The sequence below is a fragment of the Pseudophryne corroboree genome, chromosome 1, assembly GCF_028390025.1.
Source record: "Pseudophryne corroboree isolate aPseCor3 chromosome 1, aPseCor3.hap2, whole genome shotgun sequence".
In the NCBI taxonomy this organism is placed as follows: Eukaryota; Metazoa; Chordata; class Amphibia; order Anura; family Myobatrachidae; genus Pseudophryne; species Pseudophryne corroboree.
Window position 1 is genome coordinate 123,872,954 of NC_086444.1, and position 288,358 is coordinate 124,161,311.

General features: G+C 47.4%; 1 protein-coding gene and 1 long non-coding RNA gene across 2 annotated transcripts in view; one reads left to right on the plus strand and one right to left on the minus strand.

Moving 5' to 3' along the window:
* Window positions 1–20,836: 20,836 nt before the first annotated feature.
* LOC134983123 (uncharacterized) lies at window positions 20,837–189,869 on the minus strand. The gene is made up of 3 exons (XR_010191648.1): window positions 189,797–189,869; window positions 186,686–186,822; window positions 20,837–21,019 (listed from the first exon to the last, which is right to left on the minus strand). It is a non-coding gene; the product is annotated as an uncharacterized LOC134983123 (long non-coding RNA).
* Window positions 189,870–286,607: 96,738 nt separating this feature from the next.
* The window catches only part of RAB3C (RAB3C, member RAS oncogene family), a 509,886-nt gene continuing 508,135 nt past the window's right edge, over window positions 286,608–288,358 (plus strand). The window contains exon 1 of the mRNA XM_063962720.1: window positions 286,608–286,959. The gene's annotated coding sequence lies outside the window, so the exon portion shown is untranslated. The remainder of the gene's footprint in view (window positions 286,960–288,358) is intronic.

Consider the following 288,358-nt stretch of genomic DNA (forward strand, 5'->3'; position numbering starts at 1 on the left):
GCGCTCGCCCCACTGTCAGCATGGCGGCGGTCGGGATCCCGGCACCGGTGCGCTGGCTGCCGGGAACCCAGCCGCCGGCAAACCATACTACACCCATTTAAGACAGTAGCCGGCATATCCCAGGTACTGGAGCTCACCAGCACAGTGTCGGAGCCAGCTGCGGACAGATGGGTGGGTCTGAGACACTGCCCCGCGAGCTGTCTGCTGTCTCATTGGAGAAGCACAGCACTGCCGGAAAAAAAATAACAAAACACAAAACCCTGCTCCTCTGTATCTCCTTGGCACCCCCGCATGCCCCCTCCACACCCCCCCCCCCTCCCCAAGTTGCGGCCCTGCCTAAAGCCATGTTCCTTATTTTTATGGCAACAAACATCATTGCCCACACATATCCACCTTACCTCAGTGATCATTTCTGACATATTACTTGATTGCCTCATCAAAACGGAGTCATGCACACTTCCTGGGAATTCTGTAACCAGGCTATGGATGAGGAGGGGGAGATGCATCACTTGTTGCCTGAACATTGATGAAATGGAAATGTTTGCTGAAATATGAGTTCATTTCCTCCTGATGATACCAGCACTAAATGAAAGTTATCTTCTGTCGCTATGACAGCAGCAATTTGGTGAAACTGTTGTTTTATGAGCACAGGAGACTCCTCAGCCAACAGCAGAGGACTAAACTGGATGATGTGGAACAGGACTGCTCACAGTACTTTGCAGACAAACCAGTCAGCTATGGTTCACAATAAAAATTAACACTTTAATAAAACTATCGCATAAAGATACAATATAGCACTGTTACTATTTCAGTAGGATACACTGTCACAGTCTCTATAGCTGGGGATCGCTTAGCTTATAGCATTCTACTGTCATAAAACTATTACTGAAGCAGTGTTGGTTAAAATGCAAGCCGTGCTTCTGTGTCCCTTGAAAGCATCCTGCTGTTGTGCTGATATCAATGGCACTAAAGTGTGATCTAATGGTAGACTGTGTAAATACTTTAATTGCAGAATCATACTATTGGCGCGCTAATATCATTTTGTTTTTTGTATAATCTGATTTTTATTGAAAGAAAATAAATTGCATTGAAATTACAATAAACAAATACAATACACGTATCATCATAGACTAGATTCCGCCACAAATGTTGCAATGAAGTTGTGCACTTCTAGTAGAGTATCCAACAAATTATTGTATCATTTTCATTCAATGCCAATATAATTCACAATTTAAATTATTAACTTTTTAGAGAAAAAAGGGAGAGAAAGAGGAAAGAAAACAGAGAAAATAAGAAGGGGAGGGGCACTAATTCCAAAATGTACACTGTGTCAACCTTTATTTTATCATTGTTGAGAGACACATAGTTTATAATTATCTTTCGTTTTAAAATCAAGCCAGGAAGACCAAGTGGCCCTAAATTAGGAGGTTCGGAATGTGGAGGAGAGAAGTAAATCCTCCATAATCATATAACTATCTATTCTTCGGAACCAGTCTTTTCGCGTAGGTGGGGAGGAGGATTTCCACAGAACGGGTATAACTGCACGAGCTGCGTTGCTAACATGTTTCAACAGAGATTTCTTATATCTGGGTACTGAGAGTGAGGAATGACCTAATAGCCAGAAAGCAGGGTCTTCTGGCATTTGAACACTTAGTATCTTGTGTGAGATCTTTAACCACTTGCCTGGCATGGTCGCATCAGATGCAACCATGCCTGCAAGTGCTCTATCTGACCTGGTCGCACAGGATGCGACCAGTCAGATAGAGAGTGTTAGCAGCGGCAGGGAAGGGAAACTTCACTCCGCTGCTGCGGTCAGAGGGACTGGAAGGTCCCTCTGCCTCCCCGCACTCTCCCCCCGTGTTTGCCGTGCTGCCGATCACTGCTGATCGGTCAGCACGGCAGGATCTCCCCCCTCCAGCGGCTGCAGACAATGGCAGCCGCTGGGGAGTGTAAATAAACCCTCCCTAGCTGCCCCCAGACCCCCCCCCCCCCCCCCACATACCTCGAGGCTGTCTCGGCTTTCAAAATGAAAGCTCCGGTGTTCCCAATGTTCCGATTGTCGCAATGTTCCCGGTCGATGTTTTGGGGGGGGGGGGGGGGGGGTTAAATTCAAAACAGTTATTATTTTTTATTTTTTTAACTAAAATCATTTGGGATAGGGTTAAATTCATGTTCTTCATCTAATTCATGCATAAAAAAACCCGACAATTTCGGAGCGGTTTTTTGCTAAATAAATCGTCAGCTAAGTGGTTAATACATCGTCCTAAAAGGGTCTTAAGCGTGGGCAGTCCCACCATATATGAATCATTGTGGAAGCCGAAAACATTGTATGAAGAATAGAAGGGTATCTAAACTATCTATACCAACGGGTTAGTATTTTATATTGGGTCTCTCTAATTTGAATACATATAGAGCTAGCGTGAGTTTTGAGAAAGATAGATTCCCATTCTTTTTGTGAAAATGTTAAATTAAGATCTTTTTCCCACGCGAGGGCAAAAGATGGTTTGGATTCAGATTGGGAAGTTTGTAGCATTTTATATAAAATAGAGATAGAGTGGTCTATGGGTTGGGGGGAAGCGCAAAGCTTTTCAAACGGAGTTAACTCACGGGCAAACGTCGAACGTTCAGGATTAGTTGATATAAAATGTCTAACTTGTAGAAATTTTAAAAAATCAGTCTGTGAGATGCCCCAATTCTCCCTAATCACGGAAAACTGTTTCACATGAGAGGTTGCAATCAGCTGGCCGCAGGGGTTAAAGTGGTCCTGGTGAGTTGGTGGAACTCATGGAGGAGGACCATGGAGGCACCAGGACCTGAGGAAGGATTAGGTGGCTGCAGCTCATCAGTAACACTTTGACGCAGATGATGGGGTGGGCTTTTCTGTTGGAATTACTGTGCAGGGCAATGGAGATGATGGAACTAGTTCCCCCTACCATTAGAGGTGGTGGAACTCAGTTCCACCTCGCCCCCCCCCCACACTTTAACCACTGGCTGGCCGACCATGAAAAGCCTTGACTCAGTCCATCTAAAAAAATGACAAGGGTTAAAACCTGGTGTAAACTCGCGATTAGCTAAAAAAGAGGTCAATAAGAAGGGGTAGAAATGGAGGGCATACATCGTAAATTTTTCCAGACAGCTATGGTTGGAGTGATCGTCGGGTGAGGAGAGGAGAGTTTTGGAAGCTGGGCAACCAAGGAAAAATCTCAGGGTGTTGTGACATACAAAACCCTTTGAGTATCACCCATTGCTTTATATCCCTATTCTTGGTCCGATCAAGCACTCTATTCAATAAAACAGCATAATAATAATTTTTGATATTTGGTAGTTGAATACCACCAGAACTAGTAGATCTAGAAAGAGTAGAGTAACCAATTCTGGGTCTTTTACAGAACCAGATAAACTGTTGAATCAGGCGCTGAATAGATTGGAACCATGAATTCGGGATAGAAATCGGCAGAGTTTGGAAGAGGTATAACAGTTTTGGGAGAGTATTAATTTTAACTACATTAACTCTTCCCAGCCAAGACAAGTGTTTAGAATGCCATCTACTATAATCATTACGAATTAGAGGTATTATTGGTGCAAAATTCAAGGTAAATAGTTGAGAAAGGTTGTTTGTTAATTTAATTCCTAGATAAATAATGTAATTCGGGTTCCAAGAGAAAGGGAATGCTTGTTGAAGGCCCCTAATCGTAGAGGGGGGAGCTGAGATATTAAGTGCATTGGATTTAGAAAAAATTATTTTAAAATTAGATAGTTTACTAAAGGCATCAAATTCTCGCATTAGATGTGGAAGAGATATGGTGGGGTTAGATATAACCGCTAGCAGATCGTCAGCAAAAAGCGCCAGCTTGTATTCCTCTCCATCAATCTGGAGACCTGAAATATTAGTATTATTCCTAATTGCTCTTGCTAACGACTCAATACATAATACAAAAATCAAGGGAGAGAGGGGACAGCCCTGTCTTGTACCATTACTAATACCAAAAGGGTCAGAAAGAGTACCATTAATTCTTACTCTGGCTGTAGGAGAGGTGTATAAAGCCATAATTCTATGAAGCGCAATAGGTCCCAGGCCCATATGCTCCAGCACAGACCTCATGAAGTCCCAATTGATTCAATCAAATGCTTTTTCAGCATCCGTTGAAAGCAATATTCTGGGCAATCGTCTCTGAGAAGCTAAGTGTATCAAGTTCAAGACCTTGGTGGCGTTATCTTTAGCTTCCCTACCGGGGATAAAACCTGTTACATGTGCCTCTAGGGACTGAGGAGAAAAATGTGAGGTAGCAGAAATGGTGTTATAGGCACGAAGCAATAAAAGTGTCAAACTATCTTTAAATATTTTGTAATATGCTATTGTAAAACCATCTGGTCCAGGGCTTTTACCCGATGGAGATAAAGAGATTACATGGTCAAGTTCTTGAATGGTGAACGGTCGCTCTAAAAGTTCTATATCTGACGTTGAAATAGTAGGGTAATCCATTGCTAGTAAATAGTTCCTAATCTGTGGTATCGTTGTCTGTGGGTTAGGATTAGTCGAGGTCTTCGCTAAATTATATAGAGTCGAATAGTATTGTTTAAAACAAGATGTGATTTCTGGGGTTTTAGAGTGAGGAAGGTTATTTGTATCTTTCATTAAACTAATAAATGATGTAGAATGTTGTGTACGAAGGGCACGTGCCAACAGTTTACCTGGCTAATTGCCCCGCGCTAATATCGTTTATCAACGGATAACATTGTCCTTAATTCAAGAATACTTCTCCTGGGACCATCTATATATATAAAGAGGCTGGGCACAATGTATTCAAGAGCTGGTGGGCCGGTGCATGGACCCACGGTACAGACTTAATATGCCACACTTGTAGTGACTGTCTGCATAACAAGCACCCATTGGCGTTTCTATAATGGCTGCAATGTGTGCGGTGCACACGGGCCTCTGGATCCACAGGGGGCCCACACCACACACACCGCACCCATTTTAATACCATTCCAGAGTCCAGCACCGGGCGCTGCGGTTGCGGTGGAAATCACCACCAAAATGGCCACCGCACATGTGCAGTAGCCAAATTGGTATCCGGATCATGGCGGGCGCCATGTTTCCATAGGCCTGCGCATGCACAGTAGACTCCGGCACGTCTGCTCTTACAGCATATATATGTTTTCTCCAATCTCCATTTGTTGTAGGTTATTTTGTTTCATTTATGCTGCATTGTACCCTCGCGGGCTTGCTTCGCTTGCCATGCTTCAGGCACAGTGTCTCACTCCGCTCTGCTTGCCACAGGTTACTATTCCAAATAGTTTATGACATTGACGCAGTGCAGTATGGGGAAAGTCCTCTCCACGAAGGGAATCTAGATGCTACTCGGTGGACTCACTTGCTCGTACTAGCTATTGGAGCTGTGGCCGATCTTCTGAGCATCCTCAGATCCCGCTGCGGTTACTTCTCAGACATGGCTCTGTTCGTCTCCAGTGAGACATGGGGTCGGTCCCAGGTGTTGTTAAGCAAGATAGAGTCCTTAACACGTTTCATCACGCACAGGTGACATTTTCATAAGGTTTGACTGATTGACTGACTGGTTTGTCTGCGCAGCTATCTCATATTTGTGTTCTTGACTTTATATTTGAACCCCTACAGAAGGTTCAGTTAAACTGCAGCATTCAAACCAAGGATTTGAGATCATTTAGAATATATGATAATATATATATATATATATATATATATATATAAACTGTGTGGTAGTGCTACTGGGATTATTTGTATTTGCTTGCTCACAGTACTTGCCTGACTGAAAGCAGTCTGAGATATTCCTGCAACAATAGCCACTGTGGTCTGGGAAAACACAGATTCAGGGTCATCTTAATATATAGACACACTGGTCAGCTGACCAGGGCCCCGTGAATCGGGGGGCCTTCCAGCAGGCATGGACTGGTGCCTCTGGAACTTCTTGGGGGGCAGGTAGAGAATGCTGCCCAGCCACTCCGATTGTGAATTACACAAAGTCAGGGCAGTCAGGTAGTATTTTGTACGTGCCTCCCAGCCTGCAGTCAGACAGTGAATGGCCATCAGCATGCTGATTTGTGTATGGCTGGAGCTATCCACCAATCGTAGTGCTGATCGCCATTCACTGTATGGTAGCATATGGAGCATAGGCGCCGATTACATGAGTGATCTCGGGCCCGAGCACCCACGGACAATCTGGAGCACACACGGAGCCAGCCCCTGACCCAGTTACTGCTAGCTGCCACCACAGTGGATTGAGAGAGACGCGCTGGGGGCTGCTTCCGTACAGTGCAATGTAAACCCCCCCCCCCACCAAAAATGGCTGCGCCAAGGAGGAGACAGACTCTAGTGGTCACATTTGACCTCTAGCGCCTGTCTCACCAGCGGCGGGCATTTTAAGGGTTATTTTTTATTTTTACACTGCACTGTACGGAACTCCGCAGCCCCGAGTACATCTCTCTCAATCCACTGCGGGGGCAGTGGCGGCTAGCAGTAGCTGGGGCTGCTATATATGGCCCTGACTCCGGGTACCCCAAGCTGTACTCTGTGCCCTCATCCTGTGCCCCGGCTCCCAGCTCCTGGATGCGGACAGATCCTTTCCTCTGGTACATGAGAGTCAGGAAGGAACTCCAGGGCTGCAATTTATGTGTAGCACGCCTGGCCCATCAGCTAAGTATCTGCATGCATATCTATTTACACAGGGCAGATATGCATGCACATATATGTAGACAGGGCAGATGTACAGTATATACACATATGTGCACAGCAGTGGTGGTGTGTTACCTCCCATATGTTTATCACCATGCCTCCCTCCCCCAGGACCCAGTGTGTGTGTGTGTGTGTGTGTGTGTGTGTGTGTGTGTGTGTGTGTCACCATGCCCCCATCCCAAGCCCTAGTATGTGTGTCACCATCCCCCCTGTCACCATCCCCCCTCAGGCCCTGTATGTGTCAGCATGGTATTCCCCCCTGGGACCCAGTGTTTGTTACCATGCCCGCCCAAACCCTGATATGTGTATTACCATGTTGACCCCCCCGGGCCCAAGTGTGTGTGTCATCATGTCATCCACCTAGAGCCCAGTGTTTGTCCACCCTCCCTGAGGTGTGTCGTGGGGTCCCTAAGCATATTATTGCACCTTGGCCGACCACTTGCTAGTTCCGCCAATGGCTAGCAGTAATAGCTAGCAGTATAACTAGCAGTATACTAAGTGATGCCCGCACCCACCCTCCCATACTTTGTTGGCAACGCGCATGAAACCCCTAGCAACGTGCTGGAGACCTCTGACAACGCGCATGAAACCCCTGGCAATGCGCAGGAGACACCTGCGAGCATGGAACCCAGAGCATGAAACCCCTCACAAAGTGCATGAAACTCTTGGCAACAAGCATGAGACCCCTGCGGGGTGCCAGCCGAACTCGGATGGTTTTATAAAGGGGCAATCACTTACAGATGGAGCCACACTAGTCGTGGCTCCGCGGGCGTGCCTATCTCCTAGAGCGCCCCCACCGCCCAGGTGCGCGCGCCCGCGACGGACACACGCCCCATTCACTTGAATGGAGAGCGTCTTTGTCCACACGCCCGGACAGAGATGCTCTGAATAGGAGCGTCTCTGTGCACTCCCGGCGTGGCTAGGTGGACGGATCGCCTAGTCATGCCGGGAGTGCTTGTTTTCGATGGAGCCGCCTCAGATGAGTGCGGCTCCATCTGTACAAAGCAAAAGCATGATTGCCCCTTCAAGAAAAATGACCGAATTCGTCCGGAATCCTGCACAGCCGCCGAACTCGGGCAGCATTACATCTGGCCCCTGGTGCGGGACATTAGGAGGGGTAAGTAATGATTTTTTTTTTACATTTATTCCCATAAATGGACGGACAGGGAACCTAGTGCATTGCTTTGCCCAGGGCCTACAATGCTGCTCAAAAGACCCTGCCCAGATGCACAGATAAGTGACATCAACAGTATAGTCAGTGGTGTCCAGGGTCACTGAGAGCTGAGCAGAGCCCAGGTACTTGGGGGAGGAGAGGGGCGTGAGTACGCCCTTTGAAAAATAGTATACAGCATGTGCCGCAAAGTGGTGCAGAAAAGGGGAACATTTGTTCTCCATAGCAGCTGATGGGGCCCCTCCAGCAATGCCAGGACAGGGTAATCAGTCCCCACCCCATCCTCTCTTGGCACCCCTGGAGTGGCCAGTGTCTGTGCACTGCAGATACCAATCATTCTGCACTGCATTCATGATAACGTGTTTGTAGTCAAAAGCTGTGTATTGGCTCTGCATCCCAAGGTGGTTTCACATGACCTGTAGACGCACTCTGTGTGGCAGCGATGTTGTTTAGTTACTTGTAGCAGAAGGAACAGCATTGTTTAATATATATGGCCACTTCCATAATATTCAATATGACAAATTGTTTATAAATACTACATGAAAACAATGTAGGTAGCTATGGGCCTACTTCAGAGAGCGATTATCGGTGGTCTGCACACGCATATGAGTCACACAGGGGGTAATTCAGACCTGATCGTAGATGTGCTAAATTTAGCACATCTACGATCAGTTTCTCTGACATGCGAGGGGATGCCCAGCACAGGGCTAGTCCGCCCCGTATGTCAGCCCCCCCCCCCCTTCCTGCACAAGTACAAAAGCATTCCACGGCAGCGATGCTTTTTGTACCTGAAAAGTAGCTCCCTGCCAGCGCAGCTCCTGCGCCCTGGCTGGGAGCTAATTGCCGCAATCCGGGTCGCAGCCACCGTGGCCACCCTGCCTACTAAGGGTCCGGACACGCCTCCATTGTCCGTACCGCGCCCCACCAATGGCGCTCTAAAGCCGTTGGTACGCCCCCTCCCGCCCCGCGACCACCTCTGTCTGTCAATCAGGCAGAGGCGATCGCACCAGTGACATGCTGATAGCATCTCACTGGCTGCACATGCACGGTGCGCCCTCCTCGCGTGCGCACTGCACATAGTAATTCACACTGCGATCGCTGCCGCTGCAGTGATGCAGTCTGAATTACCCCCACTGTTAATTAGTTACATTACTGTTGGTTGCAGCGAGAATTTGGCTGCCGCACAATTAACAGTCAGGGAGCATATGTGGGGGTATCAGGGGAGTGGAGGCGTGTCCCAGCCATTATGGGGGGTGTCACTGACGGCAATTGCAGCCATTCTGAGTGGCCATAGCGTAACTCTGAACTCCTTGGATTTGCGAAGCTATCGGTGGACATCTCAATACAAATTCAGGTGAGTGCGACATTTGTATATGTTTGCACAACCGCTGGGTACACATCCGCAGCTGCAAGGCATTAGCGTCCATCTCAGAAATCAGGCCCTTTGTCATTACAAGAATGCTGATAGATTAGCAAAAAAATAAATACATAAATAAATAAATAAATAAATAAATAAATAAAGAGGCTGTGATTCATCATTACTGCATATATGAGAGCAGCCAGGCTGTCTATGGAAAGTTACTTGCCTGACGTGAAGGAAACAAAAACAAAAAAAAACAACAGTAAATTTCCAGAGTAATGTGCTCACAAAAGTACATAAGCATACACACGGTCACACATGCATACACAATCACACATTGACGATTCTATCATGGGTGCAATGAGTGTGGTTCAGGGGGGCCCACACCGCACACATTGCACCCATATTGTTTTAATACTTAACTTTACGGAGTCCCGCAACGGGTTCTGCATCAAAAATCACTCCCAAAATGGCCACAGCGCCATTTAGGCAGAGCCGTTTCCAGGGCTAGGCGAGCGGTGCAATCGCACGGGGCGCCGCGTCCAGCGTCTGCAGCAGTATTCTATGTGGTCTAGCTGACCGCATAGAATATCAATGACAATATCCCAACCCAAATGTCCGCACCCGTAGCGGAGACAGATGCTAGAGGTCCTACTAGAAACAAGGCCTGTGGGGAAGAGACGTGCCGACCCCAGAGCCCTGCACTCTCTGCATCAGCACTTCTTGCTCTGTCCAACACCCCGAGTTACAGACCTGGAAAGATATACAAGGTAAGTTTCCGGATGCACAAAAAGTATTTATTTACAACCAAAGTGAACATTACATCTTTTTCAAAGTATTCGCCAGAGGAGTCTATGCAAAGTAGTATGTGCTCAAACCACTTGGAAAAGCAGCTGAACCAGTCCAGCTTCTACATGCTAGATGAATGTGTCCACTGCAGCTTCCGGTGACTCAAAACAAATCCCACGTATCTTGCGCTTGATTTGTGGAAACACGAAGAAGTCACAGGGGGCCAGATCTGGACTGTACAGCAGATGACCAAGCTCCTGGATGCATTGATGGGCCACCACTTTCCTGGACTTGTGGGCAGGTGCATTGTCGAGATGGAGAAGGCACCATGAGCATGAGTTTTTGGGCGGTGTCTCGAAATGGCTTCCAGCAATTGCGGCAGACATTAGTTGTCGTAAAAGTCCCCAGTCATGGTGTGTAGTCTTGGCCATAAAAACAGTCACCATCTGCTTAGTGACACTGCGCTCACTTTGGAACTTCTGTGGCAGTGCACCACAAACTGGGGTCCACTGGGCGACTGTTGTTTGGTCCCAAGGTCGAAACTGTAGATCCACGATTCATCACCACTGATGATCTCCCAGACAGAGTATGAGTGACTGCCATCAATCTTGGCCAGCATGTTACGGCACCAAGTCACTTGAGCCTCCTTCTGCTCTTGAGTCAGCGTGCAGAAACCTTGCTCAGGCCAAGCTTTTCGTGGAGTATCAAGGGCATGGATCCCAAAGAGATGCCTGTCTCCTTCTCTATACTGGGCCATGGTCACCCTGGCGTCCACCTTAACTATGGCCCGTACAGCAGCAACATTGTCCTCCGTGATGGCGGACACAGGTCAGCAGGAGCACTCCTCATCTTCCAGGGTCCGTCTCCCATACCAAAATTCTGCATACCACTGAAACACAGTGGTTCACAGTGATGCTTTCTCCCCAAAAGCAGCTTGCCGTAGGTCAAAACTCTCCTGCTGTCACAGGCCACTCTTGTAGTCGTAGAAGATGAAGGCTCTCCAAAGGACTCCACAATGAGTTTGTGAAGAAAGTGAACATGCTGACTTCTTTAGTGTGCAGTGCTGTTTATTTATGTTTTTGTGCCTTGACATTTCACAAGACCTTTAGTCAGAGATTACAGTTCACAACCAGTCAAAAGTCATATACAGTGCCTAGTATATGAAGTGGCTAGTTATAAAGTGGCAGCTTAAAATCAATAATAGTGTTATACCTGAATGTCATTAGTTACATCCTCAACTGATATCGATTGCGAATTGACTCCTCCTCTCTCCTTCTCATCAACAGGTAAACCTATGCAGATCACAATTGCAGCCAATTTCAACTATTGTTAATAAAGTATTACTAGGAAAACCGAAGGCAAACAAACAACAAACCATCATTACTACAGAAGGACTACCTTACAACATCAAAGCTCATAGTCATTATGTGGCCTCTCCACACCTCTGCAATGAGAACTCCAGGACCAGGCTTACCACCCCATCCAGCTGAAAACATCAGGTCTGCCCCCAGGTCTAACCCTCTACATCAGCAGGGAGCTATGGGGGAGAGCACCAGGAGCAGGCTCAGGAGCAACATTTCCATCGGACTTGAGTGTGCTCTCCACATTCTCATGCCCACCCGTTCTGCTCCCATGAGACCAGGACATTTATAATTTTATTAAAATAATGTTATCCTAATTTCCCCCCCTTCCATTGGTTACCTGAAAATGTTGGTCAACCATGTGTTGTTTTTTTCCGCTCTTCCACCCCAGTGTGTGCTATTCCTGTAATGTGTAACCCCACTGATTGCACACCTTGCCAGTGTGACATACGCAGTGCAGATGGTGGCCTCGGATGGTTCTTCCTTGGGCAGGATGTTCTTCATGTGGATCTTTCCAAACAGGGTACACCATACTACTACTACTACTACTACTACTATTACACAAGTGTCAGTTTTCACATGTATGCATAGGGTCCTTGTATGGCTCACGTCCCACAGTATAACTTTTGTAGTGCGCCCAACATGGCCGCCTCATCTGGTACGCTCATGGATGGGATGAAAAATACATGGACCTGACTGTTTCATTGGGACCCTACTCTTAGCATTAGGACACTGATATCACCCCGTTTTGTGTCATCTCTTCTAGGGGTAGACTATTCAACTCAGGATAATCCTACGCAGCGCATCCAAGATGGCTGCCTCACCTGGTACCTCCGAGGGTGGAATACACAACCCTTGGAAGTTGTTGCCCAAAATGCCTACACCAATCCTGCATTATGCTTACTGTGTGCTCAAGGTTTCTTTTTATATCTGTGTGGCTTCTGTATTGCTGTATTACTTAAATCTTCTGTATCATGTGCATTGTTTTTGATGTCTGTAAAGCGCCTTGAGCCCTGTTGGAGAAAGAGCGCTATATAAATAAAATTATTATTATTATCATTATTATTAATTTTATTATTATTATTATTATTATTATTACTACAGGTTGAGTATCCCTTATCTAAAATGCCTGGGACCAGGGGTATTTTGGATATCGGATTTATCCGTATTTTGGAATAATTGCATACCATAATGAGATATCATGGTGATGGGACCTAAATATAAGCACAGAATGCATTTATGTTTCATATACACCTTATACACACAGCCTGAAGGTCATTTTAGACAATATTTTTTATAACTTTGTACATTAAACAAAGTGTGTCTACATTCACACAATTCATTTATGTTTCATATACACCTTATACACACAGACTGAAGGTCATTTAATACAATATTTTTAATAATTTTGTGTATTAAACAAAGTTTGTGTACAATGAGCCATCAGAAAACAAAGGTTTCACTATCTCACTCTCACTCAAAAAAGTCTGTATTTCGGAATATTCCGTATTTCGGAATATTTGGATATGGGATACTCAACCTATATTATTATTATTATTATTATTATTATTATCTCCTAGCTCTGGCTTTCCTTATGCTGTAAACGGGTGCTTGGTCGCATTGACCCGACCTACCCGTGTATACTGCACCGTGACCTAAGCCTGCAAGTTGGATTCCTAGGTCACTGGACCCGGTTTAACACTTTTCCGCTGAGCTGCTCCCGGGGAATCGCGGCAATAACTCAGGTTTTTAGCGGCAGTGGTAATGGGGTATAAGTGTGCATGTTATGAGAGTTGTATTACAATGTGAATTGCTATGGGCAATGACAAGCTGCTGTTTGTAAACACAAATGTAATGTACTGTAGCTGGTTAATATTCCATGGTCTAATAGTCTCCTAGATGTAAACAATTAAGCCAAGTCCTCTGCAGCTGCACTCAGTAATCACTTTATAATGGACACAATGTGCCTATTGCATTCAGGTAACAATTAAGCAGACCCTCATTAAATGTCACACACGTTTTTCAGCAATGACTTTATTAAGTTTTAAATCTTTGTCTGGTTCAGTAGCTTTAAACACCGAAAACACCTATTAAAGCTTATCTTTGATTCTACACTGCTCAAGAAAATAAAGGGAACACTTAAACAACACATCCTAGATCTGAATGAATGAAATATTCTTATTAAATACTTTGTTCTTTACATAGTTGAATGTGCTGACAACAAAATCACATAAAAAATTATCACTGGTCTGGAAATCAAATTTATTAACCCACGGAGGTCTGGATTTGGAGTCACACTCAAAATAAAAGTGGAAAAACACACTACAGGCTGATCCAACTTTGATGTAATATCCTTAACCACTTGCCTGGCATGGTCGCATCAGATGCGGTCATGCCTGCAAGTCCTCTATCTGACCTGGTCGCACGGCATGCGAACAGTCAGATAGAGAGTGTTAGCAGCGGCAGGGAAGTTTCCTCCGCTGCTGCTGTCAGAGGGACCGGACGGTCCCTCTGCCTCCCTGCACTCTCCCGGTGTCTGCCGTGCTGGCGATCACTGCTGATCGGTCAGCACGGCAGGATCTCCCTCCTCCAGCGGCTGCAGACAATGGCAGCCGCTGGGGAGTGTAAATAAACCCTCCCTAGCTGCCCCCACACCCCCCCTGCATACCTCAAGGCTGTCTCGGCTTTCAAAATAAAAGCCGCGATGGTCACGATGTTCCCGATGGTCGCGATGTTCCTGATCGATGTTTCGATGTTTGGGGGGATTTTACAAAGAATTTTAAAAAAAAAATCTTTTTTTTTAACTAAAATCATTTGGGATAGGGTTAAATTCATGTTCTTCACCTAATTCACTCATAAAAAAAACCCTGACAATTTCGGAGCATTTTTTTGCAAAATAAATCGTCAGTTAAGTGGTTAAAACAAGTCAAAATGAGGCTCAGTAGTGTGTGTGTGGCCTCCATGTGCCTGTATGATCTCCCTACAACGCATGGGCATGCTCCTGATGAGGTGGCGGATGGTCTCCGGAGGGATCTCCTCCCAGACCTGGACTAAAGCATCCGCCATCTCCTGGACAGTCTGTGGTGCAACGTGGCATTGGTGGATGGAGCGAGACATGATATCCCAGATGTGCTCAATTGGATTCAGGTCTGGGGAACGGGCGGGCCAGTCCATAGCATCAATGCCTTCGTCTTGCAGGAACTGCTGACGCACTCCAGCCACATGAGGTCTAGCATTGTCTTGCATTAGGAGGAACCCAGGGCCAACCGCACCAGCATATGGTCTCACAAGGGGTCTGAGGATCTCATCTCGGTACCTAATGGCAGTCAGGCTACCTCTGGTGAGCACATGGAGGGCTGTGCGGCCCCCCAAAGAAATGCCACCCCTCACCATTACTGACCCACTGCCAAACCGGTCATGCTGGAGGATGTTGCAGGCAGCAGAACGTTCTCCTTGGCGTCTCCAGACTCTGTCATGTCTGTCACATGTGCTCAGTGAGAACCTGCTTTCATCTGTGAAGAGCACAGGGCGCCAGTGGCGAATTTGTCAATCTTGGTGTTCTCTGGCAAATGCCAAACGTCCTGCACGGTGTTGGGCTGTAAGCACAACCCCCACCTGTGGACGTCGGTCCCTCATACCACCCTCATGGAGTCTGTTTCTGATCGTTTGAGTAGACACATGCACATTTGTGGCTTGCTGGAGGTCATTTTGCAGGGCTCTGGCAGTGCTCCTCCTGTTCCTCCTTGCACAAAGGCTGCGGTAGCGGTCCTGCTGCTGGGTTGTTGCCCTCCTACGGCCTCCTCCACGTCTCCTGATGTACTGGCCTGTCTCCTGGTAGCGTCTCCATGCTCTGGACACTATGCTGACAGACACAGCAAACCTTCTTGCCACAGCTCGCATTGATGTGCCATCCTGGATGAGCTGCACTACCTGAGCCACTTGTGTGGGTTGTAGACTCCGTCTCATGCTACCACTAGAGTGAAAGCACCGCCAGCTTTCAAAAGTGACCAAAACATCAGCCAGAAAGCATAGGAGCTGAGAAGTGGTCTGTTTTCACCACCTGCAGAACAACTCCTTTATTGGGGGTGTCTTGCAAACTGCCTATAATTTCCACCTGTTGTCTATTCCATTTGCACAACAGCATGTGAAATTGATTGTCAATCAGTGTTGCTTCCTAAGTGGACAGTTTGATTTCACAGAAGTGTGATTGACTTGGAGTTTCATTGTGTTGTTTAATTGTTCCCTTTATTTTTTTGAGCAGTGTATATAAGGCCCCCAGTGATCGCACCATTTTACTTCGGCTGTGTAGGTTGTAGTGAACGGATGCGTCCGTGTGATGTCTGTCCAGGGGGGCTCTGTTTTTGTCCATCAAGGGGCTGGGGCTCCAGGGGTGCTGTGTTCCAGCAAGGGGGTGGGACTGCTGTGTTCAGGGGTACTCTTTCTGTCCATAAAGGGGTTGCTGTACAATCAGTATACAGTGTACTATAACCATACCCGTATTGTGAGTTACACTGTAGATGATCCATGCTTTGTTGTAAAGGGGTCCTCTGCCAATCTAGTTATAGCTAAATAATACATAAGTAAAATAAATAAATTTTATATATATATATATATATATATATATATATATATACACACAAGAATGGTATCAAGTTGCGCTCGGGATATGAAAAAGCAGCACCTCTAGAAGAATCCCTCGTCAGCAAGGATTCACAAATGATAAATACATACAGAATCTGAGGGCGCTAGTGACTTATTGCAGACAATCAATATAGTTTAAAATTTATTCTTAAAATACAATGTATGTCTCTACTTCATCTTTTCAAATAACATTGTTATCATACAGGATGGATACAACATCAACAGATTTCGATATACACCAATCAAGTTTTGGCTCAATTACAGTACCCAATTCAAATATATACCAATCAGGTTTTAATCAGATGTAGAACCCCAAGGGTTCTACATCTGATTAAAACCTGATTGGTATATATTTGAATTGGGTACTGTAATTGAGCCAAAACTTGATTGGTGTATATCGAAATCTGTTGATGTTGTATCCATCCTGTATGATAACAATGTTATTTGAAAAGATGAAGTAGAGACATACATTGTATTTTAAGAATAAATTTTAAACTATATTGATTGTCTGCAATAAGTCACTAGCGCCCTCAGATTCTGTATGTATGTATGTATATATATATATATATATATATATATATATATATATATATTGGTGCAAAACCCCAGTGTACTATACTATTATTTCTCTGTGACACTGCCGGTCAGACCACAGTGTATAATCATACACATATTGTTCCACTGTAGATGGTCCATGCTTTATTGTACATGATGGGGTCCTCTGCCAATTTAGGGGTGCACCAGTTATAGCTAAATAATATATCATTTCAAATAAATATATATATATATATATACATACATACACACACACACACACACACACACACACACACACACACACACACACACACACACACACACAGCTTTAAGGCAACACTCCCTTTACCTAGTATAGCATTTCCAGCGGCACCCAGATCATGAAATAATCACAATGGCAGGATATAAATGCAATGTTTCAATGCTTTACTTCACATCGTCATCAGGTAAATACACACAAACATGTACAAGCTTCTCACCTTATTATATCCCCACCATGTGCCACGTCGTCTGCCGTACAGCGGAAGCCGGAAACATGGTGCCCACAGATGACGTCATATCCCTCTATCCGTTGCCACAGTAACCGGCACTAATAAAAACAATAACAATATACGAAAGGCAGAAGATGAATATACTGTAGCAAATAGAAACACCATGACGATCATAATATACTGTATATCATCACAATAAATAATGATTGGGTTATGAAGACGGATATCACGAATTTAATAAGTACAGCACCTACCCAACATTTCTTAAGTAGGCGTAATGGATGTTATAAATGTATCAATTGTGTCACATGCCGTTAATGATAGCGGGTTAAAGTTTCTGTCACCCATATAGTGTGAAAAAATTCTGTATTCGACATAAGGTGACCTGCACAACAAAATATATTGTTTATTTTATAAAATGCCCTTGTGGGTTACACTATGTTGGCAAAACCGACAGAACATTACGCGAGCGGATGGCGGCACACCGATCAAGTATTCGTGCTGCATTAGAGTCTGGCCACAGTGAACATCCTGTTGCTCGCCATTTCGCGAGGTGGGCCACAGTATGGCTAATTTGAGGTACATGATCATTGATCATCTGCCTGCATCCTTACGTGTGGGTAACCGTTCACTTAATTACCTAAATGTGAATCAGGTTGGATCCACCGGTTAGGAACACTCACACCGCGTGGACTTAAAGATAATTTAGGTTTACATGACTTTATTTAAGCTGGTACCACTGCGTTTATCACTTTATTTATTGTGATGATATATATTATATCTGTAATGTCTTTATTAGTACCGCGATCGTCATGGTGTTTCTATTTGCTACAGTATATTCATCTTCTGCCTTTCGTATATTGTTATTGTTTTTATTAGTGCCGGTTACTGTGACAATGGATAGAGGGAGATGACGTCATCTGTGGGCGCCATGCTTCCGGTTTCCGCTGTACTGCAGACGACGTTGCACATGGTGGGGATATAAGGTGAGAATCTGGTACATGTTTGTGTGTATTTACCTAAAAACGATGTGAAGTAAAGCATCGAAACGTTGCATTTATATCCTGCCTTTGTTATTATTTCATGATCCAGGTGCCGCTGGAAACGCTGTATGTACAGTACCAGTCAAAAGTTTGGACACACCTTCTCATTCAATGGTTTTTATTTATTTTAATTATTTTCTACATTGTAGATTATTACTGAAGAAGACATCAAAACTATGAACGAACACATATGGAATTATGTTTTATATTTTGGATTCCTCAAAGTATCCCCTTTTTGCTTTGATGACAGCTTTGCGCACTCTTGAAATTCTCTCAGTCAGCCTCATGAGGTAGTCTCCTGAAATGGTTTTGAATTAACAGGTGTGACTTGTCAAGTGTCAGTCTGTGGAATTACTTGCCTTCTTAATGTGTTTGAGACCATCAGTTGTGTTGTGCAGAGGTAGGGTTAGTTAGTACACAGTGGACAAGCCATTTGACTACTGTTGTAATCCATACTCAACTCAGCAAAGAGAAACGACAGTCCATCATTACTTTAAGACATGAAGGTTAGTCGATACGGAAAATTTAAATAACTTTGAATGTATCCTCAAGTGCAGTTGCAAAAACCATCACACGCTATGATGAAACTGTCTCTCATGAGGACCGCCCCAGTAAAGGAAGACCAAGAGTAACCTCTGGTGCAGAGGATAAGTTCATTAGAGTTACCAGCCTCAGAAACCGCTACTTAACAGAAGCTCAGGTTAGAGCACACATAAATTCTTCACAGAGTTCAAGTAGCAGACAAATCTCAACATCAACTGTTCAGAGGAGACTGCGTGAATCAGGCCTTCATAGTCGAATTGCTGCCAAGAAGCCACTACTGGGGATGAACAACAAGAAGAAGAGAATTGTTTGGGCCAAGAAACACATGGAATGGACATTAGACCAGTGGAAATCTGTACTTTGGTCTGATGAGTCCAAATTTGAGATTTTTGGATCCAACCGCCGTGTCTTTGTGAGACGCAGAGAAGGTGAGCGGATGGTTTCTGCATGTGTGGTTCCCACTGTGAAGCATGGAGGAGGTGTGATGGTGTGGGGGTGCTTTGCGGGTGACACTGTTGGTGATTTATTCAAAATTCAAGGCACACTTAACCAGCATGGTTACCACGGCATTCTGCAGCGCAATGCCATTCCATCTGGTTTGCGCTTACTGGGACCATCATTTGTTTTTCAACAAGACAATGACCCCAAACACACGTCCAGGCTATGTAAGGGCTACTTGACCAAGAAGGAAAGTGATGGAGTGCTGCGTCAGATGACCTGGCCTCCACAATCACCCAACCTAAACCCAATTGAGATGGTTTGGGATGAATTAGACCGCAGAGAGAAGGAAAAGCAGCCAACAAGTGCTCAGCACCTCTGGGAACTCCTTCAAGGCTGTTGGAAAACCATTCCAGGAGACTACCTCATGAAGCTGATTGAGAGAATACCAAGAGTGTGCAAAGCTGTCATCAAAGCAAAAGGGGGCTACTTTGAGGAATCCAAAATATAAAACATATTTTGATTTGTTTAACACTTTTTTGTTGACAACATAATTTCATATGTGTTCTTTCATAGTTTTGATGTCTTCAGTATTAATCTACAATGTAGAAAATAATTAAAATAAATAAAAACCAGTGAATGATATATATATATATATATATATATATATATATTTGTTGCTAAACCCCAGTCTACTATACTATTATTTTTCTGTGACACTGCCGGTCAGACCGTAGTGTATAATCAAACAGGCATTGAATTTGTGCCACTGTAGGTGAAATTAAACCACATAGTTAGATTACTGTTTCTGACTCATACACGTATTGTGTGATACTGTAGGTGAAAGTGAACCACAGTGCTATTATTTCTGACTCATACACGTATTGTGTGACACTGTAGGTGAAATTAAACTGCAGTGTTAGATTACTATTTCTAATTTATACATGTTATACATGTTTAGATTACTGAACATGTTTATACATAATTAGATTACTGTTTCTGACTCATACACGTATTGTGTGATACTGTAGGTGAAACTGAACTGTAGCGTTATTATTTCTGACTCATACACATATTGTGTAACACTGTAGGTGAAATTAAAACCACAGTGTTAGATTACTATTTATGACTCATACACATATTGTGTAACACTGTAGGTGAAAGTGAACCACAGCGTTAGATTATTATGTCTCATACACATATTATGTGACACTGTAGGTGAAATTAAACCCCAGTGTTAGATTACTATTTCTTACTCATACATATTTTGTGTGACACTGTAGGTGAAAGTGAACCACAGCGTTAGATTATTATTTCTGACTAATACATGTATTGTGTTACATTGTAAATGAAAGTGAACAGCAGCATTAGATTATTATTTATGACTCGTACACATTTTGTGTGACATTGTAAGTGAAAGTGAACAGCAGCATTATATTATTATTTGTGACTCGTACACATTTTTGTGTGACACTCTAGGCAAAAGTAAACCATAGCAATATATTATTATTTCTGACTCATACACATATTGTGTGACACTGTAGGTGGTAAACTTGTTGTACAAATTGTGGTGTGTGCTGTACCCCCCTTGGTTCATGTTTGCTGATAGATATGGAGGATGAACAATTGAGAGGAGAGCAAGAAGCACATACTAGTGCTGCAGGTGCTGCCACCAGTCATGACGATACAAGTCCGTCAATGTCATCTACTGAGGCCAATGCCCAAGTGCACAGAGGGCTTAAGTCAGGGCATGTAAAATCAAAGAAGCAATTTTATTTTACAGTGGTAAGGAAAAAAACATCAAAAAGAAAGTTAACTGTAGAGAAACATGAAAGTGGCAAGGAAAGGTCTTGGCCTTTAAGTGGTGGTTCTGCAACTGTCAGTGAAGGATCTTCTTCTGCATCTCATGATGTTGCAAGAACTTTTCGCCAAGAGTCTAGAAGAGGTGTAAAAAAGAAAAAGAAAAAAATACTAAGGAAATAGAACAAATTGCATTCAGAACCGTCACACATTACTGAGGAATATTTAGGGGTGTCTATGTCAGCTATGTGTGATTCTGACATTTCTCACACTGTCCTCATAGAGAAGCCTCTTTCACCTCCTTCCACCATTTCTGCACCATCTGCACATGTGGGAAGCAGTACAATTAGAGATGGTAAAATGAGGACATAATAGAAATTGAGGATTCGTGTGTGGAAGTAGAACAGGATGAGGGGGATATGTGTGTACAACTATCTGACACTGAGGATGATGATGATGATGATGATGATGTTTGTGTAAGTCAGCAACCAGTGGCTGCAGTTCTTGTCCATGATAAAAAGAAAGCCATCGGGATGCCTGGGCATGAGATAAAAAAAAGCCACCTCTTGGATATGGGATAATTTTTCCACAAATCCTGACAATGTTTGTGAAGGCATCTGCTCCATTTGTGAAGCCAAAGTTAGTAGAGGTAGGGACGTCAGCCTTCTAGGCAACTCCTCAATGTTACGTGATTTGCGGCAAGTTCATGAAATTTATTGTACAAGACTATAAAGTAATAACCACCCTCATCATCAACCTCCTCATTAGTGATCGGAGGGAGTCTTTCCCAAAAAATGTGTTGTGGGGGCCCAAGCAAAGCAAGCACTTCAGCCACAAAAGTGTCAGTCACATTCACTGAAGTGCTTGGTTTGTTAAACTGTGAATGCCCTTTTTAATATGCATTATGGGGGGAGGGGGGTTCCCAAGGACCATTCCGTCTTGCACTACTTCTCTTTTCTGCCAATGCTGTGTAGCAATGTTTCATAGATGTGCTGTAAACTGCCGTGTGTTTGTGCTGCTGCTCTGTTATTTAGTAACCAGCCAGCTCACTGCAGCCTTTGGACAATATTGGTGAAAACAATATTGTGAGCTGTGAGGTGGTCAAAATTGACTGAACATGACTGTAAATTAATGTTATTGAAGTTAATAATACTGTAGTAACAAAAACAGGCCCAAATTGTTCGATTTTAACTGTTCTTATGATTTTTTTTTACAAAAATACAGATCCAAAACCAAAACTAAAAAACACACAAGGGCGGTTTTGGCAAAACCAAATACAGATCCAAAACACAAGGTATACATAGATCAAACACCAAAACCAAAACACAGGGGTCGGCGCACATCTCTACTTTTCGCTATCACTTGTGGTGATGATAACAGTGTGTCATTGGACTATATTAATCTGCAACAGTAAAAAACTGTATTTTAGATTTAATAGTACTTTAACAAATGTGAAACAATGGGGGGTCATTTCGAGTTGACCTGCGAATGCTTGTGCAGCCCTGCTATGCAAAAAAAGTTTTGTGTAAAACAAAACTAGCCCTAGACATACTTAACTGGTGCGATGATTTCAGCGACGCAGGTTCCGGAATTGACGTCAGACATCCGCCCTCCAAACGCCTGGACACGCCTGAGTTCGCCGAACCACTCCCGGAAAACGTTCAGTTGATGCCCCGGAACTCCTTCCTCCTGTCAATCTTCCTGCGGTCACAGCTGCAACTGCTTTCTTCGTACGCGGCGTCGCTGCCCGGCAACGGCTATTGCCGGGCAATGACACGCCTGCGCAGTTCCGACCCGATCGCACGGCTGCGAAGAAGTGCAGCGTGCGATCGGGTAGGAAATGACCCCCAATGTAATTGCTACTTCCACTGCAAAGCCAACCTGCAGTACATGTCAGGGTTAGACAAACAAGGGCAAACATCAGGGAATTTAGGGGAGATTTATTAAAGCTTGGAGAGAGATAAAGTAACAGTCAATCAGCTCCTAACTGCCATATTACAGGCTGTGTTTGATAAATGACAGGAGCTGATTGGTTGCTTCTTTATCTCTCTTCACTTTATCACAAAGCTTTGATCAATCTACCCCATAGTCCTTAGGTCGAAATTAACAATGTAAATATTCATAATGTCGTCACCACAATGTTGACAGTTAGAATGCCAACATTGTTAAACTATCGACAGGAAACATGTTGACATTTTCAGAATGTCGACATGTAAAATTTTGACACTGTCGGAATGCCAGTATTAAGGTTAGGATGTGAGATGGTGGATTAGGGTCAGGAACGTAACTACAGTGGGTTCAGGTGGTTCAGTTACTTGCTTACCCTGCACCCAAATTATGCTCCTCCCACCCTCCCACTTCACAGAAGACACATACAGATGCAGAGCCTCTTTCTCTTCTGCACAGCCTGCAGGGATGCAGTGTACAAGAATGAAAGCTGACGTACACACAGTTGGCGGGGAATGAGACAGTGATGAAGACAAGATGAGTGAGGAGGCGCCCAACCTCCCCCTACTCCCCTCCTCCCTGGGAGGAATCAGATTGCGCTGGCTGTCAGAGGCATCACAAGGTAATGGTGACACCCGGTGCTCACCATCCACCCGTCCAAAAAGGGGTGTGGCCTATAACAGAGGGGGTGTGGCACCATGGGTAATCCAATGCAGTAAGCGTGTCCTAGCTAGAAATGGGCATGGCTTCACGGACAGGTCCCCAATTTTATCACTCCGGGAGGTGTGCCAAGCATCCACGGAGATGCTGGCTGCCCCCGGAGACTGGCCTGTATGCAGTGTCGGCTCCTTCACTATGACAGGAGCCAGGTGCTGCAGAAGAACGTCACACTGCAGCAACCGTCACTGTGGGGAAGCCGGCATTTTGGTGTCACCCCCTCCGATGGTGACACCTGGGTGTGGGCCGCACCTCCTGCAACCCCCTTCTGATGCCAATGCTGGCTGTATGTGCCATAATTGGCAGTTCCCAGTTATGGCTGGGCTGCAGTGAATCCGATGAGTTTCTCCTATTTTGTGTCATCTCTTCTAGGCGTAAGCTATTCCTCCCAGGGTAATCCTACGTAGTGCACCCAACATGGCTGCCTCACCTGGTACCTTTTGTGGATGGAATATATAACCTATGGAGGTTATTACCCAAAATGTCTGCCTCAACCCTGCATTATGCTTACTGTGCACTCTAGGTTTTCCTTACTTCTGTTTTACTGTATTAATCTTTGTTTTTGATGCCTGTAAAGCGCCTTGAGACCTATTGGAGAAAGAGCGCTATATAAATAAAATTATTATTATTCTCCTACACAATCTGCACAAGAATCTGATGTAATGTAGAAAGGTCTGATCACCAGCAGGGGTCTCTTTATCACCAGAGAACAATCAGTTTAGTAGGCAGCTATGGAACAGTATAAAGGAGAGCTATATGGTGTCTAGTAAGGGCTATTACCAGGTGATCAGGTTTGAATATCACCAATAATATAATAGAATAGAGAACTGCTACAAAAACATTTATTTTCCTTTACAAGCATAGCAAAACAGGACATGGACTAGGCTCTAATAAAATATGGTGCAGTTGTATAGTTGTTCAAAAACAGACATTTTATGCAGACACTTTGAGATCCCTCAACTTTTATAGGATAGAGGTATTATATAATTTTTCTTGTAAGCACTGGTAAAGTGATAAATGGAATATGTTTGTCCCAGGTTACTGCCCTATTTTAAACCCCAAGCAAATATCTATATCTGCTAAACCAGTGGTTCTCAACCTCAGTCCTCAAGTACCCCCAACAGTTCATGTTTTTCAGGTCACCTAGCAGTTGAACAGGTGTATTCATTACTCACCGACACATTATAAAAGACCCACAGGTGGAGAAAATAATTTCACTTGCAATCCTGTGAGGAGACCTGGAAAACATGAACTGTTGGGGGTACTTGAGGACCGTGGTTGAGAACCACTGTGCTTAACAGACTTGAGTAGAGTTTGGGCGTTTACTAAAAGGCCAATAAGGGGTTCTGGGGGTATGGGTGTGAGAGAGAAAGGAGAGCTGCACCCATAGAGCCCATTTGGGGTTTTTAGACCTTAAGACTCAAAACAGGCTAATCATTGTCTGCACGTGCAAGAGGCTGATTCAAGCTGTGTCAGGGCTTGGCTCAGGTTCTCACTCACTGGAAAAACAAGCAGCAGACCTGTTATGAGACACTGGGGCCAATTCAATTGTTGGTCTCCCTGGTCGCCACTAGATGGCTCCCAATGAAGCAATTCAATTGTTGCTCCATTTGGGCGCACATGCAGCTGGGGAGTCACTGTGATTTACTGACTGTAAGTACTGTGCATATGCCTGAGTTTGTGGTAGAGGCATTAGGTCCTACCGGTTTGAGAGAGGGAATCTATGATGTTAAGTTAGTGCCCAGACGGGCTAGGATTTATTCTTGTTTTATTTTTGTACTGCAAAATAAAACTAGCCACGGCTAGATTGCACGAAAACCCTTGACTGGTGTGCTATTTTCCTAGCTGCTGTGTGTTTGGAGGTGCCCATCTACCCCAGAAGGGTACCCTTATCCTGATCTCTTCACAAAGACTACAGGCCGAGTGCTATTAAACAGGTCATGGATCGCCAAGATGACTTCTATTACACACACTAATAAAGTAACAACCTAGGTACGCAAGTTTTGATAGACATAAAATAACAAGACATGAGCTACTGTAGCATACGTGCCATCTGAACATTGAGATAAATACACATTTTCCTCTTGATTTGTATGTTCAGACTGCTTTTGATGATAACACTTTTAATCTGAAAAATTACGCAATTATGGCAATAGCAGTCACATAGCACTGCACATCATGTAGGGAGCAGAAATACATTATGGCAATAGCAGTCACATAGCACTGCACATCATGTAGGGAGCAGAAATACATTATGGCAATAGCAGTCACATAGCACTGCACATCATGTAGGGAGCAGAAATACATTTGGATCGGCCCTCTCAGCTCTGTTTCACTTTGACATCCTCCCTCTCCTTCTCCCCTCTCTGCGTTCACAAGACGTGCGGAGTGCAATGAGGCATATTTAGTTTGCCCTCCAGAATAATAATGGTGTATAAAAATTATATAAATCATCATGACATTCATATTTGAAAGTAAAATTCTACATAATGTACAGTATATAGGCCCTCATTCCGAGTTGTTCGCTCGCAAGGCGATTTTAGCAGTATTGCACACGCTAAGCCGCTGCCTACTGGGAGTGAATCTTAGCATCTTAAAATTGCGAACGATGTATTCGCAATATTGCGATTACACATCTCGTAGCAGTTTCAGAGTAGCTTCAGACTTACTCGGCATCTGCGATCAGATCTGTGCTTGTCGTTCCTGGTTTGACGTCACAAACACACCCAGCGTTCGCCCAGACACTCCTCCGTTTCTCCGGCCACTCCTGCGTTTTTTCCGGAAACGGTAGCGTTTTTTCCCACACGCCCATAAAACGGCCTGTTTCCGCCCAGTAACACCCATTTCCTGTCAATCACATTACGATCGCCTGAGCGAAGAAAAAGCCGTGAGTAAAAATCCAAACTTCATAGCAAATTTACTTGGCGCAGTCGCAGTGCGGACATTGCGCATGCGCACTAAGCGGAAAAACGCTGCGATGCGAAGAAATTTTCAGAGCGAACGACTCGGAATGACCTCCATAGTGTACAAGATATGTTAAGGTTTGGATCATATGAAACCACCAAAGACAAAGCCTTGTTTGAAGTACACTGCGAACACCACACACTGGTAATGTATTATCTTTGGCTTGGATTAAAATTTTGATCTCCACTGATCACTTACCCCTCCCAGCTGGCCTCTGCATTTCATCTCTTTACAGCGCTCTACTGTACACCTAACTTTTATCACATCTGATCTGTCTACACTCACTGTGCTGTAATGACATATATTTATGTGTGCCTACAGTATGTGACATTTCCCTAAATCTAGTCCCTATTATCCTGAAGGTGATGTGATATTATTACACAATACAGTTAGTACAGTATAATTTCCTGTAAATAAACATATCTTAGTGATGACATCGCTTATACACATGATTAGTGATGCTTTATGATTGCTTTTAACTCTATGAGCTTAGCTTACCTTATCGCAGCTGTAAATTTGTTCTCTAATGGGCAAAACCATGTGCAGTGCAGGTGGGGCAGATATAACATGTGCAGAGAGAGTTTTATTTGGATGGGTTATATTGTTTCTGTGCAGGGTAAATACTGTCTGCTATATTTTTACACTGCAATTTAGATTTCAGTTTGAACACACCCCACCCAATCTAACTCTCTCTGCACATGTTACATCTGCCCCACCTGCAGTGCACATAGGGGGTCATTCCGAGTTGATCGCTCGCTAGCCGGTTTTAGCAGCCGTGCAAACGCTATGCCGCCGCCCACTGGGGAGTGTATTTTAGCTTAGCAGAAGTGCGAACGCATGTGCAGCCGAGCTCTGCAAAAACAGTTTGTGCAGGGGGGCGTGGCTTGGACGCTGGCCTGCAAAGACACTCTGGGCTGGAGCTCTTGTAACAAAGTGCTCTTAAATACCCCCAAACCCGCTCACTATATCTTTAAATAGCCCCTACAGTGAGCCTGTGGGCTGCTGACAGCGGTGGGCTATCTGGAGAGGAGCCCCGTGCAGCTGACGGACCATTTCCGCCGTTACGAGCCCGCGGCCTACTCGACTTCCAGAAGCCGGGGCCTTGAGTTTGGAGGCATCCCAGCGACGAGCTCCGGGACCCGTTCGCGGCCGCGGCGGGACCCGGCGGACCTCCTGCGGGCGCCCCACATACCCTCTGGCCAGTGGAGACCCTCCCCAGACCCTCAGGTACCTGCAGAGGGCTGAAAACTTCCCCCCTGAGCCGGGAAAAGGGATTGAAAGGAGAGTCTTTCAGCTGGGGACTATGGCGGCGGCCATCTTGGAAAGCACCTAACAGCTAATACAGCCAGCAGCAGCAAACCTCAGGAACACTGCATAGCAGTTCTGAAAAAGCCTACAAGCTTACAAACTCTGCCTGCTGTGCATCTGCAAGAGGCCTCACCCTATTGAAGACATACAATACACTCCTGGCTGCCGCTAAAGAGGTACGTTTTATCATATAACCGTGCCCTTTCATACTAATCTGAGACTGCTCTGTCCGGCGCTTTCCTACCATCACTAACGGGTTTGGGGTGACCCTCGTCTCTACACTCCTACAGCCCGTCGCAATGTGACCCCCGATGGGAGCCTCTTCCACCCAGAGTCTTACCGTTTAACATGAGACTACGTTTAAAAACCAGCACCCTGCCTACTTTATAATGTACTAGCCTAGAGGGATCCGTCTACTGCACTGCTCTTAGGTCATTTATTTTTTCTTCATTTCTACTCCTATTACGTTATGGCACCTAAAAAAGCAAAAGCCGCACTGCCTCCTCAGGTGTCTCTCCCGATCCGGAAACAACATCAGGCGTCCCCGCCACCTCGAGGAGTGCTGGCCTCTTCCACGAAAAGCCCCTATTCATCTGACCTGACTGGCTCGCTTTCAGTGTCGGGAGTGGACCCAAATTCTGATGCCCCCCTCACTGTGAAGACCCTTTGTCAGGTCTTGACGGCCTTCAAATCGGACTTAACTCACGACCTCACAGCTGCTATACGTGAAGTCAAAGTTGAGCTGACAGCCATCGGGGATAGAACCGACACTCTAGAGCGCAAATTGGAAGAGCTAGTCACGTCGCATAACGATCTTATCACAGCTCATGACCAGCAACAAAACGAGTTGGACACATTTAAAAATAAAATGGCAGATATGGAAGATCGTTCCAGACGGAACAATATAAAAATACGTGGAATACCCGATTCGGTCGATAACTCGGATCTGATGGAATATGCCATGACTCTGTTCCGTAAACTGCTACCTGGAGTACCCGATGCGGAACTACTAATTGACCGAATTCATCGCCTTCCTAAACCTCGGTTTCTCTCTAACACCTTACCTAGAGATACGCTACTCCGGGTACACTTTTTCACCGTTAAAGAACGTATTCTTCAAGCCACTCGAGCTGCAGAGAACTCTGATACCCTAGGAGGATTGCAATTGTTCCCGGACTTTTCTGCACTCACCCTTTCTAAGAGACGCAGTCTAGCCCCGATCACTTCCGCCCTCCGGGCCCAAGATATCCGATATAGGTGGGGCTTTCCAGTGAAGCTGATCGTCTTTCATGACGGTTCTACGTTTATTATATCTGAGCTGGAAGCCGGAGTGAAACTGCTCGAGGACTGGGACATCTCTGTGAAATTACCATCCTCTCATGAGAGACGTCCCCCACCTCGCTCGGAATGGTCCACTGAGTGAGCGCACTACGTAATTAGTGAACGATCTAACATGCCTTTATATACTTAGTTAGAGATGTTGATTTTATTATATTTCTGTTATTGCTGCAATTATGGTTATAGAATCCCTCTGGGCGAGTTATATTTTCTCCTTGCTGGTTATCATAGTGCATACTCCCCTACTTAGAAGTGGTTGTTCAGTTTACGCCCCAGCTTACCTGTTTATATGTTTAAAGGCCTATCTTTATAGTATACGTTGATAACAGCAGACGGAGGAATCTCCGCTAGTAAGTAAGATAGGCCATACCATTTTGGACTTTGTCCTTTGTCTTTTTAATGTATGTTTATTTCCCATGTGCCACTTTCATCTAGAAGGAGATGTATATTTATTCTCCCTACACATTAGCTATTTGTTTTTTTTCCCACTGACTCTGGGTGGACTGTAGAGTCCGCCTGCCCCCCGTTTATCTACTGCATTCATTTTTCCCCTGCAGTAGCTATGCAGACCCGATGTACTGGGTCGGTTTGCTTTTCCTTTCCCTTTGACTCCCTGTTTTTGAGTCTATCGCCCCTTCTCCGTGTTTTTTCTATCCCCCCCCTCCCCTCCCCCATCAGGATGGGATGCCGTCACTTGCATAGTATTTTCACTGAATAATTATGGTTGGTATTCTTTCATTGAATGTGAAGGGTTTAAACTCCCCTAACAAACGGAGACTAGCTTTATCCTCCTTCCATAAGTATAAAGCTGATATAGTCGCCCTACAAGAAACTCACTTTTCCTCCCACAATCCCCCTGTACTGAAAGACCACAGGTTCCCTATAGGATATTTCGCTAACGGCCCCTTTAAAAGAAATGGAGTAGCTCTGTTGTTTAGAGATAATGTTCATTTTACTCTCCACTCCCAAATTGCAGATAAGGCAGGCCGATACTTGATCCTCACGGGTGTTCTGGACAGTAAGTACGTCACTATAGTTTCGCTTTATGCACCTAACTCGAACCAGGTGGCCTTTATTCGGAAGCTATGCTTGCTTATTCAAAAGGTCAGGGTCGGCTCCCTACTCCTCCTAGGAGACTTTAACTTAGTATTAGACCCCAAACTAGATAAATCGTCCCAGCCCTCTTCAACTACATCTAAAACCCGCTCTGGCCCCTCATTAGCGCTACGCAATGTCTTAGCGGAGTTCGACTTATATGACATTTGGCGCATTCGCAACCCCACAGGTAGAGACTACACGTTCTTTTCACCGGTTCACAATTCATATTCCCGAATTGACCTGGTGCTATGCGATAAATGGACCCTACAGGATTCTGGTACGGTCGACATCCTTCCTATCACCTGGTCCGACCACGCTCCGATATATTGGAAGTGGCACATTAGGTCTGCTCCCATCCCCCCCAGATCATGGCGATTATCTCCCCATCTACTACATGACCCGTTGGCCAAGAAAATTATCTCCGATTGCATGTCCCTGTATACAGACACAAATTCCCCGTCAGACACTTCTTTACCAAATTACTGGTGTGCGTTAAAAGCGGTTGTCCGTGGTTCCGCTATCCAGGCTGGAGCTACGCTTAAAAAGCAAGCTAAACAACTTCAACTAGACCTGGAACAGAGACTTAAAATAGCCGAAGATAAGAATAAAAAGCAACCCACCCGGCTTTTGCGTAAGGAATTGTCTGACATTCGCAGCCAATTACAAAAACTTTTGGTTTTTAGGACCCAAGCAGCCCTGAACAGATTACGACAGAAATTCTACTTAGTAGGTAATAGACCCGGTAAAATGCTTGCGCGCAGACTTCGGGCCCAACGAGCTCGCAACAGAATTAAATTTATTCTCTCCCCCGCAGGCTCTAAGCTTGCCAACCCTCTAGATATCGCTAATCAATTCGCAGACTACTACACTAAATTGTATAATTTACACTCTGACCCTCTCACATTCCAGCCTACTCCTGACTCTATACAAGCATTCCTTTCTTCGGTCAACCTCCCCACCTTGACTCCTGATCAGTTAGATGCCTTAAACGCCCCTTGGACTGCATTAGAGGTCGAAGCCACGATTAAATCCCTCCCAAAGGATAAGGCCCCTGGCCCCGATGGGTTTATTAACGACTTCTATACTTCCTTTACAGACCATCTCTCCCCTATCTTGACTACTCTGTTTAATGATATAACCAGTACTGGTGTCTTTCCTAAGGAAATGCTGGAGGCCCGGGTGGTAGCTATACCCAAACCTGGGAAAGACCCTGCTCACTGTCATAACTACAGACCAATTGCATTACTTAATAGCGATGTTAAGCTCTATGCTAAAATGATAGCATCCCGACTTAGTGTTTATTTGCCGCTGTTGATTCATCCTGACCAGGTCGGATTCGTATCCGGAAGACAGGCCTCTGACAACACCCGCAGGGTCTTCAATTTAATTGATAGGGCCTCTGACACCGAGGGATTTTTGTTACTTTCGTTGGATGCTGAGAAGGCGTTCGACAGGTTAAATTGGCTGTACATGCGTACTGTTTTAGTTAAATTTGGCTTCTCAGCCCAGATTCTGGCGTCAATCTTAGCATTGTACACTCTACCGTCAGCAAGGGTATTAAGCAATGGATTCTTGTCGGACGCCTTCCCAATCACTAATGGAACCCGCCAAGGTTGCCCCCTCTCACCTTTGATATATGCTCTTGGCATTGAACCCCTGGCGGCTAAAATCAGAGCGGATGCTGCATTCCCCGGCCTGACCCATGGGGGACTTTCCCATAAGTTGTGTCTCTTTGCCGACGACGTTCTTCTCTTTGTATCTCGACCCTCCTCTTCTCTCCCGCATCTACATTCGATATTACACGGCTTCAGTGAGGCCTCATACTACAAACTGAACACAACTAAAACTGACGCTTTACCTGTCCACTTACCCGATACACTCACGGCTGCTCTCCGATCTCAATATCCATACAACTGGAAACTTAACTCACTTACATACCTAGGGATACATATTCCCCCTACCTCCTCTACTGTTTTCGATTTAAATCTTCCTCCCCTGATACTCACTCTCCAGACCCTGACATCCTCGTGGCTCTTGTATGAAATATCCTGGCTGGGTCGGTTGGCTGCCTTTAAAATGTCCCTATTACCCAAACTTATGTATCTATTTCGCACTATACCTTATACTTTCCCCAAACCATATCTCGATAAATGTAGAATTGTCTTGACAAAATATCTGTGGAAATCGCACCCCCCAAAATTGGCACATGCTAGAATGATACTACCTCGACACAGGGGAGGTCTCGCATTACCCGACCTAAATATGTATCAGGAAGCGTGTGTGCTTGCCCAACTGAAATCTTGGAACTCCTCCAACCCCATATCCTTGTGGGCCCACATTGAGGATGACGGTAGTACAAAATACCCATTAGCAGATTTGCTGTGGACTCCTAAAGCCCTACGTCCCAATGACTTGCCCATTCTCCCCTCTACAGCTTCCTCTTTACGAATATGGGATAGTTTGATGAGTAAGCTCCCTGGCAATACTACCCCCTACACTGCCCTTTCACTTAAAGCAGTGAGTAAATTGATTCCCAATTTACATGTCTCTACGTGGAATGCATGTAATATTCATACCCTTGGAGACTTATTAGATGGAACTGCCTTCATTTCATTTGCCCAATTGCAGGATAAATTCTCCCTCCCGAGTACTGAACTATTCCACTACTTCCAAATCAGACACTGGTTTAAGAGTCTACCCACTGTACAAACTCCCCCCAGCTCTCTAGCTCAGTCTATCCTATCCCGCGTGATATTGCCTACATCAACTAAAGATATAACTTATTGGTATAATACACTCATCTCATTGGTCCCATACCAAAAATCTAATGCTCAGAAGCGATGGGAGAGAGACTTAAGTATTTCCATAGCAGAGACACAATGGGAGCAATTATATCGATTAACATTCCGCATGTCACGCTGCTTAAACCATTCAGAAATGCATGTTAAATTATTGAATAGGTTATACCTGACCCCGGACAGACTGCACACATTTTGGCCCTCCTGCTCACCACTATGTTGGAGAAATTGCGGAGAAATAGGACATTTGTATCACATTTTCTGGTCGTGTCCTCTTCTTCATACTTTCTGGGCAGAAGTATTTACGCTGATAAATAAAGTGCTATGTCTATCTTTAAGCCCATCCCCAACTTTAGCTCTCCTACATATGTATCCCCTAGAGGTCTCAGCCTCCCAAAGGTACTTATTGGGACACATTTGTATAGCAGCAAGGGCAACCTTGGCCCAAGCCTGGAAACAAGCGGTAGTCCCTCCTACTCTAAAAGTGTTTCATAAAGTTCATTTCCACTATATCATGGAAACCGAATGTGTGCCTTATTCTTCCTCTGCTTCCTCTCCCATTATGCGATGGTTCCATTGGCATGAATACGTCACGGAGGGGGAAGGTTCCGCTCTCATATCACACCCAGGGAAGACATCCCCTTTACAATTTAGTCTGAATGAGGAGCCTTCTACTTCTTGATGCTCCATCTCTGATACTATCCCTTTGGTTTGTTCTGGCGGTTATGTGTATAATGTTATCAATTGCTTTCTCCCTAAAGGCAAAACCCTATCGAACTAGCCCTTCACATTTTCATCTGTTAATATGGCTAGGATACCTGAATACCTGCTTGGCGATATGTTAACTGTCTCAAATGTATGTATGTTGCATTTCATTGACATGTACATCCCTCCCCACCCTGTTTCTTTTCTTCTGTACCCCCCCCCCCCTTTTTTTCTTTTTGCATTTACTATAAAATTCAATAAAATTTATTGATGTTAAAAAAAAAAAACAGTTTGTGCAGTTTCAGAGTAGCTCTTAACCTACTCAGCGCTTGCGATCACTTCAGCCTTTTCATGTCCAGATTTGACGTCATACACCCACCCAGCGAACGCCCAGCCACGCCTGCATTTTTTCAGACACGCTTGCGTTTTTGCAAACACTCCCTAAAAACGGTCAGTTGACACCAGAAACGCCCCCTTCCTGTCAATCTTCTTGCGGCCGTCAGTGCGACTGAAAACTTCGCAAGAACCTGTGCAAAACAACAACGGGCTTTGTACCCGTACGTCGCACGTGTGCATTGCGGTGCTTACGCATGCGCAGAAAAGCTGTTTTTTTTAGCCTGATCGCTGCGCTGCGAACAACGGCAGCTAGCGATCAACTCGGAATGACCCCCGTAGGCCCTCATTCCGAGTTGATCGCACGGTAGCCGTTTTTAACTGCTGTGTGATCAGATAGTCGCCGCCTATGGGGGAGTGTATTTTTGCATAGCAAGGCTGCGTTCGCTTGTGCAGCCGAGCTACGCAAAAACATTTTGTGCAGTTTAGGAGTAGGTCTGGACTTACTTACCCACTGCGATCACTTCAGCCTGTCAGGTCCCGGAATTAACGTCAGACATCCGCCCTCCAAACGCCTCAACAAGCCTGCGTTGGACTCCCCAAAAAGCCTTCTGCCTGTCAATCTTCTTGCGTTCGCTGATGCAAAGTCTTTCTTCATAGTTCTTGTCGTTGCCCAGTGACGTACATCGCCAGGTAACGACGCGCCTGTGCATTTGAGCCGCAGCGAAAGCGCAGTTCCGACACGATCGCACGGCTGCAAAAAAGTGCAGCATGCAATCGGGTCGGAATGACCCCCATGGTTTTGCCCATTAGAGAACAGATATGCTGCTGCTATCAGGGGCCTAATTCAAATCTGATCGCTGGGCTGCTAATTTTGCTATCCTGCGATTAGATAGTCGCCACCTCCAGGGGAGTGTAAATTCGCGGTGCAAGTGCGCGATCGCATGTGTAGCTCAGCTGCGAAAATCCACTACTCCTCCAGTGCGATCACATCAGGCTGATCGGGGACCGGAGCGGACATCAGACACCCTCCTTGCGTTTTTCCGGACACTCCCTATAAACGGTCAGTTGCCACCCACAAATAGCCTCTTCCTGTCAATCACCTTCTGAACACCTGTGGGATCGGATTTTTCGTACCATCCCGTCGCTGACCGACGATGGCCGTTGTTGTTCGACACACATGCACATTGCGGTGCATACGCTTGCGCAGGTAGGATCTGATCGCCCACTGGGCGAAAATACACAGCAGCGTTCAGATCTGAATTACCCCCAGGTCTGAATTAGGCTCAGTGTACAAGTATGTGTGTGTCTGAGAGTGGGGAACATCCACGTGTTCATGCCCCTCATTGTCCCTAATGCTGATGTATAATAGGCTATTGTTTCTTGGCAGGAACTAATGATCAATAATTCAATATCTGTTTGTGCTCTGTTAATCAAACTTATACCAGACTTAGGATGAAATGCAGCGGAGTGCCCTCCCTCCTGTACTGTTGGCTGCTTTCCCTATTATTTAATTGCGTATAGTTAGAGCACAATGAGAGTCTGATTCTTTGCATGGGAAGTGGCTGTAGATGGGGGCAGCTACGGAAGCAAGATTTACAGTTCTACCTTATGGCATTCATAGAGCTAATCTGCACTAGCCTGCAAGCAGAAACCTGTGCCAGCCACTGATTTTATGCCAGCCGGAATCGCACAGAGGGGGTAATTCAGATCTGATCGTAGATGTGCTTCTACGATAATTTACTCTGACATGTCAGGCCCTACCCCGCACAGGTGCAAAAGCACCGTGCAGTGGACATCACGCAGCTGCCGCGGCCCGCCCCCCAATGATCTGGACACATCTCCGTTGTCTGGACCGTGCCCCACCAACGGCATTCTAATGCCATTGGCACGCCCCCTCCCACCCCGCGACCGTCTCTGCCTGTCAATCAGGCAGAGGCGATCGCAGCCCTGAGATGATTTTAGCATCTCACTGGGCTCCCGGCAGAGCCGGCCATAGGCATAGGCAAACTAGGCAATTGCCTAGGGCATTTGATATGCCTAGGGGCATCAGCAGCTTCTGCTGATTAAAATGATATGCGGCATGCCTATATTCTGTGTGTAGCATTTCATATGCAGATACAGCCACAGTCTCACACAGTATATAGGCATGCTGCATATCATTTTAATCAGTAGAAGCTGCTTGTGCATCCTAGCCACATAGCAATGCAAGTAAGATGCATTTTCATTAAAAAAAAGGTGCCAGATGTTAGCATTGAGGCAATATTTATGAGGACACATCTGTATACAAGCACAGGCAGAGGTCACAGTGTTAGTGGCAGTGTGAGTGCTGTGTGCATGTGAGTGGGTTGGTTGTTACAGTAGTGTTCGGAATATGTGTAAGGAGCATTATGTGTGTCATGTAAAAATGCATTAGTAATGTGCAACATATGTGTAAGGGGCACTATGTGTGTCATTATGTTTATAAGGGCATTAATAATGTGTGGCATATGTGTAAAAGGGTACCACTGTATGTGGGTCATTATGTGTATAGTTGCACTAATAATGTGCAGCAAATGTGTAGGGGGCACTATGTGTGTCATTATGTGTATAAGGGCATTAATAATGTGCGGCTTATGTGTAAGGGACATTATGTGTAAAAAGGCATTAATAAAGGTTGTCATAATGTGTAAGGTGCATTATGTTTATAAGGACATTAATAATGTGTCTCATATGTGTAAGGGGCATTACTGTGTGCAATTATGTGTATAAATGCATTACTAATGTGTGGCATTATGTGTATAAGGTGCTCTACTATGTGACGTTGCATATAGAAAGGGCACTACTGTGTCATCTAATGTGAATAAAGAGCAATAGGATGTGGTGTAATGTGAATAAGGGGCTCTACTGTGAGTAGCAACGTTTATAAGTTAAAGTGATACTACTGTGGGATGTAATATGAATTATGAACACTGCTGCATGATCAAATGTGAATAAAGTTGCAGTACTGTGTGGCGTTTTAGTGTGTGTGCCAAATGTGCAAACTGTTCCTATTTAAAATATAGAGGGTACAAACACCAAAATAAGGACTGATATGGGTGAGGGGTGATGGTGCTGGGAAAGAGGTGCAAGGTCAGAGGCGGAACCAGAGGTGGTGCTAGGGGGCACCAGCCAAAATCTTGCCTAGGGCATCATATTGGTTAGGGCCGGCTCTGGCTCCCGGGGTGCGCACGCACAGTGCAGCCGCTGCGCATGCGCACTCCACAAAAGGATTCAGACTGATCGCTACTGCTGCAGCAATCCAGTCTGAATTAGCCCCAGAGTTTTAGATACATACCTATGACGTTCCCATGACACACACCCATGGCACTCATACAAGTTAGAGTGGCTTTGTGCGCTAGCATTGTGACTGCTCAGTTGCCACCCCAAAATGCCCAATTTCACAGAAAGACAGAACTGAGCGAGGTCCATACAACTCGGAATAGGAGAGATATGCATACATTCACAAGTCTGCTCATACGCTATATACATAAACTTGTTGTTTCCGTCCATGCACAGACATCCCTTCAGCTCAGAATCAGCATTCTTGTTATGTCAGTAGCCACATTTTACACAGTTACACATTGTTACTTAATTATAACTGTAGATTTAAATAAGAAAGAGACTGATGCATCTCAGCAAGGGCATAACTATAGTGGATGCAGGAGGTGCTGTTGCTACTGGGCATAGAGGCTTAGGGCGGTATCCTATTACCCACGGTAAAAACCGGTAGTGTAAAACAAAGGTTTTTTGCAATTCTACGAAAACGCCCATAAAAAAATTAGAGATGAGCGGGTTCAGTTCCTCTCAAACCGAACCCCCTCGAACTTCACGCTCCGAGTCCAGATCGGAGTCCGGCTTGGGTTTTTCCACCAGACCCGGAAGCAAGAACGTGTCAAAACGTCATCATCCCACTGTCGGATTCTCGCGGGTCTTGGCTTCCATATAAACAGCCGTGCGTTGCCGCCATTTTCACTCCAGTCCTAGAGAGTGTAGCGAGAGGACGTGTGTCTCCTCAGTGTCTGTGCGGGAAAGTGGCGTGGCTCGTGGGGTGGCGACCTGCTCTTTTGTATCATTCCAGTGCCACTGTCTTGTACTACCATAAGTCCAGTGCTGCTGTATAAGTCCAGTCCAGTGGTGTTGTCTTGTGCTGCATCAGTCCAGTGGTGGTGTCCTGTGCTGCCATAAGTCCAGTGCTGCTGTATAAGTCCAGTCCAGTGGTGCTGTCTTGTGCTGCATCAGTCCAGTGGTGGTGTCCTGTGCTGCCATAAGTCCAGTGGTGCTGCTGTATAAGTCCAGTCCAGTGGTGCTGCCGTATAAGTCCAGTCCAGTGGTGCTGCTGTATAAGTCCACTCCAGTGGTGCTGCCGTATAAGTCCAGTGGTACTGCTGTATAAGTCCAGCGGTACTGCCATATAAGTCCAGCGGTACTGCCATATAACTTCAGTCCAGTGGTGCTGCCATATAAGTCCAGTCCAGTGGTGCTGCCATATAAGTCCAGCGGTACTGCCGTATAAGTCCAGCGGTACTGCCATATAAGTCCAGGGGTACTGCCGTATAAGTCCAGGGGTACTGCCGTATAAGTCCAGCGGTACTGCCGTATAAGTCCAGCGGTACTGCTGTATACTGTAAGTCCAGTGGTGCTGTCCTATGCTGTATATTATTTACTCCAAATAAAGGGGTTCTTAAAATTTAATCCAAATTATTTTTACAGGGTTTGCCCTGTGTGGTGTAGGGGTACGCTCTCCTGTGCTGCATATTATTATAATAACTCCAAATAAAAGGGTTATTATCTAAATAATTTTTACAGGGTTTGCCCTGTGTGGTGTAGGGCTATGCTCTCCTGTGCTGCATATTGTTATATAACTCCAGAAAAATAATAGAGAACAAAAATTTGGAGGATAAAATAGTGAAAGATCAAGAACCACTTCCTCCTAGTGCTGAAGCTGCTGCCACTAGTCATGACATAGACAATGAAATGCCATCAACGTCGTCTGCCAAGGCTGATGCCCAATGTGATAGTAAAGGGCATGTAAAATCCAAAAAGCCAAGGTTCAGTAAAAATAAATTTAAATAATCTGAGGAGAAACGTAAACTTGCCAATATGCCATTTACGTCACGGAGTGGCAAAGAACGGCTGAGGCCATGGCCTATGTTCATGACTAGTGGTTCAGCTTCATGTGACTGTCAGGAATCAGCATTCAGTGGTATCTCACTTATCAGCACGCTGGTGTGCAGGCCTCCGGAGATCACGGCCCCAGTTTGCTGCTGCATGAATGCCCTGTCCGTGGAGCGCAGTACCCATTGTCACTGTGTACCCCTGAAGTCCATCCAGCGTGTACCTCGCTGTGTGCCCGCCATCTGTACAGCCTATGCGCCGCCATGACACTTGCAGTCAGCTGACCTGTAACACCCAATCCTGCGCTGTGTCTGCACACATGATTCAAGCATCCAATGCCTGCTGAACAGGGGGTATAAATCCAGAACATCGGCTCAGTCGCATCGCCTTGAACAACGCGTCACATCCAGTGCAAACAGGGCCGGCCCTACAGATAAGCAAAGTACGCGGCTGAGTAAGGCGCCACACAGAGGGCGCTCTGCCGCGATTTGCACTAGAGAGAGAGTGCCAGTAACCCCTGTGAGCTACTGCTGCCTGCTTCAAATGCCGCCTCCCTTTCCCCATGTGTAGTCATTACAATATGCGCAAAGAGTGGTGCAGGGACAGGACGCCCGCCGGCCGCCGCCACCGTCGTGCCTGGAGGGCGGAGGCTGGTGTGGAGGAGCGGGACTGAGCAGAGGGGTAGACATGATGTTGGAGCGGATAGCCACTCCCAAGAGACAACTGCAGAGAACAACCTATATATGAAATCCTTTTCTACAGCTATTATCTGATTCATTATAAAGTCACATACATTTCTTCTACTACAGGCCTGTAAGAAGAGCTGAAGATAATTTCCCCACATATTAAGCTTTAGCTCGAGTCTCCGGGGATGACCTTGCTAGGAAGAACTTTGCAATAAATCTGTAAGCAGTACCTACTAAATTTCACACTAACACAAATTATTGATGTAATAAGTCAGCATATCGTTAATACTTTTACTATAAAACCAATGATGTCTAAAAATAATTAAACAATAAAGAGAGCGCATAAATAGTATATACCAATTTATTATTGGATAAAACACTTAAAATGTAACGTGCTAATCATTTAAAACATGAATGAATGAAACCGCATAGAAGGAGACCACTGAACTGACAATGATATATACTTGTATTCCCAAGTGATTGCGGGAAAGGAAACAAACGTTCTCAATGCAACTGAAAAAAGATAGTGTTCAATGTCCCACCAAGCAGGTGATAGCTATTGAGCAGAACAATAGAACCATAGCAGGTCCACTTGATCCTCTTGAAAGATAGGTAATATTTGTAGAAATGTAGTATGAATACAACCGATTCCTCCCACAGTAAGTAGGTAGGCTACAACCCCCCGCCGCAATCCGACAGTGTGGTATCTCACCGCTACAGATGAAGAGAGTGGTCCGCTTCCAGAGCTCCTGGGCAATGCGGTAATCACGGGTGCGGCGGTCAGATGCGGACAACGTCCCAGCAAGGGAGAAGGGGGGGAACCCACACCACGGCTGGAGCTGGTAACTGGAGGTGGTAGTTGAAGTGCTGGATCAGCGCTGCGGCTGTATGGTGCAGTAGTCAGGGCTCACAATGATGCGGTTAACGTCCCGTATCCTTAATGCGTTTCTCCGACGTAGGGCAAGTCGGTTTCATCAGAAGGTAATTTTGAGGCACAAGAGTTGCACTATTTAAGGTGATCAGTAGCCTATCAGCATTTTTCCTCACCATAATTACAATTAAGATAACAGGTGCATATCAGGTGTATCTAATCATTACGGTTTCCAGCAGTTTCAAGCATACTTATCTTTATACATACAGAAAAAGAAACAAAATAATATATTAAAAAAACCCTTATAACAGACTAATTAAGTCTGATTAAACACACAAAACATATAACAATAATATTCTTTAAAATGATATGGCATCACGGAGAAATCTAAATTTATACAAGCCTAAATGCATGTGAAATATATCATCCAGCACATTCGCTGTAACATTAATCCGTGTGGCTCACCACACTAATGCCTAAGACGGAAAACAAAAACGAACGACAGCGACCCAAGTTCGAATCCCCCTTCACAATCAGTTATTTTACCATGAATTAGTAATAAGAATAGATAGAATTCACAACGTATATAATACGTACACAATCCCAATTTTTAAGAGCATAATTAACCATGAATGGTAACCATAATACAGATAGTTGATAGTATAGATAATACAGAACAGGATAGTAAAATAAATAAATAGAGATGAATAAATAATCCCACCTAAATATTATTCATCTCTATACAGTCATTGAGACCCCTGGGGAATAAAGTGCCCAAGGTGTAGATCCAGAAAGCCTCCCGTTTACATAATACATTGAATCTATCCCCTCCTCTGGTGGTGGGTTTAATATGTTCTACCCCCTGCACTTTTATACATTTAATATCCCCATCATGTTCCTGTAACACATGCCTCACAAGGCTGTGTTGACTAGTACCCCTGCGTATGTTGCCCCTGTGCTCTAAAAATCGTATGTGTAGCATACGTGTGGTGCGACCCACATATCGTACACCACACATACAACTAATGACATAGACAACATAGCTAGTGCGGCAATCAATAACACTACATAAATCAAAGTGGGTCCGGAATGTCGATGAATATACCTTAGTAGTTTTATCTATAATATATTCACATGTAGTACATTTATATCTATTACATTTATAGCACCCCTTCGATTTTACCATATTTCCTAACCCAGTAGTTCTATTTGATTCTATATTTAACTTCATTGAAGAAAAATGACTAGGAGCTAAAAAGGTTTGCAAATTTGACGCTTTTTTAAAAATGATACATGGTTCATCATCTAGTACAGTAGACAAAATCCTATCCGTTTTTAGGATCGGATAGTTTTTTCGAATAATATTTTTAAGTTCTCTAGAACATGTATTGAATTTGGTCACAAATCTAGGTTGATGTATATTGAAGGAGGATTCCTTTATATCTCTCCGAACTAATAAGGAGCCCCTATCTTTTTGGCGTGCTTCCACTAATGCTTCCTCAATAATATTGACGGGATAACCTTGATCTTTGAACGATGTAGTTAATTCAGAAGCTTGAGTCTCAAATTGTTCAATATGCGAACAATTACGTCGGATTCTATAGTATTGGCTTTTCGGGATATTATTAAGCCATGGACGAAAGTGACAACTTCCATAATTCAAAAAATTAATAGTGTCAACTAGTGATGAGCACCGGAAATTTTTCGGGTTTTGTGTTTTGGTTTTGTGTTCGGTTCCGCGGCCGTGTTTTGGGTTCGAACGCGTTTTGGCAAAACCACACCGAATTTTTTTTGTCGGATTCGGGTGTGTTTTGGATTCGGGTGTTTTTTTCAAAAAACCCTAAAAAATAGTGTCAAAGTCAGAAAAATATCTCTATGCACACTACCATATTTGCACCTCACACAGGTCCGTGCTGCGCATGCGTACGCTCTCCCGTACGTGCGCATACTCACAGTCGCGGGCACCCGCAGGCGCACGGTATGCGTATTTACGGTAGAGTTTATGTGATCGTAGCGTGCGACTCAATCTTTACATATTTTCACTATATAATGTATTTTGTAGATCATGGTCCCTTTGATAGATTCTGAAAGTTTGGTTAATATAGAATGTTCATGAACAGAGAAATCCCTCTTTGTTTGATACGAAGGGTCAGACAGGAGTAATACAGTGGTGTTTAGTATCCATCGGAAGAATATTTAATTAGAAATATTCCGGTGTTGGTTTGAAGCAGATCAATCGCTCGTGCGAATAGTTATGGACATAAGAAGTTTATGAACATTTACTTTATTTGCACTTTATTACCCATCTGGCGGGAAACCCAGTTTCCCTCCCACCTGAGCTGTTGGAAATAGTCACAGCCCACCTGTATGAATCAACCTATGACCTTTTGTTATAATGCGAGGAGGAATTCCTGTGTCCAATGAACAATGAGATTGTAGGGACCATTGAATTGCATTGTGTGTGGGGCATAAATAGAAAGGCCGATCACATCCAGCTCTTACTCTTCAACGGTTATCATTGCTGAAAATCGGGAGCTGGATGTCCAGAGGCGCATGCGATCGTTTCCTTTGTGCGTAAGTTTTTCTCCGTAATCATACTGTTTCTCTCTTGTTATTATGGGCCATATCTTTCTCTCTCTTCTCTTTCTCTCATTTTTCTCTTAAACTTAATTGTATTGTATTTACTGTGTAGTTACCTGGTTAGTTAGTCTATGTTATATTGTAGTGTATGATTTGTATTTGTATTAATTCTTTTGCAAGTATATCATTCAAAATATATATATATTAGGCGTTGGACCCTAAGCCCAGGTATCTGTGTATTTCTTATAGAGTTAAGTATTCTCAGAGCGTCGGTGACGCTCAAACTGCTTTTAAGCTAGTAAGGTTATACTGTGTTGCATTTACACCATATCACTACACAAAGGGTTTACTGCATAATACACTGTTTATGGTTTAGATATAAAGGTTTTACATTGTGAGCGTATGCGCCGCTGGTGATCTCCTCGTGGTCTCGAGCGGTCGCATCGCTATAGCGAATCATTACGGTATTCGGCAGCCAATAGCGTGCCTGCCAGTGATCTCTTGGCCGTGAGCGAACGTAACGCTTGAGCGTCTCGACCACGGCTAAGCGATTGTTACGCAACGTGCGTACCCTTACGGTACTTCATACGTAGTTAGCGTACAGTGTTCTTAGACCTCATAAAGGGTATTATATAAGATAAATAATCTGCTTTAACAATTGCGGGCTCGTCCTGTCCTTCACATATCTGCACTAGGTAATTACAGCAGACATTATCCAGCAGCAAAGGGCGGGAGATCATATTCCTCGTAGTGCTGTTTGGATAAGCGTCTGCTTCTCTTAGTAAAGGGTGCTGAAGGAATCCGGGAACCGGAGGTAAGAACAACACGCTAGTCTCTTTTAAAACTGTTCATTTTTCTGTCTTGCGTACACACGCACGCATATCTGCATTTCTTTTCATTCGTGTATTTTCGTATATCACTCTCCTGTTTGCTAGTATATAGTTGATAAACGTGCTAAGAGAGATTTGCCGCTATTTCAAAGTGTAAAAGTAAAGATAACATAGTTAAAATATAGACAAACACACAGTTTTGCCTGGGAGATAAGGCGAAGTCAGTGTGGTGTGCGGTAGATGATCAAGGATCATCTACATTGATAAACAAAAATTGTGTTACGGTGGATCTTTATTTTGCGTACACGTGTCTCTAACAAGGACTGAGATTTGTGCACGCAAACCAAAGGCCGACGCACGCAGCGTATATTACGCAACGGAGCGTACGGGTACGCCCACGTAACTCAAATCACAAGTTTTTTTTTCTCTCCTCTCAACGCGATAAGTAGCGCCACGCGGTAAATAACGCCAGGCGATAAATCGCACAAATTTATTTTAAATTCGAAATTTAAATTAATAGATCCTTCTCCTAATTTGTAACACATCTGGTCTAAAGAGAAATTTCTGCGCAGAAATAGAAATAGAAACAAAAGTGTACATGTGGTGAGTGAGTGTGTTGTATACAATTTTACAGGTTGAACCACAAGAAAAGTCGAGTTCTCGTGAGGTACATGCGTGTAAGTGACGTACATGGTGGCTAGGGAGGCATCCCTGGTTAAAACATACAATTTGAGCATTAGAGTGTAGCAGACCAGGAGGTCATACTGTAACAGACCAGGAGGTCATAGCAGACCAGCAGGTTCAGGTACAGCAGACAAGGAAGTCCGCTATACAGTCCACAGGCACAACACCAAGAAAGGGTTGGTGCAACACCCATATAGGCCATACAAGCTCTTGCTGAAGGAATTCGCAGCCGCAATTTTCGATTCCACTGGTCGCTCCGTACATAAGATTAGTTGCTTATGTGCTGAACGATTGTACCGCACGTAATTGTGTACATTAGTAAACCTGACCGGTACTATTTGTGTACGAAGGTCATAAACGCTATTTGTACATTCTAACGTGATTTGTGTAATTTTTTTTATTTTAAGGGAAGTTCGCTGCTCACTCAGGAACTATCCAGCAACCAATAGTTACTGGAAAGAGTAAGTGTTCTTCGGATCACCCTCACAGGTTCCAGTAAATAGAGGTTCAGGTCGCAGGGGCCCTGGGTCGAGTACGCCAGCACCATATCGGTGTGATCAGGTCGTATTGGTCGGCGTGGGCGAGTGAGTGGGGTACTCGGTAAACCGCCACCGTCAGCCTATTTTGAACATTTTGGTTTGCGTAAGGGTTGGCTGAATAAAGCAACACCTTCGAACTATGGGGGCCACTTGTTCAGGTAGGGGGCGATCAACCTCGGTTCGGGTTGATTCAGTGAACCGACCAGTCGGGTCGGCAAGATACGTGATGTGTGAAAAATACGGTTCACACACAGAGGTTTTATGTGATGAATGGGAGAGAATGACGGTACATGACGGGGAGAAATTCCCAAGAGTAGGTAGCTTCAGCACAGAAGTGTTAACGAATTTAAGGAGGATATGTCTCATTAAATCAGCAAAGAGACGAATCAAGCATTATGATTATTTGCAGTTGTGGCAACAGGAGGGTGACATACAGAGAGGATTGGCTCAGGCGGCGGGATCTGGCTCAATCAGAAAACTGATAGCCACGGCCCCACCGCCACCATATATATCGGGAGAGAAATTGGTTGCGGAGAATGACGCACTAAGGTGTAACACACAAACACTTAGCAACTGTGTAAATGTTAAAGATAATGTTAACCAATTAACCAATGCAAGTATTAACCCGTGCAAGTTGTACCCTGTTTTGAACTTTCCTCAGGAGTGTGATCAAGAAGACGAATCGGCAACAATTTCAGCGCTCTCTCTAGCAGCCACCATAGCAGAGACCACAGTAGGCACAGCTCCACCCACGAGATTAGTAACAAGGGCCCCTAGCGGAGGGATAGGTGAGGTCGTATCTACAGGTAAGTACGGCACCATACACTATGCTGAAGCCATTTCACCACAGGCTATAGAACCCACACAGAGTGATGTTGTTAGAGTTAATCCTGTTAGGGTAATAGCTGTTCCAAATGGGAAAACTGACACATCAGGAGTCACCCCTGTGAGGAACATTGCCATGTATAGCCCATTTTCCAGAATGGAATTAAGGACCATAGTGTCTGAATTCCCTGACCCTAGAAAAGACTTAGTTGCCAGCCAAAAATACATCAGAGACCTAGGTAACACTGTAGAGCCCAACAACAAAGACTGGCAGATATTGCTGAGAGCATGTTTACCCTCCAATGTTGACGCAACTCAATTTTTAGCTGACTGTGGATTAGATCAGGATGTACCTCTTACAGATATGTACAACAAAGACAATGTAAAAAGAATAAGCTTACAGTTAAAGGAGTATTTCCCAGCCGTAGTTAAATGGAACAAAATATTCTCCATTAAACAGAAGGAGTCAGAAACAGCTGCAGAGTATTTTCACAGAGCATTATCAGAAATGGCAAAATACACAGGCATAGAGGACATTAAAACAAACATAAACCATCGAGAAGTAGCAGTATCGGTACTGATGGATGGTTTAAAAGAATCATTAAAGACTAGGGTACAGACCACACAACCATGTTGGCGAGGTCTGTCTGTGGCTACTTTGAGAGAGGCTGCTATTGATCACGATAGGAACATCACCAGACACAGGGAACAACAAAGTGATATGTTAATGGCAGTAAGTATACAGGCCCTGACCACAAAACAGCCTGTGTTAACATCACCAAACCCTGTGGGTAAGTCAAATGTGGTAACATGTTATTTTTGTCACAGACAGGGACACTTTGCACGAGACTGTAGATCGAGAAATGTACAAAAATCTTATCAACCCCCTAGACAACGACACGACACACGACATTGGGAGCAGGGTCCGCAGAAACGGAGTTATGAGCCACATGCAGGGGAAACAAAAAGATACCCCCCAAACAGAGATTGGCAAACCTCTGGTAGTTCCCAGCTAACTCCCTCACAAGTAGTTGCTGCCAGCGGGATTCAGGGAGGTCACCATACCCAATAGGGGTGTGGCCATACCTGTAATCTGCAGCCAGTAAAATTGATTGCAAGCCTTGGAAGTGAACCAGAAATTGCAATCAATGTAGCTGGTAAATCATTAAACTTTCTTGTAGACACAGGGGCGGCCAAATCAGTGATAAATTCGACAGTGGGCATGAGAACCACTGGTAAGACAATTCCAGCCATAGGGGTAACGGGAGTAGTCCAGCACTACCCTGTTAGCAAACCAGCCGAGATTACGGTAGGGCCGTTACATACCAAGCATTCCTTTTTGCTGGCTGCATCGGCACCGACCAATCTCCTGGGTAGAGACTTATTGTGTAAAATGGGGTGCGTCATTTATTGTACTCCTGAAGGTGTATTCTTGGACATACCTGAGAATCACGCTCAGGAAGTACGAGACATGTTAGACTGCCCGTCAAAATTAATGTCACATACCATTATGACAAATAGGACTCCCTCCCAAGTAGAAGAAATGACATCTCAGATACCAGAGTCACTTTGGACAAAAGATGGACAGGACACTGGATTAATGGCAAACGTAGCTCCGGTAGTTGTACAAGTAAAAGATGGTAGGATAGCTCCAAAAATCCCACAGTACCCTCTGAAGCCAGAGGTGGAGTTAGGAGTGTATCCCGTAATAGAGCGCTTGCTACAACAGGGCATTCTGGTAAGAACGTCCAGCACTGCCAATAGTCCCATCTTCCCTGTTAAAAAGAGTGGGGGGAGGGGTTACCGGCTAGTGCAGGATCTAAGGGGGATTAACAAAATAGTTGAGAGTCAGTTCCCCGTAGTGCCAAATCCAGCTGTCATCCTAATGCAAATCCCTCCCACTGCGAAATTTTTCACTGTTATTGACCTCTGCTCCGCTTTCTTTTCGGTACCTCTGCACCCTGACAGTCAATATTTGTTTGCATTTACATACAGAGGAGTCCAATACACATGGACTCGATTACCACAAGGATTCATAGATAGCCCAAGTATATTTTCTCAGGCTTTGCATGATTGTTTACAGTCTTTCCAACCAGTGAGTGGATCAGTATTAATACAGTACGTGGATGATCTACTACTGTGTTCTGATTCATTGGAAGCATCCCTGAAGGATACGAAACAGCTCGACACAGGACACAAGGTTTCCAAAGACAAGTTGCAATTATGCCAAACTAAGGTAAAATATTTGGGACACTGTCTAACACAAGGACTGAGACACCTGACCGCTGATAGAATTCAAGCAATTAGAGACATGACTCTGCCACAAACCCAGCAACAGATCAGAACATTTTTAGGAATGTGTGGGTATTGCCGTAACTGGATCCCAGGGTTTTCCATCCTAGCGTTACCCTTGCAGGAGATGGTCTCCTCAAACAAACCTGATCGGATTTCGCATACAGACGAGTCTGAGACAGCATTTGAGAGACTTAAACAGTGCCTAACGCAGGCACCAGCATTAGGTATGCCTGACTATGGGAAACCCTTTGAACTATACGGAACAGAAAGTGCTGGTTGCGCGGCAGGCGTACTAACCCAAAAGCACGGTGATGCCAACAGGCCGGTAGCATATTACAGCGCTCAGCTAGATACGGTAGCGCGATCCCTCCCCACATGCTTGCGAAGCGTTGCTGCGATAGCATTGCTAGTAACGAAAAGCGAAGACGTCGTGCTAGGTCACAACCTCACAATTCATACACCACATGCAGTGTCAGCCTTGTTGAATTCTGCCCAAACCAGACACGTCTCATCAGCGCGGTTTACAAGATGGGAATTGGCACTAATGGCCCCCGTAAACATCACCATAAGGAGATGCAGTGCATTAAATCCTGCAACATATCTCCCAGGTGTGCCTGGATAGGCACAAAGGGTGGAGGATGAGAGTGGTGGGGAAGGAGGATTTAATACAAAGGAAGACACTCATGATTGTATGGAATATTTGACCCAAAATTTTACCGCAAGGCCTGACATCAGTGACAACCCACTGGAAGATGTAGAACTTACGTTCTACACGGACGGTAGTTGTCATAGACAGTCAGACTCGGGAGACTTGTGTACTGGATACGCAGTCGTAGATGACCAAGGCACCATAGAAGCGGAACCGCTAGGCCCACCTCACTCAGCCCAGGTTGCTGAACTGGTCGCCCTAACCAGAGCATGTGAATTGGCTAAGGGCAAATCAGCCAATATCTACACCGATTCTAGATACGCATTCGGGGTAGTCCATGATTTCGGAGCCCTATGGCGCCTCAGAAATTTCATGACGGCAGCTGGTACACCGGTAGCGCATGCAGCTCACATAAAAAGGCTTCTAACAGCGATACAGGAACCCGACAGAGTGGCTGTTATCAAATGTAAAGCACACACATATAGCCAAGACCCAATATCACTTGGTAACAGCCGAGCAGACGAAGCGGCTAAATTAGCAGCTGGTACCCCCAGACAGACAGACACCACACAACTGATGGTATTTAATACCATCAACACACAGAAGTTGTGTGAGATGCAAAATTTGTGTTCCACACAGGAAAAGGCAGTCTGGAAGGCAAAGGGATATGGCCAGGAGTCCTCAGGACTCTGGACGGATGGACAAGGTAAACCGGTGGCCCCCAGAGCATATCTTCCATGTTTAGCTGAGGCAGCTCACGGGCTGACTCATCTGGGCAGGGAAGGGATGTGCAAGTTGGTAAGAGCATATTGGTGTGCCCCAGGATTTTCATCTCATGCGAGTAAAAGAGCAATGTCATGCCTTACCTGTCTGAGAAAGAACATCGGAAAAACAATACCAACAGAACCATCCCATATCCCACCTGCCGGCGGCCCTTTCCAGGTAATACAGATTGACTTTATTCAATTACCCCCTTGTCGAAATTTGAAATATGTACTTGTTTGTATAGATGTTTTCTCAAATTGGGTCGAAGCATTTCCGGCAGCCACAAATACCGCTATGTTTACTGCTAAGAAAATTGTGCAGGAATTTGTATGTAGATATGGTATCCCTAGAATTATCGTAAGTGATAGGGGTACCCATTTTACAGGTGATGTCTTCCAAGGAATGTGTAAATTGATGGGAATTGATAGCAAGCTGCACACTCCATACCGTCCACAGGCGAGTGCGAAAGTGGAAAGAGTGAACAGCACTATTAAAAATAAACTGAGTAAAGTGATGGCAGAGACAGGATTGACATGGCCAGAAGCTTTACCCATTGTACTGTACAGCATCAGAACCACTCCCAGGTCCCCTCTTAATCTGTCTCCCTTTGAAATCTTGTTTGGTCGACAACCGCATGTTATGATTAACCCTCAGGATGATTTGAAGTGTAACAATGAAGTGACTGTAAAATACTTGATTAACATGAGTAAACAGTTAAGGAATCAAAATGATAATCTGAAGTTAGTGATTCCTGACTTACCAGATAGTAATTGTCATGACATTGAACCTGGGGATTATGTAATGATACAGAATTTTCTACGCTCAGGTTGCCTTATTGACAGATGGGAAGGACCATACCAGGTCTTATTGACTAGCACTACAGCATTGAAGGTTGCTGAGAGAGAGACTTGGGTTCATTCGTCCCACTGTAAGAAGGTCGTTGATCCAGAGAAGTTCTGTGATAAGGAACAGACGGTAGAGGTTGTATCACTAGAGTGTCTGTTCCAGGAGGACTAAGGCGGCACCTGAGCATCGAGAACCACAAGATCAAAAGCAGTTGTCGATCCCCTGTTCCCTTTTATTGTTTTTCTCCAACTTCCCATCCCCTCTCCCTCAAATTATTTTTTTCCCCCTTCTCATTCTTCTCCGTTTCCTCCTACAAGATGAACTTGCCCCAAGAGACTGTGATCCGGATTTTCCTGTTGACCATGATGTTGACCAGAGCAGTCTGTTCCGGCGAGAGTACCATGGAGTTCGAGAGAGGTTCTGGAATGGGTTCTGATGACAGAAATGGAGGCGTAGTTTTCCAAGAACAACTTAACCAACAAGTAAAGGCGAGTATCAGAAAACGATCCGATAGCATTGACCATAGAAGGAATTGTGAAGGATTGTTAGCTGAAGAAAACTGTATCTGTCGGCTTTGTAACAATGTCATTGAGGATGGGTGCATAAAGAAATGCCAATCCAGTTTTAATATCCATATGGACCGGCATCCCTTGAGTGACTATCACTCTTTAGTGGGTAGTGTGTTAAATAAAACAGATTGTTGGGTATGCTCTCAAGTACTTCAAGGTCATAGCAAATCAGGGCTAGTACCATTTCCTTTAACGTTAGGGGAGGTACTTGAGTTAAGTGGTGGGAGACCGGTGGACAGGAGGTTTAATATCTCCAGCCCTCCTAGTTTGAAGCTCCACCAATACCATGTGGATAGTTCCCTATTATGTTTTAACATCTCCAATCCCCGAAAGCCGGGAAATTGGGAAGTGTCATGGAGTAATCAAACCATGACCTTTTCACACAGAGCAGATAGAATGCCTACAGATACAGAGCTTATACGCCACATAGCCAGTAGAGGAAAATCTTTCCGGTATAGGTATACCTTAGGAAATAGGATTACGAGAGTTGGAGAGGTATCACCAGGATACTGTGCACATATCGTACAACCCGATACGTGTACTAAGCAGATGGAAGAATTAGGGTTAGGAGATTTCACATGGAAGGTGTTTAATATGGTTATGTCCTACTCCGTCCCATATGTTCTCCCCGATGATGCATATTTCATATGCGGGAGAAAGGCGTATAAGTGGCTTGCCCCAAACTCTGAAGGATTGTGTTATATTGGAAAAGTACTGCCTGAAGTAATGACTGTATCACATGACAAAATGAAAGACATACACCGTGTTGCCCAAACTCCTTATACTCACATCCATTACGAGCACATCGTTAAACGGCACCTGATAGAAAGAACAGAGCACCCGGCCTCTGACATGATCAGTGAATCCACCGGGATTCAATTCTTAATCGCGTTAGATATCACTCACACCGCTAGAGGAGTGTTGAATTATAAATACATTTCTGCGCTCGCCAATTTGTTAGATAATATCACTGAAATGTATGATGACACGTTTAGGTATACTGGAAGGGAACTTCAGGCTTACAAAACAGAACTAGTCCAGCATAGAATGGTTCTTAATTACCTCACAGCAGTAACAGGCGGATATTGTGTCACACTGGCAACACAATACGACGTGAAATGTTGCACATATATTACGAATAGCACCGAGGACCCGGTCGAGGTCATAGACCAAAAGATGGACGATATTCTCCAACTAAAGTGGGAATTTCGCAGGAGACACAATCTCACCCTTGCTGCTGTGAGTAATGAGCTGACTGGTTGGGTGTCATGGTTGAACCCGCGAAATTGGTTCTCCGGTTTAGGAGAATGGGCCCAAGGAGTTATAATGGATGTTGGGAAGTTTCTCCTATGTATCTTAGGTGTTATCATAACGATTGGTTTGATATTTAGATGCGGTCAGGCTTTAATGAGGTGCAATCATCGTACTAGGGTAATGAGTTTAAGGAGTGAGGAAACTGTAATTCCAATGGACTTGATTTATGACCCAAATGTAGAAACAATGATGTGATGAAAATGCGATTTCTACGGTCCGTTTCTTTCACCTGTTTTTCCGTTTCCTCCAAGGTAAAAAGACCCACTTGGACGAGGAATTTGATGAGCCGATATACAGACAACAGAGAGATTAAAGAAGAAGTTTTGACAACCTGATACACAGATTTTTGATGAACTATGCCATGGATCCCCAGTTTCCCTAGAAATTTTAAAATTACGCTAGCCCAACACTTTTGTAAATCTATGGACATTGACAGCTTTGCTCGCACCTTATGAGCAAAAGCACAAAGAAGACTGCATTCAACAGACACCAAACAAGACCTCAATCGACGAATGTACATTTACCTGACATAGAATACCACCGCATTTACCGTAATTATGTCTTTTCTTCATTTCTACAACCCTCAGGTAATGACACACATAGTCGATAGGGAATACAGGCACAGATATCAGCAATCACATATCTTCCCCATTCATGTATCATCAACTACAATGTGCTTCCCCATTTTGTTACAACCAAAGCCGAAAAGAGCTCGGTAAAGTTTGACAGCCCATCCACAGACCCGTACCACGGGATAAGAAGGAATTCAAATGTATACTTCGCAATACCTCGAAGCTTGATTTAAAACACGTACGGCACGATGATACATGACCCCCAAGCACGGATTCATACACACATGCTTCTGCTATCTCACTAGGTCATACTCTTTTCCTACCTTATCCTCCCCTCCCCTACCCAACCATGTAAATGTATTAACCCCTGACATATATTTTTCTCTTTTGAAATGTTTTAGAAGGTGGCAGTTATTATTGACTGCCAAAGGGTGGACTGTCAAAGTCAGAAAAATATCTCTATGCACACTACCATATTTGCACCTCACACAGGTCCGTGCTGCGCATGCGTACGCTCTCCCGTACGTGCGCATACTCACAGTCGCGGGCACCCGCAGGCACACGGTATGCGTATTTATGGTAGAGTTTATGTGATCGTAGCGTGCGACTCAATCGTTACATATTTTCACTATATAATGTATTTTGTAGATCATGGTCCCTTTGATAGATTCTGAAAGTTTGGTTAATATAGAATGTTCATGAACAGAGAAATCCCTCTTTGTTTGATACGAAGGGTCAGACAGGAGTAATACAGTGGTGTTTAGTATCCATCGGAAGAATATTTAATTAGAAATATTCCGGTGTTGGTTTGAAGCAGATCAATCGCTCGTGCGAATAGTTATGGACATAAGAAGTTTATGAACATTTACTTTATTTGCACTTTATTACCCATGCGGCGGGAAACCCAGTTTCCCTCCCACCTGAGTTGTTGGAAATAGTCACAGCCCACCTGTATGAATCAACCTATGACCTTTTGTTATAATGCGAGGAGGAATTCCTGTGTCCAATGAACAATGAGATTGTAGGGACCATTGAATTGCATTGTGTGTGGGGCATAAATAGAAAGGCCGATCACATCCAGCTCTTACTCTTCAACGGTTATCATTGCTGAAAATCGGGAGCTGGATGTCCAGAGGCGCATGCGATCGTTTCCTTTGTGCGTAAGTTTTTCTCTGTAATCATACTGTTTCTCTCTTGTTAATATGGGCCATATCTTTCTCTCTCTTCTCTTTCTCTCATTTTTCTCTTAAACTTAATTGTATTGTATTTACTGTGTAGTTACCTGGTTAGTTAGTCTATGTTATATTGTAGTGTATGATTTGTATTTGTATTAATTCTTTTGCAAGTATATCATTCAAAATATATATATATTAGGCGTTGGACCCTAAGCCCAGGTATCTGTGTATTTCTTATAGAGTTAAGTATTCTCAGAGCGTCGGTGACGCTCAAACTGCTTTTAAGCTAGTAAGGTTATACTGTGTTGCATTTACACCATATCACTACACAAAGGGTTTACTGCATAATACACTGTTTATGGTTTAGATATAAAGGTTTTACATTGTGAGCGTATGCGCCGCTGGTGATCTCCTCGTGGTCTCGAGCGGTCGCATTGCTATAGCGAATCATTACGGTATTCGGCAGCCAATAGCGTGCCTGCCAGTGATCTCTTGGCCGTGAGCGAACGTAACGCTTGAGCGTCTCGACCACGGCTAAGCGATTGTTACGCAACGTGCGTACCCTTACGGTACTTCATACGTAGTTAGCGTACAGTGTTCTTAGACCTCATAAAGGGTATTATATAAGATAAATAATCTGCTTTAACAATAGCTTAAATCATAGAATTTGGGGGTCATTTTGATCCCAAAGTATTATTAACATCAATAACCATAATTTGCACTCATTTTCAGTCTATTCTGAACACCTCACACCTCACAATATTATTTTTAGTCCTAAAATTTGCACCGAGGTCGCTGGATGACTAAGCTCAGCGACCCAAGTGGCCGACACAAACACCTGGCCCATCTAGGAGTGGCACTGCAGTGTCACGCAGGATGGCCCTTCAAAAAACTACTCCCAAAACAGCACATGACGCAAAGAAGAAAAAAAAGAGGCGCAATGAGGTAGCTGTGTGACTAAGCTAAGCGACCCTAGTGGCCGACACAAACACCTGGCCCATCTAGGAGTGGCACTGCAGTGTCACGCAGGATGGCCCTTCAAAAAACTACTCCCCAAACAACACATGACGCAAAGAAGAAAAAAAAGAGGCGCAATGAGGTAGCTGTGTGACTAAGATAAGCGACCCTAGTGGCCGACACAAACACCTGGCCCATCTAGGAGTGTCACGGCAGTGTCACGCAGGATGGCCCTTCCAAAAAACACCCCCCAAACAGCACATGACGCAAAGAAAAAAAGAGGCGCAACGAGGTAGCTGTGTGACTAAGATAAGCGACCCAAGTGGCCGACACAAACACCTGGCCCATCTAGGAGTGGCACTGCAGTGTCACGCAGGATGGCCCTTCCAAAAAACACCCCCCAAACAGCACATGACGCAAAGAAAAAAAGAGGCGCAATGAGGTAGCTGTGTGACTAAGCTAAGCGACCCAAGTGGCCGACACAAACACCTGGCCCATCTAGGAGTGGCACTGCAGTGTCAGGCAGGGTGGAACTTCAAAAAAATTGTCCCCAAACAGCACATGATGCAAAGAAAAAAAGAGGCGCACCAAGGTCGCTGTGTAACTAAGCTAAGCGACACAAGTGGCCGACACAAACACCTGGCCCATCTAGGAGTGGCACTGCAGTGTCACGCAGGATGGCCTTTCCAAAAAACACCCCCCAAACAGCACATGACGCAAAGAAAAAAAGAGGCGCAATGAGGTAGCTGTGTGAGTAAGCTAAGCGACTCTAGTGGCCGACACAAACACCTGGCCCATCTAGGAGTGGCACTGCAGTGTCACGCAGGATGGCCCTTCCAAAAACTACTCCCCAAACAGCACATGACGCAAAGAAAAATGAAAGAAAAAAGAGGTGCAAGATGGAATTGTCCTTGGGCCCTCCCACCCACCCTTATGTTGTATAAACAGGACATGCACACTTTAACCAACCCATCATTTCAGTGACAGGGTCTGCCACACGACTGTGACTGAAATGACGGGTTGGTTTGGACCCCCACCAAAAAAGAAGCAATTAATCTCTCCTTGCACAAACTGGCTCTACAGAGGCAAGATGTCCACCTCATCATCATCCTCCGATATATCACCGTGTACATCCCCCTCCTCACAGATTATCAATTTGTCCCCACTGGAATCCACCATCTCAGCTCCCTGTGTACTTTGTGGAGGCAATTGCTGCTGGTCAATGTCTCCACGGAGGAATTGATTATAATTCATTTTAATGAACATCATCTTCTCCACATTTTCTGGATGTAACCTCGTACGCCGATTGCTGACAAGGTGAGCGGCGGCACTAAACACTCTTTCGGAGTACACACTTGTGGGAGGGCAACTTAGGTAGAATAAAGCCAGTTTGTGCAAGGGCCTCCAAATTGCCTCTTTTTCCTGCCAGTATAAGTACGGACTGTCTGACGTGCCTACTTGGATGTGGTCACTCATATAATCCTCCACCATTCTTTCAATGGGGAGAGAATCATATGCAGTGACAGTAGACGACATGTCCGTAATCGTTGTCAGGTCCTTCAGTCCGGACCAGATGTCAGCATCAGCAGTCGCTCCAGACTGCCCTGCATCACCGCCAGCGGGTGGGCTCGGAATTCTGAGCCTTTTCCTCGCACCCCCAGTTGCGGGAGAATGTGAAGGAGGAGATGTTGACAGGTCGCGTTCCGCTTGACTTGACAATTTTCTCACCAGCAGTTCTTTGAACCCCTGCAGACTTGTGTCTGCCGGAAAGAGAGATCCAAAGTAGGTTTGAAATCTAGGATCGAGCACGGTGGCCAAAATGTAGTGCTCTGATTTCAACAGATTGACCACCCGTGAATCCTTGTTAAGCGAATTAAGGGCTCCATCCACAAGTCCCACATGCCTAGCGGAATCGCTCTGTGTTAGCTCCTCCTTCAATGTCTCCAGCTTCTTCTGCAAAAGCCTGATGAGGGGAATGACCTGACTCAGGCTGGCAGTGTCTGAACTGACTTCACGTGTGGCAAGTTCAAAAGGTTGCAGAACCTTGCACAACGTTGAAATCATTCTCCACTGCGCTTGAGACAGGTGCATTCCACCTCCTATATCGTGCTCAGTTGTATAGGCTTGAATGGCCTTTTGCTGCTCCTCCAACCTCTGAAGCATATAGAGGGTTGAATTCCACCTCAATACCACTTCTTGCTTCAGACGATGGCAGGGCAGGTTCAGGCGTTTTTTGGTGGTGCTCCAGTCTTCTGTACGTGGTGCCTGTACGCCGAAAGTGTCCCGCAATTCTTCTGGCCACCGACAGCATCTCTTGCACGCCCCTGTCGTTTTTTAAATAATTCTGCACCACCAAATTCAAGGTATGTGCAAAACATGGGACGTGCTGGAATTTGCCCAGATTTAATGCACACACAATATTGCTGGCGTTGTCCGATGCCACAAATCCACAGGAGAGTCCAATTGGGGTAAGCCATTCCGCGATGATCTTCCTCAGTTGCCGTAAGAGGTTTTCAGCTGTGTGCGTATTCTGGAAAGCGGTGATACAAAGCGTAGCCTGCCTAGGAAAGAGTTGGCGTTTGCGAGATGCTGCTACTGGTGCAGCCGCTGCTGTTCTTGCGGCGGGAGTCCATACATCTACCCAGTGGGCTGTCACAGTCATATAGTCCTAAGCCTGCCCTGCTCCACTTGTCCACATGTCCGTGGTTAAGTGGACATTGGGTACAACTGCATTTTTTAGGACACTGGTGAGTCTTTTTCTGAGGTCTGTGTACATTTTCGGTATCGCCTGCCTAGAGAAATGGAACCTAGATGGTATTTGGTACCGGGGACACAGTACCTCCAACAAGTCTCTAGTTGGCTCTGCAGTAATGATGGATACCGGAACCACGTTTCTCACCGCCCAGGATGCCAAGGCCTCAGTTATCTGCTTTGCAGCAGGATGACTGCTGTGATATTTCATCTTCCTCGCAAAGGACTGTTGGACAGTCAATTGCTTGGTGGAAGTAGTAAAAGTGGTCTTACGACTTCCCCTCTGGGATGACCATCGACTCCCAGCAGCAACAACAGCAGCGCCAGCAGCAGCAGTAGGCGTTACACGCAAGGATGCATCGGAGGAATCCCAGGCAGGAGAGGACTCGTCAGAATTGCCAGTGACATGGCCTGCAGGACTATTGGCATTCCTGGGGAAGGAGGAAATTGACACTGAGGGAGTTGGTGGGGTGGTTTGCGTGAGCTTGGTTACAAGAGGAAGGGATTTACTGGTCAGTGGACTGCTTCCGCTGTCGCCCAAAGTTTTTGAACTTGTCACTGACTTATGATGAATGCGCTGCAGGTGACGTATAAGGGAGGATGTTCCGAGGTGGTTAACATCCTTACCCCTACTTATTACAGCTTGACAAAGGCAACACACGGCTTGACAAATGTTGTCCGCATTTCTGTTGAAATACTTCCACACCGAAGAGCTGATTTTTTTGGTATTTTCACCAAAGGCATGTCAATGGCCCTATTCCTCCCACGGACAACAGGTGTCTCCCCGGGTGCCTGACTTAAACAAACCACCTCACCATCAGAATCCTCCTGGTCAATTTCCTCCCCAGCGCCAGCAACACCCATATCCTCCTCATCCTGGTGTACTTCAACACTGACATCTTCAATCTGACTATCAGGAACTGGACTGCGGGTGCTCCTTCCAGCACTTGCAGGGGGCGTGCAAATGGTGGAAGGCACATGCTCTTCACGTCCAGTGTTGGGAAGGTCAGGCATCGCAAACGACACAATTGGACTCTCCTTGTGGATTTGTGATTTCGAGGAACGCACAGTTCTTTGCTGTGCTTTTGCCGGCTTGAGTCTTCATTTTTCTAGCGAGAGGCTGAGTGCTTCCATCCTCATGTGAAGCTGAACCACTTGCCATGAACATAGGCCAGGGCCTCAGCCGTTCCTTGCCACTCCGTGTGGTAAATGGCATATTGGCAAGTTTACGCTTCTCCTCCGACAATTTTATTTTAGATTTTTGAGTCCTTTTTTTACTGATATTTGGTGTTTTGGATTTTACATGCTCTGTACTATGACATTGGGCATCGGCCTTGGCAGACGACGTTGATGGCATTTCATCGTCTCGGCCATGACTAGTGGCAGCAGCTTCAGCACGAGGTGGAAGTGGATCTTGATCTTTCCCTATTTTTGGAACCTCAACATTTTTGTTCTCCATATTTTAATAGGCACAACTAAAAGGCACCTCAGGTAAACAATGGAGATGGATGGATACTAGTATACTTATGGATGGACGAGCGACTGACGACACAGAGGTAGCTACAGCCGTGGACTACCGTACTGCGTCTGCTGCTAATATAGACTGGATGATAATGATATAAAAAATATATATATATCACTACTGCAGCCGGACAGGTATATATTATATAATGACGGACCTGCTGGACACTGTCAGCACTGCAGACTCCTAAAGTAAGCTACTAGTATCAAGAAGATAGAAAAAAAAAAACACCACAGGTAGGTGGTATACAATTATGGATGGACGAGCGACTGCCGACACAGAGGTAGCTACAGCCGTGGACTACCGTACTGCGTCTGCTGCTAATATAGACTGGATGATAATGATATAAAAAATATATATATATCACTACTGCAGCCGGACAGGTATATATTATATAATGATGGACCTGCTGGACACTGTCAGCACTGCAGACTCCTAAAGTAAGCTACTAGTATCAAGAAGATAGAAAAAAAAAAAACACCACAGGTAGGTGGTATACAATTATGGATGGACGAGCGACTGCCGACACAGAGGTAGCTACAGCCGTGGACTACCGTACTGCGTCTGCTGCTAATATAGACTGGATGATAATGATATAAAATATATATATATATCACTACTGCAGCCGGACAGGTATATATTATATAATGACGGACCTGCTGGACACTGTCAGCACTGCAGACTCCTAAAGTAAGCTACTAGTATCAAGAAGATAGAAAAAAAAAAACACAACAGGTAGGTGGTATACAATTATGGATGGACGAGCGACTGCCGACACAGAGGTAGCTACAGCCGTGGACTACCGTACTGAGTCTGCTGCTAATATAGACTGGATGATAATGATATAAAAATATATATATATCACTACTGCAGCAGGACAGGTATATATTATATAATGACGGACCTGCTGGACACTGTCATCACTGCAGACTCCTAAAGTAAGCTACTAGTATCAAGAAGATAGAAAAAAAAAAAACACCACAGGTAGGTGGTATACAATTATGGATGGACGAGCGACTGCCGACACAGAGGTAGCTACAGCCATGGACTACCGTACTGTGTCTGCTGCTAATATAGACTGGATGATAATGATATAAAAATATATATATATCACTACTGCAGGACAGGTATATATTATATAATGACGGACCTGCTGGACACTGTCAGCAGAATGCGTTTATAGAATAAAAACACCACACGACGAGTGTTTAACTTTTTCAGGCAGACAATCACAATATACTGGTGGTCAGTGGTCACTGGTCAGTCACACTGGCAGTGGCACTCTGGCAGCAAAAGTGTGCACTGTTAATGTACTCCTGCTATAACTGCTCCCCAGTCTCCCCCACAATTAAGCTGTGTGAGCAGTGAGCACTCAGCACAGTCAGATATACATAGATGATGCAGCACACTGAGGCTGAGCACAGATATGGTATACTGTGTCACTGTGTATCGTTTTTTCGCAGGCAGAGAACGGATTATATTAAATAATAATAAAACTGCACTGGTAGTCACTGGTCAGTCACTAGTAAACTCTGCACTCTCTGAGTACTCCTAAGCTCCAGTAAATCAAGTGTCTCACTCTCACTCTCTATCTATTTCTATTCTAAACGGAGAGGACGCCAGCCACGTCCTCTCCCTATCAATCTCAATGCACGTGTGAAAATGGCGGCGACGCGCGGCTCCTTATATAGAATCCGAGTCTCGCTATAGAATCCGAGCCTCGCGAGAATCCGACAGCGGGATGATGACGTTCGGGCGCGCTCGGGTTAACCGAGCAAGGCGGGAAGATCCGAGTCTGCCTCGGACCAGTGTAAAAAGGCTGAAGTTCGGGGGGGTTCGGATTCCGAGGAACCGAACCCGCTCATCACTAGTGTCAACTTCTTTTTGATATGTTGAAGTGACCATTTGCTGATTGCAGATAGAAATATCAATATCTAAAAAATGAATACGTGATTTATGTGTAGTGCTCGTGAAGTGTAAACCAAATTCATTAGAATTAAGGTGCTCTAAAAATGATACAGTGGAAAGAAAATCCCCCTCCCAAATGAAGAACAGGTCGTCGATGTAGCGACCATAAAGGACCAGGTTCGCCCCGAATGGGCCCCCCCAAATAAGGGATTCCTCAAGGCGGCCCATATAGATATTGGCAAAACTCTGGGCGAACCTGGCACCCATCGCCACACCGAGGAACTGTAAATAAAAGTGATCATCAAACGTAAAATAATTGTGGGATAAAATAAATTGAATCGCATCAATAATAAAAATGCGGAGTGAATCTTCCATAGACTCATCCTGTTCCAAATAAAATTTGGTAGCCAGTATCCCTTGATCATGAGGTATATTACTATAAAGGGATTCCACATCACACGTCATGAGCCTATAGTTTTTTTCCACTCCACATTTTTAATTAAGTTCAAAAAGTGAGTAGTGTCTCTGATATGTGATTTAAGTGCAGTGACATGTGGCTGTAGAAAAAAATCAACAAACGACGACAAATTAGAAGTGAGGGACCCTACACCAGAATTAATAGGACGACCAGGAGGTGCTTGGAGGGACTTGTGTATCTTAGGGAGGTGATAATACGTGGGGATAATGGGATATTTGTTAAATAAAAAGCGTATTCAGTTTTAGAAATTGTGCCAGCTTTAACAGCCATATCCAAAAGAGATTTACATTCCAACTGAAAAGCTTTTGTAGGATCAGTTTTTAACTGTGCTATAAACATGTACCATAGCACAAATGAATTCAGAAATACATTGCAAATAGCACTACCAGTGTAAAAAAAAACATAAAAAAAAAACCAATGGCTAAGGAAACTACTTGTTCTGGCAGGTAAACAATGATTTTATACTTAAATTGGCGAATAGCCAGTGGGTTGTGGAAAGTGACAATATTACTGAGATTTAGCTGATTTTTTTGAAAGGCAGTACCTCACAGTTGAATTACAGAAACATTTGTGCTGTTACAATTGGCCCTACAGCCGTGGTTCTCAAACAGGTGTTTTAAGCCTGGAGAAGTGGTAAAGATGTGATAAAGCAGTGATAAGTGCAAGGTGATAACGCACCAGCCAATCAGCTCCAATATGTAAATTGACAGCTAGGAGCTGATTGGCTGATGCGTTATCACCTTGCACTTATCACTGCTCTATCACTTCTCACATAGAGGGCGCTCTGCCGCGATTTGCGCTAGAGAGAGCCAGCAACCTCTGTGAGCTGCTGCTGCTGCCTTCTTCAGATGTGGCCTCCCCTTCCCCCTGTGTAGTCAGCGCCGCATCATGCATATGTAATGAACGGCGTGACGTCATGACGCTCCATCGCTCATTACAATATGCGCAAAGAGTGGTGCAGGGGCAGACCGCCACTGTCGTGCCTGGAGGGCGGAGGCTGGAGTGGAGGAGCGGGACTGAACAGAGGGGTAGACATGTTGATGTTTGAGCGGATAGCCCGCTGCCCCGCCGCCGCGCTCAAGCTCCAGTACAGGGACTCCAAGAAGAGGGGGAGCTTGTTCTCATTTAGGTATTCTGTAACTGCTGCCGCCGTCAGAGCTCTAGAGTCAGTGTCACAATCACACTGACTCACTGCAGTAATGTACTGGTACTGTACAGTGGTGCAAGTAGAAAAAATGTCTTACGGGTACTGTGCGCGCGCAAAAAAATGGGTGTGGCCAAATGCCACATGGGGCGTGGCCAATGAAAATGGGGGCGTGATACACATATGGGGGAGGGGCAGATACACGTATGACCCCAATAGTGCCAGATACACGTTGCCCCACAGTGCCAGATATACATTGCCCCACAGTGCCAGATACACATTGACTAACAGTGCCAGATACACATTGCCCCACAGTGCCAGATACAAAAATGCCCCCAGAGTGCCAGATATACATTGCCTCACAGTGTCAGATACACGTTGCCCCACAGTGCCAGATATACATTGCCCCACAGTGCCAGATACACATTGCCCCACAGTGCCAGATACACAAATGCCCCCACTGTGTCAGAAATACATTGCCCCCCGTGCCAGATACAGAAATGCCCCTACAGTGCCAGGTATACATGCCCCCCTGTGCCAGATATCCCCCAGTGCCAGGTATATATGCCCCCCAGTGCCAGATATCCCCCAGTGCCAGATAGAAATGCCCCCCCAGTGCCAGATATCCCCCAGTGCCAGGTATATATGCCCCACTGTGCCAGATATCCCCAGTGCCAGGTATACATGCCCCCCTGTGCCAGATATCCCCCAGTGCCAGGTATACATGCCCCCCTGTGCCAGATATCCCCCAGTGCCAGGTATACATGCCTCCCTGTGCCAGATATCCCCCAGTGCCAGGTATACATGCCCCCCTGTGCCAGATATCCCCCAGTGCCAGGTATATATGCCCCCCAGTGCCAGATATCCCCCAGTGCCATATAGAAATGCCCCCCCAGTGCCAGATATCCCCCAGTGCCAGGTATACATGCCCCCCTGTGCCAGATATCTCCCAGTGCCAGGTATATATGCCCACCAGTGCCAGATATCCCCCAGTGCCAGATAGAAATGCCCCCCCCAGTGCCAGATATCCCCCAGTGCCATATAGAAATGCCCCCCCAGTGCCAGATATCCCCCAGTAAGGTATAACATCCCCCCCCCCCCTCCCCCAGTGCCAGATATCCCCCAGTGCCAGGAATAACATCCCCCCCTCCCCTGCTCACCGCTGCCGCTGGCGTCCAGTGTGAGGGAAGGAGAGCGCAGCCTGTGCCTCTCCTTCCCCTCAGTCTCCGGCGGGTGTCTCACAGTTTAATTCAGCGCCGATCCGTGAGCCAATCAGAGCTCGCAGCGCGAGCTCTGATTGGCTCACGGATCGGCGCTGAATTAAACTGTGAGACACCCGCCGGAGACTGAGGGGAAGGAGAGGCACAGGCTGCGCTCTCCTTCCCTCACATCAGCGGCGGTGCGAGGAGCGGCGTCCCGTCAGTGTGGGTACGGCGTACCCACGGCTAAATTCTTACGGGTACGCCGTACCCACCCGTACCCGCCCACTTGCACCACTGGTACTGTATAAACCTGCCAGCACTAGGGACATGTTTCAAATTAATATTATTCAGTATGGTGTGGCTCCATATTGAGTTTAAAATTGTCCCTGCTGCTGGTTTATAATACCAAGAGGAGTGCACCAAACTGACTAATATCAATTTTAAACATGTCCTTGCTGGCTGGGTTATAATACCAATGGTAATCTCCTCTTATTATAAACCAGCCAACTGCGGCATGTTTAAAATTAATATTATGTATAAGGGGCTGTACCTGGTGTAATTGTGTATAAAGGGCTCTGCTATACTGTGGTGTAATTTGTGTTAGAGATGAGCGGGTTCGGTTCCTCTGAATCCGAACCCGCCCGAACTTCAGGTTTTTTACATGGGTCCGAGCAGGCTCGGATCTTCCCGCCTTGCTCGGCTAACCCGAGCGCGCCCGAACGTCATCATCACGCTGTCGGATTCTCGCGAGGCTCGGATTCTATCGCGAGACTCGGATTCTATATAAGGAGCCGCGCGTCGCCGCCATTTTCACACGTGCATTGAGAGTCATAGGGAGAGGACGTGGCTGGCGTCCTCTCCGTTTAGAGAAGAGAGAGACACAGTATTTTGGGGAGCATTATTAGGAGGAGTACTACTATACTGTATACTACTATACTACTTGCTGAAGTGATATTTATAGATTAGATAGTGTGACTGTAAGTGTATTATCTGACTTGTGGGGGAGACACTGACAGTGGGGAGCAGTTAGAGTCTGAGAGCAGGACTCAGGAGTACATATAACGTACAGTGCACACTTTTGCTGCCAGAGTCAGTGCCACACTGCCATTGTTGTGACCACACTGACCACCAGTATAATAATAATATATTTTGTGATTGTCTGCTTAGGCCTCGGAGTACTAGTTGCAAGTTGCAACGTGACCTGAAGTGACCACCAGTTTAATAATCAATCACCACCAGTTTAATATATATATATATATAATTGTATATAATATATATATATATATATATATAATATTGTATACCACCTACCCGTGGTTTTTTTTTTCATTCTTCTTTATACATACTACTATAGTAGCTTACTGTAGCAGTCTGCGGTGCTGTGCTGACCTGACAGTGTCCAGCAGGTCCGTCATCAGTCATTACATAATAAATATATATAGTACCTGTCCGGCTGCAGTACTAGTGATATTATATTGATTTCATCTCATTATCAATAATTTATCATCCAGTCTAGACTCTATATTAGCAGCAGACACAGTACGTTAGTCCACGGCTGTAGCTACCTCTGTGTCGGCACTCGGCAGTCCATCCATAATTGTATACCACCTACCCGTGGTTTTTTTTTTTCTTTCTTCTTTGTACATACTACTATAGAGTATAGTAGCTTACTGTAGCAGTCTGCGGTGCTGCTGAGCTGACAGTGTCCAGCAGGTCCGTCATCAGTCATCATTACCTAATAAATATATTATCTACCTGTCCGGCTGCAGTACTAGTGATATTATATATACATACATATATATATTGATTTCATCTCATTATCAATCATCCAGTCTATATTAGCAGCAGACACAGTACGTTAGTCCACGGCTGTAGCTACCTCTGTGTCGGCACTCAGCAGTCCATCCATAATTGTATACCACCTACCCGTGTTTTTTTTTTTTTCTTTCTTCTTTGTACATACTACTATAGTATAGTAGCTTACTGTAGCAGTCTGCGGTGCTGCTGAGCTGACAGTGTCCAGCAGGTCCGTCATCAGTCATCATTACCTAATAAATATATTATCTACCTGTCCGGCTGCAGTACTAGTGATATTATATATACATACATATATATATTGATTTCATCTCATTATCAATCATCCAGTCTATATTAGCAGCAGACACAGTACGTTAGTCCACGGCTGTAGCTACCTCTGTGTCGGCACTCGGCAGTCCATCCATAATTGTATACCACCTACCCGTGTTTTTTTTTTTTCTTTCTTCTTTGTACATACTACTATAGTATAGTAGCTTACTGTAGCAGTCTGCAGTGCTGCTGAGCTGACAGTGTCCAGCAGGTCCGTCATCAGTCATCATTACCTAATAAATATATTATCTACCTGTCCGGCTGCAGTACTAGTGATATTATATATACATACATATATATATTGATTTCATCTCATTATCAATCATTCAGTCTATATTAGCAGCAGACACAGTACGTTAGTCCACGGCTGTAGCTACCTCTGTGTCGGCACTCGGCAGTCCATCCATAATTGTATACCACCTACCCGTGTTTTTTTTTTTTCTTTCTTCTTTGTACATACTACTATAGTATAGTAGCTTACTGTAGCAGTCTGCGGTGCTGCTGAGCTGACAGTGTCCAGCAGGTCCGTCATCAGTCATCATTACCTAATAAATATATTATCTACCTGTCCGGCTGCAGTACTAGTGATATTATATATACATACATATATATATATTGATTTCATCTCATTATCATCCAGTCTATATTAGCAGCAGACACAGTACGGTAGTCCACGGCTGTAGCTACCTCTGTGTCGGCACTCGGCAGTCCATCCATAAGTATACTAGTATCCATCCATCTCCATTGTTTACCTGAGGTGCCTTTTAGTTGTGCCTATTAAAATATGGAGAACAAAAATGTTGAGGTTCCAAAATTAGGGAAAGATCAAGATCCACTTCCACCTCGTGCTGAAGCTGCTGCTACTAGTCATGGCCGAGACGATGAAATGCCAGCAACGTCGTCTGCCAAGGCCGATGCCCAATGTCATAGTACAGAGCATGTCAAATCCAAAACACCAAATATCAGTAAAAAAAGGACTCCAAAACCTAAAATAAAATTGTCGGAGGAGAAGCGTAAACTTGCCAATATGCCATTTACCACACGGAGTGGCAAGGAACGGCTGAGGCCCTGGCCTATGTTCATGGCTAGTGGTTCAGCTTCACATGAGGATGGAAGCACTCAGCCTCTCGCTAGAAAACTGAAAAGACTCCAGCTGGCAAAAGCACCGCAAAGAACTGTGCGTTCTTCGAAATCCCAAATCCACAAGGAGAGTCCAATTGTGTCGGTTGCGATGCCTGACCTTCCCAACACTGGACGTGAAGAGCATGCGCCTTCCACCATTTGCACGCCCCCTGCAAGTGCTGGAAGGAGCACCCGCAGTCCAGTTCCTGATAGTCAGATTGAAGATGTCAGTGTTGAAGTACACCAGGATGAGGAGGATATGGGTGTTGCTGGCGCTGGGGAGGAAATTGACCAGGAGGATTCTGATGGTGAGGTGGTTTGTTTAAGTCAGGCACCCGGGGAGACACCTGTTGTCCGTGGGAGGAATATGGCCGTTGACATGCCTGGTGAAAATACCAAAAAAATCAGCTCTTCAGTGTGGAGGTATTTCAACAGAAAAGCGGACAACAGTTGTCAAGCCGTGTGTTGCCTTTGTCAAGCTGTAATAAGTAGGGGTAAGGACGTTAACCACCTCGGAACATCCTCCCTTATACGTCACCTGCAGCGCATTCATAATAAGTCAGTGACAAGTTCAAAAACTTTGGGTGACAGCGGAAGCAGTCCACTGACCAGTAAATCCCTTCCTCTTGTAACCAAGCTCACGCAAACCACCCCACCAACTCCCTCAGTGTCAATTTCCTCCTTCCCCAGGAATGCCAATAGTCCTGCAGGCCATGTCACTGGCAATTCTGATGATTCCTCTCCTGCCTGGGATTCCTCCGATGCATCCTTGCGTGTAACGCCTACTGCTGCTGGCGCTGCTGTTGTTGCTGCTGGGAGTCGATGGTCATCCCAGAGGGGAAGTCGGAAGACCACTTGTACTACTTCCAGTAAGTAATTGACTGTCCAACAGTCCTTTGCGAGGAAGATGAAATATCACAGCAGTCATCCTGCTGCAAAGCGGATAACTGAGGCCTTGACAACTATGTTGGTGTTAGACGTGCGTCCGGTATCCGCCGTTAGTTCACAGGGAACTACACAATTTCTTGAGGTAGTGTGCCCCCGTTACCAAATACCATCTAGGTTCCACTTCTCTAGGCAGGCGATACCAAAAATGTACACAGACCTCAGAAAAAGACTCACCAGTGTCCTAAAAAATGCAGCTGTACCCAATGTCCACTTAACCACGGACATGTGGACAAGTGGAGCAGGGCAGGGTCAGGACTATATGACTGTGACAGCCCACTGGGTAGATGTATGGACTCCCGCCGCAAGAACAGCAACGGCGGCACCAGTAGCAGCATCTCGCAAACGCCAACTCTTTCCTAGGCAGGCTACGCTTTGTATCACCGCTTTCCAGAATACGCACACAGCTGAAAACCTCTTACGGCAACTGAGGAAGCTCATCGCGGAATGGCTTACCCCAATTGGACTCTCCTGTGGATTTGTGGCATCGGACAACGCCAGCAATATTGTGTGTGCATTAAATATGGGCAAATTCCAGCACGTCCCATGTTTTGCACATACCTTGAATTTGGTGGTGCAGAATTTTTTTAAAAACGACAGGGGCGTGCAAGAGATGCTGTCGGTGGCCAGAAGAATTGCGGGACACTTTCGGCGTACAGGCACCACGTACAGAAGACTGGAGCACCACCAAAAACTACTGAACCTGCCCTGCCATCATCTGAAGCAAGAAGTGGTAACGAGGTGGAATTCAACCCTCTATATGCTTCAGAGGTTGGAGGAGCAGCAAAAGGCCATTCAAGCCTATACAATTGAGCACGATATAGGAGGTGGAATGCACCTGTCTCAAGCGCAGTGGAGAATGATTTCAACGTTGTGCAAGGTTCTGATGCCCTTTGAACTTGCCACACGTGAAGTCAGTTCAGACACTGCCAGCCTGAGTCAGGTCATTCCCCTCATCAGGCTTTTGCAGAAGAAGCTGGAGACATTGAAGGAGGAGCTAACACGGAGCGATTCCGCTAGGCATGTGGGACTTGTGGATGGAGCCCTTAATTCGCTTAACAAGGATTCACGGGTGGTCAATCTGTTGAAATCAGAGCACTACATTTTGGCCACCGTGCTCGATCCTAGATTTAAAGCCTACCTTGGATCTCTCTTTCCGGCAGACACAAGTCTGCTGGGGTTGAAAGACCTGCTGGTGAGAAAATTGTCAAGTCAAGCGGAACGCGACCTGTCAACATCTCCTCCTTCACATTCTCCCGCAACTGGGGGTGCGAGGAAAAGGCTCAGAATTCCGAGCCCACCCGCTGGCGGTGATGCAGGGCAGTCTGGAGCGACTGCTGATGCTGACATCTGGTCCGGACTGAAGGACCTGACAACGATTACGGACATGTCGTCTACTGTCACTGCACATGATTCTCTCACCATTGAAAGAATGGTGGAGGATTATATGAGTGACCGCATCCAAGTAGGCACGTCACACAGTCCGTACTTATACTGGCAGGAAAAAGAGGCAATTTGGAGGCCCTTGCACAAACTGGCTTTATTCTACCTAAGTTGCCCTCCCACAAGTGTGTACTCCGAAAGAGTGTTTAGTGCCGCCGCTCACCTTGTCAGCAATCGGCGTACGAGGTTACATCCAGAAAATGTGGAGAAGATGATGTTCATTAAAATGAATTATAATCAATTCCTCCGTGGAGACATTGACCAGCAGCAATTGCCTCCACAAAGTACACAGGGAGCTGAGATGGTGGATTCCAGTGGGGACGAATTAATAATCTGTGAGGAGGGGGATGTACACGGTGATATATCGGAGGATGATGATGAGGTGGACATCTTGCCTCTGTAGAGCCAGTTTGTGCAAGGAGAGATTAATTGCTTCTTTTTTGGTGGGGGTCCAAACCAACCCGTCATTTCAGTCACAGTCGTGTGGCAGACCCTGTCACTGAAATGATGGGTTGGTTAAAGTGTGCATGTCCTGTTTATACAACATAAGGGTGGGTGGGAGGGCCCAAGGACAATTCCATCTTGCACCTCTTTTTTCTTTAATTTTTCTTTGCGTCATGTGCTGTTTGGGGAGGGTTTTTTGGAAGGGACATCCTGCGTGACACTGCAGTGCCACTCCTAGATGGGCCCGGTGTTTGTGTCGGCCACTAGGGTCGCTTATCTTACTCACACAGCTACCTCATTGCGCCTCTTATTTTCTTTGCGTCATGTGCTGTTTGGGGAGGGTTTTTTGGAAGGGACATCCTGCGTGACACTGCAGTGACACTCCTAGATGGGCCCGGTGTTTGTGTCGGACACTAGGGTCGCTTATCTTACTCACACAGCTACCTCATTGCGCCTCTTTTTTTCTTTGCGTCATGTGCTGTTTGGGGAGGGTTTTTTGGAAGGGACATCCTGCGTGACACTGCAGTGCCACTCCTAGATGGGCCCGATGTTTGTGTCGGCCACTAGGGTCGCTTATCTTACTCACACAGCTACCTCATTGCGCCTCTTTTTTTCATTGCGTCATGTGCTGTTTGGGGAGGGTTTTTTGGAAGGGACATCCTGCGTGACACTGCAGTGACACTCCTAGATGGGCCCGATGTTTGTGTCGGCCACTAGGGTCGCTTATCTTACTCACACAGCTACCTCATTGCGCCTCTTTTTTTTCTTTGCGTCATGTGCTGTTTGGGGAGGGTTTTTTGGAAGGGACATCCTGCGTGACACTGCAGTGACACTCCTAGATGGGCCCGGTGTTTGTGTCGGCCACTAGGGTCGCTTATCTTACTCACACAGCTACCTCATTGCGCCTCTTTTTTTCTTTGCGTCATGTGCTGTTTGGGGAGGGTTTTTTGGAAGGGACATCCTGCGTGACACTGCAGTGACACTCCTAGATGGGCCCGGTGTTTGTGTCGGCCACTAGGGTCGCTTATCTTACTCACACAGCTACCTCATTGCGCCTCTTTTTTTCTTTGCGTCATGTGCTGTTTGGGGAGGGTTTTTTGGAAGGGACATCCTGCGTGACACTGCAGTGACACTCCTAGATGGGCCCGGTGTTTGTGTCGGCCACTAGGGTCGCTTATCTTACTCACACAGCTACCTCATTGCGCCTCTTTTTTTCTTTGCGTCATGTGCTGTTTGGGGAGGGTTTTTTGGAAGGGACATCCTGCGTGACACTGCAGTGACACTCCTAGATGGGCCCGGTGTTTGTGACGGCCACTAGGGTCGCTTATCTTACTCACACAGCTACCTCATTGCGCCTCTTTTTTTCTTTGCGTCATGTGCTGTTTGGGGAGGGTTTTTTGGAAGGGACATCCTGCGTGACACTGCAGTGACACTCCTAGATGGGCCCGGTGTTTGTGTCGGCCACTAGGGTCGCTTAGCTTAGTCATCCAGCGACCTAGGTGCAAATTTTAGGACTAAAAATAATATTGTGAGGTGTGAGGTATTCAGAATAGACTGAAAATGAGTGTAAATTATGGTTTTTGAGGTTAATAATACTTTGGGATCAAAATGACCCCCAAATTCTATGATTTAAGCTGTTTTTTAGTGTTTTTTGAAAAAAACACCCGAATCCAAAACACACCCGAATCCGACAAAAAAAATTCGGTGAGGTTTTGCCAAAACGCGGTCGAACCCAAAACACGGCCGCGGAACCGAACCCAAAACCAAAACACAAAACCCGAAAAATTTCCGGCGCTCATCTCTAATTTGTGTAAGGGGCTCTAACATGGAATAAAGGGAACTACTGTGCGGTGTCATGTGACTGACGTACACTACTGTGCTGTGTCATGTGACCTACAGACACTACTGTGCGGTGTAATGTGACCTGCAGACACTGCTGTGCGGTGTAATGTGAATTGGTACTATTCTGTGGCCATGCTCCATCCCCGTGAATAAGGAGGCCCTTACTTTTGACGTGGGCCTTCGGCATGCACTAACCCTATTTTAGACCGGGGGGGGCGCCAAAATCTATATTCGCTTACCAAAAAATGTAGGCTTGGTCCGGCCCTAAGTGCAAAGCGTCTCCTGGCTCCAGTGATTTCCTAGCTCCAGTGTCTCCGTGGAACTACAGGCACCAGCCATCCAGTTCTGCTACAACTCCTTCCACAGTCAGCTTCCACTTCTACATGCAGTAAGAGACTCTCTCCAGATGCTGCCTTACCATTCTCACCTGTGTGTTGTTAATCTGCATTCAGCACTGTGCTATTGCATCCAGCACTTAAAACAACCAGCTTGTAATTTCCAACCATCTCCTGCTATAGCCTTGCTTGGCTTTGTGGACTTTGTGCATATCCACTGACTGTGTGAATCTATTGCTGTCGGTTTCCATACCGATTACTGGAGTTACTTATTGCCTGTATTTTTTGCCATCGGTTGCATTACTTACCTACTGCATATTGATCCTGTTTACCATCGGCTTCTGAGACAGCCATCGATGTTCGCCATCGGCTTCCAGGCTTATCATCACTGTTTGCTAATCACACTGGTTTCCAGACCAGCCCATGACCTGTGACTGTTATTATACCTCTGCCAGTTTCAACCATCTGTATTGCCATTTGCTCCAGGTGCTGTTCATACCTCTGTGTGCTAAATAAAACATAATTGCGCACATGCGCAGGAACTTACTGCAGCCTCATTTCCTCCACCGCACCACCACTGACCCACTAGTGCCCCATCCGGGAATAGACACAGTTACAGACCTGACAATTTGTTCAAGGCCCATGGACCCAGACGGCGGTCAGAGTGTGGGGGCAGGGGCCTTTCAAAGTTTATTGTCACGACTCGATGGTCAAGAGACTGCACAACAGCAGATTATACAGTTTCTGCAAGGGATGTCTTCCCGACTGGACACTCTACAACAGTCCCTTCCAAGTTTTGTTTCCCCAGCTCCATCTTCAGCTCCAGTTCCACAGCTTCAAGTTCTCCAGTTGCTACCGTTCCAGTGTCTCATCTTCATCTTCCTACATTCGATGGCAATCCCAAAATGTGTTGTGGATTTTTGAACCAGTGTGAAGTCCACTTTGAATTGCTGCTGCACAACTTCCCGACACCTAGAACAAAGGTTGCATACATTGTGTCCCTCCTGACTGGTCCTGCCTTGAATTGGGTCTCTCCGTTATGGGAGCGAGCAGATTCTCTTCTAAACAACTATACAGAATTTGTTGCTGCATTCTGATTAGTGATGAGCGGGTTCGGATCCTCGGGATCCAAACCCCCCCCCGAACTTCACCCATTTTACACGGGTCTGAGGCAGACTCGGATCCTCCTGCCTTGCTCGGTTAACCCGAGCGCGCCCGAACGTCATCATCCCGCTGTCGGATTCTCGCGAGATTCGTATTCTATATAAGGAGCCGCGCGTCGCCGCCATTTTTCACTCGTGCATTGGAGATGATCGTGAGAGGACGTGGCTGGCGTCCTCTCAGTTTCTATGTTCAGTGGGCTGCAAATTGTGCTGCAAATATCTGTGCTCAGTGTGCTGCAAATATCGGTGCTCAGTGTGCTGCAAGTGCAAATATCTACGTTCTCTGCCTGAAAAACGCTCCATATCTGACTGTGCTCAGTGTGCTGCAAATATCTGTGCTCAGTGTGCTAATTGCTTTATTGTGGGGACTGGGGACCAGCAGTATTATATAGTAGGAGGACAGTGCAGAGTTTTGCTGACCAGTGACCAGTGACCACCAGTATTATACGTTCTCTGCCTGAAAAACGCTCCTTATCTGTGCTGCATTGTAGTATATAGTAGGAGGACAGTGCAGAATTTTGCTGACCACCAGTATAACTATATATATATAGCAGTACGGTACAGTAGTCCACTGCTCTACCTACCTCTGTGTCGTCAAGTATACTATCCATCCATACCTGTGGTGCATTTCAGTTTTGCACAGTTTGCTGACCACCAGTATATACTATATAGCAGTACGGTACAGTAGGCCACTGCTCTACCTACCTCTGTGTCGTCAAGTATACTATCCATCCATACCTGTGGTGCATTTCAGTTTTGCACAGTTTGCTGACCACCAGTATATAATATATAGCAGTACGGTATAGTAGGCCACTGCTCTACCTACCTCTGTGTCGTCAAGTATACTATCCATCCATACCTGTGGTGCATTTCAGTTTTGCACAGTTTGCTGACCACCAGTATATAATATATAGCAGTACGGTACAGTAGGCCACTGCTCTACCTACCTCTGTGTCGTCAAGTATACTATCCATCCATACCTGTGGTGCATTTCAGTTTTGCACAGTTTGCTGACCACCAGTATATAATATATAGCAGTACGGTACAGTAGGCCACTGCTCTACCTACCTCTGTGTCGTCAAGTATACTATCCATCCATACCTGTGGTTTCATTTCAGTTTTGCCCAGTTTGCTGACCACCAGTATATAATATATAGCAGTACGGTACAGTAGGCCACTGCTCTACCTACTTCTGTGTCGTCAAGTATACTATCCATCCATACCTGTGGTGCATTTCAGTTTTGCACAGTTTGCTGACCACCAGTATATACTATATAGCAGTACGGTACAGTAGGCCACTGCTCTACATACCTCTGTGTCGTCAAGTATACTATCCATCCATACCTGTGGTGCATTTCAGTTTTGCACAGTTTGCTGACCACCAGTATATAATATATAGCAGTACGGTACAGTAGGCCACTGCTCTACCTACCTCTGTGTCGTCAAGTATACTATCCATCCATACCTGTGGTGCATTTCAGTTGTGCGCAGTATATATAGTAGTAGGCCATTGCTATTGATATATTACTGGCATATAATTCCACACATTAAAAAATGGAGAACAAAAATGTGGAGGGTAAAATAGGGATAGATCAAGATCCACTTCCACCTCGTGCTGAAGCTGCTGCCACTAGTCATGGCCGAGACGATGAAATGCCATCATCGTCTGCCAAGGCCGATGCCCAATGTTATAGTAGAGAGCATGTAAAATCCAAAAAAATAAAGCTCAGTAAAATGACCCAAAAATCTAAATCAAAATCGTCTGAGGAGAAGCGTAAACTTGTCAATGTGCCATTTACGACACGGAGTGGCAAGGAACGGCTGAGGGCCTGGCCTATGTTCAAGGCTAGTGGTTCAGCTTCACATGAGGATGGAAGCACTCATACCTCCTGCTAGAAAACTTGAAAGAGTTAAGATGGCAAAAGCACAGCAAAGAACTGTGCGTTCTTCTAAATCACAAATCCCCAAGGAGAGTCCAATTGTGTCGGTTGCGATGCCTGCACCTCTTTTTTCTTTCATTTTTCTTTGAATCATGTGCTGTTTGGGGACTATTTTTGGAAGTGCCATCCTGTCTGACACTGCAGTGCCACTCCTAGATGGGCCAGGTGTTTGTGTTGTCCACTTTGGTCGCTTAGCTTAGTCACACAGCTACCTCATTGCCAGTGGCGGAACTAGCGAGTGGTGGGCCCAGGTGCGACAAAATGCTTTGCCCCCCCCCCCCCCCACATCCCATCCAAGAGAACCCCCTCACCCCTGGAGAGGATCTGGTGAGGGGGACCTGCTCAGGGCCAGAGAAATGGATACCTAGCAACAGTGCCGTAACTAGACATTTTAGCACTGTGTGCAAGAAACGGCATCGGAGCCCCACCCCTGCATGCAAAACAGGGGCAGTGCGCGCCGTAGGTGCGCGCAAAAATACATAGTGGCGTGGCTTCGTGGGGAAGGGGTGTGGCCACAAAATAATACCAATTCATAAAACGGTGCACAGTAGTCTCCATTATTCAAATTACGCCGCACAGTAGCACCACTACACCAGGTAGAGACCCTTTTACACCTTACAGCGGACAGATTCCTCTTTTTACACATTACGGCAGACAGCGTCCCCTTTTTACACATTACGGCAGACAGCGCCCCCATTTTTACACATTACAGCAGACAGCGTGCACTTTTTACACATAACGGCAGACAGCGTCCCCTTTTTACACATAACGGCAGACAGCGTGCCCTTGTTACACATAGCGGCAGACAGCGTACACTTTTTACACATAACGGCAGACAGCACCCCCCTTTTTACACATTACGGCAGACAGCGTCCCCTTTTTACACATAACGGCAGACAGCGTACACTTTTTACACATAACGGCAGACAGCGTCTCCTTTTTACACATTACGGCAGACAGCGTGCCCTTGTTACACATTACGGCAGACAGCGTCCCCCTTTTTACACATTACAGCAGGCAGATTCCCCCTTTTTACACATAGCGGCAGGCAGATTCCCCATTTTTACACATTGCGGCAGGCAGTCCCCCATTTTTACACATTGCGGCAGGCAGATTCCCCCTTTTCACACATTGCGGCAGGCAAATTCCCCATTTTTACACATTGCGGCAGGCAGATTCCCCCTTTTTACACATAGCGGCAGGCAGCCCCCCATTTTTACACATAGCGGCGAGCAGATTCCCCCTTTTTACACATTGCGGCAGGCAGATTCCCCCTTTTTACACATTGCGGCAGGCAAATTCCCCCTTTTTACACATTGCGGCAGGCAGTCCCCCGTTTTTACACATTGCGGCAGGCAGTCCCAAGAAAGAAAGAAAGAAAGAAAGAAAGAAAGAAAGAAAGAAAGAAAGAAAGAAAGAAAGAAAGAAAGAAAGAAAGAAAGAAAGAAAGAAGAATTATACTTACCCTCTCCGCTGGCTCAGGCTCCTCTGTGCAGCTTGACGATTCCCGGGCAGGAAAGAAGAAGGAGGAGGGAGGTGGAGGAGAGAGCCGAAGCAGCGCTGTGTTATTGGTGGAGGCGCTGCTGCTGCTGCCCCTCTGCTTCACTATAGGCTGTTCTCGGAAGACAGCCTATAGTGAAGCAGAGGGGCAGCAGCAGCAGCGCCTCCACCAGTAACAAAGCGCTGCTGCGGCTCCCTCCTCCACCTCCCTCCTCCTCCTTCCCCCGTACCGCTGCTCCTCTCCTCTCTCTGGGCGGCTGTGCGCTGCGGGCAGCGGTTGCCCGCAGCGCACAGCGGCATGTAATGAGTCAGTTTGACTCATTACATGCTTTGGGCCCCTGGACAGAGGCGGGCCCCAGTGCAACGCACTGTTTCACTGGCGGTAGTTCCGCCACTGCTTATTGCGCCTCTTTTTTTCTTTGCATCATGTGCTGTTTGGGGACTATTTTTTTGAAGTGCCATCCTGTCTGACACTGCAGTGCCACTCCTAGATGGGCCAGGTGTTTGTGTTGGCCACTTGTGTCGCTTAGCTTAGTCACACAGCTACCTATTTGCGCCTCTTTTTTTCTTTGCATCATGTGCTGTTTGGGGACTATTTTTTTGAAGTGCCATCCTGTCTGACACTGCAGTGCCACTCCTAGATGGGCCAGGTGTTTGTGTCGGCCACTTGTGTCGCTTAGCTTAGTCACACAGCTACCCCATTGCGCCTCTTTTTTTCTTTGCATCATGTGCTGTTTGGGGACTATTTTTTAAATCTGCCATCCTGTCTGACACTGCAGTGCCACTCCTAGATGGGCCAGGTGTTTGTGTCGGCCACTTGGGTCGCTTAGCTTAGCCATCCAGCGACCTTGGTGCACCTCTTTTTTTCTTTGCATCATGTGCTGTTTGGGGACTATTTTTTAAATCTGCCATCCTGTCTGACACTGCAGTGCCACTCCTAGATGGGCCAGGCGTTTGTGTCGGCCACTTGTGTCGCTTAGCTTAGTCACACAGCTACCCCATTGCGCCTCTTTTTTTCTTTGCATCATGTGCTGTTTGGGGACTATTTTTTAAATCTGCCATCCTGTCTGACACTGCAGTGCCACTCCTAGATGGGCCAGGTGTTTGTGTCGGCCACTTGGGTCGCTTAGCTTAGCCATCCAGCGACCTTGGTGCACCTCTTTTTTTCTTTGCATCATGTGCTGTTTGGGGACTATTTTTTAAATCTGCCATCCTGTCTGACACTGCAGTGCCACTCCTAGATGGGCCAGGTGTTTGTGTCGGCCACTTGGGTCGCTTAGCTTAGTCACACAGCTACCTCATTGCGCCTCTTTTTTTCTTTGCATCATGTGCTGTTTGGGGACTATTTTTTTGAAGTGCCAGGTATTCATGAAGCAGCAGCCCCCCCACTTCCCCTGCTCACCGCTGCTGCTGTCTTGTCTCCAGTGTGTGAGGGGAGGAGAGCGCAGCCTGCGCCTCTCCTTCCCCTCAGTCTCCGGCGGGTGAGTTCAGTTCAGCGCCGATCCGTGAGCCAATCAAAGCTCCGCGAGCTCTGATTGGCTCACGGGCGGCGCTGATTTGAAAGAAGACATTGAGGGGCAGGAGAGGCGCAGGCTGCGCTCTCCTCCCCTCACATCAGCGGTAGCGAGCGGCGGCCCGTCGGTGTGGGTACGGCGTACCCACGGCAAAATTGTTAAGGGTGCGCTGTACCCACCCGTACCACATACTTGCACCGCTGCTCCAGATGCTGCCTTACCATTCTCACCTGTGTGTTGTTAATCTGCATTCAGCACTGTGCTATTGCATCCAGCACTTAAAACAACCAGCTTGTAATTTCCAACTGTCTCCTGCTATAGCCTTGCTTGGCTTTGTGGACTTTGTGCATATCAACTGACTGTGTGAATCTATTGCTGCCTGTTTCCAATCCATACCGATTACCGGAGTTACTTATAGCATGTATTTTTTGCCATCGGTTGCATTACTTACCGACTGCATATTGATCCTGTTTACCATCGGCTTCCAGGCCGATCATCACTGTTTGCTAATCACGCTGGTTTACAGACCAGCCCATTACCTGTGACTGTTATTATACCTGTCAGTTTCAACCATCTGTATTGCCATTTGCTCCAGTTGCTGTTCATACCTCTGTGTGCTAAATAAAACATAATTGCGCACATGCGCAGGAACTTACAGCAGCCTCCTCATTTCCTCCACCGCACCACCACTGACCCACTAGTGCCCCCTCCGGGAACAGACAAAGTTACAGACCTGACAATGACGAAGGAAGCCCTCATCCTCCCGCTAGAAAAATGAAAAGAGTTAATCTGGCTAAAGCACAGCAAAGAACTGTGCGTTCTAAGATGGTATCACAAATCCGCAAGGAGAGTCCAAGGGGTAAATTTACTAAGATGGGATTTCTATTTAAGATGGGACGTTGCCCATAGCAACCAATCAGATTTTGCTTCTCATTTATCTAGCACCTTCTTGAAGATAATACCTGAAATCTGATTGGTTGCTATGGGTAACATCCCATCTTAAATAGAACTCCCATCTTAGTAAATTTACCCCCAAGTGTGTTGGCGGTTGCGATGCCTGACCTTCCCAACACTGGATGGGAAGAGGTGGCTCCTTTCACCATTTGCATCAGTCCAGTTTCTGATATTCAAATTGAAGATGTCACTGTTGAAGTACACCAGGATGAGGATATGGATGTTGCTGGCACTGAGGAGGAAGTTGACGAGGAGGATTCTGATGGTGATGTGGTTTGTTTAAATCAGGCACTGGGGGAGACAGTTGTTGTCCGTGGGATGAATAAGCCCATTGTCATGCCTGGGCAACATACCAAAAAAGCTACCTCTTTGGTTTTGAATTATTTCTCCACAAATCCGAACAACAGGTGTCAAGCCATCTGTTGCCTTTGTCAATCCATAATAAGTAGGGATAAGGACGTTAACCACCTTGGAACATCCTCCCTTATACGTCATCTGCAGCGCATTCATCATAAGTCATTGTCAAGTTCAGAAGCTTTGGGTAATAGCGTAAGCAGTCCACTGACACCTAAATGATGTGGTTTTGTTTGTTTGAATATTATTTCTCTGTGAGGCTGAGGATGTAAACACTGAAGGGTGGGGGGGGGGGATCTGAGAATGAGGAAGACATCTTGCCACTGTAGAGCCAGTTTGTGCAAGGAGAGATTAATTGCTTATTTTTTGGTGCAAGCCCAAACAAACCAATCATTTCAGCCACAGTTGTGTCGCTGAAATGATTGGTTTGTTAAAGTGTGCATGTCCTGTTTATACAACATAAGGGTGGGTGTGAGGGCCCAAGAACAGTTCCATCTTCACCTCTTTTTCTTCTTTGCATTATGTGCTCTTTGGGGCCTAGTTTTTAAAAGTGCCATCCTGTCTGACACTGCAGTGCCACTCCTAGATGGGCCAGGTGTTTGTGCCACCCACTTGGGTCGCTTAGCTTAGTCATCCAGCGACCTCATTGCACCTCTTTTTCCTCTTTGCATTAAGTGCTCTTTGGGGCCTAGTTTTTAAAAGTGCCATCCTGTCTGACACTGCAGTGCCACTCCTAGATGGGCCAGGTGTTTGTGCCGCATACTTGGGTTGCTTAGCTTAGTCATCCAGCTACAGTACCTCATTACACCTCTTTCTGCTGCGGGGTACACCGGGCTCCACAAGGAAAGACATAGGGGTGTAGAGTAGGATCTTGATCCGAGGCACCAACAGGCTCAAAAGCTTTGACTGTTCCCAGAATGCATAGCGCCGCCTCCTCTATAACCCCGCCTCCCTGCACAGGATCTCAGTTTTGTAGTTGGTGCCGCAGATAGCAGGCACATAACAGAGGGGCTGCTCTGGGCAGCCCTAAGAAGAGCTTTTTGAGAAGAAAAGTGAAGACTCCAAGGGCTGCAGCTGTGTGTTCATGTCTAGTGACATTCACTGCTGCAGCCCCATCTCTCCCCAGCAGCGCTGTACACTCCCGAGCACTGGTTGCCGGGTAACTACAGCAGGAGGCTCCGGTTTTCTTCTGAGTCAGGCACACACAACGGGGGCTCTCCAGGATCACGTGGCAGCACTTCGGGAGGTGGTGAGTGGGTCCCGCTTGTGGGACTCGTGCTTTATCGCGATCCGGCACGGTCGGTGGGAGGCGGGCCGTGCGCGCTGGCGGTGGACACTGGCAGTACAGGCGATCCCACTAGATCACCAGGGCTTGGGTGCAGGTCAGGTTTTCTCTTAAAACCTTTTTTGTGTGTAGCCCGCAGTACCTGGTGGTTTTGCCAGCAGATGGGATAAGGCTTAGACCTGGAGCCCCTCCCCCAGCCCCAGGGCGCCATTTCCAGCAAATGTTCCAGCCCTGGAGCTGAATATCTGTCTCTCCCTCACTGCCTGTCAGTGTTTGGGCGCCATTTCTCTCAGCTACACTGTTCCTGGGACTGCTTGGGCAAATCCTCCTTTGTAAAGCCGCCTGGTTGACAGCGCTGTGACTTTACATGACACTTAAGTATTCTACATGTGAATTAGACAGTATTAGTTAAGAAAGAGTGCATTTAGTCAGGGTTCTCTGGTGCAAGTACCCTGTGATATACATCCAGTTCTTACTGTGCAGTGTTATATCTATTGACTACTTAGCTATATATATAAGCTGGTCCAGTGCAGTATTATTGTTAGTAATAACCTCTGCATTATATAACTGTGACTATATGTGTGTGCATTAGCTTGCTGAGTGGTTTCCATTTCGTGTTTCTCACTCAACTTGCTATCCCTATATTTTATAACCTGAGAGGGCTTGGTAATTATATAGGATTTTCACAAGATATACTTTAATACGTATTTTTCTCTGATTTTAGTCACCATATCTCTCCTGTATCCCTGCTTGTGCTGACTACACTGCGCAGGGGTTTGGGCAAGTGGTATTGTGCTGCTGACAATTGTACTGTGTTACCTGATACTGCAAGTTATATCATGTCTGCTTCTGAAGGTAACGGTTCTGGGGCCGAACACACTGCCGGTGTTGCTGAAGCCACAGATCCCTATGAGGAGACCATAGCAGCTGTGGGCTCTGGTTCTGGGGGCTCCTTGCCCCCCAGTGGGACTGTGGCAACGGGGGTGCATAATGACCCACCGTGGGCTACTTTCTCCACGCTTCTACATACGCTAGTTACTAAACTAACACACCCTATGGGACCTCCTATGCCGGTGCAACCGTATGTGGTCCCTGCAGCTAACCCGCCGTGGGCGGATAATTTGTCTGCTCAATTGAAGAAGTTGAACCAGTCCTTGACTACTAACAAGTCTGACCCTCGCTCGCCTAAGACCAAGGGGTCCTCTAAGCGAGCTCTTATCTCCTCACAGTCCACTGCTGTCACTGACACCTCGTCTGATGAAGATGGCGCTTACACTGACCCCACAGATTCAGACACAGATACTGCTGAGGGGGAGGGTAGTTCACATGTGGATGTTCCTGATCGTTTGGAGGCTATTAAGTTGATTTTACAGATTACGGATGATCCCGAGCTATCCGCCCCTCCTAAGAAACCAGATAGGTTCAAGCGTCAGAAGGTGGTTAAACAAGTTTTACCTCACTCTGACCACCTAGTGGATATACGTCAGGAACCCTGGGGAAACCCGGGAAAGAAGTTTGTGTCTCAAAAGAAGATGCTGGCTCGCTATCCCCTCGCGCCAGAGCTGTCTAAAAATTGGGAAACGCCTCCAGGAGACTCACATGTGGCTAGGATGGTGGTTTCCTCAGCTCTACCTGTCACTACCGTCACGTCTCTAAAAGAGCCTACAGATAAACATGTGGAGGGTTGTCTAAAAGCGATTTACACCCTGCACAAAGGCCCACTATTGCAGCAACATGGGCTGCAGAGGCTATTGAAGCATGGGCCCTAGAGTTAGAAGCTGAAATCTCTTCTGACCATACTAGACAATGCTTGTCATATATTGTCACAGCTTCTCACTATATTAAAGAGGCAGCTTCTGATGCCAGTATCCTAGCAGCCAAGGCCTCTACTACATCAGTCCTGGCTCGCCGGATATTGTGGCTAAGATCCTGGTCTGTGGATCTGGATTCTAGAAAAACCCTGGATGTACTCCCTTTCAAGGGAGATATTCTGTTTGGAGAGGACTTAAATAAGATAGTGGCTGACTTGGCTACTGCCAAAACTGCCTGTCTGCCAAGTACCGCTCCTTCTGTGTCGAAGGCTAAAGGTACGTCCTTTCACCCCTTTCGTCCTTCAGGTAAAGCAAAAGGTCAGGCGTACAACAAGCAGGGCCGCACTTCCAAACCTGGTAAGCCGAAGCCCAAAAGAGCCTGGGCTGCCCGTCAGCCAGCTTCCAAGACCGATAAGCGTGCCGCATGATGGGGCGGGCCTCCCCCTGGGGGATCCCAGGGTGGGGGGCCGGGTTCTAGGGTATACCCAGGAATGGTTGAAGACCACTTCAGATGCCTGGGTACGGGAAGTCGTCACTCGAGGTTATGCCATAGCCTTCAAAAACCGACCCCCTCATCGATTTTGCCGGACAGACATCCCGTTGGACCAGACAAAGGCAAACACTCTACATTCGGTGGTACAGACCCTCCTGGATACAGGAGTCGTAGTACAGGTGCCTCTTGCTCAGAGGGGCCGGGGGTACTATTCTACGCTGTTTCTGGTCCCGAAACCGAATGGGTCCTCCCGGCCCATTCTCAACCTCAAGGCATTGAACAGGTTTGTGAAAGATTCCAAGTTCCGTATGGAAACCCTTCGCTCTATAGTTCTGGCCTTGGAACCTGGGGACTACATTGTCTACTGGACATACAGGATGCTTACCTGCATATTCCTATAGCAGTGTCACATCAGCAATACCTGAGGTTTGCGATTGGCAACCTCCATTACTAGTTTCGGGCGTTACCTTTTGGTTTAACTACGGCTCCGCGAGTCTTCACCAAAGTTATGGCGGTGTTGACGGTGGTACTCCGCCGTCAAGGGGTCAGGATACTGCCGTATCTGGACGACTTGTTAATCCTGGAAAATTCCCCAGAACGTCTCCTACGTCATCTGGATATGACTGTCCGGTTTCTACAAGCCCACGGGTGGCTCATCAACTGGAAGAAATCCTCCCTGGTCCCTGCTCAGAGCATGGTGCACCTGGGAGCGCTATTGGACACTCACAACCAGCGGTTGTTCTTGTCTCAGGAGAAAGTCCTGAAACTTCAGGACAGGATTCGTTGCTTCCTTTCTCGTCCGCAAGTGTCGATACATTCGGCGATGCAGGTGCTGGGCCTCATGGTATCAGCATTCGACATGGTGGAGTATGCTCAATTCCATTCTCTGCCCCTCCAGAGGCTGATTCTAGCCAAGTGGGACGGCCTACCTCACCGGATCAGGACTCACATGATCTCAATGACTCCGGAGGTCCGTCTGTCACTGCACTGGTGGCTTCAGGACCAACGATTGTGCAGGGGCAGTCCCTTCTGGATATCCGACTGGGTTCTGTTGATGACAGATGCCAGTCTCAGAGGTTGGGGAGCAGTGCTGGAGCAACACTCCCTTCAGGGTCGGTGGACCACGGAGGAATCTCTCCTCTCGATCAACATTCTGGAATTGCGGGCGGTCTTCAATGCGTTGACCCTGGCCCAGCATTTAATTCAGAACCAACCTGTTCAAGTACAGTCGGACAATGTCACCACAGTGGCTTACATAAACCATCAAGGCAGCACTCGAAGCCGTTTGGCAATGAAGGAAGTCTCACGGAATCTACATTGGGCGGAACGCCATCTACCGGCCATATCGGCAATATTCATTCCGGGAGTCCTGAATTGGGAAGCGGACTTTCTCAGTCGTCAGGACGTACACGCCGGAGAGTGGGGCCTCCATCCAGAAGTGTTTCAACTCCTAGTGGAAAAGTGGGGCCTTCCAGACGTGGATCTGATGGCGTCTCGACACAATCACAAGGTTCCGGTCTTCGGAGCAAGGACAAGGGATCCTCAAGCAGCATTTGTAGATGCACTGGCAGTGCCATGGAGGTTTTCGGCTGCCGTACGTGTTCCCTCCGGTGTCACTCCTGCCCAGGGTAATTCGGAAGTTCAAGCAAGAAAGAGGAATTCTGCTTCTCATAGCTCCAGCATGGCCCATAAGGCACTGGTTCTCAGACCTAAAGGGCCTATCGTCAGAGCGTCCACTTCTACTTCCACAACGCCCAGACCTCCTCGTTCAGGGCCCCTGTGTCTACCAGGACCTAGCCTGGCTGTCTTTGACGGCGTGGCTCTTGAAGCTTCCGTCTTAAGGGCTAAAGGGTTTTCTGAGGCAGTCATTCAAACTATGTTGCGGGCCCGGAAATGGGCTTCTGCTCGGATTTACTATAGGGTCTGGCATTCTTACTTTGTTTGGTGCGCATCTAACAATTATGACGCTTCCAAGTTTAGTTTAGCCAAGTTGTTGGCCTTTCTTCAGCAGGACCTGGACTTAGGCCTGCGTCTGGCCTCCCTCAAGGTTCAAGTATCTGCCTTGTCTGTGTGGTTTCAGAGGAAGATTGCAACCTTACCTGATGTGCATACCTTTACTCAGGGTCTGTTGCGTATCCAACCGCCCTATGTCCCGCCTGTGGCTCCTTGGGACTTGTCGGTGGTTTTGGAGGCGTTACAAGAGTCTCCGTTTGAACCTTTTGGTTCAGCTGATCTTAAGGTGGTGTTTCTGCTGGCTATTGCTTCAGCTAGAAGAGTGTCGGATTTAGGTGCCTTGTCTTGTAGTTCCCCATATCTGATATTTCACTGTGACCGGGCGGTTCTTAGGACTCGTCCCGGATGTTAACCTAAGGTGGTTTCTTCGTTCCACCTTAACCAGGAGATTGTGGTTCCGGCACTTGTTTCTCCTGATCTGTCTCCCAAAGAGCGGTCTTTGGATGTGGTACGGGCTCTCCGTATCTATGTGAAGAGAACTGCTTCTATTAGGAAATCTGATTCTCTCTTTGTGCTGTTTGGATTTCACAAACGGGGCTGGTCTGCTCACAAGCAAACTTTGGCCAGATGGATTAGAATGGTGATTGCACATGCTTATGTGAGGGCTGGTCTACCAGCTCCTGCTCACATTACGGCCCATTCTACTCGGTCTGTTGGACCTTCTTGGGCGGCCCGCCGTGGTGCGACCCTTGAACAATTGTGCAACGCGGCTACGTGGTCCTCTGTGAACATGTTCATAAGGTTCTATGCCTTCGATACTGCCACTTCCCAGGATGCTTCCTTTGGACGCCGGGTTCTTGTGCCCGCTACAGTGCGTCCCCTCCCATAAGGAATTGCTTTAGGATATCCCCTATGTCTTTCCTCGTGGAGCCCAGTGTACCCCGCAGCAGAAAACGAGTTTTATGTTAAGAACTTACCTTTGTTAAAACTCTTTCTGCGAGGTACACTGGGCTCCACAAGGCGCCCACCCTGACGCACTTAGCTTCTTTGGGTTGGTATGGCATTAGCCACTGACACTTCTCCTGTCGTGAGAGTGTGGTGTATGTGGTTACTAACCGTTGTCGTCTCTTCCTGCTACTGCATTGGGCTGGTTAACTAAAAACTGAGCTCCTGTGCAGGGAGGCGGGGTTATAGAGGAGGCAGCGTTATGCATTCTGCGAACAGTCAAAGCTTTTGAGCCTGTTGGTGCCTCGGATCAAGATCCTACTCTACACCCCTATGTCTTTCCTTGTGGAGCCCAGTGTACCTCGCAGAAAGAGTTTTAACAAAGGTAAGTTCTTACCATAAAACTCGTTTTTTCTTTTTTGCATTATGTGCTCCTTGGGGCCTAGTTTTTAAAACTGCCATCCTGTCTTCAACTGCAGTGCCACTCCTAGATGGTCCAGGTGTTTGTGCCGCCCACTTGGGTCGCTTAGCTTAGTCATCCAGTGACCTCGGTACAACCTTTTGGCCTAAAAACAATGGGGGTAATTCCAAGTTGATCGCAGCAGGATTTTTGATAGCAATTGGGCAAAACCATGTGCACTGCAGGGAAGGCAGATATAACATGTGCAGAAAGAGTTAGATTTGGGTGGGTTATTTTATTTCTGTGCAGGGTAAATACTGGCTGCTTTATTTTTACACTGCAAATTAGATTGCAGATTGAACACACCCCACCCAAATCTAACTCTCTCTGCACATGTTATATCTGCCTCCCCTGCAGTGCATATGGTTTTGCCCAATTGCTAACAAAAATCCTGCTGCGATCAACTTGGAATTACCCCCAATATTGTGAGGTGTGAGGTGTTCAGAATAGACTGGAAAAGAGTGGAAATTTATGTTATTGAGGTTAATAATATCGTCGGGTCAAAATTACCCCCAAGTTCTGTGATTTTAGCTGTTTTTATGTTTTTTCAAAAATCATCTGGATCCAAAACCAAAATCCAAAAGGGTGGTTTTGGCAAAACCAATCCAGATCGAAAACTCGAGCAGGGATCCAGATCCAAAACCAAAACACAAAAACGGCGACCTGCAGTGTCCCATGCTCGCTGCAGCAACATCAGGCGGGACGGTGCTGCGGCCCGGGAGCCATCTCTCTGCGCTGTGACACCCCAGTGGGAAGCTGGGCCAGCGCTGTGAACTGCATCAACCCCTCTTCACCCCACTCTTGGCAGCAGCTACATGACAGGGGAATGGTCATGTGACATATGACCGAGGGGCGGAGTGCTGCCCGGGAGCTGTCAGGTGCCAACAACCGGTGCAGTACACAAAAACCCAGATAGGCCACAGATTATGCTGGTTTATCAGCTCTAATGGGATAGCCCTGGGAGATATCATGACCCGTGGTAATGTACCGCGGATAACAGGATCCCGCAATTAGACAGACCACTATTGGGACCCGCCTGCCTGGTACTCAGCTCACATTGATTCACCCACTTTTGGCCTCATCCAGGCCACCCGCTGCTGTTCTACATCAATCCTCTATTGCCTTTGTCCAGATACTCCTGCTGAATTAGTAGTAGTAGAAGGGTGGTGTCACTCCTGGAAGATGTGTCTGCAACTTCTCTATCCACTAAGCTCAACTGATGAGGGGAGAAGGGGTTTGCTAAATGAGATTCCGCTCTGAAGGACCCATTCCGATGGAGTTACAAACAAGTGCTATTATACAGGGGTGAGTAACGTATCATCTGTATCTTTCCATTATCACACCAACCCCAACTGGCCCTGTCTTATCTCTCCTGTTTCCCTGCTTACCTGATCCCAGATCTCCCAAATGTCCCAATTTTGTCAGGACAGTGCCACTTTTGGGCACTGCCCGGCCATCCCTCACACAGATCTCAGTGTAGCAGCCAAGATTGGAAAGTCTCCCTTTTACCTGTTGCTCTGCATTGAATAGATACATGCATGTAAGGCAGCCATATACTAGGGAGAGGGACTGAGAGCATCCCAACAGCTTGAAAAGCGATTGGCATGCCCCCATCATAACAAAAACGGGTGTGATAGACATATCCACGTACTGCAAGGCCACCCCTCTGTACCCCGGTCCAAGTACAATCTCCCGCTCAACCTCCTCCTCAATGTTGGGAGTTTCGTGATCCTGTCCTATGGGCCTTATTCAGGTTTGTTAGCAAACAAAAAAAACACACAAATGGGAAAAACCATGTGTACTGCAGGTGGGGGTAACATGTGCAGAGAGATGTAGATTTGGGTGGGGCATGTTCATGAGATCTAAATTGCAGTGTAAAAATAAAGCAGCCAGTATTTACAATGCACAGAAACAATATAACCCACCCATATCTAAATCTCTCTGCGCATTTTATATCTGTGGCATTGTACTCCCGTTGGGATTCCAGCGTCGGTATTGCGACCGCCGGGATTCCAATGGCCGGTATGTTAAATGCATACCCCTACTATGGGTCATATTGTTTGTGATCTGCACATGTTATATCTGTGATACATGTTCTTACTATCTGTATGTGACACTGTACAGTATCACTTCTCTCATTCTGTATGGTCAGTGTAATTACTAATTATACTGCAGATACATGTTCCTACTATCTGTATGTAACACCTGCACAGTATCACTTTTTTATTATTCTTTATGATCAAAGCAATTATACTGCAAATATACGTTCCTCTATGTATGTGACACTGCACAGTATCACTTCTCTTATTCTGTATGATCAGTGTAATTATACTGCAGATACATGTTACTACTATCTACTGTATATGTGACACCTGCACAGTATCACTTCTCTCATTCTGTATGATCAGTGTAGTCTTATACAGCAGCACTGGACATATGGCAGCAGAGGACATCACCACTGTGACTGGACTGATGCAGCACAAGACACCATCACTGAACTGATGCAGTACAACACAGCACCACTGGATTGGACTTATACAGCAGCACTGGACATATGGCAGCAGAGGACACCACCACTGTGACTGGACTGATGCAGCACAAGACACTACCACTGAACTGATGCAGGACACTGAGGATGGAGACCTGTCCTCTCTCTACACTCTCCAATGCCGGAGTGAAAATGGCGGCGACACGCAGCTCCTTACATGGAATCCAAACCCAGCGAGAATCTGACAGCGGGATGATACATTTTGCCTCGTTCTGGTTTCCAAGTTAGGCGTTAAAACCCGAGCCGGACTCAGATTCGGGCTCGGGTAGTGAAGTTCTGTAGGGTTCGGTTCTCAGGGAACCGAATTCGCTCATCTCTAACCCAGCACTGATTGGGAGCGAGACCACCAGTCCCCTAGAGCCCTCACATCTCACCCTCTCACTGAAGCTACGTTGCCTTTCTGTGAGACAGGGCTGAGGCCGGCAACCCAGACTCTACTCCCACTGAACTGCCCACCTCACCCCTAGGGAAATGCATTGAGGCAGTGTTCGCAGGCTGCCACCCTCTACAGATGCTTCAGATACCAGCAGCAAGCGGAGCTGACGTGCCGCTCAGGAGGATGCTGTGTGACTGTCTGTGCAGTGCTGCAGCGGGTGTGCCGGGCCAGGTAGTAGCAGCAGGTCAGTGCTCTGCTCCTGGCTCAGTGTCTGCTCTTTCTTCTACAGCCCATTATCTCCCCCCTTCCCTCCCCAACCAGCTTGCTACTTTCTCTACCCTAGTGTTCCTTCCACACGTATCTCACTGCCCTACCCCATACAGCCCTCCCCCATTTGCAATGCCACCCACCCATCCAGCCTAGTGCCCCATGCTAGTTTTCTAAGACCTCCATCCCAATATCTCCCACCCTGCCAGTCCAGTTTTCTCCCCCCCCCACCTCCCTCCCACACCAGTCCACTGCAGTGCATAAATTCCCAATCTGCTCCTGAAAGGTGTTACTGTGCGCTACTGCTGACCAGCCTGAGCCTCCCATTATGGTACTCTGAGCCGAGGCTGCTGTTGTGTCCTTGCACCTGGCTGATCATTGTGCTCTGCACCTCCTCTCCAGCTAAAGTTGCAAAGGACTCCTGTGATACATGCAGACAATTGGTGGACAGGTTCCACAATGTAATCAGACAAAGGATCTTCTGCTGGGAAATCAGTAGCGGTGCCACATTGCCCATTGCTTCTTTTATTTAAGGTCAAGTTACATTGTCCTCTTATGCTCAGGGGTGTAGCGAGGGTGGCTCCGGTGGAGCTCAAGCTCCGGGCGCTGGAAAACTTGACAGCACGCAGCCGCCTGACATCCCCCATCCCCCCACCCGCTATACCACAGGCCATTGTACAGGCAGCCGCAGAGCAGAAGGAGGAGAAGCAAAGGGCTACACACTGACTCAGAGACTAGGTAGGGAACAAGGCATGCCAGAGGCGACAACAGGAGACACAGCCGGCGCCCTGCCTCCCTCTTTATATGTTAGTGATGTGCACCTGAAATTTTTCGGGTTTTGTGTTTTGGTTTTGGGTTCGGTTCCGTGGCCGTGTTTTGGGTTCGGACGCGTTTTGGCAAAACCTCACCGAATTTTTTTTGTCGGATTCGGGTGTGTTTTGGATTTGGGCGTTTTTTTCAAAAAACCCTAAAAAACAGCTTAAATCATAGAATTTGAGGGTCATTTTGATCCCATAGTATTATTAACCTCAATAACCATAATTTCCACTCATTTTCAGTCTATTCTGAACACCTCACACCTCACAATATTATTTTTAGTCCTAAAATTTGCACCGAGGTCGCTGGATGGCTAAGCTAAGCGACCCTAGTGGCCGACACAAACACCTGGCCCATCTAGGAGTGGCACTGCAGTGTCACGCAGGATGGCCCTTCAAAAAAATACTCCCCAAACAGCACATGACGCAAAGAAAAAAAGAGGCGCAATGAGGTAGCTGTGTGACTAAGCTAAGCGACCCTAGTGGCCGACACAAACACCTGGCCCATCTAGGAGTGGCACTGCAGTGTCACGCAGGGTGGCCCTTCAAAAAAATACTCCCCAAACAGCACATGACGCAAAGAAAAAAAGAGGCACAATGAGGTAGCTGTGTGACTAAACTAAGCGACCCTAGTGGCCGACACAAACACCTGGCCCATCTAGGAGTGGCACTGCAGTGTCACGCAGGATGGCCCTTCCAAAAAACACTCCCCAAACAGCACATGACGCAAAGAAAAAAAGAGGCGCAATGAGGTAGCTGTGTGACTAAGCTAAGCGACCCTAGTGGCCGACACAAACACCTGGCCCATCTAGGAGTGGCACTGCAGTGTCACGCAGGATGGCCCTTCAAAAAAATACCCCCCAAACAGCACATGACGCAAAGAAAAATGAAAGAAAAAAGAGGTGCAAGATGGAATTGTCCTTGGGCCCTCCCACCCACCCTTATGTTGTAAAAACAGGACATGCACACTTTAACGAACCCATCATTTCAGCGACAGGGTCTGCCACACGACTGTGACTGAAATGACTGGTTGGTTTGGGCCTCCCCAAAAAAGAAGCAATCAATCTCTCCTTGCACAAACTGGCTCTACGGAGGCAAGATGTCCACCTCATCATCATCGTCCAATTCATCACCCCTTTCACTCTGTACATCCCCCTCCTCACAGATTATTAATTCGTCCCCACTGGAATCCACCATCTCATGTCCCCGTGTACTTTCTGGAGGCAATTGCTGCTGGTGAATGTCTCCATGGAGGAATTGATTATAATTCATTTTAATGAACATCATCTTCTCCACATTTTCTGGAAGTAACCTCGTACGCCGATTGCTGACAAGGTGAGTGGCGGCACTAAACACTCTTTCGGAGTACACACTGGAGGGAGGGCAACTTAGGTAGAATAAAGCCAGTTTGTGCAAGGGCCTCCAAATTGCCTCTTTTTCCTGCCAGTATACGTACGGACTGTCTGACGTGCCTACTTGGATGCGGTCACTCATATAATCCTCCACCATTCTTTCAATGGTGAGAGAATCATATGCAGTGACAGTAGACGACATGTCAGTAATCGTTGGCAGGTCCTTCAGTCCGGACCCGATGTCAGCATCAGCAGTCGCTCCAGACTGCCCTGCATCACCGCCAGCGGGTGGGCTCGGAATTCGTAGCCTTTTCCTCGCACCCCCAGTTGTGGGAGAATGTGAAGGAGGAGATGTTGACGGGTCGCGTTCCGCTAGACTTGACAATTTTCTCACCAGCAGGTCTTTGAACCTCTGCAGACTTGTGTCTGCCGTAAAGAGAGATCCAAGGTAGGTTTTAAATCTAGGATCGAGCACGGTGGCCAAAATGTAGTGCTCTGATTTCAACAGATTGACCACACGTGAATCCTGGTTAAGTGAATGAAGGGCTCCATCCACAAGTCCCACATGCCTAGCGGAATCGCTCTGTTTTAGCTCCTCCTTCAATGCCTCCAGCTTCTTCTGAAAAAGCCTGATGAGGGGAATGACCTGACTCAGGCTGGCAGTGTCTGAACTGACTTCACGTGTGGCAAGTTCAAAAGGTTGCAGAACCTTGCACAACGTTGAAATCATTCTCCACTGCGCTTGAGACAGGTGCATTCCACCTCCTTTGCCTATATCGTGGGCAAATGTATAGGCTTGAATGGCCTATTGCTGCTCCTCCATCCTCTGAAGCATATAGAGGGTTGAATTCCACCTCGTTACCACCTCTTGCTTCAGATGATGGCAGGGCAGGTTCAGGTGTTTTTGGTGGTGCTCCAGTCTTCTGAACGCGGTGCCTGTACGCCGAAAGTGGCCCGCAATTCTTCTGGCCACCGACAGCATCTCTTGCACGCCCCTGTCGTTTTTTAAATAATTCTGCACCACCAAATTCAAGGTATGTGCAAAACATGGGACGTGCTGGAATTTGCCCAGATGTAATGCACGCACAATATTGCTGGCGTTGTCCGATGCCACAAATCCCCAGGAGAGTCCAATTTGGGTAAGCCATTCTGCGATGATCTTCCTCAGTTGCCGTAAGAGGTTTTCAGCTGTGTGCGTATTCTGGAAAGCGGTGATACAAAGCGTAGCCTGCCTAGGAACGAGTTGGCGTTTGCGAGATGCTGCTACTGGTGCCGCCGCTGCTGTTCTTGCAGCGGGAGGCAATACATCTACCCAGTGGGCTGTCACAGTCATGTAGTCCTGAGTCTGCCCTGCTCCACTTGTCCACATGTCCGTGGTTAAGTGGACATTGGGTACAACTGCATTTTTTAGGACATTGGTGAGTCTTTTTCTGACGTCCGTGTACATTCTCGGTATCGCCTGCCTAGAGAAGTGGAACCTAGATGGTATTTGGTAACGGGGGCACACTACCTCAAGCAATTGTCTAGTTCCCCGTGAACTAACGGCGGATACTGGACGCACGTCTAACACAACATAGTTGTCAAGGCCTGAGTTATCCGCTTTGCAACAGGATGACTGCTGTGATATTTCATCTTCCTCGCCAAGGACTGTTGGACAGTCAATTGCTTACTGGAAGTAGTACAAGTGGTCTTCCGACTTCCCCTCTGGGATGACGATCGACTCCCAGCAGCAACAACAGCAGCGCCAGCAGCAGTAGGCGTTACACTCAAGGATGCATCGGAGGAATCCCAGGCAGTAGAGGACTCGTCAGACTTGCCAGTGACATGGCCTGCAGGACTATTGGCTTTCCTGGGTAAGGAGGAAATTGACACTGAGGGAGTTGGTGGTGTGGTTTGCGCGAGCTTGGTTACAAGAGGAAGGGATTTACTGGTCAGTGGACTGCTTCCGCTGTCGCCCATAGTTTTTGAACTTGTCACTGACTTATTATGAATGCGCTGCAGGTGACGTATCAGGGAGGATGTTCTGAGGTGGTTAACGTCCTTACCCCTACTTATTACAGCTTGACAAAGGCAATACACGGCTTGACACCAGTTGTCCGCATTTCTGTTGAAATAATTCCACACTGAAGAGCTGATTTTTTTTGTATTTTGACCAGGCATGTCAATGGCCATATTCCTCCCACGGACAACAGGTGTCTCCCCGGGTGCCTGACTTAAACAAACCACCTCACCATCAGAATCCTCCTTGTCAATTTCCTCCCCAGCGCCAGCAACACCCATATCCTCATCCTGGTGTACTTCAACACTGACATCTTCAATTTGACTATCAAGAACTGGACTGCGGGTGCTCCTTCCAGCACTTGCAGGGGGCGTGCAAATGGTGGAAGGCGCAAGCTCTTCCCGTCCAGTGTTGGGAAGGTCAGGCATCGCAACCGACACAATTGGACTCTCCTTTGGGATTTGGGATTTCGAAGAACGCACAGTTCTTTGCTGTGCTTTTGCCAGCTTAAGTCTTTTCTTTTTTCTAGCGAGAGGATGAGTGCTTCCATCCTCATGTGAAGCTGAACCACTAGCCATGAACATAGGCCAGGGCCTCAGCCGTTCCTTGCCACTCCGTGTCGTAAATGGCATATTGGCAAGTTTACGCTTCTCCTCAGACGCTTTTAATTTTGATTTTTGGGTCATTTTTCTGATCTTTTGTGTTTTGGATTTTACATGCTCTGTACTATGACATTGGGCATCGGCCTTGGCAGACGACGTTGATGGCATTTCATCGTCTCGGCCATGACTAGTGGCAGCAGCTTCAGCACGAGGTGGAAGTGGATCTTGATCTTTCCCTATTTTTTTAACCTCCACATTTTTGTTCTCCATATTTTAATGCGCACAACTAAAAGCCACCACAGGTATACAATGTAGATGGATGGATAGTATAGTATTATATTACTTATGGAGGACGACTGACGACACAGAGGTAGGTACAGCCGTGGCCTACCGTACTGCTAATAGATATAATAAATATACTGTATAATAATAACGGACCTGGTGGACACTGTCAGCAGACTGCTAAACTAGTATGAAGAAAAAAAAAGCCACCACAGGTATACAATGTAGATGGATGGATAGTATAGTATTATATTACTTATGGATGACGAGTGCACTGACGACACAGAGGTAGGTACAGCCGTGGCCTACCGTACTGCTAATAGATATAATAAATATACTGTATAATAATAACGGACCTGGTGGACACTGTCAGCAGACTGCTAAACTAGTATGAAGAAAAAAAAAGCCACCACAGGTATACAATGTAGATGGATGGATAGTATAGTATTATATTACTTATGGACGACGAGTGCACTGACGACACAGAGGTAGGTACAGCCGTGGCCTACCGTACTGCTATATATAATATACTGTATAATAATAACGGACCTGGTGGACACTGTCAGCAGACTGCTAAACTAGTATGAAGAAAAAAAAAAGCCACCACAGGTATACAATGTAGATGGATGGATAGTATAGTATTATATTACTTATGGACGACGAGTGCACTGACGACACAGAGGTAGGTACAGCCGTGGCCTACCGTACTGCTATATATAATATACTGTATAATAATAACGGACCTGGTGGACACTGTCAGCAGACTGCTAAACTAGTATGAAGAAAAAAAAAGCCACCACAGGTATACAATGTAGATGGATGGATAGTATAGTATTATATTACTTATGGACGACGAGTGCACTGACGACAGAGGTAGGTACAGCCGTGGCCTACCATACTGCTAATAGATATAATAAATATACTGTATAATAATAACGGACCTGGTGGACACTGTCAGCAGACTGCTAAACTAGTATGAAGAAAAAAAAGCCACCACAGGAGTGTTTTTCAGGCAGACAAACGTATACTGGACTGGTGGTCACTGTCAGCAAAACTGTGCACTGTACTCCTGCTATAACTGCTCCCCAGTCCCCACAATTAGGCAGTGTGAGCACTGAGCAGTGCACTCAGCACAGATATATCATGCAGCAGTGCAGCACACTGAGTGAGCACAGATATGGTGGAGCGTTTTTTTCAGGCAGAGAAACAAAGGATTAAACTCACTGGTGGTATAATCAAAACCCTGCACTGTACTCCAACAGCTGCTCCCCGTGCCCAATCCTCCCCACAATTATAAGTCACTAAGGGGGACATTTACTAAGCAGTGATAAGAGCAGAGAAGTGAGCCAGTGGAGAAGTTGCCCATGGCAACCAATCAGAACTTTAGTAACATCTATAATTTGCATAATATAAAATGATACAGAGCTGCTGATAGGTTGATGTGGCCACTTCTCCACTGGCTCACTTCTCCGCTCTTATCACTGCTTAGTAAATGTCCCCCTCAGTCTCTTTACTCTTTTCTTCTACTATAACGGAGAGGACGCCAGCCACGTCCTCTCCCTATCAATCTCAATGCACGTGTGAAAATGGCGGCGACGCGCGGCTCCTTATATAGAATCCGAATCTCGCGAGAATCCGACAGCGGGATGATGACGTTCGGGCTGCGCTCGGGTTAACCGAGCAAGGCGGGAGGATCCGAGTCGCTCGGACCCGTGAAAAAAAAGGTGAAGTTCGGGCGGGTTCGGATCCCGAGGATCCGAACCCGCTCATCACTATTATATGTCTCACTGTCTGCTTGTATTTGTGCGTCAGGATTACATCTGTCATGCTACATCCCTCTCTGTCCCAGCTGCTGCAGTACCTCTCTCTGTCCCAGCTGCTGCAGCACCTATTTCTGCCCCAGCTGCTGCTGCACCTCTCTCTGCATTACAAACTGCAGAGTAACATGTATAAGTGGCTTTACTGTGACATAACGTGTATAAGGGGCTCTCCTGTATGGCGTATATATATACTATGTGGTGAATAACGGACAGTACTGTGTGGTGTAATCTGAATTGGTACTATTCTGTAGCCACGCCCCTTCCCCATGAAGCCATGTCCCTTTTTTAAACATGGAGGGGCACCCAAAGGAAACTTTCGCCCTGAGCTCCACAAGGTCTATTACCAATTTTGGATTTTTAAATATGTTTCTTTTCAAATGTAACATGCACCGAATTCAGTAAAGGGGAGGGGGCGCTGAAACATACCCTTGCTCCGGGCACCATGGCACCTAGCTACTCCTCTGCTTATGCAATTGGTTAAAGAAAGGCATACTGGCATTTTTGAAACATGCAATGATGTTTTATTTGAAAGTAACCATAGTGTTACACATTTCCATTCGGGAGAATGGTGCTTTGGGTGTTATTACTTGTAGTCAGGGCCGGATTAACAATAGGGCTAATGGAGCTGCAGCTCCAGGCCCACCCTCCAAAATAGGCCCACGGTATCTGCAAATGTCTATGCTGCTGTAATGTAAACAGGATTTTTTTTTCCTGCTACTGCAGCGCCCCCTAGGGCCCGCCCCCTCCGGCAGCAACAACACCAGCCTCCTCTCCTCCTCCTCCTTTCTCCCCCCCACCCAACGGCAGCGCCGGTCAGTGTCACATGCGGGGGACCTGATAGACAAAGTTTTTTTCATGTTCACGGCCCGGGATCGTAGCTCCGCCCCCTCGCGGCATTAGGCCATGCCCCCTCTCGGCATTATGCCCGCGATTTGCTTGCCTGTGGGTGGTGGAATCCAGCTGCTGGCAGGTCCCCAATGGCAGGAACGGAGAAGGAGACATAACTGAAGGAGCTTCATCAGCAGACTTCCCAGCAATAGCCCTGGTGCCAGGACAGGAGCTCTATTCAGCAGTAGTGCAAACGAATTGTGGCTCTGTACTTTCATCCTCCTCATTTACTGCAAGCACAGTGGGCAAGTCAGAACTCTGGTGACCAGGGCCGGATTGGTCATTAGTTCTACCAAGCAGAGGCCCAGTGGGCTGATTGGGGTGTGGTCCCGTCTATCATCTGTGGCCCCGCCCTCCCACGCATCACTAACTTAATGTACTTTGCCTTGTGCGCTGCGGCCACCGGCCACTAAAAGGAGAAGAGGTCCCGTCCCCACACCACCCGGCTGTCAGGAAGAGAAGGAGATCTGCGCGCCAAACTCCGTTGACGTTATTGCGCAGATCTCAGAGGAAGAGACAGTGCGGCCACGGTGGATCCAGCAGGAGAGGTGAGTATGAGTCTTCTCTAATCTCTCTGACCTCTGCCTGCAAACAAAGTGCTCTTGTGATAGAACAGTTCTATCGGCACCCCCACCCGCGGTGTAATGTGAGTAACAGACGCCGCTGGGTGGTGTAATGTGAATAATGGACGCCTCTGTGCGTTGTAATGTGACGCCAGTGTACGCTGTAATATGAATAATGTGACACCGCTATACTCTGTAATGTGAATAATGTGATGCCGCTGTGCGGTGTAATGTGAGTAACCGAAGTCGCTGTGCGCTGTAATGTGAGTAACGGAAGTCGCTGTGCGGTGTAATGTGAGTAACGGAAGTCGCTGTGCGCTGTAATGTGAGTAACGGAAGTCGCTGTGCACTGTAATGTGAGTAACGGAAGTCGCTGTGCGGTGTAATGTGAATAACGGAAGTCGCTGTGCGGTGTAATGTGAATAACGGAAGTCGCTGTGCGGTGTAATGTGAATAACGGAAGTCGCTGTGCGCTGTAATGTGAATAACGGAATGCGTTGTGCGCTGTAATGTGAGTAACGGAAGTCGCTGTGAGGGGTGATGTGAGTAACGGAAGTCGCTGTGCGCTGTAATGTGAATAACAGAAGTCGCTGTGCGCTGTAATGTGAATAACGGAAGTCGCTGTGCGCTGTAATGTGAGTAACGGAAGTCGCTGTGAGGGGTGATGTGAGTAACGGAAGTCGCTGTGCGCTGTAATGTGAATAACGGAAGTCGCTGTGCGGTGTAATGTGAGTAACGGAAGCCTCTGTGCGGTGTAATGTGAGTAACGTGTAAGTGTGCTTAAGTGTGACACCACTGTGCGCTATAATGTGAATAATGTGACGACGCTGTGCGGTGTAATGTGAATAACGGATGTGTCAGTGCAGTTTAATGTGAATAATGCACGCCGCTGTGCATTGTAATGTGATGATCGGATGCCGCTGGGCGGTGTAATGTGAATAACGGATGTTGGTGGTCATTCCAAGTTGATCGCTCGCTGGCTAGTTTTAGCAGCTGTGCAAACACTAAGCCGCCGCCCACTGGGGAGTGTATTTTAGCTTAGCAGAAGTGCGAACGCATGTGCAGCCGAGCTCTGCAAAAACCAGTTTGTGCGGTTTCAGAGTAGCTCTGAACCTACTCAGCGCTTGCGATCACTTCAGCCTATTCGTGTCCGGATTTCACGTCATACACCCGCCCAGCGAACGCCCAGCCACGCCTGCGTTTTTTCAGACACGCCTGCGTTTTTGCAAACACTCACTGAAAATGGTCATTTGACACCCAGTAACGCCCCCTTCCTGTCAATCTTCTTGCGGCCGTCAGTACGAAGAAAAACTTTGCTAGAACCTGAGCACAGCCACAACGGGCTTTGTACCCGTACGTCGCACGTGTTCATTGCAGCCCATACGCGTGCGCAGAAATGCCGTTTTTTCACCTGATCGCTGCGCTGCGAAAATCGATCAATTCGGAATGACCCCTATGTGCTTGCAATACTGACTATGTGCGATTTTGGCTCAGTGTAAATTTTAACTATCTATTCTATAGAGATAGTCAAAATTGACTTACCTGCACAGTCTATCTATTCTTGTGATGCCGACCACGCGGGACCGCGCATCGGCATCGCAAGGTGACTTTCACCTTGCGATCTGCACTAACTTTTCTTACGATTTTGACTTTATAGTCAAAATCATAAGAAAAAATCTCACCGGGTGTACACGCCATAACACTTCCTGCTTTGCCTTATTACCGAGGTGAAGCAGGAAGGGACATCAGCAAGATGTATTAACATCTTGTCTGTCGAAGCGCTCTCCCCTCAGGCGATGCCCTCCTGAGCTTACAGCGCGTCAGCTCAGTGCTGATGCACTGTCTCCCCCTGCCCGGCCGGCTCCACTGTGCATGTGCGGGATGTCATACTCACGCGAGATCCCCTACGCAGTCCGGAGCCGGCGCCCTCCACAGCCAGGGATAGCTCTGTCCCTGCTGTGGTGTATGGGCATCGCCACCTGCAGCTGTCGAAACTGACAGCTGCAGGTGTCAGAACGGTCAGCAATGCTGACTGTTCATACATTGCCCCCTCATATCGGTGTGCTATCTGTAATGGTGCCCATACACTTGTGCGATGCCCCGCGACGTGACATCGCGGGGCATCGTACCGGCAGTTCAGGTGCAATGAAATCGCACCTGAACTGCCAAAGTGATTACCATGCGATCATGCGATAGATCGCATGGTAATCACGTGATGGGCACGTCACACTCCCGGCGTGTCCCAATCACGCATCGCGGTGCGATATATCGCATGTGTTTTTAAAAACATATGCGATCGCACTGCGATTCGATAAATATTAAGTGCAGCACATACTATCATGAGACGCGATATTCGACCGGCGTGCCCACGCATGGGTGTGGTATGGAAGGTAGATAGTAACTACTATCGGTCGACAGTATCTAGGTCGACAGGTCAAAAGGTGGACATGAGTTTTTTTATGGGGGGTTTTGGTGTCGTTTTCTTCGTAGAGTGACCGGGAACCCCAATTAGTGCACCGTGTCCCCTCGCGAAGCTCGCCATGCTTCGGGCAAGGTGCCTTGCTCCGCTAGCGCTTCGCTCGGCACAGGTTACCGTTAAAATCGTAGTCCACGTGGAGCGTTAAGTATGAAAAGGTTCAAAAAAAGAAAAAAATCGTGAAAAACTCATGTCGACCTAGAGAGACCCTGTCGACCTAGTTACTGTCAACCTAAAGACCGGATCCCCCTGCGCATCGCGTTGTAAGGTACCTAAAATGTGCATACAATCCTTCGATTTCTCTCACAGATGCGGTCGAAATGGAAAGATTGTACCTGATATCTCACAAGTGTATGGGCTACATTAGATAGCAGCGCCGATATGGACAGGAGCGCTATCTGAGCCAGCACCGCAACAGTAATAGATGGGGGAGAAGCAGTATCAGTGCGCTGATACTGCTCCCCTATAACGCAGGGTAATACATTTACTCCTATAATCTAAATTGCAGTGTAAAAATGAAGCTGTCCAGTATTTGTGGGATACAACCCACTCAAATCTAAATCTCTCTGCACATGTTATATTAGCCCCACATGGTTTTGCCCAGTTGTGTTCTTTTTGGCTTTGCTTGCAACTCTGAATCAGGCCCTGTGTCTGTTTTTACTTCTGCCTGATTGAAAGACTGAGGGCCTAATTTAGATCTGATCACAGCAGCAAATTTGTTAGCTAATGGGCAAAACCATGTGCAGTGCAGGTGGGGCAGATGTAACATGTGCAGAGAGAGATAGATTTGGGTGGGGTGTGTTCAAACTGAAATCTAAATTGCAGTGTAAAAATAAAGCAGCCAGTATTTACCCTGCACAGAAACAATATAACCCACCTAAATATTTCTGCACATGTTACATCTGACCCCCCCCCCCCCCCTGCAGTGCACATGGTTTTGCCCAAATGTGCTGCTGCGATCAGATCTGAATTACCCCCTGAGTGACACCACCACTTCCATATGCTGTTTGATGCATTGGATGAGCACCAGTGCATGTTGGTCAAATATTGAGGTGTGTCGAAAACGCTGTTACTGGTTTTGGTTTTGCAATTCTTCCAAAAATTGACAAAAAAGCTAGAATCACATAATTTGGGCCTTGTTTTGTTCCCAGAGTATTACTAACCTCAATAACATTAATTTTATTTTATTAATAAACCATAGGTTGTGTTTTTTGTGTTTTTGTTTAGACAGGTATATGTTTCATATAAGCAAAGAGGAGAGGGAGATTGCAGTGGGTAAAAGAAGGTGGGTAGCTATGCCCTCCTTGGTGCTAGTCACACCTCACGGCACAGACCACACCCCCATATCAGTAGTCACACCCCCTGCGGCTGCCCCCAATAGGCCCTTTATAAATTTCAGCTCCAGGCCCACCAGGACCTTAATCTGGCACTGCTTGTAGTTACAGGATGAGTCTGCCATATTCAAAATGCCTAGGATCAGAAGTATTTTAGGTATCAGATTTTTCTGTATTTTGGAATATTTGCTTACCATAATGAGATACTCCAGGAGGAGGGCCCTGCCTATTTTGTTAGTCCCGGGCCCTACAATTTCTAATGGTAGCCCTGGTGCTGAGTGATCAACTTCAGTGACACTCACTGTGCTGACTGTCTTTGCAGTAACCAGCATAGACAGCCAGCACAGTGAGTGTCACTGAAGTTAATCACTCAGCACGTAAATTACAGGCAGCATGACTCGAATCCCAGCGGCTGTACAGAGTGTCCGAAAAGTCAGTGGTCGGGATCCCGGCATTCAGTATACAGATCACAGCAATGCTGACAAGGGTGCAGAGGGTACCCTAACCTCCCTCCCCTACTCCTAACCCTCCCACTCAGCAGTCTAACCCTAACCTCCCCCCAGTGGTGCCTAAACCTAAACCCCCTTTCCCGCAGCCTAAACCTAACCCTCCCCCCTTAGTGCCTAACCCTAACCCCCCCTCTCTGCAGCCTAACCCTAACTCTCCCTGAGTGTGCCTAAACCTAACCCCCCCCCCCCCTCCTGCACGCTATACCTGTGGCGGCAGTGCATACTAACCTTCAGGATCCTGACGGGATATCGTCGTCGGGATTCCAGCGTTGGTGTTCTGGCGGCTGGCAGGATTCCAGCGTTGCTATTACGGCTGCTGGAATCCCGACATCCAGGATCCTGAACGCATACCTGTATAAGTGCTGTACCTGGTGCAATGTGTATAATGTGTTCTACCTGGTGCAATCTGTATAAGTGCTCTACCTGGTACAATGTTTATAACATGTTCTACCTGGTGCAATGTGTATAACGTGCTCTACCTGGTGCAATGTGTATAACGTGCTCTACCTGGTGCAATGTGTATAACGTGCTCTACCTGGTGCAAAGTGTATAATGTGCTCTACCTGCTGCAATGTGTATAAGTCATCTACCTGGTGCAACGTGTATAGGGGGTTCTACCTGGTGCAAAGTGTATAACGTGCTCTACCGGGTGCAATGTGTATAACGTGCTTTACCTGGTGCAATGTGTATAACATGCTCTACCTGGTGCAATGTGTATAATGTGCTCTACCTGGTGCAATGTGTATAACATGCTCTACCTGCTGCAATGTGTATAAGTGCTCTACCTGGTGCAATGTGTATAGGGGGTTCTACCTGGTGCAATGTGTCTAAGTGCTCTACCTGGTGCAATGTGTATAAGTGCTTTACCTGGCGCAATGTATATAGGGGGTTCTACCTTGTGCAATGTGTATAATGTGCTCTACCCGGTGCAATGTGTAGAACGTGCTCTACCTGGTGCAATGTGTAGAACGGGTTCTACCTGGCTCAGTGTGTATTGGAGGTTCTACCTGGTGCAATGTATATAAGCGGCACTACTGTGTGGTGTAATGTGAATTGGTACTATTTGGCCATGCCCCTTCCCCATTAAGCCACGCCCCTAAATTTTTGCTGCGCACTCTCCCTTATTTGGACTGTATGGAGCAGAACACCAATTAACTTTCTGTCAAAGTGCACCAAAATGTCTAGTTACAGACTGGTGCAGAGTGTCCTGTATACTACACAGCCCAATAGCATTGTCACCCCATCCTCCCTCTTGCAGCACTTTTATAGTGTCCATGTCTGAGTTTTTATATTTTAATCAATAATAAGATTAATAAGAACCTTTATTACGATGGGACCCAAAAAAGGACAGGTAGGACCCCAATTTTTAAAAGTGACCCACTTTTTTGGGGGGGCTCAGTGCGATCAGTGCAGTGGCTGTGACGACAAGGGGGAGTGCCATACTTGCCTACTCTCCCGGAATGGCCGGGAGGCTCCCGAAAATCGGGTGACCCTCCCGGCCCCCCGGAAGAGCAGGCAAGACTCCCGATTCGTGGGGTCCCCCTTGCCCGTCCGCCCACTTAGTGTGTAAAGTGGGCGGTCCGGGCAGTTGATGACGCGATTCTTGCTGAATCGCGTCATCATAGCCACGCCCCCTGCAGTGTAATGCCGGCGATCGCGGCATTACAGAGCGGGGGCGTGGCTTAAAAGAGGCATCATCATGATCCCGCCCTTGCTCCGCCCCCGCTCCGCCCTTTCTCCGCCCCGTCCCGCCTCCGGCCCACCCCCTCCACGACGTCACAGCCTCCCCTGCCCGCCCTCTGAGCTGACCTGGCTGCTCTCTCCCGCAGAGAGCAGCCAAAATGTAGGTAAGTATGGGGAGTGCTGTGGGCAGGCCAAAGCTACACTATGTGCGCGCTGTGTGGCGTCTGCTGGGGGGCATATCATGTGTATCTGGCACTGCTGGGGGGCATATCATGTCTATCTGGCACTGCTGGGGGGCATATCATGTATATCTGGCACTGCTCGGGGGCATATGTGTATCTGGCACTGCTCGGGGGCATATCATGTGTATCTGGCACTACTGGAGGGCATATCATGTGTATCTGGCAATGCTGGGGGGCATATCATGTGTATCTGGTACTGCTGGGGGGCATATCATGTCTATCTGGCACTGCTCAACTGGGGTCATTACAGTATGTGTATCTGGCACTATACTGGAGACATTATGTGTAATGAACATTACTGTGGCTGTTATGTGTAAGGCTGCTAATTGTGTGTGTAGAGGGGGTGTGAAAATATATTTAATTATAGTTTGATAATATGAAGTTGTGAGGCCATTCCCACTTTTCCAGGAGCGTTTGCGCCGAAGGCATGCGCATGGGGGGGGAAGAGGGCGCTTTGAAATTTTCTCGCTCAGGGTGCTAGTAGACCGGGAGCCGGCCCTGGTCTGCATCCCCTAATGACACCAGTGGGTTACAGCAGAGTAATTCTCATTAAAAATAAGATTTTACTCACCGGTAAATCTATTTCTCGTAGTCCGTAGTGGATGCTGGGTACTCCGTAAGGACCATGGGGAATAAACGGGCTCCGCAGGAGACTGGGCACTTCTTTAAAGAAAAGATTAGGTACTACATCTGGTGTGCACTGGCTCCTCCCTCTATGCCCCTCCTCCAGACCTCAGTTAGGGAAACTGTGCCCGGAAGAGCTGACATTACAAGGAAAGGATTTGGAATCCAGGGTAAGACTCATACCAGCCACACCAATCACACCGTACAACTCGTGATAACTATACCCAGTTAACAGTATGAACAACAACTGAGCCTCATTAAACTGATGGCTCAGAACAAAAAACCCCTATAGTTAAGCAATAACTATATACAAGTATTGCAGAATTCCGCACTTGGGACGGGCTCCCAGCATCCACTACGGACTACGAGAAATAGATTTACCGGTGAGTAAAATCTTATTTTCTCTGACGTCCTAGTGGATGCTGGGTACTCCGTAAGGACCATGGGGATTATACCAAAGCTCCCAAACGGGCGGGAGAGTGCGGATGACTCTGCAGCACCGAATGAGCAAACTCAAGGTCCTCCTCAGCCAGGGTATCAAACTTGTAGAATTTTGCAAACGTGTTTGATCCCGACCAGGTAGCAGCTCGGCAAAGTTGTAAAGCCGAGACCCCTCGGGCAGCCGCCCAAGAAGAGCCCACCTTCCTCGTGGAATGGGCTTTGACTGATTTAGGATGCGGCAGGCCAGCCGCAGAATGTACAAGGTGAATCGTGCTACAGATCCAGCGAGCAATAGTCTGCTTAGAAGCAGGAGCACCCAGCTAGTTGGGTGCATGCAGGATAAACAGCGAGTCAGTTTTTCTGACTGTAGCCGTCCTGGAAACATATATTTTCAGGGCCCGGACTACATCCAGCAACTTGGAAGCCTCCAAGTCCCGAGTAGCCGCAGGCACCACAATAGGTTGGTTCAAATGAAACGCTGATACCACCTTAGGGAGAAATTGGGGACGAGTCCTCAATTCTGCCCTGTCCATATGGAAGATCAGATAGGAGCTTTTACAGGACAAAGCCGCCAAGTCTGACACACGCCTAGCCGAAGCCAAGGCCAAAAGCATGACCACTTTCCACGTGAGATATTTCAACTCCACGGTCTGAAGTGGCTCAAACCAATGTAATTTTAGGAAATCCAACACAACGTTGAGATCCCAAGGTGCCACTGGAGGCACAAAAGGGGGCTGAATATGCAGCACTCCCTTAACAAACGTCTGAACTTCAGGCAGTGAAGCCAGTTCTTTTTGAAAGAAAATAGACAGGGCCGAAATCTGGACTTTAATGGATCCCAATTTTAGGCCCATAGTCACTCCTGATTGTAGGAAGTGCAGAAATCGACCCAGCTGAAATTCTTCTGTTGGGGCCTTCATAGCCTCACACCAAGCAACATATTTTCGCCATATGCGGTGATAATGTTTTGCTGTCACATCCTTCCTAGCTTTTATCAGCGTAGGAATGACTTCAACCGGAATGCCCTTTTCCATCAGGATCCGGCGTTCAACCGCCATGCCGTCAAACGCAGCCGCGGTAAGTCTTGGAACAGACAGGGCCCCTGCAGTAGCAGGTCCTGTCTGAGAGGCAGAGGCCAAGGGTCCTCTGAGATCATTTCTTGAAGTTCTGGGTACCAAGCTCTTCTTGGCCAATCCGGAACCACGAGTATCGTTCTTACTCCTCGCCTTCTTATTATTCTCAGTACCTTTGGTATGAGAGGCAGAGGAGGGAACACATAAACCGACTGGTACACCCACGGAGTCACTAGAGCGTCCACAGCTATCACTTTAGCTTTTTGTTGAGGCGGGACGCCATCATGTCCACCTGTGGCCTTTCCCAATGGTTTACCAACAGTTGGAAGACTTCTGGATGAAGTCCCCACTCTCCCGGGTGTAGGTCGTGTTTGCTGAGGAAGTCTGCTTCCCAGTTGTCCACTCCTGGAATGAACACTGCTGACAGTGCTAACACGTGATTTTCCGCCCATCGGAGAATCCTTGTGGCTTCTGCCATCGCCATCCTGCTTCTTGTGCCGCCCTGTCGGTTTACATGGGCGACTGCCATGATGTTGTCTGATTGGATCAGTATCGGCTGGTTTTGAAGCAGGGGCCTTGCCTGACTTAGGGCATTGTAAATGGCCCTCAGTTCCAGAATATTTATGTGTAGGGACGACTTCTGACTTGACCAAAGTCCTTGGAAATTTCTTCCCTGTGTGACTGCCCCTCAGCATTGAAGGCTGGCATCCGTGGTCACCAGGACCCAGTCCTGTATGCCGAATCTGCGGCCCTCTAGAAGATGAGCACTCTGCAGCCACCACAGCAGAGACACCCTGGTCCTTGGAGACAGGGTTATCAGCCGATGCATCTGAAGATGCGATCCCGACCACTTGTCCAAGAGGTCCCACTGAAAGGTTCTTGCATGGAACCTGCCGAATGGGATTGCTTCGTATGAAGCAACCATTTTTCCCAGGACTCGTGTGCAGTGATGTACCGATACCTGTTTTGGTTTCAGGAGGTCTCTGACTAGAGATGACAGCTCCTTGTCTTTCTCCTGCGGGAGAAACACTTTTTTCTGTTCTGTGTCCAGAACCATCCCCAGGAACAGTAGGCGTGTGGAAGGAACCAGCTGTGACTTTGGAATGTTTAGAATCCATCCGTGCTGTTGTAGCATTTCCAGAGATAGTGCTACTCCGACCAACAACTGCTCCTTGGACCTCGCCTTTATAAGGAGATCGTCCAAGTACGGGATAATTAAAACTCCCTTTTTTTGAAGGAGTATCATCATTTCTGCCATTACCTTGGTAAACACCCTCGGTGCCGTGGACAGTCCAAACGGCAGTGTCTGGAATTGGTAATGGCAATCCTGTACCACAAATCTGAGGTACTCCTGGTCAGGATGGTAAATGGGGACATGCAGGTAAGCATCCTTGATGTCCAGGGATACCATGTAATCCCCCTCGTCCAGGCTTGCAATAACCGCCCTGAGCGATTCCATCTTGAACTTGAATTTTTTATGTATGTGTTCAAGGATTTCAAATTTAAAATGGGTCTCACCGAACCGTCCGGTTTCGGTACCACAAACAGTGTGGAATAGTAACCCCCTCCTTCTTGAAGTAGGGGCACCTTGACTAACACCTGCTGGGAATACAGCTTGTGAATTGCCTCTAGCACAGCCTCCCTGCCCGAGGGAGTTGTCGGCAAGGCAGATTTGAGGAAACGGCGGGGGGGAGACGCCTCGAATTCCAGCTTGTACCCCTGAGATACTACTTGAAGGAACCAGGGATCCACCTGTGAGCGAGCCCACTGATCGCTGAATTTTTTTTTTTTTTTGAGGCGGCCCCCCACCGTACCTGGCTACGCCTGTGGAGCCCCCGCGTCATGCGGTGGACTCAGAGGAAGCGGGGGAAGAATTTTGATTCTGGGAACTGGCTGACTGGTGCAGCTTTTTCCCTCTTCCCTTGTCTCTGTGCAGAAAGGAAGCGCCTTTGACTCGCTTACTTTTCTGAAGCCGAAAGGACTGTACCTGATAATACAGTGCTTTCTTAGGCTGTGAGGAAACCTGAGGTAAAAAATTTTCTTCCCAGCTGTTGCTGTGGATACGAGGTCCCAGAGACCATCCCCAAACAATTCCTCACCCTTATAAGGCAGAATCTCTATGCGCCTTTTAAAATCAGAATCACCTGTCCAGTGTCGGGTCTCTAATACCCTCCTGACAGAATGGACATTACATTACTTCTGGATGCCAGCCGGCAAAATATCCCTCTGTGCATCCCTCATATATAAGACGACGTCTTTAATATGCTCTTATGTTAGCAAACTAGTATCCCTGTTTGACAGGGTCACAGACCACGCTGTAGCAGCCCTATCTGCAGGTCTCAGTCTAGTACCTGAGTGTGTAAATACAGACTTCAGGATAGCCTCCTGCTTTTTATCAACAGGTACCTTCAAAGTGGCCGTATCCTAAGACGGCAGTGCCACCTTTTTTGACAAACGTGTGAGCGCCTTATCCACCCTAGGGGATATCTCCCAACGTGACCTATCCTCTGGCGGGAAAGGGTACGCCATCAGTAACTTTTTAGAAATTACCAGTTTCTTATCGGGGGAACCCACGCTTTTTCACACACTTCATTCACTCATCTGATGGGGGAACAAAACACTACCTGCTTTTTCTCCCCAAACATAAAACCCTTTTTTTAGTGGTACTTGGGTTAATGTCAGAAATGTGTAACACATTTTTTATTGCCGGGATCAAGTCACAGATGTTCCTAGTGGATTGTGTATATGTCTCAACCTCGTCGACACTGGAGTCAGACTCCGTGTCGACATCTGTGTCTGCCATCTGAGGGAGCGGGCGTTTTTGAGCCCCTGATGGCCTTTGAGATGCCTGGGCAGGCGCGGCTGAAAAGCCGGCTGTCCTATAGCTGTTACGTCATCCAGCCTTTTATGTAAGGAGTTGACACTGTCGGTTAATACCTTCCACCTATCCATCCACTCTGGTGTCGGCCCCACAGGGGACGACATCACATTTATCGGCATCTGCTCCTTCACCACATAAGCCTCCTCATCAACATGTCGACACAGCCGTACCGACACACCGCACACACACAGGGAATGCTCTGACTGAGGACAGGACCCCACAAAGCCCTTTGGGGAGACAGAGAGAGAGTATGCCAGCACACACCAGAGCGCTATATAATGTGGGGATTAACACTATAACTGAGTGAATTTTCCCCAATAGCTGCTTGTATATACAATATTGCGCCTAAATTTAGTGTCCCCCCTCTCTTTTTAAGCCTTTGAGCCTGAAAACTACAGGGGAGAGCCTGGGGAGCTGTCTTCCAGCTGCACTGTGAAGAGAAAATGGCGCCAGTGTGCTGAGGGAGATAGCTCCGCCCCTTTTTCGCGGACTTTTCTCCCGCTTTTTTATGGATTCTGGCAGGGGTATTTATTTATCACATATATAGCCTCAGGGGCTATATATTGTGATTATTTTGCCAGCCAAGGTGTTTATATTGCCCTCAGGGCGCCCCCCCCCCCAGCGCCCTGCACCCCTCAGTGACCGGAGTGTGAGGTGTACATGAGGAGCAATGGCGCACAGCTGCAGTGCTGTGCGCTACCTTGGTGAAGACTGAAGTCTTCTGCCGCCGATTTTCCGGACCATCTTCTTGCTTCTGGCTCTGTAAGGGGGACGGCGGCGCGGCTCCGGGAACGAACACCAAGGACGGGTCCTGCGGTCGATCCCTCTGGAGCTAATGGTGTCCAGTAGCCTAAGAAGCCCAAGCTAGCTGCAAGCAGGTAGGTTCGCTTCTTCTCCCCTTAGTCCCTCGATGCAGTGAGCCTGTTGCCAGCAGGTCTCACTGTAAAATAAAAAACCTAAAATATACTTTCTTTCTAGGAGCTCAGGAGAGCCCCTAGTGTGCATCCAGCTCGGCCGGGCACAGAAATCTAACTGAGGTCTGGAGGAGGGGCATAGAGGGAGGAGCCAGTGCACACCAGATGTAGTACCTAATCTTTTCTTTAAAGAAGTGCCCAGTCTCCTGCGGAGCCCGTTTATTCCCCATGGTCCTTACGGAGTACCCAGCATCCACTAGGATGTCAGAGAAATTACATATTTATGTGATACCTCACATGTGCAAGATATCACTTCCCAATGTCCCCATTGCAGCTGAAGATGTCTGGTACTCCAGTCCCCGGGATGCAGAGAAAATAAGAATTTACTCACCGGTAATTCTATTTCTCGTAGTCCGTAGTGGATGCTGGGAACTCCGTAAGGACCATGGGGAATAGCGGGCTCCGAAGGAGGCTGGGCACTCTAGAAAGATTTATGACTACCTGGTGTGCACTGGCTCCTCCCACTATGACCCTCCTCCAAGCCTCAGTTAGGACACTGTGCCCGGACGAGCAGACATAATAAGGAAGGATTTAGAATCCCGGGTAAGACTCTTACCAGCCACACCAATCACACCGTACAACTCGTGATACTATATCCAGTTTGACAGTATGAAAACAACTGAGCCTCTCAACAGATGGCTCAACAATAACCCTTTAGTTAACAATAACTATTTACAAGTATTGCAGACAATCCGCACTTGGGATGGGCGCCCAGCATCCACTACGGACTACGAGAAATAGAATTACCGGTGAGTAAATTCTTATTTTCTCTAACGTCCTAGTGGATGCTGGGAACTCCGTAAGGACCATGGGGATTATACCAAAGCTCCCAAACGGGCGGGAGAGTGCGGATGACTCTGTAGCACCGAATGAGAGAACTCCAGGTCCTCCTCAGCCAGGGTATCAAATTTGTAGAATTTTGCAAACGTGTTTGCCCCTGACCAAGTAGCTGCTCGGCAAAGTTGTAAAGCCGAGACCCCTCGGGCAGCCGCCCAAGATGAGCCCACCTTCCTTGTGGAATGGGCATTTACAGATTTTGGCTGTGGTATGCCTGCCACAGAATGTGCAAGCTGAATTGTACTACAAATCCAACGAGCAATAGACTGCTTAGAAGCAGGAGCACCCAGCTTGTTGGGTGCATACAGGATAAACAGCGAGTCAGAGTTTCTGACTCCAGCCGTCCTGGAAACATATATTTTCAGGGCCCTGACAACGTCTAGCAACTTGGAGTCCTCCAATTCACTAGTAGCCGCCGGCACCACAATAGGCTGGTTCAGGTGAAACGCTGACACCACCTTAGGAAGAAATTGGGGACGAGTCCTCAATTCTGCCCTATCCATATGGAAAATCAGATAAGGGCTTTTACATGATAAAGCCGCCAATTCTGACACTCGCCTGGCTGAAGCCAAGGCCAATAACTAGAGATGTGCACTTGAAATTTTTCGGGTTTTGTGTTTTGGTTTTGGGTTCGGTTCCGCGGCCGTGTTTTGGGTTCGACCGCGTTTTGGCAAAACCTCACCGAATTTTTTTTGTCGGATTCGGGTGTGTTTTGGATTCGGGTGTTTTTTTTCAAAAAACACTAAAAAACAGCTTAAATCATAGAATTTGGGGGTCATTTTGATCCCAAAGTATTATTAACCTCAAAAACCATAATTTACACTCATTTTCAGTCTATTCTGAATACCTCACACCTCACAATATTATTTTTAGTCCTAAAATTTGCACCGAGGACGCTGGATGACTAAGCTAAGCGACCCTAGTGGCCGACACAAACACCTGGCCCATCTAGGAGTGGCACTGCAGTGTCACGCAGGATGGCCCTTCCAAAAAACACTCCCCAAACAGCACATGACGCAAAGAAAAAAAGAGGCGCAATGAGGTAGCTGTGTGAGTAAGCTAAGCGACCCTAGTGGCCGACACAAACACCTGGCCCATCTAGGAGTGGCACTGCAGTGTCACGCAGGATGGCCCTTCCAAAAAACACTCCCCAAACAGCACATGACGCAAAGAAGAAAAAAAGAGGCGCAATGAGGTAGCTGTGTGAGTAAGCTAAGCGACCCTAGTGGCCGACACAAACACCTGGCCCATCTAGGAGTGGCACTGCAGTGTCACGCAGGATGGCCCTTCCAAAAAACACTCCCCAAACAGCACATGACGCAAAGAAAAAAAGAGGCGCAATGAGGTAGCTGTGTGAGTAAGATAAGCGACCCTAGTGGCCGACACAAACACCTGGCCCATCTAGGAGTGGCACTGCAGTGTCACGCAGGATGGCCCTTCCAAAAAACACTCCCCAAACAGCACATGACGCAAAGAAAAAAAGAGGCGCAATGAGGTAGCTGTGTGAGTAAGATAAGCGACCCTAGTGGCCGACACAAACACCTGGCCCATCTAGGAGTGGCACTGCAGTGTCACGCAGGATGGCCCTTCCAAAAAACACTCCCCAAACAGCACATGACGCAAAGAAAAAAAGAGGCGCAATGAGGTAGCTGTGTGAGTAAGCTAAGCGACCCTAGTGGCCGACACAAACACCTGGCCCATCTAGGAGTGGCACTGCAGTGTCACGCAGGATGGCCCTTCCAAAAAACACTCCCCAAACAGCACATGACGCAAAGAAAAAAAGAGGCGCAATGAGGTAGCTGTGTGAGTAAGATAAGCGACCCTAGTGGCCGACACAAACACCTGGCCCATCTAGGAGTGGCACTGCAGTGTCACGCAGGATGGCCCTTCCAAAAAACACTCCCCAAACAGCACATGACGCAAAGAAGAAAAAAAGAGGCGCAATGAGGTAGCTGTGTGAGTAAGATAAGCGACCCTAGTGGCCGACACAAACACCTGGCCCATCTAGGAGTGGCATCACGCAGGATGGCCCTTCCAAAAAACACTCCCCAAACAGCACATGACGCAAAGAAGAACAAAAGAGGCGCAATGAGGTAGCTGTGTGAGTAAGATAAGCGACCCTAGTGGCCGACACAAACACCTGGCCCATCTAGGAGTGGCACTGCAGTGTCACGCAGGATGGCCCTTCCAAAAAACACCCCCCAAACAGCACATGACGCAAATAAAAATCAAAGAAAAAAGAGGTGCAAGATGGAATTGTCCTTGGGCCCTCCCACCCACCCTTATGTTGTATAAACAGGACATGCACACTTTAACCAACCCATCATTTCAGTGACAGGGTCTGCCACACGACTGTGACTGAAATGACGGGTTGGTTTGGACCCCCACCGAAAAAGAAGCAATTAATCTCTCCTTGCACAAACTGGCTCTACAGAGGCAAGATGTCCACCTCATCATCATCCTCCGATATATCACCGTGTACATCCCGCTCCTCACAGATTATCAATTCGTCCCCACTGGAATCCACCATCTCAGCTCCCTGTGTACTTTGTGGAGGCAATTGCTGCTGGTCAATGTCTCCACGGAGGAATTGATTATAATTCATTTTAATGAACATCATCTTCTCCACATTTTCTGGAAGTAACCTCGTACGCCGATTGCTGACAAGGTGAGCGGCGGCACTAAACACTCTTTCGGAGTACACACTTGTGGGAGGGCAACTTAGGTAGAATAAAGCCAGTTTGTGCAAGGGCCTCCAAATTGCCTCTTTTTCCTGCCAGTATAAGTACGGACTGTCTGACGTGCCTACTTGGATGCGGTCACTCATATAATCCTCCACCATTCTTTCAATGGTGACAGAATCATATGCAGTGACAGTAGACGACATGTCCGTAATCGTTGTCAGGTTCTTCAGTCCGGACCAGATGTCAGCATCAGCAGTCGCTCCAGACTGCCCTGCATCACCGCCAGCGGGTGGGCTCGGAATTCTGAGCCTTTTCCTCGCACCCCCAGTTGCGGGAGAATGTGAAGGAGGAGATGTTGACAGGTCGCGTTCCGCTTGACTTGACAATTTTGTCACCAGCAGGTCTTTGAACCCCAGCAGACTTGTGTCTGCCGGAAAGAGAGATCCAAGGTAGGTTTTAAATCTAGGATCGAGCACGGTGGCCAAAATGTAGTGCTCTGATTTCAACAGATTGACCACCCGTGAATCCTTGTTAAGCGAATTAAGGGCTCCATCCACAAGTCCCACATGCCTAGCGGAATCGCTCCCTTTTAGCTCCTCCTTCAATGCCTCCAGCTTCTTCTGCAAAAGCCTGATGAGGGGAATGACCTGACTCAGGCTGGCAGTGTCTGAACTGACTTCACGTGTGGCAAGTTCAAAAGGTTGCAGAACCTTGCACAACGTTGAAATCATTCTCCACTGCGCTTGAGACAGGTACATTCCACCTCCTATATCGTGCTCAATTGTATAGGCTTGAATGGCCTTTTGCTGCTCCTCCAACCTCTGAAGCATATATAGGGTTGAATTCCACCTCGTTACCACTTCTTGCTTCAGATGATGGCAGGGCAGGTTCAGGCGTTTTTGGTGGTGCTCCAGTCTTCTGTACGTGGTGCCTGTACGCCGAAAGTGTCCCGCAATTCTTCTGGCCACCGACAGCATCTCTTGCATGCCCCTGTCGTTTTTTTAAAAATTCTGCACCACCAAATTCAAGGTATGTGCAAAACATGGGACGTGCTGGAATTTGCCCATATTTAATGCACACACAATATTGCTGGCGCTGTCCGATGCCACAAATCCACAGGAGAGTCCAATTGGGGTAAGCCATTCCGCGATGATCTTCCTCAGTTGCCGTAAGAGGTTTTCAGCTGTGTGCGTATTCTGGAAACCGGTGATACAAAGCGTAGCCTGCCTAGGAAAGAGTTGGCGTTTGCGAGATGCTGCTACTGGTGCCGCCGCTGCTGTTCTTGCGGCGGGAGTCCATACATCTACCCAGTGGGCTGTCACAGTCATATAGTCCTGACCCTGCCCTGCTCCACTTGTCCACATGTCCGTGGTTAAGTGGACATTGGGTACAACTGCATTTTTTAGGACACTGGTGAGTCTTTTTCTGACGTCCGTGTACATTCTCGGTATCGCCTGCCTAGAGAAGTGGAACCTAGATGGTATTTGGTAACGGGGGCACACTACCTCAAGAAATTGTCTAGTTCCCTGTGAACTAACGGCGGATACCGGACGCATGTCTAACACCAACATAGTTGTCAAGGCCTCAGTTATCCGCTTTGCAACAGGATGACTGCTGTGATATTTCATCTTCCTCGCAAAGGACTGTTGGACAGTCAATTGCTTGGTGGAAGTAGTAAAAGTGGGCTTACGACTTCCCCTCTGGGATGACCATCGACTCCCAGCAGCAACAACAGCAGCGCCAGCAGCAGTAGGCGTTACACGCAAGGATGCATCGGAGGAATCCCAGGCAGGAGAGGACTCGTCAGAATTGCCAGTGACATGGCCTGCAGGACTATTGGCATTCCTGGGGAAGGAGGAAATTGACACTGAGGGAGTTGGTGGGGTGGTTTGCGTGAGCTTGGTTACAAGAGGAAGGGATTTACTGGTCAGTGGACTGCTTCCGCTGTCGCCCAAAGTTTTTGAACTTGTCACTGACTTATTATGAATGCGCTGCAGGTGACGTATAAGGGAGGATGTTCCGAGGTGGTTAACGTCCTTACCCCTACTTATTACAGCTTGACAAAGGCAACACACGGCTTGACAAATGTTGTCCGCATTTCTGTTGAAATACTTCCACACCGAAGAGCTGATTTTTTTGGTATTTTCACCAGGCATGTCAACGGCCCTATTCCTCCCACGGACAACAGGTGTCTCCCCGGGTGCCTGACTTAAACAAACCACCTCATCATCAGAATCCTCCTTGTCAATTTCCTCCCCAGCGCCAGCAACACCCATATCCTCCTCATCCTGGTGTACTTCAACACTGACATCTTCAATCTGACTATCAGGAACTGGACTGCGGGTGCTCCTTCCAGCACTTGCAGGGGGCGTGCAAATGGTGGAAGGCGCATGCTCTTCACGTCCAGTGTTGGGAAGGTCAGGCATCGCAACCGACACAATTGGACTCTCCTTGTGGATTTGGGATTTCGAAGAACGCACAGTTCTTTGCGGTGCTTTTGCCAGCTTGAGTCTTTTCATTTTTCTAGCGAGAGGCTGAGTGCTTCCATCCTCATGTGAAGCTGAACCACTAGCCATGAACATAGGCCAAAGCCTCAGCCGTTCCTTGCCACTCCGTGTGGTAAATGGCATATTGGCAAGTTTACGCTTCTCCTCCGACAATTTTATTTTAGATTTTGGAGTCCTTTTTTTACTGATATTTGGTGTTTTGGATTTTACATGCTCTGTACTATGACATCGGGCATCGGCCTTGGCAGACGACGTTGCTGGCATTTCATCGTCTCGGCCATGACTAGTGGCAGCAGCTTCAGCACGAGGTGGAAGTGGATCTTGATCTTTCCCTAATTTTGGAACCTCAACATTTTTGTTCTCCATATTTTAATAGGCACAACTAAAAGGCACCTCAGGTAAACAATGGAGATGGATGGATACTAGTATACTTATGGATGGACCAGCGACTGCCGACACAGAGGTAGCTACAGCCGTGGACTACCGTACTGTGTCTGCTGCTAATATAGACTGGATGATAATGAGATGAAATTAATATATATATATATAATATCACTAGTACTGCAGCCGGACAGGTATATATATTTATTATGTAATGACTGATGACGGACCTGCTGGACACTGTCAGCTCAGCAGCACCGCAGACTGCTACAGTAAGCTACTATAGTAGTATGTATCAAGAAGAAAGAAAAAAAAAAACCACGGGTAGGTGGTATACAATTATGGATGGACCAGCGACTGCCGACACAGAGGTAGCTACAGCCGTGGACTACCATACTGTGTCTGCTGCTAATATAGACTGGATGATAATGAGATGAAATTAATATATATATATATAATATCACTAGTACTGCAGCCGGACAGGTATATATATTTATTATGTAATGACTGATGACGGACCTGCTGGACACTGTCAGCTCAGCAGCACCGCAGACTGCTACAGTAAGCTACTATAGTAGTATGTATCAAGAAGAAAAAAAAAAAAAAAAAAACACGGGTAGGTGGTATACAATTATGGATGGACCAGCGACTGCCGACACAGAGGTAGCTACAGCCGTGGACTACCGTACTGTGTCTGCTGCTAATATAGACTGGATGATAATGAGATGAAATTAATATATATATATATAATATCACTAGTACTGCAGCCGGACAGGTATATATATTTATTATGTAATGACTGATGACGGACCTGCTGGACACTGTCAGCTCAGCAGCACCGCAGACTGCTACAGTAAGCTACTATAGTAGTATGTATCAAGAAGAAAGAAAAAAAAAACACGGGTAGGTGGTATACAATTATGGATGGACCAGCGACTGCCGACACAGAGGTAGCTACAGCCGTGGACTACCGTACTGTGTCTGCTGCTAATATAGACTGGATGATAATGAGATGAAATTTATATATATATATATATATATATATATATAATATCACTAGTACTGCAGCCGGACAGGTATATATATTTATTATGTAATGACTGATGACGGACCTGCTGGACACTGTCAGCTCAGCAGCACCACAGACTGCTACAGTAAGCTACTATAGTAGTATCTATCAAGAAGAAAGAAAAAAAAAAAAAACACGGGTAGGTGGTATACAATTATGGATGGACCAGCGACTGCCGACACAGAGGTAGCTACAGCCGTGGGCTACCGTACTGTGTCTGCTGCTAATATAGACTGGATGATAATGAGATGAAATTAATATATATATATATATATATATATATATATATATATAATATCACTAGTACTGCAGCCGGACAGGTATATATATTTATTATGTAATGACTGATGACGGACCTGCTGGACACTGTCAGCTCAGCAGCACCGCAGACTGCTACAGTAAGCTACTATAGTAGTATGTATCAAGAAGAAAGAAAAAAAAACAAAAACACGGGTAGGTGGTATACAATTATGGATGGACCAGCGACTGCCGACACAGAGGTAGCTACAGCCGTGGACTACCGTACTGTGTCTGCTGCTAATATAGACTGGATGATAATGAGATGAAATTAATATATATATATATATATATAATATCACTAGTACTGCAGCCGGACAGGTATATATATTTATTATGTAATGACTGATGACGGACCTGCTGGACACTGTCAGCTCAGCAGCACCGCAGACTGCTACAGTAAGCTACTATAGTAGTATGTATCAAGAAGAAAGAAAAAAAAAAAAAACACGGGTAGGTGGTATACAATTATGGATGGACCAGCGACTGCCGACACAGAGGTAGCTACAGCCGTGGACTACCGTACTGTGTCTGCTGCTAATATAGACTGGATGATAATGAGATGAAATTAATATATATATATATATATAATATCACTAGTACTGCAGCCGGACAGGTATATATATTTATTATGTAATGACTGATGACGGACCTGCTGGACACTGTCAGCTCAGCAGCACCGCAGACTGCTACAGTAAGCTACTATAGTAGTATGTATCATGAAGAAAGAAAAAAAAAAAAAAAAACACGGGTAGGTGGTATACAATTATATATATATTATATACAATTATATATATATATATATATATATATATATTAAACTGGTGGTGATTAATTAAACTGGTGGTCAGGTCACTGGTCACACTATCAGCAACTTGCAAGTTGTACTCCTACGCAGACAATCACAATATATACTGGTGGTCAGTGTGGTCACAATGGCAGTGTGGCACTCTGGCAGCAAAAGTGTGCACTGTACGTTAAAATATGTACTCCTGCTCTCAGACTCTAACTGCTCCCCACTGTCTCCCCCACAAGTCAGATATACAGTCACACTATCACTTCAGCAAGTAGTAGTACTCCTCCTAATGCTCCCCAAAATTACTAAAGTAAATACTGTGTCTCTCTCTACTCTAGTCTCAGTCTCTTCTCTATAAACGGAGAGGACGCCAGCCACGTCCTCTCCCTATCAATCTCAATGCACGTGTGAAAATGGCGGCGACGCGCGGCTCCTTATATAGAATCCGAGTCTCGCGATAGAATCCGAGCCTCGCGAGAATCCGACAGCGGGATGATGACGTTTGGGTGCGCTCGGGTTAACCGAGCAAGGCGGGAAGATCCGAATCGCTCGGACCCGTGTAAAAAAACCTGAAGTTCGGGCGGGTTCGGATTCCGAGGAACCGAACCCGCTCATCTCTACCAATAACATGACCACTTTCCACGTGAGATATTTTAGATCCACGGTTTTTAGTGGCTCAAACCAATGTGATTTTAAGAAAACTCAACACCACGTTGAGATCCCAAGGTGCCACAGGGGGCACAAACGGGGGCTGAATATGCAGCACTCCTTTCACAATGCCTGAACTTCAGGTACTGAAGCTAATTCTTTTTGAAAGAAAATCGACAGAGCCGAAATCTGTACTTTAATGGAGCCTAGACTTAGGCCCATATTCACTCCTGCTTGCAGGAAATGTAGAAATCGACCTAGTGGAAATTCCTCTGTTGGGGCCTTTTTGGCCTCGCACCATGCAACATATTTCCGCCACATGCGGTGATAATGCTTTGCCGTAACATCTTTCCTGGCTTTAATAAGCGCAGGAATGACTTCTTCCGGAATACCCTTTTCCTTCAGGATCCGGCGCTCAATCGCCATGCCGTCAAACGCAGCCGCGGTAAGTCTTGGAACAGACAGGGCCCCTGCTGAAGCAGGTCCTGTCTGAGCGGCAGAGGCCATGGGTCCTCTGATATAATTTCCTGAAGTTCCGGGTACCAAGCCCTTCTTGGCCAATCCGGAACCAAGAGTATCGTTCTTACTCCTCGCCATCTTATTATTCTCAGTACCTTTGGTATGAGAGGCAGAGTAGGGAACACATAAACCGACTGGTACACCCACGGTGTCACTAGAGCGTCCACAGCTATCGCCTGAGGGTCCCTTGACCTGGCGCAATATCTCTTTAGCTTTTTGTTGAGGCGGGACGCCATCATGTCCACCTGTGGCCTTTCCCAACGGTTTACCAACAGCAGGAAGACTTCTGGATGAAGTCCCCACTCTCCCGGGTGTAGGTCGTCTGTTCTGTGTCCAAAATCATCCCCAGGAACAGTAAGCGAGTGGAAGGAACCAGCTGTGACTTTGGAATGTTCAGAATCCAGCCATGCTGTTGTAGCACCTCCTGAGATAGTGCTACTCCGACTAGTAACTGCTCCCTGGACCTTGCCTTTATAAGGAGATCGTCCAAGTATGGGATAAATAAAAACTCCCTTTTTTTTTGAAGGAGTATCATCATTTCTGCCAATTACCTTGGTAAACACCCTCGGTGCCGTGGACAGTCCAAACGGTAGTGTCTGGAATTGGTAATGGCAAACCTGTACCACAATCTGAGGTACTCCTGGTGAGGAAGGTAAATAGGGACATGCAGGTAAGCATCCTTGATGTCCAGGGATACCATGTAATCCCCCTCGTCCAGGCTTGCAATAACCGCCCAGAGCGATTCCATCTTGAACTTTGTTATGTAAGTTGTTCAAGGATTTCCATTTTAAAATGGGTCTCACCGAACCGGCTGGTTTCGGTACCACAAACAGTGTGGAATAGTAACCCCGTCCTTGTTGAAGTAGGGGCACCTTGACTATCACCTGCTGGAAATACAGCTTGTGAATTGCCTCTAGCACAGCCTCCCTGCCTGAGGGAGTTGTCGGCAAGGCAGATTTGAGTAAACGGTGGGGGGGAGACGCCTCGACTTCCAGCTTGTACCCCTGAGATACTACTTGAAGGATCCAGGGATCCACCTGTGAGCGAGCCCACTGATCGCTGAAATTTTTGAGGCGGCCCCCCACCGTACCTGGCTACGCCTGTGGAGCCCCCGCGTCATGCGGTGGACTCAGAGGAAGCAGGGGAAGAATTTTGATTCTGGGGACTGGCTGCTGGTGCAGCTTTTTCCCTCTTCCCTCGTTTGACCCGCCTGCTTTTTTTTTTTTTGAAGCCGAAAGGACTGTACCTGATAATACAGTGCGTTTCTTAGGCTGTGAGGAAACCTGAGGTAAAATATTTTCATCCCAGCTGTTGCTGTGGATACGAGGTCCCAGAGACCATCCCCAACCAATTCCTCACCCTTATAAGGCTCTATGTGCCTTTTAAAGTCAGCATCACCTGTCCAGTGTCGGGTCTCCAATACCCTCCTGACAGAATGGACATTGCAATAATTCAGGATGCCAGCCGGCAAAATATTCCTCTGTGCATCCCTCATATATAAGACGATGTCTTATGTTCGCAAAATAGTATCCCTGTTTGAAAGGGGTACAGACCACGCTGCAGCAGTCTGCAGGTCTCAGTCTAGTACCTGAGTGTGTAATTACAGACTTCAGGATAGCCTCCTGCTATTTATCAGCAGGTACCTTCAAAGTGGCCGTATCCTAAGACGGCAGTGCCACCTTGACAAACGTGTGAGCGCCTTATCCACCCTAGGGGATATCTCCCAGCGTAACTTATCCTCTGGCGGGAAAGGGTACGCCATCAGTAACTTGTTAGAAATTACCAGTTTCTTATCGGGGAAACCCACGCTTTTTCACACTTCATTCACTCATTTGATGGGGGAACAAAACACTGCCTGCTTTTTCTCCCCACACATAAAACCCTTTGTTTTTAGTGGTACTTGGGTTAATGTCAGAAATGTGTAACACATTTTATATTGCCGGGATCATGTAACGGATGTTCCTAGTGGATTGTGTATATGTCTCAACCTCGTCGACACTGGAATCAGACTCCGTGTCGACATCTGTGTCTGCCATCTGAGGGAGCGTTGATGGCCTTTGAGACGTCTGGGCAGGCGCGGGCTGAGAAGCCGGCTGTCCCATAGCTGTTACGTCATCCAGCCTTTTATGTAAGGAGTTGACACTGTCGGTTAATACCTTCCACCTATCCATCCACTCTGGTGTCGGCCCACAGGGGCGACATCTCATTTATCGGCATCTGCTCCGCCTCCACATAAGTCTCCTCATCAAACCTGTCGACACAGCCGTACCGACACACCGCACACACACAAGGAATGCTCCAATGAGGACAGGACCCACAAAAGCCCTTTGGGGGGACAGAGTGAGAGTATGCCAGCACACACCAGAGCGCTATATAATGCAGGGACTAACTGAGTTATGTCCCCTATAGCTGCTTTTATATAATTTATACTGCGCCTAAATTTAGTGCCCCCCCTCTCTGTTTTAACCCTGTTCTGTAGTGTAGACTGCAGGGGAGAGCCAGGGAGCTTCCCTCCAACGGAGCTGTGAGGGAAAAATGGCGCCAGTGTGCTGAGGAGATAGGCTCCGCCCCTTTTCCGCAGCCTTTTCTCCCGCATTTTTATGGAATCTGGCAGGGGTTAATATACATCCATATAGCCCTGGGGGTTATATGTGATGTATTTTTGCCAGCCAAGGTGTTTATATTGCTGCTCAGGGCGCCCCCCCCCCAGCGCCCTGCACCCTCAGTGACCGGAGTGTGTGGTGTGCATGAGGAGCAATGGCGCACAGCTGCAGTGCTGTGCGCTACCTTGGTGAAGACTGATGTCTTCTGCCGCCGTTTTTCCGGACCTCTTCTTGCTTCTGGCTCTGTAAGGGGGACGGCGGCGCGGCTCCGGGACCGAACACCAAGGACTGGGCCTGCGGTCGATCCCTCTGGAGCTAATGGTGTCCAGTAGCCTAAGAAGCCCAATCCGGCTGCAAGCAGGCGAGTTCGCTTCTTCTCCCCTTAGTCCCTCGCTGCAGTGAGCCTGTTGCCAGCAGGTCTCACTGAAAATAAAAAACCTAAATCTATACTTTCTTTCTAAGGGCTCAGGAGAGCCCCTAGTGTGCATCCAACCTCGGCCGGGCACAAGATCTAACTGAGGCTTGGAGGAGGGTCATAGTGGGAGGAGCCAGTGTACACCAGGTAGTCATAAATCTTTCTAGAGTGCCCAGCCTCCTTCGGAGCCCGCTATTCCCCATGGTCCTTACGGAGTTCCCAGCATCCACTAGGACGTTAGAGAAAGTAGGTTAAACCTCAAGAGTTTTGGATTACAGGAGAGATAAGTGTGAAGCCATGGGTGGATATTTTTCACATTTGGGGGATGTTACTGAAGGACAGGGAGGAACAAGGGAAGAGACTTATATAGGGAGAAGTGCAGCAAAGGAGTGTGGAACATATACAGAGAATGATAGCTAAAGTGTAGAAGCAAGAAATAAGAAAGAAGTGAGAGAAACAACCTGCATGCAAAAGACAGTGCTCAGAGAGACAAACTGCATTAAAAGATTGCTGAGACTTGTGGTGCCAAAGTCAGACCGAGTGTTCCAGTGTATGCTGTACTGTCTTCCATAGGGGAAGCTATATAAATATAACCTGCTATTTGGTCAGCAATAACCATTATTTCATGTGAGAGACCTTGCTGCAGTTACAGTTTATTTAACAGTGTTGCAACAATAGACTGTTGCTGCATATGTAAGGGCCCCAACTGTGCACACAATACTGTATGCCATTTTGCCTGTGTCTGGGAAAGGGTGATATTTCCTTGCCTTTCTGCTGTGGTGTGAGGGAGGGAAGTAACAACAGTGCTGCCGAAGACAGAGAACTGGAGCAAAAGTGGATAACTGCCAACACATCACAACCCATTAACAATTCTGTCCTGGTCACAGGGTGTGCAGTGCGGGGCCTCTCCTGGACCCATTATAGATATGCCAGTAAGTTATCTGTGAACTTTGGGAAAGTTACTTCTTTGTTCCTGTTTTGTCTGGGTAAATTATATGGGTAAATGTTGTATCTTCTAGTCAGGGCCGGATCTAGATCTTGTGGCGCCCAGGGTGAAAAATAGGGGCGTGGCTCCATGGAGAAGGGGCGTGGTCAGTTATGCCCCCTGTAGCTGTGCCCTCAGTAGTTGTGCCCCCAGTACTGTGCCCCCTGTAGCTGTGCCCACAGTAGTATTGCCCCCAGTACTGTGACCCCTGTAGAGTTGTGCCCCCAGTACTGTGCCCCCCGTAGAGTTGTGCCCCCTAGTTGCGTCGCTTACAAAAATTAATTAATTAATACTCACAATCCCCGCTCCTGCTTCCTGACCGCTGCTGCCCTCCGTCTCCAGCCGCTGCTCCTCGGATCTGTGAGAGAGACGTCATGACGTTGCTCCCATAGCACCGCATAGACACTAGAGGTCAATTATGACCTCTAGCGTCTATGTGCCTCTCCCACAATGCAGTGCGGTGCGCGATGACTTCATCGTGCACCGCACAGCACCGCATCTACACAGCACCGGGCGGCACCAGTAGCGGATCTTGCCATGGCGTCGGCGCCCTCCGGATGGCCGCAGGCAAAAATCCTGCTTGCCCGTAGCAAGATCCGCTACTGCTTCTAGTGCCCGTACCAGGCAAATGCAAAAACTTTCTTCCCTTTATTTACTTTGACTCAAGCAGAATAATTAACTACTTCATAGCAGAATTCTATTACAGACGTGCTCAGCATACAGAAAGTGTAAGTGGTTATGTGTCCAGTCACAGAGATAACACATGTTTTTAATTGTCTTTTCAAAATTTACCATTCTGCATTGAGCACAGATTAGCTGCCCATAAATCCCATATCTCGTCCTGTGTTTGCTCACAGCCGGGAACTTTTCAGTTGAGGTTTACAAACTCCCCTCTGACAGATTTTATTCTGCTGAATGATGATTTTATATTACACTTGTGCAAAGAAACATTTTACTTGCCTCCTGCAAATTGACAATATGTGCAACAAGACATCTGTCTGGAGCGATATCTTTCAGCCTTGTGCCATTTTAAATGCGTAGTATTTATCACATCACAAACACTCCCTGTGTGGATTTTGCCAACTCATTCTTAGCACCTGGGGCTTTTGTTTAGAGAGAAACCTGCCATGTTCTACATGTTCCAACAACTAGAAATGTATCAGCCAGATCCACTCTGAAGATCTATTAGTAGCAGCGTTGTACCGGAAATTCAGAACTTTATTCAGGTGTCGGCACATTTACCCCAACTTTTAAGCTGGCTCCTCTTAAATTTGAGATGGTTACACTTTGATTTAATGGACTGTCAAGAGTGGTCCATTGATGACACTTGTATAGTAAAAATAATATAAACATTTGTTCCCTATTCACATAACTGTCCTATATAATAAAGAAATGATATGAAGTGGCATCCTTGGGGTAGAATGGGTTAAATTATATATAACTCCCAGAAGTGAATAGTACATCTGTTACATCTACATGGTCACACGTGACATATCCATCACCAATTATCAGTTTAGGAGACCTATTCATTATATCAATATTATAAGCCCTTAATAATTACGTATGCAACTTGCCAAGAATTGCAATGGTGGATACTTAAGTACTGGAGCAATTCAGGATCACTCTGGTAGCAGTCCTATTTACTAGCTCACACATGCGCACAGAGGGGGTCATTCCGATCCGATCGCTCGCTGCAGTTTTTTGCAGCGCAGCGATCGGGTCGGAACTGCACATGCGCCGGCGCATGGCAGTCGTCGCTGCCTAGCGATCGCCTCTGAGACAGAGGCGGTCGCTGTGTGGGAGGGGGCTGAACGGCGGCGTTAAGCCACCGTTTAGTAGGTGCAGTCCGGCCAACGCAGGCGTGGCCGGACCGTTGGGGAGGGGGGGGGGGGGCGTGCCGCGGCAGCGACACACAACTCCCCGCCAGCCGCAGGAGCTGCGCTGGCCGGGTGTTACTCCACAAATACAAGAGCATCGCCGCTGTGCGATGCTTTTGTATTTGTGCGGGGGTGGGAGGCCTGGACTGACATGCGGGGCGGACTAGCCCTGTGCTGGGCGTCCCTCCGCATGTCAGGGAAGATGATCGTAGCTGTGCTAAATTTAGCACAGCTACGATCAACTCGGAATGACCCCCAGAGAGCCTAATTCTGCATGGATTGCAATTGCAGAGCTGCTGCAAATGCAGTCGATAGATATGCAAATGGAGGAGGAGGCGCATACCACCTCCTTCCTGTATTTGCTATGCGACCGCAGTCAGGGCTGAAGATTGCGACCTTCAGTCTCGATGTACACTTGCGACGGTATGCTGAGTAAGCCTAAGCTGCTGCAGGTTGAGGTATCTGTTAAGATCTCTCTTGGCACTCTGAAAGTCTTTCCAATATGAAGGAGCATGCCAAAAGGAACTAATGCCATCTGAAAGTGGCATCAGTTCACACAAGCGCACAATCAACTGTGAATACAGAGTGGGAGGGAAGAGGGGGACACATTGGGCCCTTAATAATGAATCGGCCTGTTACTAAATACATTCGGAAATACTGTAAATGTTTACTCATGTGTTAAGGACACATAAGCAGCGGGATCACTAATGGCCCGCACACACTGGCCGATATATCGGCCGCTCTATTGAACGGACGATATATCGCGGGTCCGTCGGACAGTGTGTACGGGCGATATGTCTGTGAACTCCGTCGTTCACAGACATATCGCGTCGGCCGTGCAGTACAGCCGATGATACAGTACATTGGTGCATCGCTGTGTGTGTACGGGCGATCAGCTGACCGACCACACACATGCTGCAGCAGCCGGCGGCGATTGACAGCTAAACAGTTCATGTCATCAGTCCCCAACGGATCGGGCAGTGTGTATGCACAGCACACTGCCATGCCCCTTCCATAAGGCCAAACCTTCCTTTCAGGAGCGTGTGCTAAAGCCATGCGTTGGGAGGAGGGCATTCCACACCTACTGTGTGCCACAGTGCCTAGAGACACTCCTGCTCATAAAGGATAATAAATAAGCCCTTAAGCGTCTGTGAGTTATACAGGGTGGGGCAGGGAAATGGGCATTTTAAAAAAAACTCAGTAATTACATTTTTATTTTCCAAATTACAAAAATGCCATCTTAAAGTATATAGCATGCTGTTTATTTAAGGTTGGAAATGTAGATCCTGGTGCAGCATTCATTGTACACTCCTATTGGATATGTTCAATACAAGTGCATGCCCATGCACAAAACGCTTTGGACCCTTTGTGTGGGATGCATTCTGCCAGTCATCGCATGCCATAACTAGAGATGAGCGGGTTCGGTTCCTCGGAAACCGAACCCGCCCGAACTTCATGTTTTTTTACACGGGTCCGAGCGACTCGGATCTTCCCGCCTTGCTCGGTTAACCCGAGCGCGCCCGAACGTCATCATCCCGCTGTCGGATTCTCGCGAGACTCGGATTCTATATAAGGAGCCGCGCGTCGCCGCCATTTTCACACGTGCATTGAGATTCATAGGGAGAGGACGTGGCTGGCGTCCTCTCCGTTTATAGAGAAGAGAAGAAGAGAGTGAGACTAGAGTAGAGAGAGACACAGTAGTAATTTTGGGGAGCATTAGGAGGAGTACTACTACTTGCTGAAGTGATAGATAGATAGTGTGACTGTATAATGTATATCTGACTTGTGGGGGAGACACTGACAGTGGGGAGCAGTTAGAGTCTGAGAGCAGGACTCAGGAGTACATATAACGTACAGTGCACACTTTTGCTGCCAGAGTGCCACACTGCCATTGTGACCACACTGACCACCAGTATAATATATATTGTGATTGTCTGCTTAGGAGTACTACTTGCAAGTTGCTGATAGTGTGACCAGTGACCTGACCACCAGTTTAATAATCACCACCAGTTTAATATATATATATATATATATATATATATATATAATTGTATATAATATATATATAATATTGTATACCACCTACCCGTTTTTTTTTTTTCTTTCTTCTTCTTTATACATACTACTATAGTAGCTTACTGTAGCAGTCTGCGGTGCTGCTGAGCTGACAGTGTCCAGCAGGTCCGTCATCAGTCATTACATAATAAATATATATACCTGTCCGGCTGCAGTACTAGTGATATTATATATATATATATATATATATATTAATTTCATCTCATTATCATCCAGTCTATATTAGCAGCAGACACAGTACGGTAGTCCACGGCTGTAGCTACCTCTGTGTCGGCAGTCGCTGGTCCATCCATAATTGTATACCATCTACCCGTGTTTTTTTTTTCTTTCTTCTTGATACATACTACTATAGTAGCTTACTGTAGCAGTCTGCGGTGCTGCTGAGCTGACAGTGTCCAGCAGGTCCGTCATCAGTCATTACATAATAAATATATATATATCTGTCTGGCTGCAGTACTAGTGATATTATATATATATATATATATTAATTTCATCTCATTATCATCCAGTCTATATTAGCAGCAGACACAGTACGGTAGTCCACGGCTGTAGCTACCTCTGTGTCGGCAGTCGCTGGTCCATCCATAATTGTATACCACCTACCCGTGTTTTTTTTTTTCTTTCTTCTTGATACATACTACTATAGTAGCTTACTGTAGCAGTCTGCGGTGCTGCTGAGCTGACAGTGTCCAGCAGGTCCGTCATCAGTCATTACATAATAAATATATATACCTGTCCGGCTGCAGTACTAGTGATATTATATATATATATATATATATATATATTAATTTCATCTCATTATCATCCAGTCTATATTAGCAGCAGACACAGTACGGTAGTCCACGGCTGTAGCTACCTCTGTGTCGGCAGTCGCTGGTCCATCCATAATTGTATACCACCTACCCGTGTTTTTTCTTTTCTTTCTTCTTGATACATACTACTATAGTAGCTTACTGTAGCAGTCTGCGGTGCTGCTGAGCTGACAGTGTCCAGCAGGTCCGTCATCAGTCATTACATAATAAATATATTATACCTGTCCGGCTGCAGTACTAGTGATATTATATATATATATATATATATTAATTTCATCTCATTATCATCCAGTCTATATTAGCAGCAGACACAGTACGGTAGTCCACGGCTGTAGCTACCTCTGTGTCGGCAGTCGCTGGTCCATCCATAATTGTATACCACCTACCCGTGTTTTTTTTTTTTTTTTTCTTCTTGATACATACTACTATAGTAGCTTACTGTAGCAGTCTGCGGTGCTGCTGAGCTGACAGTGTCCAGCAGGTCCGTCATCAGTCATTACATAATAAATATATATACTAGGGATGAGCGGGTTCGGTTCCTCGGAATCCGAACCCGCCCGAACTTCATGTTTTTTTACACGGGGCCGAGCGACTCGGATCTTCCCGCCTTGCTCGGTTAACCCGAGCACGCCCGAACGTCATCATCCCGCTGTCGGATTCTCGCGAGGCTCGGATTCTATCGCGAGACTCGGATTCTATATAAGGAGCCGCGCGTCGCCGCCATTTTCACACGTGCATTGAGATTCATAGGGAGAGGACGTGGCTGGCGTCCTCTCCGTTTATAGAGAAGAGAGTGAGACAGTAGAGAGAGACACAGTAGTAATTTTGGGGAGCATTAGGAGGAGTACTAGTTACTTGCTGAAGTGATAGATAGTGTGACTGTATATTATCTGACTTGTGGGGGAGACACTGACAGTGGGGAGCAGTTAGAGTCTGAGAGCAGGACTCAGGAGTACATATAACGTACAGTGCACACTTTTGCTGCCAGAGTGCCACACTGCCATTGTGACCACACTGACCACCAGTATAATATATATTGTGATTGTCTGCTTAGGAGTACTACTTGTAAGTTGCTGATAGTGTGACCAGTGACCTGACCACCAGTCACCACCAGTTTAATATATATATATATATATAATTGTATATAATATATATATAATATTGTATACCACCTACCCGTGGTTTTTTTTTTCTTTCTTCTTTATACATACTACTATAGTAGCTTACTGTAGCAGTCTGCGGTGCTGCTGAGCTGACTGTGTCCAGCAGGTCCGTCATCAGTCATTACATAATAAATATATATACCTGTCCGGCTGCAGTACTAGTGATATTATATATATATATATATATTGATTTCATCTCATTATCATCCAGTCTATATTAGCAGCAGACACAGTACGGTAGTCCACGGCTGTAGCTACCTCTGTGTCGGCAGTCGCTCGTCCATCCATAATTGTAAACCACCTACCCGTGGTTTTTTTTTTCTTTCTTCTTTATACATACTACTATAGTAGCTTACTGTAGCAGTCTGCGGTGCTGCTGAGCTGACAGTGTCCAGCAGGTCCGTCATCAGTCATTACATAATAAATATATCTACCTGTCCGGCTGCAGTACTAGTGTGATATAATATATATTGATTTCATCTCATTATCATCCAGTCTATATTAGCAGCAGACACAGTACGGTAGTCCACGGCTGTAGCTACCTCTGTGTCGGCAGTCGCTCGTCCATCCATAATTGTATACCACCTACCCGTGGTTTTTTTCTTTTTCTTTCTTCTTTATACATACTACTATAGTAGCTTACTGTAGCAGTCTGCGGTGCTGCTGAGCTGACAGTGTCCAGCAGGTCCGTCATCAGTCATTACATAATAAATATATATACCTGTCCGGCTGCAGTACTAGTGATATTATATATATATATATTGATTTCATCTCATTATCATCCAGTCTATATTAGCAGCAGACACAGTACGGTAGTCCACGGCTGTAGCTACCTCTGTGTCGGCAGTCGCTCGTCCATCCATAATTGTATACCACCTACCCGTGGTTTTTTTTTTCTTTCTTCTTTATACATACTACTATAGTAGCTTACTGTAGCAGTCTGCGGTGCTGCTGAGCTGACAGTGTCCAGCAGGTCCGTCATCAGTCATTACATAATAAATATATCTACCTGTCCAGCTGCAGTACTAGTGTGATATAATATATATTGATTTCATCTCATTATCATCCAGTCTATATTAGCAGCAGACACAGTACGGTAGTCCACGGCTGTAGCTACCTCTGTGTCGGCAGTCGCTCGTCCATCCATAATTGTATACCACCTACCCGTGTTTTTTTTTTTTTCTTTCTTCTTTATACATACTACTATAGTAGCTTACTGTAGCAGTCTGCGGTGCTGCTGAGCTGACAGTGTCCAGCAGGTCCGTCATCAGTTATTACATAATAAATATATCTACATGTCCGGCTGCAGTACTAGTGTGATATAATATATATTGATTTCATCTCATTATCATCCAGTCTATATTAGCAGCAGACACAGTATGGTAGTCCACGGCTGTAGCTACCTCTGTGTCGGCAGTCGCTCGTCCATCCATAATTGTATACCACCTACCTGTGGTTTTTTTTTTCTTTCTTCTTTATACATACTACTATAGTAGCTTACTGTAGCAGTCTGCGGTGCTGCTGAGCTGACAGTGTCCAGCAGGTCCGTCATCAGTCATTACATAATAAATATATATACCTGTCCGGCTGCAGTACTAGTGATATTATATATATATATATATATATATTAATTTCATCTCCTTATCATCCAGTCTATATTAGCAGCAGACACAGTACGGTAGTCCACGGCTGTAGCTACCTCTGTGTCGGCAGTCGCTCGTCCATCCATAATTGTATACCACCTACCCGTGTTTTTTTTTTTTCTTTCTTCTTTATACATACTACTATAGTAGCTTACTGTAGCAGTCTGCGGTGCTGCTGAGCTGACAGTGTCCAGCAGGTCCGTCATCAGTCATTACATAATAAATATATATACCTGTCCGGCTGCAGTACTAGTGATATTATATATATATATATATATTAATTTCATCTCCTTATCATCCAGTCTATATTAGCAGCAGACACAGTACGGTAGTCCACGGCTGTAGCTACCTCTGTGTCGGCAGTCGCTCGTCAATCCATAAGTATACTAGTATCCATCCATCTCCATTGTTTACTTGAGGTGCCTTTTAGTTGTGCCTATTAAAATATGGAGAACAAAAATGTTGAGGTTCAAAAATTAGGGAAAGATCAAGATCCACTTCCACCTCGTGCTGAAGCTGCTGCCACTAGTCATGGCCGAGACGATGAAATGCCAGCAACGTCGTCTGCCAAGGCCGATGCCCAATGTCATAGTACAGAGCATGTAAAATCCAAAACACCAAATATCAGTAAAAAAAGGACTCCAAAATCTAAAATAAAATTGTCGGAGGAGAAGCGTAAACTTGCCAATATGCCATTTACCACACGGAGTGGCAAGGAACGGCTGAGGCCCTGGCCTATGTTCATGGCTAGTGGTTCAGCTTCACATGAGGATGGAAGCACTCAGCCTCTCGCTAGAAAACTGAAAAGACTCAAGCTGGCAAAAGCACCGCAAAGAACTGTGCGTTCTTCGAAATCCCAAATCCACAAGGAGAGTCCAATTGTGTCGGTTGCGATGCCTGACCTTCCCAACACTGGACGTGAAGAGCATGCGCCTTCCACCATTTGCACGCCCCCTGCAAGTGCTGGAACGAGCACCCGCAGTCCAGTTCCTGATAGTCAGATTGAAGATGTCAGTGTTGAAGTACACCAGGATGAGGAGGATATGGGTGTTGCTGGCGCTGGGGAGGAAATTGACAAGGAGGATTCTGATGGTGAGGTGGTTTGTTTAAGTCAGGCACCCGGGGAGACACCTGTTGTCCGTGGGAGGAATAGGGCCGTTGACATGCCTGGTGAAAATACCAAAAAAATCAGCTCTTCGGTGTGGAAGTATTTCACCAGAAATGCGGACAACATTTGTCAAGCCGTGTGTTGCCTTTGTCAAGCTGTAATAAGTAGGGGTAAGGACGTTAACCACCTCGGAACATCCTCCCTTATACGTCACCTGCAGCGCATTCATAATAAGTCAGTGACAAGTTCAAAAACTTTGGGCGACAGCGGAAGCAGTCCACTGACCAGTAAATCCCTTCCTCTTGTAACCAAGCTCACGCAAACCACCCCACCAACTCCCTCAGTGTCAATTTCCTCCTTCCCCAGGAATGCCAATAGTCCTGCAGGCCATGTCACTGGCAATTCTGACGAGTCCTCTCCTGCCTGGGATTCCTCCGATGCATCCTTGCGTGTAACGCCTACTGCTACTGGCGCTGCTGTTGTTGCTGCTGGGAGTCGATGGTCATCCCAGAGGGGAAGTCGTAAGCCCACTTTTACTACTTCCACCAAGCAATTGACTGTCCAACAGTCCTTTGCGAGGAAGATGAAATATCACAGCAGTCATCCTGTTGCAAAGCGGATAACTGAGGCCTTGACAACTATGTTGGTGTTAGACGTGCGTCCGGTATCCGCCGTTAGTTCACAGGGAACTAGACAATTTCTTGAGGTAGTGTGCCCCCGTTACCAAATACCATCTAGGTTCCACTTCTCTAGGCAGGCGATACCGAGAATGTACACGGACGTCAGAAAAAGACTCACCAGTGTCCTAAAAAATGCAGTTGTACCCAATGTCCACTTAACCACGGACATGTGGACAAGTGGAGCAGGGCAGGGTCAGGACTATATGACTGTGACAGCCCACTGGGTAGATGTATGGACTCCCGCCGCAAGAACAGCAGCGGCGGCACCAGTAGCAGCATCTCGCAAACGCCAACTCTTTCCTAGGCAGGCTACGCTTTGTATCACCGGTTTCCAGAATACGCACACAGCTGAAAACCTCTTACGGCAACTGAGGAAGATCATCGCAGAATGGCTTACCCCAATTGGACTCTCCTGTGGATTTGTGGCATCGGACAACGCCAGCAATATTGTGTGTGCATTAAATATGGGCAAATTCCAGCACGTCCCATGTTTTGCACATACCTTGAATTTGGTGGTGCAGAATTTTTTTAAAAACGACAGGGGCGTGCAAGAGATGCTGTCGGTGGCCAGAAGAATTGCGGGACACTTTCGGCGTACAGGCACCACGTACAGAAGACTGGAGCACCACCAAAAACGCCTGAACCTGCCCAGCCATCATCTGAAGCAAGAAGTGGTAACGAGGTGGAATTCAACCCTCTATATGCTTCAGAGGTTGGAGGAGCAGCAAAAGGCCATTCAAGCCTATACAATTGAGCACGATATAGGAGGTGGAATGTACCTGTCTCAAGCGCAGTGGAGAATGATTTCAACGTTGTGCAAGGTTCTGCAACCTTTTGAACTTGCCACACGTGAAGTCAGTTCAGACACTGCCAGCCTGAGTCAGGTCATTCCCCTCATCAGGCTTTTGCAGAAGAAGCTGGAGGCATTGAAGGAGGAGCTAAAAGGGAGCGATTCCGCTAGGCATGTGGGACTTGTGGATGGAGCCCTTAATTCGCTTAACAAGGATTCACGGGTGGTCAATCTGTTGAAATCAGAGCACTACATTTTGGCCACCGTGCTCGATCCTAGATTTAAAACCTACCTTGGATCTCTCTTTCCGGCAGACACAAGTCTGCTGGGGTTCAAAGACCTGCTGGTGACAAAATTGTCAAGTCAAGCGGAACGCGACCTGTCAACATCTCCTCCTTCACATTCTCCCGCAACTGGGGGTGCGAGGAAAAGGCTCAGAATTCCGAGCCCACACGCTGGCGGTGATGCAGGGCTGTCTGGAGCGACTGCTGATGCTGACATCTGGTCCGGACTGAAGGACCTGACAACGATTACGGACATGTCGTCTACTGTCACTGCATATGATTCTCTCACCATTGAAAGAATGGTGGAGGATTATATGAGTGACCGCATCCAAGTAGGCACGTCAGACAGTCCGTACTTATACTGGCAGGAAAAAGAGGCAATTTGGAGGCCCTTGCACAAACTGGCTTTATTCTACCTAAGTTGCCCTCCCACAAGTGTGTACTCCGAAAGAGTGTTTAGTGCCGCCGCTCACCTTGTCAGCAATCTGCGTACGAGGTTACTTCCAGAAAATGTGGAGAAGATGATGTTCATTAAAATGAATTATAATCAATTCCTCCGTGGAGACATTGACCAGCAGCAATTGCCTCCACAAAGTACACAGGGAGCTGAGATGGTGGATTCCAGTGGGGACGAATTGATAATCTGTGAGGAGCGGGATGTACACGGTGATATATCGGAGGATGATGATGAGGTGGACATCTTGCCTCTGTAGAGCCAGTTTGTGCAAGGAGAGATTAATTGCTTCTTTTTCGGTGGGGGTCCAAACCAACCCGTCATTTCAGTCACAGTCGTGTGGCAGACCCTGTCACTGAAATGATGGGTTGGTTAAAGTGTGCATGTCCTGTTTATACAACATAAGGGTGGGTGGGAAGGCCCAAGGACAATTCCATCTTGCACCTCTTTTTTCTTTCATTTTTATTTGCGTCATGTGCTGTTTGGGGAGTGTTTTTTGGAAGGGCCATCCTGCGTGACACTGCAGTGCCACTCCTAGATGGGCCAGGTGTTTGTGTCGGCCACTAGGGTCGCTTATCTTACTCACACAGCTACCTCATTGCGCCTCTTTTTTTCTTCTTTGCGTCATGTGCTGTTTGGGGAGTGTTTTTTGGAAGGGCCATCCTGCGTGACACTGCAGTGCCACTCCTAGATGGGCCAGGTGTTTGTGTCGGCCACTAGGGTCGCTTATCTTACTCACACAGCTACCTCATTGCGCCTCTTTTTTTCTTCTTTGCGTCATGTGCTGTTTGGGGAGTGTTTTTTGGAAGGGCCATCCTGCGTGACACTGCAGTGCCACTCCTAGATGGGCCAGGTGTTTGTGTCGGCCACTAGGGTCGCTTAGCTTAGTCATCCAGCGACCTCTGTGCAAATTTTAGGACTAAAAATAATATTGTGAGGTGTGAGGTATTCAGAATAGACTGAAAATGAGTGGAAATTATGGTTTTTGAGGTTAATAATACTTTGGGATCAAAATGACCCCCAAATTCTATGATTTAAGCTGTTTTTTAGGGTTTTTTGAAAAAAACACCCGAATCCAAAACACACCCGAATCCGACAAAAAAAATTCGGTGAGGTTTTGCCAAAACGCGGTCGAACCCAAAACACGGCCGCGGAACTGAACCCAAAACCAAAACACAAAACCCGAAAAATTTCAAGTGCACATCCCTAATATATACCTGTCCGGCTGCAGTACTAGTGATATATATATATATATATATATATATATATATATTAATTTCATCTCATTATCATCCAGTCTATATTAGCAGCAGACACAGTACGGTAGTCCACGGCTGTAGCTACCTCTGTGTCGGCAGTCGCTGGTCCATCCATAATTGTATACCACCTACCCGTGTTTTTTTTTTTTTTTCTTTCTTCTTGATACATACTACTATAGTAGCTTACTGTAGCAGTCTGCGGTGCTGCTGAGCTGACAGTGTCCAGCAGGTCCGTCATCAGTCATTACATAATAAATATATATACCTGTCCGGCTGCAGTACTAGTGATATTATATATATATATATATTAATTTCATCTCATTATCATCCAGTCTATATTAGCAGCAGACACAGTACGGTAGTCCACGGCTGTAGCTACCTCTGTGTCGGCAGTCGCTGGTCCATCCATAATTGTATACCACCTACCCGTGTTTTTTTTTTTTTTCTTTCTTCTTGATACATACTACTATAGTAGCTTACTGTAGCAGTCTGCGGTGCTGCTGAGCTGACAGTGTCCAGCAGGTCCGTCATCAGTCATTACATAATACATATATATACCTGTCCGGCTGCAGTACTAGTGATATTATATATATATATATATATATATATATATATATATATTAATTTCATCTCATTATCATCCAGTCTATATTAGCAGCAGACACAGTACGGTAGTCCACGGCTGTAGCTACCTCTGTGTCGGCAGTCGCTGGTCCATCCATAAGTATACTAGTATCCATCCATCTCCATTGTTTACCTGAGGTGCCTTTTAGTTGTGCCTATTAAAATATGGAGAACAAAAATGTTGAGGTTCCAAAATTAGGGAAAGATCAAGATCCACTTCCACCTCGTGCTGAAGCTGCTGCCACTAGTCATGGCCGAGACGATGAAATGCCAGCAACGTCGTCTGCCAAGGCCGATGCCCAATGTCATAGTACAGAGCATGTAAAATCCAAAACACCAAATATCAGTAAAAAAAGGACTCCAAAATCTAAAATAAAATTGTCGGAGGAGAAGCGTAAACTTGCCAATATGCCATTTACCACACGGAGTGGCAAGGAACGGCTGAGGCCCTGGCCTATGTTCATGGCTAGTGGTTCAGCTTCACATGAGGATGGAAGCACTCAGCCTCTCGCTAGAAAAATGAAAAGACTCAAGCTGGCAAAAGCACCGCAAAGAACCGTGCGTTCTTCGAAAACCCAAATCCACAAGGAGAGTCCAATTGTGTCGTTTGCGATGCCTGACCTTCCCAACACTGGACGTGAAGAGCATGCGCCTTCCACCATTTGCACGCCCCCTGCAAGTGCTGGAAGGAGCACCCGCAGTCCAGTTCCTGATAGTCAGATTGAAGATGTCAGTGTTGAAGTACACCAGGATGAGGAGGATATGGGTGTTGCTGGCGCTGGGGAGGAAATTGACAAGGAGGATTCTGATGGTGAGGTGGTTTGTTTAAGTCAGGCACCCGGGGAGACACCTGTTGTCCGTGGGAGGAATAGGGCCGTTGACATGCCTGGTGAAAATACCAAAAAAATCAGCTCTTCGGTGTGGAAGTATTTTACCAGAAATGCGGACAACATTTGTCAAGCCGTGTGTTGCCTTTGTCAAGCTGTAATAAGTAGGGGTAAGGACGTTAACCACCTCGGAACATCCTCCCTTATACGTCACCTGCAGCGCATTCATAATAAGTCAGTGACAAGTTCAAAAACTTTGGGCGACAGCGGAAGCAGTCCACTGACCAGTAAATCCCTTCCTCTTGTAACCAAGCTCACGCAAACCACCCCACCAACTCCCTCAGTGTCAATTTCCTCCTTCCCCAGGAATGCCAATAGTCCTGCAGGCCATGTCACTGGCAATTCTGACGAGTCCTCTCCTGCCTGGGATTCCTCCGATGCATCCTTGCGTGTAACGCCTACTGCTGCTGGCGCTGCTGTTGTTGATGCTGGGAGTCGATGGTCATCCCAGAGGGGAAGTCGTAAGCCCACTTTTACTACTTCCACCAAGCAATTGACTGTCCAACAGTCCTTTGCGAGGAAGATGAAATATCACAGCAGTCATCCTGTTGCAAAGCGGATAACTGAGGCCTTGACAACTATGTTGGTGTTAGACGTGCGTCCGGTATCCGCCGTTAGTTCACAGGGAACTAGACAATTTCTTGAGGTAGTGTGCCCCCGTTACCAAATACCATCTAGGTTCCACTTCTCTAGGCAGGCGATACCGAGAATGTACACGGACGTCAGAAAAAGACTCACCAGTGTCCTAAAAAATGCAGTTGTACCCAATGTCCACTTAACCACGGACATGTGGACAAGTGGAGCAGGGCAGGGTCAGGACTATATGACTGTGACAGCCCACTGGGTAGATGTATGGACGCCCGCCGCAAGAACAGCAGCGGCGGCACCAGTAGCAGCATCTCGCAAACGCCAACTCTTTCCTAGGCAGGCTACGCTTTGTATCACCGCTTTCCAGAATACGCACACAGCTGAAAACCTCTTACGGCAACTGAGGAAGATCATCGCGGAATGGCTTACCCCAATTGGACTCTCCTGTGGATTTGTGGCATCGGACAACGCCAGCAATATTGTGTGTGCATTAAATATGGGCAAATTCCAGCACGTCCCATGTTTTGCACATACCTTGAATTTGGTGGTGCAGAATTTTTTAAAAAACGACAGGGGCGTGCAAGAGATGCTGTCGGTGGCCAGAAGAATTGCGGGACACTTTCGGAGGACAGGCACCACGTACAGAAGACTGGAGCACCACCAAAAACGCCTGAACCTGCCCTGCCATCATCTGAAGCAAGAAGTGGTAACGAGGTGGAATTCAACCCTATATATGCTTCAGAGGTTGGAGGAGCAGCAAAAGGCCATTCAAGCCTATACAATTGAGCACGATATAGGAGGTGGAATGTACCTGTCTCAAGCGCAGTGGAGAATGATTTCAACGTTGTGCAAGGTTCTGCAACCTTTTGAACTTGCCACACGTGAAGTCAGTTCAGACACTGCCAGCCTGAGTCAGGTCATTCCCCTCATCAGGCTTTTGCAGAAGAGAAGCTGGAGGCATTGAAGGAGGAGCTAAAAGGGAGCGATTCCGCTAGGCATGTGGGACTTGTGGATGGAGCCCTTAATTCGCTTAACAAGGATTCACGGGTGGTCAATCTGTTGAAATCAGAGCACTACATTTTGGCCACCGTGCTCGATCCTAGATTTAAAACCTACCTTGGATCTCTATTTCCGGCAGACACAAGTCTGCTGGGGTTCAAAGACCTGCTGGTGACAAAATTGTCAAGTCAAGCGGAACGCGACCTGTCAACATCTCCTCCTTCACATTCTCCCGCAACTGGGGGTGCGAGGAAAAGGCTCAGAATTCCGAGCCCACCCGCTGGCGGTGATGCAGGGCAGTCTGGAGCGACTGCTGATGCTGACATCTGGTCCGGACTGAAGGACCTGACAACGATTACGGACATGTCGTCTACTGTCACTGCATATGATTCTCTCCCCATTGAAAGAATGGTGGAGGATTATATGAGTGACCGCATCCAAGTAGGCACGTCAGACAGTCCGTACTTATACTGGCAGGAAAAAGAGGCAATTTGGAGGCCCTTGCACAAACTGGCTTTATTCTACCTAAGTTGCCCTCCCACAAGTGTGTACTCCGAAAGAGTGTTTAGTTGTCAGCAATCGGCGTACGAGGTTACTTCCAGAAAATGTGGAGATGATGTTCATTAAAATGAATTATAATCAATTCCTCCGTGGAGACATTGACCAGCAGCAATTGCCTCCACAAAGTAGTACACAGGGAGCTGAGATGGTGGATTCCAGTGGGGACGAATTGATAATCTGTGAGGAGCGGGATGTACACGGTGATATATCGGAGGATGATGATGAGGTGGACATCTTGCCTCTGTAGAGCCAGTTTGTGCAAGGAGAGATTAATTGCTTCTTTTTCGGTGGGGGTCCAAACCAACCCGTCATTTCAGTCACAGTCGTGTGGCAGACCCTGTCACTGAAATGATGGGTTGGTTAAAGTGTGCATGTCCTGTTTATACAACATAAGGGTGGGTGGGAGGGCCCAAGGACAATTCCATCTTGCACCTCTTTTTTCTTTCATTTTTATTTGCGTCATGTGCTGTTTGGGGAGTGTTTTTTGGAAGGGCCATCCTGCGTGCCACTGCAGTGCCACTCCTAGATGGGCCAGGTGTTTGTGTCGGCCACTAGGGTCGCTTATCTTACTCACACAGCTACCTCATTGCGCCTCTTTTTTTCTTCTTTGCGTCATGAGCTGTTTGGGGAGTGTTTTTTGGAAGGGCCATCCTGCGTGACACTGCAGTGCCACTCCTAGATGGGCCAGGTGTTTGTGTCGGCCACTAGGGTCGCTTATCTTACTCACACAGCTACCTCATTGCGCCTCTTTTTTTCTTTGCGTCATGTGCTGTTTGGGGAGTGTTTTTTGGAAGGGCCATCCTGCGTGACACTGCAGTGACACTCCTAGATGGGCCAGGTGTTTGTGTCGGCCACTAGGGTCGCTTATCTTACTCACACAGCTACCTCATTGCGCCTCTTTTTTTCTTCTTTGCGTCATGTGCTGTTTGGGGAGTGTTTTTTGGAAGGGCCATCCTGCGTGACACTGCAGTGCCACTCCTAGATGGGCCAGGTGTTTGTGTCGGCCACTAGGGTCGCTTATCTTACTCACACAGCTACCTCATTGCGCCTCTTTTTTTCTTCTTTGCGTCATGTGCTGTTTGGGGAGTGTTTTTTGGAAGGGCCATCCTGCGTGACACTGCAGTGCCACTCCTAGATGGGCCAGGTGTTTGTGTCGGCCACTAGGGTCGCTTAGCTTAGTCATCCAGCGACCTCGGTGCAAATTTTAGGACTAAAAATAATATTGTGAGGTGTGAGGTATTCAGAATAGACTGAAAATGAGTGGAAATTATGGTTTTTGAGGTTAATAATACTTTGGGATCAAAATGACCCCCAAATTCTATGATTTAAGCTGTTTTTTAGGGTTTTTTGAAAAAAACACCCGAATCCAAAACACACCCGAATCCGACAAAAAAAATTCGGTGAGGTTTTGCCAAAACGCGGTCGAACCCAAAACACGGCCGCGGAACCGAACCCAAAACCAAAACACAAAACCCGAAAAATTTCAAGTGCACATCTCTAGCCATAACACATACTTGCCTACTCTCCCGGAATGGCCGGGAGGCTCCCGAAAATCGGGTGACCCTCCCGGCCCCACAGAAGAGCAGGCAAGTCTCCCGGTTTTTCAGTACCCCCCTGCCCGGCCGCTCACTTTGAGAGTAAAGTGGGCGGTCCGGACAGTAGATGACGCGATTCTTGTTGAATCGCGTCATCATAGTCACGCCCCCTGCTGTAAAATGCCGGTTATAACGGCATTACAGAACAGGGGGCGTGGCTTAAGCAGTGTCCCGCTGTAACCCCGCTCTCGTTCTGCCTTTGCCCCTCCTCCGCCACACCCCGTTACGCCTCCTCCTCTCATCATTGTTCAGCCCAGCCCCTCCACTGAGCCGTCCTGGCAGCTCTCTCCCGGAGAGAGCTGCCAAAAAGTAGGTAAGTATGCCATAACAGCATTTATTAATGCAGTATGCTTGAAAATAATCACAAAGGACAGCTCTCCTGATAACAGATGTCCTTTGCAATAGAAGGAAATCCGGGTTTAGGACCCGGGAGTCCTTCTGCAATGTGTCGAGTCCTGGGAAGGATCCAATTGAATCCCTGTCTAGGGAAAAATGCAAAAAGAAGCCCATAGGCTCAGTGGTGGATTCAGAAAGGGGGCGCCAAGGCACATGAAACCCACAGCCCCCTCCATCCCTGTCATTTAGGAGATTTTTTATTATTTTTTTAAACTTAAAAACTACTACTACTATTGTTTTAGGAGCAGGGCCGGCGCAAAGCGGTGGTATGCATTGTTTCATGCTATGCTCACAGACCAGATCCGTGAGGCAGGACAAGCATCAGAGCCGCTCCATTGGATGGAGGTGAGCCGCCCAAAAAACAGAGAAGAGATGTGCCGTGACTGGAGGGTGAGGGCTATGGGGAAACAGCTGACTGTGCTGATGGCCTCAGGCACACCCCCTCCATAAGCATGGTGGAAGTTTGGAGATGGAGATCGGGGGCTGCTGCAGCCGAGGCTGAGGTAAGGAGAGCAGGTGTTTGTGTAATGGGCCAGTATCGGCATCTCCCTCTCCCCCATCCAGCATCCCGTGTGTTCCATCCAGCCTGTCACCTTCCCATTATTAGTACCGGTCACCTGGCCAGCTCTGCCTGACTACCCCATCCCTCATTCACTGCCTCACCTACACTCCCATCATCATTCCGTCACCTTCCTACTCTCTCCTCATTTATTCTTCCCACTCCTCCCTACTTTCCCCTCATATATTCTTCCCGCCACTCCCTACTTTCCCCTCATTTATACACCCCTACCACTCCATATTCTTCCCTCATATATTCTCTCCACACCACTCCCTACTCTCCCCTCATATATTCTCTCCACACCACTCCCTACTCTCCCCTCATATATTCTCTTTACACCACTCCTTACTCTCCCCTCATATATTCTCTCCACACCACTCCCTACTCTCCCCTCATATATTCTCTCCACACCACTCCCTACTCTCCCCTCATATATTCTCTACACACCACTACTTACTCTCCCCTCATATATTCTCTCCACACCACTCCTTACTCTCCCCTCATATATTCTCTCCACACCACTCCCTACTCTCTCCTCATATATTCTCTCCACACCACTCCCTACTCTCCCCTCATATATTCTCTCCACACCACTCCTTACTCTCCCCTCATATATTCTCTCCACACCACTCCCTACTCTCCCCTCATATATTCTCTCCACACCACTCCCTACTCTCCCCTCATATATTCTCTCCACACCACTCCTTACTCTCCCCTCATATATTCTCTCCACACCACTCCCTACTCTCTCCTCATATATTCTCTCCACACCACTCCCTACTCTCTCCTCATATATTCTCTCCACACCACTCCCTACTCTCCCCTCATATATTCTCTTTACACCACTCCTTACTCTCCCCTCATATATTCTCTCCACACCACTCCCTACTCTCCCCTCATATATTCTCTCCACACCACTCCCTACTCTCCCCTCATATATTCTCTGCTCACCACTCCCTACTCTCTCCTCACATATTCTCTCCACACCACTCCCTACTCTCTCCTCACATATTCTCTCCACACCACTCCCTACTCTCTCCTCATATTTTCTCCACACCACTCCCTACTCTCCCCTCATATATTCTCTCCACAACACTCCCTACTCTCTCCTCATATATTTTCTCCCCACCACTCCCTACTTTCCCCTCATTTATTCTGCCCCACCGCTTTCTACTCTCCCCTCCTTCAACCTGCCATACTACTCGCTACTCTAACCTAATTCATTCCATCATCTCCCTGCTACCCATTCTTCTCTCATTCATTCTGATTCCTTGTCCCCTACTCTCCCGTCATTCTAAACTCCCATTATTCTTAGGCCAGGTCCCTGGTTTCCCCTAATTCATTTATTCATTTTATTCCCCATTATTCACATTACGTGTACTCTTCCTTCAAGACTGTGTAGGGCATCCTGTGTGCCAGAACAGCATAAACTCACCGGACTGGGCATTTTAGCATGTCAGCCAAAGCATCACTGTGGCTTGTCAGGGGTTAAGGCTTTTGGGGGTGGAACATTGTGTATGTGCTGTTTGGATTTGATTGGTGGTGATAGAGTCAGGGGTGCTGCTGCTAGGGATGTAGGAATTCAGCCTAGAAGTTTCTGCCTCTTTCCAGTTTTATCGTTGGACTGATAAGTAGTGTGATTCTGTAGTTGTACTGTATTATTATTAACTGGTTTACTCTGTGTTTTCTATCTATTTTCTGCTCCATTTCTCTCTCTCTCTCTCTCTCATACATATTCTCTTGCTTCTCTTAATTTCTATTTCATTACCTTTACCTTCTTTTCCTATAATTGTTGTACTGAATATGTCCAGCAGGCTGTTAGTGCCAGCGGATGCGGCGCGGGTCTGCTCGCGCGCTTGGCAGCTGTTGTTTAATGCCGGGCAGGCTGAGTCAGGCCTGAGGCGTGGGGGCAGAGGTGACTCGGGCGTCCGGGGGCGGGCTTGCCCTCCAGCGCGTGTGCAGCCGCGGGGAGCGTCTCCGGCGCCGGCCGCTCCGGTGGTGGGCGCTGCAGACGGCTTAGTAGTGGCATGGGGCAGCGGGGTGCTCGGACGAGTGCTCCGTTGCCGGTGGGGGCCACCGAGCCGCGGGGTCCGGGGTAGTGCGGCGCCTGGCCGGACTGGGGAGCGCGTGTGCTCCTGGCTTGCGGAACAGTCATCTCAAGGGGACTCAGGGTAGTGCTGACAGGAGGTCTGCGCGAGGTAGTCGAGCTCCTTTAGCAGTTTGTGCCGGAGAGCCCGCTAATGGCGCTACTAAGACAGATGTCAGACCACTTCTGGGGATGGGAGCACGCAGGGCTTAGGCGTGTGCGGTAATGCCAGTAATAGGCGGATTAGGTGGCGCACACAGGCCAGGATTAGCTTGTCTTAGGGCCCTTCAGCAGTGGACTGCGTGGGCTCATTGGGGTCCTTGATGCCGACGGGGTATACCAGGTGTTGACATCAATACGTTTATTTGGTTGCCTGGGTCTGGTTTCCGGCTTGAGCGGGGCGCCTGCGCCTGCGTCCGGGAACAATGTCTCTTTTGTTTCCACATAGCACAGGTCGCAAATCGCCATGGACAGAGGGGTGGCGTCCGTACTTGGGCAATGTGGATCAGCGTCTGCGGCCGTGGCTGCGCAGGATGGTGAGTCTTCTTAGGATCTGGACTGGTCCAGGGAGAGTGTGGGTAGCCTCGGTAGTGGAGTGGACTCTGGTACCCGGTCCTCATCCTCGGGTGCAAGCAGGTGTACGGGTAAGGGCTCCACTCAGCGCAGTAGGAAGAAGCACATACGGCGGGTTCTTTACTCTTCCCTGGCTTACTCGGGACCGGTTACGGGACGGTCGTATGATTACTATATTCGCACTGACCAGTGATTATAGGAGCGTTGCTAGCAGCGATGAAGATTGGACGGGGGGCAGATACCTTCCGTTTTTATCAGAAGGGGGATAGATGGATGTGTATATTTGCGGTTTGCTGCTTGAATTTTCGGCCCTGGGAATATAGGAGGGTGACGCGCTACCGATCTCTGATTCATATTAGTTTCACTACATATTGGGGATAAGCGGAGACAATACGATGAGGTTTTTATAGGGTAGCAACTAGGGATGTGCACTTGCAATTTTTCGGGTTTTGTGTTTTGGTTTTGGGTTCGGTTCCGCGGCCGTGTTTTGGGTTCGACCGCGTTTTGGCAAAACCTCACCGAATTTTTTTTGTCGGATTCGGGTGTGTTTTGGATTCGGGTGTTTTTTTCAAAAAACCCTAAAAAACAGCTTAAATCATAGAATTTGGGGGTCATTTTGATCCCAAAGTATTATTAACCTCAAAAACCATAATTTCCACTCATTTTCAGTCTATTCTGAATACCTCACACCTCACAATATTATTTTTAGTCCTAAAATTTGCACCGAGGTCGCTGGATGACTAAGCTAAGCGACCCTAGTGGCCGACACAAACACCTGGCCCATCTAGGAGTGGCACTGCAGTGTCACGCAGGATGGCCCTTCCAAAAAACACTCCCCAAACAGCACATGACGCAAAGAAGAAAAAAAGAGGCGCAATGAGGTAGCTGTGTGAGTAAGCTAAGCGACCCAAGTGGCCGACACAAACACCTGGCCCATCTAGGAGTGGCACTGCAGTGTCACGCAGGATGGCCCTTCCAAAAAACACTCCCCAAACAGCACATGACGCAAAGAAGAAAAAAAGAGGCGCAATGAGGTAGCTGTGTGAGTAAGCTAAGCGACCCTAGTGGCCGACACAAACACCTGGCCCATCTAGGAGTGGCACTGCAGTGTCACGCAGGATGGCCCTTCCAAAAAACACTCCCCAAACAGCACATGACACAAAGAAGAAAAAAAGAGGCGCAATGAGGTAGCTGTGTGAGTAAGATAAGCGACCCTAGTGGCCGACACAAACGCCTGGCCCATCTAGGAGTGGCACTGCAGTGTCACGCAGGATGGCCCTTCCAAAAAACACTCCCCAAACAGCACATGACGCAAAGAAGAAAAAAAGAGGCGCAATGAGGTAGCTGTGTGAGTAAGATAAGCGACCCTAGTGGCCGACACAAACACCTGGCCCATCTAGGAGTGGCACTGCAGTGTCACGCAGGATGGCCCTTCCAAAAAACACTCCCCAAACAGCACATGACGCAAATAAAAATGAAAGAAAAAAGAGGTGCAAGATGGAATTGTCCGTGGGCCCTCCCACCCACCCTTATTTTGTATAAACAGGACATGCACACTTTAACCAACCCATCATTTCAGTGACAGGGTCTGCCACACGACTGTGACTGAAATGACGGGTTGGTTTGGACCCCCACCGAAAAAGAAGCAATTAATCTCTCCTTGCACAAACTGGCTCTACAGAGGCAAGATGTCCACCTCATCATCATCCTCCGATATATCACCGTGTACATCCCGCTCCTCACAGATTATCAATTCGTCCCCACTGGAATCCACCATCTCAGCTCCCTGTGTACTTTGTGGAGGCAATTGCTGCTGGTCAATGTCTCCACGGAGGAATTGATTATAATTCATTTTAATGAACATCATCTTCTCCACATTTTCTGGAAGTAACCTCGTACGCAGATTGCTGACAAGGTGAGCGGCGGCACTAAACACTCTTTCGGAGTACACACTTGTGGGAGGGCAACTTAGGTAGAATAAAGCCAGTTTGTGCAAGGGCCTCCAAATTGCCTCTTTTTCCTGCCAGTATAAGTACGGACTGTCTGACGTGCCTACTTGGATGCGGTCACTCATATAATCCTCCACCATTCTTTCAATGGTGAGAGAATCATATGCAGTGACAGTAGACGACATGTCCGTAATCGTTGTCAGGTCCTTCAGTCCGGACCAGATGTCAGCATCAGCACTCGCTCCAGACTGCCCTGCATCACCGCCAGCGGGTGGGCTCGGAATTCTGAGCCTTTTCCTCGCACCCCCAGTTGCGGGAGAATGTGAAGGAGGAGATGTTGACAGGTCGCGTTCCGCTTGACTTGACAATTTTGTCACCAGCAGGTCTTTGAACCCCAGCAGACTTGTGTCTGCCGGAAAGAGAGATCCAAGTAAGTTTTTAAATCTAGGATCGAGCACGGTGGCCAAAATGTAGTGCTCTGATTTCAACAGATTGACCACCCGTGAATCCTTGTTAAGCGAATTAAGGGCTCCATCCACAAGTCACACATGCCTAGCGGAATCGCTCCCTTTTAGCTCCTCCTTCAATGCCTCCAGCTTCTTCTGCAAAAGCCTGATGAGGGGAATGACCTGACTCAGGCTGGCAGTGTCTGAACTGACTTCACGTGTGGCAAGTTCAAAAGGTTGCAGAACCTTGCACAACGTTGAAATCATTCTCCACTGCGCTTGAGACAGGTACATTCCACCTCCTATATCGTGCTCAATTGTATAGGCTTGAATGGCCTTTTGCTGCTCCTCCAACCTCTGAAGCATATAGAGGGTTGAATTCCACCTCGTTACCACTTCTTGCTTCAGATGATGGCAGGGCAGGTTCAGGCGTTTTTGGTGGTGCTCCAGTCTTCTGTACGTGGTGCCTGTACGCCGAAAGTGTCCCGCAATTCTTCTGGCCACCGACAGCATCTCTTGCACACCCCTGTCGTTTTTTTAAAAATTCTGCACCACCAAATTCAAGGTATGTGCAAAACATGGGACGTGCTGGAATTTGCCCATATTTAATGCACACACAATATTGCTGGCGTTGTCCGATGCCACAAATCCACAGGAGAGTCCAATTGGGGTAAGCCATTCCGCGATGATCTTCCTCAGTTGCCGTAAGAGGTTTTCAGCTGTGTGCGTATTCTGGAAACCGGTGATACAAAGCGTAGCCTGCCTAGGAAAGAGTTGGCGTTTGCGAGATGCTGCTACTGGTGCCGCCGCTGCTGTTCTTGCGGCGGGAGTCCATACATCTACCCAGTGGGCTGTCACAGTCATATAGTCCTGACCCTGCCCTGCTCCACTTGTCCACATGTCCGTGGTTAAGTGGACATTGGGTACAACTGCATTTTTTAGGACACTGGTGAGTCTTTTTCTGACGTCCGTGTACATTCTCGGTATCGCCTGCCTAGAGAAGTGGAACCTAGATGGTATTTGGTAACGGGGGCACACTGCCTCAAGAAATTGTCTAGTTCCCTGTGAACTAACGGCGGATACCGGACGCACGTCTAACACCAACATAGTTGTCAAGGCCTCAGTTATCCGCTTTGCAACAGGATGACTGCTGTGATATTTCATCTTCCTCGCAAAGGACTGTTGGACAGTCAATTGCTTGGTGGAAGTAGTAAAAGTGGGCTTACGACTTCCCCTCTGGGATGACCATCGACTCCCAGCAGCAACAACAGCAGCGCCAGCAGCAGTAGGCGTTACACGCAAGGATGCATCGGAGGAATCCCAGGCAGGAGAGGACTCGTCAGAATTGCCAGTGACATGGCATGCAGGACTATTGGCATTCCTGGGGAAGGAGGAAATTGACACTGAGGGAGTTGGTGGGGTGGTTTGCGTGAGCTTGGTTACAAGAGGAAGGGATTTACTGGTCAGTGGACTGCTTCCGCTGTCGCCCAAAGTTTTTGAACTTGTCACTGACTTATTATGAATGCGCTGCAGGTGACGTATAAGGGAGGATGTTCCGAGGTGGTTAACGTCCTTACCCCTACTTATTACAGCTTGACAAAGGCAACACACGGCTTGACAAATGTTGTCCGCATTTCTGGTGAAATACTTCCACACCAAAGAGCTGATTTTTTTGGTATTTTCACCAGGCATGTCAACGGCCCTATTCCTCCCACGGACAACAGGTGTCTCCCCGGGTGCCTGACTTAAACAAACCACCTCACCATCAGAATCCTCCTTGTCAATTTCCTCCTCAGCGCCAGCAACACCCATATCCTCCTCATCCTGGTGTACTTCAACACTGACATCTTCAATCTGACTATCAGGAACTGGACTGCGGGTGCTCCTTCCAGCACTTGCAGGGGGCGTGCAAATGGTGGAAGGCGCATGCTCTTCACGTCCAGTGTTGGGAAGGTCAGGCATCGCAACCGACACAATTGGACTCTCCTTGTGGATTTGGGATTTCGAAGAACGCACAGTTCTTTGCGGTGCTTTTGCCAGCTTGAGTCTTTTCAGTTTTCTAGCGAGAGGCTGAGTGCTTCCATCCTCATGTGAAGCTGAACCACTAGCCATGAACATAGGCCAGGGCCTCAGCCGTTCCTTGCCACTCCGTGTGGTAAATGGCATATTGGCAAGTTTACGCTTCTCCTCCGACAATTTTATTTTAGATTTTGGAGTCCTTTTTTTACTGATATTTGGTGTTTTGGATTTTACATGCTCTGTACTATGACATTGGGCATCGGCCTTGGCAGACGACGTTGCTGGCATTTCATCGTCTCGGCCATGACTAGTGGCAGCAGCTTCAGCACGAGGTGGAAGTGGATCTTGATCTTTCCCTAATTTTGGAACCTCAACATTTTTGTTCTCCATATTTTAATAGGCACAACTGAAAGGCACCTCAGGTAAACAATGGAGATGGATGGATACTAGTATACTTATGGATGGACGAGCGACTGCCGACACAGAGGTAGCTACAGCCGTGGACTACCGTACTGTGTCTGCTGCTAATATAGACTGGATGATAATGAGATGAAATCAATATATATATATATATATATATAATATCACTAGTACTGCAGCCGGACAGGTATATATATTTATTATGTAATGACTGATGACGGACCTGCTGGACACTGTCAGCTCAGCAGCACCACAGACTGCTACATTAAGCTACTATAGTAGTATGTATAAAGAAGAAGAAAAAAAAAACCACGGGTAGGTGGTATACAATTATGGATGGACCAGCGACTGCCGACACAGAGGTAGCTACAGCCGTGGACTACCGTACTGTGTCTGCTGCTAATATAGACTGGATGATAATGAGATGAAATCAATATATATATATATATATAATATCACTAGTACTGCAGCCGGACAGGTATATATATTTATTATGTAATGACTGATGACGGACCTGCTGGACACTGTCAGCTCAGCAGCACCGCAGACTGCTACAGTAAGCTACTATAGTAGTATGTATAAAGAAGAAAGAAAAAAAAAAACCACGGGTAGGTGGTATACAATTATGGATGGACCAGCGACTGCCGACACAGAGGTAGCTACAGCCGTGGACTACCGTACTGTGTCTGCTGCTAATATAGACTGGATGATAATGAGATGAAATCAATATATATATATATAATATCACTAGTACTGCAGCCGGACAGGTATATATATTTATTATGTAATGACTGATGACGGACCTGCTGGACACTGTCAGCTCAGCAGCACCGCAGACTGCTACAGTAAGCTACTATAGTAGTATGTATAAAGAAGAAGAAAGAAAAAAAAAACCACGGGTAGGTGGTATACAATTATGGATGGACCAGCGACTGCCGACACAGAGGTAGCTACAGCCGTGGACTACCGTACTGTGTCTGCTGCTAATATAGACTGGATGATAATGAGATGAAATCAATATATATATATATAATATCACTAGTACTGCAGCCGGACAGGTATATATATTTATTATGTAATGACTGATGACGGACCTGCTGGACACTGTCAGCTCAGCAGCACCGCAGACTGCTACAGTAAGCTACTATAGTAGTATGTATAAAGAAGAAGAAAGAAAAAAAAACCACGGGTAGGTGGTATACAATTATGGATGGACCAGCGACTGCCGACACAGAGGTAGCTACAGCCGTGGACTACCGTACTGTGTCTGCTGCTAATATAGACTGGATGATAATGAGATGAAAAATATATATATATATAATATCACTAGTACTGCAGCCGGACAGGTATATATATTTATTATGTAATGACTGATGACGGACCTGCTGGACACTGTCAGCTCAGCAGCACCGCAGACTGCTACAGTAAGCTACTATAGTAGTATGTATAAAGAAGAAAGAAAAAAAAAAACCACGGGTAGGTGGTATACAATTATGGATGGACCAGCGACTGCCGACACAGAGGTAGCTACAGCCATGGACTACCGTACTGTGTCTGCTGCTAATATAGACTGGATGATAATGAGATGAAATCAATATATATATATATATATAATATCACTAGTACTGCAGCCGGACAGGTATATATATTTATTATGTAATGACTGATGACGGACCTGCTGGACACAGTCAGCTCAGCAGCACCGCAGACTGCTACAGTAAGCTACTATAGTAGTATGTATAAAGAAGAAAGAAAAAAAAAAAACCACGGGTAAGTGGTATACAATATTATATATATATTATATACAATTATATATATATATATATATATATATATATATATATATTAAACTGGTGGTGACTGGTGGTCAGGTCACTGGTCACACTATCAGCAACTTGCAAGTAGTACTCCTAAGCAGACAATCACAATATATATTATACTGGTGGTCAGTGTGGTCACAATGGCAGTGTGGCACTCTGGCAGCAAAAGTGTGCACTGTACGTTATATGTACTCCTGAGTCCTGCTCTCAGACTCTAACTGCTCCCCACTGTCAGTGTCTCCCCCACAAGTCAGATAATATACAGTCACACTATCTATCACTTCAGCAAGTAACTAGTACTCCTCCTAATGCTCCCCAAAATTACTACTGTGTCTCTCTCTACTGTCTCACTCTCTTCTCTATAAACGGAGAGGACGCCAGCCACGTCCTCTCCCTATGAATCTCAATGCACGTGTGAAAATGGCGGCGACGCGCGGCTCCTTATATAGAATCCGAGTCTCGCGATAGAATCCGAGCCTCGTGAGAATCCGACAGCGGGATGATGACGTTCGGGCGCGCTCGGGTTAACCGAGCAAGGCGGGAAGATCCGAGTCGCTCGGCCCCGTGTAAAAAAACATGAAGTTCGGGCGGGTTCGGATTCCGAGGAACCGAACCCGCTCATCCCTAGTAGCAACATGGGCGCGGCATTTTCTCGTTACCCAGGTCGCCGGAGTCACGACTGAAGGTTACGGCTTTATAGTTGTGGGAAGCTGCCTGGCCCATGGTGCTATAGCTTTAGGACAGGCCCATCGTGTGCGGGGAGCGGTAACTGCTTTGCATGTCACATTGGCCAGTGTGAGTTGGAAGGGAAGTGTCGTTTTGGCACTCCGTCATTAGGTGAACTTTGCGGTCAGCGGTGAGGTTACTTTCGGTCAACCGCTGACAGCAAAGTTCCCACCATTGGTTACAATGGAGCGCATAGGCGCTACATTGTATCTGTGCCGTGTGCTGCCTGACAGACACTACAGGAGCACACAGCCAATCAGGAGAGTGCCACGACGTGGCGCTCCCTGATTGGCTGAAGGGACCCTCTTTGACACGAGTCAGGGGGGGGTCCTGGCAGTCGGGGAAAGGGGTCCCCTGTGTAAACATGGGACCCCTTTCAGTGCGTGGTTGGGTTTCCATTTTATTATTTTGCCAAGTACGTGGATTATACCAAGGTCTGATTCTACACTGGATTATGTGAGTATAATTTTTTTCACAGGTACCCCGAGGATTCTACATGGAGAAGAGGACCGAGCCTCGTGGGAACATAGGTAAGTATGTGTGTATGGAGGTGTGCATGTATGTAATAAACTTATACTTTCACAGTGTGTGTGTGTCCTGTTTTTTTGGGGGTATTTTTTTAGTAGTAGTACTACAGGTACCAGCGGGCCCGGTTTTCCACTGCATGCTAGTACTTGCGGTTCTCCAAGTACCAGCTTGCGGGGGAGGCTTGCTGGGACTTGTAGTACTGCTACTAAAAACAATATTCACATTTTTTCACAAGGCTATCAGCCCCCCATCCGCCGCCCTTGGATGGGGGGGGACAGCCTCGGGCTTCACCCCTGGCCCTTGGGTGGCTTGAGGGGGGGGACCCCTTGATTTAAGGGGTTCCCACTCCTCCAGGGTACCCCGGCCAGGGGTGACTAGTTGGGTATGTAATGCCAGGGCCGCAGGGACCAGTATAAAATTGTCCCCCGGCTGTGGCATTATGTACCTGACTAGTGGAGCCCGGTGCTGGTTTCAAAAATACGGGGGACCCCTACGCTTTTTGTCCCCCGTATTTTTGGAACCAGGACCAGGCGCAGAGCCCGGTGCTGGTTGATTAAATATGGGGGATCCCCTGTCATTTTCCCCCCCATATTTTTTCAACCAGGACCGGCTCAAAGAGCCCGAGGCTGGTTATGCTTAGGAGGGGGGACCCCACGCAATTTTTTTTTTCAGTTTTTACACTAAACAGACCCTTTCCCATAGATAACCATGCACAGATCTCACTGATCCGTGCATGGTTATCCAAACTCGACTGGAAAAAGCAGTTCTATTTTTTTGCTGCTTTTTTTAACGAATCGGAAAAAAACAGACCCGCACTTGAGCACTCAGAAACTAACACCCAAATACGAATGAATAGTGAATTCCCGTATTCTATGAAATAACAGCCGCGTTTGACCGATGGTCTATTCATTCGTATTTCTGAACGTTGTCATTCAAACCATTACGAATAGTCCAAACACTGCCGAGATTGGTGCTTAGTGAATTCCCGGATTGGGACTTAGAAAAAAAAACACAAATCGAACAAACTCGAATTCTTAGTAAATATTGGCCCATGATGGGGTATTGTTAGCGCTAGTTACAGGCAAACGCGCTCTTCAGTCTGCGCTATTTAGAGTGAGCTCGCTTGACTTCACCGGCAGGGTGTTTTTGTAGGGATTTAAAATCGTCAGTAGGAATTAGAAGTCTGCGTCATTTTGAGATTATTTCATGGGATTTGTAGGAATTGTGCGTTTGGGACGCCTTTCTTTTCCAATTTAACGGGGTATGTTTTGTAGCTGGAACCGGCTGTGCCCAGTATGGTCTTGGAGTTTTGACAGACGCAGCAGGGACCTTTTCGCTTTGGCGCTTACTCCTCGGATAGGGGGTGCGCTGCGAGTTAGCCGGGGGATTGGACTGTCCATAGCTTAACAGGAAACTGGGGTTGCTCTGCATTTTCCTATTAGGGCGACATTGGAAGATGGCATTGGAAGTATGGGACCACTGCCTGTGCACTGAGGAGGTTAGATTTGCGTGTGACGACATGGGCGTGGTCTTTGCCATGTAGAGACAGAGGTCTACTTCCTTGCCGGTATTTAGGGTTCTTGTCCAAATAGTTTTGACACGTTTGTGAACAACATCACGTTGCTGCTGGGACCTTTCGCTTTGGCGCTTATTCCTCGGATAAGGAGTGCGCTGCGGGTTAGCCGGGGGATTGTATTGTCCATAGCTTAACAGGAAACTGGGTTTGCTCTGCATTTTCCTATTAGGTTGGCGTTGGAAGATGGCATTGGAAGTATGGGACCACTGCCTGCGCACTAAGGATGTTAGATTGGAGCGTGACGACACGGGAGTTTTCTTTGCCATAATGAGACTGAGGTCTACTTCCTTGCCGGTATTTAGGGTTCTTGCCCAAATAGTTTTGACACGTTTGGTGAACAACATCACGTTGCGAGCCGAACATGTTCCGGATGTCCGTAACGGAATGGCTGATGCCCCCTTTCTCGTTTGAGGGGTTACGCTTTGGCCGGTTAGCTCCCTTGGCACCTTCTTGGGGTGATGAAGGCCCTGATTCTGTGCGTTAGGTACCTGACAACATATGCAAATTATTTGGCTTTTTGGGGAGCGCTGGAACCGTGTCCAGCGGGAAAGGGGCCATAAGGGTTAGACCTTTCCTGAATTAATTTTTGTCTTCGTTTAGCGATTTTATGTCAATGGATCGTTGCGTACGTATGTCGGACGGGTGCGTGCGGGCATATCACGCTTTTGTGTATTCACAGGGAGAGGGACTTTACTACGTCCTTTTCCTGGCGCTGTTTTCTTGTTGAGGCGGGTTTTGGGGTCGCTGGGGAGGATTGGCTCCTCGGACTGCGAAGTTCGCCTTTTCAGGATGGTTTTGTGTTGGCTTATCGTGGTGCGTTCAGGGTGGGCGAGCTGGTGGCGCGCTCCCGTGTTGCAGCTTCGCCCATGTTGACGAGCCAGGGCATCGTACACCCCAACGGTTTATGGTGCAAGATTCAGCGTCCCAAGACCGACGTAGTGGGCAGGGGGTGGTGGGTCCGTGTGGGTCAGGCCATTATATGCCGCATTTGCACGATGGTAGCGGCCAGGGCTCATTCGGGCTTTCTGCCTAATTCGCCTGACGGGGGGCTTGTTCATAGTGACGGTTCCCCACTTACTAGGTACCATTTACTGTCGGTTGTTGGAGCGCTGTTTATTGGACCTGGGTCTGTCACCGGTCGATTATGGGACTCACTCTTTCCGCATCGGCGCTGTTTCTGCTGTTGGTTCGAAGTCGAGATCCGGGCACTGGGTAGGGGGAGGTGTGGTGCAGTTAGATGCTATATCAGGCCTTCCCCTGGCAGTGCGCCCCTTTGAGGATTAGCCGCTCGTCGCAATCGCCTTTGCGATTGTGGGGGCCTTGAGGAATTCTTTGTATTACCGTCGGGTTTAATTGCGTCTTTTGCCGGCTGACGGATATATTGTTTTTGCCTCAAGTCAAATTGTGTGACCCAACTCCCCCTCCCTCCCCATCATCCTGTCACGGTTAGGTTTTTTCACCCTCATGTTAGGTAAGAGTTTTCACTTATTCATGCCTTTATACACAATTCTTTTACAGGACGGCGGCTAGATCCGCTAATTGTTTGGTTGATTGGCCATTCTTAGTTTTACTGGCTATCCATTTCATCTGTGGCCAGTGATGTTGAGAGGTTCCCGGAGCTGCAGCCCATGCACTGGCTGGGGGCGCAGGGGCCTCTGGTGGGACAGATTCTGCGAATGGTTGCTGTCGGCTGTGGTTAGTTTGGGTTATACATTTTTTCCTGATTGTGCATTGTGGGGGCAACGATTTAGGGCGTAGGTCTGGCCTAGCATCAGAGGCGGAACTACCGCCAGTACAACCAGTGCGTTACACTGGGGCCCGCCACTGTCCAGGTGCCCAAAGCATGTAATGAGTCAAACTGACTCATTATATGCCGCTGTGTGCTGCGGGCAACCGCAGGACACAGGAGTCGGAGAGGAGCGCAGCGCAGCGCAGCGGTCACGGGGGTAAGGAGAAGGAGGGAGGTGGAGGAGGGAGCCGCAGCAGCGCTTTGCTACTGGCTGAGGCGCTGCTGCTGCTGTCCCTCTGCTTCACTATAGGCTGTCTTCCGAGAACAGCCTATAGTGAAGCAGAGGGACAGCAGCAGCAGCGCCTCCACCAATAACACAGAGCTGCTGCGGCTCCCTCCTCCACCTCCCTCCTCCTCCTTCTTTCCTGCCCGGGATCTCTGCCAGAAGCTGCACCGAGGAGCCTGAGCCAGCGGAGAGGGTAAGTATAGTTCTTTCTTTCTTTCTTTCTTTCTTTCTTTCTTTCCTTCTGTCTGTCTTTCTTCCATGTGCAAAAAGGGGGATTGTCTGCCGCAATGTGTAAAAAGGGGGAATCTGCCTGCCGCAATGTGTAAAAAGGGAGAAGCTGCCTGCCGTAATGTGTAAAAAGGGGGAATCTTTGCCGCAATGTGTAAAAAGGGGGAATCTGCCTGCCGCAATGTGTAAAAAGGGGGAATCTGCCTGACGTAATGTGTAAAAAGGGGGAATCTGCCTGGCGTGATGTGTAAAAAGGGGGAATCTTTGCCGCAATGTGTAAAAAGGGGGAATCTGCCTGCCGTAATGTGTAAAAAGGGGGAATCTGCCTGCCGCAATGTGTAAAAAGGGGGACGCTGTCTGCCGTAATGTGTAACAAGGGGACGCTGTCTGCCGTTATGTGTAAAAAGGGCACGCTGTCTGTCGTTATGTGTAAAAAGAGGACGCTGTCTGCCGTTATGTGTTAAAAGGGCACTCTGTCTGCCGTTATGTGTAAAAAGTGTACGCTGTCTGCCGTTATGTGTAACAAGTGTGTGCTGTCTGCCGCTATGTGTAACAAGGGCACGCTGTCTGCCGTTATGTGTAAAAAGGGCACGCTGTCTGCCGTTATGTGTAAAAAGGGCACGCTGTCTGCCGTTATGTGTAAAAAGTGTACGCTGTCTGCCGCTATGTGTAACAAGGGCACGCTGTCTGCCGCTATGTGTAACAAGGGCACGCTGTCTGCCGTTATGTGTAAAAGGGGGATGCTGTCTGCCGTTATGTGTAAAAAGTGCACGCTGTCTGCCGTTATGTGTAACAAGGGCACGCTGTCTGCCGCTATGTGTAACAAGGGCACGCTGTCTGCCATTATGTGTAAAAGGGGGATGCTGTCTGCCGTTATGTGTAAAAAGTGTACGCTGTCTGCCGCTATGTGTAACAAGGGCACGCTGTCTGCCGCTATGTGTAACAAGGGCACGCTGTCTGCCGTTATGTGTAAAAGGGGGATGCTGTCTGCCGTTATGTGTAAAAAGTGCACGCTGTCTGCCGTTATGTGTAAAAAGGGGGACGCTGTCTGCCGTAATGTGTAAAAAGGGGACGCTGTCTGCTGTAATGTGTAAAAAGAGGAATCTGTCCGCCGTAAGGTGTAAAAGGGTCTCTACCTGGTGTAGTGGTGCAACTGTGCGGCGTAATTTGAATAATGGAGACTACTGTGCACCATTTTATGAATTAGTATTATTTTGTGGCCACACCCCTTCCCCACAAAGCCATGCCACTATGTATTTTTGCGCGCGCCTACGGCGCACACTGCCCCTGTTTTGCATGCAGAGGTGGGGCTCCGATGCTGTTTCTTGCACACAGTGCTAAAATGTCTAGTTACGGCACTGTTGCTAGGTATCCATTTCTCCGGCCCTGAGCAGGTACCCCTCACCAGATCCTCTCCAGGGGTGAGGGGGTGGACTTGGATGGGATGGGGGTGGGGGGCCCCAAAGCATTTTGTCGCACCTGGGCCCACCGCTTGCTAGTTCCGCCACTGCCTAGCATGCGCTGTGAAATTCGGCGCTATCCTTTGCAGTTGATGACCGACTGGCCTGCTTGTACTGTCATCTATTTGGACATCATGCCCCGGAGGGTTTGACGAGAAGCTTTTAGCCCGGGTGCGATTGAGCTGTACTGGTCAGATGGGGTTCACCTGTCAGCTGCAGGTCTGCCCATATTTTGAAGACATCATCTGAGTCTCGAGGTCCTGTTTGTTCGTTGAGATTAGGGTTTTTGGTGGCGGTGGCAGGTTTGGAGGAACCTGGCAGTTGGCCGGTTCAGAACGGTTATTTAATATTGATTTATTAGGTTTAATTTGCTTAAGTTTTGAAATTGAGTTTTGGTTAATTTTATAATATTACTATGGGCATCACCGTACCAGGTGAGCCCATATGCTATTAGTTGGGGAGCAGCATACGTGGATCTTGGGGCTGGTGGCCCAATTTCTTATTCCGTAGGGGCGGAATTTAGCTCTGTCCTTATGAGTTGTGTTGTGGCAGGGGTAGTGGCAGGAGGTTGACCCCTGGCCATGGAGGAAAAGGCAGATGGCCCATAGTTGCATTGGATTCGGGATGGCCAGGGATGGTGGCAGAAGGCCAATCCCTGAACATCTGGGCAGAAAGCCCTCAGGGATGGTGGCAGAAAGGCGATCCCGGAACATCTGGGCAGAAGGCCCTCCAACATTTAGGATATTATTTCAATTGTAATTTTGAGATATTTTATTTTCATGTGCTGTCTGCTTTATGCTATGTGTGATAAATATTTTAACCGTTCTTCTCCCCGCCACCTTAGTTAGAGAGGGAGTTTTTCATCCAAGTTTAGATTTAATAGGCCTTCCTCTCAGTCAATAAAAGCCGACCCCTTTCACGCCACATTTGGTTGTCAGTGTCTTTATTTATTTAGATAAGTGGGCTTGAATGATGTGCGGATGCATCTGGACGTGTGAAGTTTAACGGTTCTATTCCCCCTACCTGATTCCTTTTCCCCAACATTCATCCTGGCACACCCATATCCCATTTCATCATTATTATTGTCTCCCCCCCCCCCCCCCCTCTACTCTCCCATCGCTGCTTTGACCCCCTTTGGTCTCCCATTCTCCTTTTGTATCTCTTCACCCTCCACTACCATCATTCATTCTGTCTTACCTTGTCCCCTACTTTTTCACTATCTGCCTCATCTACCCTCCCTGCATGCTCTTTACACATCTGTTTTTCCAATTTTTCGGGCTAATGTACTCTTGCTTGACCCTTTCTCTGTTACCACTCCCGTGCCTCAATCTCACTTTCTAATCTGCTCAGATTGTGTTGTTACCACCTTGTATTCTTTTACCTGCCCATACCACATGCGGTCTACATTACTTCCCTTTCCTGTCACTCCTTGTAATTTTAGATCATATTTCTCTTACGTCCTAGAGGATGCTGGGGTCCACATTAGTACCATGGGGTATAAACGGGTCCACCAGGAGCCATTGGCACTTTAACAGTTTGGGAGTGTGGGCTGGCTCCTCCCTCTATGCCCCTCCTACCAGACTCAGTTTAGAAAATGTGCCCGGAGGAGTCGATCACAGCTAGGGGAGCTCTCCTGAGTTTTCCTGGTAAATGTTTTTTTTAGCTTTTATTATTTTACAGGGAGGCTGCTGGCAACAGCCTCCCTGCAGCGAGGGACTGAGGGGGGAGCAGTGTCCGCCCTGCGGGGTCTGAGCCACTGTCTCCGCTGACTGGACACTGAGCTCCAGAGGGGTCTGATCATTCTCAGTCACAGCGGACCGCTCGCCCCAGCAGCATGCCGCCACCCCCTTGCAGAGCTGAAGAATCAGTGGAGAGTGAGACACCTACCCCCCTAGGAAGCGGGGGGGTCGGTGTGAAGATGGCGGTCCAGGGTAGGAATGCAGTATTAACTGCGCTCCGGGGATGGCTCCGCGGTACATGGTGCGGCGCTATGAGGGGTGCCCTGAGCCAGCGCGACACCCTACACTGGTCCAGAAGCCTGTCGGGGTCCCTGGATCTCAGCCAGCCCTAATTCCTCAGGCCAGTATAATCCATGAAGAGCGGGAAGACAGCGCCATTAAGGGGGTGGAGCTTCTCAGAGCGGACCCAGCAGCGTTTCAGCGCCATTTTCCTGCCTGCACAGTGCTGAGAAGGAGAATCAGGTCCCTCCACAGCAACTCCAGCTATCTGTAAATGGTACCAGGGGGTTGTAGAAGGGGGAAGAGGCTGTAATACGACTGTGTGTCCTATTAAGGTGCACAGTCAGCGCTGACAAGGGGTCTCCCTTTGGTAAAAGCGCTGTGTGTGGGTTGGCTCCAATCTCTGTGTCTCTCTTGCCATTCTTGGGGGGGATACTCTGTCTGCCCTCACCTGTGTGTGTGTAGAGTGTTTGGTGGTCTCCTTTAGCTATGTCCAGGGACACTGTGTCATATGCTGCAGAGGATTTGTCCTCCCAGGATGATCCCATTCCATGTAATCAGGATAGCACTGGTTTAGCACAGACACAAGCAAGGGAGCTGGATTTCTCAGATTTCTGACAGGGTTGCAAGTAATGAATCTGCAACCCAGGTATTACAGAGCTCTATGGCAGTATGGCCGGTTTCTGGTACCTCAGGACGCTCCGCTATATACCCCCATAAGCGTGCGCTTGTGCATGTCACACAAGACGACACGGATACCGATTCTGACACCACAGGCAGTGATGGGGATGTGTTGCGGGGGTCCGCATCTCTTGCGAAGGGGGGTGCAATTGATGATAGAGGCTATCAGGGATGTGTTGAATATTAATGATACCACACCTGAGCAGGTTGAGGAGGCCTTTTTCACTGAAAATAAAAAAGCCTCGTTAACCTTCCCTGCGTCAAAGGAATTGAATGCTATATTTGACAAAGCATGGGAAAACTCTGAGAAAAAATTCCAGGTCCCTAAAAGGGTACAGGTGGCGTTTCCTTTCCCTGAGGAGGATAGAAAAAAATGGGAAAACCCACCAACTGTTGACGCATCTGTGTCCAGACTCTCAAAGAGGGTGGTTTTGCCTCCAGGATCTACCGCCTTAAATGAGCTGGCTGATCGAAAAATTGATAACACGCTTAAATCAATGTACACTGCTTCAGGGGCCATATTACGTCTAGAGATGAGCGGGTTCGGTTCATTGAGATCCGAACCCCCCCGAACTTCACCTATTTTACACGGCTCCGAGGCAGCCTCGGATCTTCTCGCCTTGCTCGGTTAACCCGAACGAGGCCGAACGTCATCATCCCGCTGTCGGATTCTCGCGAGATTCGTATTCTATATAAAGAGCAGCGCGTCGCCGCCAATGTCACTCGTACATTGGAGATTGAACGGAGAGGACGTGGCTACATTCTCTCCCTGAAAAGCTCCATATCTGTGCTCAGTGTGCTGAAAATATCTGTGCTCAGTGTGCTGCAAATATCTGTGCTCAGTGTGCTGCAAATATCTACGTTTTCTGCCTGAAAACGCTCCATATCTGTGCTCAGTGTGCTGCAAATATCTACGTTCTCTGCCTGAAAAGCTCCATATCTGTGCTCAGTGTGCTGCATTGTGGGGACCACCAGTATATAATTATAGTACAGTACAGTACAGTAGGCCATTGCTGTATCTTGCAGCTCCATATCTGCTGCATTGTTGTGTGACCAGTATATATATATTATATATAGTAGTAAAGTGCAGCATTTTGATGACCACCAGTATAGTAGTACAGTACAGTAGTCCATTGGGGTTCACTATGTATGCCGGTGGTCGGGCTCCCGGTGACCAACATACCGGCGCCCGACCGCCGGCTCACCGACAGCGTGGCGAGCGCAAATGAGCCCCTTGCAGGCTCGCTGCGCTCGCCACGCTACAGGCACGGTGGTGCACTATGCGCGCCACGCTATGATATTCTCCCTCCAGGGGGGTCGTGGACCCCCACGAGGGAGAATAAGTGTCGGTATGCCGGCTGTCGGGATCCCGGCGCCGGTATACTGTGCGCCGGGATCCCGTCAGTCGGCATACTGAAGACCACCCGTCCATTGCTGTATCTTGCAGCTCTGTGTCACTGCAAGTATCCATCCATATCTGTGCTGCATTGTTGTGAGCAGTATTTATAGTAGTATAGTGCAGCATTTTGGTGACCAACAGTATACAGTTGTACAGTACAGTAGTCTATTGCTGTATCTTGCAGCTCCGTGTCACTGCAAGTATCCATCCATATCTGTGCTGCATTGTTGTGAGCAGTATATATAGTAGTACAGTGCAGCATTTTGGTGACCAACAGTATATAGTTGTACAGTACAGTAGTCCATTGCTGTATCTTGCAGCTCCGTGTCACTGCAAGTATCCATCCATATCTGTGCTGCATTGTTGTGAGCAGTATATAGTAGGACAGTGCAGCATTTTGGTGACTAACAGTATATAGTTGTACAGTACAGTAGTCCATTGCTGTATCTTGCAGCTCCGTGTCACTTCAAGTATCCATATCTGTGCTGCATTGTTGTGAGCAGTATATAGTAGGACAGTGCAGCATTTTGGTGACCAACAGTATATAGTTGTACGGTACAGTAGGCCATTGCTGTATCTTGCAGCTCCGTGTCACTTCAAGTATCCATATCTGTGCTGCATTGTTGTGAGCAGTATATAGTAGTACATTGCAGCATTTTGGTGACCAACAGTATATAGTTGTACAGTACAGTAGTCCACTGCTGTATCTTGCAGCTCCGTGTCACTTCAAGTATCCATATCTGTGCTGCATTGTTGTGAGCAGTATATAGTAGGACAGTACAGTAGGCCATTGCTATTGATATAATAATATTACTGGCATATAATTCCACACAATAAAAAATGGAGAACAAAAATGTGGAGGGTAAAATAGGGAAAGATCAAGATCCACTTCCACCTAGTGCTGAAGCTGCTGCCACTAGTCACGGCAGAGACGATGAAATGCCATCAACGTCGTCTGCCAAGGCCGATGCCCAATGTCATAGTAGAGAGCGTGTAAAATCCAAAAAGCAAAAGTTCAGTAAAATGATGACCCAAAAATCTAAATTAAAAGCGTCTGAGGAGAAGCGTAAACTTGCCAATGTGCCATTTACGACACGGAGTGGCAAGGAACGGCTGAGGCACTTGCCTGCATTCATGGCTAGTGGTTCAGCTACACATGAGGATGGAAGTACTCATTCTCCCGCTAGAAAAATGAAAAGAGTTAAGCTGGCAAAAGCACAGCAAAGAACTGTGCGTTCTTCTAAATCACAAATCCCCTAGGAGAGTCCAATTGTGTCGGTTGCGATGCCTGACCTTCCCAACACTGGATGGGAAGAGGTGGCTCCTTCCACCATTTGCACGCTCCCTGGAAGTGCTAGAAGGAGCACCCACAGTCCAGTTCCTGATAGTCAAATTGAAGATGTCACTGTTGAATACACCAGGATGAGGATATGAGTGTTGCTGGTGCTGAGGAGGAAATTGACAAGGAGGATTCTGATGGTGATGTGGTTTGTTTAAGTCAGGCACCCGGGGAGACACCTGTTGTCCGTGGGATGAATAAGGCCATTGACATGCCTGGTCAAAATACCAAAAAAATCACCTCTTCGGTGTGGAATTATTTCAACAGAAATGCGGACAACTGGTGTCAAGCCGTGAGTTGCCTTTGTCAAGCTGTAATAAGTAGGGGTAAGGACGTTAACCACCTAGGAACATCCTCCCTTATACGTCACCTGGAGCGCATTCATCAGAAGTCATTGACAAGTTCAAAAACTTTGGGTGACAGCGGAAGCAGTCCACTGACAACTAAATCCCTTCCTCTTGTACACAAGCTCCTGCAAACCACACCACCAACTCCCTCAGTGTCAATTTCCTCCTTAGACAGGAAAGCCAATAGTCCTGCAGGCCATGTCACTGGCAAGTCTGACTAGTCCTCTACTGACTGGGATTCCTCCGATGGATCCTTGAGTGTAACATCTACTGCTGCTGTGTTGGTGTTAGATGTGCATCCGGTATCCGGCGTAAGTTCACAGGGACTTAAAGAATTTCTTGAGGTAGAGTGTCCCCGGTACCAAATACCATCTAGGTTCCACTTCTCTAGGCAGGCGATACCGAGAATGTACACAGACGTCAGAAAAAGACTCACCAGTGTCCTAAAAAATGCAGTTGTACCCAATGTCCACTTAACCACGGACATGTGGACAAGTGGAGCAGGGCAGACTCAGGACTATATGACTGTGACAGCCCACTGGGTAGATGTATTGCCTCCCGCAGCAAGAACAGCAGCGGAGGCACCAATAGCAGCATCTCGCAAATGCCAACTCGTTCCTAGGCAGGCTAGGCTTTGTATCACTGCTTTCCATAAGAGGCACACAGCTGACAACCTCTTACGGAAACTGAGGAACATCATCGCGAATGGCTTACCCCAATTGGACTCTCCTGGGGATTTGTGACATCGGACAATTCCAAGTTGATCGCAGCTGGAATTTTTTTTAGCAGTTGGGCAAAACCATGTGCACTGCAGGGGGGGCAGATATAACATTTGCAGAGAGAGTTAGATTTGGGTGGGTTATTTTGTTTCTGTGCAGGGTAAATACTGGCTGCTTTATTTTTACACTGCAATTTAGATTGCAGATTGAACACACCACACCCAAATCTCTCTCTCTCTGCACATGTTATATCTGCCTCCCCTGCAGTGCACATGGTTTTGCCCAACTGCTAACAAAAATCCTGCTGCGATCAACTCAGAATTACCCCCAATGCCACCAATATTGTGCGTGCATTACATGTGGGCAAATTCCAGCACGTCCCATGTTTTGCACATACATTGAATTTGGTGGTGCAGAATTTTTTTTAAAAACGACAGGGGCGTGCAAGAGATGCTGTCAGTGGCTCGAAGAATTGCAGGCCACTTTCGGCATTCAGCCACCGCGTGCCAAAGACTGGAGCACCAGCAAACACTCCTGAACCTGCCCCGCCATCATCTGAAGCAAGAGGTGGTAACGAGGTGGAATTCAACCCTCTATATTAGGGGTGGGCAAAATACGGCCCGCGGGCCGGATGCGGCCCGCAAACCGATCCTGCCCGGCCCACTGCCTCCCACCAGCGAGCAATGACAAGCGGCCCGAGCGGCTGAGCTGCTTGTCATTGCTCTGCACTGCAGTACCTCCAAGCTGCCAGTGGCGCCTCTCTCCCCTGCTGCTCCTGCTGCTGCGTTGTAGCAGCCTCCTCCAGAGTCCCCAGTGACAACGGCTGTGTTCAGCCGAGAAGGGGGCCTGGTTACGTGCCAACGAGGGGGCGGGGCTACACGGGACCTCAGGGGCGGAGCTACACGGGACAAGAGCCAGACTGCTACAGATCCATCCTTCCTGCCACTGCCAGCCAGATCAGTAAGTTAATGGGAAAAGTGAGAGAAAGTGTGTCATACTTGCCTACCTGACCCTCTCCATGAGGGAGAAAACGCTCTGTTCCTGGATTATCCTGGTAATGTATGATTGCCATCACCTGTGGTGAAACACCTTTCTTATCAATTACCTAGCTCACCACAGGTGATGGCAGTCATACATTACCAGGAAAGTCCAGGAACAGAGCGTTTTCTCCCTCATGGAGAGGGTCAGGTAGGCAAGTATGAAGTGTGTGTGTGAGAGAGTGTGTGTGTGTGTGTGTGTGTGTGTGTGTGTGTGTGTGTGTGTGTGTGTATATTTGTGTGTGCGGGCAGTGGCGTCAGACTGTTTTTAGGTTTGGGGGAGAGATCTTTAGCTCTCGCTGTACCAACCCCTCCCGTGTTCTGTCACTGTGTCACCCCCCCGTGCTCTGTCACTGTCACCCCCACAGTGTTCTGTCACCCCCCCTCCCCGTGTTCTTTCACTGTGTCACACCCCCCGTGTTCTGTCACCGTGTCACACATCTGTGTTCTGTCACTGTCACCCCCCCGTGTTCTGTCACCGTGTCACACATCTGTGTTCTGTCACTGTCACCCCCCCGTGTTCTGTCACTGTGTCACCCCCACCGTGTTCTGTCACTATGTCACACCCCCCGTGTTCTGTCATTATGTCACACCCCCACCGTGTTCTGTCACTGTGTCACACCCCCCATGTTCTGTCACTGTGTCACCACCACCATGTTCTGTCACCGTGTCACACCCCCCGTGTTCTGTCACTGTGTCACCCCCACCGTGTTCTGTCACTGTGTCACCCCCACCGTGTTCTGTCACTGTGTCACCCCCACCGTGTTCTGTCACCGTGTCACCCCCACCGTGTTCTGTCACTGTGTCACACCCCCACCGTGTTCTGTCACTGTGTCACCCCCACCGTGTTCTGTCACTGTGTCACACCCCCACCGTGTTCTGTCACTGTCACCCCCACCATGTTCTGTCATTGTGTCACACCCCCACCGTGTTCTGTCACTGTGTCACCCCCACCGTATTCTGTCACCGTGTCACCCCCACCGTGTTCTATCACTGTGTCACCCCCACCGTGTTCTGTCACCGTGTCACACCTTTCCCCAGGGGCCATAAGACACTGGATAATTTGCTTGCTGCACAATAATTATCCTAAATAAAATGTTAATGTGTAAAAAGGCTCTCTACCTGCCGTAATGTGTGTAAAAGGGGCTCTACCTGGTGTAATGTGTGTAAGTGGCGCTGTGTAGCGCAATTTGAATAATGGAGACTATTGTGCAGCCTAATATGAATCTGTATTATTTTTTGCCCACACCCCTTCCACATGAAGCACGTCCATATATTTTTGGCAAGTGGGGCGAGCTGCTATTTTGTATGTGGCCCTCGGATACTGACAGGAAATGTCAAGTGGCCCCTCAGCTGAAATAATTGCCCACCCCTGCTCTATATGCTTCAGAGGATGTAGGAGAAGCAAAAGGCCATTCAAGCCTATACATCTGCCTACGATATAGGCAAAGGAGGGGGAATGCACCTGACTCAAGTGCAGTGGAGAATGATTTCAACATTGTGCAAGGTTCTGCAACCCTTTGAACTTGCCACACCTGGCTGGTATTGTCAGTTCAGACAATACCAGCCTGAGTCAGGTCATTCCCTTCATCAGGCTTTTGCAGAAGCATCTGGAGAGATTGAAGGAGGAGCTAAAACAGAGCAATTCCGCTAGGCATGTGGGACTTGTGGATGGAGCCCTTCATTCGCTTAACCAGGATTCCCGGGTGGTCAATCTGTTGAAATCAGAGCACTACATTTTGGCAACCGTGCTCGATCCTAGGTTTAAAGCCTACGTTGTATCTCTCTTTCCAGCAGACACAAGTCTGCACATGTTCAAAGACCTGCTTGTCAAGTCAAGCGGAACGTGACCCGCCAACAGCTCCTCCTTCATTTTCTCCCGCCACTGGAGCTGCCAGGAAAAGGATCAGATTTCCAAAACCACCTGCTGGCGTTGATGCAGGGCAGTCAGGAGCGAAAACTGACATCTGGTCCGGACTGAAGGACCTGCCAACGATTACTGACATGTCGTCTACTGTCACTGCATATGATTCTGTCACCATTGAAAGAATGGTGGAGGATTATATGAGTGACAGCATCCAAGTAGGCATGTCAGACAGCCTGTACGTATACTGGCAGGAAAAAGAGGCAATTTGGAGACCCTTGCACAAACTGGCTTTATTTTACCTAAGTTGCCCCCACTCCAGTGTGTACTCCGAAAGAGTGTTTAGTGCAGCCGGTCACCTTGTCAGCGATCGGCGTACGAGGTTACTTCCACAAACTGTGGAGAGGATGATGTTCATAAAAATTAATTATAATCAATTCCTCCGTGGAGACATTCACCAGCAATTGCCTCCAGAAAGTACACAGATGGTGGATTCCAGTGGGGACGAATTAATGCTCTGTGAGGAGGGGGATGTACACAGTGAAAGGGGTGAAGAATCGGAGGATGATGATGAGGTCGACATCTTGCCTCTGTAGAGCCAGTTTGAGCAAGGAGAGATTGATTGCTTCTTTTTTTGGTGGGGGCCCAAACCAACCAGTCATTTCAGCCACAGTGGTGTGGCAGACCCTTTCGCTGAAATGATGGTTTTTTTAAAGTGTGCATGTCCTGTTTATACAACATAAGGGTGGGTGGGAGGGCTCAAGGACAATTCCATCTTGCACCTCTTTTTTATTTATTTATCTTTGTATCATGTGATGTTTGGGGACAATTTTTTTAAGTGCCATCCTGTCTGACACTGCAGTGCCACTCCTAGATGGGCCAGGTGTTTGTGCCGCCCACTTGTATCACTTAGCTTAGCCATCCAGCTACCACAGTGCACCTCTTTTTCTCTTTTCTTTGCATCATGTGCTGTTTGGGGACTATTTTTTTAAGTGCCATCCTGTCTGACACTGCAGTGCCACTCCTAGATGGGCCAGGTGTTTGTGCCGCCCACTTGGGTCACTTAGCTTAGTCATCCAGCGAGCTCGGTGCAAATTTTAGGACTAAAAATAACATTGTGAGGTGTGAGGTGTTCAGAATAGACTGGAAATGAGTGGAAATTATGGTTATTGAGGTTAATAATACTATAGGATCAAAATTACCCCCAAATTCTATGATTTAAGCTGTTTTTGAGGGGTTTTTGAAAAAAAACACCCGAATCCAAAACACACCCGAATCCGACAAAAAAATTTCAGGGAGGTTTTGCCAAAATGCGTCCGAATCGAAAACACAGCCGCGGAACCGAATCCAAAACCAAAACACAAAACCCGAAAAATTTCCGGTGCACATCTCTAATTACGTCCCACTATTGCTAGTGCATGGATTGCAAAGGCTATAGTAAAGTGGTCGGCTACCTTACTTGAGGATTTGGATACGATGGATAAGGATGATGTTGCATTATGTTTACGCAACATACATGATTCAGTAGGTTTTATGGTAGAGTCCATGAAAGACCTGGGTTCCATGGCTGCGGGAATATCTTCCATGTCTGTTTCAGCTCGTCCGGGACTGTGGCTGCGCCAGTGGTCAGCTGACGTGGAATCCAGAAAAAGTGTGGAGTCCCTACCCTATACAGCTCAGGCTCTCTTTGGGGAAGCTCTAGACGCGTGGATATCCACGGCTACAGCGGGTAAGTCTCCGTTTCTTCCCTCAGCAGCACCTGCTCCAAAGAAATCCTTCTCTTCATCTGCAACACAGTCCTTTCGGCCTAACAAGCCTAGAAAGGCCAGACCATCCAATACCTTCTTTAGGGGAGGTTGAGTTAAGTCCAAGAAACCTGCCACTGCAGGTTCCCAGGAACAAAAGCCTGATTCAGGTACGCCAAAGTCCTCCGCACGACGGTGGACTGCGTGGCCTGGAGGTGGGGCCGGTGGGAGAGAGACTCTGACACTTCAGTCACGTCTGGGTATCGTCTGGCCTGGATCCCTGGGTGATAGATATTGTATCTGAGGGATACAGGCTGGAATTTCAAAGTCTCCCTCCTCATCGTTTTTTCAAATCAGGCTTACCAGCTCTGTTGGCAGACAGTACTGTACTACAACAAGCTGTCCAAAAGTTGGTGAAGGCACAGGTCATTGTGCCAGTTCCTCCTCCTGCGCAGGCCACAGGTTACTATTTGAACCTTTTCGTGGTACCGAAACCGGATGGTTCAGTCAGGCCCATTCTGAACCTAAAATCATTGAACCTCTTTCTAAAGGAGTTCAAGTTCAAGATGGAGTCTCTCAGGGTATCAGGTCTGGAAGAGGGGGAATTCCTGGTATCCCTGGATATCAAGGATGCGTACCTCCACATTCCGATATGGCTGCCGCATCAGGCTTATCTCTGTTTCGCATTGCGGGACTGTAATTTCCAGTTCCAGGCCCTGCCATTCGGCCTCTCCACAGCATCAATGGTGTTTACCAAGGTGATGGCAGAGATGATGGTTCTCCTCTGCAAACAAGGGGTGAACATCATTCCATATCTGGACGATCTGCTGATAAATGCATCGTCCAAGGAGAAGCTGCTGCAGTCCATTGTTCTCACAACACACCTCCTCAAGAGTCATGGTTGGATTCTGAACCTTCCAAAGTCACATTTGGAACCATCCCAGAGGTTCTCCTTTCTGGGAATGATCCTGGACACAGAAGTGCAGAAGGTGTTTCTTCCACAGGAAAAGACGTTGGTGATACAAACTATGGTCCGGGATGTCCTGAAGCCAGCCCAGGTGTCGGTTCATCAATGCATTCGCCTGTTTGGAAAGATGGTGGCCTCTTACGAGGCTCTCCAGTACGGGAGGTTCTACGCTCTGACCTTCCAACTGGATCTTCTGGACAAGTGGTCGGGATCTCATCTCCACATGCACCAGAGAATTTGTCTGTCGCCGAAGGCCAGGATTTCACTCCTCTGGTGGTTACAATTACCTCTCCTTCTGGAGGGCCGCAGGTTCAGGATTCAGGAATGGGTCCTTCTAACCACGGATGCGAGCCTTCGGAGCTGGGGAGCAGTCACTCAAAGAGTAACTTTCCAGGGACGGTGGTCAAGCCTGGAAGCCGGCCTGCACATCATCATCCTGGATCTAAAAGCCGCCTACAACAGTCTTCTTCAGGCGGCCCCTCTTCTAAGAAATCGGGCCATTCAAGTGCAGTCGGACAACATAACAACAGTGGCTTACATAAACCGACAGGGCAGAATGAAGAGCAGAGCGGCAATGTCAGAGGTGACAAGAACACTCCTCTGGACAGAAAAACACGCGTTGGCGCTGTCAGCCATCTTCATTCCGGGAGTAGACAACTGGGAAGCAGACTTCCTCAGCAGACACGATCTCCATCCAGGGGAGTGGGGTCTCCATCCGGAGGTGTTCAAGAAAATAACAGACCTTTGGGGATTACCCCAAATAGACATGATGGCCTCTCGTCTCAACAAGAAGCTTTGGCGTTATTGTTCCAGGTCGAGGGACCCACAAGCAGTGGCAGTGGACGCCCTGGTGTCTCCGTGGGTGTTCCAGTAAGTGTACGTGTTTCCACCACTCCCACTCATCCCAAGAATCCTAAAGCTCATAAGGAGAACAAGGGTTCAAGCGATCCTCATTGCTCCAGACTGGCCGAGAAGGGTTTGGTACGCGGACCTTCTGAATCTACTGCAAGAAGAACCGAGGCTTCTTCCTCTTCGGGAGGACCTGCTGCAGCAGGGGCCGTTCGCCTATCAAAACTTAACGCGGCTATGTTTGACGGCATGGAAGTTGAGCGCCTGATACTTGCTCAGAAGGGCATTCCGAAGTAGGTCATTCCTACCCTGATACAGGGCAGGAAAGAGGTAACGTCTAAACATTACCATCGTATTTGGAAGAAACATGTCTCTTGGTGTGAATCCAAGAAGTTTCCTACGGGGGAGTTTCAACTTGGACGTTTTCTCCTCTTCCTGCAAGCAGGTGTGGATATGGGCCTAAGGTTGGTATCTGTGAAGGTCCAGATTTTGGCCCTGTCCATTTTCTTCCAGAAACAATTGGCTGCCCTCCCTGAGGTTCAGACTTTTTTGAAGGGAGTTCTGCACATCCAACATCCCTTTGTACCGCCTACTGTGCCTTGGGACCTTAACATGGTGTTGCAGTTCCTCCAGTCAGATTGGTTTGAGCCTCTACAGGAGGTTGAGGTCAAATTTCTTACATGGAACGCGGTCACGTTGTTGGCCTTAGCTATTGCTAGACGCGTGTCCAAATTTGGGGCTTTATCCTGTCTTCCACGAAGATAGAGCTGAGCTCCGGACACGTCAGCAGTTTCTTCCAAAGGTTGTGTCGGCATTTCATATCAACCAACCTATTGTGCCAGTGGCTACTGACTCCTCAATTACATCAAAGTCCTTGGATGATGTAAGGGCTCTGAAGATATATGTGAAGAGAACTTCTCGTCACAGAAAGTTGAACTCTCTGTCCTACAGATGGGTCCACGGTTATCTTGGCTAGTTTGCTGCACCTAGGCACAACATGGTTTATTAACATAAACCCTTCATCTATTGTTCTCAGCTGCAATACAATACAGCATGGGATCAAGTCATTACAGCAGTGGATTAAGTCCGACTGCCCAGTCTCAGTTAATCCTATTAAAGGTCAAGATAAACATGGACCCATCTGTATATGACCCCAAGAAAATTGGGTGTCCTGCTTCTAAGCAGACTATTTCTCGCTGGATTAGGTTCACTATCCAGCATGCTTATTCTACGGCAGGGCTGCCGTGTCCAAAATCTGTTAAGGCCCACTCTATTCGTAAGGTGGGATCTTCCTGGGCGACTGCCCGGGGTGTCTCGGCAGGGCAACTTTGCCGAGCTGCAACTTGGTCTGGGTCGAACACGTTTGCAAAGTTTTACAAGTTCGATACTTTGGCCTCTGATGATCTGAAGTTCAGTCAATCAGTTCTGAAGGAGCCTCAGCATTCTCCCTCCCGTTCTGGGAGCTTTGGTACATCCCCATGGTACTAATGTGGACCCCAGCATCCTCTAGGACGTAAGAGAAAATAGGATTTTGGTTACCTACCGGTAAATCCTTTTTTCGTAGTCCGTAGAGGATGCTGGGCGCCTGCCCAGCGCTTCGTTTTCCTGCAACCGTTATTTGGTTCGGTAGTACTTTGTTTAGTTATGTACTGCATTGTTACTTGGTAAGCAATGTTTCAGCAGTTGCTGAATGTTTCAAGCTAGTTAGCTTGGTTTGCCTTGTATGTGTGAGCTGGTGTGAATCTCTCCACTATCTGTGTTAAATCCTTCTCTCAAAGATGTCCGTCTCCTCGGGCACAGTTTCTAGACTGAGTCTGGAAAGAGGGGCATAGAGGGAGGAGCCAGCCCACACTCTCAAACTCTTAAAGTGCCAATGGCTCCTGGTGGACCTGTCTATACCCCATGGTACTAATCTACGGATTACGAGAAAAGGATTTACCGGTAGGTAACCAAAATCCTATTTTTCCATTCCTTCAAAATATAATGTGTGGGAAGGGAGGGATTTAAGGAAGGGCACACGGGGTCACTAGTTATATGAGGGGGCACTCAGGGTCACTAGTTACATGAGGGGACACACATGGCTACTAGTTATAAGGGGAGACCCACAGGACCACTAGTTACATGAGGGGGCACAAGTTATATCTAAGAATATGCTCCGACCCCTGTGCTTTGGTTTTGGATTTTGGTGTTGGTTTTCCAGGGCGGGATGTACTATGTGACATTGCTGCCCATCGTCACGATGCTAAGCGCATATGTACTTACATTTGCGCTTAGCATTGCGAAGGACAGCTCTTCCGATAAGAGCTGTGCTTCGCGATCCCTGGCGTCTACCTGACCTCTGGGTTTCGTCCCCCTGTGTCATTCTGCACATGTGCAGAATGACTTGGGCGGCCGTGGGGCATGCTGGGAGGGATCCGGATCCCTCACACAGCGCTGCCGAAAGAAGCCCATAGGCTTCTATGGGGTATCACCAGCAAAAGCTGGCGAACCCCTCCGCAGTGCTGACCTGGCGGCCGGGGGATACTACATTAGGAAAATGCGGTAAACAGGGGTTTACCGCATTTTCCGCTTAGTACATCCCGCAGCCAGTCATTTTCACTTATTTTTTACTCCCTCACATCTCAGACACTGAGGTAAGGTCTAGCGGCAAAAATACAATAAGAGAAGAATCAAAAAAGGATTGATTGAACTAAACTTTTCCTTTATTAGAGGTGTTTTTTCTTTAGCACTGTAGAATGTTTTTTTTATTTCAGATGCCCTGATTTAGGGCCTGATCCAGAGATGGGCGAAAAAGCTGTGCTGCATGCAATCAGCATTGTATTTTTGTCCGATCTCCAGGAGGGGCATGCAGGAGACATCTTAGTAAAAGACATGCCTTCTGCATGTAGCTGCGATCCCAGCACTGCGACCAACGTCGCAAGCTGGCATCCAACATTGCGACCAATGGAAGTAGGGGCTACAAGGTCAGGAAGTCTGTGTGATGACATGCAGACCCCTGACTCTTTCCTCCCTAAAAATGGGGGGCCACATGGCCCCATTTCTGGGAACTGTGGCTAGGAATGCCCACGCACCCCACCCCACCCCACCCACTACCCATATGCCTCTGCCTGTCAGTCAGGCAGAGGCTTGGGGGAACTGCGCGCTAAATCACGAGACCCATTCTGCACATGCACAGAACAAGTCCCATCAGGGATGTGCGTTAATCGTCATCTCTGAAAAAGGCCCTTAAACTCTGTATGCCTTTGGGCATTGGCTTTATAGATTACATTTAAGGACTAGTATTGTAATGACTGGTGGCTGCAGCTGCAGTGCTAGTATTTGCTTGCTGCACTTGCTCTTCTCTCAACTGATCATTATCTATATCAGCGAACGCACATAGTACAAACAATAGATTTTTTTTCTACTTTTTTACAATTCGCAGCTCAGCTCACACTACGATGAGCCACAGCACTTTTATATGTACGTGAACAAACGCACTGTGGTACAATACACAGAAGAAGTAGTACAAACAATAGAACAATTTTTTTTTACTACTTTTTTTGCAAATGACAGCTCATTCTGTGGTTTATCACAGTGATTATATGTATGCAAACAAACACAGTGATGTACAGCAAAAAATAAGAATTTACTCACCGGTAATTCTATTTCTCGTAGTCCGTAGTGGATGCTGGGTACTCTGTAAGGACCATGGGGAATAGACGGGCTCCGCAGGAGACTGGGCACTCTTTAAAGAAAGATTAGGTACTATATCTGGTGTGCACTGGCTCCTCCCTCTATGCCCCTCCTCCAGACCTCAGTTAGGGAAACTGTGCCCGGAAGAGCTGACATTACTAGGAAAGGATTTTGAATCCAGGGTAAGACTCATACCAGCCACACCAATCACACCGTACAACTTGTGATAACTATACCCAGTTAACAGTATGAACAACAGCTGAGCCTCATTAAACAGATGGCTCAGAACAATAACCCTATAGTTAAGCAATAACTATATACAAGTATTGCAGAAGTCCGCACTTGGGACGGGCTCCCAGCATCCACTACGGACTACGAGAAATAGAATTACCGGTGAGTAAATTCTTATTTTCTCTGACGTCCTAGTGGATGCTGGGTACTCCGTAAGGACCATGGGGATTATACCAAAGCTCCCAAACGGGCGGGAGAGTGCGGATGACTCTGCAGCACCGAATGAGCAAACTCAAGGTCCTCCTCAGCCAGGGTATCAAACTTGTAGAATTTTGCAAACGTGTTTGATCCCGACCAGGTAGCAGCTCGGCAAAGTTGTAAAGCAGCCGCCCAATAAGAGCCCACCTTCCTCGTGGAATGGGCTTTTACTGATTTAGGATGCAGCAGTCCAGTCGCAGAATGTGCAAGTTGAATCGTGCTACAGATCCAGCGAGCAATAGTCTGCTTAGAAGCAGGAGCACCCAGCTTGTTGGGTGCATGCAGGATAAACAGCGAGTCAGTTTTCCTGACTCTAGCCGTCCTGGAAACATAGATTTTCAGGGCCCGGACTACGTCCAGCAACTTGGAATCCTCCAAGTCCCGAGTAGCCGCAGGCACCACAATAGGTTGGTTCAAATGAAACGCTGATACCACCTTAGGGAGAAATTGGGGATGAGTCCTCAATTCTGCCCTGTCCATATGGAAGATCAGATAGGGGCTTTTACATGACAAAGCCGCCAATTCTGACACACGCCTAGCCGAAGCCAAGGCCAAAAGCATGACCACTTTCCACGTGAGATACTTCAACTCCACGGTCTGAAGTGGCTCAAGCCAATGTGATTTTAGGAAATCCAACACAACGTTGAGATCCCAAGGTGCCACTGGAGGCACAAAAGGGGGCTGAATATGCAGCACTCCCTTGACAAACGTCTGAACTTCAGGCAGTGAAGCCAGTTCTTTTTGAAAGAAAATAGACAGGGCCGAAATCTGGACTTTTATGGGTCCCAATTTTAGGCCCATAGTCACTTCTGACTGTAGGAAGTGCAGAAATCGACCCAGCTGAAATTCCTCTGTTGGGGCCTTCATAGCCTCACACCAAGCAACATATTTTCGCCATATGCGGTGATAATGTTTTGCTGTCACATCCTTCCTAGCTTTTATCAGCGTAGGAATGACTTCAACCGGAATGCCCTTTTCCATCAGGATCCGGCGTTCAACCGCCATGCCGTCAAACGCAGCCGCGGTAAGTCTTGGAACAGACAGGGCCCCTGCTGCAGCAGGTCCTGTCGGAGCAGCAGAGGCCAAGGGTCCTCTGAGATCATTTCTTGTAGTTCCGGGTACCAAGTTCTTCTTGGCCAATCCGGAACGATGAGTATAGTTCTTACTCCTCTCTTTCTTATTATCCTCAGTACCTTTGGTATGAGAGGAAGAGGAGGGAACACATAAACCGATTGGTACACCCACGGTGTCACTAGAGCGTCCACAGCTATCGCCTGAGGGTCCCTTGACCTGGCGCAATATCTTTTTAGCTTTTTGTTGAGGCGGGACGCCATCATGTCCACCTGTGGCCTTTCCCAACGATTTACAATCAGCTGGAAAACTTCTGGATGAAGTCCCCACTCTCCCGGGTGGAGGTCGTGCCTGCTGAGGAAGTCTGTTTCCCAGTTGTCCACTCCCGGAATGAACACTGCTGACAGTGCTATCACGTGATTCTCCGCCCATCGGAGAATCCTTGTGGCTTCTGCCATTGCCATCCTGCTTCTTGTGCCGCCCTGTCGGTTTACATGGGCGACCGCCGTGATGTTGTCTGACTGAATCAGCACCGGCTGGTTTTGAAGCAGGGGTTTTGCTTGACTTAGGGCATTGTAAATGGCCCTTAGTTCCAGAATATTTATGTGTAGGGAAGTCTCCTGATTCGACCATTGTCCTTGGAAGTTTCTTCCCTGAGTGACTGCCCCCTAACCTCGGAGGCTTGCATCCGTGGTCACCAGGACCCAGTCCTGAATGCCGAATCTGCGGCCCTCGAGAAGATGAGCACTCTGCAGCCACCACAGCAGAGACACCCTGGCCCTCGGGGACAGGGTGATCAACCGATGCATCTGAAGATGCGATCCGGACCACTTGTCTAACAGATCCCACTGAAAGATCCTTGCATGGAACCTGCCGAAGGGAATTGCTTCGTAAGAAGCCACCATCTTTCCCAGGACTCGCGTGCAGTGATGCACCGACACCTGTTTTGGTTTCAGGAGGTCTCTGACCAGAGATGACAACTCCTTGGCCTTCTCCTCCGGGAGAAACACCTTCTTCTGTTCTGTGTCTAGAATCATACCCAAGAACAGCAGACGCATTGTAGGAACCAGCTGCGACTTTGGGATATTCAGAATCCAGCCGTGCTGTTGTAGCACTTCCTGAGATAGCGCTACTCCGACCAACAACTGCTCCTTGGACCTCACCTTTATAAGGAGATCGTCCAAGTACGGGATAATTATAACTCCCTTCTTTCGAAGGAGTATCATCATTTCGGCCATTACCTTGGTTAATACCCTCGGTGCCGTGGACAGACCAAACGGCAACGTCTGGAATTGGTAATGGCAGTCCTGTACCACAAATCGGAGGTACTCCTGGTGAGGTGGGTAAATGGGGACATGTAGGTAAGCATCCTTGATGTCCAGTGATACCATATAATCCCCCTCTTCCAGGCTTGCAATAACCGCCCTGAGCGATTCCATTTTGAACTTGAACTTCCTTATATAAGTGTTCAAGGATTTCAAATTTAGAATGGGTCTCACCGAACCGTCTGGTTTCGGTACCACAAACATTGTGGAATAGTAACCCGGTCCCTGTTGAAGGAGGGGAACTTTGATTATCACCTGCTGGAGGTACAGCTTGTGAATTGCCGCCAGTACTACCTCCCTTTCCTTGGGAGCAGCTGGCAAGGCTGATTTGAGGTAACGGCGAGGGGGAGACGTCTCGAACTCCAGCTTGTATCCCTGAGATACCACTTGTAGAACCCAGAGATCCACCTGTGAGCGAACCCACTGGTCGCTGAAGTTCCAGAGACGGGCCCCCACCGCACCTGGCTCCACCTGTGGAGCCCCAGCGTCATGCGGTGGACTTAGTGGAAGCAGGGGAGGATTTTTGTTCCTGGGAACTGGCTGTGTGGTGCAGTTTTTTCCCTCTACCCCTGCCTCTGGGCAGAAAGGACGCGCCTCTGACCCGCTTGCCTTTCTGAGGCCGAAAGGACTGTACTTGATAATACGGTGCTTTCTTAGGCTGTGAGGGAACCTGAGGTAAAAAAGTCGACTTCCCAGCTGTTGCTGTGGATACGAGGTCCGAGAGACCGTCCCCAAACAATTCCTCACCCTTATAAGGCAAAACCTCCATGTGCCTTTTAGAGTCAGCATCACCTGTCCACTGCCGAGTCCATAATACTCTCCTGGCAGAAATGGACATTGCATTAATTCTAGATGCCAGCAGGCAAATGTCCCTCTGTGCATCCCTCATATATAAGACTACGTCTTTAATATGCTCTATGGTTAACAAAATAGTGTCTCTGTCAAGTTAATCAATGTTATCTGACAGGGAATCAGACCATGCTGCTGCAGCACTACACATCCATGCTGAAGCAATAGCAGGTCTCAGTATAGTACCTGAGTGTGTATACACAGACTTCAGGATAGCCTCCTGCTTTCTATCTGCAGGCTCCTTTAAGGCGGCCGTATCCTGAGACGGCAGTGCCACCTTTTTTGATAAGCATGTGAGCGCCTTGTCCACCCTAGGGGATGTCTCCCAGCGTAACCTATCCGTTGGCGGGAAAGGGTACGCCATTAGTAACCGCTTAGAAATCACTAGTTTCTTATCTGGGGAACCCCACGCTTCTTCACACAATTCATTTAACTCATCAGATGGGGGAAAAGTCACTGGCTGCTTTTTCTCCCCAAACATAATACCCTTTTTTGTGGTAACCGGGTTAATGTCAGAAATGTGCAACACATTTTTCATTGCCGTAATCATGCATCGGATGGCCCTTGTGGATTGTACATTTGTCTCATCCTCGTCGACACTGGAGTCAGACTCCGTGTCGACATCTGTGTCTGCCATCTGAGGTAGCGGGCGTTTTTGAGCCCCTGATGGCCTCTGAGATGCCTGGGCAGGCGCGGGCTGAGACGCCGACTGTCCCGAGGCTGCTGCGTCATCGAACCTTTTATGCAAGGAGTTGACACTGTCGGTTAATACCTTCCACATATCCATCCACTCAGGTGTCGGCCCCATAGGGGGCGACATCACACTTATTGGCACCTGCTACGCCTCCACGTAAGCGTCCTCATCAAACATGTCGACACAGCCGTACCGACACACCGCACACACACACAGGGAATGCTCTGACTGAGGACAGGACCCCACAAAGTCCTTTGGGGAGACAGAGAGAGAGTATGCCAGCACACACCAGAGCGCTATATAACAGAGGGATTTACACTAGTACAAAGTTAATTTTCCCCCCAATAGCTGCTTATTATCACAATTTGCGCCTAAATTTATGTGCCCCCCCTCTCTTTTATACCCTTTCCGTAGTGTATACTGCAGGGGAGAGCCTGGGGAGCGTCCTTCCAGCGGAGCTGTGAAGAGAAAATGGCGCTGGCTGTGCTGAGGAAGATAGCCCCGCCCCTTCAGCGGCGGGCTTCTCCCACTTTTTTAATAATATTTATGGCGGGGGATTAGGCACATATACAGTTTAGAACTGTATTATGTGCATTTTGCCAAGTAAGGTATACAAATTGCAGCCCAGGGCGCCCCCCCCCTCCAGCGCCCTGCACCCATCAGTGACCGGAGCGTGTGGTGTGCTGTGGGAGCAATGGCGCACAGCTGCAGTGCTGTGCGCTACCTTATTGAAGACCGGAGTCTTCAGCCGCCGATTTTCTCTGGAATCTTCCGTCTTCTGGCTCTGCAAGGGGGACGGCGGCGCGGCTCCGGGGACGGGCCCTGTGTTCGATCCCTCTGGAGCTAATGGTGTCCAGTAGCCTTAGAAGCACAAACTAGCTGCAAGCAGGTAGGTTTGCTTCTCTCCCCTAAGTCCCACGTAGCAGTGAGTCTGTTGCCAGCAGATCTCACTGAAAATAAAAAACCTAACAAATACTTTCTTTTTTAGTGAGCTCAGGAGAGCCCACTAAGTGCATCCAGCTCTGGCCGGGCACAGATTCTAACTGAGGTCTGGAGGAGGGGCATAGAGGGAGGAGCCAGTGCACACCAGATATAGGCCCTCATTCCGAGTTGTTCGCTCGTTCTTTTTCATCGCATCGCAGTGAAAATCCGCTTAGTACGCATGCGCAAAGTTCGCACTGCGACTGCTCCAAGTAACTTTACTATGAAGAAAGTATTTTTACTCACGGCTTTTTCTTCGCTCCGGCGATCGTAATGTGATTGACAGGAAATGGGTGTTACTGGGCGGAAACACGGCGTTTCAGGGGCGTGTGGCTGAAAACGCTACCGTTTCCGGAAAAAACGCAGGAGTGGCCGGGGAAACGGTGGGAGTGCCTGGGCGAACGCTGGGTGTGTTTGTGACGTCAACCAGGAACGACAAGCACTGAACTGATCGCACAGGCAGAGTAAGTCTGGAGCTACTCTGAAACTGCTAAGTAGTTAGTAATCGCAATATTGCGAATACATCGGTCGCAATTTTAAGAAGCTAAGATTCACTCCCAGTAGGCGGCGGCTTAGCGTGAGCAACTCTGCTAAATTCGCCTTGCGACCGACCAACTCGGAATGAGGGCCATAGTACCTAATCTTTCTTTAAAGAGTGCCCAGTCTCCTGCGGAGCCCGTCTATTCCCCATGGTCCTTACGGAGTACCCAGCATCCACTAGGACGTCAGAGAAACAATTGTACAATAAAACATTTTTTTTTTACTTTTTTTTACTTATTTACTTTTTTTGCAAATGACACTGTGGAGTCACACTACTTATATTTGGTGTGGGCCAGCGGTGCAAGTGGACAGATATGCACGGGTATGGCGTACCATTAAGAATTTAGCCACGGGTACGCCGTACCCACCGCCGCTTGGCCGCCGCTCAGTGCACTCACCAAAGCCGCCGCCGCTGTGCGCGCCTGCCCTTCCCAGCCTGCTGGGAGCATGATTGTTATGTAATCACGCTCCCGTGGCTGGCGCGGAGGGCGCGCACAGGACCATGGGGGATGGCTGGGCGGGTTGTGGCCGCCCGCGTCTCTCTCTCCTTGAGCAGCGCACCACTGGTGGTGTGGACAGAGCACAAAATAGCAGCAGCCACTGACTGGAGTGTCAGTGGCTGCTGCTGTGTTGCAGTGGAGACAGCACAGCCAAGCAACCACTGACTGGAGTGTATTGACAGTGGACACAGCACAATGCAGGGCCAAAACTAGGATTTTCGTCACCCGTTGCAAGGCAGTAATTTGGTGCCACCCCCCCAAAAAAAAAAAAAACTATCAGACTAAAATAACCAGATTATCAATTTTTTTCTAAAAAGGTATACTACTGTACAATATTCCCCTATATGCCTCAAATGTCCTATACGTCACATGCCCCACCAGAATGTTCAACTATATGCTCCTCTGTGTGTCCTCTTACATTGCACTATAACATAACACTTCATCACTGCACTACATTCTCTTATCCACTGCACTACATAACTACACTATGAGGGTAATTCGAAATTGATCGCAGCAGGAATTTTGTTAGCAGTTGGGCAAAACCATGGGGGTCATTCCGAGTTGTTCGCTCGCAAGCTGATTTTTGCAGATTTGCTCACGCTAAGCCGCCGCCTACTGGGAGTGAATCTTAGCTTCTTAAAATTGCGAACCATGTATTCGCAATATTGCGATTACACACCTCGTAGCAGTTTCTGAGTAGCTCCAGACTTACTCGGCATCTGCGATCAGTTCAGTGCTTGTCGTTCCTGGTTTGATGTCACAAACACACCCAGCGTTCGCCCAGACACTCCCCCGTTTCTCCAGCCACTCCTGCGTTTTTTCCGGAAACGGTAGCGTTTTTTCCCACACGCCCATAAAAACGGCCTGTTTCCGCCCAGTAACACCCACTTCCTGTCAATCACATTACGATCGCCAGAACGATGAAAAAGCCGTGAGTAAAATTCCTAACTGCATAGCAAATTTACTTGGCGCAGTCGCAGTGCGAACATTGCGCATGCGCACTAAGCGGAAAATCGCTGCGATGCGAAGATTTTTACAGAGCGAACAACTCGGAATGACCCCCATGTGCACTGCAGGGGAGGCAGATTTAACATGTGCAGAGAGAGTTACATTTGGGTGTGGTGTGTTCAATCTGCAATCTAATTTGCAGTGTAAAAATAAAGCAGCCAGTATTTACCCTGCACAGAAACAAAATAACCCACCCAAATCTAACTCTCTCTGCACATGTTATATCTGCCTCCCCTGCAGTGCACATGGGTTTGCCCAACTGCTAACAAAATTCCTGCTGCGATCAACTTGGAATTACCCCCTAAATGCGCCTATGCACTGCATTACATACCATATATGCTACACTACATCACTACGCTACATCCCCTTATATGCTACACCACATCAGTGCACTACATGCCCTTATATACTGCAATACATTACTACACTACATACCCTATATGGTACACTACATCACTGCACTACACCCCCTTATAAGCTACACCAATGCCCCCCATCTGGGAGGCAAAGCGGAGGTTGATACTGCTACCTGGGAGCACAGTGAGCTTCTAAAGCTTGTGCGGGGCACTGCACGCTAGTCGCAGCACTGCATGGCAAAGAAGAGAGTTTAATACAGAAGCTGTCATAGGAGAGATCCCAGGTACTGGAGCTCACCCGCACAGCTTTGGAGCCAGCTGTGGGCAGACAGGTGGGTCAGATACATTGCCCTGGGAGCTGTCTGCTGTCTCACCGGAGCAGCACAGCACTGCCAGTAAAAAAAAAAAAAAAAACCCTGCTCCTCTGTAACTCCTTGGCTCCCCCTCAAATCCTACACCCGGGGTGCATGCCCCCTTAGCCCCTTCCCCCCCCCCCCTAGTTACGGCCCTGCACAATAGAGACAGTTGGGAAGTGCATGTGGTCAGTAGCGGATCTTGCCACGGGCAAGCAGGACGCCATCCGGAGGGCGCCGCACCAGGGCAAGATCCGCTGCTGCTGTGCCCCCCGCTGCCGCTGGCCGCTGTGGAGAGGTCCTTTACTGTGCGGTGCGCGATGACGTCATCGCGCACCGCACATTTCAGCGCTACAGTAGTCTGTACAGGGGGCGTAAATGACCACGCCCCCTGTACGAATCCACGCCCCCCTATTGGCGCCCGGGGCGCACAGAGCCCCAGAACCGGCCCTGCATGTGGTATCTCGGGACCCGTTCTGCATAGACCCCAAAACATTGGAGATGTGCATTAATCGATGGATGAATAACCCTGTAAGAATGAAATTTATCTGGCTTTAGTTACATATACTGTACTAGGCCTAACGCAAATGGATCCTGCATCATTTGAATCCAATTTAATAAACACAAATAAACATAAGCAATGTCAGTAAATACAGGTCGAGTATCCATTATCCGGATAACCGAAAACACCCGAAAACAGGAATATTTTGGCCCTGTAGTGACATCACTGGAGTCCACGGCCAATCACAGACAGGTGGGGGAGTGAGTTTGCAGCCATTCCATCACATCACTATTTAAAATATGGAGAACACGCAAAAAAAAAAACAACAACACAATATCCATTAAAAACCTTGTCTGGGAAGGTTGAATAAGTGCAAATGCGGGACCCTAAATGCTAGTGCTATTGGTCCAGGATGCTAATTGCTAGTGTTATTGTTCCAGGGACTCCAAGTGCCAGTGTGCCATTATTCCAGGATCCCAAGTGCCAGTGTGCCATTATTCCAGGATCCCAGGTGCCAGTGTGCCATTATTCCATGATCTCAAGTGTCAATGTGCCATTTTTTCCATGATCCCAAGTGTCAGTGTGCCATTATTCCAGGATCCCAAGTGCCAGTGTACCATTATACCTAAGACTCCAAGTATCAGTATAACATTGTTTAGGGACCCCGAGTGTCAGTGTGCCATTATTACAGGATCCCAGGTGCCAGTGTGCCATTATTCCATGATCTCAAGTGTCAATGTGCCATTATTTCCAGGATCCCAAGTGTCAGTGTGCCATTATTCCAGGATCCCAGGTGTCAGTGTGCCATTATTCCATGATCTCAAGTGTCAATGTGCCATTATTTCCAGGATCCCAAGTGTCAGTGTACCCTTATGCCTGATACTCCAAGTATCAGTATAACATTGTTTAGGGACCCCAAGTGTCAGTGTGCCATTATTCCAGGATCTCAGGTGTCAGTGTACCATTATTCCAGGATCCCAGGTGTCAGTGTGCCATTATTCCAGGATCCTAAGTGTCAGTGTGCCATTATTCCAGGATCCCAGGTGTCAGTGTGCCATTATTCCAGGATCCTAAGTGTCAGTGTGCCATTATTCCAGGATCCCAGGTGTCAGTGTGCCATTATTCCAGGATCCTAAGTGTCAGTGTGCCATTATTCCAGGATCCCAGGTGTCAGTGTGCCATTATTCCAGGATCCCGAATATCAGTGTACCATTATTCGAGGCTCCCAGGTGTCAGTTTGCCATTATTCCAGGATCCCAAGTATCAGTGTACCATTATTTCAGGATCATAAGTGTTAGTGTGCCATTATTCCAGGCTCCCAGGTGTCAGTGTGCCATTATTCCAGGCTCCCAGGTGTCAGTGTGCCATTACTCCAGGATCCCAAGTGTGAGTGTGCCATTATTCCTGATACTCCAAGTATCAGTATAACATTGTTAAGGGACCCCAGCTGTCAGTGTGCAATTGTTTTGTGCCCCAGGCACCAGTTTACCATTGTTCTGTAATCCCAAGTATCAGTGTACCATTATTCCAGTACTCAGACAGATGTCAAATGTGCTACATATGTGATAAGCATGGGGCCTCAATACATTTTGCGGCCTATTTGCGTCCTGACCTATGGGTTGCACACCTCTAGTCTAGAGAATCTACATTGGAGCATTAGAAGATAGGCTCTTTTATTTTTGGTTCCAGAAATGACCTTTTCCACTGTTCTGTTGAAGATACCGATGCGGGGTGGTAGTTTGTTGAATGTTGGGGGTCATTCTGTCCCAATCACACGCTGCAGTTTTTCGCAGTGTAGCAATCGGGTCAGAACCGCACATGTGCCGGTGCCGCATTGCGCCGGCGCATGGCCGCCCATTTCTGCACTACGATCACCTCTGCCTGATTAACAGGCAGAGGCGGTCGATGGGCGGGAGGGGGCAAAACGGCGGCATTTGGGCGCCGTTTCGTGGGCGCAGTTTGGCCAACGAAGGCATGGCCGGACCGTGCGGGGAGTGGCCCGCAGCGGCTGCATGATGTCACACGCAGCCGCTGCGGTCCGGGGAGCGAGGAGTAGCTCCCGGCCAGCACGCTAAAGCTGCGCTGGCCGGGAGCTACTCTTGAAGTGCAGAGGCATCGCCGCTGTGCGATGCCTTTGCACTTCTGCGGGGGCGGGGGGGGGGGGGGCGGCACTGACTTGCGGGGCGGACTAGCCCTGAGCTGGGCGTCCCCCTGCATGTCTGAGTTCACGATCGTAGCTGTGCTAAATTTAGCACAGCTACGAACAACTCGGAATGGCCCCCATAGTACATTAAAGTACAGTATGTATCATCTATCTGGAAAAGGAAAACAACGGATGGATAATATATAGTACAGTACATACTAAGAAGCCAGGGCCGAAACTAGGGGGGGGCTAGGGGGGCAGGCGACCTGGGCGCCGGATTGGAGGGGGCGCCGAGACCCCCTAACACCCGCCGTGGCACTTTTAGACTTTGAAACCCCCTTCTCCCGAGTGCCCAGCTCGGGGGGCGGGGTTTCGCGGAATGACGCGATTGCGTCGTGACGTCACGGCGCAAACGCGTCATTCCACGAAACCCCGCCGGAGGAGGGAGAAGGGGGAGCCGCGCAGACGAGGAGGGAGAGGCGGCTGAAGAGCGGCGAGAACCGCTTCAAATGTAAGTCAGCCCCTCTCCCTTCCTCTCTCTGGGCGGGATGTACTAAGATGTTACGCTGCGCTAATAACCCTCTTACCGCTCTGAAGCATGTTAAAATCCTCCTCAGCCTCCCGGCGCTGTCATTCTCTCCAAGCAGTTTCTGCATCACGTGATACCTTCGTATTGTTTCCTGACTCCATTGGCTGTACTGGTCCTCCGCAGGCACTGTATGCACTATCGAAACATGATGCAGAAACTGCTTAGAAAGAATGACAGCGTCGGGAGGCTGAGGATGATTTTAACATGATGATTTTAACATTTTAACCGCCCTCTCTCTCTCTCTCTCCCTCCACCACCTGCCCTGCCGCAATGTGTAAAATGGGGACCTGTGCCTGCCGCAATGTGTAAAATGGGGACCTGTGCCTGCCGCAATGTGTAAAATGGGGACCTGTGCCTGCCGCAATGTGTAAAATGAGGACACTTTTTCCTGCCGCAATGTGTAAAATGGGGACACTTTTTCCTGCCGCAATGTGTAAAATGGGGACACTTGCCAGCGTACTGTGTAAAATGGGGACCTGTGCCTGCCGCAATGTGTAAAATGGGGACACTTGCCAGCGTACTGTGTAAAATGGGGACCTGTGCCTGCCGCAATGTGTAAAATGGGGACACTTGCCAGCGTACTGTGTAAAATGGGGACCTGTGCCTGCCGCAATGTGTAAAATGGGGACACTTTTTCCTGCCGCAATGTGTAAAATGGGGACACTTGCCAGCGTACTGTGTAAAATGGGGACACGTGCCTGCCGCAATGTGTAAAATGGGGACACTTTTTCCTGCCGCAATGTGTAAAATGGGGACACTTGCCAGCGTACTGTGTAAAATGGGGACACGTGCCTGCCGCAATGTGTAAAATGGGGACACGTGCCTGCCGCAATGTGTAAAATGGGGACACTTGTCTGCCGCAATGTGTAAAATGGGGACACCTGTCTGCCGCAATGTGTAAAATGGGGTCACCTGTCTGCCGCAATGTGTAAAATGGGGAATGGGGACACTTGCCTGTCGTACTGTGTAAAATGGGGACACTTTTTCCTGGATATGAAATTTATGTTAGAAAAGGCAATTTTTCAGGTAAAAAAGTTCTGAAAGAGATATATATATATATATATATATAATATTTTTATTCATTTATTTATTTATTTTTATTTATTTTTTTATTTTTTTATTGTAAAAGAAATTTTTTTATTTTTTTTTTGCGGGGGGGCGGGGGGGGGGGGGGGGAGGGGGGGGATGTCAAATGACTACCTTGCCCCGGGTGTCAAAAATCCTAGTTTCGGCCCTGAAGAAGCATAACCCAACTGGTTTCTGATGTTACTTTTACATGAATAACCATAGCTTTGGTGGCAGAAACCAGTCTCCTGGATGAGGAAGATACAGCTTATGTGCCAGTAAGGAAATCATTTTCACAACTTGTCTGCGAAAAGCAAATGAAGCAGCAATCAGCTATTTCCGTCTCTATTATTATCTCAGGAAGCTCGAAGAGCCTGGAAGAAAGATTTCCAAATCTGTGTTCTTTTCCACTCTCCTTTCCAATTTCTGTGCAGAGTTTGGGTGCTGTACTATGTTCTGAAATCAATACAGTACAGGTGCTCTATAATTACAGCATCTCTGCAAAGTATGGGAAATAATTATACCTGCGCCTTCTCTATAATCTTCATCTTCATTATCATCCATTTCCACTGCTCATTCTCCTAGGTGGTTGCAGCTTTAAGCTGGCTCGCCCACTCACTAAGCTTGATGTACACAGGCTCCTGTCCATTGTGTAAAAGGTTTCCAACTCAATACATGTGATAATGAGCACAGATGAAGAGTGATTGCTGCGTACTGTAATGTTCTTGTTTATTAGCAATCTCATTACACTTCCCACAGCAGAAGTCATTATTTGCTATCCCTCAACGTGTGCAGCAGTGTAACCCATTAATGTGCACACGAGACAGCCCTATTTCATTTTACCACTAAAAGAGGTTTAATCTTCTTTGACTACACTGTAAATACACAAACAATCAGAACAGAGTCTAATACAGCAATTATGCTAATTATGGTTTTAGTGTATTGTTTTCCTTTGTAAAGGTTTCATTTATACCAGGGGTGGGCAATTATTTCAGCTGAGGGGCCACTTGACACTTTCTTGTCAGTATCCGAGGGCCACACATAAAATAGCAGCTCCCCCCCACCCCCACCCACGTGCCAAAAATATAGGGACGTGGCTTCATGTGGAAGGGGCATGGCCAAAAAATAATAGATTCATATTGGGCTGCTCAAAATTCTCCATTACTCAAATTGCGCCACACAGTAGCGCCACTTAAACACATTACACCAGGTAGAGCCCCTTTTACACACATTATGGCAGTTAGAGCTCCCTTATACACAGTATGGACGGTAGAGCCCCCTTTTTACACAGTACGGAAGGTAGAGCCCCCTTTTACACATTACAGCAGGTAGAGCCCCCTTTTACACATTAACATTTTATTTGGGATAATCATTGCACAGCAAGCAAATTATCCAGTGTATTATGGCCCCTGGGGAAAGGTGTGACACAGTGACAGAACACGGGGATGTGACACAGTGACAGAACACGGGGGAGTGACACGGTGACAGAACACTAGGGTGACAGTGACAGAACACGGTGGGGGTGACATGGTGACAGAACATGGGGGGGTGACACGGTGACAAAACATGGGGTGACACAGTGACAGAACACTGGGGTGTGACACGGTGACAGAACAAGGGGGGGTGACACGGTGACAAAACATGGGGTGACACAGTGACAGAACACTGGGGTGTGACACGGTGACAGAACACGGGGGGGTGACACGGTGACAAAACGTGGGGTGACACAGTGACAGAACACTGGGGTGTGACACGGTGACAGAACATGGGGGGTGACACGGTGACAGAACATGGGGGGTGACACGGTGACAGAATACGGGGGTGTGAAACGGTGACAGAACACGGGGGGGGTGACACGGTGACAGAACATGGGGGGGTGACACGGTGACAGAACACGGTGGGGGTGACACAGTGACAGAACACAGGAGGGGTTGATACAGCGAGAGCTAAAGATCTCTACCCCCCCAACCTAAAAACAGTCTGCCGCCACTGCCCGCACAAAGATACACACACTAACACACACACTTTTCTTTCTTTCACTCACTTTTTCCACTGATCTGGCTGGCAGTGCAGGAAGGATTGATCTGCAGCAGCCTGGCTCTTGTCCCGTCACCCGTGTAGCTCCGCCCCTTGAGGTCCGTGTAGCCCCGCCCCCTCGTCGGCACGTAGCTCCGCCCCCTTTTCGGCTGAACACAGCCGTTGTCACTGGGAACTCTGGAGGCGGGAGGAGGAGACTACAACGCAGGCGCCGTGCAGCAGCAGCAGCAGCAGGGGAGACAGGCACCGGCAGCTTGGAGGTACTGCAGAGCAATGACAAGCAGCTCAGCTGGTCGGGCCGCTTGTCATTGCTCGCTGGTGGGAGGCAGTGGGCCGGGCAGGATTGGTTTGCGGGCCGCATCCGTCCCGCGGGCCGTATTTTGCCCACCCCTAATTTATACAGTGAAATGCCAGACTGTTCTCCGTTGTCCTCAACCAGCAGAACTCAATTTTACATAAAGAGTACTCATATCTGTGTGCAGGGCCGTTTCTAGACAATTTGGCTCCCAGTGCGAGATTTCAAGATGCGCCCCCCCCCCCCCCCCTATTGCTCTAAAAAAAAAAAAAAAAGTGTGCCCCCCCATATAGCCATAAAAAGAAAAAGCATGCGCGCGCCGTAGGCGCGCGCGCTCCCGACAAGGGTGTGTGGCCTGATTAAAATGGGCGTGGTCTCATTAAAGTGGGCATGGCCTCATCTGATATCATCACACCCACCACAGTACGGAAAAAATAAAAATGTCCCCTTTTTACACATTACAGCAGGCAAGTGTCCCCATATTACACAGCGCGGCAGGCAGGTGTCCCCATTTTACACAGCGCGGCAGGCAGGTGTCCCCATTTTACACAGCACGGAAGGCTGGTATCCCCATTTTACACAGTACGCAGGCAGGTGCCCCCATTTTACACAGTACGCAGGCAGGTATCCCCATTTTACAAAGTGCAGCAGGCAGGTATCCCCATTTTACACAGCGCGGCAGGCAGATATCCCCATTTTACACAGCGCGGCAGGCAGATATCCCCATTTTACACAGCACGGCAGGCAGATATCCCCATTTTACACAGCACGGCAGGCAGATATCCCCATTTTACACAGTACGCAGGCAGGTGCCCCCATATTACACAGTACGCAGGCAGATGCCCCCATATTACACAGTACGCAGGCAGATGCCCCCATATTACACAGTACGCAGGCAGATGCCCCCATATTACACAGTACGCAGGCAGATGCCCCCATATTACACAGTACGCAGGTAGGTGCCCCCATATTACACAGTACGCAGGCAGATGCCCCCATATTACACAGTACGCAGGCAGATGCCCCCATATTACACAGTACGCAGGCAGGTGCCCCCATATTACACAGTACGCAGGCAGATGCCCCCATATTACACAGTACGCAGGTAGGTGCCCCCATATTACACAGTACGCAGGCAGATGCCCCCATATTACACAGTACGCAGGCAGGTGCCCCCATATTACACAGTACGCAGGCAGGTGCCCCCATATTACACAGTACGCAGGCAGGTGCCCCCATATTACACAGTACGCAGGCAGGTTCCCCCATATTACACAGTACGCAGGCAGGTGCCCCCATATTACACAGTGTGGCAGGCAGGTATCCCCATAGGCAGGTGCCCCCATACTACACAGTGTGGCAGGCAGGTTTCCCTATAGGCAGGTGCCCCCATATTACACAGTGTGGCAGGCAGGTATCCCCATAGGCAGGTGCCCCCATATTACACAGTGTGGCAGGCAGGTATCCCCATAGGCAGGTGCCCCCATATTACACAGTACGCAGGCAGGTTCCCCCATATTACACAGTACGCAGGCAGGTGCCCCCATATTACACAGTGTGGCAGGCAGGTATCCCCATAGGCAGGTGCCCCCATATTACACAGTGTGGCAGGCAGGTATCCCCATAGGCAGGTGCCCCCATATTACACAGTGTGGCAGGCAGGTATCCCCATAGGCAGGTGCCCCGATTTTACACAGTGCGGCAGCGGCAGGCAGGTTTCAAGCTGAGGAGAAGGAAGGGGGAGAGAGAGAGAGAATACTTACGTCTTCCCGCTCTTCGGTCCCGCCGCCTCACGTCCCGCGCCGGCCGCCTCCTCCTTCTTGCTTCTCCTTCTCGCCTCTCCCGAGCGCTCCTGCTCGGGGGGCGGGGCTTTGCGGAATGACGCGTTTGCGTCGTGACGTCACGACGCAACGCGTCATTCCGCGAAACTCCGCCCCCCGAGCAGGAGCGCTCGGGAGAGGCAAGAAGGAGTAACTAAGTGCCGCGGCGGGCGCCCCGTGCAGTTGCACGGCTCGCCCGCCCCTAGAAACGGCACTGTCTGTGTGGGCATTAGAGATGGGTTATCAATCAATGGTCACCATCGATGGTACCATTGATGGATAACCTCAATGGTATAAAACCATCTGAAAGGGAACCATCGATGGTTTTACCCACTGATGGTCACCCCTGCATTAATCTTAAATGAATTGCAGGCCTTTCAGAGCCAGGGGGCGGGGCTTCATGGGTGTTGGTGGGCGGAGCTAAGCTCTGTGCCTTGGACGTGTAGGAAATAAATAAATAAATAAATTGGTAGCTGGTAAAAGTGGAGAGACCATGTCGACCTACAATCCATGTCGAACTACTTTCTGTCGACCAATAGTGGTCTACCTAGACACTGTCGACCCTATGATCCACACCCCGTTCCGCTACCACTGTGGTTACTATTCCCAATAGTAGTGGATGGCAAATCAAGCAAAAAAGTTTAAAAATATGTGAAAACCCCAGGAAATTTGTGTTGACCATATGTGTGTCGCCCACTAAAATGTCAAACTTTTGAACTTGTTGACCTTTTTACCAATTGACATTTTGAACATGTCAACCGAATTCATGTCGCCCATATGGTATTGATCTATACATTGGAACACATAAAAATGAAACCCATATAGAAATCTTGTTATGTTTAAATTCAGCTATGGTGGCCAATCCTGGGATCGTGATCGGCGGGATCCCAGGACTTTGTCCTAAAATTGTCCGGGATTGGAGCTTCCAATCCCGGGATTCGGGCCAATGCTTTCTTTGAATTCCGGGCAACATCTAAGCCGGTTCAGCATACGGCTCAGACGTAGCCCGGCTCCCCCTGCCCCCAGCTGTGCGACTGTGCGCACTGCGCAGCGTGACATGGTGTTAGAGGTCATGCTGCGCAGCACAGCGCAAGCCTCGCCACCAGCCTGGAATGCCCGCATCCGCTTCATGCCACCCATACTAACCGTCTGCGGGACCCACCACCTGCTTCCTGGACCCACCGACAGCACCGCGTGACAGAGCCACCATCTGCTAACCGCCTGCCGGACCCACCACCTGCTGCCTGTACCCACCGACAGCACCGCCACCTGTCACCGGGACCCGCCGACAGCCAGACCTAAGATTTTTTGTTTAATTCTTTTTTTAACACTAGCCAATCACAGGTATCCTGGGAATCCCGAGATTCACTGTTTTTCAATACCGAGTCCTGGGTTTGAAAAGACGGCCCGATATTGGCCTCCTTAAATTCAGCCATGCACTAAAGGGCACAGTACTGAAAGGTTATGTACTGTATTATTTTCAAACAGCAAAATCTGCAGCATTCATAGTATAATTGTTACAATTTATCATTTTACATTTACAGTGAGAATCAAATCTAGAAGAACATCATGCAGCATCAGAAGCGGACACAAATGCCATCAAAACTGAGATACCGTACGCAGGCGATCTGTGAAAATATGCTAATGCCTCAACCACTGGGATTTGTCCAGGAACACCCACCAGTGGCGTCAGTGGCAAACACAGGATTTATTTAGGGGGTTTCCGTGGGTCTGTGTGTGTGTATGTATGTATGTATGTATGTATATATATATATATATATACATATATGTATGGATAGATAGATAGATAGATAGATAGATAGATAGATAGATAGATAGATAGATAGATAGATAGATAGATATAGGATACAGTTAAAATGACGGCTGTCGGGATCCCTGCGTTTAGGAGACTGACGTCGTAATCCTGAGAACCGGTGAAATACTGACGAATGGAATCCCGACATCCGCAGGGTATTCCCACTCGTTTGGTGGGTCCACGCCAACAACTGAGTGGGAATGTAACCTGTGGTGAGCAAAGCAAGCCACCAGGCCTGAAACGTGGCAAGTGCAGGGAGCCCACAAAGGGGACTCGCTTCCGACAGATGGGATGCCGCTGTCAGTATACTGACAGCCGGCATCCTGTATGCTGATAAAAACATACAGATTATATATAATTATTATAATTATAATTATACACCTGTTTGTTGTAAGCACCAGCACGACCTGAGGAAGGGTCCTGTGTGGCCCGAAATGCTGCATCGTATGTAACATGCTTGTGCCTTGATATCATGTTTTGCATACTGCACCACTGGTACTTGTGGATGTTTGTACCCCGGACCAGGAGTGATGCAGGCTGTTGACTAAGCTGGGATATTAAAATTAATTAATACTGAGTCCTGGAGTGCCGTGTCCGTCTTGAACATTTGCCTGTTCTGACTCCACCATATATATATATATATATATATATATATATATATATATATACACATACACTGCTCAAAAAAATAAAGGGAACACTAAAATAACACATCCTAGATCTGAATGAATGAAATATTCTTATTAAATACTTTGTTCTTTACATAGTTGAATGTGCTGACAACAAAATCACACAAAAATTATCAATGGAAATCAAATTTATTAACCCATGGAGGTCTGGATTTGGAGTCACCCTCAAAATTAAAGTGGAAAAACACACTACAGGCTGATTCAACTTTGATGTAATGTCCTTAAAACAAGTCAAAATGAGGCTCAGTAGTGTGTGTGGCCTCCACGTGCCTGTATGACCTCCCTACAACCCACACAAGTGGCTCAGGTAGTGCAGCTCATCCAGGATGGCACATCAATGCGAGCTGTGGCAAGAAGGTTTGCTGTGTCTGTCAGCGTAGTGTCCAGAGCATGGAGGCGCTACCAGGAGACAGGCCAGTACATCAGGAGACGTGGAGGAGGCCGTAGGAGGGCAACAACCCAGCAGCAGGACCGCTACCTCCGCCTTTGTGCAAGGAGGAACAGGAGGAGCACTGCCAGAGCCCTGCAAAATGACCTCCAGCAAGCCACAAATGTGCATGTGTCTACTCAAACGATCAGAAACAGACTCCATGAGGGTGGTATGAGGGCCCGACGTCCACAGGTGGGGGTTGTGCTCAGAGGCGTCACTAGGGTTGGTTGCACCCGGTGTGGTAACTCATGGTGTCACCCCCCATGGACCTCCTCCCTTATCACACCACACGGAATCCTGGCAGGGGGTGGTGATAGGGCGTCGACGCACCTTTTGAGGGGTGTGGTACGGACAACGCAGACATTTCCGGACCATTTGTGGGGCGGACCGCGGCGGCTGCATGACGGCACACACAGCCACTGCGATCCAAATGATGGCGGCCCGGCGACTGCATTCACATTTAGGCTGTGGAGGCAGAGGGCTAACCTTAAAATGCGAGCGCATCTCTGTATAGCAATGCGCTCGCATATCAGTGAGGAAGGCGGACCCGGCATGCGGACGGCCTTGCCCTGTGATGGGAGGCCCCCCTCCTGCTAGAGAAAGCAACACCCATACTACGCTGACACAGCACCCATACTATGTCACACAGCAGCACCCATACTACGTCACACAGCACCCATACTACGCTCACACAGCAGCACCCAAACTACGCTCACACAGCACCCATACTACGCTCACACAGCACTCATACTACGCTCACACAGCACCCATACTACGCTCACACAGCACTCATACTACGCTCACACAGCGACACCCATACTACGCTCACACAGCACTCATACTACGCTCACACAGCACCCATACTATGTCACACAGCAGCACCCCTACTACGTCACACAGCACCCATACTACGCTCACACAGCACCCATACTATGTCACGCAGCAGCACCCATACTACGTCACACAGCAGGACCCATACTACACTCACACAGCAGCACCCATACTACGTCACACAGCACCCATACTACGCTCACACAGCACCCATACTACACTCACACAGCACCCATACTATGTCACGCAGCAGCACCCATACTACGTCACACAGCAGGACTCATACTACACTCACACAGCAGCACCCAAACTACGCTCACACAGCACCCATACTACGCTCACACAGCACCCATACTATGTCACGCAGCAGCACCCATACTACGTCACACAGCAGGACTCATACTACACTCACACAGCAGCACCCATACTACGTCACACAGCACCCATACTACGCTCACACAGCAGCACCCATACAACGCTCACACAGTACCACCCATACTACGCTCACACAGCAGAACCCATACTACGTCACACAGCACCCATACTACGCTCACACAGTAGCACGCATACTACGCTCACACAGTAGCACCCATACTACGCTCACACAGCAGAACCCATACTACGCTCACACAGCACCCATACTACGCTCACACAGCACCCATACTACACAGCACCCATACTACGTCACACAGCACCCATACTACGTCACACAGCACCCATACTACACTCACACAGTAGCACCCATACTACGCTCACACAGCACCCATACTACGTCACACAGCACCCATACTACGTCACACAGCACCCATAATACACTCACACAGTAGCACCCATACTACGCTCACACAGCACCCATACTACGCTCACACAGCAGCACCCATACTACGTCATACAGCAGCACCCATACTACACAGCACCCATACTACGTCACACAGCAGCACCCATACTATGCTCACACAGCAGCACCCATACTACACAGCACCCATACTACAGTCACACAGTAGCACCTATACTACGCTCACACAGTAGCACCCATACTACACAGCACCCATACTACACAGCACCCATACTACGTCACACAGCAGCACCCATACTACGTCACACAGCACCCATACTAAACAGCACCCATACTACAGTCACACAGTGGCACCCATACTACACTCACACAGCTCCAATTTGCTCCCCCCCAGCACTCAGTAACCCAACAACTTGTATATCCCAATGCCCATTAACACATTCACCCCTATACAGACACATACACACACAACATAAATCGATTCTGCTCATCGTGGAGCATTTATAGAAATTACCTGGCATCATGCAGCAGCTCCTTCCTCCTGTAGTATGGTAGATGCTAGAATCAAGTGGGCTAAGGAACCTTTTCCATCTGGGGGAGGAGTCACAACACAAGGGGGAGGAGCAAGGCCAGCGGGATAGTTCCTCTACTATCCACGCCACCAACTATTACCTTTAGTAATCAGGTGGCGAGCGAAGCGGAGCGAGCCACCGAGCCCGAAGCGTGGCGAGCGAAGCGAGCCCGCGAGGGTACTTTTCGGGTACCCTGTTCGCCCGTAGCTCCTCCCCCTGGTGACGTGTCTCCTCCCCTAGATACGTCAGAAGGTCCCTTCTCCCACTCCGAAATAGAATCAACCCCTGTAGTATAGTCTGGGGGGGCGGAGCTTGTAAGTGTCAGGCCCCGAGTGAGGAGAGAGTGGAATCTGCAGGAGAGGGGAGGGGCGGCCAGTGCACTGCCTGCACGGCTCTGTGGCTGCTGCCTGCTGATCTGTCTCACTGACAGGTGAGAGTGTCGGGCTTTAGGAGGCGGGGCCTAGGGTGTGTTCGAGGAGGTGCTGTGGTCGCAGCCGTGAAGTGGACCAGGCTTTGTCACGTCAGGGGATAAGGGTGCCTGCATGTGAGTGTGCGGCTCGTTTTGGTGTCACCCTATTGAAGGGTGACACCCGGGTGCGGGCCGCACCCCCCCGCACCCACCTCATGACGCCACTGGTTGTGCTAACAGCCCAACACCGTGCAGGACATTTGGCATTTGCCAGAGAACACCAAGATTGGCAAATTCGCCACTGGCGCCCTGTGCTCTTCACAGATAAAAGCAGGTTCTCTGTGCACATGTGACAGACGTGAGAGTCTGGAGACGCCAAGGAGAATGTTCTGCTGCCTGCAACCTCCTCCAGCATGACCGGTTTGGCTGTGGGTCAGTAATGGTGTGGGGTGGCATTTCTTTGGGGGGCCGCACAGCCCTCCATGTGCTCGCCAGAGGTAGCCTGGCTGCCATTAGGTACCGAGATGAGATCCTCAGACCCCTTGTGAGACCATATGCTGGTGCGGTTGGCCCTGGGTTCCTCCTAATGCAAGACAATGCTAGACCTCATGTGGCTGGAGTGTGTCAGCAGTTCCTGCAAGATGAAGGCATTGATGCTATGGACTGGCCCGTCCGTTCCCCAGACCTGAATCCAATTGAGCACATCTGGGACATCATGTCTCGCTCCATCCATTGCACCGCAGACTGTCCAGGAGTTGGCAGATGCTTTAGTCCAGGTCTGGGAGGAGATCCCTTAGGAGACCATCCGCCACCTCATCAGGAGCATACCCAGGCGTTGTAGGGAGGTCATACAGGCACGTGGAGGACACATACACTACTGAACCTCATTTTTACTTGTTTTAAGGACATTACATCAAAGTTGGATCAGCCTGTAGTGTGTTTTTCCACTTTCATTTTGAGGGTGACTCCAAATCCAGACCTCCATGGGTTAATAAATTTGATTTCCATTGATAATTTTTGTGTGATTTTGTTGTCAGCACATTCAACTATGTAAAGAACAAAGTATTTAATAAGAATATTTTATTCATTCAGATCTAGGATGTGTTATTTTAGTGTTCCCTATATATGGGTCTGGGTTTCCAGGTCGACGCCAATTGGTCTACACACCTTAGGTCGACATGGACAAAAGGTCGACATGGACAAAAGGTCGACCGGAACAAGGTCGACATGGAAAAAGGTCGACATGAGTTTTTATGTTTTTTTTGGTGTCGTTTTCTTCGTAGAGTGACCGGTGACCCCAATTAGTGCACCGCGTCCCCTCGCATTGCTCGCTTCGCTCGCCATGCTTCGGGCATGGTGCCTTCACTCCACTCCGCTTCGGGCCCTCATTCCGAGTTGTTCGCTCGCTAGCTGCTTTTAGCAGCATTGCACACGCTAAGCCGCCGCCCTCTGGGAGTGTATCTTAGCATAGCAGAATTGCGAACGAAAGATTAGCAGAATTGCGAATAGAAATTTCTTAGCAGTTTCTGAGTAGCTCGAGACTTACTCCTACACTGCGATCAGTTCAGTCAGTTTCGTTCCTGGTTTGACGTCACAAACACACCCTGCGTTCGCCCAGACACTCCCCCGTTTCTCCAGCCACTCCCGCGTTTTTCCCTGAAACGCCTGCGTTTTTTCGCACACTCCCATAAAACGGACAGTTTCCGCCCAGAAACACCCACTTCTTGTCAATCACACTCCGATCACCAGAACGATGAAAAATCTTTGTTAGGCCGTGAGTAAAATAGCAAACTTTTGTGCTAATTTACTTGGCGCAGGTGCACTGCGAACATTGCGCATGCGCAGTTTGCGACTAATCGCTCCGTTGCGAAATAAAACTAACGAGCGAACAACTCGAAATGATCCCCATGCTCGGCACAGATTACCGTTCCAATCGTAGTCCACGTGGATCGTTAAGTATGAAAAGGTTCCAAAAAAGAAAAAAATTGTGAAAAACTCATGTCGACCCTTTTCCATGTCGACCTTGTTCCTGTCGACCTTTTGTCCATGTTGACCTACGGTGTGTCGACCAACTGGCGTCGGCCTAAGGTGTGTCGACATTTTTGTTGTCGACCTGGAGTCCGGATACCATATATATCTATATATATATCTATCTATATATATATATATATATATATATCTATATGGCGGTTCTGTGAGGAGACTTTCTCTATGCAGAGAGCTACGTAGCTCTGATGCTGCTGCAGCAGCTCCGCGGTCGTGGTCGCCATTGTGATCAATGCTTTTGCTGAGACAGAGACACTGCTGTCTCCGTCTCAAAGATTAGACATTTGGCTCATCAGACGGGGTTTTCCTGGTACTCGGAAACCCCCCCGTCCCTCGTGTGCTACTCAGTGGCACCTCTAATTCTGCTATTTACGTACAAAAATCGCAACATCGGTCGCAAAATAAATCCTCACTGAGTCCACCTTCACTAACCAATTGCCACACGTGCGCAGTGCAGCTGTGACGCATGCACAGTCCAGAAAAAAAACGCTCAGATCCACAAGCATCGGCATAGCATCGGCCTCTGAATAAAACCCAAAATGAGGTCAGTCATGTTTTGTGTTTAATATAAGCACTGATTCCCTAAAGGAACAATCTGTTCTTAATTACTTCTCTACAGCTGTCATACAAATATGTTTTAATTAGATATATCTTTCCCTAGTACAGAAGGTCAATCAATGGATATGAGATCATGAATAAGAGAATATTGGTACAACACATTTGACGCAGAATGTTATTGTAGTTTGTAGCATACAAAGTGTACGGTGGCATTATCACAAAAATACAGATTATTTAAATATAAAGTAGAGATGAGCGGGTTCGGTTCTCTGAGAACCGAACCCTACCGAACTTCACGTGTCAAACACAGGCACGGTTGTTCCCGCCTGACTCGGAAAACCCGAACGAGGCAAAACGTCATCATCCCGCTGTCGGATTCTCGCGAGATTCGGATTCCTTATAAAGAGCCGCGCATTGCCGCCATTTTCACTCATGCATTGTAGAGGGTACAGAGAGGACATGGCTACGTTCTCTCAGTGTCAAATCTCAGTATCAGTGCTTATTGGTGCTCAGTAATACTAGTACAGTGTCTCTCTTGTGCTGCATCTTGCTGCTGTAGGGTGCTGTGGTAGTAGTGTCCTGTGACTGCATCGGTCATCATCATTCCAGTCACAGTGGTATCTGGGGGGGGGGGGGGGGGGGGGTGACAATTCCAGAGTGCTTTTGTGCTGCTCAGTAATACTAGTACAGTGTCTCTCTTGTGCTGCATTTTGCTGCTGTAGGGTGCTGTGGTAGTAGTGTCCTGTGACTGTGTATCGTTCATCATCATTCCAGTCACAGTGGTATCTGGGGGAAGTGACAATTCCAGAGTGCTTTTGTGCTGCTCAGTAATACTAGTACAGTGTCTTGTGCTGCATCATGCTGCTCAGTGTCAGTTCTCCATAGTATCATCAGGGCTCAGTATCATCAGTGCTCAGTATCATCAGTGCTCAGTATCATCAGTGCTCAGTATCACTGCTCATTGTCTTGAAGTGCTCAGTAATATTACATTACTAATACTAGTACAGTGTCTTGTGCTAATCGTGCTGCTCAGTGTCAGTTCTCCGTACTATCATCAGTGCTTAGTATCATCAGTGCTCAGTATCAGTGCTCAGTGTCTTGTGGTGCTCAGTAATACTACATTACTAGTACAGTGTCTTGTGCTGCATCTTGCTGCTGTAGGGTACTGTGGTAGTGTCCTGTCACTGTGCATAGGTCATCATCATTCCAGTCACAGTGGTATCTGGTATCTATCTAGTGGTAGCTAATTCCAGACATTACTGCCGTCTAATTCTAGATATATTACTGGCATATAATTCCACACATTAAAAAATGGAGAACAAAAATTTGGAGGGTAAAATAGGGAAAGATCAAGATCCACTTCCACCTAGTGCTGAAGCTGCTGCCACTAGTCATGGCAGAGACGATGAAATGCCATCAACGTCGTCTGCCAAGGCCGATTCCCAATGTCATAGTAGAGAGAATGTAAAATCCAAAAAGCAAAAGTTCAGTAAAATGACCCAAAAATCTAAATAAAAATCGTCTGAGGAGAAGCATAAACTTGCCAATATGCCATTTACAACACGGAGTGGCAAGGAACGGCTAAGGCCCTCTCCTATGTTCCTCATGACTAGTGGTTCAGCTTCACATGACGATGGAAGCACTCATCCTCCCGCTAGAAAAATGAAAAGAGTTAAGCTGGCAAAAGCACAGCAAAGAACTGTGCGTTCTTCTAAATCACAAATCCCCAAGGAGAGTCCAATTGTGTCGGTTGCGATGCCTGACCTTCCAAACACTGGACGGGAAGAGGTGGCTCCTTCCACCATTTGCACGCACCCTGCAAGTGCTGGAAGGAGCACCCACAGTCCAGTTCCTGATATTAAAATTGAAGATGTCACTGTTGAAGTACACCAGGATGAGGATATGGGTGTTGCTGGCGCTGAGGAGGAAATTGACGAGGAGGATTCTGATGGTGAGGTGGTTTGTTTAAGTCAGGCACCCGGGGAGACACCTGTTGTCCGTGGGATGAATAAGGCCATGGACATGCATGGCCAAAATACAAAAAAAAAAATCACCTCTTCTGTGTGGAATTATTTCAACACAAATGCGGACAACAGGTGTCAAGCCGTGTGTTGCCTTTGTCAAGCTGTAATAAGTAGGGGTAAGGACGTTAACCACCTAGGAACATCCTCCCTTATACGTCACCTTGAGCGCATTCATCAGAAGTCATTGACAAGTTCAAAAACTTTGGGTAACAGCGGAAGCAGTCCACTGACAACTAATTCCCTTCTTCCTCTTGTACCCAAGCTCCTGCAAACCACACTACCAACTCCCTCAATGTCAATTTCCTCCTTAGACAGGAACGCCAATAGTCCTGCAGGCCATGTCACTGGCAAGTCTGACGAGTCCTCTCCTAACTGGGATCCCTTCGATGGATCCTTGAGTGGAACGCCTACTGCTGCTGGCGCTGCTGTTGTTGCTGCTGGGAGTCGATCGTCATCCCAGAGGGGAAGTCGGAAGACCACTTGTACTACTTCCAGTAAGCAATTGACTGTCCAACAGTCCTTTGCGAGGAAGATGAAATATCACAGCAGTCATCCTGTTGCAAAGCGGATAACTCAGGCCTTGACAACTATGTTGGTGTTAGACGTGTTAGACGTGCATCCGGTATCCACCGTTGCTTGAGGTAGTTTGTCCCCGCTACCAAATCCCATCTAGGCTCCACTTCTCTAGGCAGGCGATACCGAGAATGTACACAGATCGGACAGACAGAAAAAGTGTCCTCAGTGTCCTAAAAAATGCAGTTGTACCCACTGTCCACTTAATCACGGACATGTGGACAAGTGGAGCAGGGCAGACTAAGGACTATATGACTGTGACAGCCCACTGGGTAGTTGCATTGCCACCTGCAGCAAAAACAGTGGCAGCACCAGTAGCAGCATCTCGCAAACGCCAACTCGTTCCTAGGCAGGCTACGCTTTGTATCACCGCTTTCCATAAGAGGCACACAGCTGACAACCTCTTACGGAATCTGAGGAACATCATCGCAGATTGGCTTACCCCAATTGGACTCTCCTGGGGATTTGTGATATCGGACAACGCCACCAATATTGTGCGTGCATTACATGAGGGCAAATTCCAGCACGTCCCATGTTTTGCACATACAATTAATTTGGTGGTGCAGAATTTTTTGAAAAATTACAGTGGCATGAAGGAGATGCTGTTGGTGGCCAGAAAAATTGCGGGCCACTTTTCGACATTCAGCCACCGCTGTTAGGCGCCGGGGTCCGCTCGGCCGTGCGGCCCGGCGCCTAGCAACCAGGGACGCCGTGCGCGTTCAGCCGCCGGCTCCCTGGCAACGCTAAGACGCCGGGCGCACGGAGCCGCTCTGACCTTAGCAACGGGGACGCCACGTTCAGCCGCGTTCCCCGTTGCTGGGTCTATTCTCATTACCCTGATTATGTGCTGGCCGTGCAGCATGCAAGCTGCACGGCATTTCTATTTGATTGTCCTGTCTGGATCCTGATTGGAGGGTGCCTGAATAAAGGCACCCTCAGGACTTCTTACAGACGCCGGTGATAGCTTCCTGTTTGCCTGTGTCTGCTGCAGAGAGTTCCCAGTCCCGGTCTTTTCGGTTGTTCCTGTCCTCAGAGATCCTGTACTCGGAAGTTACCATCTGTTCCTGGAGTCTGACCGAGCACCTTTAACATCTGGTGGTGTTCGTGAGTCGCGGCGCAGCCGTGTGTTGCGGCTTGTCCGCTTCTGTTTATTATTTTGTTTAATTGTGTTCTGGAGCTTTGCGGAGGATTCCGCTTCCACAGATCCACTCTGGTGTCCGGCGGTGCCGGATAGGAGTGTCGGATCAGTGGATCCTTGGTTGTCCTTTTTCCTGGCGGCTAGTCCGCACATACCTTTTGATTTAGTTAGTTAGCTTGTAATCCCTGGCCTGGTTGCTTAGTCAGAGGGCCCCTTGTTATCACCCTGTCTCGGACTTCCCCTTGTCTCCCATTAAGACCTGCGGGGGCATCGGGGTTGGGCAGACATAATCCGCCCTTCGAACGCGGCTGCCATGGGCTCAAGCAACCATAGTCTCGCAGGGGATTTCTGATAACACGGGCGAGACAACGGAGTTAGGGCGCCAGGGGTTACTAGGCTATCCAGCTCCCACAACCAGCTTATTTTCCTGTACTCAGATCCCTGCCATAAGATCTCCTCCGGTCTGGAGTACAGGAATCATAACATTATCACCGGCCTACAAAAGAAAAGATTTAACTTACAGTAAATTTTTTCACTTTTTAGTTGGGAGATTTTTGTCGGCCTTATGAATCCCACCGGTGTTGGGCCAAACCCTGGCCAGCTTCTTGTTAGTCAGATTCAGGAACTTACTCAGATGGTTCAGGATCTGTCCCTCCGGGTGAGGTCACAGGAAGATCTGTTACGGACTTCCCCGAGGGTCATCCCTGAACCAAAAATGCATCTGCCTGACCGTTTTTCTGGGGATAGAAAACAGTTTTTTAATTTTAAAGAATCTTGCAAACTGTATTTTCGTTTAAGACCAGTTACCTCAGGTACAGAGGCTCAGCGGGTTGGGATTATTATTTCTCTACTTCAGGGGGATCCTCAGACCTGGGCTTTTGGTTTAAAGACAGACGATCCGGCCTTATCGTCTGTAGACGCCTTTTTAAAATCTTTAGGGCTATTGTATGACGACCCTGATAGAGAGGCGTCCGCAGAAAGTCAGTTGCGTGCTCTTAGACAGGGTAGGAATCCCGCAGAGAATTATTGTACGGAGTTTCGCCGTTGGTCGAACGACTGTGGCTGGAATGACCCAGCCCTGCGCAGTCAGTTTCGCCTCGGCTTATCGGAATCTATAAAAGACAGTCTCCTCCAGTATCCCGCTCCTGAGACCCTCGATAACCTCATGGAGCTATCTATTAAAATAGATCGCCGGCTCAGAGAGCGGAGGGCTGAAAAAGGGGCATCTGTCGGGTCCTCTCCCTGGGTTCCTTCCATTCCTGTAGACATAGAGGAGCCTATGCAGATTGGTCTCTCCAAATTGTCTCCGGAAGAAAGAACCAGGAGGCAAAATTATGGTCTGTGTTTATACTGCGGAGGTAAGGGACATTTTGCCCGTAGTTGTCCAAACAAGTTGGGAAACTTCCTGACCAAGTGAATTGTGAGGGGGTTCACTTTGGTCTGCAGCTCATCTCCTCAAATAATTCACTGTTGGTTCCTGCTAAAGTTTCCTATGGCAGCCTCTGTTCCTCGGTCTCTGCTTTTGTGGACAGTGGAGCTGCAGGAAACTTTATGGATTTAACATGGGCCAAGGCCTTAGGTATTCCTCAGCTAACCTTAGGTAGGTGTATCACCATGCATGGTTTAGATGGGAGTCCTTTATCCAATGGGGTTATTTCTCTATGTACACCTCCTGTTTTGCTCTCGGTGGGAGCTCTGCATTCTGAAAAAATTGAGTTTTTCCTTACCCATTGTCCAGCAGTTCCTGTGGTTCTGGGTCATCCTTGGCTGGCCTTTCATAATCCCGTCATTGATTGGCAGTCTGGGGAGATCCTACAATGGGGTACCATCTGTGATAAAGAATGTATTACGCTTCCTATCCGAGTAGCTGCCGCCAGTTCCGCACATATTCCTGGGGAATACCAGGATTTTGTTGATGTGTTTTCCAAGGGCAATGCGGATATTTTGCCTCCCCATAGGCCTTATGATTGTGCCATTGAGTTAATTCCTGGTGCCACGTTGCCTAAAGGAAGGTTATATGCATTGTCTGGTCCTGAAACTGTGGCCATGAATGAGTATGTGAAAGAAAGCCTTGGGAAAGGGTTTATCAGGCCATCTAAATCCCCTTTAAGTGCAGGTTTCTTCTTCGTAGAGAAGAAGGATGGTTCACTCAGACCCTGCATTGACTTTAGAGCTTTGAATAAAATCTCAGTAAAGAATACTTACCCTCTGCCGCTGATCTCTGTCCTCTTTGATCAGCTACGTTCGGCTGTTATTTTTTCTAAGATTGATCTTAGAGGAGCATATAACCTCATCAGAATCAGGTCAGGGGATGAGTGGAAAACGGCATTTAGTACTCAGTCGGGCCACTATGAGTATCTGGTCATGCCATTCGGCCTATCTAACGCTCCGGCAGTTTTCCAGGATCTCATTAATGATGTGCTCCGTGAGTTTCTGGGAAGATTCGTCGTGGTCTATTTAGACGATATTTTGATATATTCTGACTCCGTGGAACAACATGTTACCCAGGTGCGTCAGGTGCTAAAGAGATTACGTGAAAATCACTTATATGCCAAGCTGGAGAAGTGTGAATTTCATGTCACGGAAGTATCCTTTTTAGGGTACATTATTTCCCCTCGGGGATTCCGAATGGAACCAAAAAAGCTCCAAGCCATCCTTAGTTGGGCGCAACCCACCAATTTAAAAGCAATTCAGCGCTTTTTAGGGTTTGCAAACTACTATAGAAGATTTATTCACTCTTTCTCTGACCTAGTTGCTCCCATTGTGGCACTTACTAAGAAGGGAGCAGATCCTACCAATTGGTCATGTGAAGCGGAGTTATCTTTTCAGGCCTTAAAACAAGCCTTTGTCTCAGCCCCTGTCCTTAGACATCCCAACCCAGAATTACCTTTCATTATTGAGGTGGATGCCTCGGAGGTTGGAGTAGGGGCTATCCTTTCTCAGAAGGATCCAGATTCCCTTGAGTTACATCCTTGTGCCTTTATGTCCAGGAAATTCTCATCTGCAGAATCCAACTACGATGTTGGTAACCGGGAATTGCTGGCTATTAAATGGGCTTTCGAGGAGTGGAGACATTGGCTTGAAGGAGCTACCCACACCATTTCAGTTTTGACTGATCACAAAAATCTTCAATACATTGAATCGGCTAAACGACTGAATGCCCGACAGGCTCGTTGGGCTTTATTTTTTACTCGTTTCAAATTCATTATCACCTTCAGACCAGGTTCCAAGAATACCAAGGCAGATGCCCTGTCACGCAGTTTCCTTCCGGTTCAAGACAACAGTCCTGTTACTCCCATACTTCCGCCTTCAGTCATTCAGGCAGGTCTCACACAGGATGTATTTTCCCAATTAAAGCTGCTTCAACATCAAGCTCCGGGAAATACTCCTGCTAGTCGTCTTTTTGTTCCTGAGTTTTTGAGAGCAACTGTTTTGGCGGAATTTCATGATAGCAAAGTTGCAGGGCATCCGGGAATCGCTAAGACTTTGGAATTAGTATCCCGCTCAGTATGGTGGCCTGGTCTTTCCAAAGACATTAAAGAGTTTGTTTTTTCGTGTCAGGTCTGTGCACAGCATAAAGTTCCCCGTTCTTTGCCTATTGGTCAACTTATGCCCTTGAAAGTTCCTCTTAGGCCATGGTCGCATATCTCCATGGATTTTGTGGTGGATCTCCCTCTGTCAGCCGGATGCCGAGTCATATGGGTGGTAGTGGACCGTTTTAGCAAGATGGCCCATTTTATTGCTCTTCCCCGATTGCCATCTGCCCAGGGATTGGCAGTCTTGTTCCTCCGTCATGTTTTCAGACTCCATGGGTTACCCACTGATATTGTTTCTGACAGGGGTCCACAATTCATTGCGCAATTTTGGAAGTCTTTTTGTGCTTCATTAAAGATGAAATTATCATTAACCTCCGGCTATCATCCACAATCCAATGGACAGACTGAGCGAGTTAACCAATCTCTAAAACAATATTTGCGTTTGTACTCGGCCAAACTCCAAAATGACTGGTCTGAGTTTCTTCCATTGGCGGAGTTTGCTTATAATAATGCCTGTCATTCCTCCACCAATGTGTCTCCATTTTTTGCAGTTTTTGGTTTCCACCCCAGAGCTAATTCATTTTTTCAACATTCCTCTGTCTCCTCTCTGGCCCTGACCTCTCATCTTAAACTTATTTGGAAAAAAGTGCACCTGGCTCTCAGAAAAGCAGCTTTCCTGGAAAAAAAAATTTCTGACAGGCTCCGGCGGCCGTGCACTTTTAAAGTAGGAGACAGGGTGTGGTTGTCGACTCGCAACATCAAACTTCGACAAACCTCAGCCAGATTGGGTCCTAGATATATTGGACCATTTCTCATTATCAAAAAAGTCAATCCAGTTGCTTTCCGGTTACGTTTACCAAAAACTTTACGGATCGGAAATACCTTCCATTGCTCATTGCTTAAACCATATGTTTCGTCCAGCAGATTTCCTCGTAAAAAATCTCAGGGGAGATCACCAGTTAATGTACAGGGTCAGCAAGAGTTCTTGGTTGAGAAGGTTCTCGATTCCAAGTTGTCCCGGGGTCGGCTTTATTTTTTGGTGCATTGGAGAGGTTATGGGCCAGAGGAAAGGTCGTGGGTCCTGGATGAAGACCTTCATGCCCCAAAGCTCAAAAGGGCATTTTTTCATGAATTTCCTCGGAAACCTGGCTTTAGGGGTTCCTTGACCCCTCCTCAAGGGGGGGGGTACTGTTAGGCGCCGGGGTCCGCTCGGCCGTGCGGCCCGGCGCCTAGCAACCAGGGACGCCGTGCGCGTTCAGCCGCCAGCTCCCTGGCAACGCTAAGACGCCGGGCGCACGGAGCCGCTCTGACCTTAGCAACGGGGACGCCACGTTCAGCCGCGTTCCCCGTTGCTGGGTCTATTCTCATTACCCTGATTATGTGCTGGCCGTGCAGCATGCAAGCTGCACGGCATTTCTATTTGATTGTCCTGTCTGGATCCTGATTGGAGGGTGCCTGAATAAAGGCACCCTCAGGACTTCTTACAGACGCCGGTGATAGCTTCCTGTTTGCCTGTGTCTGCTGCAGAGAGTTCCCAGTCCCGGTCTTTTCGGTTGTTCCTGTCCTCAGAGATCCTGTACTCGGAAGTTACCATCTGTTCCTGGAGTCTGACCGAGCACCTTTAACATCTGGTGGTGTTCGTGAGTCGCGGCGCAGCCGTGTGTTGCGGCTTGTCCGCTTCTGTTTATTATTTTGTTTAATTGTGTTCTGGAGCTTTGCGGAGGATTCCGCTTCCACAGATCCACTCTGGTGTCCGGCGGTGCCGGATAGGAGTGTCGGATCAGTGGATCCTTGGTTGTCCTTTTTCCTGGCGGCTAGTCCGCACATACCTTTTGATTTAGTTAGTTAGCTTGTAATCCCTGGCCTGGTTGCTTAGTCAGAGGGCCCCTTGTTATCACCCTGTCTCGGACTTCCCCTTGTCTCCCATTAAGACCTGCGGGGGCATCGGGGTTGGGCAGACATAATCCGCCCTTCGAATGCGGCTGCCATGGGCTCAAGCAACCATAGTCTCGCAGGGGATTTCTGATAACACGGGCGAGACAACGGAGTTAGGGCGCCAGGGGTTACTAGGCTATCCAGCTCCCACAACCAGCTTATTTTCCTGTACTCAGATCCCTGCCATAAGATCTCCTCCGGTCTGGAGTACAGGAATCATAACAACCGCGTGCCGAAGACTGGAGCGCCAGCAAACACTCCTGAACATTCCCTGCCATCGGCTGAAGCAAGAGGTGGTAACAAGGTGGAATTCAACCCTCTATATGCTTCAGAGGATGGAGGAGCAGCAAAAGGCCATTCAAGCCTATACATCTGCCTACGATATAGGCAAAGGAGCGGGAATGCACCTGACTCAAGCGCAGTGGAGAATGATTTCCATGTTGTGCAAGGTTCTCCAACCCTTTGAACTTGCCACACGTGAAGTCAGTTCAGACACTGCCAGCCTAAGTCAGGTCATTCCCCTCATCAGGCTTTTGCAGAAGCAGCTGGAGAGATTGAAGGAGGAGCTAAAACAGAGCGATTCTGCTAGGCATGTGGGACTTGTGGATGGAGCCCTTCATTCGCTTAACCAGGATTCACGGGTGGTCAATCTGTTGAAAACAGAGCACTACATTTTGGCCACCGTGCTCGATCCTAGGTTTAAAACCTACGTTGTATCTCCTCTTTCCGGCAGACACAAGTCTGCAGATGTTCATTGTGAGACAATTGTCAAGTCAAGTGGAATGTGACCCGCCAACAGCTCCTCCTTCATTTTCTACCGCCACTGGAGCTGCCAGGAAAAGGATAAAATTTCCAAAACCACCCACTGGCGGTGATGCAGGGCAGTCAGGAGCAAGTGCTGACATCTGGTCCGGACTGAAGGACCTGCCAACGATTACTGACATGTCGTCTACTGTCACTGCATATGATTCTGTCACCATTGAAAGAATGGTGGAGGATTATACGAGTAACAGCATCCAAGTAGGCATGTCAGACAGTCCATACGTATACTGGCAGGAAAAAGAGGCAATTTGGAGGCCCTTGCACAAACTGGCTTTATTTTACCTAAGTTGCCCACCTTCCAGTGTGTACTCCGAAAGAGTGTTTAGTGCAGCCGCTCACCTTGTCAGCGATCGGCGTAGGAGGTTACTTCCAGAAAATGTGGAGAAGATGATGTTCATCAAAATGAATTATAAATTCCTCCATGGAGACATTTACCAGCAATTGCCTCCACAGAGTACACAGGGACCTGTGATGGTGGATTCCAGTGGGGACGAATTAATACTCTGTGAGGAGGAGGATGTACACAGTGAAAGGGGTGAGGAATCGGAGGATGGTGATGAGGTGGACATCTTGCCTCTGTAGAGCCAGTTAGTGCAAGGAGAGATTGATTGCTTCTTTTTTGGTGGGGTCCCAAACCAATCAGTCATTTCAGCCACAGTCGTGTGGCAGACCCTGTCGCTGAAATGATTGGTTTGTTAAAGTGTGCATGTCCTGTTTATACAACATAAGGGTGGGCGGGAGGGCCCAATGACAATTCCATCTTGCACCTCTTTTTTTATTTTTCTTTGCATCATGTGCTGTTTGGGGACTATTTTTTTAAGTGCCATCCTGTCTGACACTGCAGTGCCACTCCTAGATGGGCCAGATGTTTGTGCCGCCCACTTGGGTCGCTTAGCTTAGTCATCCAGCAACCTCGGTGCAAATTTTAGGACTAAAAATAATACTGTGAGGTGTTCAGAATAGACTGGAAATGAGTCGAAATGATGGTTATTGAGGTTAATAATACTATAGGATCAAAATTACCGCCAAATTCTATGATTTTAGCTGTTTTTGAGTTGTTGTTTTTAAAAACACCCGAATCCAAAACACATCCAAATCCGACAAAAATCCGAAAGAGTTGTTTTTGCCATGCGTCCGAATCCAAAACACGACCGCGGAACCGAATCCAAAACCAAAACACAAAAAATGCCCGCTGCACATCTCTAATATAAAGCACATAAGGAAAAATATATGTACTTTTCTTATTTTGTTTATTATAATAAGTAAATGTAAATTTTAAATAGAGGATTATATTTAATTTTTAATTTTTATTTCTAAAATTCAAATTTATTGAATTTTTTTAATTTTTTTAAAAACCCTGTAGTCCAGTGGTTTCCAAACTTTTTTGAATCACGGTGCCCTAGATTATCAGAATTTTTTTCACGGCACCCCTAGGCCAAAAATTTCTTATTGAGAAATTTAGAAATAAATATTACATTAAGTAGATCGCGTTTAGGGTCAGTTGTGTGGTGAGGGACAAGATTTGCTTCTGTTTGGCCATATATTTTATGACTGGCAGCCACCAGCACTGGCTTTGCCTATTATATTGACCATGAATAATTTGAATTGGTCCTGGACCACCAACCCAGGGCACCCCTGCAAGTGTCCCGAGGCACCCCAGGGAGCCACGGCACACAGTTTGGGAACCTATGCTGTAGTCTATAGAAAACAATTGTACAATGTCTAGATCTGTGGTTCCCAAACTCGGTCCTCATCGACCCCCAACAGTTCAAGTGAAATAATTAACTCGACCTGTGGATCTTTTAAAGTGTGTCATTGAGTAATGAATACACCTGTGCACCTGCTGGGTGACCTGGAAAACATGAACTGTTGGAGATCCTTGAGGACCGAATTAGGGAACTACTGGTCTAGCTCCATCAGTGAACATCAGGCTACACACAGCAAACAGTATCAGAATAATATTACCTTTATTGACCAGTATATCATATCTGGGGTTGACTCAAGGTGAAGAGGATCAGTGCAAGCCCCCCTACTACTGTTGGAAGTGTAAATAAAAACTATAGACTAATAAACTAAAGCCCAATGCACAGTACAGTAAACTAATATTGTCCCCAAACCATCTTAATAATAAAGCTCCTTGATAATACAGCTAAATTACTAAGTAGTGCAGCCTGTTACAGCTGCAGCGTGCGGCTCTCAGCATCCCCGAATTTCCACTCCCCGACCACTGGCTCCATGGCAACCAGGACGCCGGGTTCTTCCAGCAGTCGGGGTTGCCAGTCAGCGGGGGAGCCGGAAATTTCCTCTGTGAGGGCTGAAGGCTGTGGACATGCTGCAGCAGTTTTTTATTTAAGAGGAGGTTGGCTGTGCTGTGCTTTCATTGGCTCCTATCGCATATACAGCATATGTGTTCTCTGCCTCTCACTCCTTGCTGGTTATAGCTCCAAGTTGCAGCGGGAACCCTTGACACTTGGGTCTAGTCTCAGCCTGTGGATTTTGTCCCCTGCCTGTCAGCACTCATCTCCAGACAGTGTTCCTGTGTCCAGCCCTTACTCAGTTCCAGAGTTGTTTTCTGTGGTTTTGCATGTCTTACTTAATGCCTTAAGTTTTATTCTGCTGTACACTTGTGCACTGGTGTTTAGCAGAAGTTGCTGCTCCTCCCAGTCAGGAGGCAGCTCCCTAGTTTGGGGTTCTTCAGTTTATTATTCCCTCTGTGTCTTCCACCCCTCAGTCTCCCTGTTTCCCTTAACCCTTGTACCTCAATTTCAGCCCTGTCTCCATTGTTTGCCTTCCCTTTGCATCACTCTTTGTTATTCCACTCTTGCTTTCATACTGTTTCTCTCACCTGCATTCATTCAGGACACCCTGGGATTGAGCTCATACTACCGTCAGTGGCGTAAGTCCTGGTGGGCATCCCAGTACTGGTAGGAGCATACAGCCTTATGGGAAAAGTGCCTCTTATAGGCTAGAAGACCTGCTGGCGCGGTCTATGGGACTCAACCCCAGGGGGATCAGGGGTCACTGCCAGAAGATCCTCAAAGTTCTATGAAGAAACCAAAGAAGGACTCTCCAGTTGTAACACAGCCCTACATCCAGTGAATATATGTTTAGCTGTCAATATAAATAGATAAAATGGAAGTAGTCGATTTTAATTATGTTTTTTCTAAAGAAAGTTTTATAATTAAAAGCATTGTCCTTTTGAATTTGAGGCTTAAACATGCCGGAAAGTGACAGCTTCTTAGTAAATAAATCCACGTGACACCAACTATCAAACATGCAGGTCACTAGCACAGAATAACTGGCACTCAGGACCAAAAAGGGCAACCACAGTAATTTGCAGTGCCCTGCAATGCCCTTTGGTCTACGATTCATCACCAATAAAATACCATTAATGAGGATGGTCTGGATTGAATGAAAAGAAGAGACGCACATTTGTAAGATTAGTCATTCTACACAAGAGACTTTGTGGTGACATACAGTGCATCCGGAAAGTATTGTGTACGCGGTCTGGCCAACGCAGGCGCGGCCGGACCGTGCAGGGGGCGGGCCGCAGCAGCTGCGTGGTGTCACACGCAGCCGCTGCGATCCAGGCAGCGATGAGTAGCTCCCGGCCAGTATGCAAAAGCTGCGCTGGCTGGGAGCTACTCCTGAAGTGCCAAAGCATCGCCGCTGTGCGATGCTTTTGCACTTCTGCGGGGGGGGGGCGGGCCTGGCATTCGGGGCAGACTAGTCCTGTGCTGGGCATTCCCCCACATGTCAGTGTGCCTGATCAGGCTACGATCAGGTCTGAATTAGGCCCCATGTGCACTGCAGGAGGGGGGTAGGGGCAGATATAACATGTGCAGAGAGCGTTGGATTTGGGTGGGTTATTTTGTTTCTGTGCAGGGTGAATACTGGCTGCTTTATTTTTACACTGCAATTTAGATTTCAGTTTGAACACGCCACACCCAGATCTAACTCTCTCTGCACATGTTACATGTGCCCCACTTGCAGTTCACATGGTTTGGCCCAACTGCTAACAAATTTGCTGCGGCGATCAACTCTCAATTATCCCCATCGTGTGTAGAATTTTGATGGAAAAAAAATATTCAATTTTGAATAAGGCTGTAACATAACAAAATGTGGAAAAAGTAAATCGCTGTGAATACTTTCCGGATGCACTGTACTTTCTTGTATATGTGCCGACTAGCACATTCAATGATTTTCAATGGAAACTTGATTCCTACTGTTTTAATTAAAAATTGAGATTACGGGAACATTTTGGGCAGGCAGGGGAAGCCAACCCTGGGCGAGAAAACCCGTTACAGAAAATCCAGGGTACATCAACTTTTGATCCCATCAGCATGAACCCTGCATTAAGATATTTTAATCGGTCTTTGGACTGGGCAGTCAAAGGGGTCGTTCAATCCCTGAAACCAGTTAGACTTAACATGTCTAAAGCCGAATGGGCAACGCTGAAGAGTCTGAGTTGTGATAACAGCATCATCATCCGCCCCACTGATAAAGGGGACGGGATTGTAATACAAGACCTTCAGATGTACAGGAATGAGATATACCGGCAACTAGAGGATGCCACAGTGTACATCGAATTAACAGCGGATCCAACAATGAGATACAATCTGGAGCTCAAAGGAAACAGTTGCTAGTGGAGTCATTACTCGACCCATTATGCATACACTGATACAAGAAAACCCGATAGCCCCGGTCCTATACACGCTGCCCAAAATACACAAACACCCCACGGCACCCCCGGGCCGCCCAATCATTTCTGCCAGAGACTCCATCTACTACAAAATCTCACAGTACCTGGATACGTTTCTCCAGCCAGTAGTCCAGGCTCAGAGGACATACCTAAAGGACACCACTACACTCATCACACTACTACAGAATTTACCAGTACTTCCCAATGATGCATTTTTGTGTACCTTGGACATCGACACAAAATAATGAAGACAAAAAAATATATCTTGTTAGACAGAAGGAGGCAAAGAAGGTAATCAGATGTGCAAAGGCACAAGCTGAGGAGAAAATGGCCCAGTCAGTGGGTAAAGGAGGCAAAACTTTTTTTAGGTATATAAGCGAAAAGAGAAAAACAAAAGGCGGAATTATAAAACTAAAGACGGACACTGGGAGTCTTGTTGAAGGAGACAATTTAATAGCAGATCATCTTAATGATTATTTTTGCTCAGTATTTACTACTGAAAGAGAGGGGAAGGGGCCACAGTTAAGTTGCAGGGATATTCAGGAAAATGAAACAAGTACATTTACAGAGGAAAAGGTCCTAACAGAACTCTCAAAGCTGAAAGTGGACAAATCTATGGGGCCAGATGGGATACATCCAAGGATACTAAAAGAACTTAAAGAGGTGCTGGTAGCACCATTGACAGAATTATTCAACCAGTCATTAGCTACAGGAGAAATTCCAGGGGACTGGAAAAGAGCAAACGTAGTCCCACTGCACAAAAGTGGAAGCAAGGAAGAGGCAAACAACTACAGACCAGTGAGTCTTACATCAGTAGTAGGGAAATTGATGGAAACACTCTTAAAAGAAAGAGTTGTAGATCATCTCAAATCCGGCAATTTACTTGATCCCAAACAGCATGGATTCACTGGGGGGAGATCATGTCAAACAAATCTTATTGACTTTTTTGATTGTGTGACTAAAGTGATGGATAAAGGTGGAGCCATGGATATAGCTTATCTAGACTTTAGTAAGGCTTTTGATACAGTTCCACATCGCAGACTGCTAAATAAACTTGAAAGTTTGGGATTGGATATTAGGATTATTGAATGGATAAGATCTTGGTTGAAGGATAGAAAACAGAGAGTTGTGGTAAACGGAGTGCATTCACAGGAGGGAAATGTTACCAGTGGAGTACCCCAGGGATCTGTACTTGGACCAGTGCTTTTTAATATCTTTATTGGTGACATTGCAAATGGCATTAAAGGGAAAGTATGCCTTTTTGCAGATGACACAAAGGTATGCAACAGGGTAGACACACCAGGTGGGGTAAATCAAATGATTGAGGATCTAAGTAGACTAGAGGAATGGTCAAGAGTCTGGCAATTACAGTTTAATGCCCAAAAATGCAAAATCATGCACTTGGGTCTCAAAAATCCTAAAGCTAAATACAGTATTAATGGCACTATACTGAAAACTACTGAGGAGGAAAGGGATCTAGGAGTCACTATTTCAGATGACTTAAAAGCAGGTAAGCAATGTAACAAGGCAATGAGGAAGGCTAGTCAGATGCTTGGCTGCATTGGGAGAGGAATCAGCAGCAGAAAGAAAGAAGTAATAATGCCACTGTATAGGTCATTGGTACGGCCTCATCTAGAATACTGTATTCAGTTCTGGAGGCCATATCTTCAAAAGGATATTAATACATTAGAAACTGTACAAAGGAGGGCAACTAAAATGGTGCATGGCCTACATCACAAAACATACCCAGAAAGACTAAGAAATCTCAATATGTATAGTTTGGAGCAGAGAAGGGAAAGGGGGGACATGATAGAAACTTTCAAATATATGAAGGGTTTTAACAAAGTCCAGGAGGGAAACATTCTCCAAATGAAGAGAAGCAATAGGACACGAGGACATGCACTGAGACTGGAGGGGGGGAGGTTCAGGGGAAATTTGCGGAAAAATTATTTCACAGAAAGGGTAGTGGACAAGTGGAATAGCCTCCCATCAGAGGTGGTAGAGGCTAAGACAGTAGAGCAATTTAAACATGCATGGGATAGACATAAGGATATCCTTACAAAGAAATAAGGATCAAATAAGGTTAGTGATAAAAAAAAAGAATAAAAAAAAAAAAAAAAAAAGGGGCAGACTAGATGGGCCAAGTGGTTCTTATCTGCCGACAAATTCTATGTTTCTATGTACACCAATATCCCCCACTCTGGGGGATTGGAAGCAGTGTTCCGGCTCTTGGTATCAAGTCCTCTGTATTCAGGCCCGGATCTTACGTTCTTCATTAGACTGCTAGAACTGACTCTAAAAAGAAATTATTTCCTTTTCGATTCACATTGGTTTGTACAACAACAGGGCTGTGCCATGGGGTCCTGCGTGGCCCCAGCTTTCGCTAACAGCTAAATGTTCGAGGTGGAGCAACAGGCATTTTTCAGTGACAGGAGTATTGCAGATAAAATACCATTCTACATGCGCTACATCGATGACCTGCTACTAGTTTGGACGAGAACTGAAGCCGAATTTTCCAACTTGATGACTGATGTCAATTCCACTGACAGTACCATTAGATATCATATGAGTACACAATGTGTCAATTATTTGGACGTCCGAATTTCTCTAACAAATGGCAAAATTTGCACAGCACTATACAAAAAGGAGACGGACAGGAATACTATCCTACATGGCAGCAGTCAGCATCCGGTCTCTACGAAGAAAGAATTACCCTTCTCTCAATTCCTAAGAATCCACCGCATTTCAGATGACCTTACCGAAACCATCAAGGAAATTGATATTATAATTAAGCAGTTTGTTACCAGAGGGTACAACTACGAGAACCTCATTGAAGCTAAGAACAAGGTACTTGCCATTCCCCGTGCAGAAACTTTGGCCCCATCAGCTGCTGGGAAGAATCATAAAAAGGACATTAGTCCTGCCATCTCGAAGTCCATTAAGAACTTATGGCCCATGGTAACGTGAGATCCGGACCTTTCGATGCTGAGCAATACCAAAGTTATGGCGAGTTACACTAGGAACCGCAATCTGAAGGACTGGCTAGTTAAGAATGATATTTCAGAGAGAAAAGCCAGTGGCCCCATTACCTTCCTGTCGAGAAAAGCAGGGTGCTATTGATGTACTGGCTGCACTACGTGCAGTTACTTGGAGTATGGCGATTCATTCTCCCCTCCGCATTCGGGGGAGCGGATAGCCATCTAACAGGTGCTGACATGTAGTAGCACCTATGTGGTGTACATCATTCACTGTCCTTGTGGTCTTCTCTATGTAGGGAAGACCACAAGACAGTTCAAGGAGCGCATGGCGCTCCACAGGTCATCCATACGACATGCATTGGAGGGCGGCAAAGGAGGGCTAAATCAACCGGTGGCCAGACATTTTAAATTGCTTAACCATGGTTTGGCGACATTGAGGTAGAAAATGATTGACTCTGAACCGAAACGGCTGAGAGGTGGAGATAGGGGTAAAGCCCTTTTGCAGAGAGAGGCAAGGTGGATACACCGCCTGAACACCATTGCCCCCAGAGGTCTTAATGAACAGCTCCCCCTCAACTGCTTTCTTTGAATTACTTTAGTATATGCTGTCCCAACCATGTTTGTCAGTGAGGTTGATGGGGTGTAACCAGGATGGCCTTTTGATTTTATCTCACTTAGGTAAGTTACAGTCACATGCTTGGTTCTGCCTCCATCGTCCAGTTATATTTAATACTGCTTCTTAGAGTGGGCTGATAGTGTATTGTTACGTAGCATAATCACTGACTGCTTATCATGCTAGCTGTTATTAAGCTTTGGATTCCGCGTTTTAGATTTTAGATTCTGATTACCTAAATAGTGCTTTTGTCTTATACTACTCTCTCCCAATACAGTATGTTAATAAATGACTGTCCGTTTTTTGCTGCACGTTCTTAAGTATATAGGAATATGTTTATTTCTATCATGCACAGTGAGGTCGCATGGTGTATTGTTGTTTGGTTGCTAGGGTACCGTCCGAGCTGCCGGGCGTACAGGAAGTGCGTGACGCAACTGGGTGTCGTCAGAGGACCCGGCGCCCGCCTTATTGTATATTTTCCCGCCTTACTATTTACGGGTACATCTTACAGCAAGATAATGTCCCAAAACATACCTCCAGGCTACAGTGGCTATTCACAGATGGACGCAGTCATCGGGTCTACGCAAGCGCATTGGCCATAGTGCGTGTGTGCGACCCGTCACCATGTGATCACATCCAGGAAGGATGTGATTGCATAGTGATTGACAGTTGCAGGCGATGGGGAATGTCACCGTGGCGCTTAGTGGGAGTGGTACGGAAAACGCAGGCGTGTCCAGACCATTTTCGGGGCAGCTGCGTGAAGTCACACACAGCCACTCTGAGAAAGAAAACGGCGCCGGATCACAGCCAGGCTGCACAGGCAGAGATTGTCTTCAAATCAATGCGTTCACATTTAAACTGCGAATGCATCATGGGGCAGCACAACACACATGCTTAGCGGCCTGGTCTTGTGCTGGGCGGCCTACAACATGCTTCCGTAGCAAGATCTGCCTCCATCTCTAATTAACCCCCTTATGTAAGAATAACATTCAGAGTACAAAAAATGACGATAGGCTTCAGAGCATGGAATGGCCAACCCAGTCTCCAGACTTAAACCCCATCGACTCACCTGTCCACTTCAGCCAGTTTGAAAGAAATGGACAGGCAATGTGAAACATACAGCAGATAAAAATGAGAATTAATAAACTTTGAGGGTTATTCATTGGGCAAAACCATTTTGCAGTGCAGGTGGGGTAGATGTAACATGTGCAGAGAGATGTAGATTTAGGTCGGTTATATTGTTTCTGTGCAGGGTAAATGCTGGCTGCTTTATTTTTACACTGCAATTTATATTTCAGTTTGAACACACCCCACCCAAATCTAAATCTCTCTGCACATGTTACATCTGCCCCACCTGCAGTGCAACATGGTTTTGCCCAATTGCTAACCTTTCTGGTTTGCTAATAACTCTGAATAACCCCCTTTGTGCTGTATTTTTATCCCTTTTATACCATTACTTTAACTTTGTGATATTGTGATTTTGTATATTTTTATTTACATTTTTTTAGTTATATGTATTTTTATCTCTATTGTTATCAGCGCCTAATTGGCTGCTGGTCCATGGGCCATGATTGGCTTGTGGCCAGTGCCAAATTAAAAATGCCACGAGAAGCAGAAGAGACAAGTCCAGCTGCTGATTGGGAGAAAAGAAGACCTCCTGAAGGTGCAGTGATGGAAAGGAAAAGTGCAAAACAAAGCTCCCCCCACCTTAACTTATTTAGCCTTAGGTCTGTGTTGTTAGGCGGACAGTGTGCCTGTGCCCCTGATAAGTAACCCTAGGCACTAGGCCCATGTAACTGTGTCATTATTTTGAAATAGCCCCCCTGATCGATCGATCTTCTATCTATCTATCTATCTATCTATCTATCTATCTATCTATCTATCTATCTATCTATCTTGCCCTATGAATGGGATACGGTTCTTAGGTCGACCTTACGTAAGTCGACACTCAATAGGTCGACCACTACTGATCGGCATGCATAAGGTCAACACCTGCAAAAGGTCGAGATTAGTATTATGTCAACATGGCAAAGGTCGACACATGAGAAGGTCGACATGAGTTTTTCAAATTTTTTAAACATTTTTGAACTTTTTCATATTTTACAATCCACATGGACTACGATTGGGAATAGTAACCTTGCCCGAAGCATGCGAGCGAAGTGAGCCATGCAAGGGGTCATGGTGCACTGATTGGGGTTCCCGGTAATTTTACAAAGAACACAACACCAAAAAAATACCCCAACTCATATCAACATTTTTACATGTTGACCTTTTCCATGTCGACCTGCCGACCATGTCAACCTTTTCTATGTGTCGACCTACTGCCTGTCGACCTAAATAGGGTTGACCCAACAAACCCATTCCCTGTGAATACAGCCTGATTATGGGAAGCTAAGCAAGCATCTTATGTCTGCCAATAACACCTCTTTGTGGTCTGAACAAACAAACTAATGGACATATGGCTGAAATGTCCCAATTTGCAGGTGAATGGTGCACTGGGAACATCAGTGCCAGTAACAGCCCTTGCTGGCGTCATACACTAGCTGTACTGATGAACCACTTCCTTCGTGTCCTAACAGCTGCATATGAAATGTGCACAATGCAGTGTCAGTACAAAGCCTTGCTGCCTGAGTCATTCACTGGCAAACCTTTCATTCGGCCTCCGGCATCACGGACTATTTCATTGCTTGTGTTTGATATTATTTTAAATGGCTGTGATGGACTCATTCTTACTGACTCACTTATTTTGCTACATTGGGTATCTCAGTGCTGATTTATCTATACCCTGCCAACACTGACCTTACTGACCCCAGTCATCTGTTACTTTTCTGATTACTACTATGGATTCCCGTCCGCTGCTGCTGTTTGCATTATTGTCAGCGATTAATTAACTCACCCTTTTTAATCATGTTACTGCTCATGTGGTAATTGATTAGGAGTCAGATACCTACAGGACAAAGATTTTTAATGTTGACTCTTCCTTAGTGCAGGCAATTTGCTGCCTGGAGACGTGCAGCTCCATAGACTGATATTGGGCCTTTGTGTGCACTCACTGTAGATTGCATCAGCACAGATTGTGTACTGTCATAAGCCTTTTGGTTGTATTAGTAATTCTGAATAAAGAATGGACTGCTGAAGAGAAGTGTGAATGATTTATTCAGGGATAGGTGGTCATTCCGAGTTGATCGCAGCCAGCAACTTTTTGCTGCTGCTGCGATCAACTAGTCCACCCCTATGGGGGAGTGTATTTTAGCTTAGCAGGGCTGTGATCACTTGGGCAAATTTCAAGAAAAAGAAGACTAGGCCTGGACATACTTACCCTGTGTGACGATCTCTGCGATGCTGGGGCCGGCTTTGACGTCAGACATCCGCCCTCCATTCTGCTGGACACACCTGCGTTTTCTTTTCCACTCCCCGAAAACGGTCTCCAACGGTCCGGATCCGCCCAGATACGCCTTCTTTCTGTCAATCTTCTTGCGGTCGGCAATCTTCTTGCGACTGCTTTCTTTGTAGGATGCAGCGTAACCCGGTGACCCCTGTCACCGGGCAATGTCGCGCACTGCGGCCACCGAGCATGCGCATTCTGGACCCATTCGCACCTCAGCGACAAACCGCTGAGTGCGAACCGGTCGGAATGACCCCCATAGAGCAATAGTCTCCTCAGGATCACATGGTAAACACCATACTGGGCTGAATATTACAGCCAGTGATTTGCAGGAGCCAGTGTGATGCCAATGAGATACAGTAGTCATTAGCTTTAAAGCCGCTTTATATCTAATAATTATCCTGCCCAGATCGCATCGTCTTACAACAAATCGCGGGCTATTGGATTTGGCCCGCTGTGTGATCAAGCACAGAACACTACATTGCCGGACACAATGATGACATTTGGGTGCTGTCCATCCTCCCACGGCCTTTTCTCTATATTCGTCTCTATGGAGGTCATTCCGAGTTGTTCGCTAGCCGCTTTCGTTCGCAGCGCAGCGATCAAAAAAAGGCACTTCTGCGCATGCGTATGGTGCACACTGGGCACGCGCAACGTACTTTCACAAAAGCCGATGCAGTTTTACACAAGGTCTAGCGACGCTTTTCAGTCGCACTGCTGATCGTTGAGTGATTGACAGGAAGTGGGTGTTCCTTGGTGGTAAATGACCGTTTTCGGGGAGTGTGTGTAAAAACGCAGGCGTGCCAGATAAAAACGCAGGAGTGGCTGGCCGAACGCAGGGCGTGTTTGTGACGTCAAAACAGGAACTAAATAGTCTGAAGTGATCGCAAGGTAGGAGTAGGTCTGCAGCTACTCTGAAACTGCACTTTTTTTTTTGTAGCAGCGCTGCGATCCTTTTGTTCGCACTTCTGCTAAGCTAAGATACACTCCCAGAGGATGGCGGCTTAGCGTTTGCACTGCTGCTAAAAGCAGCTAGCGAGCGAACAACTCTGAATGAGGGCCCATAAGCGCTATGGGTGCAAATGCTACGAGCTTAGGAAATAAAATCCCAGAACTAATTGCAATAATGAAAATGGATGATTTAGATATTGTGGCTATTACAGAGTCATGATGTAATGATAATCATGACTGGGAAATTGTTATACTGAGATATACTTTATTTAGGAAGGACAGAATGGCTAGAAAAGGTAGCAATGCATATTTAAAAAAAAAAAGCATAAATACTACCTTAATACAAAGTATTGAAGAAAAAGGCCCTTTATGTGACCATAGAAACATGGGAAAAGGTGATTCTTCGTATTGCAGTGATCTACAGACCGCTAGGTCAGGAAGAGGAACTGGACAAAAACCTATTGCACAACATCACTAAAATGGCAGTAAAAGGAGAGGTAACAATCATGGGCAATTTAACCTCCTTGATGTAAACTGGGAGGTGTCTGTTCCACTAGAAGTAGGAACATTTGGATTTCCTTGCAGAGCTCATCACTTCAGAAAGAGAGAGGAAAGGGCCACAGTTACCGTAAGTTTCAGGGTTATTCAGAAAAATGAAAAAAGTACATGCACAGAAGAGAAGGTCCTAATAGAACTCTCAAAACTGAAAGTGTATACATCAATGAAGCCAGGTGGGATACATCCAAGGATACTAAAAGAGCTTAAAGGGGTGCTGGTAGCACCATTAACAGAATTAGTCAACCAGTCACTAGCTACAGGAGTAATTCCAGAGGACTGGAGGTTATTCAGGCTTGTTAGCAAACCAAAAAAAGTTCTGTGCAGGGTAAATACTGGATGCTTAATTTCTACACTGCAATTTAGTTTTCAGTTTGAACACACCCCACCCAAATCTAAATCTTTCTGCACATGTTACATCTGCCCCACCTGCAATGCGACATGGTTTGGCCCAATTGCTAACTTTTTTGGTTTGTTAACAAACCTGAATAAGACCTATAGTACCACTGCACATAAGTGGAATCAAGGAAGACGGAAACAACTACCGATCAGTGAGCCTTAAGGGGGGTACTCACGAAGCGATCGCTGCTTAAAATCTAAGCAATCTGACTAGATTGCTTAGATTTTAAGCAGCAATCACTCCGTGTGTACCCCTCACAGCAATAGCGATGCGCAGCCCCGCGCATCGCTATCGCTGGTGCTAGATTGGCCTGCATGCAGGACAATCTAGCAGGTCTCTCACTTCACCCGCCGGGTGAAATGAGCGCCCCCCCCCCCCCCCGTCTCCCCCTGCACGCTCAGCACACATCGCGCTGTGCTGAGCGTGGGGAGAGATGTGTGCTGAGCGAACCGCTCAGCACACATCTCTCCCCAAATCGGCCTGTGAATATGGCCCTTAACATCAGTAGTGGGGGAATTGATGAAACATTCTTATAAGAAAGAGTTGTAGATTATCTCAAATCCAGCAATTTACAGGATCCCAAACAGCATGGATTCACTGGCTGGGAGATTATGTCAAACAAACCTTATTGACTTTTTTGACTGGGTGACTAAAGTAATAGATAAAGGGTGGGTTAAAGATATAGCTTATCTTGACTTTAGTAAGTGGTGTACACATGGAGAGATCTGTGCTTAAATTCAAAGCAATCTGGCTAGATTTCTTAGAAATTAAGCACGAATCTCTGTGTGTGTGTGTGCCCATAGCGATGCGCGTCCCCGCGCGTCACTATCGCATGCATGCCAAATCTAGTAGATCGCTCACTTCACTGCTGTGTGAAGTGAGTGCCCCCCCCTCGGTCAGCACACATCGTGCTGAGTGGGGAAAGAGATGTGTGCTGAGCAGTCTGTGCTAGATCGCTCAGCACACATCTACCCGTGTGTATGGGGCTTAAGGCTTTTGACACTGTCCCACATAGCAGACTGCTAAATAAATTGGATACTAAGATGGCTGAATAGATAAGATCTTGGTTGCAGGATCGAAAATAGAGACTTGTAGTAAACGGAGTGCATTCACAGGAGGGAAATGTTACCAGTGGAGGACCCCAGGGATCTGTACTTGGACCAGTGCTTCTTAATATCTTTATTGGTGAGACCAGAGGAATGGTCAAGAGCGTGTCAATTACAGTTTAATGCCAAAAATGCAAAAACATGCACCTGGCTCTCTAAAATCCAAAGGCTAAATATAGTATTAATGGCACTATACTGGAAACAACTGAGGAGGAAAGGGATCTAGGAGTCATTGTTTCAGGTGACTTAAAGGCAGGTAAGTAATGTAACAAAGCAATGAGGAAGGCAATTGAGATGCTTGGTTTCATAGGGAAAGGAATCAGCAGCAGAAAGAAGTAATAATGTATAGGTATTTGGTACGACCTCCTCTAGAATGCGGTGTTCAATTCTAGAGGCTATATTTTCAGAAGGATATTAATACTTTAGAGATTGTACAAAGAAGGGAAAGGGGGGATATTTTCAAATATATCAAGGGTTTTAACAAGGTCTAGGAGGGAAACATTTTTCAAATGAAGAGAAGTATTAAATCACAAAGACAAGCACTTACGAGTTGATCGCTAGCAGAAAATGTTTACTGCGCAGCGATGATGCAAAAAAAACGGCACTTCTGCGCATGCGGCGCAATGTGCACATGCATCGTACTATTACAACGAACGATGTAGTTTCACACAAGGTCTAGCAAAACTTTTCAGTCGCACTGCTGGCCGCAGAGTGATTGACAGGAAGAGGGCGTTTCTGGGTGTCAACTGACCATTTTCAGGGAGTGTTCAAAAAAACGCAGGCGTGCCAGGAAAATTGCAGGCGTGGCTGGGCGAACGCAGGGCGTGTTTGTGACGTCAAAACAGGAACTGAACAGTCTGAAGTCATCGCAAGCGCTGAGTAGGTCTGAAGCTACTCTGAAACTGCACAAAATTATTTTGTAGCCGCTGTGTGATCCTTTCGTTCGCGCTTCTGCTAAGTTAAAATACACTCCCAGTGGGCGGCGGCATAGCGTTTGCACGGCTGCTAAAAACTGCTAGCGAGCGATCAAATCGGAATGATCACCTTAGAGTGAGACTGGAGGGAGGGAGGTTCAGTGGAAATCTGAGGAAAAATTGCTTCACAGAAAGTACATAAAGATAGTCTTACAAAGAAATAACAATTAAATAGGGTTTGAGGTAACAATATGGTTAAAAAGGGGCAGACTAGATGGGCCAAGTGGTTCTTATCTGCCTTTAAATTCTATTCTTATGTGTTTCAAAAATTTATTTTTAATTTTATAGATAGCTTAATACACTACTTACCTTACAGACGTTGGTGAAGTTTTCACTCTGGGTGCGTACCCAGCACTTCCGGAGATGTTGGGCTGCCCCCAGGCTTTCTCCGCACTGTAGGCCTAATTCAGACCTGATCGCTGCTGTGTGTTTTCGCACAGCGGGCAATCAGGTCTGAACAGTGCATGCGCCGGCACCACAGTGCGCCGGTGCATGCCAGAGATACTATCGGCATCTCAGCCCAGTGATTGCCTCTGCCTGATTGACAGGTAGAGGCATTCGCTGGGCAGGAGGGGTCGGGCCAGCGGCGTTTGCTACCGTTTTGGGGGCGCGGTCCGGACAATGCAAGCGACCATATGGGGGGCGGACCGTGGCAACTGCGTGACGTCACACGCAGCCGCTGTGACCCGAGATGCGCCAAGTAGCTCCTTGCCAGCGCGCAGGAGCTGTGCAGGTAGGGAGCTACTTGTCAAGTACAAAAGCGGCGATGCTTTTGTACTTGTGCGGGGAGGGGGGAGGTTGACATTCGGGGCGGATTAGCCCCGTGCTGGGCGTCCCCCCGCATGTCAGAGTAAATGATCGTAGATGTGCTAAATTTAGCACATCCATGATCAACTCTGAATTAGCCCCTGTGAACAGAAGCCATACGCATGGTGAGAGTGCTTTCCCCAACTACCCCTTAAACACCCCCCCCCCCAACACACACACACTGTCCCCTAATGCAAAAGTCATCTTCATTCATTTCGCAGGGACAGACCAATGCTGCTTGGTCTGTCCAGGTACTAAAAGGTAATTAAACATGCAAAAATTTCATCTCTGATACATCGCAAAAATCAGAGCTATCAGAAAAGCAATTTTGCCTAATAATCTGTAAAATAGAGCCCGTATTATGTAGTAAGGACAGAATATAATATGTATAACAAATACATTTCTATATATTTAAGCATTCATTGGGTGAGATTCAAATCTTATCCTGCCGGCAGTCACTAGATGGAGATGTCGACGCCGGCAGCCATCGTGTCCTAACGGAGTTACAATTGAATAGCTTCGTTCAGGCGTAATGGCTGGCAACGTCTGCAGTTCAGATCGCACCACCGGGGTTGGCGAGCTGAAATGGTGGATGCGCCCAAACTGCAATTTTTCACAATCACGTAATGCGTCTAAACCTGACCTCTATGGGCGCAATCAGTGCGATAATGAATATCGTCCCCACGATCTCCTGTCACTTTAGATGGGAGATCGGGCACGATAATCAATTTAATTCTGCCAATCATATGTTTGCATGTGTAGATTTAGTGCAGCCTTGCAAAATTAGCGCTGAAGTCTTGCTATATAAAGAGATGTAATAGTGGACATTCTTTTCTCTGTTGGAATCACTGGACTCATTTGCTCTGGCAGCAGTGTCCTGGATATGTCATTGCCAATCAGTTTATTGGACTTTCTCGTGTCACTTGCTGTGGTTCTGCACCTTTCATTCTGTTTCTGGATACAGACAGATTTTTTTTTAAATATGTTTGGGTCATCATTTTATCTTTCACTAGATACAGTATGAACATGTTCAATCACCATCTAATCCTAATTATTTCTATGATTCAGTCATAGCATTATAATTAATTCTCTGGATATGAAAATGAAAAATACTAAAGTGTACTTAAGCCTTATGTTGTTACATGCAGAACCCATCACAAAAAAACAGTTACATAGAAATATAAAATATATTAATTAGATTCATGTTTAATGCAATGATTTTGTTTGCCATTCTTGGAGTATAGCCAGGGAAGTACCGAGGGAGTGGTGGTAATACTCTTTACCAGGAGCTTGGCTTGTGGGAGGGAAAGGAGACTGCTGTTGTGTGCTGGTTTGCAAAGTGTCCACGGAGGCTGACCAGAAGCCTCCTCGCTTCCCCTGCATGATGTGCCCACTGCTGCTGCACTACTTCTGTATACAGCAGCCAGCAGTAGTGGGTACGTTGAGAGGTGATATGGGGAGGGATGGGGGGAGGTCAGGGGGTGAAAGCACTGATCCCTACACACATACACACACACACACACACACACACACACACACATACAGGGACGGTTCTAGCCCTTGTGGCGCCTCGGGCGAAAATAGGGGCGTGGCTTCATACAGGGCCGTGGTCAGTTATGCCCCCTGTAGAGTTGTGCCCCCATTTGTGCCCCCTGTAGAGTTGTGCCCCTGTTTGTGCCCCCAGTTGAGTAGCGCCGCTTACAAAAAAAAATACAAATAAAATTTAATTAATTAATACTTACTATGCTCGCTCCTGATTCCCGACCGCTGCTGACCTCCGCCGGCGTCGCTCCTCAGATCTATGGGAGAGACGTCATGACGTCTATCCCATAGCACAGCATAGACACTAGAGGTCAATTATGACCCCTAGCATCTATGTGCCAGTCCCACAATGCTGTGAGGTGCGCGATGATGTCATCGCGCACCGCACAGCAAAGGTCCTCTCCACGAAGGGAAACTAGACGGGTAGCGTCTAGTTTCCTTCACAGCACCACACAGCATCGGGGGGCACTGACCAACAGTAGCGGATCTTGCCATGGCGGCAGCGCCCCGGGCAAAAATCAAGTGTGCCCGTAGCAAGATCCGCTACTGCACACATACACACGCACACAGATAGCCCTGACCATAACATCACCTAGGGTGTTAATTTGAGCTCAGCTTTTCTCTCTCAGTAAAGCTGTTAGCCCTGAAGAAGGTCCACTGGTGACCCTGGGCACATTTAAATATTAGGATTGAAATCCAACCAATCCCAGAGGCAGAGTTGTCTCCTAACTCAACAAACATCAGAGGTTTTAAAAGGTCATGTGAATGGCCTTTTCAAAGGAGTGGAATTGTTGTTCCTGGTCTGAGAGACAGGAGGTGTGCAGGGCTGTTGCCAGGAGTTGGGAAATCCTGTCAGCCTGCCATTTGGGACCTGGCTTTACAGAGAGGGTCCAGTATATGTAGCCAAGCATTTTCACCATCTGGAGCTGTCCTAGTGTGCCTGGCCAAGTGTGCCGGCCAAAAGCCGGGTGACTTCCCAGCGCACCCTACTCTCAGGAGTAGAGGACCACACAGGCCGCACGGCTGGGATCAGCAACACGGATAACAGCGCCCTTCCAGCAACCAGATTCCCGCCGGATTCTCCCAGCATGCACGATTCCAGCTCATATATTCCCTGAGGTGATTATTGACTGTCTAGGGTGGAGGAGTTTCTTTGTGTGGTTTTTCTTTTATATAGTCTTAACTGTAATTGTTATTAATGCTACCTGTATATATTGTACATAGAGATGTGCAGTGGACACTTTTCGGGTTTGTGTTTTGGATCTGGATTGATTTTTTTGGTTTTGGATCGGGATTTAAAAACAAACAAACAAACAAACAAACAAACAAACAAACCATAAAAACAGCTAAAATCACAGAATTTGGGGGTAATTTTGATCCTACGGTATTATTAACCTCAATAACATTCATTTCCACTAATTTCCAGTCTATTCTGAACACTTCACACCTCACAATATTGTTTTTAGGCCAAAAGGTTGCACCGAGGTAGCTGGATGACTAAGCTAAGTGACACAAGTGGGTGGCAGAAACACCTGGCCCATCTAGGAGTGGCACTGCAGTGGCAGACAGGATGGCAGTTTTAAAAAAACAGGCCCCAAAGAGCACATAATGCAAAGGAAAAAAGAGGCGCAAGATGGAATTGTCCTTGATACCTCCCACCCACCCTTATGTTGTTTAAACAGGACATGCACAGTTTAATAAACCATTGTTTCAGCGACAGGTGGTCCCCCTAGAAAAAGATCGCCAAGTTCTCCGAATCATAGCTAGCTACAAACATACCACCTACTAATTTGATGACTTTTCACATTATGAGAAGAGGCAAGAGGAAGAGGACAGTGTCAAGAAGGTGATTAAAAATTAGAGAGGCACACGCAATCAGGAACAACACTCAGGCTTTCACCTCCACTCCTATATTGGTGTGGAACGGAAGGATCTTCAACCAATCATATATATAAATACCACATTACTGGACAAACTGAAAAACTAGGGGCCAAAGCCTCCAAATTAGTACCCCCTTCTCCATTTTCAGGAATTACAATAATCTCGGATTTAATGCTGGGATGCAAATAAACTGGTGTATACCACAAGATCAGGATTGGATAGTTTCCCCTCCACGGAGTCTGGAGACTTATTTTGTGAAATCTTGTGGGTTTCTTTTTTTTCCATTTTTTTATTGCATTTTTATTTACATATTTTGTGGCAGATGCCTTATTTTTGTTTTTCACAGCTCCCAGTTACACGCATGTGAGCATACCTGTGTGTCCCAGTTACAGGCATGTGAGCATACCTGTGTGTCTTGTTTACTTTATTCATATTTTATATTTACATAAAGCAGTCCCTTAGATGTTTTAGAAGCCCCTCCTGAGCCCCCACAGCAGCCCCAGAGGGGGCAAGTTGAGTTCGGGAGAGGTCGGTACGGTATTAAGCAGGACTGTGTAGTGATTTTTTGTTATTAGCCCCTGACCTAGTGGAGCTTACTACTCTACAGTCGAAAATCATTTCATACTATAAGTAGGACTGTGGGAGGAATCAATGCTAACCTCTGTGCCCACAGCATGCCTCAGCCTGGCAAGCCAGACATCTTCCTGGCTGTAAGCAACCATGAGACTCCATACTGGGCCTTATTCAGTAACTGTTTGTGCCTCACAGGAGCTACTGGCCCATCTAGTGCTGCAGTGCAATGGAAAGCTGATGCAATGCAAGATCACTGAAATTCTGTTCTAACACCGCGAGGTCTTGTGATAACCCTATGCAGCCCTTAGGAAAATAACCATGTACAACAAATGCGCATATTGTAAATAAATAATCCCGAAATGTGGAATATTAATAAATCAAAATTAAGGTTGACTAATTGGAGCGATTCATTTAGGTGTGCCCCTAACATGAAAAAATTGATAAGAACCTCTTTCTAATGCTTCGGCAGAAAATCTTTCTTTTACCTCTCCGGCAATTGCGCTGGATTATGATTCTGTCTCTTCTGAGTCTGACTGACTTTGGCCACAAATGTGGTCTCATTGGAAAACACCTCGTCAAAATTGCAATTTCCATTTCCATCTTTGCAGCTATGTTTTCACAAATCTGTTTGTGATGCTGAAGTTTGTTTCATATTCTGCTCTAGGCTTTAATTTAAAACCTAGGATCAAGTACAGCAGCACCCCTGGAATTATGCGGCAGCACCCCTGGACTTATACAGCATAGGCAGCACCCCTGGAGAAATACACAGCACAGCAGACAGGCAACAGCACCCCTGGACTTAAATGACAGTGGGGCAGCATCCCTGGACTGATAGGCACACCTGGAATGATGTGGCAAAGAATAGACATGCAAGATGGAATTGTCCTTGGGCCCTCCCACCTACCCTTATGTTGTATAAACAGTACATGCACACTTTATCAAAACAATAATTTCAGCAACAGGGTCTGCCACACGACTGTGGCTGAAATGATTGGTTTGTTTGGGCTCCCACCAAAAACGAAGCAATTAATCTCTCCTTGCACAAACTGGCTCTACAGAGGCAAGCTGTTGTCCTCATTCTCTTAGTCCTCACCCCTTCAGTGTTTACATCCTCATCCTCACAGAGAAATAATTCCTCACCAAAGAGATGGAATTTTTTGGTATTTTGCCCAGGCATGACAATGGGCTTTTTCAACCCATGGCCAACAACTGTCTCCACTGGGGCCTTTTCAAACAAACCACATCACCATCAGAATCCTTATCCTCAACTTCCTCCTCAGCGCCAGCTACACCAATATCCTCCTCATCCTGGTGTACTTCTACAGTGACATCCTCAATCTCAATATCAGCAACTGGACTGGCGGTGCTCCTCCCAGCACTTGCAGGGGGCGTGCAAATGGTGGTAGGAGCCTCCTCTTTCCATACGGTCTTGGGAAGGTCAGGCCTAGACATCACAACCACGGACACACTTGGACTATCCTTGGGGATTTGTGATATCGCTGAAAATACAGTTGTTTTTTCTGTGCTTTAACAAGCTTCCATCTTCATGAGAAGCTGAACCACCATCCATGAACACAGGCCAAGGCCTTAGCCTTTCCTTGCCAGTTCGTGTCGTGAATGGCATATTGTAAATTTTACGTTTCTTACCAGATCATTTTTTTTTTTTTTTTGGTTATTAATTTTTGCTTCTTGGATTTTACATGCCCTCTATGACATTGGGCATTGGTCTTAGCAGACGACGTTGATGGAATTGCATCGTCAATGTCATTACTGGTGGCAGCAACAGCTTCATCACTAGTACTAGGAACTAGAAGTGGTTCCTGATCTTTCACTATTTTTTCCTCCAAATTTTTGTTCTTCATTTCATAGAATAGCACCCCTTTATCACAGAGCAGTGCCCCTTTATTTTCACAGCACCCCTGATTTTTTTAACAGCATACAAGAAAGGACCAGTGTACATTTATTCTAACAACAGCACCCCTGTATTTTTACAGCATACAGGACAGGACCAGTGTACATTTATTTTAACAACAGCACCCCTGTATTTTTACAGCACACAGGACAGGGCCAGTGTACTTTTATTTTAACAACAGCACCCCTGTATTTTTACAGCATAAGACAGGGCCAGTGTACATTTATTTTAATAACAGCAACCCTGTATTTTTACAGCATACAGGACAGGGCCAGTGTACATTTATTTTCACTGCACCCCTGAATTTTTACAGCATACAAGAGAGGGCCAGTGTACATTTATTTTAACAAGAGTACCCCTGATTTTTACAGCATATAAGACAGGGCCAGTGTACATTTATTTTCACTGCACCCCTGAATTTTTACAGCATACAAGACAGGGCCAGCACCCCTGTATTTTCACAGCATACAGGAGGACAGTGCCCCTGCCCCCTGTACAACACAGTGACAGCCAGGACCGCAACACCCATGTACAACTGCAGCACCCCTAAAGACACATGAAACACCAGTGACAGCCAGGACAGCATCCCTAACATCACAGGGATACCACAGTGACAGGACAGCACCCCTAGAGAGCACACACTGACCCCACCCGACGCCACCACCCTCACTCTCCAAGTCCAGAGTGAAAATGGCGGTGACGCGCGGCTGTTTATATGGAATCCAAAACCCGCGATAATCCGACAGCGGGATGATGACATTTTGCCTCGTTCTGGTTTCCGAGTCTGGAGGGAAGTCCCGAGCCAGACTCGGTTCCCAGCTCGGAACGTGAAGTTCGGGGGTGTTTGGATCTCGGTGATCCGAGCAGGGCCGTCTTAACAGTAGTGTGGGCCCCTGGGCACAGCAACGCACTGGGGCCCCTACCCATCCTCCAGAAGTAGGGGTGGGGGGTGCTATCAGTGGCAGCGGGTGGTAGGGGGTGATCTATCTTCCGCTAAGCATGTAGAACCTGGAGCAGTAATTTCTGCTAATTACTCCTTTACTGCATAGATTGGGCGGGAGGGAGAACACTAAACTGTAGAATGGGGCATTTTGCTGGATGAAGTGGCCCTGGTACATGACTTTCAGGGTGGTAGGGGGTGTTTAATACGTAGGGGAGGAGTGGATGGTGTGCGGCTTAATATTTATAATTTTCTGGTTGGAGGGCAGCTTGCTTGACTGCAGATATCTCAAGTTCCTGGTAATAGATTTCTTAGCTTTTAATAGAATAAAAAAAACTATAGAGACCCACCTTTCAGGAGGTGCTGGGGACTTGTAGATCAGAGTTCAGGAGCTAGAGCAGTCCTCCAATGAAAATATAAAACTGCATACCAGGCGTGTGGAGCTGGAGCAGGGACCAGCTGCTTGAAGGCGGATATCTCTGGTTCTGGGCATAGTAGGCCAAGTTGCCATTGTCCACTGAAAGGGGAGAGTCCCAGCATTTGGAGTATACCCTCGGAAAAACTCTATGTCAGACAGAACCTAAGATATCTGGCTTGGAAGAGCAACTAACAGGCTTGGATGGGGACCACTGCTTTGAAGTCGGATATCTCGGGTTTCCTAGGGCCGATTTTCAAAAATCTGGTACCCCTGGAAAGAGGGGACCCTCAGCTATTAGCCTAGGGCCCTTATACTCATGGGGCCCTTGGGCAAGAGCCCATTGAGCCCATACGAAAAGACGGCCCTGGATCCGAGCCCGCACATCTCTAATTGTACATATTGTGGTTACGGTTTAACATGTATAATTAATGTGTGTGTAATAAAGGTGCTCTTGTGCCTTGCTATTGCATGCTTACTGCTGTGATCCCAGAACCTGTAGCGACCCGGGGCCCCCGTGCAGAGCTGTAAACGCAGCCTTTCAGGCAGAGACGAGCGATAGGTGAAAATAATGCACAAATGAACCCGGGGTCCTCATAGTAATTGGCAGCTGCATATTCTATGATGACAAGTGTTAACCTTTACTTATATTATTGATACTCTAATACCCCTTTCAGACTGACAATAGCCGGGTCGCACCTGGGAATGTGTACACGGTGCTTCCCAGGTGCGACCCGGCTTGAGACCACTTCAGACTAGCGGACCGACCCGACATATTGCCGGGTTGGTGACGTCACGGAGGCGTTGCTTGGAGATAAGCTCCAAGCACCGCCTCCTCCTATACAAAGAACAGGTGCCGAGTCGCCTTCACCCGATTTACCCGTTCACACTGCACTGCATCCCGGGTCGATTCCGGATTCAACCCAGGTCAAGACCTGGGATGGAATGCCGGGACGCTCGACCCGGGATATTCTTTCATGACCCTTTCACACTGAGCAAATTCCCAGGTTGATGCGCATTCATGTGCAATAACCCGGGAAATATTTGTCAGTATGAAAGTGGTATTACTAGTTTGAGCATGTAATGGTAACTTGTACAAATTATCAGAATAAAATTACCATCCATCTATATTTTCTTCTCAGAGTTCTGCATAGATCTTCCATCACAACTTGCCATGTATGTAATTACCGGTGTTAAAGTAACACCATGGGGAAAAGTCTGTGAAATCTAATAAAAGAAGAATATGCTACATTGATCACAGACCAACATACTTACCCTTGTAAAATAGTATATCATTTTGGTGGCAGTGACTGCAATAATGGCTGTAAAGGCGTATATGACACCCAGAATCGGCCATAGGCATAGGCAAACTAGGCAAATGCCTAGGGGCACAAGAAGATTCTGCTGATTAAAATGATATGCAGCATGCCTATGGTCTGTGTGTGACTGCGGCTGTATCTGCATATGAAATGTTAAGTTAGAGTATATTCCTGGAAATCACTGTAACGTAGCATTTCGTATGCAGATACAGCCACAGTCGCACATAGAATATAGGCATGCTGCATATAATTTTAATCAGCAGAAGCTGCTTGTGCATACTAGACACATAGGCCCTCATTCCGAGTTGAGCGCTTGCTGGGTGCTTTTAGCAGCAGTGCAAACGGTAAGCCACCGCCCTCTGGGAGTGTATCTTAACTTAGCAGAAGTGCGAATGAAAGGTTCGTAGAATTGCTACAAAAAAAGATTGTGCAGTTTCAGAGTAGCTCGAGACTTACTCCTAGATTGCGATCACTTCAGTCTGTTTAGTTCCTGTTTTGACGTCACAAACACGCCCTGCGTTTGGCCAGCCACTCCCCCGTTTCCCCAGCCACTCCTGCGTTTTTATTGGGCACGCCAGCATTTTTACACACACTCCCCGAAAACGGGCAGTTACCACCCAGAAACACCCACTTCCTGCCAATCACTCTGCGGCCAGCAGTGTGATTGAAAAGCGTCACTAGACCTTATGTGAAACTGCATAGTTTTGTGTGAAAGTACGTCGCGCGTGCGCACTGCGCCCCATACGCATGCGCAGAAATGCAGCTTTGTCACCTAATCGCCGCGCTGCGACCGAAAGCAGCTAGCGAACAACTCGGAATGACCCCCATAGTAATGCAAATAAGATGCATTTCCGTCAAAACAGGCGCTCGCCATTAGCAGAGCTGCCAGCTGACTCACACCAGGCATTTCCTGCTTCATGGCGTATTAGGGCAAGATGTATGAGGACACATCTGTATCCAAGCAGAGGCAGAGGTCACAGTGTTAGCATCCATGTGAGTGCTGTGTTCGGGTGGGTTGGTTGTGCAGTAGTGTTCGGCATATGTATAAGGGATAGTCTGTGTATAAGGGCATTAATAAAGGTTGGCATAATGTGTAAGGTGCATTATGTTTATAAGGATATTAATGATGTGTGTCATATTTGTAAAGGGCATAGGGCATTACTGTGTGGTATTATGTCTATAAAGGCATTACTAATGTGTGGCATTATGTGTATAAGGTGCTCTACAGTGTGGCATATCGTATAGAAAGGGCACTACTGTGTGGTCTAATGAGAATAAAGAGCAACATGGTGTGGTGTAATGTGAATAAGGAGCAATTCAATGTAATGTAACGTGAATAAGGGACACTACTGTGGGGAGTAATGTAAATAAGGCAAAGTGGTACTACTGTGTGATGTAATGTGAATAAGGGACACTATCACATGATAAAATGTGAGTAAAGTTGCACTACTGTGTAGTGTAATTTGAATTGGGGGTACAAGAAATGCCCCTTTTTGAGCTATGCGCTTAATGTGCGCACTGTTCCTATTTAAAATATAGAGGGTAGGAGCACTAAAATGAGAACTGCTAAGGGTGAGGGGTGATGGTGCTGGGAAAGGGGTACAGGGTCAGAGGCAGAACTAGCGGCATTGCTAGGGGGCACCAGCCAAAATCTTGCCTAGGGAATCATATTGGTTAGGGCCGGCTCTGATGACACCTCATAATCCTCCTCGTGTATTTGTATGCGTTATATGAAGCTATGTTTTACACTTGAAATAGAAGCTGCCAGCACCATGTCATCATGTAAGGTGTATAAACATGGAAGGATTTATGTCTGACAGACAGAAGTCCTGCTCATGTGATTATCATTTGCTTAGTCATTGTATAAGGTTGGAGACACTGCTACAATGAATAATGTGACATCATAATGTAAAGGCATTTCATCCAAGTAGCTGTCAGATCAGACTGCTGATGTACCCAATCAGCCCATGATTTCTCCAGTGATGCTCGGCTTTCTGTCTGGCTTGGTATCTGTTGCCATGGCAGCAGCTGCTGGCAATGCCGTCTTTACAGCATTGTAGGCCCTGGCTAAGTGATGCACTGTGGTCCCTAACCACCTGATAATAGGAACCAATTTGAAAAAATCATAACATTCCCTTCCTGTGGTTCCGTGCCGTCTCTCCACATACAGTGAATGGCTGTCAGCACTCTGGTGGATAGCTCCAGTCATCCACCAATCAGCACGCTGTCATCCAGGGCCAGTGCTAGGGTGTTTGGCTCCCTTTTGCAACTATAAATTTTGCGCTCCCCTACAAATGCAGATGTGGCCACACTTATACAACCCGTGAGTGGCAGCATTGCGATTGCGACTAGTCTCAGCAAGCAAGACGCATGCACACGTACACCTTTGGGCATGCTAATTGCTGCAAATGAGTCTCTGTTGCTACGATTAGTCTTTAAGATGAGAAGGGAGAGTCTGAATAACAGGGAGAGGGTGACAGGAGAGAGGAGACAGGGAGAGGGTGATAGGAGAGAAAGGTGACGGGGAGGTAGTGAGAGTTAGTGGGTGACAGGGAGAGAGAGAGGTGATGGGGAGGTGGTGAGAGTCAGTGCGTGACAGGTGTCATAATCCTGACTATGGGGGACATTTACTAAGCAATGATAAGAGCAGAGAAGTGAGCCAGTGGAGAAGTGCCCATGGCAACCAATCAGCACTGAAGTAACATCTATAATTTGCATACTATAAAATGATACAGAGCTGCTGATTGGTTGATGGTGATATTTCTCCACTGGCTCACTTCTCCATTTTTATCACTGCTTAGTAAATGTACCCCTGTATTTCTCATATTCTGTATCTCTCACAGCATATCCTGTAACCTGCATCTGTTTCAACTCAGCATGAAGGCTGCAAATCTGTGTTGCTTACACTCGGTTAAGCCACCTGAGTAATCAGTAATCAGGTGTGTGCAGAATTTGATTCTCCACTGTGTTCAGCTCTCTGGTGTTTGGGCCTAAAAGCCAGCATCCTCTGCTCATTTTTAGGAGTTTAGGCTTCAGTGTTGTTACGGCCTGCTAGGCCTCACTCCACATCAAGCCTAACCTGGAGTACTGACATGACAGGGTCTGATCACCTGACCATGAGCTACCCAATCCTTTGCCAGCCTGAGACTCCCTGAATCACCTGACTCTATCCACCAATCACCATGGACCAAGAGGTATAAGTAAGTTTCAGAAGCTGTCAGTTCCTTGAGTCACACAGCTCAGTGTAAGATTAGTAGCTGAGCTTCCTAAGCGGTAACACTAATTGCCTTAGTTCCTGTAAACCTCTGCTCTTTTGCTACCCAGTCCGGATTACAGTTGCATTACCAGTTATATCCGGTACCAGCCCGGATTACAGTTGCATTATCAGTTATATCCGGTACCAGCCCGGATTACAGTTGCATTACCAGTTATATCCGGTACCAGCCTGGATTACAGTTGCGTTACCAGTTATATCTGGTACCAACCCAGATTACAGTTGCATTACTAGTTACACCAGTACCCAGCCTGGTTCACAGTGCGCTAGCAGTTATACTGGTACCCAGCCCAATTCACAGTGCACTAACCAGTTATACCGGTACCCAGCCCGGTTCACTGTATGCTACCAGTTATACTGGTACCCAGCCCGGTTCACAATGCGTACCAAGTTATACCAGTACTCAGCCCGAATCACAGAGCGACACCAGTTATATCCGGTAACCAGCCCAGTTCAGTCATATCCGATAACCAGCCCGATCCAGTCATATCCGGTAACCAATCCGGTCAATAGTGCTCCGATGTATCCACCTGAACCCCGTTTATTATTGATCCAGTTCGATCTCACCAATACATTCACCATCCTGCTATCAACACCAAGGGGGGAATGTAATAGGGTGCGAGAATCAGAAAGCAAGAGATTTTTGGAGATTTCTCCTGTTTTTTTAAAGTGGCAATCATTTAACTGGCAAAACCAAATTGATTTTGCCATGTAAATGATTGCCACTTAAAAAAAAAAAACAGGAGAAATCTCCCAAAATCTCTCACTTTCTGATTCTCACACCCTATGACATTCCCCCACAAGTCCCTGGTGATCCAGTGGTCAGGATACGGCTCCCTCTCCCGATACCCGGGTTCGACTCCCAGTCAGGGATTGCTCCTTACTTCTTCATCTCACTGATTCCCACAGACCAGCCACATATACACATAGTCCTCCAGTTACCTGCACAGACTTCACATATACGCCGGGTTTACAAAACTACAGTCATGGCAACAGGAGAGAGGTGATGGGGAGAGGTGAGAGTCAGTGGGTGACAGGGAGAGGGTGACAGGAAAGAGAGGTGATGGGGAGATGGTGAGTCAGTGGGTGACAGGAGAGAGAGGTGATGGGGAATGGGTGAGAGTCTGAGTGACAGGAAAGAGAGATGACAGGGAGTTGGTGAGAGTCAGTGGGTGACAGGGAGAGGGTAGCAGGAGAGAGGTGATGGATAGAGGGTGATAGTCAGTGTGTGACAGAAAAAGGGTAACAGGAGAAAGGTGACAGTGAGAGGGTGATGGAGGGGGAGAGGCAACGGGAGATGACAGGCAGAGGGTGTAGCTGCGGAGAGGCAGTGAGTGGCAGGCAGTGGGAGACAGCATTAAAGCTTACCTCACAATACAATTTGACAGACGCAGGCTGCAGCAACCAGCAGCAATAGGCAGTAAGGAGGCAGAGAGCCAGACATGGGAGTGACGGGCTGCGGGAGCTACTCTTCATGCTACCAGTGCCACTGCTTGTCATAAACTGTGACAAGCACAGGCTGTGGCAGCAGGCAGCAAAATGCAGGGCAGTGGGGGGCACAGTCAATAAGAGGCAGAGAGGGGGGTAGCCGCTCTTCATGCTGCCGGTGCCGCTGCCTGTCATACAGTGTGACAGGCGCAGCAACAGGGCACATTAGCACAGTACTGGACAGTATCAGAGAAGGGAGAGCGCCGTTACAGCCCAGCGCCTCCCTGCCTTGCCATCTGTGCTGAGCGGGTAGCGCTGGCTCTGCTAACAGCCATTCACTGTCTGGCTGCAGGCTGGAAGGCAGGTAGAGAGTGCTGCCTTGCCACTCTGATTGTGTGATCGGGTGTGGTATGGTATGCCGGCGGTCGGACTCCTGGCGACCAGCATACCGGCGCCGGGAGCCCGATCGCCGGCTTACCGACAGTGTGGCGAGCGCAAATGAGCCCCTTGCGGGCACGGTGGCGTGCTACGCGCGCCACGCTATATTATTCTCCCTCCAGGGGGGTCATGGACCCCCACGAGGGAGAATAAGTGTCGGTATGCCGGCTGTCGGGATTCCGGCGCCGGTATACTGTGCGCCGGGATCCCGACAGCCGGCATACTGAAGACCACCCGTGTGATCACCACCCACCCCTGCTCGAGAGTCCCTAGAATTGTGGGGCCCTGGGCAGCTTGCTTATACTTTAAGATGGCCCTGCCTGCTGGGACTCCATTGAGACCTATGAGGCTGTGACTACATTACATGTGCTGGGACTGGAGACAGCAGAGGAGCTCATGGTCGGTGTGACTGTGGACATCTATTGTACACTGGTGAGTGAAGGGGACAATCTGCCTCATATACAGTATACAATGTACGTATATAACCTCTTCTTTTCTGCTTATTAGTTCTAATAACTTCTAATCTTACTGGCAACTGAAGTTTTGTGTCTGTAGTTATTAAAGTTCCATGTCTGTTATAATAGCATACATTAGTATAGCTTGTTGTATTGATGATTGTATATACTAGTCATAGGGACATACTTATTCATTATTGGGTTTCAGACCTGATAAATATAATTTCTTATCACCTCTTATCGCAGCGATAAATGATGTATTGTCAGAATATTTTATAACAACCACATCCAGGACAGGGCTCAGATAAGTGCCTGACCCTGCAATATGTCACAGAGGTTGCTAATGTGTACTCTACTTCATGCTTCGATGACTGGCAATGCTACTGCACATAGGGGGTAATTCCAAGTTGATCGCAGCAGGATTTTTGATAGCAATTGGGCAAAACCATGTGCACTGCAGGGGAGGCAGATATAACATGTGCAGAGAGAGTTAGATTTGGGTGGGTTATTTTATTTCTGTGCAGGGTAAATACTGGTTGCTTTATTTTTACACTGCAAATTAGATTGCAGATTGAACACACCACACCCAAATCTAACTCTCTCTGCACATGTTATATCTACCTCCCCTGCAGTGCACATGGTTTTGCCCAATTGCTAACAAAAATCCTGCTGCGATCAACTTGGAATTATCCCCATAGAGCGGGGGTGAGGCCAGCTCCGGGAGACTTGCTCACCGTTCCAAGGGGGCTGGGAGCGCCACACAATTTTTGGGAGCCACCCGGCCTATTCAGGCGAGTAGGTAAGAATCAGTATGACTAGTGTTTTCCTGAGAAAATATGGCCTGGAATATATTTGATATGCTGATATGTTTCTTGCTTTATTTGCTGCATACCGCAATGTCGTTGGTTACAGGTTACTTTACTAAGGTGCTTAAGTGAAGTGTATTATGCTTTATATGACCGGGGACAGCCCTGAGTGAGTGTGTGTGTGTGTGTGGGGGGGGGGAGGGGGGGGGGCGACTGGCGAGGCGTGAGCTCCTGTGCTGTCCTCTCAGAGCAGAGACTACATCAGAATGACCTCACTGCGCACACGTGTCCCGGCGAGCATCATTGGGTTGAGTATCACTGTGATGTTAGGCTGTATAGCACTTAGCTCCTCAGAGGTTAGACAATATACAGATGGATCCACGCTCAACATCGCAGGTGGGGGCGAGCGGCTTGCCTAGGCGCGCCTGCGCCTCGGCCTACGGACAAGCAAACACAGATGCTCCCATTCACTTTGAATGGGTCGCGTGCGTGTCTACGATTCACGCGCTCCCCGTTAACTACGATTAGCGTGGCTCCATCTGTACCCCTGTTATTACCTTCATTACTGCTATTGTAGCCACTGCTGTGTACCACTGTTACCACTGTGTGTGTACTGCTGTTACCAATAAACCTGCAAGCCTGGTTAAGGACGCACTGTCTGGACTAAGCTCCATTTTACATTCCACTGATACCTATTGTAACCACCCAGGTTCTACACCAATAGGTCATGTCAACATATATTGCAGCATGTGTCCCAACAAGTATCCTGATGAACTGTTTCCGGTCTTTAAGTTGACATCACTTAGATCGACACTCATTATGTTGACCACTATTTGGTCGACATGTATTCGGTCGACATGGTCATCCAGTCGGCATGGCAAAGGTCGACACATGAAAAGGTCGATATGAGTTTTTCACTTTTTTAATTTTTTGGGACTTTTTCATACTTTACGATCCACGTGGACTACGATTGGGAATAGTAACCTGACCTGTGTCCATAGTATGGCGAGTGAAGCAAGCCATGTGAGGGGACATGGTGCACTAATTAGGGTTACCGGCCATTTTACGAACAAAACGTCATCCCCCCCCAAAAAACTCATGTCGACCTTTTTTCCATGTCGACCTAATGACAGTGTCAACCTATTTCAGGTGTCAACCTAGTCACTGTCGACCAATAGTGGTCAACCTAATGACTGTCGACCTAGTTACTGTTTACCCAACAAACCACACCCCCGATGATCACATCCCACCCAAATCTCTGCAACATGAGCTGATAAGCATACCTCCCAACTGTCCTGATTTTCTTGGGACAGTCCCGTTTTTTTGGGACTGTCCCACTGCCCCACCCGCGTGCTGCAGTGTCCCGAAGTGTGGGGGGTGGGGCAGTTGGGCGGCTCCTGTCAGTTGCTGCTCAGATGGACTAGGGGCATGCAAGAAGCTCACATGCCCCCTCAATGACGAACTCGGGAGGTGTGGCACCCCTGCAAAACCACGCGGCACCCCTGCAAAACCATGCCCCCTTTCTCTGAGGCCACAAACCCTTTTTCGGGCATGGGGCAGCTACGTCACACAGAAGTCGTGACTCAAAGTGCAGCAATGTTGGGAGGTATGGATAAATAATGTTAATGCAAGCTACCACTAATATTGTTAAATAGCCTCGCCCCTAGTATGTCTTACAAAAGTCTGTATGGCTGCATAATGCCTGAAGAAATCTTACCAATCTGTTTTATCTACAGTAATTAGGGTCTAATTCAGATCTGATTGCAGCAGAAAATTTGTTAGCAGTTGGGCAAAACCATGTGCACTGCAGGGGAGACAGATATAACATGTGCAGAGAGAGTTAAGGGGGGTACTGACGGGAGAGATGTGTGCTGAGTGATCTTAACACAGACCTGTGGCTGGAGAGAGCCCTCCGCCACATGGTTAATGGCGGCCGTGGCACTGAAGGGGTTAATCCTCAGCTGCCAGGCACCATTTGGACAATAGGCGCTTGGCGTCACTGTTAAACGTACTTACGGCGCTGGGCGCGGACTGTTTAAAAATATGTTTAATGATGTGTTTTAACAGGTCATATGTAGTGCTCTGTGCACAATTGTAGGATTTCATGTTTAAATGTCTGTATATTTAAGATGTGGTCACCTGTATTTTAAAGGGAAAAATGCACTTACTATATCTGTCTGAATAAGCATCTCCTATCTTCTGGGAATAGGAAGCGGCATGCTAATCGCCTCTGCTAGCAGAGAGGTGTGAATGACAAAACCCTTTTGATGTTGGACAGTGCACGGCAGGTAATGGCTGTGTCAGATTGGGTTGGGAACCTGTATTTAGTCATGTAGCTGGTTTCATTGATATACGAATCCTGAATGGTAGAAGGAAGGAATAATATTTGTTTGGGAAATAAAATACAAACCGTATTTGAAGCTATGTGATAAATTTATCTATAGTGAATGTTAAACTGATACCAAACGTTGTCTGTGTGACAGGAAAGAGGATATTGCTTCATGCACTTATCTCCTTTTGAAATGTAATTTATTTGTATTTTGTGAAATATCCTGATTGGATAGAAAGGACTCAGGGGGGACATGACCCCCTGTTGTACTGTGTGGAAAATTGACATAAAAAGGAGGCCTGCGAGCATCCAGAGGGTATTATACCAGTTTCATTCTGCTGCAACATCTTGCTGTATTGCTGAGCCTTTTTGAAGGCTGTATTTGGGCAATAAAGATCTTCTGCCTAAAGACGACCGCATCATCTTGTGACCTACAGAGCTATGCAAAACCTAGCCCCGTTCACCAGCTGTCCAGGGTGAACCAGCATCTCCAAGTTCAGCCTTCCGCCAGCTACCTGTAGAGGCCTAGTCAAGCGACTAGTGGGGATTCGTCAACACCACACAGGTGTGGTAAGGCAGCGTGTTGGTACATACATGTCAGGTCTCTGGATTTGTCTGTCCCCGGCGGGGGCACTAGTGGGTCAGTGTTGGTGCGATGTATAAAGCGGGGAGGCAATTTAAAAGTCCTGCGCATAAGCGCTGATATTTATTAATGTAAAGCAGATGGTACAATACTGAACATGATGGAAACCGGTAATGTAGAAACTATGACAGATAACTGAATCCAAATAACATAAAAGTCTCTTGCAGCAGAACGTAAATAACTTGATAATGAAATGCAGGTGAGATAAAAGAACTCCGTTAGTATTTGGAAATACACAGTCTCTGAATAACACAGGATAAACGGATAATGGTTATGAAAGCAGAACTCCGGAATATATGAGTAACTCACAGTCTCTGTTAAAGCACAAGTCCATATAGCTACACTTAGGCTAAAGCAGGAGACAGTCTCTAAGCCAGTAGATATTATGCGGCTGAGTTGCACAGATGGTATGCTGACAATTAGTGCACAGGTAAGTAATAAGAAAGAACACCTGAGGAGAGTCTCTTACTGCTGATGGGTTTTGAAGCTGGGTGTAGCTGAAGTCCGGAGTAACAGGAGAGCTGTAGAAACGGAATCTGGAACAAGTGAGGTATCCACAAAGGATCGCTGGAAACAGGAACGCAGGAACGGAGAACTAGACACAGGGTATGTGACTCGTTGTCCGAGGCGATGAGAGCGAGCCCCGGACAGGAACTTATACCCCTTGCTCTGCAGTGATTGGTCGCAGTGTTCTGGCTGGAAACTCAGGGCTGGATTGAAAGCAGGAATCACAGCAGCATCCACACGGACCGGATGCCGGCACACAGCAGAACACAAACGCAGGACCAGACTCAGGGGCACTCAGCGACACGGGAAATGACGCTCGCGGTCAGCGCATCCATACAGCCGCGACTGGGGCCATGACCTCCGGAGGCCTGCACACCAGCGTGCTGGTAAGTGAGACGCAGCTGACCGCCGATTCCTGACAGTACCCCCTCCTTTATGGGTGGACTCCGAACACCCACGAGGCTTGGCAGGGAAGAGTCTGTGGAAGGCTTGTACCAACCGTGGAGCGTGCACATCCGTAGCGTTGACCCAACTCCTTTCTTCAGGACCATATCCAGACCAGTCAATTAGGTATTGCAAATGACCGTAGCGATGACGAGAGTCCAAGATCTTTTCCACCTCGTATTCCACACCCCGATGAGTTTGTACCTTTGGGCCTACTGGAAGCGCTCTCTGGAAACGATTGAGAATTAGTGGTCTGAGGAGAGAAATATGACATGAGTTGGGAATTTTCAAATAGGAAGGCAGTTTTAATTTATAAGCCACCGGATTAATAACACTTTCTACTGGGAATGGTCCAATAAACCGTGGGGCAAATTTCATCGAAGGAACTCTGAGACGGAGATTCCGAGTAGATAACCAGACTTTGTCGCCTGGCTTTAAACTGGGAACTGCTCGTCTCTTTCGATCAGCAAACATTTTATACCGCTGAGAAACCTTTTTAAGAGACAGATGAATCTTCTTCCAAATTTGAGAGAACCGCTGAAGAGCAGAAGCAGCTGCGGGCACGTCTATGATGGGTAAATCTTGGAAATCTGGTACTCTAGGATGTTGACCATAAACTGCGAAAAAAGGAGTTGTATCTGTGGAAGTATGATATCGGTAAATATGAGCAAATTCTGCCCAAGGCAATAAATCTACCCAGTTATCCTGTGAAGAGGAAATATACAGTCTTAGATAGGTCTCAAGCTCTTGATTTCCCCGTCTGCCCATTTGTTTGAGGGTGATAGGCCGTAGAGAACTTAAGTTTGACCTGTAGCGCAGAACACAGAGCCCTCCAAAACTTTTCCACAAACTGTACACCACGGTCGGATATTATTTCTGTTGGAAGTCCATGTAACCTAAAGATTTCACGAAGAAATAACTGTGCCAGCTTTGGAGCAGAGGGTAATCCCATGAGTGGGATGAAATGTGCCATTTTTGAAAACCTATCAACCACTACCCAGATGGTATCATATCCATTAGAGGGAGGAAGATCGGAAATGAAGTCCATTGATAAATGAGACCAGGGGCGCTTGGGAATGGAATTTGGTAGAAATTGGCCTGCAGGAGTCTGACGAGGAACTTTGTGCTGAGCACATTTGAGACATGAAGCTATGAATTCTTGAACATCTACTTTCATATGAGGCCACCAATAAGTTTGGGACAGAAACTTGAAAGTTTTTAAGACTCCAGGGTGACCAGTAAATTTAGATGTATGAGCCCAGGACAGGAGATTTGGACGAAGCTCAGGAAAGACAAACATCTTGCCTGGAGGTGGAACTTGGGACACCCCTGTAGCTGCGAACACCACAGGATTTAATATGGGTCGAGCAGCTTCTTCTGATGATTCCTCAGTTGAGCTCAATAGAGCGAGATAATGCATCTGCCTTAACATTTTGTGAGCCAGGTCTAAACATCAACTTAAATCAAAACGAGAAAAGAATAGGGCCCACCTTGCTTGTCGGGGATTCAGACACTGCGCTGCCTTCAAATAAAGAAGGTTCTTGTGATCCGTGTAGATAGCGATAGGGAATCTCGCACCCTCCAGCAGATATCTCCATTCTTCAAGGGCCAATTTGATTGCCAACAGCTCCTGGTCACCGATGGTATAGTTCATTTCTGCGGGCAAGAATCTACGAGAGAAAAACCCGCAAGGGTGAGTCTTACCATCAACGCCAACCTGTGACAGGACTGCGCCCACGCCAACCGTTGAGGCGTCTACTTCCAAGATGAAGGCCTTGTTGACATCTGGCTGTTGTAACACGGGAGCTGAAATAAAAGCCTGTTTTATTTTATGAAAAGCAGACAATGCTTCATCAGACCATTGGGAAGGATTTCCCCCTTTTTGGGTTAGGCAGGTGATTGGGGCTATTAATGTGGAAAAGCCCTTAATAAACTTCCTGTAGTAGTTAGCGAAGCCAATAAAACATTGAACTGACTTGAGTGTTGTTGGAAGAGACCAGTTCTCTATGGCTTCTAGTTTAGCTGGGTCCATTTGAAGGTCAGTTCCGGAAATAATGTATCCCAGGAAAGATATTGAAGAAGCTTCAAACGTACATTTAGATAGTTTGCCATACAGATGATTCTGCCGAAGACATCGAAGAACCTCTTTTACCTGTTGGCGATGAGTAACTAAATCACGGGAAAATATCAGGATGTCATCGAGGTAAACAACCACACACTTATACAGGAGATCTCTAAATACTTAGTTGACGAAGTTTTGGAACACAGCCGGGGCATTACTCAAGCCGAAGGGCATCACTAGATATTCCTAATGGCCGTCACGAGTATTGAAGGCGGTTTTTCCACTCATCACCACTTCGAATCCTGATTAAATTGTAAGCCCCGCGAAGATCCAGTTTTGTGAAGATGGAGGCACCTCTGACTCTGTCAAACAGCTCTGTGATGAGAGGTAACGGGCATCCGTTTTTAATCGTGATGTCATTTAAACCCCGATAATCAATACAGGGGCGTAGTCCTCCATCCTTTTTCTTAACAAAGAAGAATCCCGCACCGGCCGGAGAAGAAGATGGACAGATAAACCCTTTTTGTAAATTCTCCTTAATATATTCGCTCATTGCTTGAGTCTCTGGAACTGAAAGAGGATATGTTCGCCCTCTAGGTGGCTTGCTCCCTGGGACCAAATCAATGGGACCGTCCCATTCTCGATGAGGCGGTAAGACATCAGCAGCTTTCTCACTGAAGACGTCAGTGAATTCCTGATAGGCCTCTGGAAGGCCATACTGAGGCTTTACACTTGTGGATTTTATTGGACATACTTGAGCTAAGCATGAATGGAGACAGGAGGAACTCCACGCCGTCAACTGTAAGGTAGACCAGTCAAATTGCGGATTGTGCAATTGAAGCCAAGGCATACCCAGTACAATCTCATAGGTAGCTTTTGGTATGACCAGGAATTTGATGAGCTCAGAATGCAGGAAGCCCACTCCCAGAACTACCGACTTGGTCTGCTGAGTGATGGATCCTTCAGCAATACGGCTTCCGTCTACGGCAGTAAGATAAACCGGATGAGACAGCTTTGACACTGGGAGAGAAAGTCTATCCACTGCAGCTTGTGTGATAAAATTCCCAGCAGCACCACAATCCACTAAAGCGGACAAGGACTGGAGTCCATCTGGCATTTCCAAAGTGACAGGCAATATTAAATCTTGAGATGAAGGAGCTTTATTCAAGGTCCCTAACTTGACTCCTCCTTTGCAAGTTAGGACCTGGCGTTTCCCGACCGAGCAAGGCAGGAACCAATCAGATGACCATCCGCAGCACAGTAGAGACACAGTCTTCCCTTTAATCTTCTGGACCGCTCCTCAGGTGTTAAACGAAATTTGTTTACCTGCATAGGTTCGTCAGCAATGATAGGTGGAGACTGTACAGGAGGCATTACTCGGTGCTTGCGAAGATCACCTCGGGAACGTTCACCGGCTCGCTCGCGTAAACGTAGATCTAACTTGACACATAGAGAGATTAGGGCCTCCAGTTGCTCTGGTAGATCTCGAGTAGTCAATTCATCCTTTATGCGGTCAGACAGACCATGCCAGAAGGCGGCAACCAATGTCTGGTTGTTCCACTTCACCTCTGATGCCAATGTCTGGAACTGGATGACGTACTGACCCACAGTACGTGTTCCCTGGCGGATCTGAAGGAGGTCTGAAGAAGCAGAAGTCGTACGCCCAGGCTCGTCAAAGATGCGTCGAAATGCGGCAACAAACTCTGTATAATTATTCAGTAGTGCATCTGCTCGCTCCCACAGCGGAGAGACCCAATTCAGAGCAGAACCAGCTAACAGAGAGACAATATATGCAACCTTTGCTCTAGGTGTTGGAAAGTTCTGTGGTTGCAATTCAAAGTGGACTTCGCATTGATTCAAAAATCCACAACACATTTTAGGATTACCATCAAATTTACTTGGTGTAGGAAGATGGATGCGAGACATTGGAATAGAAGCAACTGGAGAGCTAGAAACTATGGAACTAGGAACAAGAACAGAAACTGATGAGGACACTGGAGGAACTGAAGTTGGAAATGACTGTTGCAGAGTATCTAAACGAGAAGACATTTCCTGCAGGTATTGTATAATCTGCTGCTGCGCAGCCTCTTGACCATCTAATCGTGACACTAAGCCTTGGAGTGTCCCTGACCCCACACTCTGACCACCATCCGGGTCATGGGCCTCGGACAAACTGTCAGGTCTCTGGTTTTGTCTGTCCCCGGCGGGGGCGCTAGTGGGTCAGTGTTGGTGCGATGTATAAAGCGGGGAGGCACTATATAAGTCCTGCGCATAAGCGCTGATATTTATTAATGCAAAGCAGATGGTATAATACTGAATACAATGGAAACCGGTAATGTGGAAAACTATGACAAGTAACTGAATCCAAATAACATAAAAGTCTCTTGCAGCAGAACGTAAATAACTTGATAATGAATGCAGGTGAAATAACAGAACTCCAGTAGTATTTGGAAATACACAGTCTCTGAGTAACACAGGGTAAACTGATAATGATTAGGAAAGCAGAACTCCAGAATATATGAATAACTCACAGTCTCTGTAAAGCACAAGTCCATATAGCCACACTAAGGCTAAAGCAGGAGACAGTCTCTAAGCCAGTAGATGTTATGCGGCTGAGTTGCACAGATGGTATGCTGCGGATGAGAGGCTGATAGCCTTTTTGACAAAAAATGAATATTGTTTTTAGTAGCAGTACTACAAGTCCCAGCAAGCCTCCCCCGCAAGCTGGTACTTGGAGAACCACAAGTACCAGCATGCGGAGGAAAACCGGGCCCGCTGGTACCTGTAGTACTACTACTAAAAAAATACCCCAATAAAAACATAAGACACACACCTTGAAAGTAAAACTTTAATGCATACATCCACACCTCCATATACACATACTTACCTATGTTCACACGAGGGTCGGTCCTCTTCTCCATGTAGAATCCATGGTGTACCTGTTGAAAAAATTATACTCACAAAATCCAGTGTAGATGGCTCCTCTTCTTTCCGATTTGTAATCCAGGTACTTTGCAAAATAACAAAACGGACACCCGACCTCGCACTGAAAGGGGCCCCATGTTTTCACATGGGACCCCTTTCCCCGAATGCCAGGAACCCCCTCTGACTTATGTCTAAGACGGTTCCATCAGCCAATCAGGGAGCGCCACGTTGTGGCACCCTCCTGATTGGCTGTGTGCTCCTGTACTGTATGACAGGCAGCACACGGCAGTGTTAAAATGTAGCGCCTATGCGCTCCATTGTAACCAATAGTGGGAACTTTGTGGTCAGCGGTGAGGTTACTTTCGGTCAACCGCTGACCACAAAGTTCCCACCATTGGTTACAATGGAGCGCATAGGCGCTACATTGTAACACTGCCGTGTGCTGCCTGTCATACAGTACAGGAGCACACAGCCAATCAGGAGGGTGCCACAATGTGGCGCTCCCTGATTGGCTGATGGAACCGTCTTAGACATAAGTCAGAGGGGGTTCCTGGCATTCGGGGAATGGGGTCCCATGTGAAAACATGGGGCCCCTTTCAGTGCGAGGTCGGGTGTCCGTTTTGTTATTTTGCAAAGTACCTGGATTACAAATCGGAAAGAAGAGGAGCCATCTACACTGGATTTTGTGAGTATAACCGGGCCCGCTGGTACCTGTAGTACTACTACTAAAAAAATACCCCAATAAAAACATAAGACACACACCTTGAAAGTATAACTTTAATACATACATCCACACATCCATATACAGATACTTACCTTATGTTCACACGAGGGTCGGTCCTCTTCTCCATGTAGAATCCATGGTGTACCTGTGGAAAAAATTATACTCACAAAATCCAGTGTAGAAGGCTCCTCTTGTAATCCATTTGTAATCCAGGTACTTGTCAAAATAAAAAAAACTGACACCCGACCTCGCACTGAAAGGGGCCCCACGGGTGGAGGTGGAAAGCACTGACGGCGTCAGCATCAGAGAGGACGGCCCACCAGTGGACCTTCGCAAGGAACCTGTGAGACCCACAAGCCCCGCCCCTTCTATCAACAGCCATGTTTCCCAGCAATCCCTAGCAGGGCCAGGATCCCAACGTCCCAGGGGGGGGGGGGGGGCGGCATGGATACCCTAGCAGATCGGCTAGCGGAATTGGGGGAAAGGGCAACGGAGCAAGAACGCATGCTTGTCATTCGGATGTGGCATGCGGAGCGGGCACCACAGGCCGTGGTACCTCGGGAGCCGTTGTCAGCTGCTGCACATAGATCGGGACGCATTCAGTTTGCCAAGTTTGCAGACAGTGATGGGGACATTGATGGACATTTACAAGTCGGAGTGGGTGAGACACCTTGTGCCCACTCTGCATGGAGAGGCCTTGGAGGCCTATCGAGAAGTGGCCACGGAGGACTGTGGGGATTACGACAAAGTCGCAAAGTGCCCTCCTCCAGCGATTCTTCATCACTCCAGAGTCGTACAGGAAAAAGTTCCGGGACTTGCCCAAGAACCCTAACAGCACCCATGAACAGTTCGCCACCCAGCTGCGGCAGTACGTGGTGAAGTGGGTGAAGGATTCTGAAGCCACTACATGGGACGCACTGATCAACCTGATCTGCAGGGAGCAGTTCTACCGCAGGTGCGCCCCAGAAGTGAAGGAGTGGGTACTAGACCGGGATCCACCCAGCTTAAAGATGGCTTCCCAGTTAGCTGACAAGTATGTGGCAATTCGGCCACAGGGGCAGAAGCGCCCAACAAGCAGCCATCCCCAAAAGATCATACCACCAGGGGGACACCCCTCTGCAGCTCATCACCCCCCAAAGCAAGCATCTTCCAACCCGGGTGCTCTTGGCCAGCAACCGCACCACAGTGTCTCTGCAAGTGATTAGAGATCATCGATGCCACAACTGGAGAAGAAGTGCTACGGCTGTGGGAAAATTGGACATCTGAGGATGAACTGTCCTGCATCCCAAGCACCCCAGACTCGTGCCCCAAATCCGAGTGCTGGAGCCCGGCTCGCTTGTTTGACGAGTGGAGATGAGCCTACAGAGACTGTTCCCCCTCCAGTCAGTCCGATGGAGTGTGGCGAGAAACAGGTGCAGTCTGTGGAGAGAGTCACCTGCATGGCCAAACAGCCCTACACAACATGTGGAGGCACCTGCAGCCGGTCTACGTGGGACCCCTGCAGGGGAAGGCCTAAGAGACTCTGGGGCCTCAATCACTGTGGTGAGCCCCCACCTTATAGATCCTGCTGCAGTATTGCAGGGTCGCACTGCTATGGTCACCCTGGCAGATGGAACGGAGAAAGAGGTTCCCATGGCAAGAGTCTACCTGTACTGGGGAGCTAGTCAGAGTTGCGCGAGAAGATGCCATCATGGATAGTCTCCCAACTGATGTGGTCCTAGGAAATGATCTGGGTGGTGGGATCGTCACCACGTTTGCTGGCGCCATTCCCGGGAGTCAAGTTCCAAAACCACAGTTGACATCCGCTACTCCAGCACAGCCCAGCCCAGAGGAAAAGACTACAGCTGCTAGACAACTGCCAGCACAGCCAACCACAGCATCAACCAGCCCAGAGGAAAAGATTACAGTGGCTAGATCGGCACATTGACCCCGCATGCCTTTTGCCTCTGGTATGCCTACGTCCCCTAGCAACGCAGAGGATGTTAATTCCAGCTTGTTTGATCCTGTGGGGGTGCCCAATGATGCTCCTGACCCAAGTGGTTTGCCAACTCCGGCGGTGAGTATGAGAAATCACACTGACTTTTCCGTGACTGACCCCTACCAGACTGACCCTAGTAGTCCCCACCTAGATCCCCCTGTAGAGTGTCCCAATTTAGGAGAAATTGAGGGGCGCAGGCAGGAGTTTAGGAAGGCTCAACTCTCTGACCCATCCCTGAAAGGCATGAGGCGCCACTCTGGCAGCGGCCTTGACAGGGTTGGGGCAGGAAATTTGACCTGGCGGGAAGGGTTAAGGTACAGGGTAGCCAGGAAAGTGGGAGGGGATAGACCAGATAGGGAACGTGTCCAACTGGTCCCCCCAGGGAACTTTCCTGTGCAACCGGTGTCGGTTGCCAGCAAAACCCCTTTGGACAGTAACCCTGAGATAGACCGTACCCTGAAGTGCCTGTCACAGCGCTTACCCTGGTCTGGAATGTCGGATGACGCCCAAACCAACTGTAAGGCTGGTGCCATGTGTTGGCAGCTGGGGCACTCCAGCGGTTGTGTTGTCTCTGGGCATCTGCCCATAGGGGGACCTTCACAGCAAGTTGCTGTGGATACAGCAGGTCCCCTGCCTGTGCGCAGTAGATCGGGGAAGACACGCAGCTTCCCTGTAGTGGATGCCACACAGGATCCAGAGGCTGGTGGTCTGGCCGCCATCACTGTGGCACAGGTAGCGGACGAGGAGGAAAGAGCAGACCTAGGTGACAGGGTAGGTTTCCTGAGTCATAGGTCGACAGAGGAGGATTGGAGGGCAGGTCTGACAGTTAGGGCAGACCGTTGTAGAAGTAAAAATTATTACATAAAAAGAACATACAAACTGAGCTCCTGCTTATATCCCCTCAAAGTAGCCCCACTTTTGCATCCCTGACCACAGTATCGCTGCATTATAACCCCATTACCTGCATCTACTAGCCCTGAGCTGGTAACTGCGGGTCACGGAGCCGGGAGCCGGGAGCCGGTTTTGCCGTCTCCGCGGGTTGTGGCCTGCACCTCTCCCTGACGCCGGGGCCTCAAGTCCGAGCTACCCTGAAGACGTCGCGAACATCGGAGCGCTGATCACTCCCTGGCTGAACCTGCGCTGCGGGTTCTTCATTCAACCGCTGCCGGGAGCCGGAACACGTGAGCGCTTCACTGCTGCATGCGCCGGAGCTCAGAGCGGGACCTGCCGGGGATCGCCTGACGGGAGGAGGACGGAGGCGGCTGACTGGTGGTAGGTGAGAGAGACCCTATAGCTGCAGGTGCTGCTGTGGCTCCCTGCCCCTACCGCTCTCACTACACTCCTTCCCCCATGGTCAGTTCTCTGCCCCTGCCAGGAACATAAAGATACAGCGGAGTGGCCTGACTGCTGGAGCAGGTGGATGTGCCTCAGCTGAGCTCTCCCCTGTAATCGTTTCCCAGGCTGTAAATTTCACTCCCAGGACTGCCAGCACCCCACTCCTTGGGATTCCTCGCCCCCCCCCCCCCCCCCCGCCCCTCCTGCTACCGACGGGTAAGGACGGCAGCTTCCGGATCCCCGCTGGCGGCTGCCATTTTATCCTCCCTGCGACTCCAGTGCAGTTGCACTTTCCCAGGCTATAAGACCACCGCAGCTGGAGCTCCCTGCTGTGGTGTATGCTGAAGGGGGCTGACACACAACAAGGTCAGGAGAGGCCATGCTGTGTCCCTGACTCTAGGCCCTCTTCCCCACCACCTGCTTAGCCCCTCTGTGGCCTGGCCCTGTGGCACTGTTGCTGCGACCTCACGGCCCCTCACTGTTGTAGGCTGAGTGTACGGTCGCAGTGCACTGTGCCGAAGAGGAACCATACAACGGCCCCCAATCTTGGACCCCCTCCTCCACATTTCGCACGGCTGGATTTTACGTATCCGTCACAGGAATTCTGATAGCTCCTTAATTTTTTTATTATTATTATTTTATTTATTTATCTTTTTTTATTTATTTTTATAAGGGACCGTATCTCCTGTTCCATCTAATGCCACTCTGACTATTGTCACCACCAGAAGTGAGTCACTTTGTAACTTGTGATTCCCCTTCTACACTACTGCAGACGGGCCACATGCCCCGCTGAACATACCCTGTCCCAGCCCTCCAGTGGTTCATCCTCAGGCCATTTCGCTTGCATATCAACACGTGCCGCTCCGGCACCTTATCTGACCTATCCCGACTCACCCCATTTGCCGGGCTGCTACCATGTCTAAATCCGCCGCCGCCATTAGAAAGCGGGCGGGGACGGACATATCTCAACACTTCACCAGGGCCGACAAAAACGACAAACCGTCTTCACTCTCTGGTCCCTCTTCACCCAGTCTCTCGGTGTCCGACAAGGAGTACTCGTCCTCACCTCCTGCTCTATCAACCAAAGAGGAGATTCTAGCTCTGAAATCGCTCATCATGGACTTCAAGGAATCATTGGAGTCCAAACTGGACAACGTGGTTGCTTCCATCAAGTCAGATATAACGTCTCTGTCCTCCAGAACCTCCAAATTGGAATCCCGACAAGATACTCTTCACAAAGAACAGAGTGAGACCATTAGAGACCAGTGACGTGCAGTGGGGTGAGGCAGGTGAGGCAGAGCCTTTCCTGTCATACTAACGTTTGTACCAGAGTTTTTACTGTATAAAATATATGAAAAATACAAAGAATATGTTTGAAATATCTTCTTTGCATTATTCTAATCATTTTTATAGCCAAAACTGTGGAGTAAAAAGTCTATGGCAGGTGAGGCAGTGCCTCACCTGGCTAACTTTTCAGCACCTCTCTAATCAAAACTCACAAAATTTTCAGGAGTATATACTGCTGTACCTGTGTATAATGCCCAGATGTATCCTTTGGCTCATATATTGCATGGAAATCTGGCTCTGGTGCAAGCCAGTGCCTCCTGAGCAATTTAGCTCACCGCACGTCCCTGTTAGAGACATCGACCATCTTATTCGGGATATCTCGGACCTACGCAACAAGAACGAGGATCTGGAGAATCGCGAAAGGAGAAATAACCTTTGCATACGTAATATCCGGGAATCCATTCTCCCTGCGACTCTCGAGGCATACTTACACAAGCTGTTCTCCACCGTCGTGCCGACCCTGGGATCCCAAGAACTACCACTAGAAAGAGCCCACAGAGCTCTCCGGCCCAAACCACGTGATGGTGACCCCCCCAGGGATGTCATTCTGCGCTTCCTCAACTTTAAGGACAAGGAACTGGTTCTTAATCCTACCCGGAGCAAACCATACATCCTGTTTGAAAATGCTAAGCTGCAGTTTTTTCAGGACTTGGCTCCCTCCACGCTACTCAAAAGAAGAGAGCTTAAGGATCTGACTTCCTCACTCCGTACGAGCGGAATTCGATACCGCTGGGGGTTCCCCTTCAAGCTACTGATTGACTTCAATGGAAAAACACTTATCGTCAGAGACCCGAGAGAGGGTAAGGATTTCCTGTCTCACTTGGAGGACTCCGACACACTGCCAGCGACAACCTCCATCCACCAAACGGCCTAGCCACTCTTGCATCCACTTGCACTCAAGTACTTTGGCCCACATATGACTCGGTTCTATTTGCTCTGGCCCATTTTACCAGTTAACGTTTACTGCATATAATGCATTGGCTGCTGTTTTTTTTTTTTTTTTATTCTTTTTTTGTGGCGCCTTCCTATATGTTTTTCAAGTCTTAAGCATTGCACTTTTCGGCTGATACTTGGGGTTTGTTTGTTTTTGTTTTTTTATGTCATCTTTCGCCTTTCTATATGTTTTTCATGTTTTAAACAATACATTTTCTTGCCGATTTTTTTTTTCTCTTTCCTTTTTATAGCAATTGCTTAGCTCTTCCACAATACTCAATGCAACCGTATATTTACAAATTTGTTACAAGATCCTCCCCACCTTGCTTTCATTTTTATTGTTTTTCAGTCGGCGTCCAGGTCATACTGGAAATGTTTGAGCGTATGACCCGGAGCGCCTCAGTAGGAAGCACACCGACCTCCTTGACAATGTGTTTGAGGAATTAATGTAAAGGTTGCTGTTAACGGGTCGGTCTTGTTTTGTTTTGCGTATATTCCATTATACCACCAGTGTTAATGTTTGGTTCTTCTTGTTACTGCATTTACTCCATGTTACTTCTCACCCATGTTCTTTACCCTATGGCCATTGTCAACTCACTTTCTAAATACCTCACCACTGGAGGGACATGGTCCCTCACTCATTTTATATAATCCACGAGTTCATGTTGCTGAACTCTTACCTGTAAACACACTCCTCCTCCACCTTATCCCCTTGGAGGGAGCACGGTTATCACCTGATAGTTCCCCACTCTGGACCAGTTGGTCCTAATTTCTGTGCCTGTTCCTCCTCGCTGGTCATGAGGAACCTTTGCACGGACCCCTCCCCTTTCTGTTTCCCTCTTCTGGTCAACTACCTTTAACTCTCCTCTTTCCTCTGACGGGCCGCGACTCCTCACTTGTTCTCTCCCCCTTTTTTTTTCTTTCTCTCCCCTCCTTTCCCTTTTCTTCCTCTCCCCCTCTCTCTTTCTCCTCCTCTTCTTAATCTCTTAACTGCAACTCACGATGCCCCTGTTGCTGGCGTCTCTGAACGTCAAGGGCCTCAACACTCCCCAGAAACATTCATCCTTATTTCGATCTCTTCGAACTCTTAGGGCGGGTCTAGTATTTATTCAGGAGACTCATTTTAAAGCCCAGTCACACCCAACCCTCACCACCAAACGTTACCCGACGTCTTTTTATTCCTCGAGCCATTCAAAACACAATGGGGTGGCCATTCTGGTAAACTCCAAAACTCTGTTTACTCTGGGCTCCTCACACATGGACAAGGACAGGCGGTTTATTATTTTAACGGGTAAACTGGAACACTTAGAATGCACAATAGCCACTGTTTACGCCCCTAACTCTGGACAAGCGTCCTTTTTCAACTCTTTCTTCTCCACACTGTCCAAAGTCAGAAAAGGCTATTTAATACTAGGGGGAGATTTTAACGCCGTCCCGGATACCCAACTAGATAAATCTTCTCACCAATCACGCTTACACCGCGACTCCTCATACCGATCTCTAAACAAGCACACACGGGAATCCGGTCTCTTCGACGTTTGGCGGGCCCTCAACCCCACATCCAGGGACTACACTTTCTTTTCAATCCCACACCAATCTTACTCCCGAATTGACCTCTTCTTCTGCGGTGCCCTGGCCTCCAAACATATACTCGACTCATCCGTCATCACCAACCCGTGGTCAGATCATTCCATCATCACCGCTACCTTTGATTTTCTCGACACCCCGGCATCCCGACCTACTTGGCGTTTAAACGAAACATTGTTGAAAATCCCCCAATTCCAGGAAAAAATCAAATTAGCTCTTGCAGACTACTTCACTTTGAACATCACTGACTCCTCTTGTACCCCACTGATATGGGAGGCGCACAAGGCAGTTATAAGAGGTCATATCATTAGTTACGCCTCATACAGGAACAGGGAACATAAACAAAAATTGACTTCTCTCACAGACGAGGTCCACAATTTGGAAACCCAACACAAACAACGGCCCTCTCGCTCTCTCTAGGCACAACTTACCACCGCCAGAGCGGCCTTAAACGCTTTGTTGGCCGAAAAGACTGAGTACTCACTCCGTTGGCTAAAACAAAGATTTTATGAAAAGGGTAATAAAGCTGACACACTATTGGCCAACAGATTGAAGGCTCTGAAAGCGCAAACCGCCATACCGTCTATCAAAGATAACAATGGCTCACTCCAATATAACCCTTCCACTATTAACTCCCTTTTTAAAACCTACTATGAGTGCCTCTACAATCTCCCAGTTCGACCGCCCACCCTCGACCCGAACCACCCACCTGCCTCTGACTATCTAACATCGTGTGACCTACCCTGTTTAGACCCAGAGACTTCTTCAGGCTTGGACAGGCCTATTACCGAAGAAGAGATAGCTTTTGCTATCAAATTTCAGAAACCGTCTAAAGCTCCAGGCCCAGACGGCTTTCCAATGTCATACTACAAAACCTTTCAATCTTCATTACTCTCCCACCTCGCAACAGTATTTAATCTAATATTGGAAGGCTCCCCTTTCTACCCTCAAACCAACAAGGCTACTATTACTGTAATCCCAAAACCAAACAAAGATCCCCACCTAATTACTAATTACCAGCCCATATCGCTATTGCATGCCGACCTCAAAATTTTTGCCAACAGGCTTAACCCTATTCTCCCCTCCCTAATTCATCCTGACTAGGTGGGCTTTGTCCAGTCCAGACAAGCTCTTGATAACACCAGGTGAACGATTGACATTATTCAGTATATAAACCTCCACAAGATTCCATCTCTGGCGCTTGCTCTGGATGCGGAGAAGGCCTTTGACAGGGTTTCTTGGCCTTTCATGCTGCAAACCCTGCAACACTTTGGTTTTCAGGGTAAATTCCTACGGGCCATCCAAGCCCTATACCAAAATCCCTCAGCTTCAGTACACTCGAACGGTTTACTGTCAGACCCCTTCACGATCTCCAATAGAACTAGACAAGGGTGCCCGCTATCTCCCCTCATTTTTGCACTGATAATCGAACCTCTCGCGAGCCGCATCAGGGCCAACCCAGATATTTCCGGGATTATCATCAACCGCAATCATTATATTGTTTCCCTATTCGCTGACTCCTCACATTGACGAATCCGACTATCTCTCTTCCCAATCTCTTTCGAGAATTGTCTATCTACGGCAACCTCGGGATATAAAATCAACCAGTCGAAATCCGAGGCCCTCTCCCTACACATCCCCAAACGTCTCAAGACCCAGTTGCAAGCAAACTTCGAATTCTCATGGCGTAAACATTCACTTAAATACTTAGGAGTTTTCATAACCAAATCTTACAGCTCTCTTTACCGGGCTAACTAACCCCCATCATAAACTCGATTCTCAAGGATATTCGCCAATGGGACTCTTACTATCTCTCTTGGATAGGACGCATTAATGCTATAAAAATGAATGCACTCCCCAAACTCCTGTATTTATTCCAAACACTCCCAATTCAAATCCCCCCACACACCCTTCGCTCTCTCCAGTCCTCGCTATGTGAATTTATTTGGAACCACACAAAACCTCGACTCCGAAGGGAAACCCTGGCCAAACACTCTCAGAATGGAGGCCTAGGCCTCCCCATCCTTCAGCGTTATTTCACTGTGACTGAGCTGAGCCAATTGGTTGCTTGGTACGCCCCGCAGCATACTAAACGTTGGGTCGATCTAGAGAGCGACTTAATTGGCGTCCCTTCAGTCTCCTATCTACCTTGGATTCACAGCAAAAGTTACCCTCATTTTATCCACCCTACACCTACTGTAGAGCTAACACTTAGGAATTGGGAGCTCCTGAACAAAAGACTGAAATTGTCTACTGGCCCCTCCCGCCTAACCCCTATTTGGAATAATTTGGCATTTCCCCCAGGCCTGTCTCCAGTAATGGCCCGCCCTTGGATCTCTGCAGGTGTCACTAGGATCCATCACTTCACAGGAACCCACACCATCAGATCGTTCACTGATCTACAAGCTACATATGGTTTGCCCAACTCCCTGCACTACCAATATCTACAAATACGTCACTACATTTCCTCTTTACACCTATCATTCCCACTTCAAATCCCTTCCTCTTTTGAAAGGCTTTGTATGTATAATTCCACTGACAGAGGCGTCATCTCACTCCTTTACAAAACCATCTTGACCCCCAAAACCCCCGCCCTTGAACCACATGAGCAGGCCTGGGAAGCGGACTTGGGGCTACATCTCGAGGGTGAGGATTGGGAAAATATCCGGGCCGCGGTCTCGAGATGTTCCATCAGCGTGGCCATTCATGAAAACTCATTTAAAATCTATACAAGATGGTATTTGGTTCCAGACCGCCTGCACAGAATGTTTCCTGGCACCTCAAACCTTTGCTGGAGAAATTGCAGTTTGGTAGGCACGTTCTTTCACACATGGTGGTCTTGTCCAATAATCACCTGTTACTGGGCCTTGGTCCGAGCCCTCCTTGCCCAACTGCTGGACTTGACGCAGCCTCTTTCGCCTATTAACCTACTTCTTTGTGCCCATCTGGATCAAGCACCCAGAGACACAAATAGACTGATCCTCCATATTTCTTGTGCGGCCAAATACCAAATAGCGCGTAACTAGAAAGCCCCTGGTGCACCCAACCGCCAAGCACTAATAAACAGGATTTGGTTAATTGCACAAATGGAATACATCACTAGTCTTCAACACAATACAGTACAAAAATTCCACTCCACTTGGCTTCCTTGGTACAGATACCAAAATTCACCCCTTCCAGGTCTTAACTAGTTTTGAAACTCAATAAGGACTCATATGATGTCTCCCCCAGCCCCTTAAAAAAAAAAAATTCTCTTCTTTTCTCCTCCTCTCTCTCTTCTCTTTTCTCTTCCCTGCTCCCTGTCATCTGGGCTCCTGACTCGTCAGAGGTTATTTTTTCTTTTTTCCATCTTTTCTCCCTTCCCTACATCTTCCCACCCGCTACCCTTACTTATTTTTACTAGATCCACCACCACGACTTAATAATTATGCTCAATGGACTCACACTCCTTTGATGTTTTCTATCTTGGTCAATCGTGAATTTTTATTATTACAACACTCTACGTATCGAATCTCGTGAATATTGATTTATAATATTTCTTTTTTTTTTCTGGAAAATATGTATATTTTTGAGTATTTACTCTCTACGGTCTCCCTGACAACATTTATTGCATTTCTATTTCCTGTGTTACCATGTGTTGTTTACATGTTTATCTTTCCTAATAAAATTTCATGATTTAAAAAATAAAACAAAAAAAAAGAACATAGAAACTACACACATTATGAGTCGCTATACTTGCAAATACGTGCAGCGAGCACAGCAATATATGGTAACACACGCATTTACACGGACATGCCACAGAGATGGATTCGACACTTATTTCATACAGTACATAATTATAATAATATCAAGCGTCAGACATCATGATGATTTAAAATTATATAATGAAGTAATGTCATGTATGTGTATTATTTGAATGAAACCAGATACACCTGTCATATTTGGTATTAAAGCAAGCAGATTAATGTGTAGATTCATTTGATTATTGCTATTAAGTTGTAGGACATTGCAACAAATAATTATGATTAAATGTATAAAAGCTAAAATCACTTTTATTAGAACAATAGATATTCCAAACAGGTAGTGGATAGGAAGCTCATGCCAGCCCCGTCAGACGTCCCCAAGGCTGAACCTGATCAGCACACGAACAAACCAGTGACTCATCATGAATGAGAGTCCCCTCCCCCAAACTATATAACACATTGCTGATCACACAGGAGTTCAGTTGCTGTTTGGTCTCAGACGATGATGTAGTGCCAGCATGATTTTACAGAGAGAGAGAGTGATATGGAGAAACTTTTATACGAGAAAGATATGGTGATGTATTTGCTGTAACTGGCCTGTAACTGTATGTACCTGTATGTTTTAACTGCTTACCGTGTGAGTGTAACCATGTAACTATAGGTATACTGTACTTTGTAATATATTGAATCCATATCCTTTTAATAACAAATATATACATCAATGAGCTTTGGAACTCAGATAATGTGTGGGTGTATTGTTTTCTCTTATGGGATGCAGTGTTTTGTGATGTATAGTGCACATTCATGGCACATGGTAATAAGAGGTGCAGGCGTTTACAATATATATTAGAGCGAGCATTTTAAATATTTGTGAGAAAACAATTTGGCATTCACAGATGGGGGCTGGTCTGCGATATCAGGGTCTTAATGATGCACTGTACATTACAAACGCGGCTGTGATCGACCGGCTCCGATGGACGCATTGCGGCGCTGATGAATAACATCCACGTGTATTGTTGTGTTATCAGTAAGCCAATGATATGAAATTTCAAGGGACAATGCGTTTCTCATAATATTTAAGATGCTAAAATGTATTTTTATTGTTGCAAAACAAAGTTCAAATAAGTCATATTGTGTTTGATTCAGATTGGATTGTTTACCTGTTAAGTAGGTTTAAAAGTACATTTAAAAGTTGCTGCATAGACTTGATATAGTTTTTTTTCCAACTCAGGCCTAAAATAACTTCTGGTGCTTGTATAATGTGTGATTTATTTGTGACAAAGGAAGCCGCATGGTCTGTCCTCCATTTTGGACTAACCACATGGCCTGTCCACCATTTTGTGTAAACCTCATGGATGTGGAAGGGGGAGGAGCAGTGGTAATTTTAGGAAGGTCATTTTCTAAATAGCTGATTTTCACTCTGCCCAGAACAATCAGTTCCCTTGGTCACATCAAGCACTGAGTTACCAATGCATTTATTTAACCCATGCCATAGTCAATTACAAATAGTTTCAGTTGGGCCTAGTGAGAGTAAATGGTGAGATAAGTTTTTTTTCCTGTCCTTTTTGTCTGTGCGTAATTACTTTACATCAAGTGAGGGGGTTGCACACAGATAGAAAAAGGAAAGAAAGAGTTGGTTTTGTTTTTTTCCTTCCAAGACTTGTAGAATCTGCTTACAGGGAGGATATCCAATGAAATGCAAATTAACCCGTGTAACTGCTTTTTTTTAGCAGTAAAAACCAAATAGCTTTGATATGGAAATAAGAGGTAAGGTGTCTCATAGGAGACCAGTGAATGGTACATATATATATATAATATTATTATAATTATGTGTATATTTATATCAGTGTATGTTCTGCAGGATAGTTATCCAATCTGAATCATATCATTTCAATTATAGATTATTGCAGTCATTATAGATCTGTGTGAAATAGGATACATTTGTTGCTATATAGGTAAATTTGAAATAACAGTATTTTAAGGAAGTAAGTGTAAAGACACAAACGCAGGTCTGCATAAAAGTTTATACAGAACAAGTTGTGTCTAGTGGGCAATAGTAATTAGTATTGTTCACATTTATAGAGCTGTGTGATTTGTTTTATTGCGGACGCAGGGTTTTGTACACGTGTCTCGGACAAAGTACAGGACCTGGCACGCAGCGTAAGAGACACGCATGGTCGCGTGTTTACGCAAAGTGCGTAAGAGTGCGTGCGCTAAGTACAAATTATACAATAGTGTCGTTTAGTTCAAAGGTGGGATAGTAGACATTTAATACAATAGCACAAAACTACCTGGTTTCTAATGCAGATTAGTATAAAACTTTTGTTTAAACTGTATTGCCTCTGGGGTAAAGCTGCCTATCTGAATGAATTTAAATTTTCTGTACAGAAAAACCAAAGTGTATTTGAGTGAGCAAACGTAGGAGTGAGTGGATATTGAACCCAGGGAATTCGGGATCCCGTAGTGTGGTACATCAAGTAAGTGGAGGCTTGGTGGCGTGAGGCGGCTGACTCACGTTAGTATAAGGTTTAATACACAAATCGTGAGGAGATTTGCAGAGGAGCGTAATAGGGAATTGTGCATTGTGTAGTATTGAAGTAAAAAGGTTTTTTGTTACGCTCCGAGCTGAGGGTCACAGTTTGTACATTGACCCGTGGTTGTACGGCAGATAGGTAACAAGTACCTATACGCTGTGCGACTGGACCGCGCGTTTGTGGGTGCGATACATAGCGTAACTTGATACCCCTTTTACGAGCTTTTGCGTAAAATCGCGGTATCATTAGCGCTGTATAGAGCATACGCAAGCGTGATTTGTGTATAAGTGTATAGAGAGTTTTCGCTGGTCTCTCTCAGGAAAATCTCCAGCGGCGGATATTTGCTGGAAAAGGTAAGTCACTCCTAACACTTCCAGTAAATAGAAATCAATAGGGCCTCACTGGGTACGCGGTGTTCACTATTGGAGTGAGTCGGGGTACTCAGCAGAGAAGGAGCGAGTGAAAGCGCTAGGTGTCTTTCACCGTCTATTTGAGGTGTGCATTGGGGATTACGTAAAAGGAAAAAGTCAGCGATGGGATCCAATTGCACAAGCGGTGGATGTATGGTAGCCAGGGTTCAGGTTGTAGAGCCGTGACCCAAGGGGTCAGCGAGGTTTGTTATGTGTGGGAAATATTGCCCACACGCTGAAGACTTTTTGTCTGAATGGGTATGTATGACTGACAAAGATAGGGTACCATTCCCTAGGGTGGGCAGCTTTGAACCAGAGGTATTGCAGAACTTAAGGATAAGAATATGTCTGATAAAATCCCGAAAACAAAGGGTCAGACATACAAATTGTTTAAACCTGTAGCAGCAAGAGGGGTTGGTGAGTTTGATCCTAAGGTATTGCAGGTGGTATGTCTAACCAAAGTCATATAAGACAAGAATGGAAATATAAGAACTGTTTGAACTTGTAGCAACAATAAACAAGTAGGAAGAAAAAAAGAGAATGCAAGTACACCGCCATATGTAGATGTGGAAGCAGTTACGGCCAGCATACAAACTATAGAAAATAATAAAAATATGAAAAATATGACTGTAACCTTTATATGTACTAATGAATGTTGAAGTTTTATTTAGGAGGAGAAGGTGATCTGAATTTTTTTAGCCATTTCTCATGTACCCAGAGGAGTATCCAACCGGTAAAAGAAGAGCAGTAGCCTGTGGGGGAAGTGGCAGAGACCAGTGGAACAGGTAAGTATGGTATCATTCGTGTACATATATAGTAAAACAAAAAATAAAAAAATAAAAATCAAGAAAGTAACATCAGAAATGGAGAAAAAACCTGTCCGCACATTAGTATTTGCCAGTAGGAAAGCGGACAGAGACAAGGTAACCCCCGGGTATTTCTTTCAGTTACCATATAAGAAGTATTCATTCCTAGTAATGCCCCTAGTAAATATGAGCTCGGAAATGTTTGTTGGACCATGTACAGACCCTTAATACGGGATGAGAAGGATTGAATGAATACTTCGCATGACCTAGAAGCTTGTTAAACTTTTTTTTTTTTTTTGTCTCTTGCAGTAATAGAAAACTCTCCATCTGGATAAGATCACTGGTAAACACTAATTCGGCAAATGGGAGGTGGCTGTCTCTGTGCAAATGGACGGGCTCAATAAGGGATTGAGTGTCAGGGTGCAGACTTCTTTGCAAAATTGGAAAGGGGTCACAGTAGCTAATCTTAGATAGTGTGCTATTGAACATCACAAGAATAGTGCTAGGCACAGAGAACAACAGGTGGAGAGGTTGAGGACGGTAAGTATACTGGCACATACAGGAAAGACCCATCAGTCCAAACCCCAGATCCCTAATGGTCAATAATATGTTACACTTGTTGGAAGGAAGGGCATTTTGCCAGAGATTGTAGGAGTAGTAGAACACATAGTCAATATAGACCCCTAGACAGAAAACACAAGCCATATTATTAAACACATAGACGGGACCAAGGGACATATAGTAAGGAATCATAAGCCATATAGAAACACAGATTCGGCTAATGGGAAGAACAGAATAAATGCAACATTACCCTTTGACAAAACTTGCTGGGGTTAAGATGGGGCCTATAAACTTTTGCTTCTTTTTCCTAGCAGAAATAGCCCCTGATTAACTTAATTTTGTTAGATTTGATATACATATACTGTGCTCCCGCACAGGAAGTACCAAGTATGTTAGACACCCACGAAGACTAATGTCGCATTCTACTGTTCTAGGTGCATATCCATCACAGGTAGAGGAAATTATCTCACAGATACCGGGTTCCCTATGAACTTAGGATGGACAGGACACTGGATTGATGGCTGGGATAGTCCCAATAGCGATACGATAAACACAGAATTCTTTTTAAGGGGAGTAGACCAAGTAGAGAATCACTTCCCCGTAGTGCCCAATACAGTTGTCAAATTTTTATAAAATCTTCACCTCTACAAACTCATTTGTCACCAACCTCTATTCTGTTTCTCTACAGTTTCCTCTTCATCTTTTGCGTTCACACAGGGTGGTACAATACATGGACCCAATTACAGTTCAAACTCCACATGCCTACGTCCTTCAGAGTTCTGCCCAAACCCAGTATATCCCAACAGCACGATAACACCAGTATTACTGCAGTGTGCCTTGTCATGCACAAAGGGTGGAGAATGGGAATACTGGTGAAGGAAAATTTTGTATAGACACTGATATGCCTGTTGGTGAATGGCAAAACTGACATTTTCTTTTTCATTTTCTTCTTCTTTCTCTCCTCTAGAGATGTTGTTTTTTTTTTGAGTTATGCTCATGGTACCCTACATTGCAAACACACGATAGTAAATTAAAATAAAAAATTTGTGTTCCCTACAGGAAAAGGCAGTCTGGAGGACAAAGGGGTATGGCCAGGAGTCCTCGGGACACGGTAAGCCAGTAGCTCCCAGAGCATACCTTCCAAGTATAGCTGAGGTGGCACACGGTCTGACTCATCTAGGCAAAGAGGGTATGTGCAGGCTGATGAGAGCCTACTGGTGTGCGCCAGGATTCTATTCTCATGCAGGTAAGAGAGCAATGACCTGTCTTGCTTGCTTGAGGAAGAATATTGGTAAAGCAATACCAACAGAGCCATCCCATATCCCTCCTGCAGACGGATCTTTTCAGGAAATACAAATCGACTTCGTACAGTTAACACCCTTTAGGAATTATTGTTATGTATTGGTGTGCACTGATGTTTTCTCAAACTGGGTAGAGGCATTTCCTGCCGCCACGGATGCTGCTGTGTTTACCGCAAAGAAAAATTGCGCAGAAATTTGTGTGTAGATAATGGTACCCCTAGAAGTAGGAGCAAAGCTTGAAATTGTACTATTGTGATCATAGATACTGCCACTAGTATTATGTAGCTTCGGAACCACTCCCAGATCTTCACTCAATGAATCACCCTCTTCGAAATTTGTTTTTGTTTTGGTATTTGAGTCTTTTTTGGGTTGTTTTTGGAAGACAACCTCATGTCATGATTGATCCGCACAATGATCAGAAAGACACCAATGAGGTGACAGTACAGTACCTTATTGAGATGAGCCAGCATTTGAGAACTTGGCAAAAGAACTTGAAACTGTAGATTGCTGGTATGCCAAATACTGTCTTGATTGTGAACCAAGAGACTGTGTGCTTGTTCTTACGCTCAGGTTGCCTAATAGACAGGTGGGAAGGACCATACCAAGTTTTGTTGACAGCACTATCCCAGTGAAAGTAGCCGAGAGAGAGACTTGGGTTCACGATTCCCATTGCAGGAAAGTCGGTAGTCCGGAAGGAACTCGTACATGGAGTGAGATCGCAAGAGTATCACCAGAGACTCTGTTCCGTGAAGACTGAGATGCAGCGCTGTTGAACACTACCTGAGCGTACTAAAGGATTGCAGAAAGACCAGTCATTGTAATTGATTTGTTATGAACAAGAGTTGTTTTGTTCTATTTCTCTTTTCTCTCTTTCCCGCTGACAAACATTTTTTTTCAGGATATTCTATTTTTGAGAGGTTTTTTTATGAGGAGTCGAGTGTGGGACTGGAACTGGTTCTGAAGGAAGGAGTGATTTCCTTATAGGATCCCAGGATTAGCCGATCAGTTTGTTAAAGTCAGAGAAAAAGCAAAGTTCTAGTAGTTATGGAGTTCAGAGGTAATCAGGTACAATCAGACAATGGCTATTCACACATTGCAGATAAAGAGCTCATTAATATATGTGGAAGTAAGGTTTATGAGTGGCTCTCCCTGAACTCCGAAGGTTTATGTTATTTAGGAACGACACTACTTATAACTCTTGTTCAATGATTAAACAGACCTAGCATACGTTCCAGAAATGGAAACAATGTTCAGAAAATGATAGGAATATGTAGATCATGAAAATTTTATATGTCACTGTCACGATTTGTTTGTGTCTTCTTCATTTACCCAGCAGAACCTCAATCGAATCCAAACATCAGTGTACAAAGACGTAGGTACATGTATGTGTGAAATGTTCGTCGCAAATCAGACATTATAGGCCAAAGCACTGTCCCAGCATATTCTATAGGTTAAATGTTGTCCCACACCCAACCAGTGGTCCCGTGACCGCCGAGTGCATATAGAGGATGTTTCGTCCTCCTCCCTGTCTTCCCCAAATATAGACAAGTGTCTGATTTGCAAAATTAATACATACTTGTGTCTAGGTCACCGATTATTGTATGAAATGTTTTTTTTTTTCTTATTTTAATAATTGATGGCAGTTATTGTTTGCTGCCAAAGGGTGCACTGTCGAAATCAAAAATATTACATAAAAAGAACATACAAACTACACACATTATGAGTCGCTATACTTGCAAATACGCACAGCGAGCACAGCAATATATGGTAACACACGCATTTACACGGACATGCCACAGAGATGGATTCGACACTTATTTCATACAGTACATAATTATAATAATATCAAGCGTCAGACATCATGATGATTTAAAATTAGATAATGAAGTAATGTCATGTATGTGTATTATTTGAACGAAACCAGATACACCTGTCATATTTGATATTAAAGCAAGCAGATTAATGTGTAGATTCATTTGATACTTGTTATTAAGTTGTAGGACATTGCAACAAATAATTATGATTAAATGTATAAAAGCTAATATAACTTTTATTAGAACAATAGATATTCCAAACAGATAGTGGACAGGAAGCTCAGGCCAGCCCCCTCAGACGTCCCCAAGGCTGAACCTGATCAGCACACGAACAAACCAGTGACTCATCATGAATGAGAGTCCCCTCCCCCAAACTAGATAACACATTGCTGATCACACAGGAGTTCAGTTGCTGTTTGGTCTCAGACGATGATGGAGTGCCAGCATGATTTTAGAGAGAGAGAGAGAGTGATATGGAGAGACTTTTATACGAGAAAGATATGGTGATGTATTTGCTGTAACTGGCCTGTAACTGTAACTGTATATTACTGTATGTAACTATATGTTTTAACTGCTTACCGTGTGAGTGTAACCATGTAACTATAGGTATACTGTACTTTGTAATATATTGAATCCATATCCTTTTAATAACAAATATATACATCAATGAGCTTTGGAACTCAGATAATGTGTGGGTGTATTGTTTTCTCTTATGGGATGCAGTGTTTTGCAATGTATAGTGCACATTCATGGCACATGGTAATAAGAGGTGCAGGCGTTTTAAATATTCGTGAGAAAACAATTTGGCATTCACACCGTTGCCAGATAGGAATGACAGAGGTGCAGTGCCTGGGGCACCATGTGGGAGGAGACAGGGGCAGGCCAAAAGCAGAGGCAACCAGAGGCTGTCCCCGGCCCACATCACCCAGACTGGTACTGACCTTAGAACCTGTAAGGCCCTACGGACACGTTGTAATTCACTTTAGTCCTGTAGTGAACCCCTTTAAAGAGAAAGCTAGAAAGGGCATTCCCAAGTCAGTGGACTTTGCACCCGCTTGTGAGTTGGCATTCCAGTCATTGGAGGAGGCTCTGGTACCTGCATCAGTGCTGATGGCGCACATTGTTGACCAGGACTGTGTTTTACGAACTACTGCACAACTGCACGGACTGGGAGCAGTACTGAGCCAGGAGGAGCCATATGGGCAGGAGCACCCTGTGGCCTGCTTGAGCAGAATAATCAGGAACACCCTGTGGCCTGCTTGAGCAGAATACTGTTATGGTGGGAGGCGGGGTATGCCACAGTTGGGACACCTTGGGTGGCACTTGTGTGTACATTGTACCAGTTTTTACTCTGTTCATGTAACTGGCCCCCCACAGTGGTGACTTACCACCCACCTGTTAGATGGCTGCAACCAGTGGCGGAACAAGCAAGCGGTGGGCCCAGGTGCGACAAAATGCTTTGGGGCCCCCCCCCCCCCATCCAAGTCCACCCCAGGGGCAGTGCGCGCCGTAGGCGCGCGCAAAAATACATAGTGGCGTGGCTTCGTGGGGAAGGGGTGTGGCCACAAAATAATACCAACACAGTAGTCTCCATTATTCAAATTACGCCGCACAGTAGCACCACTACACCAGGTAGAGACCCTTTTACACCTTACAGCGAACAGATTCCTCTTTTTACACATTACAGCAGACAGCGTGCCCTTTTTACACATAACGGCAGACCGCGTGCCCTTGTTACACATTACGGCAGACAGCGTGCCCTTGTTACACATTATGGCAGACAGCGTGCCCTTGTTACACATTACGGCAGACAGCGTCCCCATTTTTACACATTACGGCAGACAGCGTGCCCTTGTTACACATTACGGCAGACCGCGTGCCCTTGTTACACATTACGGCAGACAGCTTGCCCTTGTTACACATTACGGCAGACAGCGTGCCCTTGTTACACATTACGGCAGACAGCGTCCCCATTTTTACACATTACGGCAGACAGCGTGCCCTTGTTACACATTACGGCAGACCGCGTGCCCTTGTTACACATTACGGCAGACCGCGTGCCCTTGTTACACATTACGGCAGACAGTGTGCCCTTGTTACACATTACGGCAGACAGCGTGCCCTTGTTACACATTACGGCAGACAGCGTGCCCTTGTTACACATTACGGCAGACAGCGTCCCCATTTTTACACATTACGGCAGGCAGATTCCCCATTTTTACACATAGCAGCAGGCAGATTCCCCATTTTTACACATAGCGTCAGGCAGTCCCCCTGTTTTACACATAGCGTCAGGCAGTCCCCCTTTTTTACACATTACGGCAGGCAGATTCCCCTTTTTACACATTGCGTCGGGCAGATTACCCCTTTTTACACATAGCGGCAGGCAGTCCCCCATTTTTACACATTGCGGCAGGCTGATTCCCCCTTTTTACACATTGCGGCAGGCTGATTCCCCCTTTTTACACATTGCGGCAGGCAGTCCCCCCTTTTTACACATTGCTGCAGGCAGTCCCCCCTTTTTACACATTGCTGCAGGTAGTCCCCCCTTTTTACACATTGCGGCAGGCAGTCCCCCATTTTTACACATTGCTGCAGGCAGTCCCCCCTTTTTACACATTGCTGCAGGCAGTCCCCCCTTTTTACACATTGCTGCAGGCAGTCCCCCATTTTTACACAGTGCGGCAGGCAATCCCCCATTTTTACACAGTGCGGCAGGTAGTCCCCCATTTTTACACAGTGCGGCAGGCAGGCACAAGAAAGAAGGAAAGAAAGAAAGAAAGAAAGAAAGAAAGAAAGAAAGAAAGAAAGAAAGAAAGAAAGAAAGAAAGAAAGAAGAATTATACTTACCCTCTCCGCTGGCTCAGGCTCCTCGGTGCAGCGTCAGAGACGATTCCCGGGCTGGAGAGAAGGAGGAGGAGGGAGGCTGAGAAGGGAGCCGCAGCAGCGCTGTGTTACTGGTGGAGGCGCTGCTGCTGCTGCCCCTCTGCTTCCCTATAGGCTGTTCTCGGAAGACAGCCTATAGGGAAGCAGAGGGGCAGCAGCAGCAGCGCCTCCACCAGTAACAAAGCGCTGCTGCGGCTCCCTTCTCAGCCTCCCTCCTCCTCCTTCCCACGTCTGTAGTACCGCTGCTCCTCTCCTCTTCTCTCTTCGCCGGGCGGCTGTGCGCTGCGGGCAGCGGTTGCCCGCAGCGCACAGCGGCATGTAATGAGTCAGTTTGACTCATTACATGCTTGGGCCCCTGGACAGAGGCGGGCCCCAGTGCAGTGCACTGCCTGCACTGCCGGTAGTTCCGCCTCTGGCTGCAACCTACTTTGGGGAAATCTGACAGACTGTTGTTTTGGAAACCTGGACTTCATGTGGACTATTTGAACATTGTGTCCCCACAAGAATCAGGCCACCATAATATGGATGAACTGTCTAGGCCGGAGCCTACACCCCCTAGGTAGCGTCCCCTTCAACCCAAGAGACTGCGGGACCAGGAGCCATATCATTGGGACATGATTCGCTGGTTTTCCCGCTTGAATTGGGGGGGAGTAGTGTGGCCGGAGAGAACCCTCCGCCACATGGTTAATGGTGGCCGTGGCACTGAAGGGGTTAATCCTCAGCTGCCAGGCACCATTTGGACAATAGGCGCTTGGCGTCACTGTTAAACGTACTTACGGCGCTGGGCGCGGACTGTTTAAAAATATGTTTAATGATGTGTTTTAACAGGTCATATGTAGTGCTCTGTGCACAATTGTAGGATTGCATGTTTAAATGTCTGTATATTTAAGATATGGTCACCTGTATTTTAAAGGGAAAAATGCACTTACTACATCTGTCTGAATAAGCATCTCCTATCTTCTGGGAATAGGAAGTGGCATGCTAATCGCCTCTGCTAGCAGAGAGGTGTGAATGACAAAACCCTTTTGATGTTGGATAGTGCACGGCAGGTAATGGATGTGAGTGTCAGATTGGGTTTGGAACCTGTATTTATTCATGTAGCTGGTTTCATTGATATACAAATCCTGAATGGTAGATGCAGGAAGGAATAACATTTGTTTGGGAAATAAAATACAAACTGTATTTGAAGCTATGTGATAAATTTATCTATAATGAATGTTAAACTGATACAGGTTGAGTATCCCATATCCAAATATTCCGAAATACGGAATATTCCGAAATACGGACTTTTTTGAGTGAGAGTGAAATAGTGAAACCTTTGTTTTTTGGTGGCTCAATGTACACAAACTTTGTTTCATACTCAAAGTTATTAAAAATATTGTATTAAATGACCTTCAGGCTGTGTGTATAAGGTGTATATGTAACATAAATGCATTCTGTGCTTAGATTTAGGTCCCATCACCATAATATCTCATTATGGTATGCAATTATTCCAAAATACGGAAAAATCCGATATCCAAAATTCCTCTGGTCCCAAGCATTTTGGATAAGGGATACTCAACCTGTACCAAACATTGTCTGTGTAACAGAAAGGAGGATACTGCTTCATGCACTTATCTCCTTTTTAAATTTAATTTATTTATTTGTATTTTGTAAGATATCCTGATTGGATAGAAAGGACTCAGGGGGGGACATGACCCCCTGTTGTACTGTGTGGAAAATTGACATAAAAAGGAGGCCTGCGAGCATCCAGAAGGTATTATACCAGTTTCATTCTGCTGTAACATCTTGCTGTATTGCTGAGCCTTTTGAAGGCTGTATTTGGGCAAATAAAGGGGGTCATTCCGAGTTGTTCGCTCGCAAGTTGCTTTTAGCAGCTTTGCACATGCTAAGCCGCCGCCTACTGGGAGTGAATCTTAGCTTAGCAAAATTGCGACCGAAAGATTAGCAGAATTGGGAATAGACACTTCTTAGCAGTTTCTGAGTAGCTTCAGACTTACTCGGCATCTGCGATCAGTTCAGTGCTTGTCGTTCCTGGTTTGACGTCACAAACACACCCAGCGTTCGCCCAGACACTCCTCCATTTCTCCAGCCACTCCCGCGTTTTTCCCAGAAACAGTAGCGTTTTTTCACACACTCCCATAAAACGGCCAGTTTCCGCCCAGAAACACCCACTTCCTGTCAATCACACTCCGATCACCAGAACGAAGAAAAAACCTTGTAATGCCGTGAGTAAAAAACCTAACTGCATAGCAAATTTACTTGGCGCAGTCGCACTGCGGACATTGCGCATGCGCATTAGCGACTAATCGCACCGTTGCGAGAAAAAAATAACGAGCGAACAACTCGGAATGACCCCCAAAGATCTTCTGCCTTAAGACGACCGCATCATCTTGTGACCTACAGGGCTATGCAAAACCTAGCCCCGTTCACCGGCTGTCCAGGGTGAAACAGCATCTCCAAGTTCCACCTACCGGTAGAGGCCTAGTCAAGCGACTAGTGGGGATTCGTCAACACCACACAGGTGTGATAAGGCAGCGTGTCGGCACATACAGAGCAGAACCGTGGTTCCAAAAGCCATGGCAGGTTAGGAGTTTGGAGGTGGCAGTATAAACCCGCCCACAGCGCAGTGGGTGGAGTCAGTAACAGGCGGTTACTGGCGGTAAGCGGGAATCCCCTATGTGGCCAGGTCCCGTGTGACCTAAACATCCATTCTGTTTACTGGGGAAGGGACGTGAAATCGGTGAGGGCTTTCATACGGGACCGTCCGGTCACAAGACCGCTCAGCACACATCTCTCCCCCCGCTCAGCACAGCGCGATGTGCTGAGCAAGGGGACGGACGGACAGGGGGCCGCTCACTTCACACAGCGGTGAAGTGAGCGACCCGTTAGATTGAGCCTGCATGCAGGCTCAATCTAGCACCGGCGATAGCGATGCACGGGCCCGCGCATCGCTATCGCTGGGGGACATACACACCACAGATCCCTGCTTAAAACACGGATTTGGGTGGGTTATTTTGTTTCTGTGCAGGGTAAATACTGGCTGCTTTACTGTATTTTTACATTGCATTTTAGATTTCAGTTTGAATACACCCCACCCAAATCTAACGCTCTCTGCACATGTTATATCTGCCCCCCTGCAGTGCACATGGGGGGTCATTCCGAGTTGATCGCATGCTGCAACTTTTTGGAGCCTGTGCCACGCCGCCTATGGGGGAGTGTATTTTAGCATAGCAAGTGTGCGATCGCATGTGCAAAGGGAGTGGGGCAAAAAGAATTTGTGTCGTTTCTGAGTAGCTCTGTACTTAGTCACTGCGATAACTTCAGCCTGTCAGGTCCCGGAATTGACGTCAGATACCCGCCCTGCAAACTCCTCAACACGGCTGCATTTTCCTCTCCACTCCCAGAAAACGATCAGTTGCCACCCAGATCCGCCTCCCTGCTGTCAATCTTCTTGTGCTTGCCGCTGTGATCGCTTCCTTCGCTGTCCTTGTCGCTGCCTGGCAATGGTCGTCGCCGGGCAATGACGCACCTGTGCACTTGTGACCCGTTCGCATGGCTGCGAAAAACTGCAGCATGCGAATGGGTCAGAATGACCCCCATGGTTTTGCCCATTAGCTAACAATTTGCTGCTGGGATCAGATCTGAATTAGGCCCTTAGACCCCACATAAGTGGGTTTCTTTCCTATTTGTGGCTTTTTCAAATAGACAACATCCTACATACACATATGTATAAAGTGAATTCTTCCCCCCCCCCCCCCCCCCCCCCATTCAACAGGTCTAATCATTTTGATGGTTCGTTCCCTGGATTTCTCAGTAAGACTTAATTTGACCACACAGATCACATAATACCCAGAGTGCGTCAGACCCTTATAATAAAAATAGCCATAAAGTGGGATATGTTTTATCTTATCCCAGAGCAAATCCTGATGCCTGCTTCACCAAGTAATACCACCGTTTATGTATCCAGCTAAGTTTAAAGTGAAGCAGATGGAGTGATTACTGATGTGCCTACAATAAAACCTTAAATAATTAATGGATTGCTGTGAACAACCCATTGTATTATTAGTTAGGAATAAATAATAAATCAGGTCTGTTGCAGCTTCACACAACACAATGGAAGAGAAGACGTGCTACACATCTCCTATATTATAGCCCAGATCTGTGACTTTGTGACTCATTTGCTAATGCTGGGCGGAGTCACAACACTGGGCGGAGTTAGTCAAATGAGTCACAGATCTGGGCAAATCTATAGGAGACTAGGAGCAGAAGCAGATGGTATGGGCATGGCACAGCAGGGGTGCAAACCTCCCAGCTTTCTTCAGGCAGACAGGGGTACATACCTCCCAGCTTTGTTCAGGCAGAAGGAGGGACACACGCGTGGCGAAAAGGGGGCGTGGCCAAATCAAAGGGGGCGTGGTTTCATGGGAGGGCCCCCCTTTTCATCAGTGATGGGGCATACCCTCCAGGGGCGGATTATGAGTCCGGGGGGCCCAGGGCACTTGAGACAGGGGAGCCCTATCCCATTGCTGTGCCTGTTGTGGCGTTGGGGGCGTGGCCTAATCACGCCCACGTGGCCACGCCCCCTTATGCAAATGTCGGTGTGTGTGTTTTTGGGGGGGGGGATTTTGGCCTTTCAGCTAGGGCTAAATCCAGAGGAGGTGGTCGCTCCCCCCTACACACCCGCACAGGCAAAAGAAAGCAGGGAAACTGTGGGGACCACTGTACGTACCCCCTGCCCCCCCCCTTAATCCGGCTCTGCTGCCGGAACCCCCCCTTAATCCGTACCCCCTGATGCCCCCTCTGTCTCCACTAAATGGACCTGCACAGCGTCTATTCACCGCTGCTCTGCTAAGCAGAACAGCGAGTACAGGAGCTTTCCAACTCCCCCCCCCCCCCCACCGCGGGACACTGCGATCCGCGGGTGGGACAGACCCCAAAAAATGGGACTGTCCCGCGAAAATCGGGACAGTTGGGAGATATGGGGGTGTGTGAGGGGGTATGCCGTACAGACAGACGGGCACCGGCTCACTGTGTGCTTGACCCCCCACGTCAGCATACTCAGCAGGGTCTCTCTGGCACGGAGGAGCGTCACTTTCTAGCACACTCCACGCTTCTTAGCTGTAGTTTTGTGGGGCACCTGCCACTGTGCAGGTTCCGTACTGCCTCTGTTATCTCCAGCCCCGTCAACCCCACCGCTAGCTGCAGCGCTGTCACCCGCAGTGAGGTGCACCCAGCTCCTTCACACACTTTAGCCGGTGGGTAGCGCTGCAGAAGTCCGAGCTGCTTGCAGGCTCCGACCCCCTCCTCCCTCCAGCCGCAGCGTCTCCTGAGAGCTAACCAGTCCCTCCCAGTCTCCCCTTACCACAGTGCCCAGCAGCCGCGAGGTCCGCGCCGCATGCATGCTATGACCTCCTCCTCCCTCCAGTCGCAGCGTCTCCTGGGGGCTAACCAGTCACTCCCTTACCACAGTGCACGGCAGCTGCGCGAGGTCTGCGGTGTGTGACTGAGGAGGGGGGGAGGGATGCTGATGGGCAGAGGAATCAGGACTCCAGCCTGAGAGAGTCAGCCATGCCAAGTCTCCACCAGCAGCAGATCCCAACAGGTTGGAGTGGAACAGCAGCAGCCAGCAGCAGTGACTCCGGTAAGACACATCTGTCTGTCACCACTGTTCTGTCCCTAATACCAATCTCTCCCGTGCCCTGTGTTCTGTCATGTCCCTGTCACCCCTTGCTTTGCCCTGTCACCCTTATGCTGGCCCTTTCACCCTTATGCTGGCCCTGTTACCCCTATCCTGGCCCTGTCACCCCTCTGCTTGCCCTGTCAACCCTATACTGGCCCTGTCACCCCTATCCTGTCCCTGTCATTTCTGTCCTGGCCCCGTCGCCCCTGTCCTGGCCCCGTCACCCCTGTCCTTGCCCCGTCACCCCTGTCCTGGCCCCGTCACCCCTGTCCTGGCCCCGTCACCCCTGTTCTGACCCTGTCACCACTGTCCTGGCCCCGTCATCCCTGTTCTGACCCTGTCACCCCTGTCCTGGCCCTGTTACTGCATACCCTCCAACTACCTTTTTGGCAGGTACAGTACCCCTAGCGCCTCCAGACCCCTCCCCAATGCACCACACCTCCGCACCTTCCCCTCTACCACATGCGGTACTCCACCCCTCCCCCACACGCTGTGCCTCCAGACCCCCTCCACCACCCACAGCACCTCCAGACCCCCTCCACCATCCACCCCCCATATATGTCTCCCCCCACACCTGCCCCCCTCCACCCGCAGCATCTGCAGACACCCTCCTCCATCCACGGTCCCCCCCTCCCCCACCCCTCCCCCACCCATGGCCCCCTTCCCCATCCGCCGAACCACCCGTACCTGCCCCTCCCCTATCCACGGCGCCTCCGGACCCCCTACCCCACTCCCGGCACCCCCGCCCCTTCCCATCCCACAGCACCTATGGAACCCTTCACCCATCCGCAACATCCCCACACCTGCCCCTCTCCCACCCGTGGCACCCCTGCCCCTCCCCCACCTACAGTGCCTCCGGACCCCTCCCCCATCTGCAGTCCCCAGTCCTCTGCCCCTCCCCCACCCGCAGCACTTCCCGACCCTTCCCCATCCGGGCCCCCCCGCTTCCGCCCCCCCTCCACCCGCAGCATCTACAGACACCCTCCCCCATCCGCAGTCCCCCACACTCCCGCTACATTCTGTACATCGTGCCCTGCAGGTGCTGTTCACGCCGTCGCAAGGGGCTGCGCCACCTTCACCATCGCACGCCCTTTCATTGTGCAATATTTAACCACTAACAAAGGAATGCAGGTAATACTCCATATAATACAAATATTGAACCCCAGAAAGGCATGCAAGGGTTAAGGAGACGGAGCCCCTTGCGACGGTGTGAAGAGCGCCCGTAGGGCGCGATGAAGCACCTAGTTTAGCATATTTGCTCCTGAACATATTTAAGTAGGAAGCCTCTACTTCACATTAATGATTTATGGCTGTATTTATTAAGCAGTGGGCTTTCAAAACTGTCAATTTTTGCAAATTTTGCCTGCCATATTTAAAAGGACAATAACATCAGGCTTGTTTTAAATCTAGCCGGCAAAATCTGTAAAAATTGTGGGTTTTGAAAATCCATCTTGCCTGGAGCTGGAGCATGTTCAAACACTTTGGGGTCAATTCAAATAGAGGTGAAGGGAACAAGTTGCTGTTGCAACAGCTCACTGATGTGTGTGCACTGTCCTATGGGGCTGCGAACAAAAATCAGCAAGTCCAGCGGTACTTTAACTGCAGCATATAGCCTCTCTTACTCGCCCCTAATTTAATTGATCCATTAAGTGGATATTTCCCCATGAATACACATTTTATGACGTAGTAATGCATTTCAAGTTTTTAAACACATATGTATATTTTCTATATATTTTTTCTTATTTGACTGTTAACCTGCTTACTTGTCTCTTTTTGCTTGGAGCCCCCTCCTAATATCAATGGCATTTTCTGCAAATGTGACGTAGGACACAGATTTGGCAGCATTCTAGCAGGCAGGCCTGGATTTCTAAAAAGACCAAATAGGCCCTAAACATGGGATGGTTTCTGGAGGTAGTTCTATAGAAGCACCCTAGGTTGACAAATATCTTCTGACCTGTGCTTCAGAGGTGTAATGCCCAGAGACAAAGATGATATCAATGTAGTATGCTGTGGCCCACAGCCTAGACTGCTTGGTCTTGGTCCTGTTTCTCTGTAGTCTGGGCCACTCTCCACCTGTGGCGCTAAAGAGGCAGTGGGCGGCAGTTGTAGAGAGAGAGAGAAGGGATACTCTTTACCCTGGGCCTGTAGGAGGGGCCCAGGGCCTGCTCCCCCCCACTCCCCCTTCCCACTTTGTATACAGTGCCAGAACTTGGGGCAGGGAGAGAGAGGAGTGACTGCTGCTGAAGCAGGCTCTCTCCCCAGCCCAGCATACACACTGCTGTGTGCTCCCGTTGGGGAGAGAGGCAGCTGCAGAAGCAGTCAGTCCTCTCTGCCTCCGTGATGTATGCGGAGGAGGGGGGGGGGGGGGGGGTTATGTTATATTCGTGGGCCCATATCACTTTGGCCTCACAGTGAGCCCAGGGCACCTATTATATTCATGGGCCCATATTACATTAGCCACACAGTGAGCCCAGGGCACATATTATATTCATGGGCCCATATTACATTAGCCACATTCATGGACTCATATTATTTTAGCCACACAGTGAACCCAGGGCGCATATTATATTTGTGGGCCCATATTACTTTAGCCACACAGTGAGCCCAGGACCAGTGCCGGAGCAACCCGCTCAGCAAGGGTATGCAATTCAGGGAGGCACCGGGCAGAGTAGGCGCTCTCCCCACACTGCTACCCTGCTGTTGCTGCCAGCTGCACCTGTCAATTTATGACAGGCAGCGGGAGGGGCGGCTTTCAGCGTCTGATGGTCTCTCCAGCATGGCCTATTAGCGGCTCTCCATGTGCATCCATGCGCTAGGGATCTTCCCCCGTCGTCCCCTCAGGGTCCCGCTCCATTCCCTAGTGCTTTGGAGAGTGACTGCATCCGACGTCTGTGGCTTGGTGCTGGATCAGGCTGCCTATCCTAGGGAGGGGGTGGGCCGCGGTGGCTGCTGTAGTTCCTTGCTCCGCACCTCTTCTTGGTGGTCCTGTCCTGCTGGGAGTTGACCTTGGTGCTGGTCCTGACTGCTCCTCCCTGCCATCCTGTGAACTGCTCCATTGGAGGTAGCTGCTCTCCTGATGCCCCCCCCCCCCCCCCCCGGCTTGTTCACCCCCCTCTCTCCCCTCCTGTGGACATACAGATGTAGCCACGCTCATTGTTGCCGAGATGCGTGCACACGCATCGCGGCATGATGCGAACTCGCTGCACTGCAACTGGCCACAGTCAGGGTTAGCGCCATAGGCTTTAATGTATGGGTGTGCGTACGCATGCAGGCGCACACAATCACAGACACCCTAGCCGCGCCACCACTGCGCTCAGTGGTGCCAAGAGAGGGGGGAAGGGGGTACAGATTACCGGGGCATGCCAGGGGTCCTGGGCCAGAGCACACCAGAAGCCATGTCTTGGGGGGTGTCATTTCCCCCCCCCCCCCTTTATTATAAATTATTAGACAGGCGAGCAGCGGGTCGGGCCGCCGCGATGGGGGATGTATGTGTGTGTCACCTGGCTGTTTCACCCTTGTCGTGGACAGCCACTTCCAGCCGCTGCATCTCTGCTAGGATCTAGCGAAATGATGACATCATCATCTTGCGAGTCAATCTTTGCAGCCGGCTCTGTACAGCCTCTTCAGAATCAGCAGGCGGTGGGCAGCATGTGGGGACTGAGAGGGGCAGGCATTCAGCTGGCTGGGCGTGGCCCGTGGGTTTAAGAAGTGGCACAGCTCAGCTCAGTTGTAAGAATCAGCAGCAGGGCTGGTCATCTCGTCGAGAGCTAGCCTCTTAGGCTGTGACTCTGTGAGTTGAGAACTGTGAGTGTGAGTGACAGACGCAGCACTGTGGAGCTGCACACCGCTGCTAACAACTTATAAACTTTATATAAATATTCTATAATACATGCATCCATAAATTACCATTAGTGTTAGCCAAACAGATAGATAGATAGATAGATAGATAGATAGATAGATAGATAGACATACTGTGGCCATACCCACTCGGGGGGGGGGGGGGGGGGGGGCATGGGAAGTTGTTGCACTGGGGCCCAGGATTTCTCTTGGCAGCCCTGGCTGCGCATCGTGGCAACAATGAGTGTGGCTACATCTGTATGTGTAAGGGGCACCACTTCTGGGGGCATTAAGTGTGGCGCTACTACTGTGGGCATTAAGTGTAAGGGGTACTACTACTGTGGGCATTATGTGTGGCACTGCTGTGGGCGTTATGTGTAAGGGGCACTACTATTGTGAGCATTATGTGTGACACTACTACTGTCAGTGTTAAGTGTAAGGGGTACTACTACTTGGGCATTATGTGTGGCACTATTATTGTGAGCATTATGTGTGGCACTACTACTGTCGGCATTGTGTAAGGGGTACTACTACTGTGGGCATTATGTGTAGCACTACTACTGTCGACATTAAGTGTAAGGTATACTACTACTGTAGGCATTATATGTGGCACTACTACTGTTGATGTTAAGTGTAAGGTATACTACTACTGTAGGCATTATATGTGGCACTACTATTGTGAGCATTATGTGTGACACTACTACTGTCAGTGTTAAGTGTAAGGGGTACTACTACTTGGGCATTATGTGTGGCACTATTATTGTGAGCATTATGTGTGGCACTACTACTGTTGGCATTGTGTAAGGGGTACTACTACTGTAGGCATTATATGTGGCACTACTACTGTGGGCATTATGTGTAAGGGAAACTACTACTGTGGGCATTGTGTATGAGGCACTACTGTGTAGCATAACGTTTATAAGAGGCACTACTGGGTAGCTTAACATGACTAAGGGGCACTACTGTGTGACATAACGTGAATTAGGGGCACTACTGTGTGACATAACATGAATAAGGGGCACTACTGTGTGACAACGTGAATTAGGGGCACTACTGTGTGACATAACATGAATAAGGGGCACTGCTGTGTGACATAACATGAATAAGGGGCACTGCTGTGTGACATAACATGAATAAGGGGCACTACTGTGTGACATAACATGAATAAGGGGCACTACTGTGGGACATAACATGAATAAGGGGCACTGCTGTGTGACATAACATGAATAAGGGGCACTGCTGTGTGACATAACATGAATAAGGGGCACTACTGGGTAGCTTAACATGAATAAGGGGCACTGCTGTGTGACATAACATGAATAAGGGGCACTACTGTGTGACATAACATGAATAAGGGGCACTACTGTGTGTCATAACGTGAATAAGGGGCACTGCTGTGTGTCATAACGTGAATTAGGGGCACTACTGTGTCATAATGTGAATAAGGTACACTACTTTGTGCTGCAATATGAATCAGGGGCATTACGTGGGGTGTAATGTGAATAAGATTGTGCTATTGTGTGGCCCCTTTATTACGTGTGGGAGGGCGCAAATGTATAGTTTGCAGGGGGGGGGGGGGGGGGCGCCAAACACTCTAGCACCGGCCCTGTCCAGGACACATATTATATTTGTGGACCCATATTACTTTAGCCACACAGTGAGCCCAGGGCACATATTATATTTGTGGGCCTATATTACTTTAGCCACACAGTGAGCCCAGGGCACATATTATAGTCTTGGGCCCATATTATTTTAGCCACATAGTGAGCCCAGGGGCCCTATGCCATCTGGGAATGTCATCACATAGAATTTTCAGTCTTCCAATATGTAATTTATCTGTATGGAAAAGTAATCTTTTCCATTTGAAGGATGCAAGTTAAACTGAGGGACATGTTTAATAATTATTGGGTCCTGGACTCGATAATTAGCATTTCTGATCACTGCTTATTGCTAATATAATCACTTCACTTCTACATTGGGAGTGGGGCACCATTCTGCTGGCCATGCATGTCCGAGTGAAGCGTGCCAGGGAGTTATCCTATCGATCCCTCTCCTGGTGCTTATAGCGGAGTGTAGCCTACAAGCTATATGGATATGGCATCAGCCACTGTAGTCGCTAATTAAGCAGCCCCCATAGGATTATACGAGGTCTGGTTTCAGGGGCGGACCCAGAACTAAATGACAGGGGGTGCACCATGACAGGAAAAAAGGGGGAGGGGGTTTGTATGCGCATGGGCTCATGGAAAAGTGGGTGTAGCCATGCAACAAGGGGCGTGGACTCAAGGAGAATGCCATATACATGAGCTATGCCCTCGTTTTCATCACACATTCCTCACCCACTCCCATTATGCCAGCCTCCTTACCGACTCCCCAGCCCTTGCCAACCTTTGTCTCCTTAGTCCTCACCCACTCCTTTCAGCAGTCACATCCAGGCTTTGGCCAGCTCAGCTCCTGACTGCTTTTCTGAAGACAGGGATAGGCAGTGGGTGATATTTAGAAAGGCAGTGGGTGAAGCCAGGGAATGGCTGACAGGAGGAGGCAATAGGTGACACTAGGAGGAGGCAGTGAGTGACGTAGAGGATGACGGGGAGAGGGCGTGTGTGACGGAAAGGGTGACAGGAGAGAGAATTGATGGAGAGAAAAAGTGGGATATGGAAAGGCTGAGGGTGACAGAAAATGGTGACAGGGAGAGGCAGTGGGTGACAGAGAAGGTGACGGGAAGAGGCAGTTTTTTTTTTTTTAGGATTACCAGTAATATATAAAACAACCTGCACTTATAATTCACCTGGTTTTTATTTATTCTTACTCATTTATAAAAATACATTGAAATTTTATTCATAATTCTGTCTCATTGTTGACATTTTTTATAGATATAAAATAAAATATTCAAACACTCAAGCTAGGGGCGCGCTAAAACAACTACATTTATCACATAAGTGGTACTATGTGGTACTATGGCTGGCCAACCCCCCTTAAAAAAAAAAAAATACCTTCACGCTCCGGCTGGAGCCCAGGAGACAGTGTCAGTTGCAGGGTCTCTTTACATGGCTGCCGGAGATCCTGAATGTAGGGGCGGGTGGACACTGTGCAACTCTCTAGCCGCTGGAGAGTGACACAGGCTTAATGGTAGAGGCGAGCTGTGGATCAGGCAGCGGCGTTGGCTGGGGCCGGGGGGAGCTGGCAGCCGCGGGTGAGACGGACAATGTTAAGCCTCAGCGCGGCGGCTGTGGATGTTGTTGCGGCGACGGCGGTGGCAAGGGTGAGGGCGGGAGAGTTGCTGCATTACAATAAAACATCTTGTAAACGACAGGGGGGCCACGTGCCTTGGTGCCCACCCTGAATCCGCCACTGTCTGGTTTTGCAATTGAAAATGGAGGATTGGGATACTCTGACATTTATTATTTGATGAATACCCACCTAAGGATCAATAACTGCACACAATAGATCTTTACAAAGACATTTTCAGCTAAACATCCTTATTTCTAGAAAGTTGATTAGAGCTTCCCTAAGATTCTCTTATCTTTCTTATTTACAGAACTGCAATACTGGGATTAGCACAACTGTGTCTCTTAGCATACAGCTAGGAAGATGCTATGTGTGCTGGAGTATACAGTACCTTCCAGCTAAGAGATACAGGCAGCACTGTCACTTCAATTTAACACGCCACATTACAATAACACGCATGTGCAATGTCAGGTGTCCAGAGGCAACTGCTGTGACCTACATTTGTGGGATTTTTTTAAATATTCATATTATACGAGCACAGATAGAGCAGACTTTTAGGATTAGAATGAAGAAAATTGTGATTTAAACACAATACTTGCATTCTAAATCTAAGCATTACTATACACAAACAATAATATATTATAAGCCAGCTGCTCTCAGATCTATGTTCCCTGGGGTTCTGCAGCAACCTTTGCTGTATTTTCCTATTTTAAAAATCTTCTTGTGTGTTCTGGAAACATTCATCAAGTATATCGCGGCTGTAACCTACCTGTAAAGCAGGCATTTCTTTGAATGACACTTTTTGTTACACTTTACTGCTCAGAACAGGCATCATCTGTTACTTTCTACGGGGAAAGAGACATAATTGAAAAACTTTCAATGTAAAGTGGATACAATTTCCTTTTACAGTATGATTTTAATCTATGATATTTTTATGTCTTGTACATGCTGGGAAAAAAACACATATTTTTTCCTTTAACCAATGATTTTGGCTGTTGTTGATGCCTCGTTATTGTAAGTGCTTCATTGGCTTTCCGTGGTTTGTGCTCCCACTGCCCCCCCCCCCCACGCCCCCCCTCCCCCACCCCGCTGGTAAAGCTACTAAGGACTCCATGTGTGATAACCCTGCAAAAACAGTTGAACCTAATAGCCCCAAACATGGACCCCGTGCTGTTCGGAGGGGCAAACAGAGGAACTGCATATGGGACGATTCATAAAATGGGCTGCTTATAAGTAAATATGGGGTTTGGAGCAGCAGTTATAAGGCCAGTGTGTGGTGATCAGAACTGTCACCAGCGCGCCGTCCCCGGTGTACTGGAGGAAGAAGGGGGCTCGTGTGCTGGCAGTTGGGACCGTTAGGGGAGCAGCACGATCAGCTGAACCTGAGGAGAGAGAGGACGACACGGGTCTACGGAGAGGACCGGACTGCGGTGGGAACCAGCGCCCTTACCGGATTGCGGGCTGTGCCTTAGGACCAGACAGTGTGTGAAGGCAGCTCGAGTGATTCCGGCGGCAGGTGCAGTGATCAGCAGGGACCTGACCCTCTGAAGCGCTCCCGGCGGCCCGTCTCTAAGCCAGCATAGAAGGGGGCCGGACGCCGCTCCGGAGTAGGCGGGGATCGAGATGGAGCTCATCCAGAGAGGCAGCAGAGCGGCCACTACAACAAAGAACTTGGCCGGAGGCGGTCTAAGGGCGGAACAAGGGTGGACCAACCCTGCTGAGCATCCATGAGGGGGAGGCCCCCTCAGCGAAGGGACCCTTCCATTCTTAAAGGCTGCAATCACCTCGCCAGAAGGGCTACACCAGCAGCAGGTTAGTAAAAGCTCCACACGCAGCACAGCCTGTCACTATCCTGCCTACGCCAAACCATCAGTTTAAGCCAGTGGGAACAGTCCAGCAAGAGAGCGCTGCTTAGAAATTGACTCACAGGTTCCTGCCTGAACTGATCATATAGTGCTCTCGTAGGGACAGCTACAGTTTATTCTCACGTAATAGAGGCAAAACTAGAGGCCAAGAGTTATTAGAGCTGCATAATACTCCTTCAGTATACACAAATATTTGGAAAGTGGTAGCCCTTCTACGCACAGCCAGCACAGTGTATAGAGCGAGAGAATAGCTGCACAGCGGTAGGAGGAGGAGTACGAGGGATCAGCTACAAGGTTCGACTTGGCAGGAGCAGCTACAGACTAGGCACAAAGACCAGTTAGACTCACCTGCGCAGAGTAGTCATCCCTCAGGATCAGCACTAGGATCAGCACTAACCCGTAGCCAGGACCGCATGCCAGGCGGGAACAATTGAATTTGGTAGTCGGATTTGCCTGACGAGGTTAACCGATAACCCACTGATTAAGCCCCTAGTAGGACAGTGATGTAACCCCTCCACGCTGAGCCCATTGCTCACCTTTCGACTCTCAGCATGACAGGTGACTTGTCACACTTTAGATATTTACCGAGGAACGAACCAGGAAAAGGTACCCACCGTGCACCAACGTTACGTTGATCAGCTGAACATTAAGGGGGAACTAGTGGGGTTATACACGGTACCGTGTAGGGTTGAGAAACTGTAGTCGTACTGATTGTGTAATAACATGCATAGTATACAGTTTAATCTCAAATGTGTTATATAGTGATAAGATAGAGGAGTGAAAGTTACACAGTTTAACCAAAAACAGTTAAGCAATTACAGGCCCACGATTTCTGAAAAGTTAAAAAAAGTTCACTGTTACACAGTGTGCAGTTAATTGTCACAGACAACAGTAGTGAATTGGGTATAGTAGAAAAGGGGTCGAACATACTATCTAGGTACCGTACCTGTCTAGGCAGATACCACACATGCTATTCATATTATCTAACTGGGATGTAGTTATGTGACCACAATACCGGCACCTACATCCTGCACCCTCACTATCCTGACGGTCGACATGCCAACCAACAAGGACTATTTCCACTCGTGGGTGTGGCGAGCGCACCGAGTCCGCAGTATGGCAAGGGTCTTCGTTGTGCTTTCCCCCCCCCCCCCCCCTCCCATCTGGCCATCTAAATGCCTGGATCCCGCTGTCGGTATTGTGACCGGCGGTCTCCTGACCGGTGGACCGCCGGTTACAATACCGACAGCGGGATCCAGGCATGTCATACACATACCCAACCCATCTAACTTGGCTCTAGACACTGTTGATGGTTTGTAAATAGCAATCTAAGGTAGTGAGGTAGG